Source organism: Acomys minous (genome assembly GCF_964271855.1).
Source record: "Acomys minous genome assembly, chromosome: 3".
NCBI lineage: Eukaryota > Metazoa > Chordata > Mammalia > Rodentia > Muridae > Acomys > Acomys minous.
Genome location: NC_140485.1, coordinates 124,350,136 through 124,638,493, shown reverse-complemented (window position 1 = coordinate 124,638,493; position 288,358 = coordinate 124,350,136). Strand labels below are relative to the sequence as shown.

At 39.3% G+C, this 288,358-nt stretch overlaps 1 protein-coding gene across 6 annotated transcripts; it reads right to left on the bottom strand.

The window, feature by feature from the left end:
* Window positions 1-89,056: 89,056 nt before the first annotated feature.
* On the bottom strand, window positions 89,057-276,027 carry ADGRG6 (adhesion G protein-coupled receptor G6). Of its 6 annotated transcripts, none has more exons than XM_084776096.1 (26): window positions 275,827-276,027; window positions 219,207-219,312; window positions 215,569-215,669; window positions 155,992-156,333; window positions 154,291-154,914; window positions 145,915-145,983; window positions 143,721-143,804; window positions 137,424-137,509; window positions 135,623-135,675; window positions 134,872-134,937; window positions 131,367-131,509; window positions 128,897-129,008; window positions 127,855-127,910; window positions 127,119-127,329; window positions 126,145-126,316; window positions 124,553-124,693; window positions 122,053-122,172; window positions 120,476-120,521; window positions 119,110-119,216; window positions 115,440-115,567; window positions 114,098-114,366; window positions 112,972-113,068; window positions 108,238-108,521; window positions 97,138-97,239; window positions 96,298-96,450; window positions 89,057-91,771 (listed from the first exon to the last, which is right to left on the bottom strand). In XM_084776096.1, exons 3-26 carry the CDS (start codon window positions 215,666-215,668, stop codon window positions 91,593-91,595), a joined length of 3,744 nt encoding a protein of 1,247 aa, XP_084632222.1. In that variant the 5' UTR covers window position 215,669; window positions 219,207-219,312; window positions 275,827-276,027; the 3' UTR covers window positions 89,057-91,592. The 6 variants fall into 6 exon arrangements, with proteins under 6 accessions (XP_084632222.1, XP_084632223.1, XP_084632221.1 ...); XM_084776097.1 differs by lacking the exon at window positions 275,827-276,027 and adding an exon at window positions 250,635-250,655; XM_084776095.1 differs by lacking the exon at window positions 275,827-276,027 and adding an exon at window positions 224,199-224,940.
* Window positions 276,028-288,358: the final 12,331 nt, after the last annotated feature.

Sequence of the window (288,358 nt, the reverse complement as noted above, 5' to 3'; positions counted from 1 at the left end):
CAACATCACCAAAGATTCCAACCCAGATCTGTTTGGCCACAAACTTCACAATTACTTCATGTATGACCCAATGAACACACACACACACACACACACATACACACACACACATACACACACACACCACACATACACACACATCACACACACACATACACACCACACACACACACATCACACACACACATACACACCACACACACACATACACACACACACGCACACACACATACACACCACACACACACCACACACACATATACACACATTCACACACACATACACACCACACACACACATACACACACACACGCACACACACATACACACCACACACACACCACACACACATATACACACATTCACACACACATACACACACACACCACACACACACCACACACACACACAGACACACACACACACAGACACACACACACATTACACACACACATACACACCACACACACACATCACACACACATACATACCACACACACACACACACACACACACGCACACACATACACACCACATACACACACATACACACACACATACACACACACATACACACACACACCACACACACACCATACACACACACACCACACACACCACACACGCACACACATACACACCACACACACACACACACACACATACACGCACACATCAGCCATTCTACTGCCCTTTCAGACACATTCTGAATCAAACCATATTCTATCTCTCAGAGCTTATCAAGAACCATGCCTTGAGCTCCTCCAATAGGAGACAGTACTAGGCGCAGGTTTCATTTCTTGCTCTTGAGGAGAGCCTATAAGAGTAGGAAGTCTTGGGTCTAAGCCAGCTGGGAGCAGAGTTGATAGTGCTAGGAACCCAAGGAGCATTTTTTTTTTTACTGAGTTTTCATCCTAGTCTCAGAGTCAAGTGCATTACCAAAGGGAAGAGACCAGATGCACTTATTAGTGAGACTCCTGGGAATTCTAAGGGAATATCTAAATTGGCAAAGTAGCAGGAAAGACAAGCCAGACAAACAGCAGCTCTCAGGCTTTATTTCTTTCTTTTCAGGGGAAAGAGGGCTTTTGGAATCCCTCAAAGGAAGCTGCTATCCTCCAAGCAGCAAGGAGCAGCTCAGGACCTGTGCTGTTTCCTTGGGCTTCTCCCTCCATCCTTGGTGGCAGGATTTGCCCTTTGGACTCACCAGTTTGCCTGGGATTATCTCTGCATAATTAATCTGTGATCCAAATAGTTGATGAGAGACCCTGCAGTATTCTCTTTGTCAATATGTTACCCTTGCCGCTGCCAAACACAACAGCTCTTTAAAATTATTAAGATGTTCATAATGGTAGTATTTAAAAAGAATTTCAGGGCTGTGATAGTGACATTGTGAGAAAGGCGTATGTATGTAAGTGGGAAAGTGTTACTCCTAATGACTTCTCCTTTGTCCCAAAGATTCTTTCTAAGGACATCTCACTGTAAAACTGCACCAACCACAGAAGGTTCTTGACCATACCTCTATGAACAAATGAGAGTATTATTATTAGTGTGTGTGTGCGTGTGTGTGTGTGTGTGTGTGTGTGTGTGTGAGAGAGAGAGAGAGAGAGAGAGAGAGAGAGAGAGAGAGAGAGAGACAGACAGACAGACAGACAGACAGACACACACACACACACACACACAGAGACAGAGAGAGAGAGAGACAGAGAGAGAGAGAGAGACAGACAGACAGACAGACAGACACACACACACACACAGAGGGAGAGAGAGAGAGAGAGAGAGAGAGAGAGAGAGAGAGAGAGAGAGAGAGAGAGAGAGAGAGAGAGAGAGAAAGCCACTATGCCTACTTTCATCATTCTGTGTCCACTTTCCCCTGTCCAACTCCAGGGTCATCAAATCCAAAAGCATCTCAGCATATGATGTAGATAATTTGAATGTTTGTGTCCCAAATTCCATCTGGTAACATCATCATTCTTAAGAACATGACATTGGAAAGCAAAGGCCTTTGGGAAATGGGATTAGTGTCTTCATGGGAGACCTCAGAGAGATCTCTTATCTCTCTGTCACATGTCATGAGTGTGAAAAGATATGGATGAGGGTCTTCACTAGTCACAGACTCTACCAAGGACTTTATCTTTAACTTTGCACATCCTGAAATATGAGCAGTAAATTTTTGTGATTTAAAAAATTGACCCAGTCTGTGTATTTTGGTATTTTGCGCTGGCAGCCAAACTAATTAATACAGTAAATATTACTGGTACCTGAAACCTTTCTAAACAAACCTAAGCCCTTTGAGACCGCTCATGTTGTCTTCATTAGCTCATGTTCCAAGACCTCATTAGAAACACTATTTTTGATTTGAGTGTACATATGCATTCATGTGTATGTGCACATGAGTGCATATACATACACATATGTGTATATATGTTCTGTACATATAAGCTAGAGGTTGATATCAGGTACCTTTGCTGTATAAACACTCAGGTGTTTATATAAAGTATCTCATAGAACCTGGAGTTCACTGATTCGACTGGGCTGGCTCGTCAGTAAGTCCCAAGCATCTTTTTAGGTCTGTTCCCCAGAACTAAGATTACAAGCATGCGTTACCACACTTGGCTGTTACTATGGATGTTGGGGATCTTATCACAGACCATCCTTGTTAAACTAGTGTTTAACTGACTAATCTGTCACTTAGGCCCCTATGTCTGAGTTTATGAAGAGTCACAGAGAAATTATAGGGAGAAAATTAAACAGAAAAAGACACCACCGTTTTTTTTCCAAAAATGTTTTCTTTTTCTTTTGAAGAAAGACCCAAGTATGTTGCTCCACAGACAGGGTGAGCACTCACTGTTTTTTCCATGGCTTATCTATTCCACCTGGAGATCCAAAACTCATGATTGGCCATAAATGAGTAGCTGATGCTTCTGTATTGATTTGTGGTCTACAGCAGTCTTGCTTCCTCTGCTTTGTGACATCATTTTCCTGTTCATTTCCCACAGTTGCATATGTGGGTTTATGGGATGCAAACTAACCCAACAAATGGAAGAAATTATGCATCATGTCAGAGGCCTTTCAGGAATAGAATTTGGAACAAAGGAGCCAATACTTGACACATCCATAAAATCAAAAGAGCGATGCGATAATGGATGAGGAATGCTTCTTAAGCAAGATGAAAGAGTCCTGCTCCCCGAATGTGTAAGGAGATGGTGTGGGGGTGTTCCTCATCACCTTTGCTCTTCATTCTCCTCAATATGCCCTTCTAGGTCAGTGGACAAGGTAGACTAATGGACAAATGTTTATTCCACAATGCTCAAGGGTTGATCAAGACTGAATTTCCATCAGCAAGACTGGAGAAGGTTTCTTAGAGGTCATGTGGTGTGGTTTCAATGATCTGTAAATGAATAAAATTCCAGAAACTAAGGTAATAATACTTGCAAGTGGAGAAAAAGAAAATTTAGAATGCTCTGTTCAAATCAAAAAGCTTTTGCAGAAGACTCTCTGTCCCAAGCTACTGAAATTTCTGGAGTCACCAACTATAACAGTGTCCTTCTGCCATGATTCTTGAAACGTTCCATCATGTCAGCCAGTGTCATAGTTATTTCTAGACTAATGGCTCTTGTACTGAAGGAGGTCACCTTCTTTGCTGTCTTTTTCTGCTGTGTGAAGCCCCTGTGGGAACTGCTGGCTAATGTCTTCTGCTGTGCTTCTGGCATTGGAGCACCTCTTAATTAAAACTCCAGCCTTCTTGCAGTGCATCTTGCTATTTGAAGTCTGGTCATGCCTTAGGATCTTCATGCATGAGACACTATGATGCCAGCAGCAGAAGAACTCACATGCCATGGTATCTGCGTGTACAAAGCCCATTAATCCAAACAGTTTTTACTCAGAGCTTGCAGAGCTATATGAAAGGGTGAGTTCTTGATGTCTTACTATCATGTGGAATCCACAGGAACTCACATAGAATGGAGCCATGTTTGATCATGGGAAGCTCTCCTGCTTATCAGTTAGCAGAAATAAGAAAACTAGATATAAACTTCAAGTTACCAGTTACCAAGGACAGTGCACAGCACAATGCCTGTTGCATGCTTGATTGCATGCCACCCAGCTTCAATGGCACCTAAGAGAGATTTTCAGAGTCGGGGAGGTAATCCTCTTACAGGAGATAGAAGGTAACCCTGAAGCTGATGGAAAAATAATGCCTTATGCATCTCTCCAACAGGAAGTGAAGGTCACTGGCATTGGGAGGAAGAGCTTGGCAGTGAAAGAGAGCTTCAGACCTTCAGTTTACTCACCTATAAAATGGGATGATAAGTCCTGCAGGGCCAACACAAATATCAAGTAAGATAGCTAAGGTTGTGAAAGCCCTGTGTATTTGTCATATACTATTTTAGATGTGTAGGTATACATATATTCATCTTCATCTAGTAAGGATGGATGACTTGGGGGAAAGAATGCACATTGATTGAGTACATAGTGTATAATATGGCATGTGGTATGCTATCTACTGCTTGTGATAACGCAGTGAGGTGGAAGTCTGTGACTTACAAAACTTGTTTGACTCTCAAAATACTCAGGAGACTGTAAGTGATGAATCTCCAATTTAAATTCAAGCTGAACTGATACCCTAGCCTGTGTTCTGCCATTTGCAACATGATACTTCCTTCTAGTGGTAAGTGCAAATTGGGTGAGAAGCATCTAGAAATGTTGGCTTTTTCTAATTTTAGCATTCAGTTGGTGAAACATAGTTTTTGAGCTGTTTTCAAGAACCTTATGTGAGAAAAAAGTGTGGGAAAGCATTACACCTAATATCTTGCAGTCAATAAAACTCACCTTCAAATCAATTCTTGCCCTTAGGAAGTCAGGCAACAGCTAGTATTTATATTTCACTATTGTTATTTTACTAAACTCCCATTTTAGCATTCTTGAAGTACTAAGATAACTGGAAAACAGTTTTTTATTTATGATTTTTTCTTATAAGTGTGCAGGTCTTTCTTTTACCAACATGTAACCTTTCTCATGTTTTTTTGAGAATAAAACAACTACCCATAGATATATGTATGGAAGTATACATGCTACAACATAAAGAGTTTATTCCTAAAATTCAATTACTTTTGCCAATATAGTGATAGACAGGTAGGCAGGCATGCACACACACACACACACATGCACATAAAATATACAGAGAGAGAGAGAGAGAGAGAGAGAGAGAGAGAGAGAGAGAGAGAGAGAGAGAGAGAGAGAGAGAGAATTCTATTCTGGAAATAACTACAGAAAGACACTTAGAAATAATGTTTTATTAGATACTTTGGAATTCCTTAGTCTTATTAGTATTGATGCAAAATTAATATGCATGAACATAGAATATGTATTTATACCAAGACTGTGTGGACCCCCACATATATACTCCTGCATGTTATGACCTTTGAGACCTAGGAAAATTTTTTGTAAGTGTACGGCTTCATTATGTACAAATACATTCCATTTAAAAACACGTGTCCATATCCTGTTAGTACCACATCTGTCTCTTGGCGATATTCTGCTGGGCTGATGACCCTGCTTTCTTGGTTTGGTTACGGGATTATCAGGAGACTATGTCCAAGATCTGTTCTCTTTCATTTCAGAGGCACAAGAGGCATGGCCCACTGCAAGCTGTGATGTTTGAGTGAGTGTAGCTCCTTAACATTAAAGAAAGTACACTTCGAGATGAAGAGTGGCCACAAATAAGAAAGATGAAACAGCTTCTGAGCTTCTCCACTTGCTCCTGATGCCTCTGGACCCTGTAAGAGATCTCAACTATACAAATCCCAATTGAGGGATAGAGGTGATGGTGATGCTATGCCTATGGTGGTATTCTGCATCTAACTTTTTAGTGAACCGTCTATCTATTCTCTGTCACAGCAAGATCCCTGGAGGCTGCCACAAGCCACACTACCACTGCCACATGTCTATATTGACTGATGTCCCTGCTTCTCATCACCACCTTTCATTTGCTAACCTCTTTAGGACGACATTGACAACTGGTATCTACTGGATCATTAAGTCTGAGCTGACATTACAGCACCTGCTTTTTACACTGTGTGTCTTACAGCATTTGATTCTTTATGAGTTAGGACTACTTAGGCATCTTCTTATAATAAGGATTTTCAGTTGCTTCCCTTGGAAATGAGCAAGTGTTGGTAGGTGGGTCTTGAACCACATGTGAGGGAAGTGCCACATCTGACTACTGATTATGATCCCCCTTGCCCACACTTTAAGGCTGTGAATGAGAAGTTCAGACTTCACCACCATCAAACACAAGTATGTGCTCATTTTTAACCTTCACCTTCATGAGAATCAAACATACTTGTGAGCAAAGTATAATAGGTCTCTCAGGAGTCTCAAGATTCACATGTGATGATGGACTATCACCCAGGATTGTGAGCCAAATACACTATTTCTTCTTTACATTGCTTTTGTCAGAATTATTTACCATAACAACGGGAAAAGAAACTAAGACAGAAATTGCTACCAAGAGGTGGGGCTATAGCTATGATAAACTGAACCACAAAGTCCTTTACCACTTCTTGGTGGGAAGAGTTTGAAACTTTGGGCTAGAAGTTCTAAACATTCTAAAAGTGTTTGAATAGTGGAAGAAGGAATTAATGGGTTGTGCTGCGTGGCATTTTTCTGTCAGAAATGATGAAGGAAACAGAAACAGGGATCTCATGGTCACCAGATTTCAGAGGGTTACAAGGACTGTAGCAGGAGCTGGGCTAAGGGCAATTGCACGTGATATGTTGACAAAGAGCCTGGCTTTATTCTTCCTGTACACTGAGAGTTTGAATGAAGTTGAATGTAAAGTTAATGGGCTCACTTATTTAATAAGGGAGAGATGTGGAGGAAAGTTAAGGTTTCAGACATGGAGAGTACAGACAGCAAAGCATCTGTAAGTGTTACAGGGATTGGTGCCATTAAAGAGAAGCCTGCCACTCTGCAGGAAGACGACAGGAAAGCGTTTCCTCAGGGTTAGCACACAGTAGCAGATACAGATCTAGTCTCAGGTGCACAGGCAGGGTACATCTTGAACTAACCATAGAACTTGGCAATGACATCTACATAATACTGGTTTTTAAGGCAGAGATACAGTGTTGAGGTCTTCATGGATGGTAGATGAGTCCAAACACCGCATGCCAGGATTTGACTCTCTTCAGTGAGGTCCCAAAAGAATGGTATGTAAAACTGTGAGAGTGAAGCCCAGACTTCAGAGGAGACTCCAGGATATTGGAGATGCCAGGATCATGGGACATCCACTAAGGAGGGCCACAGGTATAGAGTGGAGATGGCCTAAGCCTAAGAGAGAATATGTGTCCTATAGACATCAGTGCTGGAGGAGTGGGCTCCACAAGCCTTTTGGAACCCACTTGATTACATTCATCAGGCTCTATGCATATATGTATATTAGGATTTGGTGTTTGACATGATGGATTTTGATTGTTTCAATGGGATATCTTCTTGTTATGCTTTGATTATGTGATTTTGTAATAGGAATGCTCACTCTGTGCCACTATAGGCTGGAGGTATGTAACTTGTTTTTCATTTTGTAAGAGCTCACGTTTAAAAGGATGGACTTTTAAACTGTTATAACTGTTAATAAAATGGGAATTGCTAAAGGTGAACTGAATTTGTTTTGTTTAGTTTTGTTGTAAGATGGTCATAAATTTATAGGAACAAAAAATAAAGGAGTTGGTTTAAAAATGGCCTGTTTGGATGTCACATTGACTGTGGGTGGAGAGAGGACAGTTGCCACTACTGTCAACTCCACACCTAGAAGTCAAGCCCTTGGGCATACCTGTTAGGGATTATGTTGATTATGCTGGTTTTTGTGGGGAGACCCATCTTAATGCTGGGCATGCATGGCCACTCACTGGGTTGGAGAGTCTGCACTGTATGAAGAGGAGAATGCATGCCATTAATTCATTGTTTCTATTATTGACAGTAATGGGTGTGACCTGTTCGCTGAAGCTCCTGCCATTGTGACTATCTTGCCATGATAGACTAGTAGCTGGAATTGTAAGCTACATTAACTCGCTCTGCAGTTGCTTTTTTTAAAATCAGCATTTTATCACAGCAACAGAAAGATAAACTAAGACACGGGATTCACATGTGGTCAGAATCAACAAGCTCAGTGCTCAATTCCATGTTGCTAGGAGATAATGGATTATAAGGGTTGACTGGTACCTTGCCCCAAGTCCAACACAATGTGAAGTCAGGAATAGAATAGTCAAGTCTATTACAAGCTTAATTGGAGCTTTGAGACTCTTTTTCAATTCATATAAACTGAGAAACTGATACTGTTTTGTGGCATTTAAAAAAACGGATAAAGATACCAGGAAATCAGCCAACTCCTGGTTTTCACCTACCTGCCATAAAAAGTAAGCTTGTTAGTCTACTCGCCACATTGCATCTGAAGTCCTCAACTTACACTAGTTTGACTTATGAGTTTTTTATTTTATTATGATATATAGTTTGCATTTTGACTTTCTGCCACGTGCAATGCAGTATGCTATCTGGAGATTCTGAGCAGAAGCCAACTGCAGTTTCTACTCAGCTGCCTGATCGTGAGAGAAACACACCTGATATGCTATGGGTTTTTTTCTGTCTTGCTAAGGTACATTATCCAGCTTATGTGCATTTTAATGTATCAAATGCATTTCAACTTAGAGTATTTTCAACCTATAGTGAGTTTGTCAAGAACTAACTTCATCACAAGGCAGTGAACATCTAAATACATTATTGAAATAAACACATTCTCTGAAAAACTATCCATGCCTTATCATATTTTAAATATCCTCAGATTTAATGAGTGAGCATAAATATTCCACAAAACCCTAAGTGTCACCCACTGTTTCAAATTGCAGCAGCTTTCTTAATCCCAATGTTACAAGGAGACCTCAGGGAAATAGGGAACTGAACCCAAAACATATACTAGAAATTTCAAAACCACAGACTCCTTGTTTTCAGACTAACATAATTTGGCCAGAAATTTTCTGTTTAATTATCTCCAAAGATAAACTCCATGTGAGCCCAGAAAGTAGATCAAGTTGGCCTCAGAGAGAGTCTTGGAGAGAGGTGGTCACAGAGCATTGTCAAGAGTCATTCCCATGACAGCAGTTGGTTGTTTACAATGATTACGGAGAGTAGACACAAGTTACACCTTCCAGTAGAGTATTTCACAAGACTGTTTCTTGGAGAAGTTCAGACAGTAAGCCATAGCAACTTATTCTTCATAGTGCTGGTCCAAGGTCAAAGTGCCAACCTTGGTGATTCCATTGAGGGCCTTCTATGAGGGTTATTGACTACCACTTTCTTGGTGTTTTCACACAGTACCAACAAATGTGCTTCTCCAGGCCTCATTATAAAGATGCTGACCTCACTAGTGAGGCTCTGCCTCAACAACCTAATTATTTTCCACAGATTCCACCTCTAATGACATCATCTTAGGAGGTAGAATTTGATCATATGAATTCAGGGAGGACATACACACTCAGACTTCAGCATCTAACATGATTATCCTTCAAGAAAAATCTGGAACTGTTCCCCATAAAAGACTCTTCTTTATGCCTCTTCTCAAGGAGCATCTTCTTCATGGTATAATTGCCCTTCATGTGTCATGTGACAATCATGTCTTCAGAGTGTGAACTGTTTAAGAGCTGGGGCCATATTGCATATGCTTTCCAATCCATAGTATCATGAAAGAATCCAACAAGTTATCAGACAATAAGTGTCATGAGATTTTGAGCTTTCTGATGATTCTATGTATCATGACTTTGCAGTTGATAAGATGACATGCTATGGTAGTTAAAGGCTGCTCATTATTCAAAAACTTGGCTGTCCTGTAGTGAGAATTTTAGTGTTTTAGAAGATCCAGTTATGTTATGTAAACATGTCTTTATTTTAATCCTAGGTATGGGATATGGGGCTGCTTCAGATTGTCCACAGCAGCAGACTATTTATTTGCCTCATGCATGCTCTGGTAGGGGTATGATTCTGCCAGATGAAGCTAGTTTAATTTTTGGGAGTTTAGGAGAGTATTTTTAAAAACCAGAGCCCAAAGAGAGGGGCACAGCTGTTCCTCCTTCTGGTTTCTGATTCTGCTGTTGCTGATGTGGTCTAGGACAGAAAAAGAAAGGAGGAGAAGGAGGAGGAGGAGGAGGAGGAGGAAGAAGAGGAAAAAGAGGAGAAGAAGAAGAAGAAGAAGAAAAAGAAGAAGAAGAAGAAGAATTAGAAGAAGAAAAAGAAGAATTAGAAGAAGAAGAAGAAGAAGAAGAAGAAGAAGAAGAAGAAGAAGAAGAAGAAGAAGAAGAAGAAGTTGTAGATATCCTTATGAGATGAAGATTGGACTTGCCCTAAGGAACTCAAAACCCTTAGTCAGCAGGAAGCAGTTTAAAAACAACTCAACACCCCTTTCCCCTCTAACCTTCTTTCTCTCCTATCCAGTATTGGGTTTTGAAAGGTAAAAAGATTGGAAGTGAAGTAATGGTTTAAGAACCGAAGTCAAATAGATAAAACATATATGCCTACACTATGCGGATATGTGCTTCATGCACTTAAATAAGTCCCTTTAGAGATTCTGAAGTTTCTTAAAGAAACAGTTTCATCACAGTGAGCAGCTCCCTACCTTATCTGTAAAACTTATAGTAGCTGAGAATATCTCAGAAAGAAGACTCACCTAACGAGTTTAAAATCTGCATCCAGAAATGGAGGTATCAGAATGTGTCTGATCGGTTCCTAGATGTCTTCCCAAGGAGGACTATTTGGTAACCTACCATTTATTTTAACATATGATTTTGTCTCATCTGAGATCTACTGTATCTCTAAAAGTGCTGAACTTTAAAAGTACCTCCTCCAAGCCAATCATAACATAGACTTTCTTGATGTACAAGATGATGTATATGCACAAGACAAGTTAACCACAATGAACCACACAGAAAGGAACGACTTACTTATTTATCGGAGGCTTGCTCTAAGTGGTCACTGAGATCAGTCCTCTGAACTGCCCTGACTCCTCAAGGTTTTTCTGGCTTTGAGGAGCTAACGGTTCTCTCAGGCCGCTGTTATTTCATCCTGACTTTCCTGGACACAGAAGTGCATGTGCTGCCTTTAGCCTGGGTAGCCGTGACCTTGTGTGTCCTGCCTACATCATTTATTTATAAGTTGGCAGGGAATAAGTCTGGTACTTTCTGTGCTGAGGAAAGCTGATTAACATTCCCTGTTCCAATGCAGCCCTGGAATGCAGATGCTCTCAACCTTCAAAAGAGAGCTCCAGCCATGCCTGTGAACAGCCTGGAAGACCTGGGGGCTTGAAGGCTTCGGTAAATGACACAGCATCACATGGCTGTGGTTATAAGCTGTCTTGCCAAGGCTCTCCAGCTGGTAGCCTGTATGTTGGAAGATGCGGGTGCCCCCCGCTGTACCTGGAGTTGCCAGAGGAACAGTTTCAGTGGGGTTTAAAGAGAGCCCAATTTATCTTTTCTCTGAGGCGCCCTTGTTCCCTGGCTTCTGGCAGTTCTCAGTCAACTCAGGTTGTGGTTATGTCTGTGTTAGAGACTAAGCCATCTGTCTTCCCTAGGGTCAGGACTGATTTATAGCAGAGGCTATAGACAGTGGTTGGCACTGTCCTAGCTTGGATTTTACTTCAGACTGGAACCCCTTGGATATGCTGCACTGTGTTCACTTTCCTGCATGGGATAAGCATTAAGCATTCCTTCTCTCTCTCTCTCTCTCTCTCTCTCTCTCTCTCTCTCTCTCTCTCTCTCTCCTCCCTCTCTCTCTCGTCTCGAGAGTTTGTTTACTATAGGGTTATACAATACCACTGTAGCTATTTTTCAGCTCTTTTAATCTCCTCAAATGAAATTTGTTTTCACCTTCCCATCAGCTTCTTTTTCTACATCTGCCGGAAGCTCTTCAAATTCATGCTTTTTATTAAATATTTAAGCATGTATTTCCAGGGGAGAAATGTATTCTTTACTCAAGGCAGTGCTGGCAGATGAATCTCCTTCACTGGAAGGAAGATGACTTTATGGATGGCTTATGACATGTCTTCACATAATCCACCAGGAAATAGAGATGCAGGGGGCTCTATGTTATTTGAAGCTTCAGACAGGCCTATATTCCTAGAAGATGCTTGGTATGCAGGAGCATGGCGGGGCCATGAAATTCTAGGTCAACACGACAGAATTAAAACGGATGAATAATGCATGTGGATTTAAAGGAAAACCTGCACCTCCTGAAGAAGATGGTAATGCTTAAACTCTTGCAACCCAGGCACATATCTTTTATTCAGTGAGAAGGCGTTCACATGCAGACTTTGCAAGTACGAACACGGTTATCATTTGTGGGGATTGATTTGACCCCCACTATTTATTGAGGACCTGACAAGTACTTAGCCTAGTAATGGGGAAGAAGAGAAGGGTTGACATAGAGTGTAAAGAAGGGGCTCTGGGATTTGGTTAGTGCATCAGGGTGTCCAGTCCAAGCCTATCAGGGCATCCTAGGTTGAGCTTTGCCCTATTTCTGTTGCTATGCTTTCATGGGGGGAAAACACAACACAGAAGATGCGCTTTCAGAGAAGCAGAATGAAAGGGGCATAGATGTTACACATACATGGCACATGCATGTTGTAGGCATGTATAATAGAATGCATTATATGCACTTGTATATGTTATGATCATAACATATTAGCCTACGTGATGGTGGAGGCTGAGAAGTTCCAAGATCTCTCATCCACCAGGTAGAGACTTTATAATTGGTGGCGTGACTGGGAAGTCTGAGAACCAATGATAGAGTTCCAGTCTGAGCCTAATGTCCCAAGACCCAGATGAAGACCTGCATCCAAAGTGATCATCAAGTAGAGTGCAAATTCGTTCTGTATTTCTCTTTGCATTCTCAGGCCTTCAGCTGATAGGATGAACTGCAGTGAAATCTCCCTCTCTCCATTGTTTTTCACAGTTTACCAGTATAAACGCTCATTTTCTCCAGAAATCTGTCACAGACATAACTAAAATTACTGTTTGGTCCACAATATGGGCATCTTATGGCCCCTTTAAGTTGATACAAAATTTAACCAGGAAAGGAGAAGAAGACAGGAAGTTTGGTTTCCAATAAGCAAGTGTCCCCATCAACACTGAGTTATATATAGCAAGAGAAAGAAAAAGAAATCTTCAAATAATCACAAGCTAACCTCCTTTATGTGCTTTACACACATCATATACTTAAGCACCCTACGAGGACAACTCAAAAGAAGTGGTCCTGTTAATCATCTGGGTGTCCTTCCTGCTTCCAAACCAGTCTCCACTACTGGTGATTAGTCTTCTAGTTACAGCCTTCAGCCCTAACTTGTCCACTGTACAGTGCGTGCTGTTAGAGTTCCTCCTGGTGGCCCTCAGCCCACCTGCCTGCCACCCCTCACCTGTCATTATGCTCTTACAGAACCCCTTCTTCCCGTGTCTGTTTTCTCTCATTTTATGCTGCTTGATGTTCACTTCCATACACACAATACGATCTTTTCTTGCCTATATTATCTCTTTGTAAGATATGCAATGACTTAAATTTGTTTCAATTCTTTCTCTCCTTCTGTTGTTACACATTTCTCAAAATTGTCCATCTCAAATGACTAAAGTCTCTACAAAGCTACAAAGCAACTTTTAGATTAAAGTTCAAAACTTTCTACAACTTGTGGGGTTTATTTTTGTAGCATGAAGTTCTCGGGGGGATCCCTTAGAGCAGTGGATCTCCACCTTACTGACACTATGACCCTTGACTACAGCTCCTTATGCTGTGGTGGCCTCCAACCAAAAAGTTACTTTCATTGTTACTTAGTAGCTGTAAGTTTTTCCTGTTATTAATTGTATGTAAATGTTTGTGTTTTCTGATGGTCCTAGATGACCCCTGTGACTCACAGGTTGAGAACCACAGCATAGGTTAAAATAAACTCCTGAAGTGTCAGTTTATCTTTCCAGAGAAGATGCCCAAGCCTAAGGTTTTGAGTTCCGTGTATGATTACACCTCTGGAGAGTCTAATGCGTGCCTGTGCCTCTAAGGACCATGGTCTAATGCATGCTCATGCCTCTGAGGAACATGGTCTAATGCATGCCCATGCCGCTGAGGACTAGCTCCCCATGGTGGTGAATAATAAGCATCTTTCTGAAAGTCCAGTGTTACTTTTATAGCAACATATGTTAAAGCACATTTCCTTTCACACAAAGAAATATAGAAACAAATAACTTTTCTCACAGTCCATGAATAATCTACTTGAAGCGATAAGCCTTTACACATGCATCAGTTCTGTGTGAGGGTGCTAAGTGAGGTGTGAAAGCACATGGCACCATCAGGAAGAAACCAAGAAAAGCAGGGAAGTATCAGAAGATGGAAACAGGGAGCCATGGAACGCACTGGATGCATGCACGGGACAGAACCAGAAGACTCATGGTAGAGTGAAGCCATCAGAGGCCAGCCAGAATCAGTGCAGGAGCATAATTCTACCCAGGAGGTCCTTAGTTCTTCCATGGCATTTGAAGAAGGAGGATTTAACCAGCAGAATAATAGAAATGAGGGCCTGGTTGGAGGGGAAGCATAGAGAGACACTCATGAGACAATGGGCTTCTTCTGTGATGGTTTGCTAGCTCTTTGGTAAGAGATTGGAAAATAATTTTCCTTCTATTATTCCTCCTAGTTGATTGTTAATGTAGAATACAGATATGATTAGAATTGGCATTTCCCATGGGTACAGACCGGTTCTTTTATGTGACCTGTTTAATGGATCCTCTATGAGGCAGGCAGACAGGGCAATGGTAAGTTGCAATTACCATTTAAGCATACAAATCCACAAGGTAAGGAATATAAAATTTCATTTTTCTTTTTTTCTCCTCTTCCTATATGTTCAGAGTAATGTTTTCCACATTAGATGGGAAAATACAGTTAGTTAACCTCATAACTCAAAAAAAATCCAAAAGAAATGAGATGGGATTGAGAAATTAAGAAGAACCATGTGATTGATGTGAGTTCAAGGCCAGCCTGGTTTACAAAGTGAGTCCAAGACAGGATAGCCAAGGCTATACAGAGAAACCCTGTCTCAAAAAACCAAAACCAAAACCAACCAACAAACAAAAGAATAATCATGTGTCAATCATGTGTATATATCAATATACAAAACTTATAAATATTAACTTTAAATCTTTTTGGTTTTATATTACATGCATTAGAATTATGCTGACAGCTGGTGTGTGCTTTTGAACATTCTGCAATGTCATCCTTGACAATTCTCAGAATGTTATTCTAATTCCTTGCCTACTAACAATGGCACAGTCTTCTTAGAGTATAGCTGCTGTCTGCAAAAAGGTGATACACATTATAAAGAAATTTTCATGAGTTAGGATATAGGACCAGGAACGGATCATATGATGATCACATGTAGGGATATAAACTCTTAACTCATTTTGCATGGGAAGCAAATGATGTGGTCAGTGGAGATTTGAGGAAATTGCAGAAAGGATTTTTTCCATGAAGACCAGATCTTGTCTCTAACCCATGGAGTTGGTTAGCGTTGATTTTAGTAAGCCTATTGTAGAAGCACCTAAGAACACCATAAAGACACAGAGTGACAGATCTTGATCTGTAAGCCTCTGTCCTGAGTATGACTGCATCTATCATTTCATGTATCATAATTTGAAGGAGTAAGCTATGAAAATTATTTGTTTGACTGACAATGTCACAAGACAGTTAATAGGGAAGTGCTACATATATCTCTATTTATTCATATTTTTTTTGTAAAGGACTATACCATCTTAAAAGGACAGACCAAGTCCTTAACTCTACTTGCATAATTGTCATTATCGATCCCAGTTTTTCAACTCTACCTAAGTGAGCCCAAAAGTATTCTAGGAAGTAATCTACAAAATTTAATCCAGTAGGGATTAACCTAGTTTAAAATGGGAAACATTTAGTTTTCCCTGCTGAAATGACAGCACAATGTATTTCATATTGATTCAGTAAGTAACAAAAACTTTAAACCCTATCATTCCTAAGTATGTTCGTGGACCATGACTATTAAGATACTTCCTGCAAATCTTGAATGTATTTAACTGTCATTAATGAAAGTCACCAAAGACCTAGGCCAGGTCTTAGGCAACAATCTTGGAGCATTTCAGGATTTTGCCACAGTGGTGTTTAAACATACAGAGTAAATTGGGGTTCTGTATTTCCCAGTGAGAGAAATTAGTAATAAAGATTGTTTCATTTAAATTTTTTTAGATTGGGCTTTGTATTGTTTAACCATGTGCATGATTGCGGATAGGCCTATGGGTATGTACACAAGGTATGAGTGCAAGTTTCTGCAGAGGCCAGAAGAGGATATCAGATGCCCTGGAGTTAGAGTCATAGGCAACTGTGAACTCCATGATGTGGGTGCTGGGAGCTGAACTTGGGTCCTCTGACAGATCAGCTGTTACCCATTGAACTCTCTTCAGCCCTAATGATTACTGGGCTTTGTAAAGTATCTTCATTTGAGTCCATGTCTTAAGTGTCTTTGAGTCTTCCTGGAGAAGTGTCACCCATGCTCACGGTGCCTTGCCTTCCCCCTGAACAACACCCCCAATCCTCTTTAAATCTAGGTTAAAATATCTTTATCAAGTCTCATTTTGCTTCAGTTGTTTGTGAGTAGTGGCAGATACCAGAAATACAAAGGCTGAAGAGTATTTTTGACTTGCTGTAGAGGAAATATTAGATTATATATTATATAAATATTTCAATATAGGAAACCTATATATAAGCTTATTAAAATAAGTGTGAATTTATAAATTTATGTTTCTTATGCTTATGTGAGTTTTGGGGGCCTATAATTTGAGGTAATTTCAGTCTATTCAATACATAATTAAAGAATTTGGAATTTGTTTATTCTAGAAGGATAAGAGCCTATTATTCATTTACCTATTTTAAGATGCAGATGTTAGAACATGTAGTGTAGTAATTAGGATGCAGAGTTGGGGATCCCAATCACTTCAAACTAGTGATTAAATAAAGAGGTGCAAATTCATATCCAGACATAAGACAGCAACATTGTCTCATAGACACCACATGCTGATCTCCTTCCTTTGCTCAAATTTGCACAGCTATTATGAGCTGGACGTGAACTCAGATTTTCTGGGTCTAAACATCAATTTCAAAATGTATCCCTTTTTCCCCTCTTTGGTTCCATCCATAAGATCACTATGACTCTTCCTCTGCACTGTTCTCTGGTCATCTTCCAGAGCAGAAACTTGGGATATTTAATATTCTCCTAAAGTATGCGTAGTAGCTCAAATTTGTGACTTTAAATTCAACAATGTGCACCTTTCTTAAACTAATACTTAAAATGAATAATAATGCGTCTTGAGAAGAAATGCTGGTATAGACATACTAATGAAGCTTATTTCTATTGCTTTGGGTTACATCTAGAAAACAGTATTAAAAAAGGTGTTACATTACCTTGCTTTTCTTCAGGCAGGTTAATCAACGCACATGTTGTTGGCCCATTGTTTTTCTCCATGTTTTTTTTTTTTAATGTGCTTTGTATCTACAAGTAGCTAAAGGCTGTTAGTTTCCAAGTAGCAATACAATACGTCATTCTATATCCTGGGGAGGTAGAGGAAAAGGAGTGGGACCTGGATGACGGCAGAGGACCAGTGCTGGTCCCAGTTGGACAGAATTCACTCTCATTAAGGAATCTGTGAGACTGCAGAGAGAAGTTCTAAAGCCCCCGGCACAGTCTCGCCTACCATACAAAGGGAGGGAAAGTTAGAGGGTGGAGGAGGCGTAAATGAGGTCTGTCTGGCAGGAACTGTTGCCTTTAGACAAAACAACTACAAGGTGACAGAGAAACGCCAGCAACCTTGTGACAGTGCAGCAGCAACAGGTCAGGATTAGGAACCCCAAGACTTCTCCTTTTGCTCTCCTTGGGTTCCTGTCAGAGTCTTCATGTGGCTGAATTCCAAGAAGAAATCAAGGGGTAATGAGGTTTGTGAGGGAAACCTGGAGGTCCTCCTTTGGGGGCCACAGAGAGAGGCAGGAGAGCTGGGAAAGAGGGCAAACAGCAGGCACTCAGAGCTTGTAGTCACAAGAGCTTGTAAGAGGCAAAGGCTGACTTGTCTAATTGTAATGTCTTTTTGCAGCATATGTAATGAATATGTGAATATTATTGCCTAAACCGAAAGCTCTTGGGAACACAAACGTGTGGTTAATAACGCAGTTACCATCTGGAGAGTAAACATCACTGTGATGAACTTGAAGTGTGGCTGCTACCAGCCTATCCTATTTTATCCACTGATTACCCTGGGCCTATCACTATAGGCCTCGGGAGGGAGACTAACAAAGAGTTGGTAGCATCTAATTTTTTAGGGAAACATAGAGTAAAATGAATGTAACTAAAAAAAAAAGAGAGAGAGGGGTTCCTTCACATTCAATATTCTATTTCTACAGATTATTGGAAACAGAGATTTACTTTTATTTTCACATATCACAAGTGAGATGGCAATTGTTGTTGTTGTTGTTGTTGTTGTTGTTTAAAGTCAATTAAACTGGGCTAAGGAGATGATTAAGCAGAGAGTTTTCTCTGGAATGAGGACCTGAGGTTTGATCCTTAGCATCCATGTAAAAATCCTGGGTGCAATAGCAACATTCTGTAACCACAGAGCTATGGGGGAGGGAGACAGGAGCTCCATGGGGCTTGCTGGCCAGGTAAAACAGTGAGCACCAAGCTAAGTGAGAAACCATGTGTCCAAAATATAAGGTAGGGATTAAGAGAGCAAGAGACCTGATGTCCACCTTGGCCTACTCACCCACTTTGTTCACACACTGCATGCTACAGATAGACAGACAGACTGGCTGACAGACAGATACACCCACATATACAAAGAGAGGGCAAGGGAGAGTGAAAAGGAGCCAATTAAATATCCCTCAGACTGAAATAATTGCACACAATGGTTTTCTCATTTCAAATCAAGGGTTTCAGGGCCGTTTGTGAGAAATCAATGTAACCGCATTTATCCTTGGCCTAGTATTGAAAAACTATAGTTACAGTAAAATGATTTTGGCCTTTTGAAACTGTAGGTAACTTGAGTGATTCTGACAGAATGGAAATTTCAGGCATGGGAGTATGAAATTGCAACTCAGTAATGATGTGGGATTTTTCCTCTGGAAGGTGCATTTAATCTATAGATGTGTAGGCAATTTATGTGCACAAATGTTTTTTTTTAAGTAACTATATTCCAGTAAAGGATGTGACCCTGATATGTCCATGGTGTGGTCTTGGCTGCATTGCACAGCCCAGGATATTTTTAGTGCTATTAAATGAACGCTGAGGAAGAAGGTTGGTGTAGATGCTGGTGAGTCCTACACAGACCAGTGTTCTATTTACCTTCTTTCAGAAAAGAGTGCCAAGCATTCGTCTGCAGTCTGTGAAGACACACTCTGTTCTTCATTGATAGCTCAACTGAGAAGGTTTTCAGTTGGGGAAAGTTGAGCAGAGTCAAACTTCATGCTTAGAAAGCACATAGAATGGATATTTCAAAATTGGAATTTAAACACATGTTTTGCATTAGAAGTAGGACTACAGTCTAAATACTGAGTATCCTCAAATCACCCTGTGCTCACATGAGCATGCAGACACACACACACACACACACACACACACACACACACACACACACACACCTTGGACTTCTATCTCAGCACCTGGTTTCACAAGTGATCCCCTGCCAAGGCCAGTATGACAGTTACTACATATTTCTCAACAGATCCTACCTGTTAAGGATAGAGAAGGGATAAATTAACTCTAAGTATGCTCTGAGAATATGTACAAGGTTCCATAAAGCATATCAAAGATTTCACTGAAGTATCTTTAATTAAGTAACACTTGAATACATGTGCCACTTTAAAATAAAAACAGAAAGCTAGGATAGCATACCCTGAGAGCTGACATATTCACCTCTAACTGCCTTGTGTGCATGAGAAGAATATCCTAGATTCAGAATGAAGGAAAGAGTAAGAATAACAGAATCTTTCCCTAGATACCTCTTGACTCCACTGGGTGGGTGGTTGAATTCAATGGTGGCAGCAGCAGCAGCAGCAGCAGGAGCAGCAGCAGCAGCAGCAGCAGGAACAGCAGCAATAACACTTCTCCTTTTTAGACGCAGGCCCAGAAAAATTTACTCACAAAGCTGAATGTAGTATGTATGTATGTATGTATGTATGTATGTATGTATGTATGTATATATGCTTGTATGTATGAATTAATGTAATGTATGCATCTGTACTTGACAGAAGCGCTGGTGTTCTAACAGTGGATAGTGACATGCTATCTGTTGATAGAATTGTGGGGCTGTGATGTCTCAGTGAGCCCTTTATGTAGCAAGAGTCACGGTGCTACTGTCTTTTCCTTCAACCTAACCAATATTCTTTTACCAGCTCCATAAAAGACTCTTCCATGGCAACCTTGAAGGAACCAATCAATGTGGAGGTGCCACTTTGCTTGGTTAATAGGACTGAAGAGAGAAAAAGTGGCGTGTCATATGGCCCCATCCACTCTGTAGTAGTTTGGATGAGAATCCAACCCTCAAAGGCTCCCATGTTTTGAATACTTGGTCCCCAGTTGTTTGGTAGCACTGTTGAGTAGGTTTAGGAGGTGCGGCCTTGCTGGAAGAAATACGCTACTGGAGGCACGCTTTGAGGTTTTGAAACCACACATCACCCCCAGTTCTTTCCCTTTCTCTCCCTTCTCCTCACTCCCTCTATCTTTCTCTCTTTTCTCTCCCTTGTGCTTGTGGTTGGAGATGTGAACTCTCAAGTTCATGCTCCCGCCACACCACCATGCCTTTGTCCCAACACCATGGATGCTAACACCCCGGAACAGTAAGCCCAAATAAACTCCTTCTTCTACAAGCTGCTTTGGTCATGGTGTTTTATCGCAGTGATAGAAAAATGGTACATACAGAAGTTCGTACCAGGAATAGAGTATTTCTATGACAGACTCAACCATGCTGGGGTTTTGTTTGTTTGTTTGGTTGGTTGGTTAGTGTTTTAAACTGTTGAAGAATAGGGTGAAAGCAAGTAGACATACTAGGGAGCCACCTCAGGAATCTTAGAAAGAAAAGGCAGAATCTCAGACAAGAGTGATACTACTGGAAATGGCTTTATTCCTAAGTACCTGTGGAAATTTGAATGAGAAATAGATCCGACAGGTTCAGTTTTAATGATTTTGTCCCCAGCTGGTGGTGCTAATTTGTATGTTTATGGGACCTTTAAGATCTTTCTTTGCTTTGAAGACTTAGAGCCTTGCCCTACTTGCTGTTCATTCTTTCCTCTTCTTGTGTGTGAAGGAAAATGTGATAGCCAGCTTCCTGCTTCCATTAGGGCCCCTTTCCAGGAATGTAAGCTAAAATAAGTTTTTTTTTTCTTAAGCTGCTTTTGATCATGGTATTTTATCACAGTAACAGAATGGAAACAATGCACCATCTTTCAGCGTCAACTTAAATGTCAGAACTGTAGCTCCATCCTCACTCTCCTCCCAGGCTGGGACAAATGTACATGATAGTTGCTATTTTAATCTAATTTTCACTTCTTACATTATTGTGTTAGTATATTTGGACTCAGAAATGTGCTGTAGTTTATGAGGCATTAAACCAAAAGTAATTAAGAATGTTCAGTAATAAATGACCAAGAAGGGATTAAAGCACTATTCCTGCTGCATCGAGTAGTTTTTCACACTGATTTATGAGGTGCATCTCTGATGAGTACTAGGAAAGAACTGGAAAGAGATTCCAGCAGAAGCGTCATAGAGAAAATGCGGCACCGCTCGTGGTGTTTATACTGGGGAAGAATGTGGGGAGCTCTTGTGTCCTGCTTACTTTAAATGTGAGGGGAAAGACATGCCCCATGTTAGTAAAAGTCCAGGTCATCCATGGACCTCTCCCTTTTTCATTTCATCCCTCACATAGCACCTCACGGAGAAACAAGGAAGCCTCCTTTCTTTCTAGAATTTCTTCACATTCCTTTGGAACTGTTTACCTCACTCTGAAAGCTATTTCTTATCTGAAGACCTTTAATTAGCTGAAATTTTTGGAAAAGATGATTTATAGGTTGTCAAATAATTCATGTTTAAAGGAACAAATATCAGCATTCTGTGTTTGCTGAAAATTTCAAATATGAAAGTATTAAAAAGAAGATGAAATCATCTTTTGAGTCTTTCAAGGCTTTTGTAAGAATTATGTGGCAATGTGCAGTTCTTAATCTGCCAGGCATTCTGATTGCTCAAGTGGTTTCTTCAAATAATCAGTGTTTCAAAGTCCCCCCCATTCCTTCTTAAGTTATTCCCTTCATTTCACAGCCCCTTTATCCATTCCAAATGGGACTATATAAAGAACCATAGTGAAGAAAGGGCTTATCTTTGGTTACGAATGATTAGAAAATCAGGTTTAAGGAGATCTTGGTTACAAAGTTGGGAGTGAATAAATGGAAATGCAGGGAAGTTGGAGATCCTTGTATGTACTCCATGTTGTCTCCAAAGAGAATCCTGTCTATGTTAACAACCTAAACAGATAGGATAGAAAAGGACAGTTGACATTATCTACACTCCTTAGAGGACAGCACTCATAAGCAGTGTTTTAATGCTTGGAACCAGGAATAACGGTTATTCATGGATCTATCAATACATCATATTGCCTTGCAGAATTGTTCTAGCTATTTCTGACACGAGCCCAGCTAACCAGAAACAGAGACCAATCTCTGGTGAATTGGCTTCCCCCTCTACTCAAGAATAACATTAAAATTGGAGAACAACCACTCACTTGTTGAGACACTGAGTGAATTAACATCTTCTACTCTGGGAAGATCTTGTTGGGAATTAGTCTACATTTCTAACATAGGTTTGCTTATATTGCTTGCGAAGTGTCTGAAAACTGGAGAGTGACTGATCCATCAGTATGCCATTGCACATAACAACATGGTCAACCATACAGGAAGGGGTGGGTAAGTGACTGATATTATTATGTTCTACAGAATCAAAAACCTGTCAGACCTATAGGATGACAGAGACTGTGGAGAAGGCGTGGCTGGGGCCAAGGTGAGAGACTATGACTTCCTAGAAAGGGACATGAGTCTCCTAGAAGTATGTAAGGTATAAGCTAAATAAACAGCCACCGTATGGTGCTGCACATCCTCAAAAGGTGAAATACGTGAAAACCACAGCAGGAAAGCAACAAGACCCATTATACCACCAACTGAGCAAATGTATTTATGAAACGTGAGCCTAGCTTAGACTCTATAGGGTTTGAGGGGATGATGCCCTAGGGATATATGATTGCATCAAGGAATACAAGAGACGTTTGTTTGAATACTAGGTAAAAGCTCCCATCTGGAAGCACCAAGCTCCTTATGTCGAGAAACTAGCAGATAAAAGAGAGTAACTGCTATCTTGTAAAGGCATCGACAAGGCAAGGCTCATTAAAAGGACCCGGAACTGCCTATATGCAATGGAAACAGAAGGCGTGTGTTTGATATCTTACTTGTTATTATCATAGAACTCCCACCTCACCCTAATAATGGGATGGTGACGAGAGGCAGAGACTCGTCTGGAATGAAGAGTGGATGTATCTATGACACTTAAAAAAAAAAAAAAACCTCTTTTATCTTCTTGCTAGTCTGCGCTTTCATAGCAAGCTATTATAAAAGGAAAGCTGATGTATAAGTGAAATTCAATAAGGACTGATGATTTGTGACTGTAATGCCACATTTTGTCTTTAATTAAGTGGTTGGTTTAATAGATAAGTAAAATGATGTTGTAACTTTAAAAATACTTATTAGCCATTACTAAAATTTGTGTTACTTTTACTAAAATGTACTAGGACTAGGAAATGAGTAGAAGGAGGTAAAAGGACAAAATTCTTGTTTTTACAAGAATTAATCTTCTAAAAATATGCTGAATTATAAGGAGGGAAGTCAAGGGTTATGCTGAGGGAAAAAAAAACCTCTGAATAGATAAAATAATGAAATAATTCACCAGCTGCAGTGCAAATTCCTGAGAAAGAGGAAGCTCACTTGAGCTAACTGAAACAAAAGCACACAGCACATCTATCCCATAAGAATCATTAAATAGCTGACTCAGTGAATGAGGGGCACGGAGCACACAAAAGCAAAACAGGCAGCTTTGCAGGCTGATGTCACAGATGACTTCACTGAAGGAGTTTTGGGCTTAATCATAAAAAATGAGGATGCGTTGCAGGGGGGCTGTGAGCAAACTGCAGTCCAGACTATCGAAGGAGAGTGAGGGAAACCTCCAGGGTGTGGAAGGGAAAGGAAGACATACTGTACAGCTCAGCCTGGCTGGGGTGGAGCCTCTCAAGAGGAGAGCTGGGGAAGCCAACTGCAGACTGAGGTAATAGTAAAATCTAAACAGATTCTTGTATAGTCTGCTCAGAAGACTAGACTTTGTACAACATGGATGAGTAGCCTCCCAAGGAACTGTCAGTGGGAGAATAGCATGACTGTGTTTGAACTTAAGAAGCATGTTCTTATGGCAACGCAGAAGATGGGCTGGAGCTAGCAGAGTATAAGGTTCTGACTCTATTTCAGAATTAAGCATCGGTCTGGAGAGCCATTTGGAACTGAAGGGTTATACAACTGTGTTATTTGTTACTATCTAGCTTGTTTTATATTTTTAACAACAGACTCCATTTCATTCTAATAGCAACCCCAAGGGGCTGGTTGTTACAGTATGGTTTGTTTGTGTCCTTCCAAAGTTCACACCCTGAAATCCTTATTCTGAATATCTTTAAATGTTGGATTATTTGAAGACAGATATATGACAGATATAACTGGTAAGTATGAGGTTATATTGAAATATGGTGGGCTTTTAATTCAATATCACTGGCTTCCTTATAACAGAGAATTGTGAACATATGTGAACACAGAGAGAACACCAATAGAGGTAAAACACAACGCAAAAAAAAAAAAAAAATCAGGGTGATGTGGTAGAGAGGCTAAGATTAGCCGTAAACCACAAGGAAAAGAGAAGCGATGCACAGAAGACACTGTTCCTTATGGTTCTCAGAGGAACCAATCCTGCTGACCCTTTAATCTTGAATTTAAGATTCAGATCTTAAATTCCATTGCTTGAGGCACCTAGAGGTGGATGGTTTGTTATGAAAGACATAGCAAAACGGGTGCAGTTGTTTCGTCAATTTTATGGAAGAAGAAAATAAAGGCTAGCCCAAGTAACATGCTCTCTAAATGCAAGGAGAATAAGAATTTGAACTTACACCCCTCCTTCTATAAATCATAATCATGCAGTAATGCACCACAGCTCGTTAACATCTGTATCTTGTATTCAGAGTCATTGACTGTTGCCTGTAGAGCCAAACTGGGCATTCTGGGTTCTGGATTCTAGTATCCTAGGGAGACTGTGGTGTTATGATATAGGTTTTACTCTTTAGTGTGGAAACCCCTTCTATGTTTCTGAAGGTAAACATGGGTTATTTGTAGCAAGAGATTTTCTGACAGCCAGTGACAGAATCCAGGTCTCATGTTTTGATTGACTTATGTCTGTTCTATGAAGCCATGAAGCCATGACTGCAGCGGCAAGGTGGGCACCAGCATGTCTCATGCAGTCTTTTCAGAGACTCCAAAAACAAAAACACAAATTTTGAGTTCTTCCAGGAGTTTTGAAACCCTGTCATTACAGATGATGGCTTGCATATTGAAAGGTACAAACTATGCAACTGAACTTTTCCTGGTTTAATGTGTTTTATGAAAACAATTTTACCTAATATACAACTTTCAAACACCACAGCTCTGAGATAGAAACGGAACACCCCATTGTGCTGCCATGCTCACTTCTGCTTTGTATTTTTCCACTGACCTTTGGTGCTCATCCAGACCTGCAGACACCAAGTGTGACAGTCTGCCTAGGTCTCTCCTTCAGTGCCTGCTTATAGTGGTCTTAGTTCCAGGCCATGGTAGGTATAATGCTAAATAACTATATGCAAAAGTGTTTTTATCAAGTTTTCTTTTTTTAATGAAAGAAACAAGACAATGATGGCTTCAGACTTCATTATATTTAGACAAAATTCAAACAGGTTATTAATGCTTTAGACTAAGAATCTATCTGGGAAAAATAGCTTTGGTATTTACAACAAATTTTACCTAGTCAAGGATTTTTGATGCTTGTCCTCAGAGAGCAGCCCGTTTTCTACCTAAGTGGTGCTACATGCCACTCAAGCCTTAGAGTGTGGCAGGAGGATAGTATTTAACTCAGCCCTCTCAGTTCCATGTTTTTAGGAGTTTGTGCTTCGGGTATGATGCCAACAAGCACCAACTTTGAAGGTGCCAAAGGTTTCCTCCCCACGTCCCCACCAAAGTTTCTTTCTGTCTTCAAAACATCCCGTTTCCTTTTGCACAGTTATAAACCTAATCTAGCACTTCAAATTTCCTTTAGCAAGAAGTCTGTTTCTTCACAAATAATATTGCTGGCTTTAACGAAGCCCCCAGAGCTTGCCAGCTGCCCTCCTTTATTTGAGATGGAGTGGAGAGAGATGAAGCAAACAGGTGATGAACAGGATCCTGTGGGGATAGCAGGGCATGTTTCCCACTCTAATTTATTAGGCTTCTGTTGACAAAGAAACTGTAAGCTCTTAAAAGCTTATTTCATTCAATTTTTTGGGCTGATGAAAAGTCTTATGGTTGCCAAACAAATATGCTTCCTTTATTTCCCTCACTTCTGCTGACATATAATTTTATTTTAGAAAGAGTTAATTAGAATCAGAAAGCAGCTGATTCAGCCAGAAGGATTGATGGTGAGGAGGTATTTGGTAGCTGATATTTGCTTTTCTTTTCTTTTTCTTTCTTTCTTTCTCTCTTCCTCCTCCTCCTCTTCTTCTTTTTCTTCTTCTTCTTCTTCTTCTTCTTCTTCTTCTTCTTCTTCTTCCTTGAGATGGGTTTTCTGTGATGAGAATGAGGAGGCGCAGCTCTTTAGCACTGAGGTTCTCCATTCACACTGCAGTACTTTCACTATTTGGAAAGGGGAAAAAATGAGAGCTACATGCTCAGTTCCTGCCAATGGGTACTGCTGACCTTGGGAGTTTCAGAAAAATCAACCTGATTTTATGGTTTTGGAATAGCTACTGCAGTGGAAAAATCTGAATCCCTGATTAATTTTTGCTCCCCCCCCCCTTTCTCTCTCTCTCTCTCTCTCTCTCTCTCTCTCTCTCTCTCTCTCTCTCTCCCTCTCTCTCTCTCTCTCTCTCTCTCTCTCTCTCTCTCTCTCTCTGTGTGTGTGTATGTGTGTGTGTGTGTCGGAATAAGTGAACGTATCCACAAAGGCCAGAAGAGAGCATTGAATCTCCTGGAGGTAGAATTTTAGGTACTTTATGAGCCACATAATGTGGATGCTGGGAATCAAACTTCTATTCTCTGGAAGAACAGTGAGTTCTCCTAACCACTGTGGCATCATTCTAGTCCCCAAAGTATGTTTTGAAATCTTCTAACCCTGCACATAAACCCAGAAAAAATTAAAGATGTGGAGAAAATAATCATAAGTTTTGGGCACGTTATGCTCCTGTTCACTCAGTGCTGGCAAACTCTTACCTGTGTGCACTTCCATCTCGTATAATTGTTCTTGATTTTTTTTGTTGATGTTAACATTTAATGAGTGTTAAAAATGTACTAAGCCCTCCTTGACACATAGAATGAGAAAAAGCCCCCCTTTTCTCTGATTACACAAGTGAGTAGAAAAATAAAATTACAGAACAAGGAAATTCAACAAGTCATGCTTGAAGCAACACAACATACAAGTCCCCCTTAAATGAACACAAATTTAATCCAATTTCAGACTTCATGATCATATCATGTGTACTCAAAGAAACAAGGAGAGCCCAAGTGAAGATGCTTATTTATCACTTAGAAGGGGAAATAGAATCAACAACAGAAGGGAAAGAAGAAGGCAAACCTGCTAGGAGAGGGAGTGGGGAGGGAAGTGAGTTGCGGATCAGATTTAGGGAGGCCAGGGACAGGAGGACAGTGGGCCTGCAGAGAAACCAGAGCATCTGGGTGCATCTCTGTGACAAGCTGGAGACCTATGACAGGGTAGGCTTTTGGGAGGATATGGCGGTGACTCAAGCTGAGACTCTTAGTAGCAGGGGTCATGGTGATGGGAAAGGACATGCTCTAACTATACAGGACTCCTAGTGGAGAGAGGAGAACACCAACCAACCAACAAAAACTTGGATCCAAAATTTACCCTGCCTACAAGATATGAAGGGATAAAGATGGATCAGAGATTGAGGGAATGTCCAACCAATGAGACTCAACCCATGGGAGAGAGAAAACTCCCAACATGACACTGTTAACAAAGCTCTGCTAATCTTGCAGATGGAAGCCTAGCATGGCTGTCTCTGGCAGTGGATTGAAACAGATTTTGAGACATTGGGCAAAGTGTAGGGAATCTTGTAGAAAAGTTGGGGAAAGGACAGAAAGACCTGGAGGTGACAGGAGATCCCCATAAGGCCAATAGAGCCAACTAACCAGGGCCCAAAGGGGCTTGCAGAGATTGAGGCACCAACCAAGTACCATGCATAGAGTGGACCTAGGCCCCCCTATATAGGTGTAGACAATGGGAAGCTCAGGCTTAATGTGGGTCATCTAGTAAGGTGCTATCTCTTACATAGACTCTGTTGCCTGCGTTTTGATTACTTCCCCCAGGTGAGGCTGCCTTGACAGACCACAGGGTAAAAGGATGTGTTCAGTACTGATGTGACTTGTGCTGGATTGGGTTAATCGGTGGGAGAGGAAGGGAGAGTGGGACCTAGAGGAGAAGAGGGATGGGTCTCTGATTAGGATGTAAATTAAATTAATTAGTTAATTTAAACATATCAAGTCGGTTAAAAACAAGATAGTAACATCATTAAAAAGAGAAAACAGAATACAGAATTAAAGGTTTGTCACATTAGTTTAGACAATTATTTTTAAATTTTGTATATGAGCTCTAAAGTACAGATGACAAAAGCAATAATAAATAAATTAGATTTAATGAAATGAGAAACTTCTGAACAGGAAAGGAAACAGGAGACAATATACATACAATTGTGAGAAAATATATGCAGACTGTACATTGTGTGCAGAATTACTATCCAAGAAATATAAACGACTCAGTCCAATAATGAGAAAAGAAATAACCTAATTTAAAATGGACAAAAGATCTGAGGAGAAATTTCTCAGAAGAAGTTATATAAACAGCCAAAGGTATGTACAAAATAAATGTGCACCATCATCAATTATCCAGAGAAATGCAAATTAAAGCCACAATAAAATATCATTTCAGACTTGTTAGAAATTTTGTAGGTAAAGAGATAGGACCTGAAAAGAAAGAAAGGGGTATATAGAAATATAGAGAGAGGGTAGAGCAAAAGGTAGATTATTGAATCTACTCCTCATCTCAAGGCATTAATTGTCACAAATAAGGTTATTTTTAATTCAATGGTATAGAATTTTGTATATTGATGCAAATCATGGTCATGTCAAATAGTCTTATTATCACAAAACTATATATTCTAGGTCTAATAGATATTACTCTATAGATTTATAAGGTAAAATATTAAATAAGATCTTCAAAAGCCTCAGAGACCTACAGAATATGGCACTTAAAAATGTTTTTATTATTCTAAGGATACTTTAACAACAAGACAAGTTAACTCCTGGCAATACCCAGCCTGCCTCAAAGAAGATGATGAGCATCAAGGAATCTCCTTATGGAGTTGGCTTCAAATATGGCAAACCAGCCACTGGAAAAAAATTGTCCTCATTTCTGCCACAGACAGAATTCTGCCTAAAAATAGGCAAGCGTAGATGTAAGCAGTCAACAGCTGAACTCTGCCAAGACAGGGTAAGCAAGTCCTCAATAGTTCCTGCCTTGCAAATATGTCTGTCAGAGATATTGGGCCAGAAAGGTGAAGAAGGTGCTCCAACACTATAGAGAGTGCTGGGTGACTTTTCAGGCAACAAACTGTCTCTGTCATTTTTTCACTTTGGAAGCTGCTAACCGGCACTTCTGGTTCACTCAGGTATTAAAGCTTTATTCCTTTTCAAATCTTTAATGGGGCTGAAGACCAGATAGCTTAGTCTTATTATTAAGCTTAGTAGGCTAGGTTAAAATGTTTTTAGATCAAGAAAGGTGTTTTAAGTTAATAGAGATGAGATATGATCGATATTGATCTTCATTCAGAAATTTAGACCCAGCGAGATAAGAAAGATGTTTACCTCAAGTTTCCAAATACAAATAGCCAAATCACTATGAATGTAACATTTATATAATTCCTGATTGTCTCCTGATTCTTCCTGCCTAATGTAGTTTATTTTATTCATGTGTAATAATATAAATGTGTATGTTAAAAAGAACCATATTAAAAAGTAAAAAAAAAGTAAAAAAAGAAATATGATTATTAAAAGTACAAAATAAGTATTTGTGAGAATGTTGAAAAAAGAAAATGTGTATTGCATTCACATGGATGTTATTTAGTACAGTAATCATGAATAAGCAAGATTCAAGTATTCAAAAATAATCTACTTTATTATCTATAAATATTTTTAGTAGATACAATCTGTAGGAAATAAAGTCAGCATGGCAGAGAGATATCTATGGTCTGGTGACCATGGCAACACTTGTCACAATTTCCAAGATACAGACTCACATAAAAGGCCATCAATCGATGAATGATAAGAAAACTATGATGTTCAAGCAATACATAGTACATAGAAACAGCATGTACACAGATATCTGAAGCATAGACATGTATTCAAATATCTGATATATAATATATGGTAACTAATATACTATATATACATATACATACACACATACATACATACATGTATATATACTCTGTTACTCTGAAAAAATATCCAACAAATGCAACTTAAGGAAGAAAGAGCTTATTTTGGTTTAGGGTTCCTGAAGGGTAGAGTCCGTTATGGAAATGAAGGCATGACAATAGAAAGGAAATACATGAAGACAGGAGCAAGAATCTGAGTGGTCATAATTTTACCAGTGCATAGGAAGCAGAGGGGTGGAGGTATAGGAAGTGAGGTGAGGCTCAGAACCCTCTAAGCCCATACTGAGTGATGAGCTTCCTCCACCAAGGGTCCACCTTAAGTTCTGTAACTTTCCCAAATAGCATCACAAACTGGTGCCAAGATATTAAATGTATAAGTTTATGATGGACAGTCCTTATTCATACCACCACAGAGGCCGAAACATGTGTGTGAGCATGTACACACACACACACACACACACACACACACACACACACACACACACATGCACACGTACACACATACACACACACAACTCTACCTCAAGGAAATTCAGCTTTATAAGAATGAAACTTAGTATATATAGTAGCATTAAATATTCTCTATAACCTGTTGAAAAAGTAAAATGAGGCAGAAACAGCAAGAAAACATTACATGATTTCAGTCACCATAAATAGAGAAAACAAGATATTTCATGACAAAACCAAATTTAAATAATATCTGTGCTCCAGCACAGCTCTATGGAAGATATTAGAAGGAACACCTCAAGACAATGAGGACAATGATATCCAAGAAAACACAGGATATAGATAATTTCACAACAGGAAGATCAAAACAGGTACAGCCACACAGGTCACCACCATTTTACCACAATAAAAGGGTCTAACAATCATTGGTAACTAATATCACTCAACATCAATGGCCTAAACTAACCAATAAAAAGACACAGACTAACAGAATGGCTATAGAAACAAGGTCTAACATTACTCTGCATTCATGAAACACCTCAGCAGCAAAGATAGACATGACCTGAGAGTAAAGGGCTGGAAAAAGATTTTCTAAGCAAACAAGCACAGAAGTAAGCTGGAGTGGTCATTCTAATATATAATAAAATAGGATTTCAATTAAAATTAATCAAGAAAGATGGGGAAAAATCCTCCAAGAAGACATCACAATCCTTAATATCTATGCCCGAAATACAAGAATACCTATATTCGTAAAGAAAATGCTTTTAAGGCTTAAATCACACATTGATCCCAACACATTAATAGTTGAAGACCTGAACACCCTAGTCTCACAAACAAGCAGATCATTGAGGCAGAAACAAAATAGATAAATAATGAAGATAACAGAGATCATGAATCAAATGGATCTAACAGATATCTACAGAACCTTTCGCCCAAAAAGGAATATACCTTCTTCTCTGCGTCACATGGAACCTTCTCCAAAATTGACCATATAATTGGTCACAAAGCAAGCCTCAACAGATACACTGAATTAAAATATTCCCTGCATCTTATTAGACCACACGGTGTAAAGCTGAACTTCAACAAAATAGAATTAACAAAAAGCCTACAAACACATGAAAACTGAACAATGTTCAATTCAATGACAACTGGGTCAGGGATAAAATAAAAGAAGAAATTAAAGACTCCCTAGAATTAAATGAAAATGAAGGTACAACATATCCAAACCTTTGAGATACAATGAAAGCAGGGCTAAGAGGAAAGTTCACAGCACTAAGTGCCTTCATAAGGATCTGAGTCCTGGGGTCCTCCTCAAACTAAGGCACCAGCCAAGGAGAAACAGGCAATAAACTTCGAACCCCTGCCAAGACCTAGCTGACGAAGATGATATTCTCCACCGTTGAGTGGAGAGTGAGATCTGACTCTCACACGAACTCTGGTGCCCCTTTTCTGACCATGTCACCTAGATGGGGAGGCCTGGCAGTGCTCAGAGGAAGGATAGCAAGTTACCAAGAAGAGACTCGATAATCTTAGAGCATATATAGGGGGAGGAGGTCTCCCTCAATCACAGACATAGGGAAGGGGAGAAGGGGGAAAGTGGGAGGGAGGGAGGAATGGGAGGAAACAGGGGAAGGGCTAACAATCAAGATGTAATATGAACAAATTAATTAAAAAATGGTAAAAAAAAAATTGAAACACAACATACGAGCAGCTTAATGGAACACTGAAAAACTCTAAAAATAAAAATAAAAATAAAAAGCAGACAGCAGAACCACCTAAGAGGAGTAGACAGAAGGAAGTAAGAAAATTCAGGGCTGAAATCAATACATTAGAAACAGAGAAAAGAATTCAAATAATCAATGAAACAAAGAGCTGATTCTTTGTGAAAAATCAACAAGATAGACAAGTCCTTAGCCAAAGTAATTAAAAGACAAAAGGAGAGTATCCAAATCAACAGAATCAGAAATGAAAAGGGAGACATAACAACAGATATAGATGAAGAATTCAAACTACAGAGCAAGCAGGTAACTTATAGTGATAATCCCACTACATGAGAATAGCTCAGAGGCTGGCTGAGACATGAATGCCTATGCATAGACAATGCTTCTTGCTGGTTGCAGAATCCCTGTGATTTGTTATTAGATGCCATTATTCATATGACAAGAACGAAGTTTCCATATGTCTTCCTTCTCACACAAAGAACAGAGAAACAGGCTTAATTGTTCTATGCAACATGCACACATCATGTATTTATAACTTTAGGGCTGTATAATGCTTGTGAGAAATTATGATTTCAGAACTAAAGAACCGGACGCTGACCCTGGATCAGGCCTGACAGGATTCATTCTTCCCTGCATGCTGGACACTGACATCCTCCATCCCTCATGCTCCAGCATCAAGTTCTTCAGTTGCTGTTCCTCATCAGAACAGGTCAGCTTCAAAGAAAGCTTCTGATGGCAACTGGCCGAGCAATTCAAACTGTCCTACACAGTACTTTAATTAAGCCTAGAATTTCTTAACGTTTAGAAACTAGATCACAAATGCTATTCCTAACTTGTTTAACCATTTTCCCCAATTTTATTTGGGCCCCTATGAAGGTATTATTCATCCCAAATCAGCTAGAAGAAACCTTAAGAGAATGATGCCCCATTCCCCTGAAGGGAGTTTGGGTAGGTTTTTGGTTGCTTTCTTGGGTGATAGATATTTATTTTTTTTGGGAGCTGGTTATAAGTTATTACTGGTCTTATTCAGAGAGAAAACAAGGTTGGACTCAGGGATGTCTCTCCTTTCCTTTTTCTTTCTTACGTTTGGAGATAGGGGTTGAAAAGAAAAAAGGGGAATATAGAAATATATAGGGATGATAGGACAAAAAGTAGATTATGGAGTCTACTCATCAACTTAATGGCTTAATTGTTAATCACAAGGTTACTTTTAATTCACTGGTATATAATTTTGTAAAATAAGTTTAATTTTGATACATTGGTATAGAATTCAAATTTAAGATTGCCCTTCACACATTGTATTTCTACTCTCATATGAAGTATTGCAGGCATACAACTCAACTATAATACATGAGTTACTTCCAGTACATTTAAAGTGCTGTTGCAGGCTGTTTAGGATAATTAAGTAATACAAGTTAATTGTTAGTTGACCAAATCATGCTCATGTCAATTACTAGTCTATTTTTATCACAAGACTAAACATCCTAGGTGTTTATGATAGATATGATTCTATGGATAGATAAGGTAAAATAGTTAAATAAGGTCTTCAAAACCCTCAGAGACATACAGAGTACAGCATTTAAAGATGTTTTTTATTGATTTAAAGATTCTTTGACAATAAGACAGGTTAACTCCTGGCAACACCAGCCTACCTTGAAGAAGATGAGGAGCATCAATGAACCTCCTTATGGAGATGGCTTCAAATGTGTCAAACCAGTACACTGGGTAAAATGTCCTCATTTCTGCCACAGACAGAATTCTGCCAAAAATGGGCAAGTTTGGATGCAGACAGAGTCGATGGTGAAACTCTGCCAAGACAATGTAAGCAATTCCTCAGTAGTTCCTGCCAAACAAATATGTCTGTCAGAGGGCTGAAGGTGATGTTCCAATGTTATAGAGAGTTTTAGATGACTGTTCAGGGACTTCCTGTCTACTCTGATAATTAATTTTATTCCTTCTCAAGTCTCTAATGAGGTTGAAGACCAGATAGTTTAGTTTTATAATTCAGCTTAGTTGTTTAGGGGGTTAAGATGTTTTTAGGTCTAGATAGATGTTTTGAGTTGATAAAAATGAGATATGATAAACACTGATTTACATTCAGAATTTTAGACATAACAAGATAGGAAAGATGTTTTGTTCAAGGTGGCCAAATACAAATAATGAAAACACTATGAATGTAACATTTATATATAATTCCTTAATTTTTCATGCGTCTTCTTGCTGTAGATAGTGTATATGTGCATATATGTGTATATATGTGTAATATATGTATATATGTGTATAAATGTGTTGTAATATAAATATATATTTAAAAAACAAAAATAATAAAAAATAAATTAATATAAAAATTGTAAATAGAAAGAAAAAGGGAAAAAAGCACTGTAAGTATATACCTGTAGCTACATAGCATGGATTAATGAAAAAGAAGTCATGAATTTGAAAGTGAGCAAGAAGGGGTATATGGAAGGTTTGGAGGGAAAAAAAGGAAGGGGGAAATGATGTAATTATATTATAATCTCAAAAAATAAAATAATTTAAAAGAAGCAAAGCCCTTCAGGCTAAAATAACCCTCAAATGACACAAAACCAATCCACAAAGCCCATTTCAGAATGCTGTGCTAGCTAAGAAGGAAGAGATGCAAAGAATATCATTGTTTAATTTTTCTAAAAATATGTAGTTGTGATTTAAATACCATTTGAATAATGTCCAAGATTCATTCATCCTTCTAGGCTCAGCTTGTCTCAGATCTCACAACCAAATCTGTCAACATGCACACTTTATGAACCACACATTTCCTGACTTTTGTCATAGTGATTTGGGGTTAAAATTATCCATTTCTCTGAGATGCTAACATTAGGTTGAGAAACACTTTCCAGGTAATGACCAATCTTCTAGGCTGGGTTTCAAGGAAGCTTCTCTTTGAAAGTGTTCCTTTGGAAGAATATTAACTTTTTAAAGAAAAAAACCAACCAAACAAACTTGGATACAGAGGAAATCCAAAGAATCTTTAGGTCTTACTTCAAAAGCCTATATGCCACAAAATTGTAAATATAAATTATATGAACAAATTTCTTGGTAAATTCCACTTACTAAAGTTGAATGAAGATCAGACAAACAAGTTAAATAGTCCTATATTTCCTACGAAAATAGAATCAGTCATCAAAAATCTCCCAACCAACAATGCAAAGGGCCAGATGGATTCAGCTCAGAATTCGATCAGACCTTCAAAGAACTAGTACGAAAACTCCTCAAACTATTCAACAAAATAGAAACAGAAGGATCACTACCAAACTCATTCTATGAAACCAAGTCACCTTAATACCTAAGAAACACAAACATCCAACAAAGAAAGGAGGATAGCAGGCTACCAAGAAGAGACTTGATACCCTATGAGCATATACAAGGGGAGAAGGTCCCCCTCAGTCACAGTCATAGGAGCGGGGAGTAAGAGGAAAATGGGAGGGAGGGAGGGAGGGATGAGAGGATACAAAGGATGGGATAACACTTGAGATATAATATGAATAAATTAATAAAATATACTAAAAAAGAATTTCAGACCAATTTCTCTTATGAAAATTGATGCAAAAATGCAATAAAATATTCACAAACTGAATCCAAGAGTACACCAAAAATTTCATCCACTATGACCAAGTAGACTTCATCCTAGGCATGCAAGCATGGCTCAATATATGGAAATCCATCAATGTAATGAAATATATAAACAAACTGAAGGAAAACCCCACATGATAATCTCTTTAGATGCTAAAAAGCATTTGACAAAAATCCACTAACTTTTCATGTTAAAAGTCTTAGAGAAATAGGGGATACAAGGCACATACCTAAACACAGCAAAGGCAATATACAGCAAGCCTATAGCCAATATCAAACTAAATGGAGAGAAACTTAAATCGTTTCCACTGAAATTAGCGACACGACAAGTCTGTCCACTGTCTCCCTATCACTTCAATATAGTACTTGGTGTCCTAGCTAGGGCAATAAGACAGCTAAAGGAGATCAAGGGGATGGGGATAAAATAGGAAAGGAAGAAGTCAAAGTATCACTATTCACAGATGATAGATGATATGATAATATAATAGATGATATGATAGATGATATAATAATATAAAAAGTATGATAATATACATAAATGACCCCCAAAAGTCTACCAATGAACTCCTACAGCTGATAAACACCTTCAGCAAAGTGGCTGGATACAAAATCAACTAAAAAGTCAGTAGCCCTCCTGTATACAAATGATAAACTGGCTGAGAAAGAAATTAGGGAAATCACAGCCTTCACAATAGCAACAAATAATATAAAATATCTTGGTGTAACTAACAAGACAAGCAAAAGACTTATATGAAAAAAACCTTCAAGTATCTGAAGAAGGAAATTGAAAAAGACATCAGAGACTATAAAGATCCCCATGCTCATGGATTGAGACAATCAACATAGGAAAAATAGCCATCTTACCAAAAGCAATCTGCAGACACAATGCAATCCTTTTCAAAAAATACCTACACTTTTTTTTTACAAACCTTGAAAGAAACACTGAGGCCTTATGTGGCTGACATATTCATAAATGTACGGGGAAGGGACCTTTTACAACAATAGAGTACTCAAATTAATATTCCCGCAATCCCAGAGGCAGTCAGTGATGAAGTTAGGCTTAAGATGGTAGATCCTCCTGGGGAAGGTGTTGACATGTGTAATCAAGAACAATCATAAGCTGTGTCTATTGTCCAAACACAGGATATCACAAGGATTCAGTTTTCAAATTGATAAGAGCCACTGCTGAAACACCAATTGACTTTAAAACTGGTATCAAACAGACCTGTGTGGCAAGAGCAGTGCCCCATAACAAATGAAAATTTGTAGGCACTTGAACAACTAGCAAAGAGCAGCTGGAGGCTTAACATGTAGTAGAGTCTACCAGCCCATGGAGTTCTCCTGTGTTTCTTGTTTAAAAAAAAAAAAGGCAAATGGAGATTGATAACAGATTTAAGAGCAGTGAATAGAGTAATTCAAGAAATGGGTCCTTTAGAGCCTGGATTCCTTTATCTTCTATGTTACCTAAGTCATGGCCTATAATACTAATAGATTTAAAAGATTGTTTTTTTCACAATTCCCTTGCATGAGCAGGATAGGTAAAGGTTTGTTTTTTCAATACCTACTTTTAAAAATAGTGATACAATAAAGAGATACCTTTGGAAATTTTTACCACAGAGAATGTTAAATAGTACAACTTTATGTCAATATTTTGTGCAACAACTGCTATAAATAACTTAAATGGAATATCCTCAATCTATTGTTTGTTTTTTATAAGGTGCTACAAACCTTAGTGTGGGTCCTTTCACTATCCAGAACCCTGGCCTAAAAGTATGGTCATTGAGGTATCTATACAATGCTGATAATTTTCTTTTTTAATTTTAAAATAATTTATTCAGATTACATCCTGATTGTTATCCCCTTACTTTTCTCTTTCTGTTCCCTCTCCCTCCTCTTTTACCCTATTCCCTTCCCCTAAGTATGTGACAGAAGGGGACCTCCTCCCCCACCATATAATCACAGCCTATCAGGTATTATCTGGATAGCCTGCTTCCTCTTCCTCTGAGTGCGACCATGCCTCCCAAACAAGGGAAAGTGGTCAAATAAGAGGCACCAGAGTTCATGTCAGTGGCAGTCCCCAATCTCCCCATAACCATGGAGAATGAGCTGTCCATTGGCTAGACCTGCATAGGGGATCTAGGTTTACTAAATGCATTGTCCTTGGTTTGTACATCAGTTTGTGCAGGCTCCCTTGGGTCCAGATATGCCAGCCTTGATGGTCTTCTTGTGGGGTTCCTGGACCCTCTGGGACCTTCTATCTACCCATTCTTCCATACCACTCTCATGTGGAGTCTAATAGAGAGTTTAAGAATCTTCCCTCATCCCCCACTGAGTGAAGACTCTCAGAGGAAATCCATGTTGGGCTAATATATAAAGAACTCAAGAAACTAAACAACATCAAACCTCAATCTATTGTTTATCATTACATGGATGATATTTTGTTGGCTGATTCTGACAAAAGTACTTTAGAGAAAATATTTAAGGAAATACAAAGAATTCTGACATGCTGGAAATTACAGATTGTTCCAGAAAAAATACAGAGAGGAGATTCTATTAGTTCTTTGCGTTATAAAATAAGTCACAAAAAATTCTGCCACAAAAGGTATAGATCCATAGAGATCAGTTGCAAACTCTAAATTATTTTCAAAACTCAATGTGAGATGTTAAATAGATAAAACAATATACAATAAGGATATATGGACATTATAGTGGGTGGAAACTTGAAAAAGTTTTGAGATGGGGATATGGTTTTGCTTACATATATAGAGGTAATAAAAATATAGTTACCAACAAAACTTTATAAAGATTTGGTTTGACCATGGAAGACCTCCTACTAGCTGAGACATGAATGTCTTCAAAAGGCAAATGAATCTTACTGGCTACCTGGTCCTCATGACATCCCATCCTTTCATATAGTATAAATGAAGATTTATATTATAGTCCAAACAGACTTATAAAGTTGACAGATGCCTTTCACCTGATCAGACAGAAAATTATCTGTATATATGCATATATGTATATATACAGATAATATATCTGCATATATACAGATATTATATATATGTGTATATATATGGAGAGAGAGAGAGAGAGAGAGAGAGAGAGAGAGAGAGAGAGAGAGAGAGAGAGAGAGAGTTTTCTTATCCTCTCCAACTACTCAAACTAAGAAGGCTCCCAGTCTACATATATAATATATATACATACATGTATATAATATTACCTTTAAAGTTTATTTTCAGAGCTAAAAACCAAATAACAATGAAGAAAAAGCAAGTAACCCAGGTGATTCAGACTCACAGACTGCCTCGGTTACTATTTCCTCAAAAACTTGCATCCAGGTCAATGTCAAAAGGGCTAGTCTAACAGCTGACTGATATCCCATGTTTTTTAGGGTACTCAAAAGATAACTTTTCCCCCAGACAGAGAGGAGTAACTTTAAGAATATGACTCCCCCATTTGCAAAAGATGACGTTGTGCTTTTGTCGATTTGGTGGGTTATCGATGTATGTTGTCATCTAGGGGCCTTGATTATAAGTTGTAATTGGTCATGGTCATGGTCATGAAAGAAACAAAGTAAAGGTTAGAATCAGGGATCTCTTTCTTTCTCCCTTCTAGCTCTTTTCTCTTATTTTTTTCCTATCTAGTGTTAGGAGAAATAGGGAAAGAGTAATAATAAAAGAAAAGTGTGTGGGGGATATAGGATGAAAGGCAAGTTATAGAATTTACTAGTCCCAAATACAATGTTATTGATTATTTTATGGTGATAAAATTTTAATATTATTTTGTTCAACTCTTGCTTAATGTATTGTACATATACAACTCATTTATTGATAGGAATTTAGGGTTATTTTGTTCAACCTCTGTTTAATGTATTATACATATATAACTCATTTGGAAATATGATATAAAGTTCTAGTTTTATGAAAGCTAACTATTATAAACTGTGTAGGATGATTGGAGATTCAAGTTAGTAGTTAGTCACCTATAAATAACCTTAATTGTAGTCTTGTTATATACTAGTTTAGTTAATTACATAAATAAGCTTTATTTAGCCTCATATATGTTTTCAACATTAAGCAGATAGTACGTAGCTAGAAACAAGCAAGGCTTGTCTATTTAAATATACTGAGATAGATAGATGGTTTTCAAACACTTTGGATATCTATAGAATATGGCATTTAAAGATGTTTTAATAATAAAAGGCTTTACTGACAGATAGACACAGCTGCTCCTGGCAGTGCCCCTAATCTACTTCAAAGAAGATGATGGGCATCAAAGAAACAAATGTGGCAAGAGAGTCACTGGACAAAAAACTGTTCCTACTTCTACTGCAGGCATCAGATTGTCCAAAGTGTTAACAGGCAGGATACTTGGAAATTGACAGTCCAACTTTACAGAGACTAGGTGGGTCAGTCTAGGCTGGTGGGCTGAAGAATGGATGTCCCAGTGACACTGAAACCTCTGATGACTATCCAGGCTGTCAACTGTCTCTACCATTTCTATATACTTGGAAGCTACTTGCTCTATGCTTCCTAATTTACTTTGGTAAATTTGCTTTTTTCTCAAGTCTCTGATGGGGTTGAAGACTAGAGAGTCATAGTTTTACTACAATTAATCTTAGTAGTTTAGAAACGAAAACAACAATTTAGGTCTAAAAAGATGATATGATAAATACAAATTACAAGAAAGTGATTTAGGTACTAAACTTGGACTCAATAGGATAGGATAGGTAGTGGAATACTTTTCCAAGGTTGCCAAATACAAATGGACTGGATGTTGTAAATGCAATTCTTACTTGAGACGTCTCATCATTATTCTTATTGTATATAGTTTATTACTGTTAGAGAAAAGCCATTTTGGCGATTTTTTTAAAAAAAACAAAAGGGGAATGTGTAGTGGATGTTTTGGTTTCTTTTAAAAATCCAATTATGTTATGTAAACAGGTTTTCGTTTTAATCCCAAGTGTGGTATATGGAACTTCTTTTAGTTCATCCGCAGATGACAACTGTCTAGTGTGGCTTGGAGATGGGCGTCATCTACATCAGCTGATAACAGTCTCATGCTGCTCAGAAAGGGGCGTGCTCTTTGCCAGCTAGAGATAGTTTCACTTTGAGGATTCTGAGAGGATATAAATATCAGATCCCAGAAAGAAAAGGATGTTTTGAAGAGCCCTTCAAGGAGACAGATGGAGAAAGAAGAAGGCTGCTATTTCTGCTGGACTGATGTCCTGACATCTGACAACTGAAATTGATATTTTCCCAAAGGACCTGACACCTCTAACCAGCCAAAACTGTGTCTAAATAAGTATATATCCCTGTTCCTTTCTAACATCATTTCTCTCCTACATAGGGTCAGGGTGTTGGAAGGGAGGTACACATAGGACCCCAAATAAATATGAGTATAGAGTAGTACCTACATAGTGATTATAAAACCTCTACATTTTTATATAGTAAAAAATGTATTTCTTTAAATTTTTTAATGTTGTTCATTGGGTGGAGAAGGTTTGCTGTCTACTGTATAAACTCTTCCAGTCAACATGATGCCAACATGTATCACAGTCCTCCGTCACTCACCCTAACAGAGAACTTGGCTCCACCTCTCACACACTAAAAATTGACATTGGTGATAATCTTTTCTGAAGTCAAATTCTCTCCTTACAGTGTAAGTCCTGATTGGAGAGGCACAGAAGGGTGTGGCAAAGCATTTATTATTTTTCCGGAGCAGATCAGGAAATTTATATGTTATGATTAGCGTGTGTCCTGCTTGTCCTTAGTGTAACCAGTATTTGGTGTGCTGTGTTTTCAGGCAGTAAGGTACTGGCCATTCATTACCTCATAGCATTTTATCTTCTTAAAAGCAAGAATAATGTTAAAAGGAAGGTTTTAGTCTTCCAATTGACAAAAGATAAAGCTAAATTGATATGTATATTTGTCCAATGAAGAATTTGCAGCATCTTTACAAGGCCACAGAAGAATATTACATTGTTGGAATTAGTTTCCTCTACTTACAGGTAAAAGTAAGGTTTTCAATTTCATGTGCTTAATGTCCCTCCAACTTAGTTATCCCACATTTCCACTGTAATCATCTCCAAAATTAGCCTCAAATAGAACACAAGCTTCCTCTCCAAATATAGCCTCTACCACCACCAAAATAGCAACATTTTTTTCTTTCCTAATTTTCTTGGCCATAATAAGAAAGGGGAGAATATAGTATAATTCTTCCCCGTGAATAACATGCTGGGCATAATTCAAGTCCCACTGGGGAAATAACAAATTGTTACAGATGTGTAACTGGCAGGTTTTTACCTATTAATAGTTCAGATGGCCACAGTTCCTTCAGCTCTAGAAAGGAATTTGGTTAAGTGCGTTGACTTCTCAAGAAGCTAGCTGATGCAGACAAGGCTGTCAGTTTATTTCCTCTGTATATTTTCATTGGTACAGATCTGCACACAAAACCAATCTTGAGATACAAAACTATTGAAATAAGGAAGGCATGAGTAGAAAACCCAAACCCAATTTGAAAATAGAATATGATATGGGAGTAGTGGAGTAACTCAACTATTTACTATAAACATTATAAACACAGAAAAAGATGAGGAGAAAAACATTATCAGATACCAAATATGTTGGATGACTGGATCATTCTGAAAATGTCTGCCTTAGCCAAAGCGGTACAGGGTAAAGCTTTATAGAGCTTTTCCATGATAGAAAATTAAGAGCACAAAAGAGCTGGGAGATCTCATGCAGAATAAATGTTCCTTTTTATACCTTCAAAGGGAGAACTTTATACTGAAGCAAGCAAAAAATATGTGCAAGAATAAATGTAAACTTGGATTTTAAAAAGCTTTTGAAGGAGCTTCTGAGAGGAATCTTCTTATTGTACCACGTGCAAGACACTGATGCTTTTCCTATTTCTCTGCTCCAGCCTGAATCTTTGGGTTTTTTCTTGCTTAACATGGGCATGGTTGCACTCACTTCTGTGGAATGTAATTTCTGAAAGTGTTTATTACAACGTTAGACCTGTGATGAATGGTCATGAAATCATACTTATAAACATGTCAGAGCCTTAAATGTAGCTTTCCTTGAGTTCATTTGTTTGCTTTGATTTTGACGAACAACTTAAGGCTGTCACAGTCGGCCCTCTTTGCTCTTTATGTGGACAAATCAGGCAATGCACAGATGACTTGAAGTATCACGATGTGTGTTAACCACTTTGAAATCATAAATATATTAGTTTTAGTTTACTGTCACTCTGGCTAAGGATAGGAGAGAACAGAGTGAGGGAGAAAAGACTTGTTTTTTGCACATGGCATAAGAGGATTTTTACCCATCACCTGCTTGCCAAGGCAGAACTTGCTGACTGCAAGAACACATGGGAAAGGAAGCTATTTACTTCGTGATAGGCAAGCATCAGAATGAAGAAGGGCCTGGGAAGTGGGTGTAACCTACAGAATCATGTCCCTACTGATATGTTTACACCTATTAGGCCACGCTTCCTGAAGTTTCCACAATTTCCCCAAATATCATCTCCAACTGCTTACCGCTTATCCCACACTCAAGCCTGGAAGGTCATTTTATTTGTAAAATATAGCATTGCACTCCAAAGGCTCATGGCCACTTTCTGGTGTGAAATGCATTTATTCCATCTCCAGGAGTCCTCCATGTCTTAATAGTTCTAACGTTGCTCAAAAGTTTAAGTTCAGTCTCCCCTGGGGCTCCTTGCTGTGAGGCCCTATAATAACATCAAAGACAAATTACATACTTCAGTATTCCATGGCATGCAGCAAACATTCCAGTTCCAAGGGGGAGGAACAGGACAATAGGAAAGAAGGATTGCACCACACCGAGACTGATATGCAGGGAGGCAAACATTATATCCTGTGCCTACATGTCCAGCAGCTGGGTCTGGTAGTGTCATGATATGAGCCGCACTGGGCTTGGCCAGCCCCACCCCTTAAGGCCTTGACATTTGTTCTCCACATGTCCCGTGTCTTGGAGTGTCTCCACTCATTGTCTGCAGCATTTCTTGGCAGGCATTCCATGTTCCTGGCATCTCCATTGCAGCTTTAGCTTCATCTTCACAGCTTCACACATTGCCTTCTCAAGAGCCGCCTCCAAGGACTCCAATCCCCATTGCCTCCCAGGACTTCTGTTGAAATGTGGCTAGATGTCTCTATGGCTTTTGTAACCCTACATGTCTGCACAAGCTTCATGTGGACCATGCCAAGGTCTGCTGCCAGCTTGACCAGTAGCTTCTTGCCTTGCACAGTGACTGAAGCTGCCTCTGGATGACTTAGCAGATGAGCAAGGTAAAGAGAATTACAGAGAAGCAGTTGACTTGGCATCTCTGGTGCACAGGCTGACTTGAAAGCAGTCTCTTCTCAGAGGAAATCCCTTCCAATGAAACTCCTCTTTCATGCCTTCAACCTGCAATAGACAGGGTGTGGCCACTTCCCAAGATGCCTTCAAAGCACTTTTTCTTCTATTGTCCAAATTCAAAGAGCATAGATTCTTTTTGACAGGAGTAATCTGTTTAGAGGCCAAGGCTTCCTTGGCCCCAACTTTCTCCAAGCCTTTCTAAGTAAACTGAAATATTTAAAAAGCCTTTCTGCTCTTCACCCCACCCCTGTTCTTATTATAAACACAGAGCAATGCTGCATTTGTCAGTCCAAAAGATGGGATTTCTTGATGTTTTCCTCAGCAGGTTAGTCTGTCTACTGCCTTCAGATGCAGCCTTCCACAAAGTCTAGGGTCAGGGACAAAAGTAGACAAGTTACTTGTGAACATATATAATTCACAATATAACACAAATGATGTCAAGCTCAAATATCAATAAAGTTTTCACCCCCACCCAAAACCTTGTGGACTGGGGCGTTACAGTTTATGCTAACTACAAGATCCTGAGGTCTTCTAGTCCTGGACCTCCCACCAGGATCATCCATTGCTCTCCATTTTAAGTATTTTTAGGTTTTCTCTAGCCCACATCTTCCAACTTTTACAATTTCTTCAAACAAACCTGTCTCAAAGGTTTAGGAAACAAGTCCTCATGTTGAGCTACAACAATGACCCCTTTTCTGATCATCCCCTCCATTCCAATAAAGCAGCTTACAACCAATCACTGAGCAGGAGAGAGAATAAGACTGGATTTCCTGCCAGCCAGGGGAGGAGGCATAAGAAGAGGAAGTAGGGAATTCAGCCACAGGCAGAAGTGCAGGAGAGATGAAGAGGATTCAACTGGAACAAAGAAAGAACTAAAATGCAAACAAACTTGGGGATTTGGCAAAGATGGAGTCAGGAAAGCAGAAAGGGTTAAAAAGCAGACTTAAACTGCTCAAGATTGTGTTGTAAAGCCCTATAAAAAATATAAAAGAGCCTCAATTATTTGTGTGATAGCCAGGTTAAGAAATACACCAAGAGAAATAAACACTGTTTTATAGAAATAATCTTCAATATGTACCCGTCAGTCTTCAAAAAAGTCAGTGAAAAGATGTTTTTCATAGAATACTTTTATTATTGTGAGTATATCCCATTTTTATTTTGCACAAAAGTAAGAATGTTCCTAGGACAAAACCACCCTACCCTTCTTGCGTTAAGGTTTCACTGTGTAAACCTGGTTTGCTTGGTACTCACTGTGTTCGCCAAGCTGCCCTCAAAACCCACAAAGATCCCCCCTCTCTCTGCTTCTGAGTGTGTGCATTAAAGGCTGACTTGAGTATCTTAGAGGAGGGATATAGAAAACCTTTCTCCTAACTGTGATATGAGATATGCACAAGTCAGGGTGCACAAGATGTCTAACACTCTCTTTCACACACAAACAAAAAATAGCTGATAGATGCTAGTTAAGGATGAGCACTAACTACTTCATCCCAAGTTTAACAACATCTGGGGTGCTTCAGTTGTGGTTGTAAAAATCCAGTATCTTTCAGAAAAATACTCTGATCACCTGTTTCAGTCTTTCAACCAGACTTTTCATTTCCTTTGAATGATATGTAAGAATACTAAGAATTCTTCTGGTTATATACACATACTTAGAATTAGTGGGCCATTTCTCCAGTATTCTTATTGCTGTTTTGTCAACATTTTATTAGCTGCCCTCTTTCCTTCTCAGAACTTCTCTTGCCATGCTCAGAATTTTCTTGTCTTCCTCCCTATCCAGACGCAGCACTGGGCGTGATGCACTGAGGGTCAGAAATTATTCTCGTGTAAAATGAAAAGATGATCGAGTAGCAACTGGTGACAAACAATGTCCAAACACACAAATTGGGGGTGAAGAAGTCAGGACAGTTTTGTGCCCACCAGCATTTTAACATGATACAAAATTGTCTTGTTAGAGCAATTTGTAATGGCCTATTACTGTCATGCAAACAAAATACTTTCCAGCTGGACTCATTATTTTTCACTTGGCCATTGTGTAGCCAGACATGATAATCCTTACAAACACATTAAGCTAGCTAAACGGAACTTGAACAGGAGTCATTATTAAAGTTACACCACATTGTCATTCCGTATAGTCTTAGTTTCTTTTAGGGCTGTTACCTAGAGATGTTTCCTGTTTTCATATTTATAGAGTCCAAGTTAAGTTATTTCTTCAATGCTGGTTATAGTGTTATACTTCTTATATTTTATCGATGAACATCAAAACATTATGTTACCCTGCTGAGAAGATGTATTGGTAAGCATAGCATCACTTGGCCTCTTTGCAGGAGGCAAATGTAAGGATGGCTTTGCAAGCTAGGACTCCCACCTGCGGCAAACTATACACTCCTCCCCTGCAAAACAGATCAACCAGTGCTTCTGACTCAGTAACTACTAATAGTTTCCTGACAATCCCCCTTTGTGACCAAACACAGCCTGGAGCATATCTTAGAAATAGAGGCAGTGACTCAATCCATCATGAACTGGATTTGGGTGCATGCACAAGGAGTTAAAGTTTGTCTTCTGAGTAAAACTTTAAGGGAAATATTTGTTATCTCATGTTTTGAAATGGTTGGACATGCAAATGATTAAAATCTAATGCATCATGGGAAATGACATGAACTGTGAACAGCTTACATAACCCATGTCTATCAGTCAAAACAGGAAACCATCCTACCCCCAATACCCAATTTCTTCTCTTTTGGGACCTAGAAAATGAATCCCTGAATAATAGCTAGGGACTCTTAAGGAAATTTCTTTCAGGCCCACTGTGGCCTGCATTGTCCTCTGTTCTTTCCTTTTGCTTTTGAATAAAACTCTTGCTGCTTTGATGTTAGGGTGTACTTTTTCCATCCTAGTTGCACAAACAGCAATCCATTCCATGAGATAATTAGTATTTTCATGAGGAATGTAAGAATACATGAAGTTAAATTTCTCCTAAATTCATGCATCTGAGGAATAATAGTGCCACATACAGCCTGATCATCTGAGTCCTTTAGTGTCCCACCACTGTAACTTTCAATGCTGTTTTAAATTGCTAGTATTACTGTAATGGAAAAATCCCTAAAGATGGCAACCTACAGAGAAGTGTTCAGACCATTTATTGCTTGCACTGATGATTAGTATCACAACTGGGATTAGAACACAGGATGTCAAATGTTTAGACTAGTATTTCTTCATATACACTAAATTATTTTCAAATCCCAGTGGTTTAGGTGAACACACTAAAGATGAATTGAAATACATTTTTAAAAAAATCATGTTCATTCATTTTAGAAAATTGTTATTTGTTGCTATAAGATGTCATTTTTCTAAACGTTAGGAAATCTTAGTTTTTCTACTAGTATGAGGAAATGTTTGAGATTAACAGCCTTCTATGAAATCTTCTGTTATGCCCCCCTTTTTTAAGGGTAAAATGTCTATATGGAAAATTCCATATTCCAAGATTAGAGTAACAGGGATTTAGCTTATCCACCTCTTGGGAAGGTAAGAAAAACTTAGGAAAGATAAAGAGAGCAAGAGCCTCTGAGAGTCCCTTGACAATAGATAACAAGGAGAACAATTCTTGACATGGGGTGGGGGAGGTAGGGGGAATGGGGTCATTTCTAAGACTAGCTCAGCCTGTGGTCTTAGAGGATGCTATGGTCTAACGATGATTTCTCCTCTAAATTCTTATATTGAAACTTAATCTCCAATGTAATTATATTGATAGGTAAGACCTGAAGATGATTGGAGAACGAAAGCTCTGCCTTCATGAATGGAATCTGAAAATTATGAAAAAGACCTGAGGGAATCAAACAAGGAAGAGCAAGGTGAGGTCTGAAGCAGAAATACCTTACAGAATAAAAAAAAAGCCTTCTGATACTTTATTTCTAACTTAATAACTCCAGAATTGTAACATAATTTTCATTATATCGTATTTTATATTGTATAATATATTTTATCATAACACATAAATTACAAATATTATACTTATGTGTACATGTCTTTCCTGTGTGTGTGTGTGTGTGTGTGTGTGTGTGTGTGTGTGTATGTGTGTGTGTGCTACACACTGAAGAGTGCATTGTCTCACCTGGAGCTAGAGTTACTGGCAGTTGTGAGCTACCACACACGGATTAGGGAAATTGAACTTCAGTCCTCAGGCAGAGCAACAAGTGTTCTTGACCACTGAGCCACCTCCTTAATGCAATTTGCATTACTTTTAACTTACCCAATTCATGCTATGTGGATTTAGAATCCCAAATAGATTAGACAAAGGTTTTCTCCAGGATGTGATATAGGAATGAGGAACTTCAAATGAACACAAGAAACCCTGAGATTAGGAGATAAAACTTAGATGCCAAGGGAACCTAGTTCTCAGAGAAAAGTGTCTGTTGAAAGAATGCAGCACAGGGTATGGATTCAAAGCTTTAAGAGTCCAGATGAAGAACATGTTAACCAAATGCATGAAAAGAAACTACCAGAAGCCATGAAGAAGTGTCCATGTGAGAGCTTCTGAAGAACTAATTTTCTCTGCTTATATAGGACCATCAAAAGTGCGTGATGTCAACTGTCTGAGAAACCACATCATTCATGAAGCCCTTTGCCAAAACCTCAGAAAGTCTTGCTTGGCTTTAAGGCAATAATTAACATTTGACCAGAAGCTGCTTTTGTCCCATTTTAACTTTAAAAACATCTCATTCAAGGATCAAACCATTTTCAAGTAACTTAGCCTCATTCGGGAATTAAGCTCAAGAATCGTCATAAGATCATCAATTAGTCCACACACCACATTGTGAAATTCATGTATCTGTCATTCACCCAAGAGCTGAACGAAGCAATATTCATACTAAAGAGAAAAAAAATCATCAAAATGGTAAAATCATCAGGTGAGGGCATGGTAACCACCAAAACTGTTCCATGTGTTCAAGATGTGGATGAAAAATGTAATAGATGTGAAAATAGGAGCTTGATGGCTTGTTCAGGCCAGAGTCCTTCATCATGGCTGTTTGTGCCACAGTCAGTTCCAGCAGTACATCCTGGTCAGCAATGCCCAGCCCACTAGGAGATCCTGTAAAATTCACTGGCCGTTTCCTAGTGGAACTTCTCTAGGCTAAGAATATCCTCTCCAGAAGCTTTTCCTGGCAGTCAAGAGGAAAAAAATTCCAGAATGTTCCATTTGTGCAGTTCCAAAGTGACTTTCCTACCTATGCTGAGTCATAGCCCATGCCCTCTCAATCAGACACTGGTGGTTTTTTTATTTTATTATTTCTAATTTCCTTGAGACAGGGTCTTGTGTATCCAAGGCTAGCATCAGACTTACTGTGGAGTTGAGACTGACCTTTATGTCATGAGCCTTCAGGTTTACCTTTTGAATACTATGATTACAGACATGCACTACAGTGCCTGTCTAGGCACTCATTTTTGCATAGGCACAGGCTTATTCCTTGAATATTATATTTTTGCTTTATGTATAGTTGCTTCTTTTTGTATTTGATGTTCTAGGACGTTATTATTTTCTTCATAGGCATAGTTACTACTCTTTACATTTGATATTCTATTTTCTTTAGAGTTATTGTTAGTTTGAAGATCATTTTAGTTGCTAAGAGGTTTACACTAGGACACACAACTCAACAGATAAACAACCAAAAGAGTACAAGAAGTCTTGTTCTTGAGTTACACAGTTTGCTGATTATAAAATCAATACACAAGATGGAATAGACAGAAGTAATACCATTCTGGAGGTATCACCATCCCTAGTTAGAAGATGTCCTACAGATCAACAGAAATAAAAATTATATGGTATTGGCTTTAAAACACACAGGTTGGGTCTTGAGAGATGGCTCAGTGGTTAAGAGCAGTGTCTGCTTTTCTAAAGAACCTGAGTTCAATTCCCAGCACCCACATGGCAGCTCACAACTGTCTGTAACTCCAGTTCCAAGGCATATGATACCAGTGCACATAAAATAAAACTAAATAAAGGTCATTTAAAAAATAAAATAAGTAAAACAGACAGGTAGATCAATGGAATCTAATTAAAGATCCAGAAGTAAACCCACACACCTATGGACAGTTGATTTTTGACAAAGAAGCCAAAAGCAACAATGGAAAAAAGAAAGCATCTTCAACAAATGGTGCTGGTCTAACTGGGTGTCTGCATGTGGAAGGATGCAAATAGATCTGTATCTATCACCCTGCACAAAACTCAAGTCCAAGTGGGTCAAAGACCTCAACATAAAACCAGATACACTAAATCTGTTAAAAGAAAAAGTGGTCAAAAGCCTTGAACTTATTTCCACAGGAGACAACTTCCTGAACAGAGGAATACCAACAATTTAGGCACTAAGATTAACAATTAACAAGTAGGACCTCCCCAAAATGAAAAGCTCTGACACTGTTAATAGAACAAAACAGCACCCTACAGACTGGGAAAAGATATTCCACAAGCCTAATTCTGGCAGAGGGCTAGTATCCAAATTATATAAAGAACTCAAGAAATTAAACAACAACAAACCGAATAACCCAATTAAAAATGAGGCACATATCTAAACTGGGAATTCTCAAAAGAGGAATTACTAATGGCTTAGAAGCACTTAAAGAAATGTTCAACATCTTTATTCATTAGGGAAATGCAAATCAAAACAACTCTGAGATTCCATTTTACACCCATCAGAATGGCAAGGTCAATAAATCAAGTGACAGCACATGCTGCCAAGGATATGGAAAAAGGGGAGCACTCCTCCATTACTGGTTTCAATGCAACCTTGTACAACCACTTTGGAAATCAGTCTGTCAGTTCCTTATAAAACTGGGAATAGTTCTACCTCGAGACCCAGCTATATTAGTTCTTGACATATACTCAAAAGAGTCTCCACCATACTACAAGAAAACTTGCTCAGCTATGTTCATAGCAGCTTTATTTGTAGTAGTCTGAAACTGGATGTTCCAGATATCCCTTAACCAATGACTGGAGAAAGAAAATGTGTTACATTAAACAATGGAATACTACTCAGTTATTAAAAACAAGGAAATCTCTTGATACCCTATGAGCATATACAGGGGGAGGAGGTCCCCCTCAGTCACAGTCATAGGGGAGGGGAGTTAGGGGAAAATGGGAGGGAGGGAGAAATGGTAGGATACAAGGGAGGGGATAACTATTGAGATATAATATGAATAAATTAATAAAATATATTTTAAAAAGCAAGGAAATCATGAAAATTTTCAGTCAAATAGATCGAACTAGAAAATATCCTGAGTGAGGTAATCCAGGTCCAGAAAGGCATGCATGATATGTATTCATTTATTAGTGGATATTAACCACAAAATACAGGACAACCAGATTAAAATCCATAGACCACAGAAGTCAAGTAACAAGGAGGTCCCAAGGGAGGACAGTTGACTCTCACTCAGAAGGGGAAATAAAATAGACATCTGAAGTAGATGGAGGGAGGAAACTGCATTTGAAGGAGTAGGGAGGGTAATGTGTTAGGGATCAGGAGAGGAGAAACGAAAAATCTGGGGGCGAGAATGCAAATCGGCAGGGGCCATCTTTGGGACAGTGGAGGGTTCCAATAGTCTGGGGGAGGAAGAGGGTGAACCTAGCTGAGACTAGCAGGAGAAATGGAGCCTGAAGTGGCCACCTCTTATAGCCAGGCAGGACTTCCAGTGGAGACAGAGGGACAGCAACCCACCCAAAAACTTTTCTCCCAAAATTTGTCCTGCCTACAAGAATTGTAGTGATAAAGGTGGAACAGAGATTGAGGGAATGACCAACCAATAACTTGCTCAATTTGAGACTTACTCAATAGGAGAGAGCCAAACCCTGACACTATTAATAATACTCTGCTATACTTGTAGATAGAAGGCTCACATAAAAATCTGAGAGATTCCACACAGCAGCGTATGGAAACAGGTGCAGAGATCTAGAGACAAACAATAGATGTAGTTTGGGGAGTCTTGTGGAAGAATGGGAAGAAAGATTGAGAGCATCAATGGGACTAAGAACACAAGAGACCTATAGAATAAACTAACCTGGGCCTATGGGGGCTCACAGAAACTGAACCACCAACCAAAGAGCATACATGTTCTGGACCTAGGCCCCAACACATATGTAGCAGATGTGCAGCTTGGTCATCATGTGAGTCCCTGAACAATGGGAGTAGTGGCTATCTCTGACTCTGCTGCCTGCCTTTGGGCACCTTTCCCTAGCTCGACTTCCCTGTCTGGCCTCAGTGCAAGAAGATGCACTTTGGTCCTACTGTGACTTGATGTGGCAGGATGAGTGCCAGGATGATTGTTACCCATCGGGGAGGACTCCCTTTCTTTGAAGGGAAATGGAAGGGGTAATCGAGGAGTGGGGCATGAGGGTGGGACTTGGAGGAGAGGAAGGAGGGGGTTGTAATCAGCCTGTAATGTGAGTAAATAAATAAATTAAAGGAAAATATATCAATACACAAGATGTGTGAACAATCAGAAGGTGAAAATTTTAAAGTAATACCATAAAATTGCAACAATTTAGTGATAAATCTGGCAAAATCAGGACAATATTTTTAAAAACTCCTGAGTTAAATGCAAATTTTTAAGTACATATAAAAATAAACCATGTTTGAGAGTTAGAGTTTTCAATATTGAGATAATATCTATTTTCTGTAAGTAGATTGAAGATTCTGGTGAATGCCAATAAGAGTTCTAACAGGCTATTGGTCACATGTTAGCAGTCAGATTCTAAAAGTCATTAAAATTCACAACAGAAAGCAAAACTAGTGCTAATCTGAGGAAAAATAACAAATTGATGACTGTGCAGTATCTATCTTAAGACTCACTATAAGTTTACAATAATCAAAATAGTACAGCTCTCTCTCTCTCTCTCTCTCTCTCTCTCTCTCTCTCTCTCTCTCTCTCTCACACACACACACACACACACACACACACACACACACACACTAGCCAAAACAAATGAAGCAGGATAGCACATGATGCTGATGATGATAGCACATGAGGAATGGAACCAGGATGATTTTCATGGGTTTGAAGTCAGTCTGGGATACATAGAAAGATCATGTCTTTTAAAAGGGGTGGGGAGTCTAAATATGTAAATGAACTAGATCATGTTGACCATGTCTAAACAACTGGTCTCTGATGCAGATATACAGGTAATTCTGTGGGGACAAATACACTTTGAACAAATGATGCTAGAACAATTGGACACTTCTATACTCTTTTTTTTTTCAATATGAATCTTGAGCAATACATCTATAGGTAAAACTAGGTCAAACAGGATCATAGACCTGAAATTACAAAACTTTCTGAAGAAAATACTGATAAAACTGTTATGACATATTAGAAATGTTAAATTTGTACTAAAGCACTAAGCATGACAAACATACTGAGATTGAGTTTCATCAGCACTGGAAATATTATGTGTTCAAAAGATGCTGCTTAGAGGGTCTAGGGAGGGTAGCATTATCAGTAAAGTGCTGACACAAAAACATAAGGATCTGAGTTCAGCCTCCAGCAACCACGTAAAAGCCAAAAGTAGTAGTCCCTGTTTGTAAGCCCAGCATTGGTAAAGCAGAGGCAGGCACATTCCTGGGGCTTTCTGCCTAGCAACCTAACCTAAAACCCCAGGTCCAGAGAAAGACTTTGTCTCAAGAAAGAAAAAAAAAGAAGGAAGAAGAGGGGAGAGAGGGAGGGATGGAGAGAGGAAAGTGGATGGCACCTGAGGAGAAAAAACATCCCAGGTTGATATCTGTTGACCTCTTACCTACCCTGACACACATGAGCACACCTATGTTGATCTACACATATGTGAACACACAAAATGACACCATTAAGAGACAAAAATGATACACAGAAGAAAATTTTCATAATATGTGTAAAGCAAAAGACTTTATTTTATTATATATTGTATCCCTCAAAGCTCAATATTTTATTAGAAAAACAACTTCTAAAAATGGACAAAATAGAGAGGATCCAAGATGGCAGCAGGCAGTGTGGACCGTGTTTGGAAGCTCCAGTGAACAATTCAGGGAATTCCATGGATTTCTGAGCCAGGAACACCAGGGTCCCCACACCATGGCAGCAGGAGTGTTCCATGGTTCGGAGGGACCAGAGTGTCAGGACCTGTGTGCCCCTGCACATGGGAGGAGCACGGATTTTCTTGGATTGGAGCGGCGGCGGCAGACGCAGTGGCAGCGGCAGCAGCAGCGGCACCAGCGGCAGTAGCGGTGGCTGCAGCTGAGGTTTGCAGCTCGGGGCCTTCAAGTGGAGGCGACTGGAGTGGTGGCTGGTGGGAGTTGCTGTGGGAGAGGGGACTCTGGACAGGATTTGAGTCACGTGGTGCCTTGTGACCCAAACTAGTCGGCGGAAAGTTCAGCCCCAGAGTCCCGGGTTCGCTCAGTGCGCTGTGCCGTGGAGACACTGGCTCAGCTCAGCAAGCAATTCTGTCTGAGGCACTACCTCAGGGCAGCCACAGCTCCCTGCTGTGATGCAGGCTGGGCCAAGTGCTCACTTCCACCCTAGGTACCAGCTAAGCGCAGTGGCAGTTCTCCTGCTGTGACACAGGCTGGGCAGAGCGCTCAGTTCCACCGGAGGCGCAAGCTCAGCACAGCCGCAGTATTCCTGCTGTGACTCAGGCTGGGCAGAGCGCTCAGTTCCACTGGAGGCACAAGCTCAGCGCAGCCCCAGTTCTCCTGCTGTGGCAAACGGTTCAGGCCCTGAGAATCTAGCTAAGCTTGACACGTGGTTTGGGCCCAGTGTCCCTGGCTGGACTCGGCAGGGGACCCGGAAGGCTGTGGATACCTTGGCCTGACCCAACGCTCATTCAGAGACCCAGAACGATTGCAGGACCCACAGCAAAGGGGAGCTGAGGATCACTGGCTGTGAGAGCCCAAAATGACAGGCCTAATCTCCTGCCATCCACACCAGTGAAGCATCAGAGCTTCCAGCCTACGGAAATCATGAGAAAACAATTGAATCTATCATCAGACTCCCTCCATCCAACTCTGGAAGCTACCCAACAAAAACAGAGACGGAAAGATGTCTAAAGGGCAGTGTAAAAGCATACGCAAAACCCCACAAACAACATGGCGTCTCCAGTTTCCAGCTATCCCAAAGAAAACAACCCAGAGAGCTCAAATACAATGGAAACACAAGAAAATGACCTCAAATCCTTGGTAATGAAGATGACAATGGAGGAAACAAATAAAATTCGTAATCAAATGCAGGAAGATGCAGCCAAACAGGTGAGAGACATATAAGAAGCACTTAGAGTGGAACTGGAAAATTTTCAGGAAAATGCAAACAACCAGATGAAAGAAATCAAAAAATCTGTTCAAGATCTGAAGATGAAAATGGATTCAATGATAAACACACAGACAGAAGAAAAATGAGAACGCGAGACCTCAGAGAAGAAGGCGAGGGACACAGAGGTGAGCTTTTCTAACAGAATCTGAGAGATGGAAGAACGAATCTCAGGGCTAGAAGATACAATCACAGATCTTGAAGCAACCATTAAAGAAAATGCCAAACCTGGAAAACTCCTAACACAAAACATCCAAGAAATTAAGGACACCATGAAAAGAAGAAATCTGAGGATAATAGGCATTGAAGAAAGAGAAGATATCAGACTCCAAGGCCCAGAAACTATTCTCAACAAAATCATAGAAGAAAATTTCCCCAATCTAAAGAAAGAGATGCCTATAAACATACAAGAGGCATACAGAACACCAAATAGAATTGACCAGAAAAGAGAAAGTGCCCGTCACATAATAATCAAAACACAAAACACACAGAACAAAGAAAAAATATTAAAAGCTGCAAGGGAAAAGGGCCAAATAACATTTTATGGCAAACCGATCAGAATTACACCCAGCTTCTCAGCAGAGACCATCAAAGCCAGAAGGGCCTGGACAGAGATCTTGCAAACCCTAAGAGATCACAAATGCCAGGCCAGACTTCTTTACCTAGCAAAACTATCAATAACCATTGATGGAGAAAACAAAATATTCCATGACAAAAACAAATTCAAATAGTACCTATCCACAAATCCAGCTTTACAGAAGGTACTAGAAGGAAAACTCCATCCCAAAGGGTCAAGCTACAACCAAAACTACTCAGGAAATAGATAACTATACCACGGCAAAAACACAACTACACAAAGGCTCGACTGGAACCAACAGCAAAATTAAGACTCTTAACAGTCACTGGTCATTAATATCTCTCAACATCAATGGCCTCAAATCTCCAATAAAAAGACACAGACTAACTGAATGGGTGCATAAATAAGATCCAACATTCTTCTGCATTCAAGAAACACATCTTACCCATAACGATACCCATTACCTCAGGATAAAAGGTTGGAAAAAATATTCCAAGCAAATGGTCACAAGAAGCAAGCAGGCGTAGCCATTTTAATATCGAACAAAATAGACTTTCAACCAAAATTAGTCAAAAGGGATGAGGATGGACACTTCATACTCATCAAAGGTAAAGTCAACCAAGATGACATTACAATTCTGAACATCTATGCTCCCAATACAAGGGCACCCACATTTGTAAAAGATCTGCTAAAAAGGCTTAAATCACACATCAATCCCCACACAATAATAGTGGGAGACTTCAACATCCCACTCTCACTGAAGGACAAGTCATTGAAACAGAAACTAAGCCGAGAAATAACATCATTAACCAATGCCATGGGTCAAATGGATCTAACAGATATCTATAGAACCTTTCACCCAAACAAGAAAGAATATACCTTCTTCTCTGCACCCCTTAGAACCTTCTCCAAAATTGATCACATCGTAGGTCACAAAGCAAGCCTCAACAGATACAAGAGGATTGAAATAATACCTTGTATCCTATCAGATCACCATGGGCTTAGGCTGCAATTCAACAACAACAGAAATAACAAAAAGCCTACACGTACGTGGAAAGTAGCCTAAACAACTCTCTGCTAAATGACACCTGGGTCAGGGAAGAAATAAAAAAAGAAATCAAGGAGTTTCTGAAATTCAATGAAAATGAAGGAACAACATACCCAAATTTGTGGGATACATTGAAAGCAGTGCTAAGAGGAAAATTCATAGCACTAAGTGCCTTTAAAAAGAAATTGGAAACATTGCACATAAGCATCTTAACGACACAACTGGAAGCCCTAGAAAAAAAAGAAGCAGAAACATCCAAAAGGAGTAGATGTCTGGAAATAATCAAAATCAGAGGTGAAATTAACAAAATAGAAACTAAGAAAACAGTCCAAAGAATCAACAAAACCAAGAGCTGGTTCTTTGAGAAAAATCAACAAGATAGACAGACCGTTAGCCAAACTAACTAAAAGGCAGAGAGACAATATTGAAATCAACAAAATCAGAAATGAAAAGGGAGACATAACAACAGACACTAAAGAAATACAAAGAATCATAAGATCCTACTTTGAAGGCATATATGCCACAAACTTGAAAATCTAAGGGAAATGGACGATTTTCTTGATCAATTTCACTTGCCAAAGTTGAGTGAAGAACAGATAAACAAGCTAAATAGTCCCATTTCCCCTACAGAAATTGAAGCAATCATTGATAGTCTCCCAACTAAAAAAAAGCCCAGGGCCAGATGGTTTCAGTGCAGAAATTCTACCAGACCTTCAAGGGCAAGCTAATACCGGTACTCTTCAAGCTACTCCAAAACATAGAAAGGGATGGAACATTACCAAATTCATTCTATGAGGCCATAGTCTCATTGATATCTAAACCTCACAAAGACTTAACAAAAAAAGAGAATTTCAGACCAATTTTTCTTATGAACATCGATGCAAAAATACTAAATAAAATACTTGCAAAACGAATACAAGAACACATCAAAGATATCATTCATCATGACCAAGTAGGCTTCATTCCAGGCATGCAGGGATGGTTTAATATATGGAAATCCATCAATGTAATCCACCATATAAACAAACTGAAAATAAAAAAACCACACGATCATTTCTTTAGATGCAGAGAAAGTATTTGATAAAATCTAAAACCCATTCATGTTTAAAGTTTTAGAGAGATCGGGGATACAAGGCACTTTCCTCAACATAATAAAGGCTATATACAGCAAGCCAATAGCCAAAATCAAAGTAAATGGTGAGATACTCAAGGAAATTCCTCTAAAATCAGGAACAAGGCAAGGCTGCCCACTCTCTCCGTATCACTTCAATATAGTACTCGAAGTTCTAGCCAGAGCAATAAGACAACAAAAGGAGATCAAGGGTATCCAAATGGGAAAGGAGGAAGTCAAATTATCCCTATTTGCAGATGATATGATAGTGTACATAAGTGACCCTCAAAATTCCACCAGAGAACTCCTACAGCTGATAAACACCTTCAGCAAATTGGCTGGATACAAAATTAACTCAAAAAAGTCTATAGCCTTCCTATACACAAATGACAAGCTTGCAGAGGAAGAAATTAGGAAAGCCACACCCTTCACATTAGCCACAAGCAACATAAAATATTTAGGCGTTACTCTAACTAAGCAAGTGAAGGACTTGTTTGAAAAAAATTTCAAAACTCTGAAGAAAGAGATTGAAGATGACATGAGAAGATGGAATGATCTTCCTTGCTCATGGATCGGGAGAATTAACATAGTAAAAATGGCCATCCTACCAAATGCAATCTACAGATTCAATACAATCCCTATCAAAATACCTACACAATTTTTTAAAGACATTGAAAGTTCAATTCTGAACTTCATAGGAAAAACAAAAAACCCAGAATAGCTAAAACAATCTTGTACAATAAAAGGTACTCCGGAGGAATCTCCATACCTGATCTCAAACTGTACTATAAAGCAATAGTAATAAAAACAGCATGGTACTGGCACAGCAACAGGCTGGTTGATCAGTGGAATCGAATCGAAGACCCAGATATGAATCCACACACATATGGTCACTTGATTTTCGACAAAGAAGCCAAATCCATTCAATGGAAAAAGGATAGCATCTTCAACAAATGGTGCTGGTCTAACTGGATGTCTATGTGTAAAAAAATGCAACTGGACCCATATTTGTCACCTTGCACAAAACTCAAATCCAAGTGGATTAAAGACCTCAACATAAAACCCGAGACACTAAGTCACTTAGAAGAAAAAGTGGGGAAGAGCCTGGAACATATTGGCACAGGAGACAACTTCCTGAACAAAACACCAACGGCCCAGGCATTAATGTCAACAATTAATAAATGGTACCTCATGAGGCTGAGAAGCTTCTGTAAGGCAGGAGACACTGTCAAGAGAACAAAATGACAGCCTACAAACTGGGAAAAGATCTTCACCAACCCTACATCTGACAAAGGTCTAATATCCAAAATATATAAAGAACTCAAGAAATTAAACACCATCAAACCAAATAACCCAATTGAGAAATCGGGCTTGGAACTAAACAGAGAATTCTCAACAGAGGAATACCAAATGGCTGAGAAACACTTAAAGAAATGCTCAACCTCCTTAATCATCAGGGAAATGCAAATCAAAACAACTCTGAGATTCCATCTTACACCCATCAGAATGGCTAAGATAAAAAATTCAAGTGACACCACATGCTGGCAAGGATGTGGGGAGAGAGGAACACTCCTTCATTGCTGGTGGGAATGCAAACTAGTACAGCCACTGTGGAAATCTATCCGGTGCTATCTCAGAAAAATGGGAATAGGGCTTCCTCAAGACCCAGCTATTCCACTCCTTGGAATATACCCAGAAGATGCTCCAGCACACAACAAGAAAATTTGTTCAACCATGTTCATAGCTGCCTTATTCATAATAGCCAGAACATGGAAACAGCCGAAGTGTCCCTCAATAGAAGAATGGATAAAGAAACTGTGGTACATATACACTATGGAATACTATTCAGCTATTAAAAACAAGGACTTCCCGAAATTTGTGGATAAATGGATTGAGCTAGAAATGATCATAATGAGTGAGTTAATCCAGAAGCAGAAAGACTCAAATGGTATATACTCACTTATATCTGCATACTAGCCCAAGGGGCATGTCCCATGAAAGCCTTCAAGTACCAGGAAACGGGACAGTGGGGAGGACATCCTATTGGGACTCTAGATGAGACAAGCATGGGAGAATAGCAAAGTAGAGGGATCCAGAGGGTCCTAGAAGCCTACAAGTAGAACATTATGATAGGAAGATTTGGGCCTAGGGGTCCCGCTCAAACTAAGGCACCAGCCAAGGACAATACAGGCTGTAAACTTTAAACCCCTACCCAGATCTAGCCAATGGTCAGAACAGTCTCCTCAGTTGAGTGGAGAGTGGGATATGACTTTCTCACGTACTCTGGTGTCTCATATTTGACCATTTTCCCTGGAGGGGGAGACCTGGTGGCACTCAGAGGAAGGACAGCAGGTTACCAAGAAGAGACTTGATACCCTATGAGCATATACAGGAGGAGGAAATCTCCCTCAGGAACAGTCATAGAGGAGGGGAATAAGGAGAAAATGGGAGGGAGGGAAGAATGGGAGGATACAAGGGATGGGATAACCATTGAGATGTAACAAGAACACATTAATAAAATAATATATATCTTGGGAAAAAATAAAAAGTAAAAGCCCCTTTAAAAAAAATAATTGAACAAACATCTCACCAACAAAGATTCACAGATGGTAAATAGGCCCCTGATAAAGCTCTCCTTAGAGGCTAGGGAAACACAAACATGCTGTAATTGGATACATCTAGACACCTAGCAAAATAAAATGAAAATTTCCACATCCTACATTTCCAATAACTCGGGAGACTGAGGATTCACATTCCCTGTGGAGAATGTGAAAGGTGCGAATATTTTGGCAAAGTCTGCCTGTTTCTTAAAAACTTGCACCACATGATCTAGCCATCCCTTGTAGCCAGTTTTATACAAGAAAAGAACATATTCACTCACAAAAAGGCATATACATAAATGTGGACAGCAGCTCTACTTATGATGTCTAAAAACTAGAGATAACCCAAATGTTTAAATTTAATTTAATAAGTATTCTGTGGTTTCTTTCTTTCTTAAAATAGAAAACCCCGCAGCAGTAAACAGGAGCAAACTATTGACACCACTCATTGATATTGGGGAGTCATATTACCATCATGCTGAGGGAGAGAACCCAGACATAACCATGCATAGGGAAGGGTACAATTTACATTCAGAGCAACAGAGAGCAAATCAGTGTTTGCTTGGGATGGAAAATGACAAATCTGGGGAGATAAATTCCTGGAAGGTGAAACGGCCATTGATGAGGGCCTTGTTCATTATCTTGTTTGTGGCAATGAGTTCCCAGTTGTGTGACCATCTCTAAACTTTAAGATTGTAGATATTTCAAAAGAATTTTAATTTACATACCTCAAATACATATGTTTAATTGCATACTAGTTATACCTCAAGCAAGTTATGAGGTGGGTGCACTAGTTCATAGGAGGGTGGGGTTGGTTTTTTTTTTCTTTTTTCCTTCTAAGATGAGTAGTTTCATGCAAGTATACAACTCCATGTATTATTATTTACAGCAAATCAAACTTAGGTTAACTTCTTCCTCGGAGTGTTAAGTGTTAAGTGCTTTGTTACTTCTTCACCTTTGGCTCTTGTTGAAAATATATTGTGTTTTTTTTCTTTACAACTTAGTTGTGCAAGTGGTGTGAAGTCATGCTGTGTACCAGCCACTGTGACAGAGTCCCCAGTTCATTGCTGATGATCTGAAGGTCTTTTCAACTTATCTATGGATTGATCATTTGCTCATTGTTACTTATTTGTGAGGTAGACATAAGAAAGGAGAGTCAAGTCCTTTAACCTTCCATGTTACATCAAAATGGAAAAGGCACATAAGATGCACTCAGCAAATTGCAAACACCAACAGCTAATGACTTCTATCACTACCTTGACATGAAAGTGTTCGCTCTCATCTTTCTGGATGTCTGTTTCTAGGGGACATTGGCCTCCGATTCCTGCTGATCTAATATGGCCCAGGACCATATTTACTTTCAGTTGTGTTTCCATTGCATTTGCTATGTGTTAGAATCATAATTTTAAATACATTATCTTTTCTATTCCCATAAAAATTACAGACCCTATATTATAGTCACTGTTTCACAGGCGAGGAGCAGAGACTTAGAGAGCAAACCTAACCCACTAATCACCAGGAAACAACTATAGCCACTTCACCCAAATAAGATTCACTTCAGTAGGATATGCAGGTAAACTGAACTGTGACTCCCTAACCCTCAACCCATTAGAGTGTTGAGAAGTAAAAAGGCTAAGACATTGGCAAGGATATAGGAGACTATACCCCTTCCACCCAGGCAGAGGGGTGTGGAGATTTCAGTGGGAAATGCCCACCCTCCACCCCAAGCTCGTGTATTTTAACACGTGGTCCTCAGCTACTGATACTGCTTGGAAAGTGTGTAAATTCTCGGGAAGATGGAGCCTCACTGGAGGAAGTGTGTCACTGGGGCATGGCTTTGGGGCTTTATAACCCAGTCCTGTTTTCTGTTTACTTTTCATTTCCTGATTACAGGTATGATGTGATCAGCCAGCTTCCTGCTCTTACTAGCCTTGCTGATCCTGTCGTGTTGTGCCGTATCCCTGTGGAACTGAGAGAAAAAATAAACTCTTTCTCCTTACGTTGCTTTTGTCAGGATATTTTATCACAGAAAGAGAAAAGTAGACATGATAATGTAAAATGCACAATCATTTGGAGAATCGTATGGCCACTTTTAATACATTTAAGCATTCCTATCATACAAAGCCATATCAATTCTGCTTTCATATCTTGGAGAAAGAAATAAATACTGATTTAAAAACCCTTCAATTAATAAAACACTAAACTAGAAACGATATGATCTAATCCATCTAGAGAAAGAAAAATGAGCTGTGATGAATTTATATCATGGAATACTGCAACACGCTACATGAAAAACCACAACCGTAGCTAATGCATGGTGGGGCTCAGGTGTTATGATGAATAACAGGAGCCACATACAGAAAGGCATATATACATCTTTGCATCTATATGAAGCTCAAGTATGTCTCTCCATAGAGAACAGAACAGTATTTCCTCTTATAGGAGTAAGGCTGGATGGCAAAGGACATAAGTGCCTTTCTGGAACCATGCTTACACTTAATATATAATCTGGTACACAATAAAAGTCAAAATCGTGAAAACTGCAGAGACTGTTTCATGCACATTTGTTTTATTTTTATTTGACTTGTTTATTTAACTGAATGATAGCATGGCCTTGTTAGCTTTTTTTCTTGGAAAAGAGCAACACCGCTTGCTTTCTCTCCAGTTCCCTGAATCATTTCCCACTGCCTTTGACTGCATACCCTCCCACTGCCAAAAAGCCAGATGCTCTGTCTTTGATCTGTATTTGTTCAATGCTTGTATTGTGTATGCTCTTAATTAGTCGGTTGGGACCTATAATATTTATTTCTTCATGAGCCAAACAATACAAGTTCTATTGAGGGCAGAGAGCAGATGTGGATATATTTTGCCCTACAGACCTTATTCTGTGAAACATCCGTCTGTACTTACATTCGCCCTTCAAAAGGGGGGGGGAAGTCAATCTTCATCTCATGATTTCAGTTGTATTACCTTCCACCAACCCACCCTAGCCCAGAAAACACTTGAAACATTTTATGCAATAACTTTGGCAGTGATACGTATACACATGTTCACGCTTGTGATGTGTGCCTTTCATAAAAACATTCTTCAGTTGATCACACCCCAGAAGCTACCTGGCTGTACTCCTAAACACTTGGCGAAAGCTTGTCCCAGCACAGGTATCCCTGCCCCTGGCAATTCTTCATGGTGCCTGGTGATCCTGCGCTTCCTTGAATGAATACACTATCAGGTATGTCTTTATGTTTGTATGATAGTCTGCAAATTCAGACATCTGGGTGTATGTGTCCAGAAAATGTAGAAATCTTCACTTTCAAGGGACAGTCAGCTGTAAGTACCATGACTCACTGAGTAGCAGAGCCCAAAGAATGAGAAGGCTAAGGGGAGGTTGATGAGACATACATTTTGGTTAGTGTCTGTCCATTTTTGTGCAAACATTAGTCAATCTACTGCATAAGTCCTATATGTAGTGCCCGAGCCATTTTGTCTGGAAGGCAGCTGGACTGCCCATGGGCCTTATTCCTAGTGCTTTTAGACTATGTCTTGAAAAAGCTAGGGTTTGACCCACTCAGAACTAAGGTAATTTTCATTATCTCCAAGGTTTCTATAACACTGACTAAATATGGAGAATAATGTAGGATTTTGAGTTAGAAAAAAACTTGTATTTATAAGGATAGGTGTGAAAACTACTGTTTTTCCACTTCCAATCACTGCCCAGAATCTTGAGTTTTCATGTTTGGAGAAAGTCTACAAACCTCTTGTTTAGATGTGAAACAGTTTGCTCAGATGTAATCTAAATATAGAACACAAAGCAAATGTTATCAACCATTTTTTTCTATAAAAGATACATTTATAATTTTATGAGGAAGTAATAACTTTATAAATGAAATATTTGAAAAACAGAGAAAAGGAAAAATTCTTATAAACATAAAAACAGAACACCACTTTGGTCCTTTGGGACTATTTTCTGTGATGGATCCTTTGTTTTTCAAAGCCATCTGGTCATTCCTCTAAAATTGTCCTTATAATATAAAATTTGAACATCTGCTTTAGGTGTGGAGTGAACCACAGAGGAATGAGAGAAGTAGAGAAGAGTCAAGGTTGGGTGTTGTTAAAATCCATGACATTGTTCCCTGAGCCATTACCTAATGTCTGTGAGCCTTTTGTGCCAAATACTAATAGTACAAATCAGGCAAGGGTACTGTGTGAGAAAGGATCTGACAAAATAGTGAACACACACACACACACACACACACACACACACACACACACACACACACACACAAAATGGGGGTGGGGAATGAAACGGACTAATAAAGATCTCCAATTATTTTCATTTGTGGTGTCAGAAACGCATTAGATACAGCCATAGTCTGCTGTGGTTACATTTATTAGGGATAGTGGCTCTTATCTAACTTTGATAGTTACTGAATTATAAATTTCAATTTGACTATAGATATAGAAACATCCAAGAGACATACCTCTTAATGTGTTTTTGAGGCATTTCAAAAGAAAAATCAGAGTAGGAGAAAAGATACCCTAAATATGGGTGACACCATTCCATGGGTTGGGGGCCCAGCCTAACTAAAATTAACAGAGAACAGAGCTAGAGAGAAAGCCTGGTAATCAACAGCATTCATTTCTCTGGGCCTCCTGACTGCCGACACAGTGTGGACTCCTACCTTCCACCCTTGGGTTATATTAGCATTGAAGACATAGCAACATGCTGCATCCTGTTCAGCATGTCTATTTTGTACATCTCAGAGAGGAGGAGTTAGTGAACATGTGTAGAAGAACGTGTCTGTAGGCTGTAAACATCCTGGGGCAGGAAGCTGCAGTGGCTAGTTTTGTCATAAACTGGCCAATTATTTGTAAATACTCATATCCAGATCATAGGAAGACTTCACCATTCCAAGCCTAGCCCATATGTCAGGAAAGTCTTTGCCAATCCCATGGGTCTGAGGTATTGTGTCCTTGATATGGCCATAACCATGCTAATAATACTCATTCACTGCAGCCTTCATTCATTCCCACACATTCACTGCAGGCTTCCTTGGATTCCCCCTCATTAAGGGGCAATTATTTCCTTCTAGTCAAGATAATGACAAATCTTGCCGGCTTAGAGACCCAATATTCCAGTTGGCCAGGTCAATGACTAGGTGGAGTCTATGGTACTGTCTATGCCTATCTATGCCAAGCAGCTACCATCTTAGAGCATTCAGCTCTGCCTTCATGCAGAAGGTCATCCCAGCTAAGATTTTTGACAGTTAACAACTCCACATTGTGAATACCCTGCTGGCCCCTACCACCTGCGGTATGCAACCCTGCCTTGATTGCACGTGGCCCTGCAGAGGGATGAGAGTGTTAGAGGTGCAGCAGCTAGGAAGGCCCCATCCTTTCTGGGTAAAGACTTTGCAGGTTTGGCCAATTAGGATGGGGAAGAGAGGCCATACTCCTGCTATTGACCCCTCATATCTCAGTTTGTGGTTGGGATCTTAGGGGAGAGAGTATGTGCTGTTTATCTCATACCCTAGGAAGGAATTTTAGGAACACGTGGGACAAGGAATCACCAGCAGGGAGGCAGGTTTGCCTTAAACTGCACTAAAGAGATAAGAGGAAATATTAGGTTTTTAATGCGACAATGTATTTTTCCTTCCCAGAATTCCTGGCTGCAGCACATTCCCTCCCATCTGTCATTATGGTTTCACTGGTCTGCCCACCGTTCTAAGGCCTGACTCAAGCTTTGCGTCTTTTTTCTGTGTCTTTCAGATGCTGTCTGGGTCCTAAATATGCTTTTTCTGGGATGGTTGGCTTCCTTACTCCTTCTCCGAAGCTTCCCTCTATACCATGTGGCTGCTTCGCTGCTATATTGATGGCCTCATGCTGGCTTAACTTATAGACATGGCTTTCCAACATTCTCCATTCTCTGCTCAATGCAGCCGTGGAGATTTAGAGCCTGCCTGCCCTAAGGTTTTTATTTTAAACTGGAATAAAAATTATCTACAAAAATTTGTTTGAATCCAGTCCTAAGTCATTTTTTTAATGACACTGAGAACCCCAAGGAAGGGGTACTTTTCCCCCCGTATCACTCACTGCCATGAATTTCTTGTGATGATAGTCTTCATCTGCTTAACCTGTGGGATAAAAATAAATCTTATTTACTTTAGTTCTTTCCTGCTGAGTATTTGGTACAGAAATTAAAATAGTAATTAATATTTTAAAAAATCAGTTATAAGGAAGTAAAACCATTGGCTGAAATAGACCTTACCTTGCCTTTAAAAGTTGGTTGGCAAGAGGAATATGGAAAGATTTGAAGAAAAACCTTAGAGTACTTAAAGTAGAACTCAAGAGGACATTCTGGTGAGTTGCATACAGAAAGATGATGCCCATAAAGTTTCAAAGAGAAGCAAGGACTCAGTCATAAACTGTATAAAGGCTACTTACTAATTTTTTGGGCAGAGAAAGTCATAAGATAACATAGTGTCCAGGCTGTGGCAAGGTTCCTGTTTGTTGTTTTTAGCTAGGTCTAAAGTGTGTGAATGTGTGGAAGGGCAACAGACAAGTAAAACAGAAAGTTATGGAAAGTGTGTTATCTGATAAAGAAAGGAGAATGAGAGAGATTAAGGCTGCTTTCAAGGAATAGACAAAGACCTTTGATTATTTTAAAAGATGGTTCCACCAGGGAGAATCCATAGACCTTGGGCTTGCACAATAGAAAAAGTACTTTGAGGACAAGACCTTACCCATTAAGAGATCTAGAGTGTAACTGTGCCAGTTTATGTAAAAGAAAAGTTGCAGGATAGATGGTTTTCAGAGCATCCTGATGTAAAGCTGACAACTGTGGAAGCCTTTCCCCAGATTCACCAAAGAAGGCACACAGAGGTCACTGTAGGTATGTTCTAAGAGCACTAGTCTATTCCTTGATCTGGCAACACAACATAAGTGGTATCCACATGTTGCTGGTTTTTCAAGCATGCAACATGCAAGTGATGGTTTCATGGAAATTTGGGTCATAGCTCCAGAAGGCCTCTGAGGCAAGGCAATGTTATGTGGGTCAGGTTCCTAGCAAAAGGGTACCAAGAAGAAATTGTTATAAAATTTAAAAGCAAAGCTTATATTGCAATGAAGAGAACAAGATATTTGAGATATGAAACTTATGGGACATTTGCCAATGAAAACTACATATACAAAGTGGAGCTTGTCTAAGAGAGAGGCCACATGCCCTACATACAATATCGCTGCATGGGTAGAGTTTCCCAAAACCATTTGAGTCTAGATGGTGTTCTGGAGAAACCAAGATGCCAGATGTATAGCTACGAGATTTGACATTTGCCTTTCTGGGTTCCATTGTTGCTTTAGCACAGTTTCCCCTCTGTGTCCTCATTGTTTTCTTTTGGAATGTGGTCTTTTGTGTTAGATGTATATAACTGTAAAAAAAAAACCAATTATAGGAGATCCCAATTAAGAGATCATCTTGAGTCTTAGACTTTGGAATGTTGTTGGAACTGTTAATATGATTGGAGATTAAATAAGGGCACTTTTGGCCATGAGATTTTGAGGGCCAGTGATAGAATGCTATGGTATAAAAACTGACACGTTTCTGGGTCAAATTGACATGACATAGGCTTGTGATAGTTTATTGTTTTCTGCCCTCCTGAAAGCATTGTCAACTAATATAAAGAGCAATAGACTGAAACCTCTAGGTTCTGGTTCTGTCTCTGTCTCTGTCCCTGTCTCTCTGTCTCTGTCTCTGTCTCTGTCTCTCTCTTTCTGTTTCTCTCTCTCTCTCTCTCTCTCTCTCTCTCTCTCTCTCTCTCTCTCTCTCTAGTCTCTCCTCTCTCCCTCCCTCTCCCTTCTTCTTTCCTTTCCTCTCTTTTTCTCTCCACTTTAACATCTCTTCCTCCCTCCCTTTTTCTTTCCTTTTTCCCTCTCTCCCTCCTTCCCTCTCTCCCTCCTTCCCTTCCTTCCTTCTTCTCTCCTTCCTTCCTTCCTTCCTTCCTTCCTTCCTTCCTTCCTTATGGCCTTTATAATTTTTTCTCAATTGGATTGAAATTGGTTTTTAAACTATTCTCAAACTTGTAAAAGGGCAAGCCATACCCACATGAGATAATAGCATACTTGTTAAGCACTCTTGTGGTACTCTTGTGGACAATGTTGGTGTTTCTAATAACACCTAGAATGTAGTTGGTTCTACCCTTCTTTCGCACATGTTGAGAGGAGACTGTCAGGGGTGAGGGATTTGCTCAGGATCACAAAGTGACTATGAGTTGACCTGCAATTGGAGTGAGGGACAACAAAAATAAAAAAGTCCTGCAACAATTTTCTCAACTAAGATCTATCTCAGAAACTTTGAAACTATCAAGACTTGGCATAGATTAGGTTTTTAAAATGGAGTATTTCCAGATACGACTACTTAACTCAAGAGCAAGTTGTTATTTCCCCTAAGTACTTGGCTTAACTGACACTAAAGAGGTGTTGGGTCCTGACTTAGCCTGTGAGCCATGACAGCAAAAAATAATTTTATGAGACATGTATTTTTGAAAGCATGACTCCAAAGGGCCAACAAACAAACGATGGAAATGAGATCGGCAACGCAGTGATGCCCCACACCACCCACACAGCCTATAAAACATCTTCCAAACAGGTGTCATGGGGTGGCAGTACTTGGAGAGTACAGCATGGAGTGAGTCCAGACATTTCTCAACCATACATTATAAAGATCCCTTAAGATCAGGTACTTCAATCTATTACTCTCTACTAAGTAATTAAATCAAATGAAGTTCCCTCTCCCACATTGACTCCCACGTGTGTACATGGTTTGGTTAATGGCAGTACAAGCACTTCAACGTGTTTAGTAGCACCAGGTGTGGGGTATAAATCTATCTAAGGAGTAAGAGACAAGGCATGGAGAAAGAAATTTCTTCGTGTGTCTTTGAGTAACTTCCAGGAAGAAAGGATAATAAAGAAAAAGCTTAAATCCAGCTCCTTAGTACTGTTCATCAGAGAACCTACGAGTGCTGTGGTACTATGAGTATTGTTTTAACCCCATTCCTTTGGCTGAACCATCATGAAGATCTGCACAGATTCAGCGTTTACAGATCTAGCATCATTCTGTGTTCACTCTTCATCTTTCTACCATGGAGTTATGCTCCATTTGGCACTGATATCACCTGAGTTTGTGTAGGTGCTTATGCTGCTGTGGATCTTTGAAGTCCATATTGTGTTCATGTGGCTGGATGGATGGAAAAACCAAACTTGAGATTGGCTATCACCATAGATCTCAGTGACCCTTTAACTAGAAGGCCTGGAGAGTAGAACAGTGATATTGACTTTGAGACTGCTGGGTTAGGACAAACCTGAAGGCCACAGTTTATATCACCTGATACTGTACAAGCCCAGGAATTCCTGTCTGGCTAAGACCACAGCTTCCATACCAACTCCAGCCCCTTTAGTTCTTGCTCTCTCTCTCTCTCTCTCTGCTTTGCCCTCTACCCTCTCCTCTTCTTTTATCTTCATCTTCTTTTCTGTCTTTCTGACCTCTCTACTCACTCCCCTATCTCCTTTTTTCTATGACTTGGGGAAAAGAACAAACCCAAAGACTCAATATTAAAATTAGTAATTGTTAATTATAAACTCACAGAAAGATAGAAATGTTGAAACAAAAAAATTAATAATACCAGGGAGCATAAAGCTCAAAGATAAATACAGTTAATACATTTCTGATTTATTTATGTTTGTGTGTACACATGAAATCCATCAATCTCTTCTAATATGTTAGCCTATACTGCTCAATTCTAAGATTTTAGGTTGCTTAACAATGCAAAGTAAACGTGATTTTACTCCTGATTGCCATGAAACAATATTGAAGTTTGAGCACTAAATTATTGTATTTTGCAGTGTCTATGGCAAATTAATATTCTCAATATGCTAACATGACCATTTAGATAATTTTAATTTTATATACAAGTTACAAGTATAGCAGCAAAGTTTTCTGTAAGATTTTGACTCTGGTTCCCAAGTGTCAACATCCAATCATATTTATTTTTCACTCAAGATGATAGATTTTTTTTCTCTGCAGATGATAGATTGATAGAGAGTATTAAGGAAAAACCCATTTTTCTGTACATGCCAATGGGATGACCCTTGTGACCCCCCCAAATCATGGGTTTTCTCACCCAGGAATTCCACAGCTCTCTGCAGACACCAGTTGGGTGATTCATGTTTCAACTGCATCATGATCTTGTTTCCTTAAAACTCTCTCAGTCTCACATGCCAAGTGCAAGTTTCAGGTTGCTTGCTGCCCCTTTCTTCAAGTAGATATAAATTAGGGTTCTATGAACTCTTCCTCGCATTCATTAATTTGCTTAGTTTGCAGAGATGGAGAAACATTCTACTTACATTCATCATTGTAGTGTGAAGGAGACTGATGAATAACCTGGGCCAGCATTATGGAGAGTGGGGCACGGGAAGGCACATGGTTCTTTTATGTCCTTCCTCAGTATGCCACCCTTCCCAAACTTGCACGTGTTCAGGAGCCCAGACATGCCCGTTCTCATTCTTTTGGGAATTTTATGGAGGTTCCATTATGCAGGCATGATGAATTAACTGGTGACCCATGAATTAATCTTCAGCCCCATTGCCATCTCAGAAGTTATAATTGTAAACGAAGTTGAAGATTCCAATCCTCTGGTGTGATGATTGGTTCATCTGGCAACCAGCCCATGGCCTGAGGCTACCTAGAGGCATCAAGCATGCAGTCAGCTCATTGTCATAGGAGAGGAGACTTTTTCCAACTGCAGAGACTCCAGAATCTTTAAAACTTTTGTGCCAGGAAACGAAGACTAATGTCAAACATTGTAACAGAAGATGCTTCTGTTCCCCAAGGCAGTGCACAATAACTCTAAAAATGATGACTAGAAGCAAACACTATACATTCACACACACACACACACACACACACACACACACACACACACAGACACACACACACAAACACACACACATACACACACACACACATATATATATATAATATTTCTAATTATATCACAGTGTCTTAGAGGCATACTTTTTTCTTTCATTTGAAAGTAGGCTCTCAGTTACAAGCACAGTGTTAGTTTATTCATTAATACTTTAGTGTATGTTTCCTAAATGGTCTCCTATATAACTACAATAGAACAATCAAAACCAAAACTAGTGGTGGTGGCATACACCTGCAATTTCAGCTACTTGGGAGACTGATGAAACAGGACTGTGATTTTTGAGGCCAGCTTGGGTATATAGTGGCTTTGAAATCAGTGTGAATAACTTAAGGGATCTTTGTCTCAAAATGAAGATGAAAAAGGGATAATGTAGTTGACGGATGTGAGGTGCTTACTAGTGTCTACTAAGCCCCTGGGCTCAATTTTCTGCACCCATTTTTTTAATTTATTTATTATACATTTTATTATTTAAAACAAATATTAAATTAAAAAGTTTTTGATCATATGCCCTCACACACCAAGTCTTTTCAGATATTCTCCCTCTCTACTTACCTAACTTTAACTTTTTTCTCAAAAAGATAAGGAAAGAAGCAATACAACAGCAAACCCCCCAAACCCAAGAAAGCAACAGGCAAACAGAAAGAACAAAACAAAACAAAAAAACCCTCACAATTCACCAAACTGTAACCAAATAAAAGCACATTTTAAAAAAAACCTGTGGAGTCCATTACATGCAGGCCCACTACTCTTGAAAATAAAAACATTTTTAAAGAGTATTAAGAAATAACACTGAAAGCACCCCAGTACGGGCTGACTTCAGGATAGCACTTGGGAAGTAGGCTCAGTAGAGCTGAGAACAAAAGCAGAATGTCTGGCTTGCATCTAGAGCTGATGCCCCAGAGTGAGGCATCAGACCTTCCCGTGAGGTGCACGGCCCAGCATGTGCGTTAGCTGTGGGAGGAAGCCTTGCCTCCACAAAGCTCTGCTGCTTCCTCAATGTCCACTTTCCTTCCAGTTGCATTTTGCTCATTTTCACCAGTCAATTGGAGTTAAGACATACTTTAAATATGTCTGCATCATAAAATTGGATGCACAGACTTCCAAGCTAGTATACAACACCTGCCTTTGTGTTTTTTTCTTGATAATATACCCTAATTTTAAAAGTGTTAGTCTCCTTGGCACTGGAGGGATGGATCAGACGTTAAGAGCACTGGCTGCTCTCCTAGAGGACTTAGGTTCAATTCCTAGCACCCACACAGTGGCTTACAATCCCCAGTTCCAGGGGATTAAACACCCTCTTCTGGCCTCTGCAAGCACTAGGCACGAAAATGGTGCACAGATGTATGAGCAAGCAAAATATCCAAATACATTAAATAAAGTGTGCTTTTAAAAGGTGTTGCTCTCTGAGATATACTGATGCAATTACTTCACTTTGAAGGCCTGCAGTAACTGGCCCTTGCACTTGATGGAAAAGGATCTCTTGTTGGCCTTCGGGCCCTGCATTCCATGGTTCCCCTCGCACCTCAATTGTCACATGCTGTTCTTTAGACCCTACTGCTTCTTCCCAATAAGGACTTTTTCTCCAAATAATGTAATTCACAGTGTGAACAGATTTAGAAATTTTTCTAGGCACTACATAAGATATTTACAGTAGGATAGAAGAGTGGCCAGGAATGCTCCTTGGCCCAAGGAAAGAAGCAGAGCCGACAGTCAATGAACAAGTAAACTGATAGGTAAGACCTTGCCATGGTGGTTAATGTTACAAAGCAAATAAGCATGGCTTTTTGCTACCCCGGGGATCAATAAGCCTCTCCTATAAAGGACCAGGTAGCAACTGTTTTCAGTTTTGTACTGTTCTGCTACATTGACAACAGGCAAATGAACAAGATGGGCTGTGTTCCAATACATGTTATGAATTTACAAACAGAGGTTTGTCCCCTGGGTCAAAAATTTCCAACCTCAGTGATACAAACTGAAGCATACTGTATTCTTGATACTTGCAATGGGATCAGCATGGAAGACTCATCTGAGGACAGTCTTCTAGCAGAGACTTTCATGAAGGTCAGTTTGTTCTGGGAAAGGAAGGAGCAAACACAGGGGTTCTGGGGCATTGGGAGTGGCTCTGGCTGTTTCAGGGTTGGCTAGAGTGTGGTCAGCCAGTGGCAAATAAAGAGGAACAAAGGGCAGAGAACATCAGCAGGGTTTGAAGATCAGCATCAGGGATGTGGATTTCCTTCCAAGTGCAAGAGAGAATACCGAAGGGTTTAAAAGTGGAACAATGGCTTCTGGTATAGGTGCTAAAGGATTCCATCTGCCATAGAGAATGGATTGGGAAGAGACTTGAGGAAACAGAGGGCCCAGGATACCCTTGCTCAGATCATGCGAGGATACCAACATTTATTTGGTGCCTACCCACTGATTTTATTGACCCTGTGAAAGCTTATCATGCCTGTGAAGTAGTTGCAGATGTTCCAAGTTAAAATATAAAAAATAAAATGTTTGTCCAAAGTGATGGAGGCAGGAAGTGCAGTTGGAAAGTTGTATCCTGAAGTCTGTCTTAGGCACTTCCCACAAGCCACTGACAACTGTGTGCTTGGACACTTTTCAGATGTCTTGGTCCTACAGACCTTGAGCCAGGAGGAAGGAGCACCGCCCTTGGCTTTGTGGCTTTTGTTTCTGAAAGCCTATGTTCGGTTCCTGAGTGCAAGAGATCTAGTGGTCTCCTCAGCAGCCTTCTCATTTCAGACATTGTGTGCCAGAGCAAGAATCTCATTTCAGCTACTTAGAACTCCTCTAATGTTGACAAAATGACCTGGTCATCATCAAACTGAACTCTGAGGAAGCCTAAGTCCCTGGAGACAGAGAGAGGAAGAGAGAGGGAGGAGAGATTGGGGGAGATCAAGAGGAGAGAGAGAGAGAGAGAGAGAGAGAGAGAGAGAGAGAGAGAGAGAGAGAGAGAGAGACAGACAGACAGACAGACAGACAGACTCCTGACTCAGCCCTCTCTAGATGTTCATATGGGCTGCTCATTTTGCTGTTGAAAAGCTCCCTACATAGAAATGGGTTTTAGCCACAAATGATAGCTCATGCTGGTAAGGATTTGGAGCAAGTGCTGGTGGGACTGCAAATTTGCACATCCTCTATGGAAATCTATATGACATAAAATTGGTAATTGATCTACCTCAAAACCCAGATATACCACTCTTGGGCATCTATGTATCCAAAGGACACTGCATCCTATTATAAGGACCTTTGCTCAACCATGTTTACTGTGGCTTTATTCATAGTAGCCAGAAACTGGAAACAACCAAAAGAACAGATTTTTAAAATGTGGTACATATACACAATGGAGCATTACTCAGCTGTTTTTAAAAATGACATCATGTAATTTGCAGACAAAAGGGTAGAACTAGGAAAAAACACCCTGAGTGAGGTAACCCAGACTCAGAAAGGCAAATGAGGTATATATTCACTTATAACTGTATATTAGCCATTAAGTAAATGAAAACCAAGCTATAATCCATAGTCCCAGAGAGGAAGAGGAGGGCTCTAGGGGCATGCATGGCAGTGGGAGGGATCAAGTATGGGGAAGATGGGATGGAGGGAGAGAGTATGGGAAGAGACTACTGGAACTGAGGGTCATTTTGGTGGCAGTGAGGAAACCTAGTGCACTGACGTCTACACAGGTGATCCTAGTGAGGACTCCTAGTAATGGGAGATAAGAAGTCTAAACTGGCCATCTCTTGTATCTAGGCAAGGCTCTCAGTGGTAGGACTGGGTTGCACTCAGTTGAGTTGTTTGCTGTGGAGATTCCCAAACAACTAAGGACGATGCTAGGACGGAGGGTTGCTCTCCATACTGACACCAGAGCCCCATTGTTGAGGACAGCATCCACACGGCTCATTGAATGTGGAGAGCTTGAGCTGGTTCCTGCGTGGAGCCTTCTCCTTGACTTTCCAGACTCTTTGGCATAGGAAGGAATTCTGCAGAGTACTGAAAGAGAAAGGTGAGCACCAACCCAACCACAAAACCTTTGCCCTATAATCTTTCTTGCCTGCAAGATATGCTGGGGCAACAATAGTGGTAGTGCAGAGCTTGTGAGAGTGGCCAACCAGTGTATGATTTAACTTGAGGCCCACAAGCCTGACAATGCTTGGATGGTCAGGAATTGGAGATTGGGTAGCCCAGAGCCCTAGAGTATAACAAACACAAATAACCAACCAACCAACAAAAGCAACAAAAACAAAACCATGAAATGATTTCCAATGATATTCTTCCGTACTCATAGATCAGTGTTTTATCCAGTCATCATCAGAGAGACTTCCTCTGGCAACCGATGGGAGCAGATGCAGAGACCCACAGCCAGACATTATGTGGAAAGTCTAAGTTGGAGGTCTACATCACATCCCTCCCTTTGGAGCTCGGGAAACAGTCATGGAAGAGGTTGGAAGACATCAGGAGAACCTCGGCCACTTCATCAGTTAAGCAGGGCTAATATAGGCTCACAGCGACTGAAGAGGCAAGCATGGGGCCTACATGGGTCTGTACCAGGTCCCCTTCATATATGTTATGGCTGTTAGCTTGGTGCTTTTGTGGGACTCTTAACCGTGGAAGTAAGTGTGTCTCTGGCTCTTTTGCCTGCTGTTGGGACTCTTTTACTCCTGTTGGGTTGCCTTGTCTAGACTTGGTGTGAGGGCTTTCGTCTTGTCTTATGTGTTTTGTTTTGTCGTATTGGGTCGTTGTCTCTGGGAGACCTGCTCTTTTACAGAGGGAGACTGAAAGAGAGTGGACCCTAGAGAGAGGAATGGGGGCTAGGAGGAGTGGAGGGAAAGGGAACTGTGTTGGGACGATTGTATGAGACAAAAATCTGCTTTCAGTTTAAAAACAGAAAAGAAAAGGGCTTTAGCTGTATTTTGTTTCTCTTCCTTTCAGTACAATTTCCCACCCTCAGAAACGTGATTTTAAACAAGTAGGGAAGAGCAGGACAAAATTTAAAGACAAGGTTGGGATATTTCTCTTTTCTTTATTGCCCATGTGCGTTCACCGTGAGCACGGAGCATGTTTTCCTGATTTTTTTTTTATTATTATTATTAAAGACTGCCAGACCAGCTCTAAGCAGGAGCTTAATATTTGTGCAATGCATCTGGCCCTACCAACCTCCCAGGATTGGCCTATCTGCTGTGTTCTAAGGGCTGCTAGCCTATTGCTAATAGTGCAATGCCATCTGCTGGTGATGTAAATGTTTACAGTTGCCTGCCTGAAACCAATATCTTTGAGGTGATGATCCTCTGTTATTTTATTTTATTTTTTATTGCTTTAACAGTATTTAGAGGAGTGTAGGAAGAGGTAGGATAATTTCATTGTCTTATAAAATAAATCCTTTTAATTTCCCATGGAAAATGATGAGGTCTGTACCCTCACGGGAGAGAGCGCTAACAGCCAGGAAGAAAGTGCTTGATGTTTAAATGATTTGCCGGGCTGAAGGAGCTGAAGAAGGGAGCAGGGCGCCACCCAGTGGACTCATGGAAGCGTGAAGGCTGGGTTTCACAGAGAGATCACCAAACCTTTGAAGAAACAAAGCCCAAGTGTCTCTAGTTACCTGAACTGCTGTATCTTTAAAACAATATCTCTCCTACCAGCTGCTTCCCAATCACGCCTCCCCACTATGCTCAGCTGAAGGAGTCCAAGGCAGGTTGTTGACGAGTGAGAGTGAGTGAGGCATCTCTGCATTTCATCCATTGGATTTCATTCAAACATGGCTGATCTGGAATAACCCTCGAAGGTTATTCTAAGGAACCCTGACAATCATCAAATCCAACAAGAACTTCTATTTTTACAGCTCAAAAATTGCCCTTCCGCGTCCTGTCCTTAAAGGAAGGAGGGATCTCACTTGGGTTAAAGCAAACCATTTGAGATGAAGGCTCACCCTAAAGCAGCGCTTGTTACCTTTCCTAATGCTGTGACCCTTTAACACAGTCCCCTGGCGGGGGGGCACCCCCACCCGACCCAGCATAAAATTATTTTTTGTTGCTACCCCATAACTGTAATTTTGTGAGTATTTTAAATTGTAGTGTAAATATCTGTTTTCACCTATGGTCTTAGGTGACCCCTGTGAAAGGTTCATTCAACCCCCAGAGGACTCACAAGTCACAGGCTGACAACTGCTGAACGATGGCAGTAACATAAACACTAGGCATGAAATGCGGGAGTTTGTTTTCTTTGGTTTTGTTTGCAGCATGCAGATGGAATACGGGCTCTTAAACATCCTTACCAAGTGCTCTGTCATTGAGCTGCCTTCCAAGTTCCAGAAACTGTTTTGAGCTGCTCTTACTATTACTCTTTTTGTTTGTTTGTTTGTTTATTTGGTCTATGGATCAAAAAAAGTATCCTAAGATAAGGGCACCAAATCATACGCTACCTATAGAATGATAAGATAGAGAGTAAACACAGGTAAATGAAAAGTTTCAGTCATTTTAGACAGTGTATCCATGGTAACGTGGAGAAAGCGAAGGTCGCAGTGTGGGAACTGCCAGGAAGTAAGGCAGACATGCAGGCAGGGAGGTGGACACGGTAACTTCTCGAGTGACTTGAGCAGGTGTTTGGGAGAAAGGTCATTCTAGGGTCAGAAACGCTAGACTACCCAGAGGATAGAGTGATAATCTTAGTCGGGGTCCTATGTGCAAAGCTGACCAAAAATAATAAAGGCCACTGTGCATCTGGAAAATTCTTTGTGCACGCCTGAAAGCCACGCTGCCTGGTTTCTTATCTCAAACTGTCTATAGAAAAAAAAGCAAGACTGATAAGTCTTACGAAAAGTTTCCCGTGTGAGTTATGCCACACTTCTGCAAATGCTTTTCTTTTGTTAAAGAGTTACTTTAAGAGGATGATCAACAACTGAAACCCTTCCTGGAAGATGTTTTATATTGTTGGGTTTCATTTGACACAGGGACTCCTTGTATAGCTCAGGCGGCCTCTGACCTTTCAGTTAATGCCCCTGCTTCTGCCTCCTATGGGCCAAGGAGCTTACCAGCCATGTTTGCCTTCTATTTGAAGCTTCCTTATTTTTGTTTTGGGACCTCGAGGGCTTATGTTAAAATCTCTAGTATAGTTATTGTTTTGTTTAGGGAAAATTACCCCCCATAAACACTTTCATTCAGCAAGGAGTTATGTGGCTAGCTCCTGGAGAATCAGTACGACCACAGGTGAAAAGTATGACTGAGTTTGCTATCACAGTGGTGGGGAGGGGGAGGGCTTCTCTCAGCTGCTGCAGTTTACTCATCATGGCAAAAGACACACCTGCCCTGACCTCAGCCTCCAGTAAGAGCCGGTGCCATCAGGTCAAGCGGACATTGCTTCTCCCATCTTTGAAAGCCCGACTGAGAGCTGAGAGTGGGGCAGGGGTTGTAGTGGTAGTTTGAATAAAAATGGCCTTCGTAGGCTCAAGGGGAGCAGCACTGTTAGAAAGTGTGGCCGCGATGGAGGAAGTCTTTGAGGCCTCAGAAGTTCAAACCAGGCCTGGTGGCTCACTGTCTCTTCTTGCTGTCCGTGGACCAAGGTGTAGAATTTTTTATCTCTCCAGCACCATGTCGGCTTGCACACCACCGTGTTTTCCACCATGACAATACTGGATAAAGCCTCTCAAACTATAAGACAGTCCCAGTTAACTCTTTGCTTACTGAGAGTTGCTATGGTCATAGTGTGTCTTCCGCAATAGAAATTCTAACTGAGATAGTTATCTAACAATAATTTGTCCTTCGTATTTGATGGGGGTTAAAGATCTATAAAATCTGAGATATTTTTAACTCTTGGATTTGTATGTTCCCTCTTATTTGTTATAAAAAGATTCGATTAACCCTGTAGTCTGGTAAGAAAGAGAAGATCTAAAGCTGTGTGATCAAAAGCTGTTTTTTTTTTTAATTTTGTAATTTTTAAAAATTTTTATTTATTTATTTATTTATTTATTTATTTATTTATTTTGGTCTTTGGTCATTTGTTATGTAATACATAGTAAACTCTTTTTTTTCTTTCTGAATTCTTTTTTTTTAAATTTTTATTAATTTATTCAGATTACAACTTAATTGCCATCCCATCACTTGTATCCTCCCATTCCTCCCTCCCTCCCACTTTCACTCTATTACCCTTCCCTAGGTCTATGACCAAGGGCGGCCTCCTTCCCCACTATATGGTCATAGGCTATCAAGTCAGTATGGAAGAACGGGGGAAAGCTGCTTTTTTTAAATGCAGCATTTAATTTTCCCCCATGAGGTCATGCTATAACCCATGAAAATACATTTTATTAGCTTTAAGCATTTATCATTAAATGTTGTAAAGGGCTCCTGGCCTATTTGGGATAAGGAGAATAAGGTCCGGGTTGTCTTCATCTTGTTTATACTTCAGTGCATACATTAGAAGAGAAAGCCTGCAAAGGACCACAAGATAAGTTACAAGAGTAAAGAACCAGCGCAATGGGCTCTTCTAGAAAACTGAAGAGATTATAGTGCTGAGCACCAAGAAAATGAGGACTGTCTTCTCATGACTTAATCACCACTAGTAGCTGTGGTAAAATACTTGAGCTAGGGCACTTAAAGGATGAGCAGATGTTCTGGTGCTCAGCTTCAGGGTGACTTTTATGCTCTTAGTGAGATAGTACATGATAGTACATGCTGGTGAAGGCGACTGGCCACGCTTCTTTCATGGTGGCAAGGAAGCAGAAGCCTTCAAACGTATGCATCAGTGACCCACCTCTTCCAAGGAAGCCCTGACTCCTAAACCTTCTATTATTGTCCTATGGAGTCACAGCTGAGAATCAAACATTCTCATGAACATTTGCATGACATTCCAGAACCAAACCATCACCCTTCTTGTGTGGAATGACTGTGCTAAGTTTACTTAGAAAAGACAAGATAGCATCTCTCTTTATAAAGACAGATATATACATTCATATTACCTATGTTTGTAAGGTACCATCAGCCCAGAATGTGCATCCAGAAATGAGGAAAAAAATGTAACTGAAGAGGGGAAGCAAGCATGGCATTTTGAACTACAAGAGCTGTTGTGTAATTGACATAGACTGAGTCAACCTACAGAGCAAATGGCAGAGAAAAGTCTTTTCCAGTCAATTGGGAATTGTTTGGAAGAACGAAAGCCATGGCTATGTTAGCAATTCAGTAACAGTCCCTGTGGGTTAGAGAAGAGCCTTCCTTCAGAACTGCTAATGACTTGGCTGCTACTGAGACAAAGGTCTAGCAAAATAGTTTTTAATTCACATGTTTGCAATACTAGCTTGGAATTATTCTAGAAATGCCAATGTCATTTTAAGAATCTGTGTACCCAAAGCTATTCTTGGAAGATTTTTTAGTCTCACATTGTTTCTGAGAGGCATTGTTTACCTTACAGTTCTTTTATTTGTATATTATAGCTTCTAGTTTTGTGTTGTTATTGGTTTTGTGTCCACTTTTGTGTGTTTGTATGTGCGAATGTGTATATGTGTGTGTCTGTGTGTGTGTACTCATGTATGTGTCTATGTGACTATATATGTCTGTATATGTGTGTTCATGAGTGTGTAGCTGTGCATGCATGTGTATGTGTGTATGTGAAGGTGTACATATATGTGTGTTTGCATGTGTGTGCGCATATGTGAGTTTCTCCTGATTTTTCTGTTTTTGTTTGTTCATTTTGTTCATCCTTGTTTGTTTGTCCTTTCTATTTGCCTATTTGTTTTCTGAGGAGAGAGAATAAAAGGAGTGGAGTTGGAAGGGTCAGGCGGTGTGGAGGACCTGGGAGGAGATGGGGGAGGGTAAGTAGTAACCAGAATATGTTATATAAAAACCTTTGTTTTCAAGAAAAATAATAAATAAAATATTCTGAGTACATATCTTAAAGATTCTCTGCATGCTGTATAAACACATGTAGTACCATTAACCAAAAATTTGAAGAAAGGACTCACTTTAAGATGGAGATGCTAACTAAAGATGAGCCAGACAAGTTGCCAACCATTTTTTAAAAACAGGGAATAGTTCTTTCTCTTAAACATTAAGTCACTAAATGTGCCAATTTCCTGGTTGCTTAAGCACCCTTCCCATGGCACTCCTCTTATTTCCACACCCACAGAACAGGCCCTCTGGTCCTGAAGTCTGTGAATCCACATTTGAAACAACTTACAATGGATGCTCTGAATCCTGGAAACCTAATCACACACATCACCGGCTGCTAAAGATCTTCCTGGATCTATGGCAGGCACTTCCGTGGGAAGCCATGGCCTAGAACTTACACACAGCTGCCTTTCACTTAATAGTCTTCAGAAAAAAGGTCAGGCCAAGTCTCTCTGCTGTGAGGTCCAAGGTATGGGTTAGCCAAATGACATCCACCACCCACAGATGCTGCATTCTCACTGGCCCAGGAGAGCCTACACACACACACACACACACACACACACACACACACACACACACATAGATGACAGTGTCTATCTGACTAATTGCTTTTGCCTTTCTTCTTGCTGTTTTCTCCTTTTCCATGTGGACTTTGCTCTTTTCCCATAACTCTCAGTTGGTGGGAGAAAACACGGTTTTGTCTCTCGTGCTTGCTTGGGATTGGTGGTTTACTAGGTCATCATCTCCTTTACATCTGGAAACAAGTCTTCTTACAAGTTCCATCCTTAGAAGACAATATGCTGAAGGCACTAAATCATGTGTTCAAAGGAGACACTTATTTTGGAAGTGAAGAAGTATAAAATAGATGTATTCCTTTGGACAATCCACATCAAATTAAATTAAATGTCCTATTGGACATTCACATTTCAGCCTTTATTCTTTTTGTTTCAATGGGAAGTGCCAGGTTTAAACAGTTATAAAAATTAAACATTATCATGAGGTTCCAATGCTAGGAATATTTTGGTTGTCATCACCTTGTTTGCTTCACAGGTAATCTGAGGCAAGCCTATAACCAATAATAGACGGAACAACCTCCCACACTAAAGATCACTCATTAGCAAATGAAATGTTTCCTACAAAATGACTCTGTGACATTTTTTTCTGTATAGTGTGACCCCTGAGAGTAAAGTCACTGTTGGCTTTAGCAGAATGGGCTCAGTTTGTCTTTCTGTACCTTACAGTAATTGTAACCACTGTCTTCTCTAGTTTCTCTCATTTTTACTGGTTACCCCTATTGCAGCTTACCAGCTTCACTAAAGGCTTTCTAAGGTACGGAAACTTCTAGACAGATATTAAGAGAACCCAGGCTAACATTAGGCTGAAACACAATTGAGATTTAATTGCAAACAGCTATTCAATATCACCCCAAAGTGTCCAAGAACTATTGTATTTTTGTTCCTCAATTGACAACTGTTCTCTGGACGAATGAACCACCAAATTCTCAACAATTTAAATTTAGAGACTTTGAAATCATAGTTATATGGTATTGAGAACCAGAGCTAAAATTTTATGATTATATTGAAGACAAAGTTGATGTAATTATAGATTCTACATTCACAAAAATGTAGCCGTGGGATGTGGAGATGGCTCAGTCATTAAAGCACTTACCTTGAGAGTGTGAAAACCTTGGATTGGATCTGTAGAACCATGTCAACAAATGGTTATGGTAGCACTTGGATACAGTCCTAGCAAAGATGATATGAGAGGTGGAGATAGGTGGGTTCTTGGGAACTCATTGGACCACCCAGCTTGGCCTATGTGATGAAGTGCCAGGCCAATGACAGACTTTGTCTCAAACATAAAGAGGAAATGTACGTAGCGGACATAAACATGTTTTTGTTTTGATCCAAAGTGGGGGAGGTGAAACAGACTTGTATGAGGGTGTGCAGTGTTTTTCCGCTGAAAACAGACTTGTGAGAGAACAGGTAATGTTTGTCCACAAGAAGAGGAACCACCTCGTGTGGGGGCATGGTTTTTGCTGACTGATAAACATCCTACTACGGATTATGAGAGGATAATTATATGCCCAAAATGAGAGGTGGGGCTTTTTTGGTCTTGGCTGTTCACCACTCTACTTCAAGATGCTCTTAGAGAGAACTGCTCCAGCCAAGACCTCAAGGCTCTGGGTTCTGGCTGCTGCTCCAGGTTCCAGCTGCTGCTCAGGGTTCCAGCTAGTGCAGTTGCAGTCACCTTCACTGAATTGCTGATTTACTGTTTAACTGCTCTATTGGAATCCTGCCAACTACGCCAGTGGAATCACTCCAAGGAAATGGGTGTAAAACAGGTCTATCTCTTCTGTTCCTATTAACCTCTTTTCTCCCATATCTAGGGTAGATCGGCTGGAAGGGAGGTGTAAGCATTAAAGAACCCCAAATAAAGTAGGTTTAGAAGAGTTCAAAGTCTACAAAGGTGTCTGCTGTGGTTTCATTGTGAAGTGTTTCTTAACAAGCTCATGTGATTGCTCATGTCATCTGCATCAGGTAGAGCTATTTGGGGAGGTTGTGGACTCTTTCATGCCACCTTGAGGCCACTGGTGGCATGCTTCAGTGCTTTATCGCTCAGCTCCACTTTGTGCTCAAACTCGAGTGTGGATGTAGTATGAAAAGCAAGCTGCCTGCTCATGCCACCGTGCCTCCCCTGCTGGCTGGCATGTTTTTCCTGGCATGATGCATTGTGTTCTCTTGCAGCAGTAAGCCGAAGGAAAGCCCTTTCTCATTCAAGTTGTTTTTGTTGAGGTATTTCATCCCGGCAAGAGAAAAGTGGCTGAGATAGTGCTTGAAGACCCCATGAATGTAGACACACACACACACACACACACACACACACACACACACACACACACACCACCACCACCAACACCAACACCACCAACAACAACCACCACCACCACCAATAACAACAACAACAACAGAAAACAAAATAAAATAACAACAACAACAACAACAACAACAACAACAATAACAAACTCTTTAAGCTGCTGGCCATGGTGGCACCTATAATCCTAGCTCTTGGGGAAGCAAAGGCAGGAGGATCATTGTGAGTTAGAGGCCAGCCTGGTCTACAAAGTGAGTCCAGAATAGCCAAAGCTACACTCTAGAGAAACACTGTCTCACAAAAACAAAACAAAACAAAACAAAACAAAACAAAAAAACCTTAAACCCTTATCCAACCACAGCTATGAAAGGTCCGTGGCAGTATCTAAATAAGCCAAACGTGATCTCTTTATGTGATCCAGTCTCGAGGCTGCATGTTTTACTCAAGAATGTGAGCGCTTGGGCATAGACAATTATAGCAGCTCTATTTACTGCTGCCTAAATGTGGAGGTTGCCAACATGTACTTCATCAGGGAAAAGTCTACCTAAACATTGGTACAAATAGGCAATTGAATGCTATTAAAAATCTTTTTTTTTAAAGTATTGTCTTTGTCTTGTGTTGTTAAAACAGAATACCATGACTAGCCAATTTATAGAGTAAAGCTTCCTTCTCATAGTTCTGGAAACTGGGAAATCCTGTTCAGGTGTTGGCATCAGCCAAGGGCCATCATGCTGAATCATGGCATGGCAAAAGGCAGAAAGGCAACAAAGAGCACTTGTAATCAGGAGGCAGCTGAACAAGTTTTTATCACTAGTTGGTCTTGTGATGGCTACCGCACGGCAAGGATGGGTTATATAGTATTTGTTCATGAGTCTTCATAACCTAGCTTTTAAAATATCTTCATTTAATTTTCATTATGTGTCTGTGTATGGGAAAGCACACCTTAGAGCAGGTGCCTAATGAGGTCAGACTTATCTGACCATCCCTCTACCCCAGGATCTGAGGTGGCTGTGAGGCACCCTACATGGGTGCTGAGAACCATACTGGATCCTCTGCAAAAGCTCTATGTGTGGGGAGCCATGGTAAATTCTGCCATGTTAGAAATCCCATGGTTAGGCTGCACGCTGTGACCTTCCAGTTGCTGACCCTTACTGAAGGAAATCATGAGTTCTAGGCTGCCTTTAGGTTATTTACCTTTGAAAGAAATCGGAAGTTCTTTGCAGGGAAGGACCCAGAGGATTAAGGAGGTTCCTACAGGGAGCTATTCAGGCTGTGGTATTCTTTCCTGGGGGCTAGGGAGAGTGGGATCAGAATAGATCCTATTGACTTTGCTATATATAATCTTACTTGTCCACATGAAAGAGAGTCTTGAGCGTCAGAAATTTCCAGACTTGACTCAATATTTCTTGCATCTCTGTACCCCACTTTCAATCCCCACTCCCTCTTTCCAGTGAACCCTGGTTCAATTTATCCCACAGGCCAGGAAACATCAAGTACGCACTTTTAACTGCTGAGCCATCTTTGCAGCCCCCTAACCCCTTCATTTGATGTTGACACTGAGCTCTGTTGCGTTGAAGGTTGTTTTGGAGACTATTATAGCTGTGCTTCCCATGCGTCATCCACCACCAGCCCCACCTGTAGGTCCTACCTGAAACACCCACTCTCATCTGGTGCTCTTTTAGTTCCCTTCAAATACTGCATGCCACCCATAAGGAAGCAGACAGAGCAAATTCCATGAGAAACTTTTCCTTGTGGTCGTCTGCCCTTAAACAACCACCTTACCACCTTTCCTCCTTCCTACTGTTTCCACAATCTAGGACGTAGCATTCTCACAAAAGACTGACTTCCTTTCCTAGTTCTCTAGCCCTGGTAAGCTCGCTCCCATGGGCTTGCCTATAGGCTGGAGGCTTATGGCAGTATCACATTAGTCCTTAAATTGGATTTTCCTGTGGAGGTCTGCGGTATTTTCTCTCCTCCCCGAGTTCAGTACTTCCTTCTCACCAATCTTCCACTCACCTCCCTAAATCCCAGCTAGACTCGGGCTCATTTGGCCACCAGCCTCTGTGACTATGCTGTGCTTCTGTCAAGCTCACCTCTCTTTAATTAGGTCATTGAGCTCTTCTCATGAATAGCATAGTCTCTGCATTGTCTTTACTCTGTAGCCCATTTCCACACCCTCTGATCAAGCCATTCCAGCTCTTTTCTCCTCAGTGCTCTGGGCTTTCTGACCTCTATGCCTGGAATAACTTTCCTTAGCCCAAGTCTGAACTAATGAGGTCAAATCCTTACTCAACCTTTTTAACTTCTTAGTTTTGTCTGAAGTTCTAGAAGCTTCTCTTCAACTTTCCTGGTGATCACATGGACCTTGGATTATTTTCCTTTGTACCGAAGGTCATGGGTGAAAGCTGCTAAGTTTCCTGAGTGGAAGACAAATACCAGTATTACCTCATAGAGTCATGATAAAAATTACACACGATGACTGATAACCAATGTGTTCACATATTTTATGAGTTTCTTTTCTGTTGGGTTCAAATTACTCAATTTTTATCTGAGCTCTCTGTAGTAATAAAATATGAAATCCTTCTTTTTCCTCTATCTCTTCTCAAAAAGGAGACTATAAATGAAACTACTTGACAATTTCACTTTTATTCTCACATTTTCTTGAGGGAGGAAGAAAAAGAACGTGAATCATTTTTCCTTGAAATGAACTAAGGAGGTAATATAAAGGAGAGAGATGGAATGAAAAGGAAAGAAGTGAAAATACGTGGGAGATTAGTAAGGAGTGAGGAGAGAGCTTATCTTTGGATGTGAAAGAGTAACATTTTCTTAACTGCAAACTCCAAAGCCCAGTCAAGGCACTGCATTTACAAAGCCAAACTCATACAGACTTCAAACCTGCTGTAAACATGGAGTGGCTGGGAAATGGAACACCAATTTCCTGTGCTGCTCACCCATGCTTTCAGATGTGACCTGATCACCCAGGTCTGCAGATGGCCCTTGAGCAGCTCCTGTTTTCTTAACATGACTTGGCCTAGAGTTGTGAACTTTTGGCTCATAAGGTCTGCTTTTGCAGTGACCTGCCAAGGAGGCTCATGGCTTAGTGCTGGGCACACACTACACTGAGAAAGACCATGAGCCAACTGGCTTTGGCTCTGCAGAAAGGAATGATTCTAAGTTACTGAGGGAAAAAAGGAAGTAGGGTACCTCTGTTCTGATCATACAAGTAAAGTTAACTAAGACTCATCATTTTCCAAGAAATAGCCTCTTTAAATGTGAGAAAAACATCTCAGACCCTGAATTCTACATAAGACTATTATGTTCCTTTTCTTCATTTATTTTCATCTTTCTTTTTTGGGTACTTAAGACTTTGCTTCAAAACAAACAAAACAAAAAGCTTAGAACCTAAGTTATGTCGAAGCTGGCACACAACCTGGATCCGCATCAGTTATCCTAAGAAATTCTAACGTCAGAGTGCATTAATTCCAGGACCTGGACCTTTGTCACACATTCATCCCTTAGTGTTTTGGAAGTCACCTCATGTCATTGGATTTATTGGTGGCAGGGTTATTTTCCAGTTGTCCAATAATTTTTTCCTATTTAAGAGTCAGAAATAGAAACATTCCCTCATAAAGGAACTGAATAATTTGGAACATGAACAATATAAGTATTTATTTGAAAAATCATTTTCCATTTCAGTAAAATGGCAAATCAGCTTTAGCAGTTTCTTACTACCAACTCTAGTTTGCCCTCACAGTTGCTTTTAGCCATCATATTTAAAGATATTGCTACAGAAAAACTATTTCACAACTTTTATAGAAAAAAATACAGTCTAACTAAAGCAACAAAGCTGGGTGATAGAAAGCTAAGATTTGAAACAAACTGACATGAACACAAATAAATAAATATATACAGAAGAGACAATGCCAATGAAAATCTTTACATGGTAAGACACAGTGACAAGAATGGAGTTTATCTAAGGACCCTAGACTAAAACTTAACACACATGGTGAAAAGAGAGGATGGCCAGTGAATAACCAGACTCTGGATTGGTATTGTTTAACACTTGTGTATAGGCTATACTCTGCCTGAGCCACATATTTGGAACTGAAGGTAGAATTTAGATCAGCATTTAAATCCACTTGCAAATATTTCTAGTCCTTCTTGTTCCTTCATTTTTTTCTTACTTGGTTATTGGGAATTTTTAAGTGGAGCTGACGCTATTGTCAAATATGAAAAAAAAAAGGTTTTCTCATATCTGAATGCTTGTAAGAAGAAATCAAAAGCAAAGCCACTTTTAAAGCTAATTCATAATTTCTATTAGCTGAATATTCACTTTGTGCAGAAATCTCACAACAGAAAGCTAATTCAAATATATCATGAACACTTAACTTTGAGGGGGAGTATGTGAATATTCAGTGACTATTTGAGATTAAAATTTACGTATATGTGTGCTCTGGTACAAGAACAGCCTGCTAATGTAAGTGCAAAGAAAAGGATTGTCTCTACAGAGGTGACTCTTACTCATCTTCAGATTCACTATCCCTTTCTCCTACATGACCTCCTCCTCTGTGAAAACCCGGCTTGGCAAGGTTCACATCCACTAAGACGGCAGGCCAGGCTGCTACAACTCACCACCACACTCTATAAACAACAATTTTAGCTTAGCAAATAACTCCATGATTGACAGTAGAGAGAGGAGAGGACCCTTTAGCTGGGCAAAGCTACATCTTAGCTGAGAATGAGCTTTCTACACAGAGGTTCAGTTCTGGCCTCTGCCTTCTAGCAGACTGGCTGTGCCAGAATCTCACCCCTTGTCATCACTTATCTTGCCAAACCTGAAACTTCCCAGAGAAGCCTAAGCAAGGCAAAAGCTAGCATGCACTGAAGCCAGTGGAATAGGGCTCCATCACTTGAGGTCAGCCCATACCCTCATTGGCAAGCACACATTGTTTAGGCTAGTTTAAGCTGCTAAGTGTTACGCATGACTTGCACGCCACAGTCTGATCCATAAAATTTACAATATAGAGTAGTATATCTTGCCACCACCACCCCTGAGGCTCTTATACACTCTGATTGGAGGGCTCAGTGCAAATAGTTTTTAGACTAGCAGTTGTAGGCCTAAATAGATCTATAAATTATTGTGACTAACAGAGACAGCTGTGTGCTTCAATGAATGTTCCTTGGAACAAGATGATCACTTGGGCAAGCAGAGGTCTCTGAAGCTTGTGTGATTTGAAATGTCTAGAAAATCATTAAAGAAAGAATAGGACCACATAGTCTCTAAAGTGTGTTCTCTAAACAGCGAGAGGCCATTGCATACAGTGGACTTAACTGGAATTTTTATTCCTCTCATGAGCCTGCGGGCCCATAGCACAGTGGAGGAGGATGGAAGAGGTGCTTGTTCTTCAGTCCCATGAGGCTTCCTTTAATGCAATGTCCAGATTCGACTGGAATTATGTACATGGGATGATGGTGATGTTTAAGCTGTACGCCTCAAGAGATTAGACATTTATACATTAACTAGATCAAATTTTTGAAATACCTTTTTTTTAGCAAGTTATGTTTAAGAACATTCAATATTTGCCATAAAAGGAAAAAAGTATGTTTAATATGTGGGTGAAATATTAAACATTCTTTTCTACTTATGGTTGAAGTTTCACAGAAAGAGAAAAAAAGATGCTGCTATCTTCATACAAATAGCATTGGAACAGAACCAGTGAGCATTCAAAATCACTACAAACATTAATTAGTGTGTTTTCCACAACAGCTTTATAAAAGTCAGGCCACATCAGAACCTAACTATGAGGTGTAGTAAATGAGACCTAAACTAGAGTCTGTTCTTGGGTTTCTTTTTCTAGCGACCTCTACTTTTCAGGCCTTTCCTCTCACTCTGATGAGGGAATTGATTCAATTACGTTCTAACCTGTCCTATCTCCTGGCAGTGCTCAGCGTGCCCGTAGTTCTAGGGTGTGATGATGAAGCTAGTCCACAGAAGAAATATTCTGAAAAGATGAATTCTGCACCTCACAGAAGCTTCCATAACAAGATGCAGTTCTCGCAGCTCTGCAGTTACCTAGGGAACAGCACGCTGACTTCTGCCGGTCATAGCTTTTGCTGCTGGTAACGCTTCACACTTCTCCAAACAGGTTTTCCTTTTCTTTTCTCTCATATTGGTGACATTAGAATTTTGTGCTGTGGCTGAAGGTATCTGACAGGATAATATTTTTATAGAAGTTATCTGAATGAGCATTACAGTAACCCTTGACCTTATCGATAACCTGATGGACGGGGATGATTGACGTCTGTTCTCCACCAGCATGGGTCAGTTTTGACAAGGACTTGTCCATGGAAGTGTTGTCTGCAAGAAATGATGAAAGAGATTAGTCCGCAGGATTAGCTTGTCACAAGCCCAAGGCCTTGGCACCCAAGAGGAACATGAATGAATGGAAGGGAGTTCTCTGTTCTCTCACAGGTTATGGACTAGGCAGTAGTTAATTATGATCCCCCTTCAAATAAACTTCTAATGTTCACTGAACCTTAGCTTGTTTTCAAATAATTTCTGTCGTGGCATGTTATAGAAAAATATCTCCCAAAACGACACTCTTCAGAATTAATGAATAAAATAGTTGAACTATAAAAAATACAGTATGCACCAAATTGCTCCAAAGTCAAAAACAAGGGTAAAAACTTAATGAAAATGTATTGAAACACTCATGAAAAGAGATATGAAATATGAGGTATATTTTACAAATAATATAGAGTATGAAAAAGTGAGCATATAGCTGCCTCTGAATTTAGAAGTACAAGAAGACTACATTCTACTTATATAAGTTTGACACGGTCTAAATTTTTAAATAAAATTTAATTTAAATGATTTTAGAGAGTAAATGTAAATCAAAATAAACATGGAAGACCTTGTTGAGGGCATTCCCTCATGGCTCTTATTTGTGAGATGAATGGGAGTTAACAAAGGCATTATCTTATTATAAAGTCAAAATTATTTTCACTAGAAATGTTTCAAAAGCAATGTCAGAGAAATTAATAGCAATTAAGGGCTACTAGATAAATTTCTAGAATTTTAAAATACTACATAAGTACATTTTTCCCACAGACTCAGAAACTCTAAAATTGCCTCAGGTAATGATCTGAAACTTGAAAGTCACACCGTCCTTATTATCAGTGTAAAGCTCTGTGTTTATATGAGCATAATCAGTCTCTGTCTTCTCCTTCCTAATACGCTTTGGGAAAAGTTTTACCCTCAGATTAACCAAATTACAGATTTCAGAGTGATGATAAAGGGGAAAAAATGGCTTCACTGTTGTCACATCTCCTCTTTGTGAGAGAAACAAACAAACAAACAAACAAACAAATGATACCTCCATAACACTGATCTCAATAGCCAGAGCTCCCAAATTGGAGTATTTACTTAAATCCTTTTATGTTCTGAGTATACTGGACCCAATATATGAAATGATTTGTAAAATGCATCACTAAGTATCAAAGTCTAAGACATCATTGTGGTATCTACTGCTCCACTACTGTTCTGTATTAAGGCAAACGCCAAGTCAAAAGAAGGCTAACACAGGAAATGGTCATCTCATCTCAAGCTAAAGAAAACCAGGGAGAAGAGGCGATGGCTTATTGGATGACTGCTGGTGAAATGGCAGAATGAATGACTGGCGCATGTCCTAGCACTGATTAGGAAAAAAGCCTGGGGGAGTCACATACAAGGGCCTGTCCATGAGGCTCTCAGCAAGCTGGTTGATTTTGTGCTGCCTTTGGGTTCACGGATTCACTAGTCACTGGTTTTCTGTTGAGGATTGTCTTGTTAAGTTAAATATTAATAATGAATAATTTGTACTTGAAATTTTTTTTTTTAGCAAATCACAGGTCTTTGGAGAAATGTTGATGATGCATCCCTTCTGGCTCCTGGACAGTGTCCAAGGGCATGTGTTTTTTAGAGACTGCAATTGGCCCCATTCCAAGAATATGTTCCTACCAGGTGTAGTTCATACACTCATAGAGTAAAACTCTCTCTCTCTCTCTCTCTCTCTCTCTCTCTCTCTCTCTCTCTCTCTCTCTCTCTCTGTTCTGTATGTATGTGTGTGTGAATGCAATACATCATATAAAAACATGATGTCCCATGGCTTCTGCTTAAATATCACATTATAAATAACAAATATTTAGATTGTGTTTCTGAAAACCAGGGGCTAGAGATATGAACCATGATTTGGCATATATTGAAGTCTCAAGCAGATAAAAATCACCACAAAGCAGCTTGCAATCAACAATTTCTCAATCAAGACTTCTATGAATGTACCATGACACACCCACTAATCCAAAAGACAGTAAAAAAGAAAAAAGAAAAAAAAATCACATCATATAACAAAAAAGTTTATTAAGTACTTCTTTTTTTGCTTTTGTCATTATAATACATGTCATGTGACTCACACATCTGGGGCATGGTACATTTCCTAGAAGGCGCAGCTTGCACAGCCCATGCAGAGAAGAGCCGGCAACAGCCCCCTATCAGAAACGTCAGATTGCAGCTCAGTGCAGGGGTCCCATTGTGCTAGCTGAGAAGAATCGTAAAGGACAAGGCATTCTCCTGGTGAAGCAAGCACCTTAGCTTCATCCATGCACACGTTCCCATTACCTTGCACAAACTCATGCATCCAAAAACAAAAATAAAAAGCAGGAAAGATTACCTGAATGTTCCACTTTTGCTGAAGGATTCTCTTAGGAGAAATTATCTACACCGTAAACACATGAATGTCTAAATCAATTCCAAGAAGTAAACCAACTACATATTTATGAGGGACACGGAGTGGCTTTCTGCACACCCCAATCCATCCTCAGTAGACAGCTGTCCCACCAACAACTGCCAGGGATGTAGACTTGCAAATAAACTGTAATTCAAGAGCTTGCAACATGAGTTGCAAGTATGAAACACCTCACACGTATCACTCCTTTTTAGAAACATGTCAAGTACTGGTCTTTTCTGCGCCATCCACTTATTTCCATCATGCTCTTAGATGCAATTTAGGATTACAGTGTGCGCTAGGACACTGCAGCTGTCGGTCAAGGGGTTTAAACTAAAACTAGAAATCCCATCCTGAAGTTAAACGTTTAAGCCATTCACACATCTCACTATCAAGTAGCGCAGACATTATTTCCCTGTTGTAATCGGTGGTTATTTGTGCAAATGCTTAGTGTCAGAACATGTGGCCACTGGAGCTCTGCTGAACAACCAGCACATGAACAAAGCAAGATTTCTGACAGTCCTTACGACTTCATGATTGTTGGGCTCCCTATTCTTTCCTATTTTGTTAGCAAGCTAAAGGATAGTTGCCACTTACTGTTTCTCATCACTTACCAATGGTTAACAAATCAAGCCTTAAAGAAAATATTCATCCTTACATGGTGCCTCTTTGCCCCTCCCCATTCCAATTTTCTGGTTTTATACTAGCAAGTTTCACACTGGGTTGAAATGTTTTGCAATTTGATTTCTATGTTTTTTTTTAAATTTTTATAGTATGTGATTTATTTTTTTATTTTATACATTTTTTATTAATTTATTCATATTACATCTCAGTTGTTAGCCCATCCCATGTATCCTCCCATTCCTCCCTTCCTCCCACTTCCCCCCTACTCCCCTCCCCTCCCCTAAGTCTGTGTCTGAGGGGGACCTCCTCCCCCTGAATATGCTCATACAGTATCAAGTCTCTCCTTGGTGACCTATTATCTTTCCTCTGAGTGCCACCAGGCATCTCCATCCAAGGGACATGTTCAAATATGGGGCACCAGAGTTTGTGTGAAAGTTAGATCTCCTTCTCCACTCAACAGTGGAGAATGTCCATCGGCTAGTCCAGGTAGGGGTTCAAGGTTTACTGCCTATTTTTTCCTTGGCTGTTGCCACAGTTTGCGGAGGACCCCAGGGCCCAGACTCGCCTGTAGTTTTCCAGGACCCACTGGATCCTTCTATTTCCTCATTCTCCCAGGCTTCTCACACCTAAAGTTTCAATAGGATGTCCTCCCCTCTTACCCACTATCCTGGTCAGAATGGCTAAGATCAATAACTCAACTGACACCTCATGCTGGCGAGGGTGTGGAGAAAGAGGAACACTCCTGCATTGCTGGTGGGAATGCAAACTAGTACAACCACTTTGGAAAGCTATCTGGTGCTTTCTCAGAAAAATGGGAATAGGGCTTCCTCAAGACCCAGCTATTCCACTCCTTGGAATATACCCAGAGGATGCACTACCACACAACAGGGACATATGCTCAACCATGTTCATAGCTGCCTTATTCATAATAGCCAGAACTTGGAAACAACCTACGTGTCCCTCAATAGAAGAATGGATAAAGAAACTGTGGTACATTTACACTATGGAATACTACTCAGCTATTAAAAACAAGGAATTTCCAAAATCTGTGGACAAATGGATTGAACTAGAAATTGTCATAATGAGTGAGTTCACACAGTAGCAAAAAGAGCTAAATGGTATATACTCTCTTATATCGAGATACTAGTCCAAGGTGTACGTCCCCATGATTTCTATGTTTTTCAATAAAAACTGCTTTAAAATGAAACATCACAATTTCAAAGAGAAAACTGTTTCAAGTCAGACTTTGAAGGTATACTAATATTGAAAGCTAGTGATGCTATAGGCATGGAGATGTAGTTGGGTTAAACTATTTGCAATTTAAAATTTACAAAGCTGATGGCTTGAGTCTTTAGGTGGGCAGGATACTTTAGATAAATCGAAGCCCATCCCTCCAGCTGGCACTGGCATACACCGGTCATCGCAAGTCAGCATTGTGATGAAAGCAGGTAAGTGGAAACCAACCAGACGGGAGATTTACAGGCCCAGAACGACTCACCTGAGTGGCTGTTTCTTTTGAAATAGGTGTTGGAGCTGGATTTTGATTTGGACGTGAGATACGTTGAATTGGAGCCAATGGAACTTGAAGATAACGATTTCCCCAGGTTATCGGAGCTCTTCTTGATGATATTGGTAGCTGTCTTACTCCAGTCTGGAGAGAATAAAGAAGAGTACTTTATCAGTTGTCTTATGAAAAATGCCAGCTGCCCCAGAAACCCATCACTGTGTCATTTAATCTTTACAGAACAGCCGGTTTCCTCGTATAATCAGCGACTTAAAGAGATTGACAATGGAACCTTAGGAAGCTGAGGAAAGAGAAATGTCTTCCTCTGACCTTGTGCGTACACACACACACACACACACACACACACACACACACACACACACACACACACACACACACTATTTTGTATTCCACTTCAATACCCTATAGGTGAGAAGTGTTCGCAGGTTTTAAAAAGTTAGTGACAGTTTCCTCCAAATGTTTTGTCCCTGGAAAGCAATCTCTTCACGCAAAATGCAACTGAGAATCTGGAAAGGTGGCAAGTGGATCTAGTGTAGTGGAGCCTGCAGACTGGAGTTGTCAAACAGAAGTCAAAACTAGAGCAGTTTTAAAACTGTCCAGACTTTATGCTTCTTCTCTACAGTATTCAAAGGTGAGGGTCAAAAGTGCTCGGATATCTTCCAGCCCTAACATTCCCAGATGCCAGCACAACTTCTTCACACGCTCTGTTTGTAAGGCACTCTCCAAGGATTAGGCTTCTCTGACCAGTGTGAGGAGGAATGTCAATATTTTCAACTGCTTCTCCTGAAAGCCCAGCTAACCCCGTCCCTTTACCCGAGTTGTCCGCTAGCCGAAATCTGCCGCAGCAGAGGTGACGCCGCCACTGTTTCTGAACGTTCTCCTTCATTGCACAGTGGAAGATGAATATAAATAAACCTGCGACAAGAGAGTATGAAACTATGATAAATGGCACATTATTAAGATAAACATTACTATGTGTGTGGGCTTATCTTAAAATTTTATGACTAAGTCATGGAGGGACAAAGATCTTAAGGAATGGACTCTCAGTGTGAACAGTGGGCAGTTTAATCTTTACAGAAGAACACATTAACTCAGAACTCACAATGAGCGCATGGACCTGATGCTGTCTTTGCCTGTTCCGCCTGCCTCTTGACATAACTACACTCCTAAGATTCAATAATGATGTTCACCTCTGCCTTCATTCCCATCTCTCCCCAATACAAGATTCCAACCCACTTGACTTCTAAACACCTTGCCTTAGCTGGATCTTTCGTTAGCTGCATCTCAAACTTCAGATGCTCTTAACGCAAGTTCTGACTGTGCCCCCCGCCCACCAAAAAAAAAACCCACTTGAACATTTTGTTTTGCAGTGTATTAGGCTTGTTCTCACCCGACACCATGCTAAGCACTCATTCTTCAGGTCACATAGTAACAGTCTCCTGTCCCAGTCTAACCATTAACTCCCTAGAAAGGCCACTGCCTGAAGTTATAATAATTCACTCTCAATTTAGCGGCTGCTCATCCACTTTTGTGTATGCTGATCAGAATACGGCACTCTTGTATTCTTTGTATGCTCATTGGTTTGTTTGATTATCTTCTCCTAGTGGACAATAAGGCTCCAAATACAGCTGTTTGTCTGTTTACCTTTGTGCTGTAGTTGTTCCTGAAATAATGCCAGGAATTATACAACAAATAAATATTTCCATAATGAGTGAATCATAGTAATCGGGTTAATAAGATGAATTCACCCTGTGTTCAATACATAAACATATACTCATTTTAAGGATGATATGTGATTAGAAGTAGAGAGTTCAAAATAAGGCCTATTTATGGGCTGGGGAGATTTACCAGTGCATAAAGCACCTCCTAGAAAGCTGTGAAGAGAAGAATGCAGATGCCTGTATCTTACATAAATACTAGGTGGTCAGGGCAATGGTGGAGACATAGGATCCCCGGAGCAAGCTGGCTTGCCAGACTAATTATACTGATTATCTTTAGGTTCACATGAGAGACCCTACCTCAATCAATAAGATAGAAGGCAAGTAAGATGTCCAGTATCAACCTTGGGTGCCACAGATATATACAAAGATGTACACACACACACACACACACACACACACACACAATGACAGAACTTTGAAGGCAAAAGTTGTTGAAAAACATGCGAATGAGTTTTGAGGTAACAGTCTTGTTCTGTGCTATACTAGTGGCAGTGATGATGTGTCTATATGAGAAGGGCCTTGGAGAAGATGCACACTTGAATGGAACCTTTAAAAATCTTGGAGAGGAGGGGAAGTGAGGGAAGTAGCTAGAAGATTAACTTGGTCAGTGACTATGTGTAAAGCACTGAACTTGACATTGCAGATTCAGAAGTAGAAGTAGAAAAAGGAGGAGGAGGAGGAGGAGGAGGAGGAGGCTGACCCTCAATAATTTTATCATAATTACCATGTAATTTTAGGTTTAATTATATAAATATGTGGTTTCATTACAATATCATTTATTACTATTTTGCTAGTGATTATGTTTAGTAGCCCACTTCTTTGTCAGAAATGTTCTATCAGCTAGGTTAATGAAGTTCTGAATCAAGTTTATCCTGGTCATAAGTTTCATCTCTACTGGCTAGCTTTCACATGGGTTCTATGCATGCTACAGAAGGAGAAAAATAAATATCAGTCTATGAGCCCTGGGTACCACAATACTGACTGGTGTGGTATGATATGCACACTGGTGTACCTGGGCATAAATGTGAGAATAACCAGTCACTTTCTCATTAGATTTAAGATCTTATCCAAAGGATGAAACCATCACCTGCAACCATTATTAGTCAAGAACCTGTGGCTACACAGGTCATAAGTCATGGGGTAGAGCCCACTGCTTTCTCGACACTCTCCTAAATGGATGCAACATTAAAGCAGCCTCTAACAATTTATCATTATCCCCACCGATTGGAACACCTCTCAATGCTAAGCCTTGTTTCACAGTAGATAGTCATCAAACACCACAAACACCAATGTTCAGAAAGTAAAGGACTGCAAAGTACTCAGCCCTAAATGGGACATCAGGGAGGAGGGGACAGAAAGACTATAAGAGTCAGAGCAAGGAGATGACTAGAGGAAAACAGAGTATCTTAGACACAACATGGCAGTTACCCACATGAACTTATGGTGGTTATGCTATGACTGTATACACAAGATCTGCCTAAGATAGAGCCAGACAAAAAATGTCAATGTGTAGATGGTCACCAAGTCCCACACTCAGCGGAGGGTAACATGTCTGCTGGTATGAGGTCATTTTCTATGGTTTTATGGCCCCTGAGAGGGTACCCATGCTCCAGTAGATGATTCGGTACTCATGTACACACCAGCAGCATAAGTGGACTCAGAGGGTTAAAAAAAAAAAAAGAGCACATGAACTTGGGAAAGAGAAGTGTTGGCAAAGACAGTTGGGAGGAAGTGGAGTAAAAGGGATGGGGTGTGGACTTCAAACCCCATTATATACAAATATGAAAATCTCAAAGAGCAAAGGAGTTTGAGGAGTCCTAACCATGAAAAGCTTTAGTAATCCAGAACTACAACTCACCCCAAGATCCCTGTGCTATGAGTCAGAGGAAGAGGGGAAAGAGGAAGATGCCTGGCTGAAGGCATGAAAGCTCTCAGAGCAAGGAAGGACTTCCTTCCTTGCCTTGGGGCTGCCTAGCCTCCTCAGGGAGCTGGGAGGAGGCATCAGTCAGACCAGACCTCATCTCTACATCCAAATGACTGAATTTGAGGCCTGTGTCTACCAAATCCAGTGTGCTCCTACAGGATCTTCTATTAATATAATGCATGTGTCACCAATAGTGCCTACATAGAATTGCTTACTAGATGTTTCTAAGTTTCAGGGTGCTGCCAGAGTTAAAGAGTCCAAAGACTGGAGAGTAAGGAGGCCTGAGGTGGGATCTACGGTGCTGAAGACAAAGAAGGCTGTTGTTTAGATATTACCTGTTGGTTTAGGTTTACTCTATTTTCCATTAATGAAGTCAGAATTTTCTAAATTTGTTCTTTGAGGAGTTTCTTGTTACATAATTTGGAATAGAAGTAATTCTGTGATCTTAAACAACTATATGACGCAATCACCTGTGTCAGCTGGAAGCTACTCTACTCATTAAAGGATGTTCATTACCAGCATACATCAAAGGGTTACCTTGGGGCCTAACACTGGGTCAATGGTTGTTTTTCAGCTGAGAGCAGAAGGTAAAGTTTTGTAGTCATTATTTTCCTTCATACTCTATTAATATCCTGTTTAACATTCAGTATTTTCATATGTCCTATGGGGAGGAGAAATGAAACTTCAGAGAGTCTTTATGATAGTTTCAGAAGATATTTCACTAGAAAAGAACTAGGTTTTAAATGACTTTTGAACTTTTGGGCGAGCTAAAATATAAGTTATTTTTGAGAATCACATACAAACCTTGATCAGAGAGAATAAGTTTAAAATAAATTGACTTAGTAAAACATTTTTAAGGATTATATAACCAGGGGTGGGAGATATGGTCCAATGGTTAAGAGCATTGGTTATGTTTATAGAAGATCTCTGCTCCCCATACTCATGGAGACAAACAACTGTCTGTGACTCCAATATGAGAGGATCTGATGCTATTTTCTGGCTTTTGAGGACATGAGGCACACACTTAATACATAGACATACATGTAGGCAAAACACCCACATGCATAAAATAAAATAAAAAATAAATCTTTAAAAATTGAAGCATCAACTGCTTCAGTTTCCGTTCCTCATCAGAATAAGACAGCTCCCAGGACATTTTCAAAGAAAGCTTCCAATCTCAATTGGTCCAGAGTTTCAGACTGTCCCACACAGGACTCTAATTAAGCCTGCAATTTTACAACATTTAGAATCTGGGCCAAAAAATGCTATTCCTAGCTTGTTTAGCCATTTCCACAATTTTATTTGGGCACCTATAAAGGTTTATTCATCCCAAATCAGCCAGAAGAAACCTTAAAAAAATGATGCCCCATTTCTGTTAAGGGGGTTGGCTAGGTTTTTGGTTGGTTTCTTGGGCTATGGAGGGTTATTATCAATGGGAGCTGGTTACAAGTTTTTATTGGTCTTCTTTGGAGAGAAAACAAGGTTAAACTCATCGATATCTCTCTTTTCCTTTATCTTACATTCTTAGGTTTGGAGATAAGGGTTGAAAAGAAAAAGAGGGGAATGTAGAAATATATAGGGATGATAGAAAAAAAAAGATTAGTGAATCTACTCCTCAACTTAATGCCTTAATTGTTACTCACAAGGATATTTTTAATTCACTGATATAAAATTTTGTATATTGATGCAAAATAAGTTTAATTCTAGATACAGTGGTATAGAATTCAAATGTAAGTATATATATATTTCTACTCTAATATGAGGTATTGTACCCATATAACTAAATTATAATACAAAGTTTACTTCTAATACTTGTAAAGTGCTATTGCAGGCTGTTTAGGATAAATAAGTTATACAAGTTAATTGTTAGTTGATAAAATCATGGTCATGTCAATTACTAGTCTACTTTTATCAAAAGAATATATATCTTAGGTATGGCAGATAGATATGATTCTATAGAAAGTTAAGGTAGGTTAGTTAGATAACTATCAAAAACCTCAGAGGCATGCAGAATATGGCAATTAAAAATGTTTTTATTATTTTAAATATTCACTGACAATGAGACAGGTTAACTCCTGGCAACATCCAGCCTACCTCAAAGAGGATGATGAGCATCAAAGAACCTCCTTATCGGGATGGCTTCAAATGTGGCAAACAAGCCACTGGGGGGAAAAATCTCATTTCTACCACAGACAGAATTCTGCTTAAAAAAGGGCAAGCTTGGATGCAGGCAGAGTTGATGGCCAAACTCTGCCTAGATAGGGTAAGGAAGTCCTCACAGTTCCTGCCTCACAAATATGTCTGTTGGACATATTGGGCCAGAAGGATGAAGAAGATGTTCAAACATTATAGAGAATTTTGGTGACTATTCAGGTAACAAACAGTCTTTGTCATCTTCTCATTTGGAAAGCTATTAACCTGCATGCCATGCATACTCAGGTAATCAAGTTTATTCCTTCTCAAGTCTCTGATGGAGTTAAATACCAGGTAGCTTAGTTTTACAATGAAGCTTAGTTGTTTTTGGGTTAAGATGTTTTTTAGGTCTAGATAGGTGTTTTAAGTTGATAATGACAATATATGATGGAGAGTGATTTACATTCAGAATTTTATATGCACCATATAGCCAAAACACTAAGAATGTAACATTTATATCATTCCTGATTGTGTCATGGTTCTTCTTCATATAGGTAGTTTATTATATTTATATATATATATATATATATATATATATATATATATATGTGTGTGTGTGTGTGTGTGTGTAATAATATAAATGTATATGTATATGTAAAAATAAAAATGTTTAATTTGTGTATATATATATATATATATATATATATATATATATATATATATATATATATATATACATATATATATATATAAAATAATCCAAGCCAGAATTCCTGAGCAACAGTGTTGTCATCTTGTAAACTGCCTTGATTATTTATTTCATCAACTTTAAAGCCCTCCATGCTAGATGAGCAATGGATTTCTAACGGTTCCCTACCCTCTTGTTTCCCTCTTGCCCTGGTGACTTTTTCAATATCAGTCTCCTACTATGCATTCACATCACACCAATACCACTATTACTTCAGAATTCACATTTTCTTAATCTTCAATAACTGTGATCATTTTTTTTTAATTTTTGAAATTAACACTATTTCCAGCTCTGATGAAGAAAGAAGAATGCCATAATGCATGTAGGGAAGCAGGGCCTTCCGTGGGAATTCTGAAGGTAGAAAATGTAACTTAGACCGTCTTATCACATCCTTTTGGAAGGAAGACTGGCTATGCAAATACAGGAGAGGAAGATGGTGAATGGATAGCAGACAGCACCATCGAAATATTATGAAGGGGTAGATTTGGTTTCTGGCCCTCAATCCTGTCATTGAACCCAGAAACTTAGTAGCATCTTACAATATCTATATCTATATCTATATCTATATCTATATCTATATCTATATCTATATCTATATATATTGCCTACTCTTAAATTCTGGCATAATAGTCATTGTATATTATGTGACTTGTCTTGATCTTGATCCTTCTGGAGCTATTTAACTGTTTGAAGGGAAAAGATATTTTGACTCGAGATTTGACTCCCATCTAGAATTCATTCCCTTCGTTTGACTCAGGCAGAAATGTGGCTTTCAGGGATACATATAAAACGCGTAGCTATTTCTTAGGTGTTGAGATTAATTATAAAAAGCTTTTTTAAAAAAATACCAGAAAGACTTTCCCTAGATATGATGGAGTAAATCCAAGTCAATGTAAGTGGCCATCTGTCAGTGTTCCAAAAGGTCTCAGTCAAATCTGGATGGAGGAGGGGAAAATGATAGCTCTGAGTGCTCACCTGAGAGCTGTTTACTATCTAAAGGATGCTGGTACTTTCCAAAAAAGACAACAATAAATTTTGGGGAGGGGGAAGCAAAATTTACCTTATATGAACCTGAAGCCTAACTTCAGGGGTGTAAGAGGAGGTCAGGTGAACCACAGTGGCCGACCGTCCTGGTAAAAATCAGTCAATAATTCATCAAACCAGCTATTTGGGCAGGGCAGGTTATGTGTGCTACATACTTGACCATTGGAGAAACAGTCTAGATGGCTTCTAAGCTCCTGAGTGAGTTGGCACTCAAGACTAAACACCTCCCGGGTTCTCTTATTACTCAAACAAAGACAGCTGTTGTTAAGTTGGGTTTATGGCTGTTTTTGGGAATGTGTTTTGAGTCTTCTTTTCATACTATAAAGACACCCTTTACAAAATTGTTTCTCTGTGGCACAAAATGCTCTGTCAAAAGATGAGTAATGCGTTTCCTTGCAGTGTGTCATGTTTCACCCGACTTGATGTCATTTCAGGTGTCTGGGGTTGAGAGGTACCCACCTTTTAATTATATGTAATAAATATTTCATTTTTCACCTTGGCAGAATTTACACACATGCATTTTGTGCGCTATATTGTCACAGCCTTAACTTCCATGAGGCTCCTCACAGGCCCAGGAAGACGCAGTTGGTCATTTAGATTTTGGCCATCTGAAAATGTAACTTAATGTCTTAGTCTGCCAACAGGATTGAAATTAACGACAGTGATAAATTCCCATTAACTTATTGATAGTGCGTTTACTATCATTTAATAAATGGAGGTTGATCCTCACTTCTTAAATAAGAGCATTGATATGAACTGAAGGAATTTGCCTTAGTTCTCAGTTTCTATTAAAAACTATACGTTTTATACTGTAGCACCTAATAATGTGCCCTTTAATTTTCATATACATACATACATATGTTCATATATGTTTATATTGTGATTATTTCATTATCAGATGTAAACAGCTCTTGGTAAAGTCATTAGCTTTTCTTACCATCAGTTTACCTATTCAAAAAGAGACCATGGGAAAAGAAGGAGACTATGTCCTCTTTCTGAATTTCTTGGTTTTCAGACCTACAAATCTGATGGTAAAATTACAGATGTTAGATTAAAGTGTTTTAATAACTCCCATGCACTATACAGATATACACGACTTCTGTATGTCTAAATGTCTTCATTGTAACTAACAGCAGACATCTTTGAGCTGACGATAATCCCTGTTTTGTGTTCTCCTCAGTAGCTTCTGATTATAGAATTGTGTGATGTATTTATTATGCTTTCACATTTGGATATGTTCAATGGCCTGGTTAGACTTGACTGCTAATCTATATATTTTTTTATTTCTGGAAATAGAAAATTGAGGATCAAATTCTAGGTATGGATTAAATCTTATAACCTATTGAACTTGTTAGGAAACTCAAAATTCTCCATATGTTGGAGGAATACAAAAGGAGGTGGGAATTACATAAAATTTAGACAGTAGTTGCACCAAGTCATACTGTAGGGTTTTTTTTTTATCCTCTTCATTTTAGAAAGAAAAGAGAATTTTCTCACTTTCATTGCCTCATGGATTTTACTCCCCTTTCTCTTTAAAAATAAAGCCTCTTTATGTAACCTAGAATGACTTCAAACTCATTCTCTTTCTGTCTCTGCCTCCTGAGCTCTGGGGTTACTGACATACACCACCACACAAAACTTTATATACTTATACTAAAACATCAAGTTCTTATAAACCTAAGCCTCATGTTGAAGGTAGAAGCTAGCTCACCAACAAAGGCCATTAAATAAATTTATATACTGCTCCAGGAATCTTTTGTACAGCCTGGCTGGTGAAATAACTGTCCATAGGATCATTTCCTCGGTATCAGGGCCTTTGCATTTAAATTTTTGTTTATGGGGATGTTTTTTATATCACTGGCTGTGAATAAAAATGTTCTGAATTTGTATGACTTAAAAGCAGTCTTAAAAAGTCAGTGATTTATGAAGAGCATTGACTTGGTGACGGCTGGCAACATTTTTCCCTCTCGTCAGGAGACCCATGCTGGGAAAATTAAAGCATCTCAACTCTCATTAATGGAAACTGAGCCGTAGAGACAACTGGAGTGGCTGAAGTTTGCCAAGGTTGCCAGGAAATTCTAACCGTGAAACCAAGCTTGGGCTGGCAGATGACTGTGCCTTTCATGTACAATCCTGAAATATAAAACCGTGGAATGCCTAATGCGAGTGGACACTTTTGTCAATATTTACTTGGGCACTCTTATGTAGTATATCATAAAAGAGATTAAATAGAGGAATATTCCCATTGCCTGGCTGGATTCCTGTGCTACAAATTCAGTTTCCAACTTAAGGATACATGCTTGAGGTTTAGTATTCCCACATACTCATGATACAAGCCTGCAGATTTGGTCTGTCATGAGTCTGAATAAATTTGCTGAATTAATTAATGAGTATTTATGCCAGAGGCATCTCAAGTTGGATGCAGGCCATGCCATAGGCCTCTCCTTTCTCTCATCCAGCAATCCACTTATTTAACAGTCACTGAAAAACTACTCTGTGACAATTGTTTCAGTTCAAAAGCTAGTAGAAACTGTGGGATGACAAGCAGTGAATGCTAATTTCCTTCAGATTAGCATAGATGTTTTAGAGGGTGGTAATTGGGAACACCCAGTGAGGTTCTTGAATTTGAGGGTTGAGTAATACAATGCTGTTTTCTACCCCAGCTTAGATTTGTTTTGCTTTATTTAGGTTTTGATCCACGATCCACACATCCATGGTCCTATGAGCAGTAGCATAGCTTCAGGTTAGCTATTAGTAGTGTTCCCTTTGAAAATGCCAGACTATGAGGGTAGTGGTAGCAGAGGCCTATAATCCCAGCATTTAAATGGCTTAAGTAGGATTTTGAGTTTGGGGCTAAATGGGACAACATAGTGAGATAAACACACACACACACACACACACACACACACACACACGAAGGGTTGGGGGTGGGAGGGAAAAGGGAGAGAGGGAGAGGGAGAGAGAGATAGATTTCTGACTGTACCATTTAATTTCTTTTTTTTCCCTCCTTTATTAATTTATTCTTGTTACATCTCAATGGTTATCCCATCCCTTGTATCCTCCCATTCTTCCCTCCCTCCCAATTTCCCCTTATTCCCCTCCCCTATGACTGTTCTTGAGGGGGATTACCTCCCCCTCTATATGATCATAGGGTATCAAGAAGAGGATGTGCTTAGTCCTGATACAACTTGAAGTCCTGGGGTAGGATAGTGGGGGAGGGGGGAAGGCTCCCTTTTTCTGAGGAGTAGGGAAAGCAGGGGAGAGGGAGGGAGGGTGAGACCAGGGGAAGAGAAGGATGGGAACTATGATTTGGATGTGAAGTGAACAACTAAGTAATAAAGTTAAAAGTTTAAAAGAAAGAAGGAAAGAAAGAAGAAGGAAAGAAAGAGACTTTGAAAATAGCTCAGAGGCCTAACATGTGTAAGGCCCTAAGTTTAGCTCTCAGTACCACAAATGGAAGAATGCCATTTAATTTTCAAGACATAATTGACAGAAATCCATCCAGAGGCCACTAGAGGGTGTGTTATGGAATCAAACTAATTATTGTAAGGGCAGGTATGTTGGTGCATGCATTTAATACTATCACTGGGGCGGCAGAGGCAGGTAGATCTCTGTGAGTCTATGTAGCAAGTCCAGACTAGCTAGTGCTACATCGTGAGACACTGCTCCCTACCCCTACCCCAACCCCAGTGTGTGCATGTGTGTGTGGCGTGTGGGTGTATGCGCAAGTACACACACACACACACATACACACACACACACACACACACACACACACACACACACACACACACAGAGAGCCATGTACACTCATTGTGGTAAGATCCTAGAAGAAGATACTTTATAATTTTCTCCAAATGAAACATTGATATGTTTTATAGGTTGAATTCATTTCTGCAAGTCAAAAAGTCTAAAATACAGTTGCATTCCATTTCTAAGTCTGAGGAGCTAAGGAAGCAAGGTGAACTGTTCTGCTCATGCATAGAAAACCTACACAGTTTGCAAGAAGGGCAGCATCAGTGCCCTGAGCTAGAAAGAAGACAAAAGTTGGCTGTGCTCCCTTAAAATTCCTGTTAGGCTTCATACCACTCCATACCGCTTTCCATGACAGTATATTTATTGAATACCTACTACCTACCAGGCACTGTTTAAACATGTCTGGGATATATTGCTCTATGAGCATTCTTCCTTTTTACCTATGCAAGAGATGTCTAATGAATGACCACTTGCGCCTGGACCTATGAATGCTCAGCACCTGGGGTAGCAATAGAAACTTGACCTGTGCTGTCGGCAAATATGATAAAATTAGAAAGCAGCCACTGCTCAGGTGCCATTTATCTTACCTTGTAATGAATTGAAGATGGAGAAGAGGTACATGAAAGGGATATTTAAGGGTCCCCAGGCAAAGAAAGCAAAACCCCATGTCATGCCCAGCAGGAAGGTCAGGCTGACCACACTGCGCAGGTTTCTTAAAACCTCTTCTCTCAGGGTCCGGTTGCTTCTCTTTCCGTTCCTCCCACAGATCTGTACCATGACCACAATGAACATGGCAACATTCAGGAAGAACATGACTCCAAAGTATCCAGCACAGCTCACATAAAATACCACAGGATCCTGAATCCAGCAGCTTAAAGGAAAAAAAAAAAAACAATAATAAGATAAAAGAGTGGCTACCACACCCTGTTTACTTGTAACTTTCCTTAGCCTGGCTTGCACAGTTTGCAGAATTCTTTCTGAAACACCTATGAAAAGTCCACCCACTTCTGTGAGCCTAGGTTTCTTCTTTGATCCTTTCATAGGTGGTTAATCCCTTTGGTTAGTTTTGGATGCCCACTGTCTTAATCTCATTATTTAGGTCAACATTAAAAACCAAACAAGGTTGCTTGTTGAATTCTGATCAGTATGAGAGTGTGCTTGTTTGCCTGGCTCTGAACCACATCTGACCCTTTTCTCTTGTATGTCTCTACTTTAACAATGAGTATTTTCAGCACTCAGGTTTGCTGTGCTTTCCTGTCAAAGGGTGGCGGTGTGACCCCATTCCAAGAAACAACATGGAAGTGGCAGTCTAAGATATTTTGTGAGAGATATAGTATTCCAGCTGTCAGCTTCTGTCCATGTGAAAGAGGCCAGGAGACGTGCTGAGATGTTGGCTTTGGTTAGATTTAGCCACAATTTCAATGTTAGTGGTTACCTATGTCACTAGTTCCTTGTTGTCTATGATTAGCTAATTTATACTTTTGTCACATTGATAGATGATTAAGGATCCAAAACGATTATTATTTATATAATTGTTCTAGCCAAAGCAAGATATAGAAATAATGTGTAATTGGGAGTAGCTCTACAACAAGACCCAGCTATATCACTCCTGGGTGTATACCCAAAATATGCTCCACCATACAACAAGGACACTTGCTCAACTATGTTCATAGCAACTTTATTCATAATATTCTGGAATCTGGAAATGAACTTGATGTCCCTCAACTGAAGAATGGATTTAAAAAAAACTGTCATACATTTATACAATGGAATACTATTCAGCTATTAAAAACAAAGAAATCATGAAATTTTTTAGGCAAATGGATGGAATTAGAAAAGATCTTTTGAGTAAGGTAACCCATACCAAAAAAAAAAAAAATACAAATATAGTATGTACTCACTTATAAGTGGATTTTAGACATATAGTACAGGATTAATATGCTACAATGCACAGACCCAAAGATTAGTAACAAGGAGGATCCAAGGGAGGATACTTAAATCTCACTCAGAAGAGGAAATAGATTAGACAGAGGTAATAGTTGAAGAGAGGGTACAAAGTAGGAGAGGAGGTGTAGAGAGATACGAGAGTGGAGAGCAGAGCTGGAAACAGTGGGGATGGGAGGACAGAAGGCCTGTAGAGAAAAGAGAAACTGTGCATAGAGGCATCTCTGTGACAAGCTGGAGACCTAAGTAAGGGTAGGCTCCTGGGGGGATAAGAGGGGCACTCTAGCAGAGACTCTAGGTAGCAGGGGATATAGAGATTGAAGAGGCCACCCTCTAATAGACAAGTTTCCTAATAGAGGGAGGGGAACACCAACCCTCCCACAAAAACTTTAACCCAAAATTCACTCCGCCTACAAGACATGCAGAGATAAAGATAGACCAGATAGAGCAGAGATTGAGGGAAGGTTCAACCAATGCCTGGCCCAATCCAAGGCCCACCCCTTGGGAGGGAACCAGTCCCTGACAGTATTAAGTGTATTCTGCTATGCTTGCAGACAGAAGCCTAGCTAGCAGAGCTGTCTTCTGAGAGGCTCCACCCAGCAGTGTTTTGAAACAGCTACTTAGTGTTTAGACTCACAGCCAAATACCGGGCGATGCATAGGGAATCTTGTGGGAAAAGGTGGTGGTGGGGGTGACGGGGGGGGGGGGGAGCAGGAGAGGATCTGGATGTGACAGGAGCTCCATAAGAAGATGAACAGAGGCAACTAACCAGAGCCTGAGACTGAAGCACTAACTAAGACCCTTGCATGGAGTGGACCTAGGCCCCCTACGCAGATGTATCAGATGGGCAGTTCATGCTTCATGTGAGTCCTCTAGTAAGGGGAGCGGGGACTATCTCTGACAGGGACTCTGTTGCCAGCTTTTTGGTCACTTCCTTGTGGTGGCACTAACTTTCCAGGCCACAGGGGAAGAGGACAAGCTCAGTCCTGATGCAACTTGATGAGCTAGGGTGGATGAGAAATGGGGCTCCCCTTTTCTGAGGAGTAGAGGAGGGAAAGTGGAGGAGAGGGAGGGAGAGTGGGCCTGGGAGGTGAGAAGGGATAAGGCTATGACCAGGATGTAAAGTGAGCAACTTACTAAATAATAACCAAATAAAAATAAACCCTAAAGTTGACTACTGTATAGATGTTTCTTGCACACACTTATAATGCATATGTAAATGATAACATATCTTTATTAAAAGCGTACTCAGAAGGGCAAATAGAAGAGATACTAGAAGCAGTTGAAGAGAAAGAGCAGGACATGAGCCTATCATAGAGGTCCTCTCAAAGATATCACCCAGCAGGGGGATGAAAGCAGATACTGAGAATCATAGCTAAATTTCGGGGTGGAGTGCAGGAAGTCTTATGGAAGAATTGGTGGGATAGAAGGAACTAGAGGGGACAGGAGCTCGAAGGAGACCAAGAGAGCCAATAAATCTGGGTGCGTGGGAGCAGGGGGTGAGGTTACTTCAGAGACTAATGCACCAAGCAAGGACCATGCATGGTGATGGCCTGGATCCCCTGTTCAGATGTAGAAGATAGGCAGCACAGTTTCTTTGTGGGTCCCATAATATGAGGAGTGGGCATTGCCTCTGACATGGTCTCTGGTGCCCACTCATTGATCACTTCCCCCTGGGTGGCCAGCCTTGCCAGACCACAGAGGAAGAGGATGAAGGCAGTCTAGGTGAGACTCGATAGCCTGAGGTCAGATGATAGGGGAGAAGGGCTTCCCCTTTCTGAGGACTAGGAGAGTGGGTGAGTGGGAATGATTGAGGGAGGGTGGGACCGAATTATATGAGGGAGGGGGGCTACGATCAGGATGTAAACAAATTAAAAGTAAAACATTTTAAATACTTGATTTTCAGAAATATACCAGATAATAGATGGGAGAAAAATGCAAACTATTGTGTATTATGAAGTCTAACATCAATAAAGTTGAAAAAGAATGCAATTTTCAGATGTTCTAAAGCTTCTTTAAGCTATGGAAATTCTTAAGTACCTAAAAAAAATTCAATAATTTCAGGAAATTCAATAAAATGAATTATCCTCATTGTGGTTACTGAGGTAAATGCTTTCATGAACATCCTAAGATCATAGAACTCCGCATAATTTCTAGCATACAATGAGTGCTCACTAAACGAGATTTTGTGATGGCACAACTTTAAAGAGCTTTAAAATCCTATAACAACTGTGTAAAATAGATTTTACATTTTCTCATGTAAAACTAATTTAGCTTAAAATTCAGTGTTTCTTGTAAGGGCCTCCTGAAGAACACTGCATGGCATGCCCATGGCACTACATTTTCTTTAAACATGAAAGTCTCAAAGGTCCTAGAATTCTTTTTCAGGTCCAACGTGTTGGGGTTTTGTAGTGTTGCTTCAGAAACACAAAGAAAGGAAGGCCACGAGGGAAGAGAACTGATTATATATACAAGTGTAATCTGTCCCTGAAGCTTACACAGACATGTGGCCTGATGGGTCTCACACAATAAAAAATGTTCCTTAAGTGATCAGTAATTCCTCCAATCAATAGATATTGATGATCCACAATATGGTTAATGAGGACTATGAAAGATAATTTCTTAAACAATATAATAACCATAATCTCAATGACATTAATTTGTGAAGGAAGGTTTTACTCAAGAACTCTTGGGTCTCCCTGTTTTCTGAAAACATTCATATTGGGTCATTTCTGCTATTACTAATATGTATGCTTTGATGGAAGCAAGAGTAATCCAGAATCTCCTCAAAGTGAATGAGTCTTTTGAGTCAAAAAAAAAAAAAATGTATCTCAGCCATCTAACTCTCTAGAGCATAAAATATAGTGTTATTAAGATAAAGAAAGGTGGCTCTGAGCATTGATGTCATTAAAATTAAAACCATTGAAATCTGTGGTAGAAGGTTTTACATTTCAAATAAGATAATAAGATGCCAGACAATGGATATTATGTGAGATTTATTAAGTGATCATGGGGAGAGAAGGAAAGAGGGGAGGAGGGGTACTCCAGAAAGAGAGAGGGGGAGGGAAGAAAAGAATGGGAAGAGACAGAGAGATACGGAGATAGAGGAAGAAAGAGAGAGAAAAGAGAGAGAGCCAAGAGGATGATTTGGCTTTTTGTAATCTTGGGTAGGGCCACGCCTCCAAGGCAGGTAGGCAATGACCTCACAAGTAGGCATACTGAAGCAGAAGCCTAACAGAAGGACCTCTGACAGTCTCACATGTGGACTAAAACCTTCACAATCAGAGCATTATTATCACCATAGGAACATCTATTACACTTTAGGAAAGGAAAAACCCACATTTCCTCACAATCCCCAACAAGCATATGATACTCACAATTCATCCTCCACCTCCTTCCCATAACTTTCCTTTCCATACACTTCGTTTTGTTTTCGGCTCACTAGAATGATTGACACAATCAAAGCCGGCAGACCTGTTATAAAAAGACCATGACATTGAGACCTCTCCTGAAGACTGTGGAACTGCCTCGTCAGACAGATACTACCAAGCAAGTTGGCTGGTTAAAACCAACAACAAACTTTCCCCCTCAGTGTGGGGCGTATGACTCTAAGTGGCAGTAGTTTAAGCCTACTCTCTAGTGACAAGATGCTTAAATCTGCTCCTGGGTCTAGTGATACTCACTGGAGATGTAGACCGTGACTCTACTGAATTCAGTGCCGGACAGCGTGGTCGGGTTAATGATGCTACACTGGGTCTCCAGTGTTTGGAAAGGTAAGGTGTATGCAGCTACTTTTATGACATAAATATTGTAGAAAAAGTGAGGGTAAGCAGCAAGGGTATGGTGTCTTTTCTTTTTTTCCTCCAGAGAATCCATAATACTCCTATGTCTATTTCATTGACCCCAATTCACACCTCGTCAGCTCACCAAGAAACCCTTTGATTTCTCAAAGAAGGATGTGTGAAACTAAAGGATGACTCGGCTTTGAATACGGTCTCATTTGAAAAAGATTGTGACTGAGCTTTTTCAGATGCCTAATTTGACACAAAATCCAGATAAAGAAAGTCATTCATTGAGAAGATTCTACACAGACTAACATGGCTTTGGGATATCTGACTGAGGACTCCTGGTAAAAAAGCTCAAGGCAACAATTCTGAAACTACCCTGTTTGCACGCGTAAAAATAACACTCTTTTTCTGGCTTCCACAACATGGATGGGTAGAGCTAGGAGTTCAGCTGCTACTATATTTGGAAGCATAATGGGCTGCCAGCTGCTTCTTTAGCCCTGGTGGCCTGGCACTGGGATCAGGAAATGAGTTTGGGGTGACTTGGGACTAAGACTTTTCCTTTACTCCTGAACTTAGTGTGTACTTGGGAGAGCTGCAAACAAATACGGTGCTGGGGAACTTGGGATGTTCCTTCTTGGCATTTTCTTATCCGATGCATGTTTCTCTATGTGTCTTTTGGGGTGGTAACGAGGAAGGATGTTTGGGAGAGGCTTACCCCAGCCAATGATGCAGAATTTTAGAATGTAGCGGTGGATATAAGTGTTAAACACTTTCACAAGAGCGATGTACATGTGGATGGCTTCCAGCCCCATCCAGGTGAAGGTAGCCAGGAGGAAAAAATGCAGCAGTGCAGCCACAGCCGTGCAGAGTCCAGCCACACCAAAAGAAGTGATCCAGCCATCGAGGAGGAAGATGAGGTTCAGGAAGAGCAGGGCTGAGCTCAGATTCATCAGGATTTTGGAGGGATAATCCCTGCGCAGCTTCCTAGGGGTAGACAAGAGAAGAGAAAAGTGCACAAGAAGTAACACGGCACACCGACGTTTTAAACACAGAGGTCAATTCCTGTCTTCTGCTGTTATGTGGTGGGTAACTCCATATACAAGATATGGCCCCACCAAGTGCAGGAGTGAAGAAATTTGTGAGTTTCTGCCAGGCTAAAAAGAGTTTTTCAATGTGCTTTTCATTTCAAAGCTGTTTCCAGAATTCCCAAATTGTTTCCACAGAATTTATATTTACTTATTTCCTTGTCTATTCTTGAGTCAGTGTCTTTTACTGCAGCACGGAGTGACTTTCAATTCACTATGTAGCCCAGTCTGTCCTCCAACTCATGGAAATGCTCCTGCTTGAACTTTTTGAGTACTGGGATTAGAGACATGAGCCACTATGTTCACAGTTTTTTAAATTTAGGTATTTTTTTCCAGATTTACAAGAACTACATATTTAATCAATTAATCAATGCGCCTTGTCATATGTGTATACCTGTGTATGTATGTGCATCTGCATGTGGATGCTAGAAAAAGCCAGGAGATGGTATTAAGGGCCCTAGAACTAGTGTTACAGAGGGTGTAAATGAAACATCTAAACTCAGGTCCTTCTCCAAGAGCCAGTGCTCATAGCTCCTGAGCCATTCCTCTAGCACTGGCATTTTTATTTAAAAAGTGATTTCCCAAAAATTGTTTGGCTTTTCTTGATTTTTTTAATGAGTCAGAAAGCCCTTTTTAAAATCTTTCCTGTTTCAAGAATGCTTGCATACAATTCAAAAGGCAAATTATCTTTACCTTTACAGTGTGAAAGTATTTCATGTCATTGAACTTAAACAAATGCTAATAATCCCTAGCAGACTTGAATCCATTTTACCAATGGATACATAGTAATCATAAACTAAAATTTAATACCTAGAAAATTCATGTTGTATGATCTCATGAGAAAGATGAGGATTAAAAGTGAGACACCAAGATGATTAATAAACTGTATAATTGTGCCTCAAGGTGGAGGTAATTTTCATGCTCACATTTGCAATTGTTAGCACTGGGCTTGGCAGATGGACATATACTTACTCAAAAGCAACATATGTTAGGAGAGTTGCTGCTGAGAAAATAGCTGATATTCCACACCCAATATAGGTGATGAAAGTGAGGACTTTTGTGTTTCTCCCATCTATTTGCGAGGCACTCCTTGGAAGATCCTAACAAAACATGGGAAGCAACTGTAAGTAGTGTTCTTCTTCCATGACAGTGATGCTTTATGTTTCTAGAAAGTTTACTGTCAACATTAGAGAGATTCAGTCTCAGGGGCTAAAAGCAGCAATGCCCATCAACACTGTCACAGTCACTTACTGCACTCTTGTGGGCCAATACAAGAAAGAAAAAGGAAGCATTATGGTAGAAGTAGATACACGCTGTCTTAAACGATCTAAGCTCTTAGTACCCTACTATAAGCCAAAGAGTGAAAACACTGGTGTCTCCAACAGAAATGGTGTAGGATGCAGTTGCCTTATATGGTAAGTTAACAGTCACGCCTGTTTCTGCAAGGATAGAGGCATGGGTATACATGTGGGCCACTATGCAAAGATGGCCAATCCCTAGGCCCCTAGATTGTCCCGTGTGTGAGAGGTGCTGAGCCAGGAACAGCTGCGAGTGGTGTTGAGTTTTTATGGTTATTTCAAATCCTGGCATCTGTGAGGTTAGGCTTATTTTTTTTTTTTTATTTTACTTTTTCATAAAAGTGAAGCCACCAAGTGTGTTGGGATCTAGCAATTAGTCTTTATATATTTAAAATGGCATAATTTGAAGTGTCAGGAGCTGGGCAGAGGGAAGAGAAGCCAACATGGACAGAAACACACTAATTCCACATGTTGAAGTGAACGTAAAAACTCTGGACCTCACAGGAAAACCTTCCTTCTCCTCCTTACATAGAGTATCAGACAGGGACAACAACCTGAGATAAGATCACTGATCTGCCCTGGTGGGTGATGAAATTCACTTCCAATGTACAAGTGCTTAAGAGTGAAGGAAGAGTTGTTGAACATACAATTTATACGTTTCACTCTTATAGTAAAAGTAAACTGTTCTTTCTTTTTTTTTTTAAATTTTTTTAAATGTATGTGTATTGGTGTGAGGGTGTCAGATCTTGGAGTTACAGACAGTTGTGAACTGCCATGTGGGTGCTAGGAATCGAACTCGGGTCCTCTGGAAGAGCATATGGTGCTCTTAACCACTGAGCCAACTCTCCAGCCCAGTAAACTGTTCTTTCTATATGTCAATTTCCTTTAATTTTCATCAAACATCAAGAAAACTGCTACTCTCTCACACTCTCATAAGCATCAGTGTTTGTGTGTGCATGTATGAAGAAGCAGAAATCAGTTCTAGATACAACTAAGACAGTAGGAGCATGTACAGTAGTTTTGAGACACTGACAAATGCACGGCGGCAGAAATCAGTAGAGGTGCGGGATCAGAGCCAGAAAAAGCCTTCCCCGTCTCCAGCATCCTGGAAATCCCTCAAAACACAGGGAACACATGCAGCCATGGCACATGGGATGGAGTTTAAGTCAATGCCACTAGACTCTAGAAGGGTGCCTATTTGGTACAGTTCCTGCAGGATCAGTTACAGTAGAGAAATTAAGAGTTTTGAAGAATTGCCAAAGATGAACTCTTCAGGCAACTGTTTCCATCTAGGTAAGACAAATTACTGATAAGCAAATATATAATGTAAGAAGATTTAAAGTAATTCTGCACACTAATGGCAATTCAAACACAATTCTCATGTGCTTTCTGAGACTGATCACATGACAATTTTATCATTCTAATCTAGTGGACATGAATATAAGAACAAAAGCTATAGGAAAGTCAGTTCTGTAACAAATGTAAGAAAGGACATTAGATTTTCTTTTTATATTTTTAGATTAAAAGATATAATTATGGGTCATGAAGATTTAAACTCTGAGACTATCTCATACAAACGAACAAAGAGTTTTTAGAAGGAAAAAAACATGACTCAAGAGTTTGTGGTCTGGAAGAGCCAAAAGGATGCTGACACATTTCCAGAAAGGATGAATTTTGGAAAGTGTTTCTTCGAGTAGTTTATAATCTTACCAGACTGGCCAAAAAGGAAAGTGGAAGAGTTCACTAACATGCAAATCTCCATACAGGTAAATGTAACCTTTTATTCAGACAGCAGCAGAAAACACCACATAATAAACCCATAATAAAATTGATGTAGCATGTAGTAAAACTGGCCATCTGAGTAATGTGCAGGAAAAATCGGACTGCATATAAATCACTTTTTAGAAGTCAATTTTGTTACTAGCATCTATTTATCTATTAGAAATAAAACTCATAATCATTTTCAAACATATACATGCACACTGTTGAAATATTTAAACTATTTGAACTGAAGTTCATATATCTGAATGACTAATTATGCAAATGAAGCATTTTCTCACGTATATCTTTAGGCACTTTTAAAGAGAAGATGGGAAGAAATTTGAATTTCTGTTTCAAATGCTTAAGGAAGGCACACTATAGTTTAGTTGTCCATTTTCATGTCCTGAGAAAATAACATATTTTGAGAGCATTAAAAAGTTACTTTCTGTGACTCATCACCTTTGTCGAGAGAATTTGTATCATTTCATGTCAGTAAATCTGCAACTTGCAGAGGTGTCATATGACACCCGCCATTTACATGGGCCAAATAGTTCATTGTCCAAATACTAAAGACCGCAGTTGCTCATTGCTTCCTCCCAGACCCCACAGGAAGAAAGCCATAAGATTTCAGGGAGGAGGTGACTACAACTTCGTGTCTGTGACTCCAACTGGAAAAACTGCATCACTTCAATTCCCATTCCTCCCATCGTCTAAGAAAAAGCACGTGTGGTTGGTTCCTTCATAGAATCTTTGTCAAAACAATGGCTACAGTACATTCTAGATGGTCTGCATACTTGATAGGTGCTTATTCAACACAAATGGACCAGATAACTATATTCAGTCATGGACGAGTTCCAACAGGCCTTTGGGAGTAAGGTGGGTCTTGAAAATTGAATGGGATAAAACAAAAACCCTGATGTGATATAAATTTTTATGCAAAATCTTCAGTATGATGGCTAGGCAGGTTTTTTTAAAGGACAAGGAAAACGGAGAATAGAAAGAATGTTACGAAATCCCCCAAATGAAAGAAACCTCAAACATCTTATTTTCCCTGCAGGACTGACATCACTGCTAGCTGTCCTAAAAATTTATACAAATTATAACTTCGGGAGAGAAATCAGTCGGCACAGGCACAATATCAACTGCTTCAGCAAGCGTATTAAAGTACACATAAGAATGAAAATCTTCTTATTTTCATAGTTCTTCTTCATGGTAGCACAACTCAACACTTTCTTCTTCCATTGTTTTTTCCTTTTGTCTCTGTCTCATCAACTCCTTCTTCCTTAAGTAAAGGAGTTCCTAAGGATTTTGGGAAAGTGGGGGAGGGGGGTCTGCTAGAATTGTTTCTTATTAATGCTACAAGGAACATAAGATAGAATTCTTCTGTATGATGGTGTTGCTTGGTATAAATACATGACCTTTGCTAACTGGCTGCTTCTTCAGACTCAAAGATCCAGGGTATAGACGGACATAATTAGGGAATAATTTCTATGCTCTATAATCTAAAAAATGTTAGGCTGGCACAAAAGAAGTGTGCTTCTAAAATTATAATGTGTCTAAATGAGCCAAGAAAGCCCTCTTACCATCAGAACTCCAAAGTGAGTAAAGTGGTTACACAGGCAGATGGTCTCACCAGCAACTGAGTCAGAGTGTGCAACACATCCTGAGGTGTTCCATCCTCCAAAACTTTCTGCAGAAAGAAGCAATGAATAAAGGACAGCTGTGGCTCATTGTCATCTGTAAGGGGCAAGCCCTTTATCTGCATCATGGAGTTTATCCGTAATGTGGGTATCATTTTTGCAGGAACCAAGATGTTGAATGATTTAGATTCCTTGAAAGTCATTTCAAACTTATTCGGGCAGTGGTTTCCAATTGTGCTGCACTGAAGTGCCTCAGGGCTTCTCCAGATGCTCACATTATTTTTTTTTTTAGCAAATTTTGAAATAAACTTCTACAAAAACTAAAATTTCTTTTCAAACATTATGCTCTAATAAGCTCTCTGAAGACCAAAGCATTGTTTCTCTCTCTGGGATCAGACTAACTTTTTGTGAAGACATGAAGAGGTCAGCTTAGACTATTCTGCTATGTACACAGTGGTCATATTATGAAAACTAGGGCAAATGCTTGGACACATCTTATCTGACTCTTTGGCATTATATTTGTCCATTATGCTCAAATACATTATGCTACAAGGTGATATTTTTAACCACATATACAAGTCAATCAGGATCTCTGTATGTGTGCAGCTAAAACACAAGCAACAACTAAACTATACGTTTGTTATAAGTGAGAGAAAGGCACCACATGACTGTACTTTTCACAGACAATTTAAAAACATTTAGTAGTAACGTGGTACTGTGGCATCCATACGAAAGATGACCCTTAAAAGATGAACCCAGGAGGTTTCCTTTCGTACCTCCCCTTTTTCATGTCCACACTCTCAACCTAGTGAGTTGTTGACTCCTTACATGCTCCTTCCTCTCCTGATTGCTCAGTATCATCATAGAGGTCATTTTTCAAGTAATTTCTATTCTTTATAATCATTTCAGTAGGCTCTTTCACCCACCTCAGACTTTTTGTGACTTGTGAACGTCAAATCATCTCATCAGATCTACACTGGAATGAGTTTGAGCCTATGTTCACCTGAAAGTGCCTATAACAAACACGCCTATGTCCACCTGAAAGCTCCTATAATAATAAACACGCATGTCACATTGCACAAATAACTGAAACAAAAGTGGTTAATTCATTCAAACTGCGAGCCAAATATGCTTACTTACAAAAAGTTATTTTAAAAATGATAGCTTGGTTGGTTCCCAAGCTATCTAAACTACAGTTTGAAGCTCATTTGTCCTTAAGTCATGGTTTGGGGTGAAATGGGAGGGGGAACCGGGGATGCTTTGACAACACTAGAAATTCTATTAAGTCCCCCAGTATTTTACAACTTACTGTTTTTGTTCAGATCCCAGAAGGCACAGATGGGACGATGCACTTCCTATATTAATATAAGAATAAACATGAAAAATTGTATTTAAAATTGTTTAAAAGTCACAACTGAAAAGAAACTGACCAGTGCTACTTGACAAGGTCAGCAGCCTGGGTGAGTCTTTACTCCTAGAGACGTCAAATGAAGATCTTCTAGGAACCCCAGGAAGAACTATGTTCACGTTTCTTCAGGACACTCACTCTATGTTCCATCATTAAGTACTGACTCTACTACCATTTTTCATGTCTAGCCAAGCTTTTTATAATCTAATGTTCATATCATCTTCAAAATTCTCCTGTATGTCTCAGTATAAACAAAGGCAGGCACTCAAGAGACAGTTGTATGCCCACGGCCAGATTGCATTATTCACAAAATGTAGCCAAAAAAAAAAAAAGAAGAAGAAGAAGAAGAAGAAGAAGAAGAAGAAGCCCAAATGAGCATCGATGGATGAATGGAGAAAATCTGTTATGTTCACACAATGGAGTATCAGCCAGTCTTTTATTCAGACACATGCTACAACACAGATGGATCCTGGAGGCTTTATGCTTAGGGAAATAAGACCCATCTGAAGGATAGCTACTGTGGGGTTCTCTGAGGTGATTGTTAGAATCAAATTAGCACTACAGGAAAGTGAAACTATTAGAGGTTTCTAGAGATTTCTGTGAGTAAGAACAGGGAATTGGTGTTTAATGGGGACAGAGTTTCATTTGGGGTAGATTTTTTAAAAAGTCTAGTGGAGATAGATGGTATATACTGCTGACAAATTGATGTGACTAAACTATATACCTAAAACGGCAAGTTCTACTAAATGTGTTTCACCATAGGGAACAAACCCAAGTCTTCCTTTATGGATGCTGAAGGCCAGAGATGAACAAGGAGGTCTCTGAGGGTTCTACACAAGGGAGAGTGAGTTTATCAGTGTTTTGACTCCAGTACTCAGCCCTTATCAGCCTGCTCGCTCCTGCCTGACTATTCTGAAACCAAGGTCTTGAAGGTCTTCAACAGTCAGTGAACGTATTGGTGAGGCTCAGAGGACAGTACACCTCCTTGTGGCACATAAATGGAGGGCAAAGAGGGTCCTGAGGCAAGAACTCTAACACTTGGCAACATCGTAAGCCACGGCACATCTCTCGGAGAAAGCATTCACTCTCTCCTGTTGTCCCTTGAGCTTTCTCGGTTGCAATTATCTTTGACTTGAAACATGACAAAGAGACAATTACAACTCCTAACCAAAACTGTGCCTGTGCTCCTGTATTTGGAGATGATCAAATCCTTTATTAAGAACACTGGCCCTCTGGATTATTTCCATTCTTTTCTGATTCTTGAGTACGAGGCAAGACTGACTCCCTCACTGGTGGCTGCTGCCATTTATGGTGGCCTGTATATTGTCCCCAGTCTGACCAGTACATCTCCTTTCTGGAAGATGATCTTTCTGGAGGATGATCTTGCTCCCTGATAAGATGTGTTAGTTGCTCTATATCACTTGTAGTTCTCTGAGACAGTGTGCAGTCTTCAGTCACCATCTGTAGCATTTTCTTACCTGCGTTCTGGTGTGCTTGATCCTGATTTGAACTGGATCTTTCAGATTCTGGATAGTAATGTTTCCAATGCTGCATGCCATCACATAACTCACTAGAATTTTTCTTTGAGATCCAACATCCTTGGAAAGAAAATAACAAATCGCGTGCACCAGTCATAAGTACACACATTCATGCTCCAAAATAAGCAAACTGTCAGCAACTTTTACACTTAAGATCTTCAATTCTAGAACATCCTGTTTATAACTTCCAATCACTGGCTTTCCTGAAGAGTCTATGTTACTTCCCTTATTTTAATAAATACATTGAGGGGACAGCACGAACCAGTGTTTTAAGGGAATGTTCATACTATTCTATTCTCCATTACTGTGATTGATTGCAGCCAATTGACAACTGAAACAATACAAACTCATAAATCATAGAAACGCATAAAAAGCCATGAAGCAGTGAGATCATTTCCAGACTTTAGAAAACAAATGAAGTTATTTGCATTGTAAAAATTAAAAAGCAATCCATCATTCACACCCACGCTAACAGCCTGACATGTTTACCACCTTATACCTAAGTGTAATTCCAGTGGATTGAAGGCCCACCCAGAACTTCTGCCTTTTACTCTTTTGGACTTGACAGCACTTGCAGATTTCACACAGAAATTAGGTAGCAAGGAAAGTCCTTGAACGTGTGCTGTCCAATGACTTGGAGCACCAGTCAGCCTTTTTAGTAAGTTCTCTGGGGCTTTCCTCAATCTTGGTTTCTTGTCATACCTTAATTTCTCTAAACTATAGTTTATAAGTCAGTTATATTAAAAGTAATGATAAAATCTCCTAAATTCCAAATATAATTCTAAAATATAGCTTTTGATTAATTTTATATGTTTGTTACTATCGACACAGTTAACTTTGGTTTGAGGATGATCATCGCTTATTGAAAATACTCCCAGAGGAAGGATAGCAGGCTACCAAGAAGAGACTTGGTCACAGTCACAGTCATAGGGGAGGGGAGTAAGGGGAAAATGGGAGGGAGGAAGGAATGGGAGGATACATGGGATGGGATAACAATTTATATGTAACATAAATAAATTAATAAATTATATTAAAAAAAAGAAAATACTCCCAATTTTTCTAACGTATGGGAAGAATGCCACAGAAGATTTACTGGTGTTTGTTTGTTTGGACTTTATTTTTTACTTTTCTGTTTGTTTACTTTTAAAAACTAAAAATTTACTGCTTTTAAAAGCATCTTAAAACATACACATATATGAAAGGAATCCAAGCAGAGTCACCAAGTAATAAGGAAAACAAAACACCAGTTCGACATCTTACACTACCAAGCAAAACCTTCCAGTGCCAGGAAGGTTTGTTGAGTCATTGACTAAAGAGGTCCCACACAGGTCCCCAATAATCACAGGCTATTGTCAAGGCTATTGATTGCTCTCCACAAATCCATGGTAAGGTCCTAATGCTAAAGATGACACATATTTCATCAAACCCAAAGACGTTGAGCAGGTCCCTAACTCAAAGCTTATATAAAAATTAAGTTTCATTTATATTATACATAAATATTTTACAAGGCCTGTTTCTAAAATATTTGCAGGTAAACTTTTAAAATTTTTGGAATGACATTTCACCATATTTGTCGCCTTTATCCTTTCTCTCTCTACCTCTCTTATTCTCTCTATGCCTGTCTTTATCTTTCCCCATCCCCTCCTTCTTCTTCCTGCTACTTTCCAAGTGCTGGGGTTCCAAAAGTGTGGCAACAGGCCCAGCCAATTCCCTTCTCTAACTGAGGGATTCATAGAGTGTCCATACAAGAGACATTCCTATGGGCCTATGCTCTCCTGCACAGGGCCCACAGCTGGACAAACACTGGTGCCTTGAATTTAATTGGTAGCTCTTCTGAAGAAAGGGCCCAGCAAAATGCTCTAGATGAGGCTGTCCTCATAAAGGCCACCAAGGGTCAGTCATGTTTTCTGGCAGTGGACCATCTAGTATCTGAGCCGATGCCAATAAAAATGATAATATGTGCTCAGCACAATGCCACCCTACTCTGCGGATATGAGAATGCCAAAGGTCAGTTGAAATACTAATGGGAAAAATGATTAAAGCCAAGAATGCCGCGCATTATGTAAAAGATGCTTCCTGCTGAGTTTTAAAAAAAAAAAATCCTTTCCTTTGGTACGAATGCTTTAACTCCAGAAGGCTCAGGGCCAAAGAACAAAAGGATTAACAAATAATAAATAGTAGTGTCATAACTAACTTAATTTCTCATTATATAATGCAAGTCTTAGCCTGATATTTATTTTTAAAACTCAAGCAAGTACTGTTACATGGGAGATTATTTGAAGTAAACTATTTGAATGTTTACATTATTTTTTTTAATTTAGAAAATATAGATTAGTTTTTCTATAACTGCAAGTGTATTTCAAAGGAATCTGAATGTTTTAGCCTTTAAGCAAAGACTTCATTTGAAATTGGAAAAAGAAATAATTTAAGGAGTTCTTACCTGGAAAAGTCCCGTTTTGTTGAAGAAAGTGAACTGTGCTCTTCTGACCGATAAAGAATCTTCTTGACTTAAATTCTCAAGCAGGGTTGGAGGCAAAATCACAGAGGCCAATGGATCTGCCTGGCCATTCTCAAAGTCCATCTGCCACACACAAACACATTGGTAAAACAGTCATCATGAGGGCAATGGTAGCAAAGCCCAGTCCCCAGGCTGAGTCAGATGGGATAACATCTGCAAGGACCCCCTTAGCCAGAACCAGGGTTGGCCTTGACCTCTGCAGAAGGCTGCAATTCCTGGGGAAGCCCCTTGCAGTCAGAGGCAGAGATTGCATCAGGAGTTCACAGGAGAATACCTTGCTCTAAAGCATTCTAACCATTCTAGAGACCAACTAACAGTTGTTGAGTATGGGGGTGGGATTTAAAAGTGACAGATTTCAATATTTTCTCCATATGCTATGGGAGTGAACTAACTTGTTTAACTGCAGAGATTGGTTGCCTCTGTGAAGAGGCAGCAGCTGCTTTTGTTTTGTTTGACGTCATGGCCCTCAGTGGAAGTGAGACAAGTGGACAGTGACCACTTGGATTGAAGGACTCACACAGAACAACTCAGTCTTGATTGATGAGATCGGAAAAACAGCCAGTACTATGAACACCCTTGGTTATCTTAATTCAGGCTTAGAGATTCCCTGCCTTCATCATATGAAGCTAGGACCAATGGAGCTCACGCTGTTTTAATATGAAAACCCCCGCTACCCCACTCCCACGAATCCTAATCTAAAATGAACAAAAGTCAAACCTAGGCCTTTTCTATTTTCAGTGTGATCTGTCTTGAAAGCCAGCAAACAAATAAAACAAACCAAAAAACTCAACTATGTTCCACACAGACACTCTCTCAGGTCAGGAATGGTGCTGTATTCACTGGGTCTGCTCAGCTTGGTGACATTGCTCAGGACATAGTGGGCACATGTATATGACTGGATGAGCTGTGATTGTAACAGATCCAAGAGGGTTAGTGGAGTCCAAGATTACTTGTCAAGTCTTATTGCTTCCTGCCCCTGCCGAGCCTCTGCATTGTGTATCTGCACCACGCAGTCCTCAGAACAGCAGCAGCAACAACATCTGAGCTGAGCTGAGCTGAGCTGATTAAATTGGACACGACAGGGCTCTACACAGAACCTGTCATCTTAGGGCTCTGAGGACAAGGCCCAGAATCATTTTTAACATGTCTTCCCTGGGACTCTAAGTCCATTTTGAGAAGCAATGGCACAGAGCAGGCTTCTCCCATACCTCTTCTCATCTGAAGGTCTTTAATAAGACTTTTTAATCTCTTTAAACTGGTTCCCAGCCCATACTTCCAACATGGTGGTCTCTACTCCAGTGCTAGTGTTTAGAAGGTGCCCTTCATTGGTCTAGGTTATGGGCCATATGTTCTCCGTGCTTCTACTGGACCTGAGGATGCTGGAGCCATTTTAGCCAACATTCAGATCTGCCTACAGTCTCTAGGATCAAGACTCTCTTGAGGTATCTAATATTAAGGAGCTCGTTCTCTTTCTCACTAGTTAGTTAAAACTAAAACAAACATGGGCTTTTTACCTGGAAGTATGATTCATTATTGCTCGGAAGACCAATGCTAAAATTTGAAGGTGCGTTCACTCCTGGGATCAGGGATGAGACTCCAAGAGCCAAATTCTGTGTCTCAATATTCACGCGAGGGGTACTATTCAGGTCTATTTTGAAGGCTAGCTCATCAATTGTTTTTAGAGCTCTGAAGAAATGAAAATGACATCACTGTTAGGTTATACTGTGTGTTAAGGACTTGATACCAAGACAAAATACTAATAAAGAAACTATCTTTGAGTTCTCTGATCTTAGTGCATAGAGCCGTAAAGCATCCCAAACCCCAGTGCTACCAGCTGAGACACAGAATCACAGTAACTGATTCCACCTCAAGAAAACTGTACTGTCCTAAGGGCAATAGCAGCTAAGTCACCAGGCATGAGTTTTGTTTTCCTCAAATAACTAAGAAACCAAAAGATATTGACAGAATGTTTTCAAATAACACTATAAAGATAAAATAACCTAGAGGGCACATTAATAAATATATTTTTTCAAAGACATATTACTTAAAGGAAGAAAACGAAGAAATTAATGACCCTAATATTAATAACAAGTGGAATAATAAAATAAAGAAATGTAACTGCATGTATCTGAGGCACTCTCATTTTAGAAGCTCACATAGCTGTAACACAGCTGTCTAGAGTGGCAGACTTATTGTGGCCATGTCATGATAACCTTGGACAACAAAATTTTTAGAATGCAAATATATTACACTGGACAGGGTATGCTTGGGGAGAGACTCTTTATACCAGATGAAAACCAATCACTCTGTAAATTATACTTCTAAAATAGAGACCTTTAGAGCTTACTTTGTAAATGACTGTGGGAAATGCTTGTGCATCTTCTAGAGTTGTGAGTTATGGAGTGTGAGCACAATGCAGTCAGAAAGGAGCAGTGCTCTCACAACACACTGATCCAGTTTAGCTCTTCAAGGTGGGAAAGCTACTTACTCAGTAGAAGACTCAAGCAAATCACTATCCGAACTGCTTAAGATATTAGAAAATATATTCATTAGGGTGGAGCCAAGCGTTATGTCAATATTTTCTTCTTTGTTCACGATCCTTTTGACCTGTTCTACAATGCTGTTAATATTGGCTGAGGTTAGGTTCTGCCCATCACCAGTTAAGTCTAATATCTCATTGGCCACTTCGTTTGATTGTCCTAAAAGAAGGGAAACAAACAGCATAAAGCTAGCCTGGACATTTCTAGAAACAGACAGTATGAACAGTTTATTATATAGCTTCAGGAAGTGGGGGTTCCATGCATACCCCTCACCCATCCTTATAAGGTAACATTTCTTTACACAGAGAGGTAAATTTCTTAAGTATGGTACAAATGACTTAGAGAGATCACTGTTCCCTTGAAATCATTAAGTACATGTTTTCTACTTTAAAAACAATACAGAAATATGAAAGACATTGATAGAAATAGCAATTTGCACATTGCTTTTAAATCCTCTATACAATCTTCTTATCATTTGTGTTTCTCTAGGTTATGCCTGTGACACAAAGTTAATATGTAGAAAAGTATATTTTGTTACTAAGATATGAGAAAGATTCATTTGCATGAGTTTCAATATTGTGGTACTATCACATGGCAGAATATCACGTCCGAAAAACATAAAGCCTTGACAATGGCAAGGTCATTTCGCTTTGTCTTTGGGATGGGAAGACAGATTGAACTTACTTGAACAGTTGGAGGCATCAACGGGGCTCCAGAAGGTTGACGTTGCATTAGAAAGGCTGCAGGAATTACCAAACAAGAAGGTGGTATTTAAATATGTGGCACTAGTGAAATTAAAGTTAGCAAAAAGCAATTCATAAGTTGCAGGACTTGGCTTGAAATCGAGCTAAGTTCCCTTTGAAAAGAATACTAAGAAATGATGCTAAAATTTCTTATTGGAAAGCCAGCCAGTAGCTCCTACTCTGCAAGGGAAGCACCCACTACATCCTGCATCCTGACCTCACATACACTGTCAAGTGCTCCTTTAAGGCCTTTACTGGAAAACTCAAAATTTTTATTTCACATAACTCTGAAAAGCAGATTTCAATCCATGTTATGAAAGAGGAAATGCATTTTAGAGAAGCCAAGGAATTTTCCCAAGACCTCGAGCCAGGAAGAGGTAGGGCAATGTTTTAAACTCGAGTCCATAAATCTCGCAGCACTTGACTCTCCTCCGCACCAAGTGTCACACACAGCCCTTGATGCAGAGGACTCACACTTGGGCACTTTCTGTTCCTGAATTCTTTCCCATAGAACTAATGGGGCTCCAGGCAGAGGGTGGAGCACACCAGGGTGGTTTGGCCTTCTCTTGCAACTGTCTCATCTAAGGTTTATTAGTCACACAGGGAATTCCTGTCTCAGCAGCCCATGTCAACAGGCTGCTCAACCTGAGTCTTGTCTTTATTCTCCTTTGCCAATTCTCTCTTCCTCAAATGATTAGGAATTCATAGAGGTTTTTGATGCATGTTCTGAGATCAAGTTAGCTACAGGCTCCTTTGCTCTGGAGCCACACTTTGCTTTCCAGCTTCCTCAGTCTTGGGGCTCTGAGCTCGATTACTTCACCACTCAGAGGAAAGGAGCCTTGTAGGTAATGTTCTTTCCTCATCTCTATCTGCCCATGAGGGTGTGACTTCTGCCCTCCTTCTCCAATCAACACAACGAGTGAGTACTGCTGTGATAGACAGTAAGCTTAGACAAGTGGTTTGCAGGTCAAAGAAAGAATTACCATGTCCGTGTCATAAAAAAGCCAGGCTTGTTTGGACATGGTCGTTTGTAGACAGAAGGTAAGCTTGCTGGCCAGCTAACGCCCTCTGGATCCTCCAAGGCGCTGCACATACCTAGGAGAAATAAGAGCCAACATGAGATAGACAAGCCCTTAATTTTCTGAAGTTAAAGGTGTAGGATGAAAACCAGTTATAGCTCTGGGAATTCAGTAACTATTTATATATTGCTAAAATAACTAGGGTTTTATACCTAGGTTTTTTTTTAATTAGGAAGAATAAACATATGCTTCAGACAAAGAATTATTATATCTTACAAAACCATTTTTGAATAAAAGAACATAGCGTAATAATGAAACGTACATGATCATTCATATAAATTATTAACAGGATATTAGTAAATGAGTTTGACCCAGAGAATAAAAATGATAGGAATTGAGAACAAACTTGAAACTTTCGAAATGTAGTGCAATCATTTTTAAATAGGGGAGGGGATCAAAATGTGTGTGTATAAATGACTTCATTGATAAGCCATAAGCAGTGATTCATTGTTTATAGAACATTCTATGGATTATTTACTAGCAGTTCTTGCAGTGCACACTTCCAACATGCTTACTGAAAAAGAAAAACCAAGGAAGTTCACACAAGCCAGCTTTATCTGTTTTATCTTCTTCTTTCATTGTCAAACTTTTCCACAGGTGGTTCTCAACTTGTGGGTCATGAGTCCTTTAGGGTTGAAGGACCCCTTCACAAGGGTTGCATATGAGATATTTACAATGTGGTTCCTAACAGTAATGACATTATAGTTATGAAGTAGCAACAAAATGTTTGCTGGGGGCGGGGCGTCTCCACAACATGAGGAACTGCATTAAAGGCTCATGACATTAGGAAGGTTGAGAACCACTACTCTAGGTCATTGTAATCATATATATATATATATATATATATGATTCAGATTTTATCATTTGAAAATGTCAAAGCCACAACAAGATACCAGCCACCACAGTAAAATCTTCTAAGTACTGAAAACACAGTGAGTCTTTCTGAGAACCAGTATTATAGGTACCAATTGAAAATTCAAATGACTTTTCCAGTCCGCCCTTTGAGTTTTGGTGGCTTTTCTCTAGTTTTTGTTTTTGTTTTGAATTTGGATTTTTGAGGCAGGGTTTCTCTATGTATCCTTGGCTGTCCTGGACATACTTTATAGACCTCAAAATCACAGAGATCCACCTCCCTGAGTGCTGCGATTACAGGCATGCCTTGGGAGGTTTTAAGCTTTTGTTTTCAAATGCCACAAACCTTTCTTCACAGAGTCACTTGTAGAGAACCATATAAAACAATGTCAAATAACTAGTATAAATTACATATCCAGGTACGCACAGGAGGCTGTCCTAAGATTGTCTAGCCTTTGAGAACAGATGGGCCTGGTCCCTCAGGGTTCTGTGGTCACACCTTGCTTGCCATTTGTCATAATGCTGCTTTGTAAAGATCCTTGTGCAGGAAATCAGAGCTCTTGCTCCCTTCTGGAAGCCCTGCTTGTGAAAAGGCATGCACTTTCTCAAAGCCCCAGAAACTGTTTAGGGGAATCCTCACTACTCTGGCTGCTATTTATGCTCATCCTCCTCTCCAGGGGGTCTCTGTAACTGCATGTCAACACAGTTTAGAAAATGCAGGTGCTCGCAGAAGTGGGGATTTATCGCACTTAGATCTGGCCTTGGTTGTTTGCAAGTTTTCAGGGGGAACAGAACCCACACCCTCACTGCAGCTTCCTAGGTGCACAGGAGCAAAGCAGAACATCCTTCTTTTGTCCCAATTCCTACTAAAGTCTCTGATTAGAATATAGCAGTATTCACAGAATAACATCAGAGCCATCGGAGCAAGTACTCTTGCTGTGCATAGTTTTAAACATTTTTTGTAAACCATTAAGCGTGCATTCACATGATCTAGCTATAAAAAGGGCATGGATGCTCAGGAAAGTACAGGCTGTGTATCATGACACTTAGGATGCGGAAGGTGTGCTGCTGAGAACTGATTCTCGGTTCAAGATTCCTGACTCATTCCTGTGAAGGAAATGACATCATTAATGGGCAAACAACACAATAAAATGAGATGTTTTATAATATGGAGCTTATCTTCATTAGGTATTTCATGAGGGTTCTTGTAAATGCATATATGCAGATTTTTAATCCCATAAGTAGAAGGTAACGAAGGTCAAGGTTATTCCGTTACTTTGCTCCTTTTAGATGGGAAAAAAAAAAAAGGATAAACACAAAGAGCCTGCCTCTTTCCTTCCCTTAGATTCCAAGGTATTGAAATGATTTTTTTTAATGCAATGTTACACATTATGAACAGTTTCTATATAACAAACTTCACCATTTAAAAATGCTTTACACAGACAAATAACAGAAGAACACTCTGTGTGTCGCTTAGCTAACTCTGAATGTGGTAAATAATTTGCGCTCTGAACTCACGTACCTAGCTGCTTCACGTCGACTGTGTACAGCCTCAGGCCGTCCTCCAGCGATGCATTGTTCGTGAGCAGCTTCTTTTCGATCATCTCTCCTTCCAGGTTGACGTTATTGGTGGCATTGTAGACTAGAAGGGCCCATAGCACCAACCTAGAAAACAGATGTCAGAGAGAACTGGTGCTCCTGGGTTTGCTGACTGACTGGTTGGTTTCTTTGTCTTTGTGAGGGGTGAATAGAACGGGGAAGCCCTGACACCTTGAGACTGAGAAGATCAACCAAGGTGTCTTGGCCTCTGTGGTACAACTTAAAGCATTCATACTGCCTCACCTGGAACAGATTTGACAAGATATTTTTTAGAATCTTGTCGTGGCACCCTAGCTTTGTCAGAAATATTTAAATATTTAATATCAATAGTTCATATATTAGATAAGAATACTTATACCATCTACTCAAAAGGGGACAGCAGCTTCGTTTCTCTACATGCGAACCTTAAAATTTCAGGGGAAATAAAACTGAACAGTAGATTGGACTCTTGAAATTGTTATTGTGGTTATTATTACTATAATTGGTATTATTAACAAAAATGTAGCATGCCCCATAGGTGGAAACTTTTACAAGTTCTTTGTATGTTTAAAATTTGTAAAATAAATACGCAAAGTGATAACTCAGTTTGGCTAGTACACTACTACAAATAGTTTTAGAATGTGTGACTTTGAAAACACTTTTATAGGAAGCAAAGAGATAGATTTAAAAACCCTCATCAGAACTTACAGCTGAGCCATAATCACAGTTTCCATCAATAGCAAAAATCTCTTTTTTTTTTTTTTTTTTTTTGCTGTTTCACCTAAGAGTGCTGCATTTATATTTTCTCCACCTTCTGAAGAGAAGTGAAGAATATTGCAGACATGACTCTATTATCCAGATTGGTTGCTATTCACATGCCAAAGAGAAGAGGCAGGGTGTAACCTCAAAGTACAGAGGACAGCACATTTTATTTATGAAATTGTGTTGGTAAGAATAAAAGTAAATACAGAGCTAGTACATTTCTGGTGCTTAAAAAAATAAAGAATAAGTTAAATAATTCTTATTCACGGTTAGGTGAAGTAGATGGATTTAATGCTCTAAGTAGCCAATAATCTCAGAAACAACGTGTGATTTTTCTCTCAAAATCTTTACTTCTAAGATGATCCTGTTGCTGACTTGTCCTACATAAGACGCATTTCAGCAAGAGGCAAGCATGGATGTCAACATATGGTGGAGGGTGAACCCTTGATCAGTTTCTAAATAGCAAATGATGAGGTGTCCTCTGATTAAACGGCTGTTGGAAGAAAAGCACGGCTGAGAAAATTCACTTCCTGAGACTGCACAGCTGTGGCCAGGACAACATCCCGATGTATTGTGGGTGTATTCAATACACAAACCCAGCCATTCAAGAGTGAGCCTGCATTTTCACAGTCCTTATCTGTGTTCTCTTTCCCATCTGAAAACAGAAACTACTCCATGGTCCTACAAGAGTCCAGGCCTATCGCTTTTTGCCATCAGCCATTCATCGTTGGCATAGCCACCCCTCCTGTGGTTTCAGGTGCCCCGACTGTCTCGGCAGTGGAACACAACAGCATTATCTGATGCTTGAGCTGCAAAACTGAATTGAAAGGAAGAGTTTATGGGGGAAAGAATGGATGTGAAACCAGTAGACTTCAGTGTGAAGGAAAACTAGGAGAGAGACTATAAAGCCTCGTTAGTGCGCACAAGAACAGCAGAGAATAGGCTTGTTAAAAGAGGGGGAAGCTATAAACCAGACAATGCTGAGAATTTATAACAAAGGAAAAGTAAGTTAAGTGGATTTTCCCACAAGCTGGATTTGTTCACGTTCCCTATAATCTTGAGTGAAATTATTCACTGGCTTGAAAGACTGGGAAACTGAGATTTTATTTATTTAAATGTCTTTCACACAAGAACTTCTGAGATGCTGACTACACCCACTGTGGCTGCTTTTAGTGTTCTCTGTAATAGAATAAACCTCTGTGAGAAAACTGATGGCGTGCTCAGTTCCTAAAGAGGCAACTACTGGTTACGCTCCAAGCTATGTTTGTCCAAATGCTACATAAAGCACCCACAGGATCCTGGGTCCACTGTTGGGACACAACATGGTATGGGAAAGGATCATTTTCCTAGGAAGAAGAGAAAAGTCTATCATTTACTATCTTGAAATATGTTACTCTGTTTTTAGATCATAATGAATGATGTCAGAATAAAAGCCAAATCAAGCAGTGTGATCCAGTTTATTGAATATATATATATATATATATATATATATATATATATATATATATATATATGACACAGTTTAAAACATTTGTTTTTCTAATATTAAATAGAAAGGGGAAATGATAATCTGGTCAACTCTCAGATATTATTTTATGTGTGTTTTCTCATAATAGTGATTTATCATAGTCTTCAAGGCTGTGTTTTCAGTTTTTTTAATAAAAAATATCTAATTATATTTTGGAGTTGTGTGTGTGTGTGTGTGTATGTGTGTATGTGTGTGTGTGTGTGTGTGTGTGTGTGTGTGTGTGTGTGTGTGTGTGTGTGTTCTGTAGAGCACAAGTGAAAGTCAGAGGACAGCTCTGGGAGTCAGTTTTCTTCTTCCACCATGTAAGTTTTGAGGACCAAACCCAGGTCACCAGGCTTAGCAGCCAAGAACCTTTACCTAATGAACCATCTCATCACCCAATGGTTCTATTTCCATAGCCCCAAATCTGTATATTAAAACCTAGCAAGGTTTCTAAGAACATTAGCCTTTCAAATGATTTCTTCACAGTTCTATGGAACTAGGATACACAACCCTAAGACAACTATTTTTTTTTCACTCAAGGGTTGAATTGTTCATTTTGCAGCAATCTATCCTTGTGTGCTGACTGCCGGTGCACGCTGGGTGCAGCCATTAAATCACCTCTGTGGTTAAGTTATCATCTTAGTACAAACCTAAAAACGGGGACCTTAAAAATAATGATGATTACAGATGCTACAATCATTTGTCTCCATTGCCTATATTTTTATGTGTGTAATTATAATATTACTCACAATAGAGGTAGCTGGGGTAGTTCCTGGCCTAGAACCCAGGACATGCTATGCTGGTGCTATCAATACACCCCAGAGTTTTACCTTCCACCATAAAATTACTTCCTTTGAAAGTCATTTTGGAATTTTGTATAGGGAGTGATAGGTTTTGATGAGCTACTAATGGTAGGCCTGCTCTCTCATCCCTTTTAATTATGCTGCCTCTCAAGGGTTTTTTCATACACTTACATTTCTAGGCCACTTGCTTTCTCTTTCAGCTTCAAATAGGAGAAAAATGTGACTTGCATTCACACTGAGGAGATAATTTGAATGTACTAGGCAACTAAAACATTTTCTCTGACCATTGATTCATTTTTCTTCTAGACAGCTAAAGTTATGAACAAGGAGAAAAAAAAAAAACCACCACATTTTCCAGTTTTGTTTGGTATTACCTTTTGTCATCATCCATGGTGTCTCTCTTGACTTTAATCCTGTCCTCTCCTGTGCCTTTGTGAAAGCTGTAAAGACAGACACACGCATCCATTATTAAGCTCATCCACTGTGTTGAGTCATCAGCAGCGAAGCTGGGGAAGGTGAAAGAAGGAGAAGGGATGGACACTCTAACACAGTTTCTCCCAAGTTTGGGTTCTGAGGTGCCCAGTTTTGTACAGCTAAATAACTGGGTACTTGCACTCTCATGGAGATCCACAGTGCATTTTAGTAGACCACAGACCCTAAGACATTCCGAGAAAGAACGTGCTTCTCTTTGTTGAGTGAGCTAACTCCTGAGCTTACTGGACAACTTGGTCTTTTTCCTGTGCCATTACATCTCTGAAGTTTAAGTATGAGATTATAAAAGCATGATCATAGGAGCCTGTGTGGACATTATTTCCTGAAAAAAATTAAGTAGAAAAATAATGAAAGTTCATATTTTTAAAATGAGGTTGTAAACAGATTGTTGATATCTTATTTTGTAGAGAAAGTGGTCTTGTAACTGGCTTGACACCTCCAATGCCTACTCAGTATTATATACTAAGGAAAGATAAACAGACTTTCTGTTTTTAATTCTGATACATTAGAACACAGAATATACTGATTCAGTTATACACATGGAACCATCTACACAGGTAGTCAGATACAGTCAGAGACAGAAAGAATGATAAATTAAGCATTTCTATCCCTCAGATAATTAATTACATTTACCTTATATTAACTACATAAACAGTGTAGTTCCAGTTCTGGAAGGTTGAATTGAGCTGGAAGACACAATGGAAAAGAATGAGTTTCCGTAACATTCTTTTTATGAGTCAAGTTTATCTTCCCTCCAAAAGATGAGCTGTCATTGGTAAAACAAAACAAAACAAGATCTTGGGGAAAATGCTGTAGAATCACAGGAGCAAAAGATAAAGAAAAGGGTTGCTGGACCAGCTAGCCAAGAACACAATTAATGCCACTCCTTTTAGTCTTCACATTAATCAATGAAGCAGATATGACACTACCACTCAAACTCCACCCTCTTATTTATGAAGAAATGGGTGTTTGGAGAGGGGAGACATATTTTCCAGCATCCTCTGCTAATCAATAGCAGATGTAGCCCAGGAACTCATGCCAGTGTAGAGGAAATACTGTCATTTGCCCTCTAGCTAATACTCTCCTAGGACTCCCGACCCCCACTAACACTTTCCTTAGTATACATTTAAATAAGTATTGAAGTCAAATGTATTTTTGTAATTGCCATCTCAATAAAACAGCAGTTATAAGGAAGAGTATAAACAAAAATATGTCTTTCATAAAGCCCAATGGCATGGGGACTATGTCAACTTTATGTGGTTAAGAGTGGAATGGGTCTCCATATAAACAGTAAAGTTCCACAGTGCAATGACCAACCCATAGTAACAAACCAGGATCATTAATACGAAATCCTGTTATCTTCAGGTCATCTCCCAGGGCTTAAGTCATACTTCATACACATCTTTATTTTTTTCTCCTAAACATTAGTAAAATGCAATGAAAATGTTAGAAAATATTAACAAAATAACGATAAGTATTCTGTGTATAATTAGGTTGTTTATGCTTCATCTAAATTTAGTACTTGGGCCCAAAAATATTTCAAGTTTCTGATTTCTTTCCCCTGAATTTGGAATATTTGCATAGACTTCACTGGTTTATCATACCTAATCAATCAGAGTTTGAGTGTTCAGGTTAGATGGCCTGCCTGTAATGGACTTTGGGGACATCACTCATACTTGCTGTTTTCGAGCAACTGCCTTGGAAGTTTGAATCACAAAGGAAAGATCTTGGAAGCTAATAAAGCTTAGCCTCAGCTGACAGTGGTGTTGGGATACAAATCACACAGAATTGAATATAAGTGTACAATTGCACCCTGTCTAGTGCAAGCCTCCCGGTTAGCACTCAGCTTCATGATTAGTAATATTATCCATGACTTGAGACTGAAAATAAATACTTTTATTTTTAGAAATCATTCTGCCTGTAAAAACAAATAAAAAGAATGTCGTGGAAAGAAGATGGCTTGCAAGGAGGCACCCCTTTCCACGGCCTGCTCTCCATCGAGAAGCTGAGCACATAACTACTGTTTCTATCCATAAAGATGATTTAGGCTCAGTTTTGTGTCTCTTTATGTACATAAACACAAGACCTTGTTTCTGTCTAGTCATATACCTTGTAAATTTTTTCGATTTTATTTTTAATTATATGTATGTCTTTGGTGGTGAGTAGGTAGGGTAATGTACACATGAGTGCAGTGCCCACACAGACCAGAAGAGGGCAGTAGATCTTCTGGAGATGGAGTTGCAGGCAGTTGTGAGCCAACAGAAGTGGGTGCTGAGAGCTGAAACTGAATGGTCTGGAAGAGCAGTATGCACTCTTGACCACTGAGCCACTTCTCCAGGCCCCTGTTCACTTATTTATAATGAGCATTATTTGTGCTGTAATAAAATCTATGGTTCCATTCAGAATCTTAAAGTCAATGGACTAAGTGACTTACCCATTCCGCTACCTTGCTCTGTACTTTTGCTTCAGGGTGATTAAGGTCGTTGTGAATCACAACAGATATTCTATACATTACTCCATCTGCACATGGGAAACAGTATTAACACTTAGTTATACTTTATACTGAAATCAAACAATGCAAATTCATAATCACATCATTTCATATGATTTAGTAGATATAGGCACAGAAAGTTTGGGACAAGTTTGTCCTTAAAATTACTGTTGCAACTGCTAAGATGTAGCTTTTGATTTGTTTCCTCTTATGGATGCTTTACTGCTTCTGTATTATCACTTGGTTATGACTGTTACAATAATTGCAAGCTAGTTTTTACTTCTATAGATCTCTGATAACTAGGGACGATAAAGTGATCAGTTTCCATGTGAAGTTTGATTTTTGACAATAACAAATTATGCTTTTTGTATATGATTAGAAATGGTAGCTCCGAAACATTAAGTAGATTGTTGGCAAGATTTACACTGGAATTGGACAGGTATCACATATCTCCTCTCCAGGAAGTCTTTTCTCCCTTCCCTGTTTCCTCCTCTCCCTCTCCTCAGTGCTCAGTGAAGTATGCAGTTCCAGTTAAAGTGTTGGGTTGGAGTTGACCAAATTTTTTTCATTTGCATTTCTAAGGACAGCTCGTTTACCAAAGCAGAGAGGAGAACACTAATGTTTACAGGTAGATTTCTAATTGGTCTAATGGGTTTTATAAAGTTTAAAACCATATTCTAAAAATAAGGTTCTATTTCTTTTCTTAATGGTTCTTTAAAGTGTTGAGACTTCTCATGCTCATGAAAAATAAACCCATCAAGAAAGGGCTTGATAAGTCCCACTACTCGGGGAAGTAGAGCAGGTGGATCTCTGTGAGTTTGAAGCCAGCCTAGTCTACAAAGAGAATCCAGGACAGCCAAGGCTACACAGGGAAACCTTGTCTCAAAAAAAGAAAGAAGGAAAGAAAGAAAGAAAGAAAGAAAGAAAGAAAGAAAGAAAGAGTTGGATAGACTATAGGCGCCAACTCTGTGTCACAGGGAACATGACGCAAAGTAGCCAGTGGAAAATTACCACTATAAAATAGAAGTTAAAGAGATGGGGAAATTGGTAGCTATCATTGTTAGCCATCTTTCTCCATGCTGTATAGACAAGTCAAGTAAAAAGCATAAAATATCTAGAGATATATAATTAGAAAATGCTGTGGAGTGCAGTCAATGAAAATTGTGGGGCAGCAGTACAAAGTACATACAAGTATATGTCTGGAAAGTCCCAACTATATCAAAAATGCAAATCTCAGTCCTGTGATTCTCATGTGAAATAATATATATCTATTCCTTCTTACACAGTTATGCAAATATGCAAAAATAAGCCCAAAGACTGGTGAGCTTAATTTCTACAAATGAGGTTATTTCAATGTCTAAAACTCCTTCTGTTTTAATGATCGTGAATTTTTATATTCCTTCAAAACATGATCTGAATGGAAACTATTTAGAACACATATAAATGAGATGGTAATAACTCAAAAATTTAAAAACCTACACTCTAGGTCTCATCTCATCACACATGGACCTGTTGAGTGGCTTGAAGGATACTCAAGCTGCAGAGGTCCAAGTGTGCCAGTATCCCAACAGCTACAGAGGCTTGTTGAGTGTCCAAAATTTACCACTAGGTGGAGCACTAGATATAAGTAATTACTTAAACTGAAAATGTTACAAAACAGTAAAAATGTCAGTATTTTCATCACTGACATTTCTGAAATGGAAGCATGCAAATATTTAACCCAGTTTGCTTCAGTTTTAAATGCTTCCTGCCCCACTTCATTTTCAGTTTGCTGTTTTCATAAAATAAAACAGTCAGCATCAGGTAAGCTTAGTACTCTTTAGTGCTGTTCCTGAAAGATATAAATAGGTTAATATCTGAAATAAACTAGTGTCTGCATTGCAGATTCTTTTGTGTTATGAATAATTATCAAGTTGTCTCTACTTGAGAACTTTAGAATTGCAAACTTAGCCAAAAAAAAAAACCCCACAAAACTTAGGGAGACCTACTTGTTAGTTATTTAAAACTTTTGCATTATGCATTCAATAGGTAGTTCTATGCTACATCCGAGAAGAACCAAAGGAATCAAAGAACCTAGTGGTGGTCTGGTGACAGAGATCTTTTTTTTGATGAATTAATTTGCTTAAACTTTATCACTGGGGGAAATGCTATTAAGAAACACAAATAGCCTCCCCTATGTTATCGGAGCAGCAAGTCCTTGCCTACAAATAGAAAACTGGAAGGATATTCTAGGACTAAAGCCATCCACAAGTATGCATGCATCCTCATGACCTCAAACAAGGTATGTATTGTCCTAACAGTAGCATATGCACCAGAAGAACCTATGATAGAATTTAAAAGAAGAAAGAAAAAAAAAAGAATCAGACTCAATGAGTATATATATCTCTCTACTTTCCAATCTAGTAACTCTTCCAGCCATATAAGACTTCAAAGAGCTACTGCAGATGTGGTATTAAAGTGGTACTCCCTACTGTAAGTCTCTCTCCAGTTAACCATCCAAGTTTCTTGAGGAATAAAAAAAATCATCATTAAAGTTATAAAATATAAGACTGAAATGATGAAACTGAATGTGTTTATTCGAAGAGACAAGGTAAAATCCAACTCACATGTCATTTTAGCGTTCACATTATCCTTCAAAGTCGTGATGAGGCAATTATGGCAGTTACATGAACGGCAATGCCGACGGCAATGTGAACAGCAACCTGCAGAGCCCTATACACCCAACTGGTTTAAGACCTCTGGCATGTAAGTCTGCAATGACTGGTGGACACCCACAAATGTCTGATAAGCAACTTTCTTATTTGACTGGCTAACCAGATATGAGAATCTAGAAGGAACGTTGCAATTTGCACTTGTAGACTGGATTTTTCAGAACAGTAATGAGGATGGATGGATCTAATTCCTTAGCTGAACATCATAGGCGTTCACAGGGTAGCAGCATTGGTGCTAATTCATGTGGAGTGGAAATAATCATTACTTCAGCGACGTTTGGGGGGAAGGTCAAGGAAACTGGGCAAAGATTCCTTATTTGTGGGAATACCTAGAGTATCTATGACATCTTGAAATACTATGAAAAGCTACCTAAACAATGGCTCTTTTGGTATAAAGTATGAGTTCTTGGGTTCAAAGTCTATTAAAAATGGTGAAAAGAACTTTGCAAAGGAAAACAGAAATATTCCACAACAATTAGAACCAATTTGATTGGTATAGTGAGGTAGAAATTCTGACCATCAGGCTATCTAGTTCTCTCTCTCTCTTCCCCCACTGATAGATTATTACTGATGAACTCAATAAAATTCTGACAGGTGAGAGCTAAAAGCACTGGATAAGGTAGATCATCTATTTGACAGATGTCCCTACCTTACTAGCAAAAGGGAAAATAAGATTTTCTAATATATCAGATGATAGCCTGGGAGTGTTTACTGTACCAGCTTCTCAAAGAATAAAAAATTGTTGATATTATGTGAATGACATTAAAGAGAGATAAATGTGATTTATTTACAGAGAAAATAATCTCCCCTCGAGTATTTTAAGTTAGGATAGAGGAGAAAACCTTATTTGAATATCTTTTGTCTGTAATACTTTGTTGCTTTTCTTTTTTAGAAAAGAAAATGAAGAGGTCAGGCTGTAAGCCTTCAGAAGTCTAGTAGAGTATAAAAGATAATTGTGGAACACAGTGGCATTGTTTTTAGTTTAAGTTTTCACTTCTGTTGTTATAGTATCATTATATAATAGTGAAATCCCATGTAAATACAGATAAAGGAGCAAGTCAGTAAATGCAAGAAAAACACATGCCTCAAGTATATGATTAAAACTACTTAAAATGATACAAATAATTGGAGCACAAAGTTTTTGAGGCAGTTCTCACCACATTTTATATTTTGACTGTTAAAATTATATGTTATGCATAGCTGTCATTCGATGTAGATTCCTCATTATGAATGTGGTCAAGATAAACCATTTTGACTGACTCCAATATTTGCCTGCTTTGGTGAAACTCCATTGAAGGTTATGACGCAGAGAGGGATGGCCCGAACAAGGCCCCCTTCAAGAGTGTCAGAAACAGCATGATTAAATGAATGCAGCTCCAATCCACCAAGTCAAGGGCTCTGAAGCACTCATGTCTGTGTTCTTGGGCAGCAAAGGATGTGCCAGCTCTGAAGGGAGAAGGCCACAGAGGCTCTTTGTGTGCTCAGACAAAGAGGGAAATGCTTAGTTAGAATTATAATATTCTCATCTGCTGGCAGAAGTCCATGTGAAGTGTGCATTGGAAACCTCAGCTGCTGTTGCTGTTTCCTTGGGAGGGGCTGTGTGCTGGAATCATAAATCTCCATGGTTTAGCTAGCAGAAAAACCATAAACACTTCCTTGAATCGATGTCTTTATGCCCTACTAAAATTTATATCTATGTTTCATGTAAAATATTCCATACTTCCAATGTAAATGTCCTTAGAGAGGAAGTTGACGTAACCTCTGAAGCCATAAGGGGAAAATAAAAGGGAATTATGTAGGCTTATTTTTTTTTCCCTGGTTTTTGGACGCATAGTGATACGTTACAGATGATTTGACCTTACAAGCTGAAAGACTGGGTTTTATAAAACTCGTTTCCTCTGGTATCATGTATGTAAGAATATTACTATGTTGAAAGCAGTGGGACAGTCACTTGATGGGAATTTGTCTTTATTACAAGAAACTGATACCATGAACTTTACATTGCAAATGCCTATATATGTGACACATATGTGTAGCAGAATTGTAAAGAACAGAGTCATCTGGCTTCTCCTCTACTGGTTTCTTAAAAGACATAACTGGTACATTTGAATAGTATGATTAGTACCAATAGAAAAATGTAAATGTGGGCTGGAAAGATGGCTCAGCCATTAAAGGCTAGGCTCACAACCAAAAACATAAGAAAAATATAAATGGAGGGAAAAAAAAGGTCAGGAAATCCTGGAAATTACTTGAAGTTTTATCATTCAAAAATTGGGGCTTCAAGTGGAGCTCAGAGGTAGGGAACTTGCCTAGCATGTGGAACCTTGGATTTAAACCTCAGTACAACAAAACTACCTCACAACTGACTGGAGACTTGACTGATAACACATCCTAACCAGTGCTCCTCAAGGAGTGATAAAAAGGTGCAAACTATTGCCATGCCACTGATACAAATGTTTAAGTGTTTAAGCACAAAGATGACTTCCATGAAAAATTATATGCCAAGAATCAGGTTTCCAAACTGCCATAACATCCTTTTAAAACCTATTTCCCCAGGTATCTTTGTTACTGCCCAGCCTGCTGTCCTTTGGAGAGAACAGAGAAATCTTATTTCTCAAACAGTTTCTCGATTGTAATAATTTGTCAAAAACACTATAAAAATGTACGTGTAAAAAAGAAAAAACATTAAAAACAATCACATACAAGCTTGGCTCACACATATATATGTGTGTGTATATATATATTATATAAAATGGTATTTACAAATTATCCAAAATACTGGTTAGGACAACCTGGTGATCCAGAAATAATCTAATATGAATTTACATTTAGCTTATGATTGTATATTGAAAACACTTGTAAATCAAAACTGAAATAACCTGTGGTTTTCAATGGAAGGTATGATGATCCAGACCCTTTTGCAGCATCACACAAAATGATGTGGAGTAAACATCTTCACAAAAAAATCAATTCATTTTTATAGGTCTGCTTCTATCAGATAAATATTTTGGAGAGAGAGAGAGGGAGAGAGAGAGAGAGAGAGAGAGAGAGAGAGAGAGAGAGAGAGAGAGAGAGAGAACTTCTTTTTCTCTCAGATATATTTTTAATGAAAATTAATTCCTTTGAATTAAATAACTTTTGAAGGTGGAGGGGTGGTTTCTAGACAAGGTTTCTTTGTGTAGCCCTGGCTGTCTTGGAACTAGCTTTGTAGACCAGGCTGGCCTTGAACTCACAGAGACCTGACTGCTTCTGCCTCTGTCTCCCAAGTGCTGGGATTAAAGGCATGCGCCACCACCACCATTACCCAAGTTTTAGTTCAAGATGAAGAAAAGAAGTGCTTGGAACTACTGGTTCAGTTGGGACTCGAGAAACAGAAAAGATGTTTGCTTCACCAGTCTTCGAATGCACAAACAAACCACGCGTCTCCAGACATAGAATGTTGCTCGAACATTCTATATTACCACCCTCAGAATACAATTTTGCATACACTAGACATACTACACATAGCATCTTACCAAGTGAATCTTACCATTCTTTGGTTTATGGATTCTGTTAGTAACAGGTATATTAGTGGTGACAGTGGGTGATGTAGTACTAGGAGGGTTTACAGTAGCTGGTAATAAAGATGAGAAAGATGCAATTTTACAAGATGCATAAAACAGTTAATATGGCTAAGCAATCTACAGCTAATATATGAAAAATGCATAGGAGAGTTGAAACTACTTCATGCTATTAATGCAATAGACTAAATGCTTACAATGCATAAAATGAAGCAAGGATTTCTACGGTACACTAACAGTCAGTTTGCATGGCTTTGGTGCTACAGTGCACAAAGCTGACACTGAGGAGCTGGGAAAAAAAACACATGTGGATCCTATCCCCACATCTGCTATCAACAGGCTTGTAATTATATGGGAAATTACCATCTCTTTCCAGGAACAAGATCCCAGAGACTGTTTAAAGAAAGTTAAAACACAGGCAACGTGAATAGATTTATACCTTAGAAGTTTTCCAAACTGAGTCAGCCTGGACTGATATGGAGACTAGAGAAATACAATACCAAGGTAACGCATTTCTCTACTTGAAAAGATGGATGTAAAAGAAAAAAGCAAGGAGATGGTGGACATGGACTAAACCAATCATTTTGAGGCCCCAGAAGCTTCACAAATGCTGATTGAGGTATTCCACAAAGATATCCCTTAAAGGGGAGCTATTTTCTAAGCCCTGTGTCTGAAGAGTGCACATGGTACTTTAAAGGTCCCAAACAAGACACCCTTCTGCAATGCTTCCGTGGATTCTTTCTCACGGATCATTATGCCTCTGTAGAAATAAAATTAACCGAGCACATAACTGTCTTTCAGTTTATCTTATGGGCACATTTGTGTTAAGAGCACAGACAGTAATGTGTACAATGACTATTATATCTTTTAAATTAAATTTTACTTAAGAATAAAATGAAGGAAGGTACCAGAAAAAAAATGCTGAACTCCTTGATACAAAAATGTATGCAACTATAATAATTTTCCATTCCAGAATAATATAAAAATTTAGGGGTGGAAATCATTTGGATTTTTTAAAATTCTGAACAATTGTGCTCATCTTAGTGCAAATACATGGTGAAAATGATTTTATTCATTAAGTAAAAAACAGGGAACAAAGGAAGAGAAAGCTGAGTTTTTGGTCCTTTGGTCCATGGAATGAGTATTTTGGTCCATGGAATGAGTACTTATATTAAAATAATAAGAAATATTGAGTTTTTGGAAACCTCAGGTCACAGTTCTTCTGTTCTATTTTATATAACTATGTCATAATTGTATGAAGTTCTTAGAAAGAAGAAAATTAATTTTTCATGGGGAATTGATTGGGAATAATATTCATGTATCTTAAAAGGGAAATCCAAAAATAGTGAGTTTCCTCCTTGCTCTGTCTACCTTGATCTTACTGCTCATCTGTCACCTTTGTGCCATGAACCTCTTAACAAAGCCACATTTTATGGAAAAGGAAACCCATGGTTTTCATGTAGAACATAGAAAATGTTACTTTTTAAGAGTCATTTCATATGACCATGGATGAAAACAGGTCATGAAAAATTAGAAGGAAAAATAATTAACTTTAAGGCAACATATTTTACATACATACACAATTATATTATTAGCATGCAACTACTTAGTATATAAAACAATTTTATTCAAATATAATCATTAAGCATCAAATATTAACACAGGTGATATTAACATTAGATTACTTTAACCATCTTTAATCTTAAGACTTAAGTTTTATATATATAAAGCATATATTGCCTCATGGCCTCTCCTTCAAATCTTATCTAAATATTCAATGTAAGCTTCCACCTCAGTTTATAGATAGGAGTATTTCTTCAAAGTACTACTTGATTGCATATCCAAGATGCCTGTAATACGCTTTAGAAAGACTATGGGGAGAGATAAAATCAACTCTTGTTGAGCAGCATATAACCATTCACATTTAGAAAACTCAAGCTTTATGGAAATGTGGCCAATGTGACCAATAAGTCCCGACAGCACATTATTTGTGCACACACACTGGTACTGTACACTCACACAGCTGAGACATACCCAGAACTTCTGTTTTGCTCTTTCTTGGTTTCTAGGTGAAAATTAAGATAAAAACCAAAGTGGCGACAATCACAACACCCCCAAACAGCAGGTCTAAGAACACAAAAGGATTCAGATGTCAGCTCCTACCTTGACAAAGAGTCCCCAGATGTGAACAGTTCGCCAGCTCTGCTGTGGGGAGCGGGATCAGGTAGGAACCTGTCAACACAGGTCAACACAGAAGCATATGCAAACTTAACTTGTGATTTGCTGATAATATCCAAAAAGTAATATTTTGAAACATGTAATTGGGAAAGCAGGAACAGCCCTCAGTGAAACTACTGACAAGACTCCGACATGAAAATGTCTTTTAATGTGACTGTGCCTTACTTTTCCTGAACTGCAAAATTGTAGAACTGAGATCCCCACTTCGAGATCTTGAGCTCAGTGTTTCAGCCATTCACACATGAAATGGAAGTTTGTCTAAAATATTTGGAGCCTTTTTGAATAAATATAAACACTCAGGGTACATTTTAAAAAAAGATCAGATAATATGGATTACTCATAAGTTACAGGTTTCTTGGTTTGGGTCTGTACTCTGCAATCCCAGAAATACCTTTCTGTGGTTTCAAGTCAGTCTTCCTTCTTTTAACTTCAGGCTTTCAATGACTCCTCTTCAACATGAAACAAACACTGAGCTGATTTTTCTAGTAAAAACATTAGATGTCTCTGTTGCTCTAAATTTTCCTGTACTGAGTATGGCCTGAACTCATTTCAAACGATATGGCATTTTAATACAGACATAAAAATTAATTCAACATTATATACATAAGTATAATATATTAAACATATACACAATATGATGAAAGACATTAGTGTCATGGTGAATTCACTCCAATCTTTAAACATTTGCCCACTTTTCTCATGGGGATACTATGTGAAGGCAGAGCAGGTACATGAACTCGCAAAGTGTGTCTAGTTAGGTAAAATATCTATACAAGCAGAAAATCTCAACGGCATGTAGAAAGGCATGGTTTCCTCTTTCTTGGATGCCACATGCTCATGGAAAGAATTGTGGTACAGCAGAAATGAAATGGCCAGCTGTCCTACAGGCAGGTCTATCATGTGACATTTGCTGGCAAAAAAAAAAAAACTACATGGGTTTCCGCAACAAACACAGACATTTTGCTTATAGCTTATAAGGTGTGGAGGACAGAAAAATGCTGGCTCCTGTGCCTACTCTCAGAGAGGCACCAGTGCAGGCTGACCTCACTGTAACATGGGCCCAAGGGCCACAGGAAGCAGTGACAGCAGCTTGATGAAAAGATTGAACAGGAAGTCCAGCATCCAGGTTTCGAGAGCTCTGAGGCCACCAGACAGGATTTCTGAAACATGTGCCTATGAGGCACTGAAGAGGTCTGTCAGCATGTACGCATGGCAGCACTGGAGTAGAGTAATTACAGAGACTTGTGCATATGATCTGATACGTGTCAGTGCAGCCTGTGGAAGGCCTTCTGGAACACAAGAGTAGGACCACTAAGGCTCTCTCCCAGTGCTGAATCCCATACACAGTAAAGATGCATGCTCAAGCTTCAAGAAATAAATTACTGAGTGCATTATGATTGACAGCTAAAGGACTGGACTCTTTTTTTTTTTTAAAAGCAACTGGAATAAATAAAGGGGCACTTGGTGAAGCCACAGACTATCTTTTGAAAACTTTTTTTTTTAATGTGGGGAGATGCAAGAAGGTAAAATAATATTAATCATTCAAGCCCAACACCATGAGTGTGAAGAAGATGCACTAGAAGAGACCAACAAAAGAAATATGAAGACAGATTGTGCCAGATTTAGTGACTAATTGGAAAGAGGAAGAGAAAGCAAGGCCTAGAGGACAATTTGCTGGTTTCCAACTTGAGACACTGGGCATGATGACATCATAAATGGAAGAATACAGGTTTGAGAAGACAATGGGGTTAAACTTTATAGATATTGCTATATTTAGGTTTCCACTGCAGAGATCTGGGGAGATAAAAACAGCTCTTGGTCAAGGTGGCTTCGCAGAATTGAAGAAAGGAAAGTTGAACGGAGGGTGTGGCAACAACGAGTCGAACTGAAAGGTTGAAGTGATAAACACTGAAAAGACCTTTAACTCCACTGTACAGGAACTCAGTGTCAGTCTCGTGGGAACCATGAAACTCAGACTGCAGAGGTTTGGAGAGTGAATGCAACGGGAGGAAGCCTGGCTGTGTGAGGAAGCAGAGATAGGGAGGGGGGGGGTTTGAAGGCTGAAAACCTAAGCAAGTTTGTACCCTGGGAAAGGCATGTGATGTGGCCAAGTGGAGGGAGGGTGGAGATAGAGGGAGAACCTTATCTTCGGAGCTTTCTGCCCCTTGTGCATGTCCACTCTTTTCAGGACCTCGTTTCTACAGGCACTCACAGTTTAGAAAGGACTTCTGAAAACTAACAAGGCTATCAGACTCATGTGACTGGAGAAATCGCAGCCATTGTAACCCAGCCCAGTGGAGACCCTTGGATGGGGTTTCTGTAGTTCTCAGATTACACACAATGCTGGCAGTCAAGGGCTCCTTAGAGGCTTCTGGAACTGATACGCTATCTCTCCAAGACAAAGAGAGATAAGGGACAATGTTGTGGGAAAGAAGTTCTTGGGCTAACTCCATTTCCACTGTAGTGTGTCTAGGAGCTCAGAGGTGGGAATAAGGGAAAACGTCAGAAGAGCTATGATTTAAAACAAGATTTTGACCATTTTATCAGATTCACTGTATACTTTTCAATCTGTGGCTTCCTTTCAGGGAAAATTGTAAACATTTGCTTCTGAATATTTTAATTAATTATTCTTTTTAGGGGAAGGGCAAGTTTATCAAGTTGCTAGTGTTGTATAAATATTGAGTAGATACCATTGTATTATGATCTCATGGAGCAACAGAAATTACACTTGACTTTTTTTTTTTTTAGGTGAAAATGGCAAGAAAATAAATGATATAATTTAATTAGAAGGAGATTGAGCTGGTAAAGGAAATCTCACATTATAAATATGTGGGGCTGGGTAAACAAATAGATGAAACACAAAAAGCAAATCCTGCCGACTATGGTGAAATTTGTACTCTTAGACCCCTGGGAGGTTGAAGCAGATGCATCAGTTGAGCCCCAAGTTCAAGGCTAGCTCGGTGAACATAGCAAGATGTCACCTCAAATAAATCAAGAAATACTCCAAACACACGCGAACTCTTCATTTATACTCAGTGGCACTTTTGTTACACAGTTTTCTAGGCTTAAAGATGTACAAATTGGGAAACTGTGAAAGAAGAGATGAATCCTTCTTTGGGGACAATGACCAAGCGTCAATGGTGCTTATGGGATCTTTGTGTTTTCTAGTTCTTCAGTCTTCTCAAAGATATTTAAAACTTAAAACAGAGAAATTTAGAGTCATGTTTTATTCATTGAAGAAAAGAAATCTTGAACATGAGGAGCTAGGAATGGGTACAGGTCAGTGGGTAAAGTGCCTGCCCAGAACCCATGATGCCTTGGGTTCCAGACCTACTGCATAAAAGTGGCATAGTGGCACACATCCTAGCACTTGAGAGGGGGGCATAGGAGGATCACATCAAGCTCATTTTTGGTATATAGGGAATTTCAGACCAGCATCAGTTAGGGATCTTGTCTTGAATAAGAAAAACAGGCAGTTGGTAAAAAGCCACTAAGTCTTCAGACTTCCCTTTCTACTTTTCTCTTCCCATCTATACTGTTGAAAGGAGTCACTATTATTTACACAGGTTGTGCTAGAAGGAACTGATGTGTAGCCAGCAGATCGTCTCCTGTCGTCATTAATAATTTTAATAATAGAACAATAGGTTGTAAAATATTCGGAAAGAACGTGTTTTTCAAATTTCCCTTTGTTGATGTTACTAAGATAAATTTTATAATTTTTCATAAATAAATAAATCATAAGATTATTTTATAATTTCTATTTTACATTTTTCTATTCTTTTCTTTTTTTATTTTTTTCAAGACAGGGTTTCTCTGTAGAGCCTTGGCTGTACTGGACTAATTTTGTAGACCAGGCCGGCCTGGAACTCTCAGCGATCCGTCTGTCTCTGCCTCCCAAGTGCTGGGATTAAAGCTGGGTACCACCACTGCCTGGCACATTTTCTTTTTTTATTATGTTGTGTGTGTATGTTGGTGTATATACATGTTTGTATGACTATGTGTATATATGTATAGAGATGCAGAAGTTGATGGCAGATGTCTTCCTCAGTCACTCTTCATGTTATCCCTTGATGACAAGTCTCATATTCAACCTGGAACTCACTGATTCCACTACACTACCTAGTTAGTGTTCCCTAGGGAGGCCCTGGCCTTGCCTCTCCACCACTGAGGTTACAGACATATCATTAAAAGATATTTAGGTCAGTGCCAGTATCCAAACTCAGGTCCTTTACCATCCCTCCAGTCTTCTTTTATGACATCACCACCACCACCACCACCACCACCACCACCACCATCATCATTATTGAAGATCACCTATGTTCCTAATAAGTTTGAACACCCTCAAAGAATAATGGTTGTCATGATAAAGCAATTATATTTTCAGTTAAAAGTGATCTAATAATCTAACAATGGTGAACTCAGTAATGTGTTGTGCATGAAACTAAGGACCAGAAATTGAATTTTAGAACTGTGAAAGTCAGGACTATGATTTATTACATAGTTAATTATGAGAGGATTGAAATTAGAGAGTGATTGGGCCTTAGTAGTCAGGAGAAAAATTTTAGATTTGAGAACTAAAGTCCATTTAAAACTCCATAAATTTCTAGAAAAGAATAACAAAAAAAATGTTGGGTACTTACATCTTATATCTTATCTCTACACCCACAGTGACTAAGACATGGAAGTGCTTAAGAAATCCCGGATAAATAAATGTAATTTGTGTAGACTGTTCGTTGAGTTATACTATACCACTCCTCAGGAAAGAGCAGTAATCAGTTAAATAAATAAAACCAGCAGAGAAAGTACTGTCTGCTCTTTGTGAAAATTGGTGGGCATTAGCCAATGTCTAAACTGTAATCATAACACAGGCAAATACTTGTACCTATAATTAGAGGGTCAGAAAAGGAAATGATCTTTCCTGAAGGTCATAAAACTATTTGAAAATTATTTTAAGAAAAATAAAATGCTATATCATTTAAAAAGAACTATTGATAATGCAATATTTGCATAAGGAAAGATACAATATTTATATCAGGAAAGAAATGACAAGATTTACTGTAGTTTTTAGAAAGACAAACCAACTAAAAATGTTTGATTCAGAGATAATTCTACAATACTTAAAATATAGGAAAACAAAATAGTGTGAGTATAAAATTGTTGTAAGAGTTATTAATGACATTAGTTTTATATTTAAACGTGATATAAGTGGCAACATATTTATATATTAAATGTACTCTGTAAAAGTAAGGGGTACCCTTACTTTCACTTTATATAATTTATCCAGTAACACACAGATGGAAAACGTACTCATTTTCTACCACAAGTGGATACGAGAATAGTCAATACTTGGCAGGCATTGCCAGTCTACTGGAATGCAAGGAATGAGACTGCATGCTCCCATTGGTTACTGTATGCGCTGAAAGCTTGTGCAATTATGATGACCCTAAACAGCAATCACAATGTTTTCTGGGGGGACGAAAGGGAGGCTAAAATGTTAATAGAGCATACTTTATTTTCTGGATTATTGAAGTTTTGCTTAACCAGCAAGGCCAAGATGCAATCTTAGGTACAGGTATTTCCTGTCAGTTAATAAGTGACTTGGATTCTTCAGCCCCAGGCTGATGATTAAGCAGCAGGAAATTCCTTCTCCCACAATCCTCTAACATACATGGCAAGCCTTCTGGGTGTACACGGTTGAGCTGTGGGGGTAGTGTCACCCTGGAATGTCAAAGATGACTGCTATAAAGTTAATGAAAATCAAATGTATTGAGTGTGTAAGAATGGGCTGGTCTTACGATGAAATCATTTTGCAGACTTACAGATGTCTAAGTCGTGGGAGCACACATTTGGTGCATTCTGGTAGTAGTCGGACTTTAGGATGAGACCCTCGGGGCCTGTGTTTAGGAAAATAGAAGGAATTCATGATCTCATGTATGTGTGGAATCCCAAGAAGTTGAAATCATAGAAATAGAAATAGAGTAAATTGGTGATTCACAGGGGCTGGAGGGCAGAAGGTAGGTCACAGGGACTGGACATTATCAACCAAAGACTACAATCCCAGGAGTAGTGAATTTAGAGGATCTATTGCACTACCTAACAGTTGCAGTTGCAAGTAATGTAGTGTGCGCTCAAACTTGCTCAGAAAAGACTGACAATGTCACCATTCTCTGTGTTCCTTCCCCTGATTGCAAAACACTAAAAGGGAATTGCTAAAGATTCAAAGTTTGCTCTCTATGAATACATGTCTAAGTATGAGCTATTAGCTTGGTTAGGCATTTCACAGTTTATATAACAAACCATCTACTGAGACATACAACATAAATACATGCAATTTTGCCAATTAAGATAGCATTAATTAATTAAAAATGTAAAAAAGGGTGAAGTTTCCAGGTAGAAATTGATGATGTATATATTAGCAAATTAACCACCTCAACAACTGGTCTGTTATATCCCTCTCTATTTAGAAAAAGGAGTGGATTAAATTAGATCTTCAAACTTAAATACCAACCAGTGTCAGTCTAAAGAGAAAAAGCAACCCAGGGTATGTGTGTGTCTGTCTGTGTGTATGTGTGTGTGTGTGTTTGTGTGTGCATGTGTGTGTGTGTAGGGTTTACATGTGTGATAAAGGCTGAGGTGAACTTTAAGGCCTCCTCAAAAGGCATAGCCACAACTTCACTCTAGCTCTATCATCCATGAAGAAATCCTAGCCAGGCACTGGTGTTTGTCAAGAAAACCGAATAAGCCGGGTGGTTGTGGCACATGTCTTTCATCCCAGCATTTGGGAGGCAGAGGCCAGTAGATTGCTGTGAGTTTGAGGCCAGCCTGGTCCAGGACAGCAAAGGGCTACACAGAGAAACCCTGTCTTGAAAAAAGAAAGAAAGAAAGAAAGAAAGAAAGAAAAGAAAAGACAAGAAAAGAAAAGAAAACCAAATAATTCATTTTATGTGAAATCTAATATTCTAATATTTGAGTGTTAGAAACAAAGTCACATTGAAAAGCATAATATGTGACAAGTTCAGGTGAAGAATGCAGGTGAGGCTACCAGAACCTCCCAAGCCTAAGGGCTTCGTGACCTCTGGACACAGTCTTTTCCACTGCTGTTCAAAGTGTGAGTTTCAGCAACTCTTGGGATGCCTTGAAAGCTTTGTTCTAGGGGCTTAGTAAATGCGCTCATGAAGATTAACAGTAAATATTGTAGGATGATAGGACCTACAGGTATTGATAGCCAATACTTTAAGGTTGTGGGCCATGCTATCAGACAATTTGGCCCTGTTAGCATAATTACAGCCACTTACAGTGCATAAATCTATAGGCATGCTGTATTTCTATAAGATGTTATTTATGAAGCAAGTTCTCTGCCATAAGCCCTCTCACTTTACCAAACTATGGTCTATCAGATTTTCTCTAATGTCACATAAAAACTCTTTTGGATAGTAGGCCTCTCTATCTAACTAAAATTTATGTCACTGACACCTGAGAATCCATGTTATGGTACTTTAAATTGATAACAGAACCATTTTTTTGTGGGTGTTTAAATCAGGCCTATAATAAAATAAAGTTATCTCTAGAATTGACTTGTATGGTATGAGGAATAATGAGTAGAAGTCTACCTCAATATGCTTTTTGTTACCTGTAAGCACTTCCCTAAATAATTTACATTCGGCTGTTTCCAATGTTGTTACAGATAAAGTCTCCTAAAAAGGAACCTGGGAGGGAAGAGCATTCAAAATGAAGCACAAATGTTTGCTGTCAAATAAATAGCGATAAAACTTCAAAGAAAAATATTGATACTTCTAGGTTAACCAAAAATTTTCATAAAATACACAGCTGGATATTTGATCATGCTGAATAAACACCATCCTACACAGTGAGTGTTTATTTAGGTAATGCAACTAAAATTCTGTTCCAGAATTATAAAGATCGGTATACTAGGGTAGCATTTTGGTGAGTAAAAATTACAAAATGCTTATTAAGTCCTCGTGCTTCAAATCTTGTGACAAAGGTTTTCACCTGTCTGTCCATCATCGTGACTATTTTGTTAGTGATGAACTGACACTTTGTGACCTAGGCAAGCCCATTTCCACTAAGTAAGCATGGCCCATCATCAAATGCATGCTGTGAATGGCTAAACTGGTAACAGTTTTAAAGTGAAAAGAGCTCTTAGTGATAATTTTACAAACAAACAAAACTTTGCGCAAATATGATGATTTTGCATATGTATACATAATTTCTTAATGATAAACTTTTCCACCTAATAATGTTGAAAATGTGAAGACCGTTAAGTTTGCATCACAGACTTACCACAGCTCAGGTTGTTCTCCGCTTTCAGAGCCTGGGTGGAGATGCTCCAAAAGTCATTGTGCCAGTCCACGACATTCCCGGACACACTACAGCTGAGGTTAGAGAGGGCTTTCATGTCCATTGTGAAATTCCAAAGTCGAAAGTTATAGATGCTGCCCTTTAGAGAGGCAATGCCAATTTTGTCAGAGCCCAACACCAATGTCCCATCCCCAGGTATGAAATAACCGATGGTGGAAACACATTGAACTGTTTCATAGTTCTTTTTGAAATTTACACCAATGGAGCCAAAAGTATTATCCCACACAAGACAGAGCTGCTCAAAGCTTTCAGTGAAGATGTCTTCATTTTCCTTCACAGGTAATGCATTGTTCAACAAGCATCTGAACCCAGAAATGAACAGGAAGTAGCCATTGTCGACCTTTTCAAAACTGAGCAGATGTGTAAAGGACTCGTCTGAGTAGGAAAAAGCTACCCAGTCATCATTTTCATTGCCATCTTTGGAGGCTTCAAAGCAGAGTGTGAATGCAGAGATATTCTTAATGGAGACACTTTTTGCAACTGATACCTGGTAAGCATCTAATGTCTGGGGCAAAATGACCTTTTGATTCCTTAAGGACACGGCAACTAGGAAAAAGCATAAAGTAATAACATAATTCCAGAATGTGAGCTAAGATACAAAATGTCAAGTGTCCCTTAGTCCTGTACCACTTTCTTCTAACTATTTTTCTACTTACTCTGTGAGCCTTTGCTATCCTCTTCTCTGTCTCTCCTCTGTCATCTATCTTTTACCAATGGTCTTACATCAAAAAACAACAATAGGCAATCCTACCCTTTCCATCTTTAGTTATGGTTTCATCTCACAATGATGTAAGTGACAGCCATGATTTTTTTTTTAGAAAAAAAATCTCTGTGCAAAAACATTTAAAATTTAAAAAAAAACAAACAAATCTTATGAATTAGGAAAGAGCTAGTTTCAGGGTGATTTTATTTGCATATTATGAATTTTTAAAATATGTTCTTTCTTAATTACTTTCTAAGCATTAACTAGCTCCACTTTTCACTAGCCATGGCCTTTCACTCTTTCAAATATTTCCAGGCAAATCTCATCCCTTCAGAATTTCTGTACCTCCTCCTTTCCCTTACACACTGATTTTTCAGTTTGTCTTCTAATAAATTTACTTGAAAGAAAACATCTTATATGTCCAAAATAAAGCAATTTCTAAATAGGGGTGTTTATACCTTCTACTGGGGTGATATTAAAACTACAGATTTTCATTATTACCAGTGGACTTCCTTAAAAAAAAAAAAAAACAAAATGCAGATCTGGGCGTGTGACATACTTGGAAGGCAAAGGCAATCAATCAGCTCTCTGTGAGTTCAAGGCTGACATGATCTACTTACCAAGATCCATGCCCGTCCTAGCTACAAATTAAGATCTTAGCTTTAAAAAGTAAAAATATAAATCAAAATAAGATAGCTGTTCTGCGCACAGTCTAGAATTCAGCTCTTCTGAAAGCAGACTTTGGGTCTAGTAATTCTAGTTTGGTAATGAGGATTCAAAGCCTATTAGTTTCTCACCCTTAAATTCTGATCCTAACCAGTCACATAAAAGAGCATGGCTCTGTTCTCTAGCCCTGGTGTTTACTGCAGTGCATGTTAAATGGAAGCATAAAGGCTGGTGCCCACCTGTAGTTTACATACCTCTGATGTAGCTGACGTTGAAACCTTTCTTCTGGATGCTAAAGTCACTTGAAAAAGACACATGCATCTCATTCACACTGGAGTTGAATGACATGCCTTTGGCAGTTACTCCACACAATTTTGTCTGGCTGTCTCCATTATCAAGCGATAGTGAGTCATAGATGCAATTGGGAGCTTCCTCAACATCAAAGTCATTAAACGTTATCTGAATGATGTAGCCGGTAGGGGCTTGGAGGGTCCACGAGCAAGACTGGGCGTTAGGGTAGTCATTAGGGTAGCATGGAGAAGCGAAGGTCCCAGAAGGATTGGATAGGACCATCCTGCAGTTGCCACATCCACACACTGTTGGTCATCAACGAGGGGGGGGAGGGGAGAGAAGGGGGTTAGATTATTGTATAATAATCCAAGAATATGACTTACTGGGAACAATCAGACAGTAAACATTTTTTTAAAATGAAAATTAAGAGCAAATGAAAGCACCTTAAGGGGAAAGAAAAGAAATGCCAAGAGTGTTTCAAAATATAAAGACAAAAACGAAATTTTAGAAAGCAAAAAACTTGAGGCTCTGAGAATGCAGTAAAGCATAGAGCAACTTTCTTATTCAAGATGGACCGGGGCCCTGCAGGTACCACGAGAGAGAGAGAGAGAGAGAGAGAGAGAGAGAGAGAGAGAGAGAGAGAGAGAGAGAAGAAGAAGAAGAAGAAGAAGAAGAAGAAGAAGAAGAAGAAGAAGAAGAAGAAGAAGAAGAGAAGAGAGAGGAGAGAGGAGAGAGGAGAGAGGGAGGAGAGAGAGAGAGAGAGAGAGAGAGAGAGAGAGAGAGAGAGAGAGAGAAACTCTTGGGAAATAAATGCTGAAATATAAAGCAGAAAAGGAAACTAGGCAGGTTATCTTTTAGCGGTTTTTTTCAAATTGAAATAACTGTTATCACTGTCCTTTTTGTTTATCCCGGTTGGTGATAATACTCCTGTGTGATCATCTCATGTACTCCTACATTCAGCAAATATTTATTGAGTGTCTATTATATAATAAAAATTGTTCTGTATGGAATACGTGAAGAAGCATGACAGTCTTGATACGAAAGGTGCGCGTTTAGATGTAAACAAAACAATAACAGAAGGTATTGGAAAGTGGTGTGGTGGTTTTCGTTGTCAGCTTGACCCAATCCAGGACAAGCTGGGAAGAGAATCTCAGTGCAAGGCTGTGACTTGCCTGCAACAGTGGATTACACAATGGAACTGTGAGCTAAAAGAAATCCATTCATCCCCAAGTAGCTTTGTTCAGGGTCCTTTATCACAGCAACAGCAAACATAGCTAACGTGAATGATGACAAAGGGGAGAAGAAGAGTAAAGCAAGGGAGAGATCTGTGGTGTGGTAGATGGGACATAGCACAGCTCTCTAAAGGTGATATTTGAACAGAGTTCCTTCCATGCCAGATGCACTCTAGGAGATAAACAATTCAAAGGGTACAACAGAAATAAGGCCCACTGCTTTTAGTCTCTATCATTGAACCATAGGCAGAGACTCAAGTTCCATAGGCCAAATGTTCCTTTGTACTCCATGATGTCAACATCAATTGAGTGAATGTGTGTAAGAAAGTCTTGTTGGATAAAGAGGGAGATGATACTATAGTACTTTTAGTAAGAGAGCATAAAGGATCTTTTTGGTTAATCCGAACTATGGGCTCGACACCAGATGGAATGAGAAACAAGGTCTCCCATGTCCTCAGTTACAAGTGCATCTTCAGTTAACGTTCATGCTTTAAAAATAGTTGTATAACTAGGAATAACGACATTGTGTTCACAACATTCTAAATATACAAATTACTAGAAAACCAATATACAAAGCTTCAAACAATAATACTTTAAGTGTGTTGCGTAAACCACTTTAAACCCACTGTACTCCTTCATTTACTGGGTGGAGTAGAATGACTATGCAATAACTGTTTTGGAGAGCGGCAGCTATTACACACGCCATTTATTCTTTGATACAATGATACACTCAAAGGCTAAGATGTATTAGCCTGCTGAAGTTAGATTTTTCCCGTTGCCATTCCCTGAGACCAGCTTGTGTCATGATGTTTTGTCAACCCTGTTCCCCACCCAGTCTGTCTAACCCTTTCTGTCTTTCCAGAGTTTCTGACATTTTGGACAAGGCCAAGGAGAGAAATGAGAAAACAAACTATGGTTGTCAAGTGTCTGCCCAAGCCTTCTCTTATCTATCTCCAGATCATCATGTGCCATGGCTGCCTTCATCGCACTAACTGGGGATGTTGTTTCGCTTCTGTTTGTGGGATTATTTGCTGTGTGTCTTCTCCCATCAGTCTGCAAGCTCAGTGAACAAAGGCTGCTTACTGGGTAGTTTAGCCAGGCTCCTGGAAATAGTCCAGAGTATTTCTGACACATGAGACGTCAGTGGTCAAGTTTGTAAAGATATAAAAGAATAGGCCTAAATGAACAGAAATGTGTCTAAATTAAAGATGCACACAGGGTGTGCAAAACTATGTCCAATGAGTTGTAAGCCTGAAAAACGGATAAAGAATACAGGAGTTGTGGCACATCTCTGGATAGGGCTTGACGTTCTTCCTTGAAATTAATTCATGCATAGCCTGAGACTGAGGCGACTGAGGCGACTGGGACTCTCAGACAAGTTTAGCTTCTTTTCCTAAATCCTAGGCTCAGAAGGGAAAGAAGTTTTCCTAGCCTATAATTTATACACAGCAATAGACACCAGAGTTTAAAAAAGGAAAGAGAAAAAGAGAAAGACTTAAAAAACAAACAAAAAGATCCACTAAGCTTCATGCTATGTGAGCATGTAGACTAGAGGTGTTGTTTCCTTAAGATGAGATACATTCCCCTATATCTAAGACTCAAGTAATATGCTATACTTCCTGTGTCCATTTACCAAATTCTTCTCTAAAAGCTGAATGGAGAGTACTAAGAATGAAAATTTGGCTTGTACCACTGGCTACGTATCTTGGCCTAGCTCTAAAGAGTTATTTATGTGGTATTGGGCAGTGCCCATGTGTGTATGCCACAGTATGGCCAAGAACGACAGAGAACAACTTTCAGGAGTCAGGACCCTCCTTCTACTGTGGGACCTGGGCATTGAACTCAGGTCCTCAGGCTTGCATAATAATCTCTTTTATCCACAGAACCATCCTGTGGTCCCTTGACCCAGATTCGTGTCTCAGTTTTACCTCCTTTGCACCAGAAGTAATGAGGAACTTATATCCCTCCTAATGTTGTTGGCAGGATGAAATGGGTTAATACTGGAGCATCTTGGGACTTGAGCAAGGTAATCAGTGCTACTATTTAAGTGTTGAATTTCCTTGCTTATTAGTATAACACAAAATCTGTGCATCAATAATTTCCAAGAGTTAAAATAGCACCTACCTTGGTAGACTCTTTGTCTCTCAAGCAGCCTTTGGGAAATGAGACGAGCAATATAGCAGTAAAGGGAATTAAAATAACTTAAAAAAAGTCTCCCACATGGTCAATCTACAGTGGCCGGACAGCATCTCCAGACAGTGCTGTTATATAGACATTATGTTAATGGGTGAAATGCCATGTCAGGAGCCACAGGAGTATGTTCATTAAAGTCACAAACTACATCACTACAAATGGGTTTTGCTATGTATTTTCTCATTCATCATCATAACAACTGATGGCGTTATTCCCATCTCCAGCATTGGCTGAAAAAAAAATATCACTAACAGAGATTATATAACATGCTCAAAGTTATAGATCTAATATGCAGCATAATCAAAATTCAAACCATTTATTCTGAATATGAGAGTCCTTCATGAAAAATAAAAAAGATGGACACAGTGAAAAGATGCAGGACAAAGTGGAACATGGGGATAGAAATTATTAATGGTAGTGTTACAATAAGTAGTGCCACTGTGTAAAGTGAGTATGTTTTCAGAAATTCACTTGCAATGTTAGCAAGTTTAGAATATATTGGTTTGGATCTGACTATGGAATAATAAAATGTTAGTTGATTCCTATACTATGAGCTATTCCACTGAGAAATTAATTTGCCATAGGAGGCTTATTCTACAAAAGAGATGTAGAGGAGGAATGGGTAGTGTAAAAGTGGGATGGGACTGGAGAAGAGCTGGGAGGAGAGGAAAGAGGGGAAACTGCAGTTGGGATATAAAAATAAATTAATAAATTTAAAAGAAATAAAAAGTAATTAATTTGGGGCTTGGGAAATAGCTCAGCAGGTAAATATACATTCATGAGAAGCAAAGTTCAGATCCTCAGCGTCCATGTAGAATGGGCATGGTGGCATATATCTGTAACTCTGTAAGTGTTAGGGGCCTAGAAGAGACAAGTGGATCATGGGCCACGTTGGCCAGTAGGTCTAGCTAAAATGGCAAGATTCAAGTTCAGTGTAAGATGTTACAAGGTGACAAAGTCATAGAGGGAGGGAAACTCTTAGCATCAGCTTCTGTGCTTCCCATATGCACCAGTGATTGCATTCCTGCACACATATGTACACACAAGCATACATCTCGTGGGCGTGCACATGCATGCACACATGTACATACACGTATGTACCTGCACCACCCAATACAATAATTTATTCTGTTATAGAAAAGGCTTCTTTAAAAGTTAACCTCTGGAGTAGCCACTGAGTGGGCCTTCAGCAAAACCATGATTGGCATATCTCCTTAAAAATCTACCCAAGGAAAAGTCTCTGGCTCACTGTGTTCTCAAAGACATATACAGTAATGTATGTGTTCTCAACTCTAGTTAATAACAGAAAATGTTTTCAGGTAGTGTAAATAATACCAAAGCAAAGCCTAAACTGAGCGTTTCTGTGTGTATAAGTAAATGCCTAGCACTAAGTTGTCTGTAGCCTATTCTTCAGTTAATCTTAAGTAAACTCCAGGAAACCTGTCTGTCAACGCTTTTATCAGATAGAGTTGCACATAGACTTCATAGCCATTACCTTTTAAAACTTTTTAATTAAATTTATTCATACTACTTTGTGTGTGTGGATGTTTTGCTGCATGTATGTATGTGCATCATAAATGTGTCTGGTACCTGGGGATGATGGATGTATGAGGGCATTGGATCCCCAGGAACTCTAGTTACATATGACTGGGAGCAACTGTGTCGGTGCTGGAAATAAAACCCTGGTTGTCTACAAGAGCATCAATTACTCTTGGCCTTCATGTCATCTCCCCAATTCCAGTGAATATTCACTTAATGTCTTCTTTTTTTTTTTTTTTAAAGATTTTTATTGTTCCTCTCTGTGAAATCCAATGAGCATGTTCTTTCACTCTTTCCCAGGTGGGGACTTCTGATGCACAATTGCTAAGTAAATCAAAGTAGGAATCATTTGTAGCTGATTTTTAAGACCTACTGTTTCTATCCTGTGCTAAATGGTAAACAAAACCCAAATGTCAGATACACCTATAATCTCAGCCCTCGAGGCAGAAGAGTCAAAATTTCAAGTCCCGCTTTCCTATGTAGAAAGTTCCAGGCCAAGAAATGCTTCGTGAGACCCTATTTCAACACCACCAACAACAAATTGAAGAAAATAATTACACCTAAATGTTCTTAGTTAGCTATAGATAGGAATTTGAGAATGTAGACAGTAAACATAATCCCCAGAAAAATGTAACAAGTTGGTTGTTTCATCCATAATTCTCCATCGTTGGCTGCAATATCTATGGTGATATGTCAAGCTGCAAGGAATTCAGAGCTCATTTGAAGCCTTGAAAGCTTAAAATATCTAGGAGCTCTGGCAGTTTCTAAGGACTAACCCTAAAGTCAACAGTTGAGAATTCTAGGGCAAGATGAATCATTAAAGAGTCGGGATAGTCAAATGTCTCTCCAGATCAAGTCAGCAGGTGCCAGATGGAAGCAACACACTGATGACACGTCAATAACATTTTAGATTCCGGCATGACCGGCATGGCTGATAACATTTGAAATGGACAACTTCATCAGAGCAAGTATTTAATTCTTTTCTGGCTTCTATGCACATTTCCAGCATGGGAAGGAATCTGAAGGCAATCTGGCTGTGACATCTGTGATTGTGTTAATGTGACAGACTTGGCAAGGGACCCAGGCCAGGCTCAGCACTCCCTTTAAGCTCTGCTTTCAGGCAGAGCCTTTACATATTGCGGTAGATCTCTGGCACGGCGGGCTAACATCGGCCCTTCTCATTTCCTACTGGAGCTTCGAGCAGCAATGTGCGGTTTCCACTTCACTCCCACACCCTTATGACACCGGTCCCCCCAAAGTTAACCAGATGATTGTTTCATTTCCTCTTGTGATTATTCAACCTCCAAAACTCTTTGGAAGCAACATCCATAGGAAGTTATCACAATGATTTAAGCCTGAGTTCAAAAGGGAGTTATTTACTTGGATTGGTTCAGTTAGGTTTGACACAAAGAGAAACCTAACAAGATATGGGACTGAAAGTTCTCTAATGGGGCAGCGTTTAGTTAGTTAACATTTTCCATCTCTAAGTATATTCCCATGCACCCCACCCTCCAACACATCTTGGACTTCTGTAATACTGCTCATGTTTTAACTTCGAACCCTGTCTTTCCTTAATCACCTTGTCAAGAGAACATTCCATACTCAACTACAAAGGCCAATATTTCATTAAGTAAGTGAACTTTTATAAATCCTACTAGAGTCAGCGTGTTCTGTCGCTATACTATAGAGGCCTTGAAAGAAGATTAGACACGCAGTGAATGTATGTGTGTATATGCACACTTACACCCACACCCACACCCACATACATTTTCATGGGAAACTCTTCTCTCTCAAGCAGCGGCTGAGCCTTTCCTGTCTCTCATAAAACAGAAACTTGAAGCAACATGAACTGCATGTTCTATTACATAATCTACTTTTGGCTTAGCATATTCATGTACCACTCTTTTTCTGTTCATATTCATGGGCTATAAAGGTCCAGCTGTGGATTAATGAAATCAAGGACCTTTTTTAAAAAAAAAAAATAGAGAATACCCTTGTAATGTACTGCTGAAATGAATGTGTAGACTCATGATGATTATTCATACTGAGGTTTCCAGTTTTGTATCTCTCATGCTTTACAATATTGATGCCTCTGAAGACACTTCCTTGCTGGTCTGTTAACCTTTCACTCCTACTCCTTCAGCCTTCCTCTACTGTGCTTTCTCTTACTGGCCTTGTTATTTAGAGTGTGGTCCTAAGGCCATCAGAAGTAACTGCCTAAACAAAGCTTTCAGGTTAAGATTTTCAAGCAATTCTAAGATGATGTGTTACTTTAAATAATAACATAAGCTATAATTGCTCTGAAAACAACAGAAATCCTAAAAACAAACAAACAAACAAACAAAAAAACCTCCCACATGTATGGCTCAGGGAACATTACAGAAAAAAAAAAGGACAAAAAAAAAAAACCAGTAGAAAGGCTGTAAGAGCTATAAGATCAGAGAGATTGCTGTGAGATTGTGTCTCATAGTAATGTCAAAAGCTACACGCATAAATTCTTACCAACGTGACTAACCAAATGTGAGCTTAACAAGGATGCCACCAATGAACATGCCAAACAGGATGGGGAAAGGTGCATGAGGCCTCAACCATATACAAAGGAAACTGAGGAAAGTTGGGAATAACAGAAGTGGTCTTCCCCAGGGAAAAGCACACCAATTGCTTGTCCAGTGCCAAATGTTTAGCCCTGAAAACTTATTATATGGATGGACTGACCAGGTAATACTTAGACATATATATGTATACACATATATGCAAGCAATAATAAAGTTTAAAAAACAGTCTAAATTTGAAGGAAAATGGGACAGGTATATGGGAGGGCTTGGAGGGAGGGATGGAAAGAGGTAAATGTCATCAGTATAGTATAATCTCAAAATAAAACCAAAAAAGAAAAAACAGAAAACATCTAACGCTGACTCAAAATAAAAATAAGTGAAACCTTGCTATGTCTAATCACAGACTGGAAAAATAGCTCTTCTTATTAAGGAGGAGAATATCTGCAATTAAGTCCTCCCCTGATCACACAGACAAGGAAGCTGGCATCTCATTGTACTCTTAAATAAGAGAGAGATCTACGTTTCCAGCTTAAACTCTACAAGGAAATAGTCAAACTGATCAGCTCAGTCCACAGCTCGGTCCCTTCCCTCCAGGGCAGGGCCCCACCACTGGGCCACAGTTAATGACAGTCTCCAGGCGCAAAGCTGCTCCTGAAAGTCTGTTTCCCCTGCAGCACTTATTGTCCTATTTGTACAGCTTGCCCCCGAGGGTGGCCCCTGACCTGATGGGAACCAAATCACCCACTTCCTTAGTTAGACTGCCCTTCTGAGAAGTGAGAGATAGAGACACAGAATATTTATTTTTGCCAGAGAATGAAGCGAATGGGGCTGGTAAAGTGAGGGGTTGGGGTGAGAGCGAGGGACAGGATGCGGGAGTGGATGTAGAAAACACAGATGACAATGATGTGGACCAATGCCACTGCAGCCGAATGTGCCCACCTGCAGCTCACACCCCACCAAGCACTCCTCTCTATCCAGATCTTTCTCTCTACTCGTTCTCCCTGGATACCATATCTGAGCAAAGGCTTCCATGGTGTTCAGGCGGTGGCAGCATACTTGCTTATGTCCACCCTTGCTGGCGAATGTCTGCTAGACATCTTTGCTTGGATATTCCTCAGGTCCAACCAGCCAACACCATTCCACAAACACTTTGCTTGCATCTTCTCTGATAGTTGTTAGCAGAACGAAAGACATCCAGGCTGGGACTCTTCTAGTACATCTCTTCTCTCTTCCTTCTCCAACGTTTCAAAGATCTCATCATTTGTTGTGTTGGTGGTATTCAAATCCACCTCATTTCCTTTCCTTCCACTGCTGGGCAGCTTAAGCTCTGTATGATTCCTCTCCAGCAGCTAGTCTCCCAGCTACTCAATACTCTTGCCACCTCCCTCCGAGTCACCCTCTGCATCACTACCAGAAAGACCTACCAAAATTCAAGTATAAACTTGAAAGTGTGTCGTCTCTCACTCTAAAATGCTGGAGTGTGACAAGTGACTTGAGTGCGACCTCATTTCTTCCCTGTTCATACTTCCATCTCCTATGTCCACTCACTCAATACATACTTCTGAAATATGTGTCTGCACAGTCCCAGGCTCTAAAAATATAATATCATATAAGATAACATCTATGACTGTATGGGATATACAGATTATTAGAAATGCACATATAAATGTATTGTATACACACACACACACACACACACACACACACACACACACACACACACACACACATACATGACTTGCTATGGTCAACTGTTGAAAAAATAGTCCACAAATTACAAGTGCTGGTGGTGGCTCTTCCAGAGGACTTGGGTTAAATTCACATACACCCATGGTGGTTCTCAAACATCTTTAACTGCAATTCTAGGGGACCTGCCTACTGCAGGTGGCTACTGCAGGCACTGCACACACATTATGCACAGATAAGCACACAGGCAAAAATCACATATACATAAAGCCATGGGTGTGGCTTGAGGTGTGGACCAGGGGCAGCAGACCATTTCACTAGCACCTTGTAAGGCCCTGGGTTTGGTCCCCAGTGTTACAGAAAAGAAAAAGACAAAAGGTGAGTGAAATGAGAAACAAAGAGAAATAAAGGAAAACAAGAGAGGAGAGGAAAGGAGTAAAGGATGGAAGAAAATATGTCTAACAGATATGTGAAAACCTGAGACATAAAGATGTAGTTTGGATGTAGACCACATAGGGAGCAAGGCAGGAGAGAAATAGAAAAGTGATTAGCAAGGATGACTGTGTGCCTTCAGGTAAGAACAAAGCTGGATTGTTCAAGGAACCTACCACAATAGGGAGAAACAGAGAACAGACAACAAAAAATGAATGAGGTTAGTTTATAGGGTTTCTACAAGCCCTCCCTTCCCAGCTAGGCCAGTAAAGAAAAGAAAATGGGTTTAATTATAGGAAAGTATAATCCTCAGAGATTTGTTTAGCAAACACCGTTTTATATGTTCACACATTTACATGAATAAAATATGCCTTTGACAGTCACTGCCACCTTATCCAGAGGACTTGACAGGTGGCAAGAAAAAGTACAAATGATGACCAGCCACCTTGACCATCTGCTCCAGGAAGGAGACAGTGGTCTCCGCGGCAGAACACATTAGTTTCTCAAGGGGTCAGTTCGCCAGAGCAAAGCCTGTACTAAGGGCCAGCAAAGTGACGTTAAGTGTTCATCAAAAGTCAGCTTCACTTGTCTTCTGTTTTGTTACTCACAAAGAGAGACTGGAGAAACCACGTCACTTGACTTCATCACAGAAAGAAAAGCTTTCCATGTGAATTGTATATAGGCAGTGTTGCAGGGTCAAACTGGCTTACCTGAAAAAATACTGCCAATAGCACAGAAGTAGAGAATCCCTGCCCCATAAAAGTTAACTGCCGCTCTTATACCCAGGAAGGCGGTGATGTCATTATTAGCTACATAACACATTGCTAAGTCTGGGGTGCATGAATTATCTACACTGAACCATACTCGGCCTTCAGCAGGATGCTCAAATAGGACATTTTAGTGTTCCTTTCACTGTGGTTGTCATTTGACAGCACCATATGTTAGTTGTATCCATTCCTACCATCCATTCACCTATCCAGCCATCTATCCTGTCTTCTGGATGCCTAATTTCATGATACTCAGTCTTCTTTTAGGTGTCATCATACACGGTGAAGAGAGCGTGGTCGGAGCAGAGGTAGGGGAAAACAAACTCCATGAGTTGGCAACTGTTATTACTTCCTATTTATTTCATGTCATGCGGTGCAGGTGATGAATCTGAAATTAATAGTTAGAGCAAATTTGGGTTTGCCAGTTTGCCTTCCCAATAAGGTGAAAGGGGCGTATGTGAAGATGGCAGTTGGTAGGGTGGATCTGGATGTTAGCTCAAGTTTTCCACATGAGCCTTTAATTTGAGGGCATTAAAAAAAAGCCACTTCAGTTTGTGCACCTAAGTAGAATCAGGTTAAATAGTGAAGGGTTAGAGAGAAGCACACTGCAGGTACAACGGACACGCCTTCTGCCTCATTATGGAATATTTCTTTGTACAAACTTCTTAGCAATAAGGGAAGCTGGTACAAAATTCTGTAATGCATATCTTTAAGCAGGATTTTCTCAATATGAACATTCTATACATGAGGAATTCTTGTTTAAATGTGCTGTCCATTTGTCTTAAACCATCAGCAGAATTAATTACTTTTAAAATATTCATATAATACTAGCTTATCATATAGATCTCAAGATTTTAGCAAAGTTCATTGTGAAAGACAAAAAGAAAGGGACTACTTTTAAATTTTCCTAAAAAGTCTCACAGTGAACTCGTAAAGTTTTTTTTCTGACTTGAAGTAAATCACAGGGCTTAGCTGATTAAAAAAAAATATTTTCCATCATTGTGGAAAATCATAGTGTGAAGGACAAATTCAGTCAGGAAGCTGAACCGGAAACTCTCCTGATTCTCTAGTTTGAAGTGACCCCTTTCAAGGCACAATCTGTAAAGTCACAACATGCTTGTGGAAGCACCTACACACTGTCATACGTCACAGTAACATGTAGAGAGACAGAGAAATTAAAATAACAATAAACAACAAGAAGGGAATGATTATCCTCTCCCACATGGGAGAAGGCAAACAAGTCACCTCCTGGAAACCATCTAAGGTGACAGTTGCTGTAGGTCCCAATTTCTAGCACATCACAGAGGCTCTGGACTTGGCTTTTTTTTTTTCAGTAGCCCACCTTGTGATAGTAAAGAGACACAGAAGCCTTGGTTTCCACATGTTTACAAAAAAAAGTTCTTTGGGTCTTAAATCCCTCATATTAACTTCAGTCTTCATACACAGTAGAGCTCCATCTGTTTCTTTGCAGGAAAGAAAATTCCAGAAGAGTTATGAGGAAATGTGAAGTTTCCCTAAGGAAAAGAGTCATGATGTGCAGTTTATAAGGTCAAGAGGCGAGAGGGTCTCTTTGAGGCTTCATGAGACCCAGACTATTTATGTTCATCTGTCTTCTTTGAAGCCCCAAATCGAAGTCCCGAAGGGACAGCCAACACAGGTTGAATACAAGCGAAGCTAATGGCCAGCAAACATCCTGGCTCCTGGGGTACATCGCTGCTGCTCAAGAAACTTTCCACATCTTGCTAACAGTACTTATTGTGCTATTTTGAATATTGCTGGCTTGGAATTATAGAACAAGCTGTGACAGATCATGAAGATTTAAAGTGTGGCTCCATGCGGGAAAAAAATCAGCTCCTTTCTATTTAATATAGCTAAGTTAGTGTGCGTGAAATGCCAACCAGTTCCTTTCACGAAGAAAATAGTTTATTGCTTTCATGGAGTTAACATGCTTATTAAGAAGCAGGGGCTGGACTTGGGTTAGCCACACCACTGCTGAAATGGTTATCTAATTGCAGGTTAGGGGCCAGGTGATGGAGGTGCTAACACAGCCCCTGGCAGGTTATAGACATGAAGGCAACCCACTAAATTTGCCTGCAATTCAACAGCTTTTCCTGGGCCCCAGGGGACCTCCACATCAATCCCAGGTCTGCAGCAAACAACACCCTTTAAAAAGTTCACAGGGGTCATGAAAGTTTATAATTGTACGTTTCCAGGAGAGCATTAAAACTCTCTTGCTTACTATCTTCTTTTAAGCCAGTTGTATTTTTAAACTTCAGGAAAATGGTAGCGAGACTCGGTCTAGGTGAGTGAGGTCACACCTGCAAGCAAGCCAGAGAGAAGCCAAACCACGAAAAGTGGGTGGGCTGGGTGGTCCACTGAGCAAACAGCCCTGTGTGTTTCCAATTGAGGCACAGGCCTAAAAACAGAAGCTCGTTAGAGCCTGCGCAGTCCGGGTGGTGGCAAACCTCACTGTTGCTGGGAGCAGAGCGTAGGCGGGCTCAGAGGCAGGCATCTGTTTCCCTTCTCCTGGAGGAGGTGAATTTACAATTTCAGCCAAATCGCCTCTATGCTCTGGATTACCATTTAGGTTTGTGGGGGTGTCTGCAGCAAGAAAAATATTAATAGATTCCTTTCACGGTCCCCTTGGAACATCAAGTAAGTAGGCTCTGGGTCGTATGAACCGCTGGGTCATACAGTAACAGCCTGTAACTGTAAATTCGGTCTCCCCTCTCCCTGTGACAATAACACTAATGAAGAGAATGAGCCCCAGTGTTTACTGGAATTACAGACCATCAAAATATAGGGAGCTGTGTCTTTAGTATAAGTAAAAGGAAATTTTCAAGCAAAGGCAATTTGATTTCCCGTATAATAACAAAGCTGAGGCATGTATATTGTTTCCTTAGCAGGGGGACTTATGGTGCCTAGGATGGCGAGAATACTCTGCCTTCAAGTCCCCACCAGAAAAGATAAGGAACCAAGACATAGAAATTTTTTTTACTAACGAATCAAAACAAGTAGGTATGTGGATAACAAATGTTATTGGCTAAAATAATAAGCTCAATCCCTACTCAAGGAAATCAACATGACTTTCTCATTTCTTTCCACCTCCTTCTTACCCTCCACCGTGTGTGTGTGTGTGTGTGTGTGTGTGTGTGTGTGTGTGTGTGTGTGTGTGTGTGCATTTCTAGGGACTGAAGCTAAGACAGTAGACTATCACTGAATTATACTTGTAGCTCCCTCTTACTTGCCTTTTGTCTTCTGAGGCTGGGTCTCACTCGGGGTGCCTTGGAGCCACTCTGTATATAGTTGAGGCAGGCATTGGATTTGCTATGTTCTTGCTGCAGATTCCTGAGTGGCTGAGATTAGAGACCTGCACCACCAGGTTTAGCTTCAAAATGATTGTGCTCATGGTTAGGCTCTAGACGTTTTTCTAAAGCATCATCCGGATTATGGCACAAGTTCTACGTGGAAGAACTACTAGCCTCGTTGCACAAAGCAAGCAAGACCGAAGGGAACTGAAGTTCCAATAGAACGTTTGCTTGTAAGTGTATAGAATTACTTGACACGTACATGACCTTGCTTCAAAGGAATAGATATTTTTTTCCACTGTCAAAAATACTTCAATCGTTTTTTTTTCTGTAAATATTATGTCTTACAAATGCCTTTTCTATAAAAAAAAACATTAAGCATGACTCAAAAGCAAACAAGGAAAGATGGAGTATCTCGATCACTATTTATCTTACCACAAATATAGTATGAAATGTTTCACATTGAATTTAAAATTCATCTCAAGCCATAAAGGAGAGTGTTACACAAGGGACTGTGTAACGGACAGGGGAAGCTCATATTTGATCAGTCACACCTCAGGTACACAAACCATCCCTTTGTATAGAAGACTGTGTGAAGAGCACACCTTTAGGGGACCGCTCACCTCATCGTTTCCATCCTCTAGACTTAACGGAACTCAGAGGAATGTGCTCAGAGGAACGCTGTGCAGTCAACACCTGTAGTTCGTGTGTACCACTCTAAAGCCTCTCTCTGAACTACTTCTGTGTTGCTCCAACTCCGACATCTCTACAGCTGCTCTCAGCATGGAATGCAACTGCTGCTGGAGTGGAAAGCGCACACTGCCTGGCTGGAACTTCCAGCTCAGTGTGTCAGTGAAAGACACCACTGTCCTCCAAGCACATTATTCAACCGTGTCGACTCAGGCTGCTGGAGCCGGAGACAAAGGAAGTACTATGTCTAGCTCCCTTTACCCATGCACTCCGTGATGTCATTTTTTAGGTACTGTCTTCCAATTCGAATCATGGATTTTTGTACAAGTAAAAAGTGCACATGCTCTCCCGTGGGTCACTCTTCTCAGAAACTATTGTTGTTTTTTTTTTAAGTCTTTGCTTGAAAAAAATACCATAAACCTGATTATTCTCTTAAAGCAAGACTATTAATAAAGACAAATTTTTATATTAATAATATCTTAATGGAAAAAGCACACAAACCCTACTCTAATAGGTAGTACACTCAATAACTTCTATTATAATATGCTATTATAGTATAATAACATATGAGTTCAAAAAAGAGATATTAAAAATAAAAATTAAAAAATTGATAACAAGGCTCAGTGTATCTGATGTAGAATTTTAGGAGAAAGCTTGAAAACCTGACTCAGTACGAATATTTAACATAAACCATTATTAAATCACCTAAAACAAGTGGATTTTAAAATATGTATTTAGACTTGCACTGCAGTTGGTTATACTATCACATTTTACTCATGATCATTGGCCATTGACAGTAAGTATATAGAAGTTTTCAAAAAAAAAAAACTTGGACATAGTTAAGTTGGGAACCCTGTTCTATATACTTCCTTTTGACTTAGTTCTTTGAATTCCAGCCAGTAAAAATGGAAGGAGAAGGGGAAAGAATAAACAGCAAGTAGCTATCTAAGAGATAGCGGTAGTGCTATCAGGAGTTCACACTGTGACACTGGGTGATGCCAGAACGGAGTTAAAGGCTTTCTTCATCTTACTGGGACAGCCTGGAGGCTTCTTGGCATGAGGAAGGAGGGAAAAGGAGAAGAGAGATTATCTGAACACGGTGAAATACTCTCTCTGAAATTTAAGACAGTTTTCCTTGGTGTGTTTCACCAAATTTTACGCACTTGTTTTCTTCCCTGTTTTTTTTTTTTTTTTAATTGATTGAAGACCACAGACTCATAGAAAGATGTCAGGTTTAAAAGAGCATTCAAAACCACACAAGTACCTTGTATGCCTTCTGGGTGTACCCAAGTGCCATCAACACTTGGTTGATTTTTAACCCTCCAGTGTTTAGCATGCTACCTGCCACTCAAATGTGTAGAAATTGAGCAAAATGATCAAAATATGCATTTTATCCACATGTATCTACCGTTGATAAGTATCTATTGGATGACTTTTTTGAAATAAGTCCGGATTTTTGACTTGGTAGAAGAAATGATTGAGTTGATTACATTCTCCTTCTGCTGTTCATACTACTTAAATTCAATTCCGTCCCTGGTAAACACTACATTTGCTTTTGTATAATGTGCGCTGTCCTCATTAGAGTGACTTACACATTCTCAGAACTTATTATGTATAAGGCTCACACTACAAATATCAAAGAGGAGATGAATTTCCTGTGAGAAAGACAGGAAGCCTGGTGCAATGCTGTGACCCTCCCCAGCATGGAATGGCCTCCAACGTAAGGCTGGCTTCTAACTTTGCTTTATCTTGAACCACCAAAAATTCTACCATCAGCAATAGCTACTTTGGTTTAAATATGATACTTCATCATTTCCCCCTTTCCCTCTCATCCTTTTAACCTCTTCCATACACCTTGCCACTCATTCTGAAGTTTATAGCTTCTTTTTTATTTGACTTATTATTTTTACATATACAACCCACTGAGTCCGTTTAATATTGCTTATGTGTATACATTTTCAGAGATGACACCTTGGTATAGGATAACCAACGATGGTGCTCATTTCTGAGAAGGCTAGTTTTCCCTCTTTGACTGTACCTCTTCATCTACAGGTGGAGGCTCTGAGATTTCATTACCCACATTAGCGTGACAAACGGTATTGTCATTGTTTAGGTTTTATTTAGATAGCCAAATTATTGAGATTTCATGGGTGTAACTTCCTTGTCAAATCTAGAACAAACAATTTTGCAGCAGATTTCCTCTTCCTCTGGCTCTTAAAATCTTGGATGAGGGGTGAGAGATACTCTTCTCCATGGGTATTGAGGTAAATATTTATAAGTCGATTAGGAATTATATCATCTTAAGAAGGTAGTAGGTTGTTTTAGGATTCATGGCCTCACTAGCCACAGATTGTTGGCTAGTCTTATTCTGAAAATTTTACAGTATCAGGATGTGAATTCCTTTTTATTGAGTGGGCCTTAAATCCAATTAAACAGTCATTGGTTACCTCCAAGATATGGGTGCCACTATTGCATCTTTTCAATATTTTGCCATGCTAGTCATCCCTGTGGTCCACAAGCACACATAGCTGGGTCATAGCTGGGTAGGACTACTGATTGCCTTTATCCTTTGGAATCCTGAAGAGCACTTTCTGGTACTCTGAAAGCTATATTTTAGGGAGGAAGCTTTCATGTCAGATCCAGCTCAATCCCTCTGAATCCTATGTTCAAAGTATTTGGCATCTTCAGCAAAAGGGACTTACCTTTAATTTCTGGGAGGCAACCAAGTGCAGTAAAAATAATCTATATTGTTTTGAAAGTCTCTTGGATTGCCCTGACCAACCACAAGAAAGAAAGTTTCTCATGTTTTGTACAAAGAGATGAATAGCAGTGATATGAAGGAGGAGATATTAAAAAAAAGGAGGATTTTAACTGTGCAGGGGATGAGGACAATACAGAAGGAGGGAGGGGAGAGAGGAGAGAGAGAGAGAGAGAGAGAGAGAGAGAGAGAGAGAGAGAAAGAGAGAGAGAGAAAGAGAGGCTATTAATAGTAAAAAGCATGTTTGAAAAAGGTATAGAAAATCATACTATCTTATATTTACCTAAAATTACACATAATACAAATAAGTATATACATAGATATGTATGGTTAAAATAAAGTTATGTCATTTGGGTTGCTAATGATTCCTTGGGAACCATATATTATGTAATATTTAGTCTGTTATTATTGTGGTATGAACCTGTTTCCCCCAGCCTATCATCCCAACTTTACAGATGAGAAAGGTAAAGCTGAGATATAATCTACTGGCTTGCCTAATGAGAAAGAGCTAATGAAAATAAACATAAGAGGAGCTGGAAAGACGGCTCAGTGGGTACTCTTCCAGAGGACCTGGGTTCAATTCCTAATACCCACATGGCAGATCACAACTGTCTGTAACACCAGTCTCAGGGAATCTAACACCCTCACACAGATATACACTCAAGCAAAACACAAATGTACATAAAATAGAATAAATCATTTAAATTTAAAAAAGAAAATACTCACTTCTGAGGAAGGTCAACAGTAATGAAATAAGTAGTTTCTAATATTCCTGTCTGTACTGAATTAAAATAGAGAAAATAAACTCTAGAGTTTTTAATAAGTAATCTTAGTAGAGTAAATTAAATTATTATAACTTCCAAACATACGTGGAGGTCTTAATAAGAAAATCAGTTTTTGCATTTCTTGGTAATGAATTACTTTGCTTCCATGTCCAGTCTATGCCCTAAAAGCTAGGGACGGCATCTAATGTGGCTTAATCGGCATTAAGCCCTAAGTCTATCTCTGGTGTTGGTAGTGCTGATGATCACTGTATTAACCAGGACAACAATTCATGTTTTCTCCAGAATCAAATGTTTTAAAAAAAAACATAACGTTGAGTTGGTTCTTTGCCTCATCTCTTATTCTAAAACACAGCTCCTAGGAAGAAGATCATATGCTTTGGGCGTTCAATATGATCTTATACAAGTCTAAATCTGTCTCTTTTTAGAGCAGGGGAAACATCATAGATTTTGCTGTAGTCACTGTGTGAGCTAGTAGTGTCCTGCACAGAGTGAATTAGTTAGCCATGGGCACAGAACACCCGTTCCATTAAGGAGGACACACTGGAGCATAGTCCAGATCACACTTCCAGATTTCCTGATACTGGCATCTCACTATTGGATATCCCTTGGAAGATGGCCAATAAAAACAGAGGCACCATACTCAAAGGCATGCTTCCTGCCTGGAGCAAATCCCACCCAGTGACTGAGTAAAGTTGAGGGTACAAGGCCCAACTCAATGGTCTAAGGTGTTGGTTCAAAGTCCCTGGCTAACAAACCCTCATCTTGGAATCTGGCATTCTAGAATGTAACGTGCAATCTCTGGTTATTTACCGCTTATGCTTGCCTGAACCAAAAGGCACCAGGGACGCTTAAGAAAGAACTCGGCTCAAACCACAGGAGTGGTGATGACGATGTCAACTTTATAGGACTTAGAATCCAAGAAGGAGACAAGCCTCTGAGCATTCCTGGGAAGGATTATCTAGATTCAGTTAACTGAAGTGTGGCACCTTTCCATAGGCTATGGTTCCAGGGTGAATGAGTGAGGAAAAAGGAGAAAGAGAGCTGAATATACACATTCATTTCCCTCTGCTTCCTGGCTGAATCCATGATATGGCCAGTTTTCTGGAGTTCCTGCCTTCATGACTTTCCCACTTTGATGGATGATATCCTGGGACTGTGTGCCAAAATAAGCCCTTTCTTAAGTTACTTCATGCACGTATCTGGTTGAATAAAGAAGCAATATAAATACTACTTATGCAGAAATAGAATTTTCTATGTTTCTATCGAGACCGCATTTTAGGATACCATTTTTTTTCCTACAAACTCTAAATCAATAGAATACTGCATAATCAAATGTTTTTTTGTCATGGTCCATGAATACATATTTTCAAAACATATATAGGAAATTGGTGACTGATGTTTGTTTTGTATTCATAATGAGGATGCCAATACTTTGCAGTGATGCTGTAACGAGTGAGGATGGTTCTGGCCTACCAATGTATGGGCACTAGAAAATGGTGTCTGTCTGGCCTCCTATTTAAACTAATCTAAATATAATAAACAGCATCTAATCTCCACCCCTGGAGTAACCTACATCGTGCCTGTGCCTAAATGTTGGCTCATACCATCTGGTCTTCTAACATGTGATGTCCAGTTCAATCATAAGAAGGCTCAATTGATCAAAGTTGGAGTTTCATGTCCTTTTGATGTAGCCTCTGAAGGGCTTACCAAACCTCATTTTAAAAATATACCATGCCTAGAGCATTAATCTATCACTCATGTTTGTTTTTTATTGAATTTCTGGTAAGCGGGTACTGTGATGATTCTCAAAACCTTAATTCCACCACTCCATTACCATGTAGCTAATGGTTTCAGAAAAATCCAACCACGAAAAACATAATCACAGTAGCTCTCTGTAAGGAGGTACCTGAATCCTCATTGATTACAACACTTAAAATGTTCCTTGTGAAGGTCAAACTCAAAATATATTTATGAAAAATAAACCTTTATGTTTAGATTTTGAATCTGTTGGCCAGAAAAAACATGGCAGTTTGGTCCAGTGTATGAAAAGCTAACCTAGCATCCAGGAGAATATTTAGCTACTTTATTCAAATAGAAATTTGTCAGCACTTGGGAGCTATGATGAGGGCGCCCTGGGAATGTAGGGGTCAGGTTGTACTTTAATTATTAAAAGTTAACTAATCTGCTATGATACCAACTGAACAGCTATTTTAGAAAGTAAATCTTTCCTGGAAGATTAAGACTTTGCTGTTACCAGACGGAATGAAGAAAAGCACATTGTGCACAGTAAAGGTTGAGTTTCAAAGAGCCCAGTAGTCATTTGCATCCAAGTGTGGTAATGCATCAGCAAGCAACGGTCCAAAGTCCATGTAGAACTGATAAGATCAAGTCTTTCATCAGATCAATTCAGAAAGCTCACTTGGTTTGTAGTATTGAAGATTGGCTCACTTAGACTGTCATTCAGTTTCCTATACAGATGGGACTATCTATTACCCTTCTGGCTTCTCTACAATGTTAGTCATTATTTAGTACCAACTGGCTCATTAAAACTTGGTTTCCCAAGTGGAGAGAGAAGCCTCACTACAGTGATATAAACACAGTTTACAGAAAACATAAGTAGCAACCTGTAAGAGTGTAGACTAGGGTCTAGATTGATCAGAGTAGATATTGACCCTGAGGCAAAACTGCTAAAAAAGGGCTGAGTGTGAGCTCTGCCTACAAGATTTTTCCTTAACTTGTAACTAAACATTTACTTGTTCACCATCACTTTCTCAAATGTTGAGTTTCTGTGCACAGGGGTTATGCTTTATTTATTACTGTGGCTTCAAAGAAGATAACTGGAAAAAGGCTTCACTCAAAGAATTCATAAAGAAATACATACATAATGCCATGCACATAGTTTAGTTTAGCTGAATCTACCTTTATTGAATGACATCACTTTAACTATCTTGCAATTTAACAAATGGAGACTAGTCTACAATAAGGTCACCTGGAAGAATTTAATCAGCCTACGCTGCTATGCTGCTCCAACCTAGACATGAACAATTTTCTCTAGATCATACAGGGCCTTCCACTGGACTATAAATGACCAAAAATAAAATAGATTCAAAGCCCTCCGTCAAAGGCTTTGATTGATGTCTTTTCCTAAAAACAACTTATTGTATGTTGCTAACCTAAGACTAAACCAACCACAGCACCTAACTAATTTAATAAATTAATGTAATAGGCCAATTTTGCTGTCAATTAAAGTCTGGCTACAGTAACAATTTTGATTGTTGAAACAGTCAACATCACCTATATAGTGGGGAAACTTTTTTCTTTTTAATTTGTTGTGCTTTAGCTTCACCCTTGATGCAATTGGGAAATATATTTTTAGTTGATGAAAAGATTTTATCATAAATTTACATTACACTATGTTAGAGAGCAGTCCAGAACACACTGTTGGAAGATGGAGACCTAATGTTTATGATATTCTGTTTCCTTCCCTTGTGCATGTCAGAAACACCCACTAAAAAATGGTGCATTTAGCTGACATGTAAACCAAAAAGCCTATTTTTGAACTCATAGTTAATCACGCTGTGAATAACATTTCTAAACCAAAGACTAGTTGCTTAATATAGTGTTTAATTTTGTATTTACAAACCAGACTTTATTCCAGTGTTTCCATTATGTATACAATGTTTATAGTTATCAGCCAGTAAGTGTGGACAGAACAGCCTTTACGTTGCCTGCCAAAGCTATCAAGATGCCATTTTCAACTTGCTCATACTTTCCCTTAAGCAACTTCCTAACTGAAAATTAAGATAATTCAAAGTAGAAGACATTGTTATTTTATTTATTTTTTGTGAGTGAGTTAGGGGGTGAGAGAGAGAGAGAGAGAGAGAGAGAGAGAGAGAGAGAGAGAGAGAGAGAGAGAGAGAGACTATGAATCAATGCGACCCTACATGGCATATTGCACATGAGGAAGTTAGAGGTTAGACTGACTTGCAAGAGTCAGTCCTCTCATTTTACTGGCTTAGCTATCTGGCCAGACCAGGAAATTACATTTTTATATTAAGAATACTAATTTCTCAGTGAGTCTTTGGAATATATCTTACCCCTTTGCTACTGTGTTGAACACCTTTGTGGTGTGAAATTTTAAAAATACATATTAAGTATTCCTCATATTTTGTGACATTAATAATCAATGATATTTTAAAACCCTACTATTGAAGGACCCATAATTCGGACCTTTTTTGGACAGACTGGACCTCTGTTCTTTATACTCCATGCCCTGTTCCTCCTATGTTCCAGCTTTCAGTTTCCAGAAGTAATTGGAAAATGGTAGAATCAGCTTGTTTCCTGACATCACAACAGATGAAGTGACTTTGAAATATCCTCATAGGCATTGCTTTGTTTATTGTAAAGTCACCTTGTAACTACAATTTCAGATTGACCTTGACCATCACTGTTTAAAACATTATTGCTGGGGAAATGGCACATGCATGGGTGAGTAGTGAAAGACTCCTTCCTATAAACTCTTGCCTATCAATCATTTCTTCAAACAGAATAAAAGCAGGAATTATTCTTTACTGTTTAAGGTATCAAGTCAATTCAACAGATGAGTTGAAGGCTGATGATGTACATACTACTATTTCACGCAGAATCAAATGTCTAAAAACCATCAATTACAAATTTCACGAAGTAAGTTGTTTATAATTCCCCAGCCTCAGAAAATGTCCTTTCTCAGTCCTAGCAACTAAAGCATTTATTTTTCTAATTTAAAAGGTATTTATTTTATATGTCTGAGTGTTTTGCCTGTAAGCATGGGCACCATGTGCATGCTTGGTGCCGGCTGAGCCCAGGAAATGGTATCAGGTCCTCCATAACTGGAGTTTCAGTGGTTTGAGGCTGCTGGGAACCAAACCTTGGTCCTCTACAAGTGCCCTTAGCTGCTAAGCGATCTCTCCATTTCCATTCAGCGTGTGTTCTTCTGCAGTGTTTTATTTAAAACATGTTTTAAGAAATAATCATTCATTGATAAATTTGAATGAACTCAAAGGACTAGTCACATCAAAGTTATTTAAGGTGATTTTTGCCTGGACACACTGAAAACACAGTCGACGTAACTCAGAGTAGCATGGTAGGATGTGATGAAACAGAAACATGTGCAGACTAAATAAATGAAGCTTTCCTTCTGACACCAAAAATTTCCTGTGACTACAAAATTATACTGAGAAGAAAACCACACATGCATCCTTATACCATGAAACAGGGTTTTCCCAAGAATCTGTTCCTTTTTACCATTTTGGGTTCACATAATACTTCTTATCGCTAATATTTTGGAAACAACTTTTGACACCACCTACTGGGTAATTTTTTGCACATTTCACAAAGCAATAAATCTAGAATAATAAATCATATAAAGCATGTGAGAGGAATCTCTCTGAAGTCTCTCAGAACACTGGTACAGTCTTCCAGCCCTACCCCACCCCCACCCCCCAAAAAAAATCCAGTGGGAACTCTAACTATAGTTCAGGAGTTTTCTCTTTCATATATCGTGAGGCATTTGGACAAGCTCTAGAAACTGAAATTGCATGGTGTGGGTGTCAGGAGTGATGAACTGCCCCAAGTTAAACACTGCAGGATACCATGGATCTTTGTCTTTCAGTTCAGGGGCAAATATATTGAGAATGTTCCTCTTTCCAATTTCCTTCCCTTTCAATAGAGCATTTTTATAAAGCTTGACTTTCAGTATTTTACTAATACAAGTGAACTACACATTCCCACGGCTTTAGATTTGTCTATGAAAAAAGTTGTAGGAGGTCTAATGTTATAATGTTTAAAAACTAAATGTACTTTAGAATTACTTGATTATTTCTCTCTTTTCCAATGCTAGCTATAATACTAATAGTATTCTTCTACTGTTGTAATTTTAAAATTCATAATTTTAAAACTGTCATTTCATAATCTCAAGAAACTGAATTTATGTATAGCAAAATAGACATCTCCAAATACCATGTATCTTTCCATCTTTCATGGGGAAAACAACATAACTTAAAAAAAGAAATGTTTATTCAGAAATATTGATACCACATCTCATTTTTATTAAGACAAATTCCTATAAATTGTCTTTCTGAATGTTGTGTTAAGGAGTTAAAATTTATTATTATTATTTGTTATTCATCAGCTTCTAGCTGACTCAGTCTCTATTTACAGTTCTTAACTATATGCTAATTTATTCCTTCCATGTGCTGATGTAACCAAGTTAGTGTTGCTTAAATTCTTGATGACAATGAATAATTCAAAGGCATTTATTGAGATGACAGAAGATTGTTGAGTTAAAAAATAGAATAGGTGAAAATGGATATGATATATTTGTCAGAAAGAGGCATCTCAACTCACAGAGACTATAAATGTATTTTCCATATACTTAAACTGATATTTTACACAGTTTAGTACAAATAATTCAGTATATGTAACTAAACACATGTTACAATATCTATAATAGTATTGCAATGTGGGAAATTTCAGCTGTATTATCAGCAGAAACTTTATCCATTACATATTATTCTTATAAAAATGTTGGGACACAATAATTTATGCCAGATGTGTATATTTTTGTTTACTTTTCAATTATGTGGTTGACTTTCTCATGGAGTTTGGATAATTTCAAACTTTTTAAATAAGATTTGCAAAGATATAAAGAGACTATTGCAAGAGATAATTGAAAGAATAGAAGCATCAGCCTTAGGTCTTATGAATGTTGGTTTGAATAAAGCAACATCATAGTTGCCAATTGTGATTTTATTAGGTAGCAACATATGAGTAATGCTGAGCAAATTCGAGTCCTCAATACTAAATGTTTAAGCTAATGGTAGAGACCTAATTACATTCAAAGGAATATAAGTATATTTATATATTTTAAACACACACATATATATATATTACATATACATACTGTGTTCTAAGGAACAGTAAAAGTAACCAGCATTTACTTGTTATAAAAACTCCCCATCTTGAGAAATAATCATAGCTGAGCCTTAGAGTAGGGATTGACGAGAACAGCATCCTGGAAACGTACCTCCTTGGGACACATCTCTGAGATGAACTTTACATAGTGAGCCTTTGGGACATGGCAAAAGGATTCCAGGTTCTACTTTGTTCATTTACAAAACAAAGTGTCTTACTGGGTGGCAATTTCAACATGTCAAGTTTTTCAATTGCTTGGTTTCTATAATTATCATTAAGATAATAGAATTAGAAAGCACATAGCTTGCCATCTTCATGTATAATTTAGCAGGAAGTGGAGAGGGAAGTGTAACCTGTCCAAGATCACTTGATGACTTTGTAGCTTAACTACAGTGAGGATCCTGTTCACATCAGAAATATTCAGGAAAATATTTCTAAATAAGCCACAAGCCTAAATTGTGATTTTTGGTGAAAGTATACAACAGCCCTACCACACAGACCTATTAGAAGTGATAACTCCAAAGCATGGAAGAATTAAGGAATTACCAAGTCACAATTTAGGAGATGTGGTACAAGGGTTCAGATTCAATGAGTCCAGCTCTCAAAACTTTTTCTGACACATTGTCGCTTCCCCACATACTTAAGAAATAGGGGTTATATAAATTTATACTATAATATGCATAATTGTACCCATACAACTCAAGTAGAATACAAGGCTTACCTCCAATACTTTGAAAGTGCTATTGCAGGCTGTTTAGGATAGTAAATTATACAAGTTAATTGTTAGTTGATCAAATCATGGTCATGTCAATTACTAGTCTATTTTTATCACAAGAATATATATCCTAGGTGAAACAGATAGATATGATTCTAGAGATAAGTAAGGTAAAATAGATAAGGTCTTCAAAAACCTCTGAGTCCTACAGAATGTGGCATTTAAAGATGTTTTTATTGTTTTAAAGATTCTGTGACAAGAAGACAGGGTAACTCCTGGCAACACCCAGCCTACCTCAAAGAGGATGAACATCAAAGACCTCCTTATGGGGATATCTTCAAATGTGGGAAATCAGCCACTGGGAAAATGTCCTTGTTTTGGCTACAGATGGAATTCCACCTGAAAATAGGCAAGCTTGGATGCAGGCAGAGTCAACGTCCAAACTCTGCCAAGACAGAGTAAGCAAGCCCTCAATACTTCCTGCCTCGCAAATATATCTGTCAAATATACTAAGCCAAAAAGCTGAAGAAGATGCTCCAGTGTTATAGAGAGTTTTGGGTGATTTTTCAGGCAGCAAACTGTCATTTTTTTCACCTTGAAAATGGCTAACGTGCACTTCTTGTTTACTCAGGTAATTAATTTTACTTCTTTCCAAATCTCTGATGAGGTTGAAGACCAAATAGTGTAGTTTTACAATTAAGCTTAGTTGTCTAGGGGTTAAGATGTTTTTAGGTCTAGATAGATGTTTTAAGTTGCTAGAGCTGAGATATGACAGATATTGATTTACATTCAGAATTTTAGATTTACCAAGATAGGAGAGATGTTTTCTTCAAGGTTGCCAAATACAAATAGCCAAAACACTATGGATGTAACATTAATATAATTCCTGATTGTTTAGTGGTTCTTCTTACTGCATGTAGTTTATTTGATTTTTTCTATTTTTTCATTTTTATTAAAATTTTACATATATATTTATATTATTATACCTATATACAATAAACTACTTATAGCAACAAGAACTACAAAACAATAAAAAATTATATATTCTTAGTGTTTTGGTTATTTGTATTTGGCAGCCTTGAAGAAAAATTTTTCCTATCTTGTTGGGTCTAAAATTCTGAATGTAATCAATGCCTATCACATCTCGTCATTATCAACCAAAAACATTTATCTAGACCTAAAAACATCTTAACCCCTAAACAACTAAGTTTAATTGTAAAACTAAACTATCTGGTCTTCAACCCACTTTATATATGTGTAATAATATAAATGTATATGTAAAAAAAATATTTTTTAAAAAGAAACAAGATTTAGCTGGTGTGGTGGTACACCTTAATTCCAGCACTTGGGAGGCACAGGCAGGTGGATTGATGTGAGTTTGAGGACAGCCTGGTCTACAAAGTGAGTCCAGGACAGCCAAGGTTATACAGAGAAACCCTGTCTCAAAAACAAAAGAAAAGAAAACAAAATGTAATCATTTCAGCTGTACCACTCCTAGGCATATACTCGAAAGATTCTCCACCATACAACAAGGATAGTTGCTCAACTATGTTCATAGCAGCTTTAGTCATAATAGCCAGAATCTGGAAACAACCTAGATGTCCCTCAACCAAGCAATGCATACAAAACTGTAGGGCATTTGCATGATGGAATACTACTCAGCTATGAAAAACAAGGACATCTTGAAATTTGCAAGCAAATGGATCGAACTAGAAAATCATCATCCTGAATGAGGTAACCCAGGGTCATAAAGACATGTATGATATATACTCACTTATAAATGGATATTAGCCAAATAATACAGGATAACCACATTACAATGCACAGACCTAAAGAAACTAAATACCAAGGAGGACCCTAGAAAGAATGCTTAATTCTAATTCAGAGGGACAAATAGAGTAGACACTGGAAGGAGTTGAAGAGAATGAGCAGGGAGCCTACCATAGAGGTCCTCTTAAAGACTCCAACCACCAGGGGATCCAAGCAGATGCTGAGACTCACAGCCAAACTCCAGGGTGGAGCATGGGGAGTCTTATGGAAAAGCTGGGGAATAGAAGGATGCGGAAGGGTCAGGAGCTCCACAAGGAGACCAATGGAGCCAACAAAACTGGGGGTGGGTGGAGGCAGGTAGTATAGAAACTGATGTAGAATTCAAGGACCTCGCATGGTAAAGACCTAGACCCTAGGCTCAGATGTAGTAAACAGGCAGCACAGTCTCCTTGTGGTTCCCATAATATGGGGAGTAGGGACCTCCTCTTACATGGACTCTGATCGCTACACACTGATTACTTCCCCTTGGCTGGTGCCCTTGTCTGGCCACAGAGGAAGAGGGTACAGGAAGTCCAGATGAGAGTTGATAGGCTGAGGTCAGACGTTAGGGGAGGTGGGCTCCTCTTTTCTGAGGACTAGGGGAAGGAGTGAGGGGGTATGAGGAAGGGAGGGTGGGACCAGGAGGCAACCTGGGAGGGGGGCTACAATTGGGATGGAAATGAACAAACTAAAAAGAAAAAAAAAAGGAAAAAAAGGAAGAAAAGAAGAAAGAAAGAAATCAGGGCTATATCAGTACCTATCTGTAAAGAGTTGTTTTATCTTCAATGGCCTATAACAAGAAGGCTATTTTTTATTATATTTAATTTTAATTTTTGAGGCTCATTTTAGAGTGTCTATGCACATGTGTGCACATGCTTGCACACTTTCATGCACACACATGCATACACATACCATCCATGTGGAAGCAGAAAACAATTTTGCAGTCAGTTTTCTTCTCCTCTTCCTCCTCATCTTCCCCCTCCTCCTCCTCCTTCTTTGTCCTGAGGTTTGGTTGGCAAGCATCCTTACTTTACATCAGTCCTCTTTCTAATTTTATTTTTTGAGACAGGGTCTCTCTATTATGCAGTTCTGGATGTTATAGAACTCATTGCATAGACTAGGCTGACGTCAAACTCACAGAAGTCCACCTGCTTCTGCATACTGGAATTAAAGGTATATATTATTACAGGCAGCTTCTTTTTATTGTTTTAAAGATATGGCTTCCTGGAAAGATCCTATATATATACTGAGTTTGCCATTCCTCATACATATTAAAATGTCAAAAGCTACCCATTAATTAGCTTCATTAATTAAGAGTTTAAAATTTCTCTGATTATACTCGGAATAAAGTTAGAATGACAAAGTTTCCTTCTTCCTCTCTGGAAATCAGTATCGAATATGAGATGCATTATACAGATTGAGCATGCTATATTTAGAAATACTATACACACATGTGTATGTACATACATACACATATCCATGTAGTAATTGATGAAAAAGAGGCTATGAATTTGAAAGACAGCAATGAGGAGTATAAGTGAGCATTTGCAAGGAGAGAAGGAAAGAGCAAAGTGAGTAGTTATCTTATAATCTTAAAAATAAAAGAAATGGTAAATAAAAACAAAACCAAAAAGTATACCACTGAAAGGACTTCAGGATAAGCACAATGAAAACCTCTTTTTTTTTCATTTCCTTCTTAATTATGAAATAAGGACACTTGAGAAGAATTTATACAATATATACATGTACATATACAGTTATATATTCTGAAATTGTATATATCAATATCTATATGAATTCTTTATTGCTTTATTACTATAACAACTCTATGTAAATTAAATGCAAATATTGGCATTTGAATAAATACAAACTAATAATGACCCAGAAGACTTGACTTAATATTTAATAAATACTTGTCAACATATAAATTACTGTGAATGGACTTCTTCCTATGAATACATCTGTATTTCATGTTGTTTTCTCTGCAAAACATTTTACCGTTGTTGGTGCGTCAGCACAACACCCCTTGTTAACCTCACTCCCACTTCTAATGTTCTTCATTTCACAGATGTGGAGTGACTTACAGGGAGACAGCTTGGTCCAATTGTGTGCAATTGCCCTGTTTAATATTCAGTATTTTCTATTAAAAGGTAAAATAAGAAATTTGTTATGCACCACCTATCTACGTCTAATATTTGAAGACATTTGTATCTCTAAAGCAGAAACTTGAATTCCCAAAGCCAGCCACACCTGCAATACACATGTGCAACAAGAAAATTCAGGAGGGAGCACTCAGCCTGCTGTGTTAAAAAGCAATACACTAGAGTAGAAGCAAAACAATCATCTAGTTTCAAAGTTTCCATGATGTAATGCAGTCTAGACACAACCACCTGGTATTAAATGTAGAAAGCTGCAATGGACAGTTAATACAGTCCGTATCATTGTATATTTTCTTCAGAATATGGAATAATCCTTGAAATGAAAACGTTCTAAAATATGGATAATCTAGAAAGACCTGCTTATCACTGCCGATTATAAGAGTGCTGCGTGTGTCTAGTCCTTGCTACCACAAAAGACTCATGATTAATAACATCAATTAATAGCAACAATCCAAAGGGGGAAATCTGGTTGTGGACACAGAGTGACGGAGAGCAAGAAATGGCTATATTCATATCAGCTCTTACCCTTGGCAGTGGGAAGGAGAGGGGGTATTTTTATTTCTGGAAAGCTCCGAGGTCAAGACTGATTGAAGGATGCTTGGAAATTTGCCAAGCAAACTCCTAATTTCAGTGTGTGTCATGCCAGGTTTTACTGTCTTCAGATCTCCAGCTACTCGGGAGGCATTTGTAGTGTTGCCATGTTCCTATAGCTATGGGAAATTTTTAATTTTGGTGGGAGTCTCTGTCTGGCCATGTCTTGTGTCTATCTTTTTGAGTGGTCTACCATGCTAAGAGTGCTCAGGAGATATTATGCCTAGAGGGACTGGATTCTTGAAAAGCAAACACAATGCAAAAATGTGAAGAATACCATTAATCAGCAGTTCTGGAAATAGAACCTTATGCTAGGAAGAACACTATACTGAGCTATAATCACCATGCCCTAAACACATAAAAATTCATATAAATAGTAAAATAGTATCTGAGATTGGACATGCTTATAATATAAGAATGGGAAAGGCTAAGACAGAAGACTTGTTATTAGTTTAAGGACAGCCTGAACAACAATAGCAAAGCCCAGTCTCAAAAACATATGTGTATGTGTACACAAACACATAGTGCAAGTTCAAATTTCAACATATAATGTGTACTTTCACTATGGCTGGATAATGTAGGTCAATAATTAATAACTATCCTGGATGCGATGATTTAGGGACCTAAAGATAGAAAAATCTTCCATTAGTTTAGATGACTAAAACAGTATAAATTGTACCTTGTATAAAGTGTGGAACATATTTGAAGGGAGATAGGAAGAACTGTAAGTATTAGAACAATCTGTTAGCTGCTGAAAGAAAAAACAGATTTATGTTTTGATAGTTTTCAAGTTGATGTGTGGGGATTGGGGGTAGTGCTAGAAAATGGACAGAATAAAAGGACAGATGTATATATATTTCTATAGAGAAAGGAACTTACTCCATTTATATAGGAAAGAAGATTAAAAATATCATAATGTATCCTATTTCTTTTAGAGAGTAGCACAATTACAAACGCAACAATGTTAACTACTGTTGCTATTAGGATGTAAAGTATCCCCCATGGGTGTGCACACTTGGTCCCCAGATGCCAGTGCTATTATAGGAAATTGTGAAACCTTTGGGGGCGTAAGGCCTCACTGGAGGAAATAGGTTAGGCCCTGGGGTTTACCTTTTCTATGCAGTCTCTACTTCCTCTGTCAGAGATCAAGTACTTGTCACCTGCTCTTGCCAGCCCAGTGCCTCCTGTTACCCTGCCTTCTGTACCATGTTGGACAGCATCTCTTCAGATTGACAGCCAAAACAAACCTCTCCTCTCTTAAGTTGCTTGTGGGGTATTTGGTCAGAAGATCAAAAAGAGTAACTAATAAAACTACTTTATAACTACTTATGAAACAACAATTACTTCAGTAAACTATTATTGAGCTTACTGTATTTAAAAACCAGACAAAATAAATTTGGACATATATAGGGTTTTGCATCTAAAATGAATTTGATGCTGAGGGTGTGTCTCAGTGGCTAAGAACACAAATGTCACAAGAATAAGGATCTAAGTTCAAATCCCTAGAATCCACTTAAAAGAGAAAGGCATAGTCATGATTGCCTGTCTCTCCAGCACTGTGGAGGAGGAGAGGCAAGAGGATTGCTGTGAACAGCTGCCTATAAGCCTTATCTCCAGGTTTAGTGAAGGACCCTGTCCCAAGGAAATAAGGCACAGAATGACAGAGGAGCCACCCCATTCCTCCTCCCACCTCCACACCCATATACATATGCATATCTGCACATACATGTGGATGTGTACCATACACAACACACACTTTAAAAAATAAAATAAATTTGATGATATATAATGTCAGACTATTACATGCTATTTAATTGGGAAGTATTTTATTTAAATGGTCAAATTTATGGACAATAATGAATCTTTTCTTTAGAGCCTTTATTAAAAAGACAATACTGAATTATACATGAAAATAATATGAACATAGTTTAAGAAAAAACCTTAAATTATTGGACTTAAATTTGTTTTTTTAATCTCCATGTAACTTTAAGATATAAAAAGATCTTTGTTGGAATATCTGTTCACTTTCAACATAAATATATATAAATTCAGTATATTTATATATGACCTGATGAGATAGGAACTACTCACTGTATGTCTGTCTGTCTGTCATTCTGTCTGTCTGAAGGGTCCCTGTCAGGGTATATTCCTCTTTGCTAAGCTTAAGATAGAAAGAGACACTTACAGTAAGAACAGAGTTGCAACTGCATTATGATTCTTTAAAGAGAAAGGCTTATCCCTGAGCCCAGAACCAGGACACTCAAGGTTCTGACACCAACAGTTCATGCACAGGAACTGAGCGGGTCTGTAAAAACATGCTGGAACGCATAATGGCTATCCCTTGGTGGGAGGATACTTCCTTAAAGGAGGGCCACCAGGTTTACTTTCACAAGCTTTTTTTCCTGGTAATGCACCATCCCACACTCACAAAGAGTACAAGACTATAAAAAATTGTGACACAGATTGTAACAAAATTCAAGTGTATTATGCTAAAGGATGCTAATGACCATAAATTTTAATGATGAAAACTGGATAACATGTTCTCTAACATTGTTCAAAATGCAGCGTGCATATTAAGGCATCTTATGGTGGAGAAGATACAACCATGGTACATGCAGACCTGCTACCTCCATGCCTGCTTATCTGGGGATGGACCCCTCTCTCTGCCTACTAGTTTTCTCACTTGCATATCATGACACTGGACTGGAGAACATCCTGTTTCCAAAAACATTGCCCCACACCTAATTCTCAGCTCAGTTCTTGAGTCCATTCAGTTTGAACATCTAACAAAGTTTGCACAAACTGGGGCAGTTAACCAATGTAGCAAAAAATACCACTACTCTAAGTGGCTGTTATAAAAGAAGACCAAAGGTATACATTTATATATTGTGTATGCATAAAATTTTATCTGTATGTAATATAGATACATATACATATGAGTGTAAAGGTATAGACACATATGCATAATGCCTTCCATAGTGTACACTACCTTAGTATATGCTTCAATATGTAGTAAGTGTTGGTATTTCCTATAACATTATTGTACTGAATTAACAGAGCATATAGTTATTACTATTTTTAAAATGAACCATTTGAACTAATTTATTGCAGCTAGTTTCACAATCCCAGGCAGCATACAATAAGGACCAAATATTAACATATTACTCAATCTTGACCTTATCTGTATATATGAAAAATAGTTCCAAATTCAGACTTAGGATGAGGCCATTCTACACAGGACATCAATGCAGACATAACTGAAAACTCCATCCGTGTATATCCTCATCATCTGCTTCTCTGTCATTTGATGAAGCATGGTTAAAATATGATATAGTTATTCCTAGTTAAAGTGTACCCTTGACAGAAGTGCAGACTGTCATGTGGAGAGGACTAGTGTACACCTTGGGCGGAGAGAAAGACCGCAATCACCCAGGAGGGAAGTGAAGCATCATCTAAAGTTACTTTGAGAAGCTTTTCCTGACTCCTTAACTTGTTTATCTTGTTCTCCAATGTCTACAAAATAATATTTTCACCTGTGCTTGGAGCTCTTGGATTAGCATCCTCTTCAGAAAGGTCCCTTTTGGGACAGTCTTAACTTCGACTAATTGGTTTCTCATTCTCAGCTTTGTTGGTGTCTAATGAGTATCATCCCTTGGCTTCTCTCTTACTCACTCTTGCTCTCTCCTTGATCCATTGCATAGTCTTTTCTCATCAACACCTCGGATTGCTTTCTTTCTCCTTTCTCTCTATATTCTCCAGCTCCTCATGGTCCAGATTAAAAGTCTCTTTCATTTTGCTCCATAGTCTTTGCCTTTGCAGTTTCATCAATTTTCATGGCTTCAGTTCCATTTGCCACAAAATTCTTGATTCCATGCCTTGGGTGCTTGACATCTTGGGTCATTTGCCAATTCCGCATAGGAAGCCACTAAGAGTCAAGATGGGCTTCTCTGCTACTAAGGTCTCTGAAATCCTCTTTCCTCTTGTTTCTTATTTCCGGGAAGTCACTCTACCTTCTCACGTGTTGACTTTTCCTCTTTATAATTCTAAAACTTCTCTTAGACCCCTTCTATCAGGCCTTGTTCTCAGTGCTTATGACGTAGGCATCCATTTTTCTCCTCTAGATGCTTTACTATTGTCCCTTCCAACCTCTCCCAATTATTCTGCATGACTCCTGTGGGATTGCAGGCAGGGTGCCAAGCCCACTAGCTTTTTTATGTGGGCGCTGGGGATCTAAACTCTAGTTGTAACATTTATGGAGTAAGTATTTCATTCATAAAGTCATAGCCTCATGCCTTTTGTTTTCTTTCTCTTTTTTCTTTTCTTTTTTTTTATTTTTAAATTCATTTTTACTGTTATTTTTTTAAATTTTTCATTTAAGTAATTTATTCAGATTCCATCCTATTTGTTATCCCCTCACTTGTATCTTCCCATTCCCCCTCCCTCCCTCTTTCATCCTATTCCTCTCTCCTAGGTCTGTGACAAAAGCGGACTTGCCCCCCACTATAAGATCACAGTCTATCAGGTCTCTTCCTGTTAGCCTGCTTAGGCTTACTCTGAGTGTCACCAGGCCTCCCCACCAAGGGGAAGTGGTCAAACAGGGGCACCAGAGTTCATGTCTGAGTCAGTCCCTGCTCTCCACACAGTTGTGGAGAATGTGCTGTCCATTGGCTAGATATGGATAGGGGTTCTAGGTTTACTGCATGCATTGACCTTGGTTAATATAGTAGTTTGAACTGACCCTCCTGGGTCCAGATCTGCCAGCCTTAATGGTCTTCTTGTAGGTTTTAGGACCCTCTGGATCCTTCTTTTTCCCCATTCTTCCTTACCTCTTTCACCTAGAGTCTCAATAGGAAGTCCCAGGATCTATCCCAATCCCTCAGTTGAAGAATGGATAAAGAAACTGGTACATTTACACTGTGGAATACTACTCAGCTATTAAAAGCAAAGAAATCCCAAAATGTGCAGGCAAACGGTTGGAACTAGAAAGGATCATCCTGAGTTAGTTAACCCAGACCCAGAAAGACACACATGGCATATACTCACTTATAATTGGACAGTAGCCCAACAGAGATGTCCCCTGAAAGTCTTCACTTAATGTTAGGGTTTTTTTGGGGGGGTTGTTGTTGTTTTGTTGTTTCGTTTTTGGCTTTTTGAGACAGTATTTCTCTCTGTAACAGAGTCCTGGCTGTCCTGGACTCAATTTGTAGAATAGGTTGGCCTTGAACTCCTGAGTTCTGGGATTAAGGCATACACCATTCTCCCTACCTTTTGTTTTCTTACTACTGTACTCTGTATAAGCGGGTTCACCTGCTAGGATCTCAACAGACAGATTCCTACATGTGTTTGTGTCCACTGCCAGTTTTTAATTCATTCCTCTGAGATTTACAATTCCCATGGCTTCAGACAATAGCACTTTCAGAAGAAGCTCATGCTTTATTTTTCTCTCTAAAGTAAATTTGTTTGAATTTTATCTCATTACTTTTTCAAAAGCTTGTCATAGCTAATCATATTTTGTAAGCTCAAGTCCTCCCCTGTGTGCATTGAGGGATATTTGTGAAAATCAATAGGACTTTGAATACGAAAGAGAAATAAGGTGTAACCAAAACAATAATAGAATCATGACTCTTGGCAAAGAACTTTAGATTATTCTGATTCAAACTGTGACCTCATGCTGGAGCTCTCAGTGGCATTCCAGCCATGTGATTTGCTAGCTACTACCTGATGCTGCAGTCCGGAGGGTCATTCAGGAGAACAGGACATTCCAGTGTCCACAGCTTTGCTTTACTCTGGGCCAAGACATACTTCTTGAACTTTGCCTTACTGCCACCAACACCAGGTCTACAAACACTTGTGCTTCTCCTATTTGCCCAAGTTTCAGATTCATGTCACTGTTCCATGCACAGGATGCTATAGAATAGGTGATCTGGATGACCTAGCTACTGTACCTGGTGGTGGTGAATAATATTTTTGCTTTCTATTCTGTTTTCTTTATTGATCACTCTCTCCCCATCACTGAAGGCTCTGCTTTGATTCTCTGATTCTTAGATGAAATATTTTTACTCTTTTTTTTAACAGTTTAAAATTTATTTTTTTTATTTTCCTAAGCATGTTACATTTTTCTTTTAGTGATCATTTTATTTTTAGTATTTCATGTTTAACTGTTATACCTTATAGTTCCCTGGAAATGGTCTGTAACTTCTACAGAATAGTCTGACAAACTTGTTGAAACCAGTTATTAGAAACATTTACCCTCATCAACAATGTTATATCACTCACACCTGTTCATTTGCAATAAACATTATTTGTCCATGTACAAATTACCAGGTACATTTGTAGCCAGAGGAATGACAGAGTGGGAAAGGGAGACAGAATCATGGCAGACAGCTTCAGTTGAAATTCTCCTCTGGCACATAGTCCTAATAGGATAATTGGAAAACCAATGAACTTCCTGATTTCTTCAATTCAATGAGCTTTTCCCTTTACCCATCCCAGGCAACCTGGTAATTTTCTCCTTTCTCAACAATAACAAACTGTACTGTCCCTGAACATGAAGTGTATTGTTCCAGACTCTCTACAGTATAACAGATATATTATTGGATCTATTCTCAACAATGAAACCATTAACTAATATTTCTCAAGGCCCAGAGGTTGTAGCAGAGAGGTGGTGAAGGGGGGCTGTCAGATGCAGTCTGATTACAGCATCTCTTCAGTGCAAGTCATGCTAGTATGAGAAGAAAAGGAGCTCACAGTCAAGGTCAGCCAGAACTCACGATTCTAATGGCACGTGCAAACCACTAAAGGATAGTAAAATTATTTTGGTAGCATGGAGTTCTGACAAGGCACGCGCGCGTGCACACACACACACATGCATGCACACTTGGCGAGGAACTGAAACAAATGAGTCAGCACAATGCTCTTTCTATACTTAATCTGTGTTCTCTATTCTACCCAAATTTGTCCTCTGAATGAGGAGTCTGTTCAACTAGACATTGAAGAATTAGCACACTCAAGAATGAAAATCGTTTACCATGATCTTTGTCAAGTCTTGTGTCATGTATTTTCTTTACCCTGAGATTTGAAAGGACACGACAGGCTCATATTCTTCTACTATATAGTAGATAAAGGTGACTATACAGTCCGGTTTGTGAAAGAGAAATGTTATCAGTCAGTAACTAAATACCAGGCTACATTTACACTCAATTTCCTAATGGAACAAGGTTTAAAAAAAAATAAAACCTCTACTGCACCCTGATACTGCCCCATGTTTACTTCTCCAGGCCCCTGGACCAAAATCACCATCCTTTGAGAAGTTCATAGTTTCTTCTGGGCCATGACGGCTCCTCCTTCCTGCCAAGATGCTTAAGCTTTTTCTTTGTTTCTCTCATAGAATAGAATAGGCTCAAGGACATCCTGACTCATTTACAACCCCCCAGATAGAATGAATGAAGACATGAAACATCAAATACCATTTTCTACTTGTTGCATCTTTTGCAAAAGCAATCACTCTCAGTTCCCAGTAAATAACAATGTTCTGTCTACACAATATTCGAGGACCACAGCAAGATTTATTTAAAAAAAAAAAAAAAAGGAAATCATTTCCTAGAGAAAATGCCTTGGAATGAGGTGGTTCATTGTGTGAGCCAAAAGAATGTCAACTCTGCTTAACCCAAGCTTCCTTCACAAGAGACAGAAAAAACATCCTGGTCAAAAACGTTCTGGTTTAGCAGAGAACAGAAAGCCAATTGAGGTCATCAAGTCAATAGTTTATAAATTTTCCTTTTGTTAAAAATAAAAGAATTCCAGTGCCCATGTGATGGTATTTAATAGTTATATACAATTAAATATCTGTGAATTGAATTAGAAGAACTATAATATTCTGGAGCATTCTATGTACTCATGACTATGCTGACAAGAACAGGCTCTGCTGAAAAAAGTTTAATGTTTGAAGCTTTTGAAACACCTAAATATGCTACAGGTAGGGTTATTTCCATAACCAATAATGGACAATCATTCATATTGTGATAACTAATTTTGGTACTTTTGCTGTCAGAAGATTTGCATCCTGCCACCCATATTTATTTATGCTTTTTCTTTTTTTAAATACCAATGATTTACATCTTCTATTTGACATGTCATTCTAAAGATTTACATTTCATTACCTCCTCATGGGTTTTTTTTTATCACTACAAAAAGCCACAATCCTGCTAATTTATAAAAATGCAGTTAGCTATTTTGGGGAACATTTTCTTCACATCTCATTAAAAATATGACGCAACAATTAGGAAAAAAAAGTTAACTGGAAAACCTGCCAAATTCCACAAACTGTGAATAAAGATGACTAGTTAATGGGGGGAGGATAGAGGTGGTAATATATATTCGGCCACTTAGTCACAAGTAGTTTACCCAGTTGGGGGAGGGGCACACTGGCTTTCATCTATTATTCTGCTCCATTAACTTTGCCAGTAATGAGCAATCAATATTGCTACTTTCTTTTTTTTTTAAAGGAATAACAATCTATATCCATATTCAGTAAGTAAGACTACATTCAGGTCTATTTTCCTCAAAGGATGTGACACGAGGACAAGTTGACAACATTTCTTGAAAGACTTTTTGCATGGTTTCAGAGGACTGTGTCATTGCTGGATTCCTACAGCCTTTTCACTCACACAGGGTGCTGACTGCACAACTCAGGCAAACACAGAACAGAAGGGTCTCTTTTCATTTCTGACTCTGCAAGATGAGGTCACAGAAAGCCTCACACAATGCCCATGGGCTGCAGGACATGTTTCACTGGGCCTAAAAAGACACAGTGCTTTTCATTGGAGCTGGTCTTTGAACTGCATGCTTTAAAGGAGTCCCAAGATTCAAGGAAGGAGGGGAAGCAGTAGAAGAGAAGAAGACAAAGCAGAGCCAACATATCTCCATCCAACCTGGAAGCAGAGGGATGGCAGAGGTTAGACCTTAGCGGGGGAGGCCAAGACAATTGAAAACACTGGTTTGATAGCTTCATTTTTAGTACACTTTTCCATTGAATATCCTGCTATGTATGTTCAACACGGCCATATCTGCCTTAACTCTAATTTCCAGACAAAGAGAAGCTCTACGTTTGAGCTCACAAAGCAAAACTATTGAACAAGCCTACTTATGTTAATAGAACTTTAAGAAGAATTTTTTTTAATCTTTTACATGGGAAAAGATTTTATATCCTAATAAAAGTATTGGAATATTGGTTCAGTTCTTCCAATGTGTAATAAATTGAAAATGACTTTTCAAGCTAGAAATATGTTTTATAGCTGCAGATTGAAAAAAAAAGAGGGTATTGCAAATTCCTCCTTCTCAATACACCAAATTTATAATCAAAAAGCATATAAAATATTGTCAATGAGCAAGCCCCTAAGTGCACTACTGTGAGTTTTGATAGATCAAAACTAGCTTCTTCACATGCACATGCTGTTTTCATGTTCATATTTTAATTCTTTTCTTGCAGGGAAAGGCCAGGCATCAAGATTTGACCACACCATCTGTTTCATGATTGTGAGCAGTGAATAGAAACGTGCAAGATCAGGAGAGGATCTAGTGACCTGGAGAATTACATGGAAGGTTAAGGAAAGCCCTTTTCTTAATATGGTTTTCATGAGCGAAGGATGCCATTGCCAATGGTTTTCATGAGCGAGGGATGCCATTGCCAGTGTTTACTCCCACTCTCTTCTGGCTTGCATGCGCCACTTCGACTAAGAACGCCATCATGGGGAAAGAAATATTTTCACCACTGGATTTGTAACCTCCTTCCCTTGTTGTTCTGCTTTTACAATGACTGCAGTGGCAAATGGTGAGGTTCTCCCAGAAGGACACTTGTCCCTCCCTACCCTGAGCCTGGGAGAAACTAAGAGGAGCATGCTTCTGCAGGTTCTGGAATGTGTAGAAAAGCAAAGCTCCTACACCGGTGGCACCCGTGCTTGCACTGCACTCGGGCCAACTTTTGAGGTGGCTGCAACCTTAAGCAGTAGCTAGGAGTGCCTAAGGTTAAGTATTGGGGTACTTAAATGACAAAAGAACTCTTGGTGTACAAAGCCTATTATTGACCATCCACTCCACGTATCTCTTTCAGCTGCTCATAGGCAAACAACAAAGGCTTTTTTTTTTTTTTACAAGGATAGAATTCACTATTAGATGATGAATATTAAATTCACTGGCTGAATTTCCTTTTTCATTTTTAAGAAGCATAGTGATATGGCAGTAGATTAATAAGAGAAGATAAGAAATGTTGTAAAGATACACAGGTACTTATGTAATTTGTTTTTCTTTACTTTTTTGTTTCTTTTTCTTTTTTCTTTTTTCTTTCTTTTTTGTTTGTTTGTTTGTTTGTTTTTTGAGCTTTCAAGACAGGGTTTCTTCATGTAACCTTGGCTGCCCTGGACTCACTTTGTAGACCAGGCTGGCCTCGAACTCACAGAGATCCTCCTGCCTCTGCCTTCCAAGTGCTGGAATTAAAGGCGTGTGCAACCCCACCCGGCTTGTTTTCTTTACTTTTAAATATGAAAGCTTTAGAGAAGTGGATATCACTTTGCATAAGTTACCTAGAACAGTGTTCACTTCATGCCTGCCTTAGTTATTAACAAGTAATTCTATTAGGACAACAAGCACTAGCAGGAACGGAGCCAGGGGCGCTACACACCACAGCTGGGAAGCCTTCTAAATTGGTTCTTTCCCCCCAAAAGATAATCTTCAAGTCCTTAATTAAAACGGAACATTTTCAGGAACAACATATACTTGTTCACTCTGCTAAGCACGGTGCTGGTGGAGGATAAGATTCGTATTTAACGCATCACAGGTGCTTCCTATGGAGTCAGACTCCACTGGAAAACAGTAGCTGCATTCACTTATTTCTCACAGTGATCCCAATAGTTTGCAGCTCTCATAGCCCTCACTTCAGAGCAGTAACTTATCAGAAGTAATAAAACCAGAGTTTCAACTCCCAGGTGGTCTTCGGAGCCTACATCCTGAGGACTGGACCATACTATCTCAGGTAGTCAAGGAGAGGGTGAAGATATAAATAAGAGAGGTGTCGTAAATGCTAGATTAGCTCCTTACATAGTCCAGGGAGGGAGAGAATAGGAATGGGGTCCATAATTGGCCTACGTTCTAATGGCAGTAACTAAAATTTGAAAACGGTGGTCCTCCAACTTGTAGCTTACATGGGGATCGCATGGAGGGATGGCAAAGGCCGACTGATGTGGTCAGCTCCTAGGTTTTCTGATTTAGGGTGAAGTTCCAAAATGTGCACTTTGACCAAGTTCACCCGTGTTATTGTCCCATTGGTCTCAAGACCAGATCACAGTTTAAGAACTTCTGTTTTATGGGCTGAGGAGATGGCACAGTGGGTAAAAAAAAAAAGCATGTGCAACCCCGCCGCCCCCCTCACCAATTAAAAAGGAGGAATGGTATACTACATTTCTTTGGCAATGCTTATAGGTGAAGCCGGATGGAAGAAAATTGTGTTGAGTACAATTACCGGGTTAAAATTATGTTTAAAAACCACAGCCCTCATCTTGGCTATCCAGGCAAAATAAAAAAATAAGCATGTAAGGTTGGGGGGGGTATTGATATTGCTTGATATTGGCAGGTTCTTTGGGAGTTTGTGTCTAGAGAAAATGAAGGAATGATGACAGGAGACTGGAAGCCAGGAGAACTGCACTCTGGTCCCTAAATTAAATCAAACTGTCCTCATTTATTTATATAAAAAAAAGAAAAAATAAATCACTTTTTGTGGTGGTAGCGTGTCTGTAATAATCTGCTGAGCTGTCAGTAAAATAAAAACCATTTTTTCACACTGAAAAATAATATTCAAAACCAATTGATCAAGTTTAATACAGCATTAAGATGTAAAACCCTTTCCTTTGAAGAAAATTAAAGGTCTCTATTTGTTTCAATTAGTGATTATTTACAATGAGGCATTTAACTCAAATATTCCCTTAAAGGTCAATGGAAGAAGCAGAAGCGACAGTGAGATGCTAGTCTTTGAAACTTACTTTATATAGAAATAAGTGACTTTTGAATTCATGGTCATTTAATCCTCTGCAGAGAAGACAAAGGGAAGCTGGAGAAGGCTGTATTATCTAGCACCAAGCAAGGTTGTGTGGGACACAATAACAGAATACAATCCCCTGTAAGTGTCCAGCCGTTTGTGTTCAAGCTGAACTGAGTAATAGAATTCCACTGCAGAAGTTCAACCCAAGTTGATAATAAATGAAGTCTGGATTTTTTTTTTCACTGATTTCCATACTGGACTCAGAAACAACACTCCCTACCATGAAAAGTGAGCTCTTTTTTGCTAAATTTGAATCCAGGGATTTTTTTTTTAGTTACATAGAAAGTTCTGTTGTCCTATTTCTAGTTCCTTCTACAGCTCAAAACATAATTTTAAAAGAATTCCTCTTTTTCACTCTTTTTACTGTCATGAAAGTATGCTCCATTTGCTTTGTCTTTTTTTTATGAGGCTTTAAACAATAAAACATTTTTAGAAAAGTCATAATTTCCCACTGACGAATGCATTACATCTGAAAGCATCAAAGGGTAAATACCCCAAAAAGTACTAAGGATGAAATCCTTGCCTTTCATAATCAGACCAAGCTGAGAAAAAATACTTTGACAGCACCCAAGATTTGGTACTGGATCATTAAATGATGGGCTAGAATTTTTCTGGATGCTACAAGTTTCAGAAGATTCTTAAGGTGAAAAACATATACATCAAAAGAGTGTACTGTGCATACAAATGCAAACCCAAAAGTCTACAAAGGGTCCCTGGGCAACTAAGCCTCCCTTCCTTACATCTGTGCACACACTGAGCCCTCCCCTCTCGCTCCGCAGTATGGCCCCTCTGCAGATGTGCTCACTTCAGCCATGAGGTCTGTCTCCGCCTAATAACAGTCCTGATAACAGATGACCTCAGTCTCCTAGAATGAGTTTTGTTCTTGCAGCACTAATTTAAAAGCTCAGTGAGCAGTCAGGGGGCATATAAGAACAAAACAACTTTGTTCTCTGTGCAGAGGGAGCAGGCGCTTTCAGTGTGACACCCATCTTGAACCATATTCAAAGGCAAAAGAAAAAAATCCAAAGTCTGAGAAATTATGCTATTGTAAATAATTAGGCACAAAGAGATATGTTTAATTGTCTTGCTAAAATTCTAACTGTCTTTAGCGCCCATCTATTTTTATATGGGGCTTTAAAAAAAATGACAGCTTGCAACAGGCATGAGAAAGAGAAACACAAAAGCTAGGAGCCACTTGGTACGCATAACATTTTTTTACGACCACGATGCAGAGGAAAAGAAGTACATTTCTAGTTTATCTTTGATAGGCAAGGCTGACAATCTTGGCAGCTTACTGGGAGGGAGATAGAGAAGATGGAAACTCATGCCTTTTTGTTAGGGTCAGAAATGCCAGGCTGACCAGCGCAGCTGACTGGTAGGAAGGGCTAGGACAAAGAATGAGTAACGGTGTGTGAAGGAAGGGTCATGGAGCTCGGCAGTTAAGGAAATATTCCCAAGGATAAGATGGGAAAGCCCCATGAGGCAGTTGAGGCAGAGCATCTTCTTCTAAGAGACATCTACATGTTTATAGAGCCTGGGCTTTTCTCTCTCTCTTGCTCTGCGCCTTACATGAAGCTTGGGTAGGGATGAGCTTCCAGGCTTTCTCTGCCAACTGCCTTCCTTCTGGCTGTTAAGGAGAATGCAGGTTTTTTTCACTTTTAGTCTCTCCTCTCCTGCCATATGCCCGAGGTACTGTCAGCAAGTCATCCCATACTCTTGTCCCAGAAGGAACCTGTTGAAAATCAAGTCAAAGGCTGGAGAGACGGCTCAGAGGTTAAGAGCACTGGCTGCTTTTCCAAAGGTCATGAGTTCGATTCCCAGCAACCACATGATGACTTACAACCATCTATAACGAAATCTGGTATCCTCTTCTGGCTTGCAGTCATTACATGTAGACAGAACACCATACATAATAAATAAATAAATCTTTTAAAAAAAAAAAAAGAAAACCAAGTCAAATTATTTAAGATCCATTTTGAAAAATTAATAGAGGCAATATTGTTAATTCCTTAGCCTCTATTTTAGTGTCTGCATGCCACATTCCCTTCACCTAGATATATGTGTATTTTGCAAACATGGCACACCTAATATCTTATTGCAAAGCGATGTGCTTTACCTGATAATTATGTTTATTTTTGCCATTGTTAATTAAACTATTCTGTATTAATAGAATCTAGCTGTTACTTTGTTTCTCTGTTGTTTCCAGTATTAAAGTATTGTAAACATCTTAACATGTAAAGTCTTCTCTTTTTTTTTTTTATGTATACCAGTAACTAATCAAAAGATATAATATCTCCCTATATGAATATCCCATAAGTTTCTATTTATAAAAACTAAAGGCCCATTAATTTTAAGATAGATAAGCTATATTTTAAATTTAAAAGTACTTAAGTGTGAAGAGACCTAACATATAACAAAAAGAAACACTAGCATATGGTATGTCTAAATAATGGCATAAATAAAGAAAGGGACATTTTAGTCTTAATTTAAAGAAATAACAAGAAGTTTTCATATATCTAGTCTTTGATAAATTTAAAAATCAACTAAAATATAGTAATTCACCATGTTGCGAAAAAAAAAAAAAAGAAAGAAAGAAAAAAGAAAACAAACCATGGTTCAAGTTGGTTCTTTGGATTTTAAAATTATTTTCCCTGTGGAGATACTATAAAATTCAGCTAAAACCTCAGGCCAACTCATAACATAGCTGAAAAATTAATAACAGCTCTAAGTCCCAGCACCATATACTGCCATGGAGCTTCAACTCAAGATTTTGTTAAACTCTTGGCCTCTTGGGAGGTAAAGGATGGGGCTGGACAAACGCCCCAGTCCATCTGACCTGCTAGGAAATGGGAAGAGAGGTGACTGAGGGCTGGGAGCGAGCAACACAGTGCCTCAGGGATGGCTCAGCAGGCAAGATACAGGAAGGCAACTTCATGACCATGTTTAGACATGTTGACTGCAAGTCCAGGCTTCTGATATGATCAACTGAGAAGTTTTCCTTAACGTTAATGCAAATTTTAGGTGTAGTTGTTCCTAAATGATCGCACAGCAAAAATGTCCAATGAACAAAATTGCTCTGTACTTAACATATAGATACCTTTTATTTTTTTTTTTTCTGCCCTGGGTCTTACTCCCTAAACAATATACCATAACAACTTATGTAGTACTAACATCACGTGAAGTACCGTACGTAACCTGGAGACAGGCTAAAGAATGCGGGGAGGTTTTCAGTTATATGCAAGTACTGTATCATCTTATATAACAGAGTTGGACATCTATAGATTGATACCAACTGGGGCCCTAAAACCAATCCTATCAGGATATTAAATGGCAAGCAGAGAGAGAGAGAAAGAGAGAGAGAGAGAGAGAGGGGGGGGGGGGAAATAACAAAGCATTCAATGAGTCAACAAAACTGACAGCCTTCTGAATGAGTCCGGCAAATGCGTTCTCAATATAACCAAAATGAAGGTTGCATCTTGCTGTGTTTGCTCATATCGTCTGTGGCTTAGGAAGGCTAGCCCTACATACCAATGCCTCCCTCAGTTTACCTCCTGTGCTTCCATTCATTATTAGCACGGAAGATGAACTCTCTTTGTTTTATGGAAAACATAAAAATAAAAGACACACCCTGTACCTTTAGGCCTAGTAACAAATATGGAAGAAAATACAAATGTATTAATAATCAGAAATGATAATATGTTGACAAATGTTCAAGAAGTGCAAATGATTGTGGAATTCCAAAGGAGCTTATGGGGGAGTAAATAAAAATACTTGACTGCTCTGTTTCTATTTTTAAAACCCTATACCATAGGTAGCTAAGTAGAAATTAGGAAGAAAATAACTGTTTATCTGTCTAGCCCCGTTTTACATGCTCCCTGCATAAGGAAGCATTTGAGAAAAGTCTCAAAATAAGGAAGCATTTTATTAGGTTACAAAGAAACAAAAAAGAGTGAAAAGCCTGGTATGGAAGCAGGAATGCATATGGAATGCTGGGGGCGGGGATGTTTCTCAATCTGTTCATGCCCTAGGTTATAGATAAGTAGTAAAAATCCCTTTGAAAACACTGGTTGATAAACTGTGACAGAGAACAACCTCAAACGTTAGTCACTAAGAGCCCTATTTAATTCAGAAATTTAAGCTGTCAAAGCACCCAGACAAATTACACTTTAAGAAATGATCGTATGAAAGTGGTTTCTTGTTAGATTCAAAGTTCTTGCTGGATTGCAGTGCCATCAGCCTCCCCCTTCAGGTAAGGAAAGACAAGAAGCACCAAAGGTTTGCACTACAGATGAAGCTCATCTAGAAAAAAAAACGAAGGTAAACAAAACCAGTTAGCTACCACAGCAGCAGCAGGCACGATCTCCCAGTTGCTGCCAAGGAGGTGTCAGAGATAGTCTTTGAAATGTTGATTCTGTATGAAAAGAAAATGACTACGCTATGAGTAACATTAGAGGTCAGGAGGTAGTTTAACTTGAAGAGTCTAGATTGTTACAGAGAGCTCTTCCTGTAAGGAATTCACAAACATCCTCACTTGATTGATTGACTAGTCCTCAGGACATGTTGTACAATGGTTAGATTTTGTTTTCAAACTTCCTTTTGTTAGTTGTACTCCATATCATGGCAATAAAACTTATCTATATATCTGAGCTAGGAAAGATGACAATAATGAAATACACAATTCTGGGAAAGCTTACTTTAATGGCTAAGAAAATTGTAAGGATGAACTTTATTGGTAAAGATTTGAATTGATCTTTAATAACTGATGGCAAATTTCATAAAAAAAATAATGATTTTTATAGTCCCTCTCTTCATAAGCAGAGTTGAAATAAAAAATATCTCCAACAATTGAGTCAAGATATTATTTAGATACAACAGAAAATCCTGAGGTCAAACGAACACATCTATCCACAACAACAACAACAACAAAATTACCTGCCTCTGCAAATAGCTGGAAAATGAATGCAAGATTGCCTTTTGGGTTCAAACACTATGTCAAGGATTCCTGGCTTCAGCAATGGTTAGGTAACAAGTATTGTGTTTCCCCTTGTATCATAAGTAAAAATAAAAGTGAATAAAACATTTTTAACTGTGTTCCATCAACACACTGCTGATGTACAACTAAGGAGCGGCGATTTTAAAAGATCAGAAACACATCAACTCCCCCCCCCCCCCGTTTTCTTATCACATAGACTAGGTTCCAAGGTACCACTGTATCTTGCCTACCGTCTAACATGCTTACAATACTACAAGAATGAACCGTTTTCCTGCTCAGTGGCTATAGTCAATGACACTAAGCTATTGTTATAGGGCCCTAATAGCAATGTACCTGCTACATAAGCTTAATTTTAAGCAGGAAGAAACTCACAAATATGATCAGACTATAAAGATCAAAGTTGGCTGACATTGTTTTGTAATACATATTGAAGTTCCAAATTATACCATTCTCACTTTGGGGATGTTTTGCATCAGCCACAGTACGGTTCTTGCACCACTCACCCAGTGCCTTTCAAGTTCAGATATTTTTTTAAAAAATAATCTGAGGATCATCTGCGACATGGATATTAAGAGCTGATGATTATGTCTTATTGTTTGGCGTCCATCAATAGCGCTGTTTTCATTACGTTCCTCATAGTGATAAAAATGACCTTTAGCAATGAGCTGCTCATAGCAGGTGTTCATCAGAAATTAGACCATCTTGATTGATGCTTTCAACTCACTACTTAGCAAGTAATGGCTCCAGCCAGTATCCATGGAAGAACAAGCAACCCTTCAGAAGGCACTCACCAGGTGCCTAGGCTAATCTCAAGTGTTTGGCTGGAATTTACATTCTGATTCATGCCTTGTATTTGTTGAGCAATCAATCTACTTCACAATGAGATTTGTGGTATTTTCACAAAGATCACAGGCTTTAAACAATGATAACTCTATAATAAGCAAGTGATAAACTATTTTTTGCAGGAAAAAAAAAAGCAGGTCAACAGACAGACGAACAGATGTATACAACAACAACAATAGGCAAAGGGCGTGCTCCTGGGCCGCCACCCCTTTTAATCTTTAGTTTTTATTAAACTTCACAAACTACAATTGCCTGTCAACCCACATAAGGTCAACTAAATGGCAAAAATCTATTAGATAAGTATAACATATAACTAATTGAAAATAAACTGATTACTAAATTACTTTTGCTAAATAAAGGAAAGAAGCCATGAAGGGAGGGGACTCCAAACAAGTGATGTGGACATTTGGAGTTGTGCTGAGCTAGGCAGTAGTAGCCTTTGTAGATGCTGTTGGTCCCTCCCTCTATAACTATCCATGACTACCACTGAACGTATGTGAATGAACCACACCAACACAAACACAGTCAAGCTGCATTCCCTTTCTCTGCTGGAAACAGGGAAAAGAAAACGCTTCAGCAAACAGCAAAGAAGCTGTGCTGTAGAAAGCCATTACAACTTACCTCCTGGTCGAGCCAGTAAAATACAAACAATTCTGAGGATAATGGAATTCTTATATACTAAATCAATTTCAAATACATATTTCTAATCTAATTAATGAGATTTCTTAAACTTCAGTAATATATTTGTGTGCATGTAAATATATGTATTATATAAGTATATATGTGAGTATAGTACCTCAATCCATATATATATGTGTGTGTATATATATGTGTGTGTGTGTGTGTGTGTGTGTGTGTGTGTGTGATAAAAATTACAAAATTTAAGTATACTGTTTGATAATATTTTCCATCATTAGGAATGACCATCCACCAAGACTATCTTACTAAGTCCCCTTGCAGACAGTTGCTCCAATAGGACAGCAGAGTACTGATTTTATGATTGCCCTCCAGAAAACAGAAGAATCATGCGGTTTCTACTCTACGCCCTTTTCTTGGTTCCACATGTCTGTACGATTCATAGCTCACATGGTCACAGGTCTCTATAGGTCACTTCAACTGCGCTGAATAACATTGTATTTTATGAGAATAATAAAATCTGTTTATCCATTTATAAGTTGATGGGAACTTGAATAGTTTTCAGCTTGGGACTGTAATATGAAACATGGATTTATGAAATTCCTGTAAAGTTGCCTTTTTGTGAACAACATAGTCAAGTACTCAGTGATTCCATACTGTGTGTGTGTGTCTGTCTGTCTGTCTGTGTGTGTGTGTGTGCGCCTAACTTAGAAGGAACAGTTCCACTGAGTACATTATTTTACATTTGCATATGCAGTGCATCAAAGCTACGGTCATCTCACATCTTCATGAACATTATTTTTAATCTTAGCCAAGTTTGTAAAAATAAATTAGTGCTTTCAGATTCTAAGGCAAGATTATTACTATTTAAACCATTTTTCTTTTATGAAAATATTAATTACTAAATTATATTAGATAAGCATTATAAATATATATTGTATATATATTCATGAAACAAGCACTACACTTACATATGTCTAGTAAGAATAGGACATATGTACTGATTCTATATTTTTATTAAATTAATATTTGCTTATAGAAATCATTGCCCTGTTTTTAAAAAGGAAGATGTTGCTAGATCATAAAAACATGAATTGCTATCCTGCTTCATTTCTTATTTATTCAATTACTTATAACTTAAACTATAGTTTTAAAAATAACACAATTTGTAGTTTTATGTCACTTTTTGCCTACTCTACTTGACAAGGTTACATATATTTGTATCTTTAAAACTGTAAAAGAAACAGGATTATTAAAACATTTCTCGTTGAGATACTTAAATTCTCTTAATGGGAGGCTATTACATCTGTTTTGTGATGACAATTCACATGTGATGTTAGCCTTAGTAGCTTGCTACCAAGTACTTTGAAATAGTTTAAAAATATCATGACATTTATTCTTGTATAAAAATGTGATACAATGGGGCTGGAGAGATGGCTCAGAGGTTAAGAGCACTGTCTGCTCTTCCAGGGGTCCTGAGTTCAATTCCCAGCAACCACATGGTGCTCACAACCATCTATAATGGGATCTAATGCCCTCTTCTGACCTGCAGGAGCACATGCAGATAAATCTTTTTTTTTTAATGTGATACAACAATTCGTGTTGTATATATTTAAAGAAAGATTTGCGTATCCAACTGGGGGCCTCTAGGGCCTGTGTTGAAAGTACATAGGGATTTACCTTCCACCTCTGGAGGGCAACCAAGGGCAGCAGCTATAACCTATATAGTACTTTGGTAGTCTCTTAGACAAGAGTAACCAACAACATAAAAGAATTCCCTGCCTGGTATTGAGTTTTTGCTAGATGGTCTATGGCTAGTGCGAAAATTTCATTTAAAACATAAATTTATATTTATATAACAACTTTCATGCATTATATGTGTTTTGGGGTAGATAATTAGCAGTATGATTCCTTATAACCTTTTCAGACATTTTATTGTGATTGTAAAGGTAGATTGCTACATATTTTCATCTCAAAGTCTGCCTTTTATCCTGTGCTAGTGACTGCTTTAGTTAGACTTGAAGACTGATGTGGGAAATAACTATTTTCCCTTGTCAGCTTGGGTACATCCACAAATTTCTTTTTCCTTTTCTTGTTTTTTTTTTTCAAGATAGTGTTTCTCTGTGAAACCTTGCCTGTCCTGGACTTGCTTTGTAGACCAGGCTGGTCTTGAACTCACAGAGATCTGCCTGCCTCTCCCTCCCCCCGTGACAGGATTATAGGCATATGCCACACGCCCAGTTTACATCCAGAAATTTCTTGATGTTTCCTCATGTAGTTCACACTGACATAAAAATCCAGCAGTTTTACATTTAAAAACCATTCATTTCTTGAAGGCATATTTTTTCTCTCCAACATCATAAATTATACTTACTGATGAAGCCTTATTTCTGTGGCTCTTACTCCTGTTTCTAGAAACATCCTTTGCAATTGCCCATTCCCTGGCTTGGATTCAGCCTTCTCTCCTCGTGCCACACCCGTTCTTGTGCTTCCCACTTTCTGCTATCAGTGAAGGTCAAGCTGACACTTGGTAGATATAATTCACCCCCACAGCAGCAGTTTACAGCCAGCCAGCCAATTAAATCAGCTAGGGGGGAAAATCTGTTAAAATGCCCAATGATGAAGCATGCCCACTTTTAAATATTTCACTCTTAGCCCTTACTGGAAGGCTGTTTTATATTATTCCCTCTGCGAACACTTTTCTGAGATGTTTCCTGCCATCAGTTGACATCATGTTTTCAATTCTGGCACATCACATGTCAGCCTGTATCCTACTATTATGTCCCCTGTCAGTCTCGCTATATAAGGTAATAATTTAGCTTTGAATAGCTAGGACACGAGCCATTGAAGGAAGGAAAGAAGGGATGGAGAGAGGGGAGAAGATGGAAAAGAAGGAGAAAAGGAAGGTAGATCTCAAGTATGATATTATGACGTAGCCCTTAGCCTTTAAAGTTTATGCTTATCAATATTTACTCTGAAACTTTAATAAGAGATGGGGAGGGAGGAGGCTCTGATTGAGTACAGTGAACATTTAAACAAACTAAGCTCATCTTATTAGGAGAAATCCAAAATGTCAGTCCAGGGGCTTAGAAAGCAACTCAGGTCCTTGGAACAGGTTTACTAGACACATTTCCCCACTGTGGAAAAACGTGTATAGTATTATGTTTACAAACAGATACCACCTTAAGAGAGAAGAAATAACTTAAAATCCACAGAATAACCTCTTCTGATCTGACTCCAGGAGAGGCAGGCCTCTCTACCCTGCAAGTGTAAGGAATGTGAGTGCAAAGCAGGAAGTGGGAAACAATGAACATCTAACCACACACCAGCTGTGACATCAGCGTTATGAAAGTGAAAATCAAACCTGTTACATCACTTTCACAAATCCCACTAGAGAAAAAATCCCACAACTTAGTTTTTGTTGAAATGTTAAAGCTTCACTGATATTGAAGCAGAAAGTTTGTAGTCATGACCTTCTCCCAAACAACAGAATTCCAATTTTCCATTCTCAAGAGATGAAATTAGGAGTCTAAATAGAGCACTAATACTTCCGTAGGGCCAGGCAGAAAGCAACTGGCATGTGCAGTCTGACTAGGAGAATTCAAAAGGGTAGAAGGTATAACACAAGGGTAAATACTCTGTAAAGGCCTAGCTTTCTTTCATTCAGCACCATTGCTGGAGCCAGTGGTACCCCTGTGATCAGAGAAATCTCATTTTTCACCTTTAATTTTGCCCAGTAAGGCCACAACTCTTCAAAAATCGTTATTCATACTCAGTATATACAATTTCTGGACAGGTAGCCAAGAGATAAACAAATAAAAGAGGGTAACACAGAAGAAATTAGACATATACACAAAAGCAGGGTATAATGCAGGCTCGTGTTTGAAGTGCTTTCCCTTTTCTGGATCTATGTTTTAGTTTAATGGTAGTCTTTCAAGGTTTGGTCAGGCAATGGATCTTCTGAAAAGGAAATTGCATACGTTATGAGCATATGTCTATTTTTATGGCCTGTCTAAAACCAAGACTAATGAGGAGTGTAATCACATAGTTAACGAACAGGGCCTGATCATTTAAATGGGTTGGCTCATGCTATCCAAGGGCTTCTAGAGCAAATGTCTTCTGGTTTTCTAAACTAGAGGCACCAGGCTTGAGGTTGAATGTGCTAGACGATCCATGGCTTTGGATTCACAGTAGTTGAGTTTGTGAAGAAAGATGTGTTGTTATTTTTTATAGCAGATCATTTCTAAACCACAAACTGATGAAGCTGATTTGTGAATGACTATAAATCAAGCGATCTTGACAGAAATACAAAATAAGTTGAACTGTCTTCATAAAAAAATTCTTCAAATGATTGAAATAGCTTTTGGATTTTTTTTTTTAAAGCAAGGAAATGAGCTTCAAGTACAAACTCCCTATTGCATAGCTCCTATTGAGCTACGCCATTGGTCCCAGAGAGTGTGAAGGTTAAGGCTAGTCTGAGCAGGCACAAACAAACCCATTTGGCAACTAACAGCCTTGCTTTCTTTCCAGGCATTTAACTGTTGTAGGTCAATGGTGGGGAAGAATATTTCTGTGACATCACCACTCATCACGGGAAGAGTATATTTTCTCATTTAACCACCCATGAGATTCCTTTAAATTATATTTGCTTTGTAAACATGGCTGTGCTTTCTCCCTCTTCGGTTATTGTCCATTTACTGTTTTCCACATTCATTACTTACTGAGAGCCATGATATTATAATCTCAAGGAGAACAGTGTCAAAAGCAAAGTCTAGAGTTTGCCAAGATTAATTCGCACAAGAAAGTTACTTGTCTGTCAATCTCTAGGTCTACTTCAGTGTACAAAACGATACATTAAAATTGAATGGGATGACACATCAGAGGAAGTTCTAAAGTAAAGTAATTTTGTGTCTGCATACAGAAAACACTGCCCACATAACTCACACAGTTTACAGTAGGCCAGTGGGCTGAAGCCATGCTCAAGGCTCCCAGCACTAGGTATTCCGAATGGGAGTGTCCCTCCTTTCCCAACTGATGATAGAAAATGGGAACAACAGATAGGTTTATTTTCTTGGTAAGCAATTGTTGAGAGAGTTTTTTTGGAGCTAGGAGCAGCATCTGTTGGGATTGAGATTTGTTCTTTAGGATAAACATCTTCCAAATGGCTGCTTTTCGTCTACAGCCATACCATCCTGAACACACTGATCTCCTCCAAATGACCACTTTTCAATACTTAAGCCATCTTCTTAGTACTTTTAACTTTACTATTTCAAGGCATCATTTCAGTGTGTGTGTGTGTGTGTGTCTGTGTGTGTGTGTAGAATGTGCACACATGAGTGTGCATGCTTGTAGAGACTGGAGGTTGATGTCTGGTGTCTTGATCAATTGCTGTCCACCTTACTTTTTGATGAAGTGTCACCCACTAAACCTGGAGCTCACTGCTTTGGCTAGAATGACTGACCAGAAACACCCAGGGAATCCTCCTACCTCTGCCTCCCCAGGTCTGGTATTCTAGACAGGCCTCAATATTCATCTTTTACCTGAGTTCTGGCCATCCAAACTCGACTTGTTGCTTTTGCATCAACAGAAACATAGGAAAGGACACTTGTAGATGTCCCCGAAAGATAGCAACAGCTTACTAGAGGCAGAACAAGCCCTGGACTATTTCCTGAATGGCTGGAGACTTGCCTGACTCTTAGTGTTTACATATCTCTGGGTATGATTTCTTGCTAAATAATGTCACTTGCAATGAGGTAGGAATGCTCAGACCTGGGAAGAGAGGACTCCATGTCAGCATCCCTTTTTCTGTAACACCATCTAGGTGATGTCAGTCTTACTGGAGACTCTATCAACCTAGTTATCCAGTTGTAGGAGACAATCCACTTCCATTCCATGTTTAAGTAATTGACTTTGCAACCTTTCCTGCGGGATTTCCTATTTAACTTCCATCAGATTCCACTTTCTAGGCTTTATTGGTTCTGTCTCACTGGTTCTTTCCACCTGAGGCCTGAGATGGGAAACTGGTCCTTTCGGTCCTTTGCTTGAAAGCTTCTAAAAATAGCAAAGCCAGAGCAGCTTGCCATTGATCAACACACAAACTCACTTCAACATATATATCAGTGTCTGCAAAAAATATTGAGCCACTCTACATATACATTAAGACGAAAATAGCTTAAATGCTTGAAGATTTATAAGATGATCATTTCTCTGGACATTTTGGATCAAATCTTAAAATATGTACAGAGTCAATTTACAATAAATGCAGACTTTAGTGCAATACATAGTAGATTAGAGTTGCTCATTTTATGATCATGAGAAAGACTCAAAGAACAACAGAAATCAAATATTTTGTCATTTGTCCAATCACTTGCCTTATGGAGCAGAAAGTACCCAGCATTTGGGGCCAAATTTACTTTCGTAATTGCTTCCTCTTTCTGTAGTTGATGTCTCATGGATATCAGAACACCAACTTGCTGAGACCACTGATTTTCTGGGGAGAGGGGAAGCTCCTCTCTTGGTGCTCATGACTTGGTCTGTCCATGTGGAAACTGACTTTTGGTTGCCCTGGAATTCATTGGCTCATGGCTGTTTGTTCCCCACTGTACTTGAAGCCATAATTTCTGCCTGCTTTTATATCATTACTTATCTTTAGAGTCAAAGAGTATCACACATAAAAATGCCTGAAACATTTCTAAGAATCTTCAAGTGAAGAAAGAGTGTCAGTTCAATGACTTAGAAAATTAAACATTTGCCTAAACAATCAGCCTGACCAGTTTTTTTTTTGGTGGGCTCTTTAAAAATTAAACAACAAAATTGATCAAGTTTTCTTCAAATCAAGTAACTAATACATGCTCTTGGTAAAAGACAAAAATTTGGGCAGTGTCATATCTCAGGGAGTAAAGGCACTTTGTCCAGTCTTGCATCCTGAGTTCTACCCACAAGGCTCACACAGTGGAAGGAGAGGGCAGATTCTCACAAGTTATTCTCTGTCCTCAGTTTGTCTATCCCCCATCATATACAACAAAGAAAAATTTTTAATTATTTTTTAATCTTTAAGTATACAAACCATCACTGTCTTCTCCTTGCCACAGAGATTACTCATTTTAAAAGCTTGGTATGCTTCATTTTTTTTCATTTTTTAATTTTTTAAAATTTATTCATATTACATCTTAATTGTTATCCCCTCACTTTTTTCTTCCCATCCCCCCCCTCTTTCACCCTTTTCCCCTCCCCTATGTCTGTGACAGAAGGGGACCTCTTTCCCCACCATATGGTCACAGCCTATCAAGTCTCATCCTGGTAGCCTGCTTATCCTTTCTCTGAGTGCCACCAGGCCTTCCCACCAAAGGGAAGTGGGTTTCATTTTTAATTATGTTTATGAAGCCATACAAACATACAGATACAAAATGTCCCACTTCTATAATATGACCCATTAGAATGTGGGATAATTTCACTTTCCTCTATAATGTTATTTCTAATTGTGCATTCTTATCTCACACAAGCCATTACAGTAAGCCAGTATGCATGGTTTTACAGTATTATTCTTAAGGTCTCTGCAGAATTTCCTGGTAGGAATGTAAAATAACTCCACGTAAACTATCACCATCATCTTGCTGATGAACAATTAGCACTTTCCAGTTTCTTGCTGATACAATAACACACTAGCACACATCTCCACGGGTTCACTTTCTTCATTTTTATAGGACAGACACCCATATGTAGAAGTGGTATCCAAAGACAGTATATACCTTTTCATGTTTTATGACATGTTTCCCTATCACTTTCCTGAAAGGGAACTAATAGTGTTTTCTCAACAGCTTCAATTCTGCTGCCAGATATTTTAAAAGTTGCTCGGCTCACCACAACAAGAGTAACTGTATTAAAGGTTCACAGCACTCAGAAGGTTGAGAACGACTGTGGGAGAGGAACAGTTACACAGACAAGAACATAAAAAGAAGCGGGCCAATTCTTTGAGAGAACACAGGGATTGAAGAAAGAGTTTGATGAGAAGGTAAAGTCAAAGAATAGAGGCGTGTCTAAGAAACAGAGGGCTGAGAGTTCCTAGAGTGGTACTGCAGTTGTAGAGGCTGATAAGGAAATAGAAATGAAGCTTTGAGTAGGAATCGAGATTACTGTTTACACATGTAAAATCTGAGAGGTCCTATAAATGTAAGGGAGAAACACATCAGTAAACACAGGAGACTCTAGGATCCATGACTGAAGATTAGGACTTAGGAGACACTGACATCAAAATGACATTAAAAGTCCCCAGGATCTGAGATGGTCCAGTTAAATACAAAGGCATGAAGGGTCGGAATGTGCACATAAGAAACATTACAGCTAAGCTGTAAGTGTTGTTTTCAAAAACAAACAGCGTTGAGCTGACTTCTGCAAACAGCAACGATGAAAGTTAAGTTTGTCTCAAGTTATGACCAGAATTGTTTTAAACATCTTTGAGATCCCTTTAAGGAATGCCACTGCTGAGTTAGTATACAAGGCAAAAATTTTATATCCAAATGTTCCTAATAACATCAGAAGTGTGTGTGTGTGAGGGGTGGGAGGTTCAGGTGTTTGGGGGAGTTCAGACATATATGTGTGAGTTTGTGACACACTGAGTGAGAGAAGGCTAAAGAGAGAAATTGTATTTGATGTACTCTAGGGCAAGGCAGTGGAGGTGTTTGTTAAAAGAATAGACACTTGGGGTCAGAGAGCCACTTCAAATGACCTTCCGATTGCGTTGGCTCCGATGTGGGTGCCTGCTAACAGCCTTTCACACCCTTAGGCTTCTCGAGGCTCAGCCCCAGTGCCAGCCTGGTTGACTTATTTTAATTGACTTTAAAGTATATGTTTCATTTCACATAGTCAAAAGACAAAACTTCAGGAATGCACATACGTCAGTTAAAATGATGACATGTAAAATACAAAGGCCCAATTTGAGGTACGCTGGTTTGCAGAAATGTTGAAAGTTAACAAACGCATGACCTCACAGAAACGAAAGTAAACAAACCTAAACTCATTTTCGCCTCATAATTCATCTTACATCATCCAACTGGTTCTTGAAAAACCACTTTGAAGGTTAAGAAATAGTTCAGCACTATACATCACAGAAATTCCATCTACAGTTTGCTTTTAGGTCTCCTTAAAGCACATTGTTTTGGCAACGACTAAGGAACAGAAAGACTGACTTTACACAGATATTCTAAAGAACACACACACACACACACACACACACAAACACACACACACACACACACACACACACACACACACACACACTCACATATACACAAATGCACCCAGACATCAGTTTTGTTTTGAAAACTTTAAAAAATATGCCAGGGATTTTCCAAGAAAGTAGCTGAAAATGCTTGACCTAGAAAAAAAGCCTTTACATACAAAGAACAAATTGTTGATCTTGACTCATGAGTAAGCAATTTTGGTGAATAATCAAATTAAAAGATTCCTTAAAGGTATTATTTATAATAGCATACACAATAATTTGGAACTGGTTAATCCTCATTAAACCCTAAGTCATATCACATAAAAATTAAGTAGTTACTTTCTTAGTTGACATCTTTGGCTCTATCTAATAGAAAATAAAGCGACTATAACAAGGTAAAATAAAGAGTTAGACACAGTGAACTTAATAGAAAAGCATACAAGGTAACAATTTCCTTGAAAACATTTTTCACATGGCACAGACTAGATGATTTATTTATATAATTATTTGTAGAAAATGTAATTTTCAACATCTGAAGAAACCTAGTTCAAGGATTAGGGAACAGTTCAACAGTTCATTTACAAGATAATAAACATTTTAATTTGAAAATGTAAATAAAATGAACCTTTTCATACCAGATAACATAAGGAAACTATAAGCTAAAATATATAATTTCAAATTCCCTCAGTGAAAATTGCAAAGTCCATATTGTAAAAATTTAATCAAGTCGGGATTAGTGAAATTGGCAAAGTCTGCGTTTTCCATAAGGACTATATGAAAACTCGGCAGAAGTAAGTGCGGTATATTTATTCAGCAGAAGAACCAGCCAGTGTCTTTTCCCTGTCAGTTAAGTGGTTATCTCATCACTCAGTATAGATTAAATAAACAAATAAAATGAGAAGGAAGACAGCAAAGATTAAAAAATAAATAAACTCATTGGGAAACAAAACAATGATGGCAGTGATAGACTTCACACAAAACTCGGAAAAGATGGAGACCAGAGACCAAAGGAAAACATAGAACGGTATGAAGTGATGGGGATGGACTGTAACTGATACAAATTAAGATCATTTTCTCCACAAGAAAATCCACAAACCCAACTAACCAGGGCTCATCGAGGCTCACAGAGACTGAACCAACAACAGGAGCCTGCGTGGGCCTGACCTAGGCCTTCTGTATGTGCACTGTCATTGTGTAGCTTGATCTTCCTGTGAGACTACTAACAATGGGAGTGGGTGCTGTCTCTGATTCTTTTGCCTGCTGTGGGGACCCTTTTCCTTTTACTGGGTTGTCTTGTCCAGCCTTCCTATGCATGGAACAGAGGTGCCTAGTCTTTACACAACTTGACATGTCATGTTTGGTTGATATCCCTGGGAGGGCTGCCTTTTTCTGAAGGGAATAGGAAGAGAGGTGGACTGGGGAGAGATGAGGTTGTGGGAAAGGACTGGGAGGAGAGGACGGAGGAGAAGTTGCAATCAGGATGATTACATGTATGAGAGAAGAAAAGAAAGTTAAGATCATTTCAATAAGATGCACACTTCCTAAAGAGCTCATTGAAATCATCACTAATCCAGTTGTACAGAGTCCTACCTGAGAGAGGAATACATGTAATACACAAAGCAAACAGGAGCAGAAGGGTACTTGGCTTCCAACTCCAATGGCAGCACCTCATCCTCCGTGTGTCAAACATCCTGCAATTAATGACAGAAAGTCATAGTCAGGACAGGGACCCTTGAGTAAGGCATTAGGACAAATAATGAAAAATATGGTTCCCAACAGGGACTGAATATAGAAACATTTTTAGTTTTGTTTTCAAATAAAAAATCTTAGTATATAAGGGATAGAACTCGGGACCTCAGGAGAGTGGAGCAAGTGCTCTCAGCCACATTCCTAGAAGAGACTCAAAAGGCAGCAAGGACCCCATCATCCACTTCAAGCAAAAGAGAAAGAAAGCAAAGGCCGAGGAGCTAGTCAAGTGCTTGCTGGGCAAGTCTAGAGTTCAGATCTCTAGCACCCATGTGAAAAGTCAGGCAGTTCCTGTAACCCTAACACTGAGAACTGGCCAAAAAATGAGAACAGTGATTAAGAAAGACACAGGGCACTGATTTCTGGCTTCCATAGACACCTGCAAGCACACAAATTCATCCATTTTATTTGTTTAATGCTTGCTGACTCTCTTGCATGAGTCAGAATCTGTGTCTGCCTGAAGGCTGTCTTGTGAATCTATGTGCTCCTGTGTCTCTTTCTATCCCTGTGTATGTCCGTTTCAGTGTGTGTGTGTGTGTGTGTGTGTGTGTGTGTGTGTGTGTGTTGTGTCATGTCTGTATGTCTAAGTATGAACAGTGTCTGCCCCTATTGAACAGTATAGGAAGCATCATCACATGGGGAAGGTGCTTTTCAGAAATCTTTAACAGAGTTTTAAAAGTGATTATGTCATAGGCTCCATCTTATCCCAACTGACCCAGACAATAAAAACCACTGTTTAGCAACCAGTAGCCATAAAGGGTTGCATTCAACCTTTATGGTAAGTTTCAGGAAGTTGCTTTCAACTTCCATATCTACTGCTTTCAGCAAATGATACACATGCAGTGTTCTGGGCTGAGGCATAAGGAAGTACATAACTTAGGATTTCGGCTATGCATTAGCTTAGGCTGTGAAAGCTAATTCCAAGGGAAATCTAAGGCAAGTAAGGAAGGTTACTACTTTGTTCTCTCAAAGGCAGGCTAAACAAACAGGCTGAGTACACAGTAAGATAGTAGTCCTATCTCTTAAGTGACTCAAGGTGTCCTACTAAGCCTGGCTGTAAGGACCAGCAAAAGTGCCAGTAAATTACTAAGTAATGTTAGATGCAGGTAAAAATGTTCAATCTTTGTAGAGAGCAGGGCTATCTTTCCCCATTTTAAACTGACACTTATTTCCTGTGTGTTTTTGTATTTCTGTACATGTGTGCATGTAGAAATCAGAGAATAATTTCTCGCAGTTAGTTTTCTCCATCATGTGTGCTCTAGGGATCAAACTCTCAGGTTATCAGACTTGGTATCACGGGCCTTTACTGGGTAGGAATCCCATTTTGCTGTCATATCTAAATAGAAAAATGTATTTACTAAAGATATAAACAGGATTCCATGTTATTATGACTCACAACAGATTTCATTGAGTCAGTGTGATTAAAAGAGGCAAGCCTGCGAAGGGTGCAATACGAGTATAAGCCATTTGTCCACAGGGGCCACAAAAGGACTGGTACTGAGAGGAGCCAAGGACAGGTACGCTAAAACAATAGAAGGAAATCACCAGATTTTAAAATACCCAAAGAGACAGTAAAGTTCCAATTACCACCAGAGAGTAACAAGACATTTTCTTAAAGTCTACGTTCATGAGTAAGGTGTGTAACACTACACTGGAAGCCAAGAAAACACTCAAGTGAGAAAATATACATGAAAGAATTTCTGCACTTGCCTTAAGAATACATTTTGAATCATTAATTTTACTTTGAGAGACAAAAAACGTGTCCGAGTTTGCTATCTTAGACCTGTGCAATCCCAAAATTTTATTTGACCTGTTGTGTCTATGTGTCATCTGTAAAGTTAGGAACAGTGTGCCGTTCCTATCTTCAAAACAAGATGATGGCTTCAAAAGTCGGAGCTGGTACTTCACAAGTGTTCTATAAATAACAGCTGTTATTAAAATTACTGTCATGAATGACATGCCAATGTGAATGTTTGTTCTATCTGCTGTACAATAAAAGGAAGACACTTAAACAATAACATATGACAGGCTTAATCTCTTACGCCAATATCCATTGAATGACTCTAGCGTCACTTCTAGGGTCACCTGGAAATAAAATAAACTAATTCATGTCTGCTATGAACGGGTGAATTTTATGTAGTGCCTGAAGTTCACAGCACAGTCTTGCACACCACATTCTAAAAGTTCCAGCTACAGACAGCTGCCTTTTTGGAATTTCTAAACTAAGACAAGATTAAGAACTGAAGATTTTTTTGGTATGGAAGACATGTTTGCATATATATATATATATATATATATTCTGTCCAATATATTTGAAACTAAAAGCAGCTACCAGTGAAGAGGAATGTGGTTGAGTAAGTAAAACTACTTAGGCTAACGAATCTGGACTCTGGAGTGGCCAGGGTGTACGCCGCGTTCCTCTGTTAACCATATGATTTGGGGGAACTGGCACTTTGAACTGTGTGCCTTGCTGCATTCCTGTAAATGGACTCCTGCTGCCCAGAGAGAGAACTTTTACCTCTAGCTCAGTTAGCAGGGGCTTTTTACAAAAGGCAGTTACATAGTTTGTCTCAGAGAAAGGTCACTTATTTGGGAGAATAAGCCTGTTTCCTATTAACATTGTATGAATGAGGTGTTCCCCTTTCATGCTGGGGATGAATTAATTGATTGTGCTTCTAAAACAAAGCAACAATTACATAGTCAAAGAAATTTAGAGACCGGGAGATCCAAAAGATGATGAATAGCTTAACATTTTCACAGAAGAAGAAACTGGGGTCCAGCAAAATGAAAAAGAACAGAGTTGGCTGCCAGCCTCTCGAAGAGACTTACACCAACCTTACATCTTCTTCCTCTCTGTGGCATATGGTAACTCTCATCCATCAATATGTGAGCAGGGTCCCCTCACGTAGGTTCATACACACCCTCACACAGGGTACTAGACACTGTTTATTTTCCATGCAACTTCTTCTTTGCTATAAAAGGTTCTGACATTAGGAACTCTACAACTGACCCATGAGTTGTTTTACCAAAGCTGACTGCAATCCTATCGAGCAAGAGCTGCAAATGGAGAGCAGGGCTTGACACATTCCAGGACTCAAGACTCCATCACTTTAGACACAAAAGGAGCCAGGACAGAGTAAGCACTTGTAACCGAACATAAACCATATGACAAGCCAACTTTCATCTACTTTACTGTTTACAGAAGAACAGAAACAAATAAATTGAGAATAGAACAGGGGAGGGAGAGGACGATGGGTCTTCTCAGGGAATCACTTAGCAAGGACACATCTCTGAAATTTAAATAACTTTCTCAGAAGAATGGAAAATCCCAAGCAGGGTTACTGAGGTTCTACACAGGGACTTCCAGTCTGTACAGTTTTGATAATGTCTCAGAGTTTGACCAAAGAGAACAGAAATATTTTTTCAAAGATTTACTTTTATTGATGTGTCATTGCATGTATATGCCAGGTGCATAAAGATACCTGTGGAGCTCAGAAGAGGTTGTGTATTGGATGCCCAGGAACTGGAGTTACAGGTGGTTTTGAGCCAGATGATGTGGATGATGGAATCAAATCCGACCCTGGTCATCTGAAATGACAGCAAGTGCTCTTAACCACTGAGCCATCTCTCCAGCCCCCAGAAACACATTTTAAAGGAAAATGAATTCATAACCGTATATAACTTGAAACACCTTTTTCTTTATTCAGACAAACTTATCATTTCACAGGTGAGAAAATAAGAGATTAAGTGACTGTGCAGCTTTCAAGATCAGTAGTAAGCCTCAGTCCTTTTGTGTCCCCTAGCTTTCAAATCAACTGTCCTTTGTGAGGATCAGTTTACCTCTACTTCAACCTTATGTCAAATCAATAGGCTACAAGTATGATGTGCTGAAGCTCATTTTGGAAAGCTTTGGGGAAAATACATTTCATAGGAATTTTTTTTCCAATAGAGATGTAAGCACTAGTGCACATGACTTTATCCAAAAGTGAGCAAAAGATTTTCAAAAATCTATCACTTCCAATCACTTCCAGTGGTTTACCCAAAGTCACAATTATAAGTGAGATTAGTAAAGACATTTTGAAATTAATAGAGAAATTGACAAGATATTAATTCTATTAATACCAATAGTCAGAATTCACTTCCTCAACTATATCCTTACCGTGTTTCTATGGCAAATCTTTTCATAAAGGGGTTTGGGAGTGGCAGGGAACACCTTGAGATTCTACCAGGATAGAAAGAACAGTAATTTAACATACCCAAGCCTGCACGTAATAGCATTTCTTCTTTCAGTGAAAGCTCATGTTCCTGAGATTAAGCAATGGATAAAGGAGAGAAAGTGATATCCTATCACTAAAGTGAGACTCTCTCATTAAATTGGCTTCACCTCCCACCACTGATGAAGGCTCACTATTCAGGTCTTCACAAAGCTTGCCTTATTTGAACAAGAATATGCACAATTTAATCATACCATAAAGTCAACTTAATAAGTTATACAAATGCACACACACACACACAGAGACACACACAGAGAGAGAGAGAGAGAGAGAGAGAGAGAGAGAGAGAGAGAGAGATACACAGAGAGACAGAGACAGAGAGACAGAGAGAGACAGAAAGAGAGAGACAGAGAAACAGAGAGACAGAGAGAGAGACAGAGACAGACAGACAGAGAGACAGACACAGAGAGAGAGACAGAGAGAGAGGAGGGAGATACACACAGGCACAAACACTTAAGTGCATACACATACAGGCACTGAAAAAACTGGGAGAATGGCTGTAATTTATCAACATATTACAGTTTATTTTGCTCTATAATTGTATAAAATACTCTTAATGAAAAATTAGCCATAGGATATTGTCATACTCTTTTTTACAATTTCGATTGAATCTACAATTATCTTAATATTTTTCAATGAAAAAAAAATAAATCTCTAAGTTTTGATGTGTGCAACTTAATTTCAGAAGGTTCTGAAAAAGACAAAATTGGGGCTGGAGAGATGGCTCAGAGGTTGAGAGCACTGACTGCTCTTCCAAAGGTCATGAGTTCAATTCTCAGCAACCACATGGTGGTTCACAACCATCTCTTCTGGCCTGCAGGCAGAATGCTATATACATAATAAATAAATAAATCTTAAAAAAGAAAAAGGAAAGAAAAAGACAAAATTATAGGGTAGGGGTATGCAGAGAACGATCAAACATGTGATGCTTGATAATTTTTATAATACATAACTAATGTTTATACTATATGACTTTAAGAAAAGGGTTGCTAGGCTGTTCTTCGTGTTTTTTAAGAATATATATATATTATATCTATATGTTAAATGTGTGTGTGCGTGCTTGTATTTGTGTGTGTCTATGTGTGTGTGAAAGCAGCTACGTGTAGGTGCCTTTCGAGACCAGAAGAGGGTGTTGGGGAGTGGGGAGCTATAGTCATAGGCAATTATGAGTCATTCATTCAGCTGAAGGCTAGGAAATGAACTCCTAACCTCTCAAGAGCAGCAAGACTTGTCACTGCTAGGCCATCTCTCCAGACCCCTTTGTATTTTTCTTTTTATTCTTTAAACTTCTTGTAGATTTACAATTATTTAAAAATAAAATAAAAAAAAAACATTAAATTCCCTCATAATATGCCCTGGGGCACATTAGTGCTGAAACCCTTGTGGGCTTGTGACACCCGTGCGGGTAAGTGGTATTGCTTTGATCACTGTCAGCTGACGGAAGTGTCTCTCTTGGATTTCCTTTATTTGGATTGGCAGGATCGAGTCATATACATACTTTCTATTACAGTATAAATATTTTTTCTTTCTGATTGTGTTTTTTAAACCAAGTCTACCATAAACATGTAAGCGTTCGCTGTATTTGCTGCCTTTTAAATCATCTTGAAAGGGATTCCAAAGAATTCCACTCCAAGTAAATGGAAAGTTAAGATGATCTGTAGGTAGCCACACTTGTTATACTGGAGATCTTCGTTCGACTTTGTACCTCCTTTAAATGTCATTTCCCCAAAGCATATAAGTCATAATGTCAGCTAGCTTTGATAAGGTAGTTATGTCATTCAAGTAGGCATGGGCATGGATATGTATGTCTTGCCACAATTATTATACACACTTTCTGTTCCATCTAAGCAGTAGATAGTCTCTAGAAAGTTCTTTTTTCATCAGAAATGTAAATTCTATTTAATATGTAGACAGTTAAAAACATGATTGGGTCTAAAGACGTTATCATTAGTTTATTTTTAATATATAAACGAAATTTCTCTCAAATCATTATTTCTAGAAATCAGAGTGACACTTCACTTAAGCAGTAACAGCTATGGGCTTCTGTTTTTTCCCACAAGCCAGCAGACAATAGCCTCATTGACCACTCACATTGGAAAGACACAATGTCGTTAAACTTATATAAGCCATAAATGGAACAGTATTTTCATGCAGCATGAGAACAACAAAAGCTGGCCTTGCTGAATCTACTGAATTTCTCAGAGAATGAAAATTCCTAAATATATTTATAAAATTTTTAACTTCAAACCGTCAGCTTAACAATGTACAAGTTTGTTCTCCACAAGGAAGACATAGCCAAGACACTTAAGTAGCCTGTGTATTTTTATTTGCTGCAATTAAAATCTGAAAAATGCAATTTCCATTTCCCATTTTAACATTTTCAACAAAATAATAGAAATATTTACCTTCATCAGATTGGCATTATCTCCTTGCATTCTAACTCGCCCAATGGCTGAAATGGGTCAAACATCTCAAACCATTGCACAGAAAATATACATAACCACCTTGAAAAAACGTGGAAGAAAATCCCACTAAAAGAATTAGGTAAAGAAATTTAAATCAAATCTTTAGATGACTGCTTACTTGTGATTCAACCTGAGAAGACATAAATCTAACCACACTAAGTTCAAATGGATTAGGTAACTTAATTGCACTATCAAGAAAGCTTTTTCATCACCCATTGATCAGTTTCACATCCTTTATTTTTAAAATGTGCGAGTGTGTGTTGTGCTTTTAATACCATGAGCTCTCAGTACCCAGGGAGGCTGAAAGAGAGCTGCCTAAATACCTCCTGTGAAAAGCCAGGGTATGTTTTCAAGGAAAAACTGAAGTTGGAAACAAACTTAACAGTCCTTCCAAACCTGCATAGGAGAAGGAGTCTTATGTTGGACGCCTGGCTGCATCCCAAAACAAATGCTTACAAGTTATCCCTTCGTCCATTCCACTGCCATAAGCAAAACTGTAAAACTCACAGGTGTGGCATTACTTCACATGGAGTTTTAATAAAAAAAAAATAAGTGGTATTTATTACACAGCACAGTGCCGAGATCAGAGCTGCCGAGTGGAGGGTGTGGCTGGGGTTCTCTGTTCCATCTCTCACCTTTAAAAAAAAAATGTTTGGGGATGCAGCATAGGGGAAAGAAGACCCAAGACCGTAGGTGCTAACCTAAAAGAGGAAACTGAAGCAGAAATGAGTAAGGATGGAGTAAGCGGAGTGGAGGGAAGTATCAATTTTCTATAACTCCTCAACAGCTTAGTGGAAGTGAGTTTAAAAGCCTGTCAAGTTGTCTGCCCAAGAATAAATAAAACAGCAAAGGAAAAAAAAAAAAAATTACACGCTGTGAGGAAAAAGTAACTCCTAAGTTGGCCACAAAGGTAAGTGTGGTCCTTCTGAAAACCATTGTCCAGTGTGGAAGGCCAGGCCGGGTGGTGCGCGAGGCCGCCCTCTCACCAGGTTCCTCAGAGATGCAATTCCATCCAAGCCAAATCTTGTAGCTGTTTTTGACCCACTCATTTTCTCCTCTATGCTTGCTGCTTGTAGTCCTACAGAAAGCCCTCATCATGTTCCTCAATTATGTTTATCCACGTAGTGCGTTGAGAGCCTTTTTCTGGGCTCTTCAAAGAAACAGTCACTGGGGCCGGGGGGGGGGGTGGCGGGCGGAAGGGGGCTTTCAACTGAATAAAAATTCCATTTAAATATCTAAGAGATCTAAGTACGACTTCTACAAGCAAAGATGACAGCTGAAAGCCAAATTCTCTCTGGGTTAATAGTACCTTCCCAGGCCCCAGGTGTTGGTCCTGAAAGCAAAGGCTTGGCAGCACCAAAGCCCTGCAAACAGCTGCACTGTCAGTTACTCCTTGTTTAATTTGAATCAAAACCACGTTTTCCTCATATTTGAAGCCCTGACGTTCTTACTCTGCTTTACACTTCCCCAAAGTGAGGTTTACCTCTCTCTAAGGGAAAAGAGGTTAGAGAAAACCACACACACACACACACACACACACACACACACACACACACACACACACACACACACAGATATGCCCGAGCTCCGTTTGGCAAAACTCTGTCCCCGGGGCCTCAAGTAGGCACGCTGAAGCTTCTGTACAACAGTCGGTATCTTTCAGGGAAGCTTTGAGCTTTAGGGGAGAAAGGGACAGATGGAGGTGTGAAGGGCTCCGAACTGGGAAGCGACTTACATGCTGGCATTACCGCGCAGAGATCCCCAGAGGCCACAGGCTCATCATCCAGCGCTCTTCTGTTCTGCAGCCCGAGAGCTCCACCGACAGGGACCGGGACGGCCGGGACCGCGCCCCGCAAGACCCTTCGTCACGCCCTTTCTGGAGAGTTCATAGGGTTTCCCGGCAGCTGCTCCTCGCCTGCGCGCGGGGCGGCGCAAGGTGGACCCCGGGGGCGCGCCGCGGAGTTCAAGAGCGGGTCCCGCGCGCAGGGGCGCGGCCTGACGGCGGCAGGTTCCGCCCGGAGGAGAACTTTCCAAGTAGTTGGGGCGAAGGGCTCCAGCGAGCCGCGCGGGGAGCGGTCCCGGCCGGACGGGCTGGAAGGCTGCGACTCGCAGTGTCCAGAGCCTGTGGCGCGGCACCGGCCTCGGTTTTCCCTGCGGCTCAGGTGCGGCTCCGCGCGCCTGGGGGGCGGCCCAGGGCTCTAGGCAATCGGAGGCTGGGTTGAGGACAGTCAGCTGCCCCACCCAGGGCCGGCCACCGAAGGACTGAGGGAAAGGGAGAAGTCGCTACCACGCGGGGCGGGACCCGGCGCGGGCGGCGGGGGTGGGAGACTGGCACAGAGCCAGGCACAGCTCCGGGGAGGGGACCCTTCTGACCCCAAGGTCACTCGTCTGCCGCGAGCGTGGAACCCCACAGAGGCTGGGTGAAGGAAAGGAGCTCGGAATGCAGGCGCGCCAAATGGGCATCTGCTCTGCCAGCTGCCAAGCACCCTGGCTGTCCCGTACTTTTCTCCTCTTTAGCTCTTCCTATCCCTGTCACCTCTATCTTCCTCCCTTGAGAAACAAACAAAATGAAAGAACAGAAAACAGAAGAGAGGAGAAGGAAAAATTAATGGGGGCAAAGGAGGGCTTGGGAGATTTGAGGCGATTTGCTTTCTTTAATTTTCTTTTCTTTCTTTCTTTCTTTTTTTTTTTTTGTTTTTTTGTTTTTTTTTGTTTTTAACTTTTTCTTTTCTTTCGAGCGGGATTAATTTACCAATGTAAACCAGCCACTCACTAGGGAAAAGTCAAGCCTGCTGGGCAATGTTTCTGCCTAGAAGCTGCTTTGCAAGGGATGTGGGCACAATTACTTGTTTAAAGACTGGGTAGCGCTTGGCAGAGGGTCCCTTCATACTGCATTGCCCGACTAAATTCAGAGTGCTAGGGGAGGCCTTTCCAGACTTGGGTATGTTCAGAGCGGAGCAGTCAGGCTTTCATTGTATGCAGACACATACAACAGCCATAAAAAGCAGATCGACCCTGATCGGCTAGTGGTAGAGAAGGGCTGAGGTAGGAGAAGAGGTAAAACAGGATTTGAGGACAGATAATTACAGGCAAAGAAAGAGGAAGCTGGAAGGCCACCAGCAATCTAGACCACTTCTGGTCCAGCCTGTGTTCTTGAGATTTTTATCAGTACTTGTTTAATGGTCTTTTTTTTTTTTTTAAGTAGATTTAGTAGAGACTTACACTGCTCCAATTAAGAAAAGCTGAGCCCTTCTTGGTATTGCAAGTAGGGAAACAAGGCACCGGGAGATATAGTCTGCACAAACTATTTAGAAATGGCCAGCTAGATTCTCAGGTCCGTCGACTCTCAGTTCAAGTCTGTGTCTGTGACACTAGATTGTCCCAAGGGAATATTTAATGTTCCACCCAGAACTTTCCAAACCAACATAATTTCACAGTTTTGTGGGTCCGGAATCTAGCTAGGTACAGCGTCGCGCTATGCCTACCACGAGACTAATCAAAACAGGAGTTAAAGTTGGGGTGGCTGCTGAAGGCTTCACAGGGAATGTGTCCACCTGGAAGCTCATCCAGGAAGCTGTTCCAGTCATATAATTCTGTTTTGCCTCCTTTGACAATGATTATTCTCTTCCTTCGTCTTCTCTTATCTCCCTCTCTTCTCTATGGACCCTAGTCCTTTCTACGTCCCCGGATTCACGACTTTGGGTTTGACTTTATAACCATTTACTTTAATCATTGCCATCTGTGTGACTATTGGATTCAAAGTAACACACTGGAGCCTGGTAAGATCACAATGAAAAGCAATGACTCCCCATTCCCTGAATCGGTTAGTATCAAATAATTCATCAATTAGAGATAGTGCCACTTGAGTTCCTTTTCTGTCGTGGGATGTGCTGATTTGTGCAATAGTGGTGTTCCTACTACTAGGGTAACAACATTCTAAAGGGATTTGAGGCCTGCTCTATAGAAGGAATGCATCCCTGGTTCCATAAGCTTGGCCACAAATGCATGATTGGGAGGTCATATACCTTTGGGGGTGGGGTTAATACATAACATCATTTTCCACAGTGGTGGTGAATACAGACGCTCGTGGTTGTGCAAGGTGCTGAGAATAAGTTTCAGATGAGGGCTCAGTCCTGAGCAAGACATACCTATTACCATTTCCACAGAGGACACTATGGAAGAGGGGGATTAAATTTAAAAAAAAAAAATGTAAGAGCCAGAAAATAGGACGGAAGGCTGTGAAATGACACCTTCTAAGCAAGACACAACCACTGCAATCACAAACTCATAGAAGCTGTATTTGCCTAAACTGGGTCTACACATGCATAAAATGTGCAACCTAAAAGTAACCAGGAAACAAGAGAGAGATGCACAAGTAACGACATTGACAATGTTCTTTTCCAGAAAAAGAGAATTGCCCAGGTGCGTGCATGAACACACTGAGATTACTTTCAAGGAATTGGCTCACACAACTATGGATATGTGGGTCCAGAATATGAAGGGTAAACCAGTAGACAGGAGGAGTTGCAACCAGATGGCTGAATCCATTCTTGCCTTCAGGAAATTAGCCATTATTCAGTTAATCATTCAGAGACCAGCGATTTTTACTATTCTGGGCTTTTTGTTTCTCCATATGAAGTTGAGAATTGTTGTTTCAATATCTTCAAAATATTTAGTAGGTATTCTGATAGGGATTGCATTGAATCTGTAAATTGCTTTTGGTAAGATGGCCATTTTTACTATGTTGATTCTTCCAATCCACGAACAAGGTAGATCCCGCCATCTTCTGATGTCATTTTCAGTCTCTTTCTTCAGAGGTTTAAAGTTTTTTTCAAATAAATCCTTCACTTGCTTGGTTAGGGTTATTCCTAGATATTTTATATTGCTTGTGGCTATCGTGAAAGGAGTAATTTTTCTAATTTCTTCCTCTGCCTGTTTGTCATTTGTATATAGGAAAGCTACTGACTTTTTTGAGTTTATTTTGTATCCTGCCAATTTGCTGAAGGTGTTTATCAGCTGTAGGAGTTCTCTGGTGGAATTTTGGGGGTCACTTATATACACTATCATATCATCTGCAAATAGGGATAATTTTACTTCTTCCTTTCCCATTTGGATCCCCTTGATCTCCTTTTGATGTCTTATTGCTCTGGCTAGAACTTCAAGAACTATATTAAAGAGATATGGGGAAAGTGGGCAGCCTTGTCTGGTCCCTGATTTTAGAGGGATTTCCTTGAGTATCTCTCCATTTAATTTAATGTTGGCTATTGGTTTGCTGTATATAGCCTTTATTGTGTTTAGAAAAGTGCCTTGTATTCCCGATCTCTCCAGAACTTTAAACATAAATGGGTGTTGGATTTTGTCAAATGCTTTTTCTGCATCTAAAGAGATGATCATGTGGTTTTTCTTTTTCAGTTTGTTTATATGGTGGATTACATTGATGGATTTCCATATGTTAAACCATCCCTGCATTCCTGGAATGAAGCCTACCTGAGACCAGCGATTTTTAAACACATTTTATTAAGATTATTTTATTAGCAAACTATAAATATTTATGGAGTATGATGTAATATTTTATATATATTACATGAAATAATTCAGCTAAATAGCATTATCTGGGACCTTGTTTATGTCCCCTTTTGTAATGAGGACACTTGAATTTTATTTTCTTGATAATTTTAAAATACACAATATAATTATTATCGATTGTCATCAGTATGCTATACAAATTATATAAAAATGTATTCCTAGTTAGGGTTGGTGTGGCATACCTGTAATCATAGCACTTAAAAGGCTGAGACAAGAGGATGGAGAATTTAATATCAGCCTGGATTATATAGTGAGTTTGAGGCCAGCCTCTGATCCTGTTTGTGTTTGGGAGAAGGCGGTCCTACTGACTGAAATATTGTTTCCTTTGCTAGACAGACCCTCATTTACAGTCATCCCTGACTTTTGACAACCATCATCCTACTTTCTACTTCCTTGAGTGTCTGTTTTATATTTTCCAAATAAGTGCTATCACATGACAATTGCCTTTTGTCCATCAAAAAATAAATGGGTAAGTGTCTTATGGTTTCTATTGCTATGAAGAGACACCATGACCATGCCAACTTTTTATAAAAGAAAGCATTTAATTATGGCTTAAGTATTTAATTGGGACCTACTTGCACATTCAGGGTTTAGTACAGCCTTGTAATTGCGGACATACAGTGACACACAGGCAGACATGGTGCTTAAGAAGTAGTGTGAGTTCTACGTGCTGATCTGCAGGGAGCAAGAAGAGAGAGAGACGCTGGGCTTGACTTGAGGTTCTGAAATCCCAAAGCCTGCCCCCAGTGGCACACTTCCTCCAACCAAACCACACCTACTCCAAGGACCTCCTAATCACTCTCTATGAAACTATAGGGGCATTTTCATTTAAACCACCACAATAAAGAAAATGAAACACACACACACACACACGCACGCACACACACACACACACACACACCACATCACATCACATCACATATTCATATACAATGGAAAAAGTAAGGGAATTCTTCCAGTTTTGTAGGCATCATGCAATGAAAACAGATTTAAATGCTAATCTCGTTCTAAAACCAAACTCTTAGGCACATCCCAAATGACATCTGGCCATATAGCTGAGCACCTGATCAAACCAAACTAACAGGTAATATTAATCACCACATTAACCAAAACCAGGTGACATCCTTCTGGGAAACAGAGAAGTGGCTATTACCCTGTTACATAATCCCCACACTGAGGTTTCCACGGGGATGGAGGGAGTGGGATGGGGATGTGAGTGACGGCAAAATACTCCGCTGTGCCTGTGCTGGCCACTGGTCAGTATGTTAGGAGCATCTGCATATTTTGAAATCTGTTCTCACAAAACAGATTGGATATTTATTTTTGGAAGAGTGTGTGAGGGAAATGGTGTGTTACGCGAAGTACAGTCTTTTGATGCAATAGGCCTGAGTTACAGCGTGGCTGTACGGTTTGCAATCACTGTAAAGTGCAGTTTATCCTGCTTTATAAAATAAGGGTAACCACTAAGCATGTTTCAGTCAGATTCAGTCATCCAAGGACAGAGAATTTGGTTATACCACTTGCCCCTCCTGTTCCATATAGTGTATCACCCTAAAACTGAAAGTGCCGGGACCGCATTCCTCTGCACTCAGGAATCTTCTGATGGCATTCCAGACAAAAGGAATTTTGGACATCTGTGCAAATCCTTTAATGCTGATGAGCACTTGGCTATGAAAAACTTCCTTTTTCTATTGATTGACTTAAACATTCCTTTCTTTAGCATCTATTCAGAGCAGGGGTCTGCCTTTCACAATGAGTCTTTCAAATATCTGAAGGCAGAGGTCATCTCTATGTCCCGTCTTCCTTTACTCAGTGTTCATAGCCCTAGTTTTTAATTTTAACTATTTAATGCCTGGCTTCTCGCTATACATCTGATTTTCTCTTCCCTGTCTCCAAGTAAGCCAACAAGTGGTCATTACCAAGTACACAAAGTGGGTTACACATCATAACTGTGGCATTCTTCCTTCCCTGTACTGGGTATTAGTCTAATGTAAATCTGAGCAATTGTTGACTTTTTGAGAAGCAATGTGAAAATGCAGTGAAACAGCCATAAAAAAGTGTTGCTAAAAAATTATAGAAACTTTATTTCATAAGGGAAATTGTTCAAGACATATATCATAACTTGTAAACATTCAAACCCAAATGGAAATTTCTGGGTCTTTTATTCTATAATCAAACTATTTTTTTTCATTAAATGTATTTCTTCAGCAATGAGGAAAGAGAAAACTAATAATTGACTTGTCTGAGTCCATGGATATCAACTTGCCCAGTCCCTAGTGATTGATCCAGTACGGCCAGTGAGGCTTTTGAGGTTTTCTCTTGATTCCCGTTGGCCATGACTGTCTTCACTAGGCCAGTCCCTCCAAACCCTTGACTCACCAAGGGGTCTCTTTCTGAAGCACAAGGACCGATTCAACACCCTTGGAAGCCACTCAGATCTCAGATCTCAGAAACTGACTATCCAACCGCACCTACCTCCCTTCCTCTTTTCTCTGTGCACCAGCTATAAGACTGACTGAAGAAAAGGAAGGGGAGATAAACGGGGAGGCAATTAATCTCTCAGAAATATTGTGAATTGACAAAATCAAATTTTCTGTAAATAATTCGTATCCCCACTTTGAAATAGAAAACTGAAATACAAAATATACTTGTTTTAGACTCATTTCTGTTGTTATGAAACACTTTGGCCAAAAGTAACCTATGGGAAGAAACAGTCATAATCCATCAGTAAAGGAACTCAAGGCAGGAACTAATAAAGGTGGGAACCTGAAGGCTGCTTGCTACTACAAACATCATTACCTCTGAGTGAAGAACTTACATCACAGCCAAAGAAGTGTAGAATGGAGGATGAGTGGGGCCCTGTGGAGGATCCAGCTTTCTGCGTGGCCAAGAGATTTATTTTTATTTGGCTTTCTTATATAGTTCAGGATCACCTATATAAGGAATGGTGCCACCCACAATGGGCTCAGCCTTCTTACATCAATTAACAATCAAGACAATTTCCATAGTTAAATCTGATATAGGCAATTTATCTAATCAGGCTCTCTTCTCAGATGATTCTAAGTTGTGGCAAGTTCACATTTAAAGCTAACTAGCAGAGTCATAGATGGAATGGCAGGCTAAGTGCTGAATTCCCTTTGCAGTGCTTTAACTTTGTGGCTGTTCATCACTATAGACCCAAATGTTTTGATGTAACTGTCTGATATCTCAGGTAATTGTGTAAAAAAAAATTTGAGTCCCTATACCTATAACCTAGCATGTTTTATTTTGTTGCATTTAATCTAACATATCAATTTGGAGAATTAAGTTTGAAAATTGACTCCTTCATCGACCTTAACAGCATTTTTCAGTTATTTTGTTACATGAAAATTTAATAGTGCTATTGCTTATATTTTGGATAAATAGCAGTGTTGACCCATTTAAGGGCCCAGAAGAAGCTGCCTTCTAAAAATGATACTGATCTACAGATAATCGATGTTAGAGGCCAAACATCTTCAGTTACTTGTTCATCTATCTTGTAAGGCATCTTCACAAATGATACCTTGAATTACCAGAGGCAATTACATAAATCAAGAAGTTCATATAGATTTTATATCCTGTAGATCTATTAATGTAAATGTATTTATCCGCCCAGAATATGAGCTTGAAGTCAGGAGTTGCTTCAAAAAACCCAAAGACAATTTTGGAGGGTTTTGGTTGGTTGGTTGGTTGGCTGGTTGTTGGTTTGGTTTGGTTTTTTTGTTTTCTTTCCCATGATTCTTCTTTCTTATTAAAATGAAGAGAACAACTTATATGTTATCTTAAGATTTTCATAATATATGTTGTAAGTCTGGTCCTTATAATTAAGTGAGAAATATGAGCTGGAGGAAAATAAGACTGACATTTCCAATTTTCTTTAAAATGTCTGGGGAAAAAAGTCACCAATTGATGTCATTGAAGAAGAGACTTGAATTAGTGGGAATAAACCCGGTTGTGTGGAGCAAGAGTGTTTCAAACAAGGAGAATAAAGTGTGAGACTGGCTTGAGGGGGAAAAAAGCAAATGAGGTTTCAGAGAGCAAAGGGCCAGGAAACAGCCTTGTCGCCAAGAGATTAGTCATCAGGTTTACTGCAAAAGAAGTTAGCAAAGAGGATGAGAATATGCTGCCCCCAAATGCCAGCTCTGAATGAAGATTACTCTGAAGCAAACACAATTAAGAGGCAGCAAACACAAAAATAATTCTCTGTCCTCCTTCTATTTGCCCAGTAGCAGAACATAATTTTGTACGTGATTTTTTCCCCCTTCTTTTACCTATACTGGGAGACATAAAACAGGTCTTTCTATTGGAGATTGGAAATTAACATCTTAGTATGCCTTCACAAACGTTACCAAATTTGCTGTATTTTCCATCAGTTTCTGTGCATATATTTACATTCCCACAATTCACTGTCTCTAAGAACTCAAACATCTTTTTATTTGCTTGTAAACTCTTAGCAAATGTATCGCCCTTTGTTAAGATAGTATATAAGCCCCAAACTCTAACCTTTGAATCATTCATCTTTGATTGTTCTGTGCACATGCTCACTGTATGAATAAATATGTCCTCAAGTAGTTTCCCTGACTTTGTTGATTAACCTTTCTTATTTACGTCTAACTCAGGGAACTGAGTCACAGAACTTAATAAGGGAGGAGGACGGTTTTACTTCCTTCCCTGTGGAAGTCTCTGGATGATTCTGAATAGACAAGAGCAAGATTGAGTTTATGGAAGACAGATTCAAAGTAGTTCAAAAAGTGGAAGCGGGGAGACTTTTTAGCCGGCACGATTCAGTAAGAGACGACAGTAAGTAGTAGTGACTAGGGAGGTAGAAATGAAAGTAATTAAATTTGGGGTATTTTGAAGGCATTTCTAAAATTAGGGCATCAAGAATAAAAAGAAAGGAATACAATTTGAGGTTTGCACGCATGCAACTCAGTGGATCTGAAGTAGTTAGTGAGGACTGGATTTAGAAAGAAAACGCAAAGGTTCAAACCGAACATCTTAAGGCCACGATCCCTGTCCGTCTAACATATTTAACTACACACTACCTAGAACTTACTTAGTGTTTGAATGAAGTAACTGTTAACAAGCAAAAGTACTTTGTTCTCATGTTTTCTCTAAAACCAGTGTCAAGCTAGTGAATGGTTGTTCACAGGATGGATTTTCCTGGTGAATTAGGACTTTAATGAGTCTTGAAGAATAGAGTAGACCGACAGTAGAAATAAATAAATAAATAAATAAATAAATAAATAAAAAATGTAGGAACACTAGAACCATTTTAGCCGTGGTGTAGGAGAAAATGGAAAAAAAATAGGAAAAGAATTTTCCAGAAAGTTAGCAAACACTCTGGCTGAAGCCAGAGATCTTAGAAACAGGTAGGGCAAGAGAGGGCCGACTGATATTAGAAGGGCGAGGTTTTGTGGTTAAGGAGAGAAGCTGGCCTTAATGTCGTGAGAGAGATACTGAACCAGCCAAACTTAGGTTCAAACATTTCCATCTAGGGCGCCACATGGTCCAGGGAGGTTACAGGGATTAATCAGGATGGATGGTGATAAAGAAGGACCCCTGCAGGGGAAGGAGATACGGAGCTGTTGTGCGGTGTAAGAGGAGTAATAACGTGACGCTGTTGAAAACACGTGTTAGTGCTCTTGTTCCCGTGACCAAACACCGGACAAGAAGTGGCACAGGGGTTTCCTGGTTTGGGGTCTGGATTCTTGTTGTTGTTGTTGTTGTTGTTGTTGTTTTGTTTTGTTTTTAGCATGTTACATAAGAAGGGCTGTAGCGTATTATGGGAAGGAAGTCACGGTAACAGGGGCATGAGGCAGTTGGTCACATTGCATCAGTTATCAGGAAATAGAGAACAACGAATCCCGATACACTGCTTGCCTTTCTCTTTTTTTAATCCATCAAGCGCTCTCGCCCACACACCGCGCATAGTCAGGACCGGCTTCTCGTCTCAGTTCAAGCTTTCTGGAAACAGTGTCACTGACACACTCAGAGTTGTGTATCCATGGTAACCCTAAATTCAGTCACACTGACCGTGGAGATGAACTATCACAACTATGACAAGTAAAGATTAACTGTCTGACTGCTATGAGGTCAGAGATACGTGAGGAGGAAAGTTGAACCCAAGAAGCCACGGTTCCAGTCTCGTCTATCCCTGTAGGACAAGTGTCTGAGGCCTTTATGCCTCACATCACGTAGACAAAGCAGGATTAACAGATTCCTGACAGTTTTTATAGCATCCCACACACAAACCTTTCCTATTCTAAATGCCAATAATTATGAGAATCATAAGGACTTTTCTGGGAGGTGGTGTTTCCCCTTCTCTGCAAATGGGAGAATTTATACATTTTTTTTCTTTTTCTTCTTCTTCTCTTGCTTAGGCATGACAAGGAGTTGCTTTAGAAAAAAAGAATGTGACTGACATTCCCCCTGTAGTCCAGAAGCTCTTATGAGTGCAACTTATTCTCTTCCCTTGCTCCAGTCCTAGAACACAGCAATATTCTCAGTGATGAAGATGCCCTCAGCCTCGATTCCAAGGTGGGGATGCAATGTAGCAGGGACTCTAGCCAACTGGCAGGAAAACTTTACAAATCACACATACGGTATGACGCTCTATGCCACGAGGACTTGGGCCTACCTATTAGAGGGGTATAATTAAACTCCTCGTAACAAATGTAAGAACTGTTATGTAAAGAATACATAAGCTACAAAGTGCTGGGGGGGGGGGGCAGAGGCAGGCAGACCTTTGTGAGTTCCAGGCCACCATGGTCTGCAAAGCAAATTCAAGACAGCCAAAGATACACAGAGAAACCCTGTATCAAAAAACCAAAAAAAAAAAAAACAAAAAAAAACAAAAAAAAGAAAAGAAAAGAAAAAGAAAGAAACAAATAAAAAGCAAAGCAAGAATAAATAAGCTAGAATGTAAAAAAAAAAAAAGTAAATAAAGCCACAAATAATCGATTTTGAATGGTATTTGAGTAATTTAAAGTATTATTTTATATGAAAAACTATTTATGATTTCAGAGATACTGAACAGCACATATACCACTGAAATATGATGATATTCATGAGGGTAACCAGCAAAGCACAGGCATAGGCATGAATTCTAGTTCATGTTACATATTTGCTTTGACTTGATTTTATGCAAGTTTTCCTTTTTAAAGTGAAATAAATTAGTTCTCTAGTGCCCCAGGAAGTGGGAAGTGTGTGATGGGTGAGGTAGGGGAGAATGACAGAAAGATAAGGGGAGGAGAGATCAAATTTCCCATAGGAGACAGGTAAATCTAGAGCTCAGTCTAACACTGCGGAACCAACACATTTCTGTATGAAACTTCTTGTCAGAAAATTTAGTATCAGGGATACTTTTCCTCACCTAGAGGTGAAGCTAATACAAAAGAAAAAGGTACATTTTTTAATGCAAAGAACGTCATGTCATGCATTTTATTTAGAACTGTGCAGCTCAAACTGTTTATAGAAGGCAACCAGCCAACATCAGATTTAGAGATATTGGTGCACATTTTCTATTACTTTATCTTTTAAAGGAATGTATTAGGAACCTGCAGACCTAGCTACACTAAACTATGTAGCTGGTGTTTAAAATAACGGAAAAACCATTCTGCGGATAAAGAGTAATAATTTAATGATGCATGCCTACAGAAAATAGAGTGAGCAAGGTGGTTAGCTCTCTGAACAAAGCAGAATCCTATATGCCTCAGCTTAGGGAAGAACGTTGCTTGTTCCTACAGAAAACACATAAGGAGGGAAAATAATATGGTCCTTGAGTTGAAAGAAAGCAGGCATATCTCATCATTATCAACTTAAAACATCTATCTAGACCTAAAAACATCTTGCCCCCTAAACAACTAAGCTTAATTGTAAAACTAAACTATCTAGTCTTCAATGCCATCAGAGACTTAGGAAGGAATAAAATTAATTACCTGAGTATACACGGGTGCAGGTTATCAGCTTCCTAAATGAGAAGATGACAGAGATAGTTTACTACCTGAGCAGTCACCCAAAATGCTCTATAATGTTGGAGCATTATCTTCAACCTTCTGGCCCAGTATATCTTACAGACATATTTGTGAGGCAAGAACTATTGAGGACTTGCTTAACCTGTCTTGGCAGAGTTTGGCCGTTGACTCTACCTGAATCCAAGCTTGCCCTTTTTTAGGCAGAATTCTGTCTGTGGTAAGAGAGAGAGAGAGAGAGAGAGAGAGAGAGAGAGAGAGAGAGAGAGAGAGAGAGAGAGAGAGAGAGAGAGAGAGAACATTTTGCCCAGTGGCTTGTTTGCTGCATTTGAACTTATCTCCACAAAGAGGTTCTTTGATGCTCATCATCCTCTTTGAGGTAGGCTGGGTGTCTCCAGGAGTTAACCTGTCTCATTGTCAATGAATCTTTATGAGATATGACAGATATTAAATTACATTCAGAATTTTAGATGCACCAAGATAGGAAAGATGTTTTCTTCAAGGCTGCCAAATACAAATAGCCAAAACACTGAGAAAATAACATTTATATAATTCCTGATTGTTTTATGGTTTTTCTTGCTCTAGGTAGTTTATTGTATATATGTGTAATAATATAAGTGAATATATAAAAAATGAAGAAAAGGAAAAGAAAGCAGGCATAGCTGAAGAAAATAGGGATGGAGGTCAGAAGGCCAGGTTACACTTTTGAAAGATTCTTAAGTCAGCATACAGACTAGAATTTAATTTACAGTTCTCTGGTGTACTACAAATGGATTCAGACAGGAACATGGCAATTGCCTACCAAGTTGAAGATTTATTAGAAAAGGACAATAATTAAAAACTTGATGTGACAATTTATTTTGCCTGTCAGCTTAGTGGGTCCACAGGTTGTCCAGATAATTGGCTAGACATTTGTCTGGATTTTTTTTGTAAAGGTATTTTTCTTCATTAGACTAACGTTTAAAGCAGTGGTCTTAAAATAAAGCAGATTGTCCTCTATAAAAGTGGCTCTCCTCTAATCAGCTGAGATTTGAGTAGGGGAGATGTTGGGGGAAGAAGTGTCACAAGTAAGGCAGGAATCGTCAACCTTTGGACTTCTATAACATCGTTTAGGACAAGGACCTTTAGAAGCCAAAGGAAACACTGGCTCTTCTGTGTCTCCAGCCTTCCAGAGAAACTCCACACGTGAACCAATTCAAATTCTCTCTCTCTCTCTCTCTCTCTCTCTCTCTCTCTCTCTCTCTCTCTCTCTCTCTCTCTCTCCCTCCCTCCCTCCCTCCCTCCCTCCCTCCCTCCTTCCCCCTTCCATATCTACCTCTTGCTATCCTGCTCTTGCTTACTCACTTTTGTTCCCTCTCTCCCAGTGCTCTCTCCCTGTCCTATTGGTTCTGTTTCTCAGGAAAGTCCTGGCTAATAGACAGGATGACCACTTTGGTAGGTGCTGCTGTAATCTTGGTGGAAAATAACGATGATCCTGTTAAAGGTGTTGAGAGTAAAGGGTACTAAAAGAAGTACATAGTTCTGAGAGGGTTTTAGAGAGTGGGGTAATTGGATCCATGATGCTTTGGGTTCAGGAGACTAAAGGAATGAGAAGGACCAAGATGGACGTTCACGTTTTAGACTTGAACAGCAACACAGAAGATGAAAGTTAACCCAGGAGAAAGAGCAATTTTGGAAGACTGAGGGTGGGCCGAAAGAAGGTAAGCTGCCTGAAGAGGTCTATAGAAACCACCAGATCAATGGCACACGTATCTGGAGCTGTTAGCATGTTTGGGAAATCATCAGCATACAGGTGACATTTCATGCGCTGAGAATGAGTCATACTCCATCTATATGTACCAATAAAGAAGATAAAGATGCTGAGGCCTTGGCATGGAGCAAATGAGCACTTAAGTGGAATGAACTAGCAAAGGAGACTGGGAAGGAAAGCCTTGGAAAGCAGTATAAAAGTAGGAGTTTGGCATTCAAACATGTTTCAGGAAGGAAGAAGGATTTGGCATTGGTAGCAATGCAAACGGAGGCTGGAGGACACTTGAGTATGGAAACTGAGCACTCCCTCGGCAACGAAGGAGCCAGAAACCATGATGGAGCAGCATGAGAAGGAGATGAGCTGGGCTGATTTCCTTTAACACAGTGTCCTCCAAGCTCAGCGCTGTTAAAATTACCTCCTTCTTTCTTTTTTTTGGAAAGTACTCAATGACCCCACACATACGAGGAGCCTAAAAACAGTCAAACTCAATGGAGTCTAAACCTGAGACGAAGCAAGGCTGGATGCGGAGCTAATATGAGGCACTGACCAACACACAAAGTTTCTGCTAAGCAAGAGGAATGTTTTTGAGATCTGTTGCACAGCATGCAATCACAATAGTAGTCTTCATTTATTTAAAAATCGCTCAAAAGCCAAGTGGCGGTGAGCTAGCTTAGCCAGTAAGACACTTGTGGTACAAGCATGAAAACCGTGGTTCAAGGCCCAGTGCTTGTGTCAAAACTCAGGCAAAGTTGTGCAAGTTTGATCCCAGCTCTCGGGAGGCCGAGCCCAGGGAATCTCTGAGGTTTGGAGGCAACCCTAGCCTAATTATCAAGTTCCAGGTGCCAATGAGAGACTCCATCTCAAAAAAATCAGGCGAGCTTCTTCTAAGAAATGACACTGAAGTTGATCTCTGGCTTTCGAACACAAGCACTTGTGTGCACATACATAAATTGAAAGAAAAAAATTAGTTTATCCATCCCCCAAAAAATATTCACGAGGTAAAGTTTATTGTAATTTGTTTGATGTTCCTCAATATGTATTTATATAGAAGCACCACATTATACTGCATAGATACAAGCAATTATTGTTTGTCAATTAAGACATATGTAAAGGAAAAATGATGGACAATGTGCTATAGTCAAGTTTTACAATAAATTTAGCTCTAAAATAGAAAAGACACTAATGAAACATTTCCTTGAGAAGGCTAGTAGTCATGTTTTGCTATTTCAAGGGATACAGAAAATACTAAAGCTCTGGAGAGAAAAAAAATGGAATGGGGGAGTCGTCCAACAAACGAACTAGGTAACCAAGTCTGGCTTTGAACTTGGAACCCTTCTCCCTCAGCCTTCCGAGAGCTGGTACTAGAGGAATAAAACACCACATCCATCATCTGTTATTCTGTTATATCTCACTGCAATGATCCAGAAACAAACAGGTGTTATGTCAAGTTTTCTATCTGAAAATATATAATAAACAACAACCAAAACTGACGAATTGCTCGGTTTTCTAAGAAATGTAGCAAACATCACAAAAATGTATACAGTGTATAAATTTCTACTAGAGTTTAGAGGGAAAAAAACTCATCAAAGGTCTGAGGCTACATAGTCTTTACTGGATTTAAAAAGAAAAAGATGACAGAAATTTAAAATTCACATTTTGGGGCTGGAGAGATAGCCCCATGGTTATGAGAGCTCCCACTCTTGCAGAGGACCCTGTTTCGTTTCTCTGTGCTCTCATCAGGCAGAGCACAACCTCCTGGGACTCCATCTCTAGGGGATCTGATGTCCTCTTCTCGTTCTGGCCAGCCCTAGCATGTACCCACACAAACATATCCTCAGGGGGGAAATACTTACACCATGGAATTTTGTATATGTATATATCGCCATGTTAAAGACCGTTGCACTTTTTTTCCACTATAAGTTCATGCATGTTTAACTTTTAAGCTGGATCTTTGGTTGTCCGTTTGCTATTTGATATGCCATTGCCAGAATTTAATCATTTTCATTTCTTTAATAACGGTTTCAATCATATAATCTCTCTGCTGGTCTTGAAGAAGCTAATTTTATTGTTTAAATTGTCTGCCAGAGACAGAACAATTGGAAACAGAAAGTATAGTCTCAGGCCAAGAAATGTGATTGAAAACATGAGCCCTGACTCTTAAATGGGAGATGAGAACGGTTAGAAAAAGCTGTGTGGGATCAATTTTTGCTTGAATTGGTTCACAAAGAGTAGCCACTTATGAAATGTAACTTTGCAATAAAGGTCTCAGGAAGTAAGAAACAGAAGGTTCTGAGACCCAGAACTAGTAGAATGGGCAAAGAACTTGGGGCACCAGTGGAAGTGGGCATCCTACAAGAAAGGCCCCCCTTTGAGAGTCACAGGAGCAGAGACTTAAACATAACCTGTGTTGCTCAGCGGCCTCGAGTGAAGACTCCCCCACCTTGGTCTAGCTCCATAGCTATAGAATGGAATAATTGCTACCCAGCCTTGTTGACTGATGTGTTTTCATAGTGTTAGTTAAACATCTGGCAAAGCAGAAGTTTAAAAACAATAATAATTATCGCTGGTAATTTTAAAATGGAATCAGGTTTTCTATAGGGGGGAAAAAGCAAAAAACAAACAAAGAAAAACACCTCAGATTCCCCGAGTAAAGAAAGTAAAGTTCATTAACAGAATAATTAGGCAAAATTACTACCAAACTCATAAGTTGGAATTTGGTGATTCTGTTTTGTGTCTTTATGTTCTCGGCATGGAAATGATTGGTAGTTAGCATTCCTAAAATTGTGGTATAAAAGATGATACCATCTCAAATTTTCCTGGTTTGGCTGACACACCCTGCAGTAAGGACATAGATCTTGGACCATGGATGTGTGCTGCAATCACTGGGGAGAAGATAGACTTTGTTTGGCTGAGTGTTTCCCAGATTCACAGAACAAACAGAGTTCGGTGGAGTGTTTGTTCAGGACATCTGGGCTTACCCCCACCATCAGAACCTACCTTTCCTGAGTTCTATATGAACTGCCTTGGTAAATTTAGAAGAAGTCATTCAACTCTTGTTTATGATTTCCCCGGTTTTCTTTGTCTCTTACACAGTTATTTTACTTTATTGTATTGTATTTTAGTACACAGTTATTTTATAGTTTCTTGTTTTTATTGAAGCGTTTCAAAATATCTTTTCAAATTACAGTGAAAGCTATATATTGATATTTTGCTCACTTCTTTATTATAGTAAAATATAGATAACAATTTTATGTGTGAAGTCCTGTGGCATTACTTGCATTCGCACTGATCTCAGGTAGCACCAGGAACCTTCTCTTGAGCCTGCTGATGGGCTAAACCAAAACTGTAAACTCACTAAGTAGCAACCTGTTGCTTTCTCTCTTCCTACCCCTGCTTAGGTCCATTCTAGTTTTGTCTCCATGCCTTTGTCTGTTCCTGAATATCATATTAGGACAATTGTATGATAATTGGCTGCTTATATCTGCTTATTTCACTTAGCATAATGTCTTCATAATTCATCTGTGTTAAAACTTCTATGAGATTCTTATACCCTATAAAAGTTCTATTAGATGTAAATTTTGGAAGTTTTATATCTATATCTATATATATGTTATGAATGAACACAGAAATCTCTCATCCTATTGCTCATTGACATTTGTTAGCATTAAATATTTGAGCAAAAACAAAAGCATTATGAGGGTGATTATTACAGTACCACAGTACCAGGTAAATGAGAAAGCAAAGTAGCTGTCTACAGAACTAGCAGCAACATCTTATTCCTAATGAAAGCCTCTGTTTTGCAGTCAATTTAAATATGCCGCAGAATGAACAATTATGTTCTAAAGGTCCACAGTGTGTGAGGATACAAGAAGGGGGAGCCTGTCATTAAATTCATAACTAAAGCTTTGGTTTCAAACTACAAAATATCATTAATCTTTGAGCAAAGTAAGAACAATCTTCCTGCCATTCTCATGTGGGAAGCACACATGGTCTCAGAAACAATTTTTTTTAACATGGAAAACTGCTAGTGGATTTGGACATGGGCAGCTATGTCTATAAACCAAGATGATTCAACCAATGAAATAGTTTTTAAAATGAGTGTCATTAAAACAGTTTCTTTTACTATGAAATTAAACTGTGCCTATGCTGACTTTGTTAATTAAATTATGCTGTATTAACAAACTTTGCTGTCAATTTCTCATCAGTGCCTGAAAATATGGCCAGCATCAAAGAAACTATCATTTGTACTGAAAATCGAACTTGTTTTATTTTGTTAGTATCATGAAATTTAGTAAAGTTGATTATAAAAATCAAACACCCTTTCCAGCTCATGGAATTGAACTCTTTCCATATTTTCTCTTTTTTATCTGGTCACTGACTTAAGTGAAAACTGTTGCCAGGATTAATAAAGTTTACATCTGTGGCCGTGCGGCAGTGTTTTATGGTTTCCCTAAGTGACCGTGAATCGCGGATCTTACTTTCCCAGATCAGTTACACTCGATAAATTTTACTCTTACAATGAAAGCCCAAGCCATTGCTGAGTGAGAACAGACTCCAGGTGGGCTCAGGGGGACTATTCAACTGCTGGTAGGCAGTGTGGGAGTCGTCTTCTCACACTGATGCAAAGCCATATTGCATAAGGACTAAATTTGTTCTTCGAATATGCTTGAAATGGTTACAGTCTCTTTACGGAGCCGTTTTCTTTCTAGTGGATGATTGTGAAAATGAACAATTTTTTTTTATTGTGCTCTGTTTTTTGTTTGTTTGTTTAACTTTTAGAGCTAGACTTATAAATAAATTGGGGGTTTTGATTTTTAGTTATTAGCAAGTTAAACTTTTCTGAGTTATAAAGTACACAGAACACATTAAGAGGTATTTGGTGATTTTTTTTCTAAAGTAGAAGAATAGTCTGAGTGAAATACTTGTTTTGTATGTGTGTTCATATTTAAAGATGTCATTTCCTCACTCAGCACCGCCTTTTCTTGTAAGTGGAGTGCGCATGCTTCAGGACTGTCCAGTCAGCCCCAAGCTCGGTGTTCCAAGCAGTAACAGATTAGTCTCACGGTTGGAGGCTTATTACTTATTACCATACTCGTTCTATTTATTTATCTTTATTTACATTTATTTATTTACTAATGAACTTCTGAACAGCTTTCTGAAAGTTTGCTTTTTAGCTGTAATTGAAAGGGGTGATCTACATAAAGCAGCTGCTAATTATGTAGTCTGGCACAGATACGTGTAAAGGAAGCTATGGTGATTATTATTGGTAATAAATGTATTAGAATTAATTTTCATCATGTTCTTTTATCTTTAAAACAGTCACCAGTCGGTACCTGTCATTAAATGAGTTAATTAATTCCAGTGGTGTGTGTGTATATGTATTTCTTCCTCTTAATTTCTTCCTTAAAATGTGAACTTAATTCCTTTTTGATTTTACAATTGAAGGGCTGAAAAAAACGCTTCATACTGATGACAGTATGGAATCACTTATAATGTTGAATTATAATAGAGGTGCTGAGTATAAGGGTACTCTCGGGCACTGCAAGAGAGAATGCAGAGGTGTCAGGCGCAGCTTTGAGTTCTTCGAAGTAAGTAATGAGCCTCAACTTTGAGATCAATATGTTACTGTTTTCAACAACCAGCTTAGGGTCGACTGGACAGCCCTGAAGCATGCGCGTTTCAGTTACAAGAAAAGGTAGTGCTGAATGAGGAAATGTAAAAACATGTCATCTATGCCCAAAACAACCCAAAAGCCTAGCAGAGGGTGGAAGAAGTCTCACAACCTGACAGTGCTGCAACTTTCAAATGTCACGAGACTAAAGAAAGACATATTTAAAAAAAAAAAAAAAAAAAAAAGAAAGACATATTTGCATATGTACACATCAAATAAAACATATGTAATTAAAAATTTAAACGCTATCAACATATCAGATATCCTATAGGAAAAAAGTATATAAAATCATATATAAGTCAATACAAAATGATATAATGATTTTAAATGTATTTATACCTATAACAAAGATCCTACAAATTAACAGAATTAAAAGGAGAAATAGTAACATTTGAAGCCATCCAAGATATTCATACCCCTCTTTGTATTTGATAGAGAAAATAGTTTCATGAATAGTGTGGAGGGCTAGAACACCACGGATTAGGTGACACATACTAAAGATGCTACAGAATCTCATCATGAACTATCTTTTCAAACCTGTGTGGAGAGCACACTTACAGAGCTGAGATGACAGCACTGTTGTTAAAAACATAAAATACTGAACTCATGCAAAAATGTGTTCCCCAACAAACAGAACAACTTAGATTAAATTTGAAACAGAAACGTATCTGGAAATTGCCCAAGTATTTGGAAGTTAAACAACATGGTTTTAAGTAACTCATTAGTCAGAAAAGAAAGCAAAAATAATTTCAAAATATTTTGAGACGTTTGATAATGAACATATTTTATATTAAAATTTGTGTAATGAAATTAAGTAGTTCACGAGAAACTTATAGTATTCAATACTTATTTTAAAAGAGAAGAAGATCAATAATTGATTGTGTGGGCTTCTAGTTTAGGGCATAAAACAACACTAAAATTAATGTTTATTTAAACAGTACAAAAGAAACAAAAATGTAAACATGAATGAAGACATCAGAAAGGAATATAATAGAAGACCTTCCACTTTCAGAGTTAAGGTGCACAATTTTTAAAAACAACCACCAAAAATAAAAACAAAAACAAAGCAACAGTAAAACAAAAACAAAAACAAAGCAATGCAAAAACCACCAGCAACAAAGTCCTGGTGTGGGGCACACATGTCTTTAATCTCTGGATGTGGGAAGCAAGGCAGGTGGCTATCTATGAGTCCTAAGCCAGCCCAATCTATATGGTGAGACCCTGTCCCAAAGAAAACAACAACAACAACAACAACAACAACAACAAATAAAATAAAATAAAACAACAATAAAACCAAAGGAGGAAGGGGGGGAAAAAGAAAGCAAAAGTGATTTCTGAAGAAACAAGAAATCTGAATCGCTAACAGTAACTAAACCTAATGAAACCATAAGTAAAATGCTTTATACAAGAAAAATGATTGTTTTCTGTGGCATGATTGGTACGTTGACTTAAACTTTTTTTTTTTTAAATGTTAATCCTACAGAAATTCTACTTGAAGATTAAGGGAAGGAGATCATTTCCCAACTGACTTTATGGAGCTAATTCACCAGGGACACTTATCAGCATGAGAGTTACCACAAACGGTAATCCTCATAAGCACAGTCGCAAGTGTGTTAACAATTCATGAGCTAATTAACTGCAACATACTGCTGAGAACGTAAGGGAAAGACTTGAGATGGACTAGGAAGGTCAGGAAGCTGGGAAAGGCCTGCATCTTGGAAGGCAGACCTGTGAGATCTCTTTTCTGCTTCAACTCGCTGCTGTGTATTTCCATCAAGTTCCTGAATCTAAATGAATGTTTGGGGCTCCATCTAAGTCAAATTGAGGGAACGAGAAATCTAAGGCGGAAGTAGGAGATAAACCGTTCCTCAGATTTGGAGCTAGATGAACCAAGTGTGATGCTGAAGACATTGCAGGCATTCTTTTCTTAAAGGGGACTGGAAAGGCATTTATTGTATTCTTTCTTTCTTTCTTTCTTTCTTTCTTTCTTTCTTTCTTTCTTTCTTTCTTTCTTTTTTTTGTATTGCAGAGTAGTGAGCCTAGAGCCCTTTACTGGGCATGACATTCTTAGCACCCTCTAGAAGGTTCCTTAAGGAAGTTTTTTTTCCCCCTTCACTAATCTTAGCTTTAGATAATCTCTTTCTATTTGAGGGTGTGTGTGTGTGTGTGTGTGTGTGTGTGTGTGTGTGTGTGTGTGTGTGTGTGTGTGTTTGCACTGGAGATTAACCAAATCCTGGCATCAACAAAGAATCCCTGGCTGGCAGTGAAAGTGAAGATAAAGACCTTCCCTAGGCAAACATGATTCTTACTGTTATTATTCAAACTACACGTAGGCTGTTCTCAGGATGTTTGTTTAGACGAGGCTGCTATCTGCCTTACTGCATGCATTTTCTACAGCCAAAGGCAGTTCATATGTGCGCTGAGGTTGTATCATTTGTTTTCAGGACAGACTGCCTTTGTTCTCTTGCCTACCCTCCTTTGTCAAGAGTCCAGTGCTGTATTATAAGTGGCTCCCTCCCCTTGAGAAATCCTCCTTAGGAATTAGTCGAAAATAAAAATATCAGATTAAAAGTTATAAAACGAAAGCCTAAAAGTTTGTTTTTAAAAGTTGCCACAAGCAAGCAGGCATGTGAAACTGCTATGATGCTAACACAGTCTTACTAGGGTGGAGAGGATACAGGCATTCCCTCAGCTACTGACCCGGCCACGCTAGAAGACTTCAGGGAAAAGGTGCCACTAGGCTGGCTCTTTTTTTCTTTTTAATTTTTCTTTCTTTCTTTCTTTCTTTCTTTCTTTCTTTCTTTCTTTCTTTCTTTCTTTTAGATTACAATATAACCACATTATTTTTCTCCTCCTCTTCTCTCCCTCCAAATCCCATCATGTACCCCTCTTTTCCTCTCTTTCAAATTCCCGGCCCCCTTTTTTTCATTAATTAAACCCATCTAAACAGCGTTCTCCCCTGTGCTGGTGATTTTGTGTCAGATTTGACATAAGCGGAGAGGAGGGAACTCCAATTGAGAAAATGCCTTCACAAGACAGGCGGATAGGCAAGCCTATGAGGCATTTTCTTAACTAGTGATCGATGAGGGAGTGCCCAGGCCCTTCTACGTGGGGCTATCCCTGGGCTGATGGTAGTGGGTTCTATAAGGAAGCAGTCCAAGCAAGCCCTGGGGAGCAAGCCAATAAGTTAGCATCCCTCCATGGCTTCTGCCTCAGGCCCTGTCCCCAGGTTCCCGCCCTGTTTCAGTTCTTTCAATGATGGACTATGATGTGGAAGTGTAAACCAAACAAATCCTTTCCACCCCAGTTTGCTGCTGGCCTGGCCATAGTGTTTAGTCCCAGCAATAGTTGCCTAGGACACACCATTTTTCCTCTCGGTTTTCTGCTCAGTCTGAAGTACCTTCCTCAACTCCTCAGGAGCACGCTTCTTCCTGTGTTTCTCTTCCCTCCTCCCATTAAAAGATGTTGCCAACTAAAAACTTGAGGGAAGTGTTAGAATGATTAGAGTTGTCTTCCTCCTTGGGTATTTGTGGCAAAAGGCACAGAAAAAAAAATCAGTAAGTATCTAGGACTAGAGTTCTGGGAAATTAGAACAGTCATAACGGAGAGTATTGGAAGGTTCCTTCGCGGCATCTGGGAAGCCAGTCTTCTTGTGGATGTGACTTGATCCCTAACCTGTGGCTGCATTCAAACAGTACAAATCAGAAAACACAAGGTCGCTGGGGTGTGACCTTTCAGGGGATTGCCTTCAAAAATATCAAAAGGCATCTCATATGTGCAACATAACGACATCAGGAGAGAGTTGGAGAGAACGTTAAGAGGGTGCGGATTTTGATAGACTGGAGACAGGTGATCATGAGGAAATTCTACTGAAAGAATAATCTTATTTGTGATCTCCAAGGCATTTAGGTGGGTGAATTGCAGCCACTTGATGCCTGAGTCGTTGAGAACCATAAGGACTATAGACTGGAAACCCTACAGCGCATGTCATTGCCAAGACATGATGAAGTTCCTCCTTGACAGCAGCAAAACATACCTGCCAGACAGCTCTCCTAGGACTTCCCCAGCCCACCCGTACCCCCATTCTCTTAGGATTGCCAGAGATACATGTTTCAGCACATGGGTCTCATTTCTACCTCAACACACCTTCCTCACAAAAGGGAGAAATGTAGTGTTATGCACTGCCATTAGCCTACTTCTAGGTTTCCGGGCAACCTTTGACATCATCACCTGCCGCTGCCAGGTGTGCATCAGATGCGCTTCAGTTGAGCATCAGCGCCAGATATAAAGGACCTGCTGTCACTGCACTCTCTCTCCTCCTTGGTTTCTCTCCCCCTCTCTGTGTCTGGGTCTCCCCTCCCCTCTTCTCTTTCTCCAGCTCTCCTGGTTGCTTTCCCACTGTCTCTCTGCCTCTGTCTCTCTCTGCCTTCATGGCTCACTCGGACTTTGACTTCTCTCCCTTTCTCTCCACTTTCATAAATAAACCTCTCTGTACCAGATTTGTTGCATGGCATCATTCTTTATACATTACAACATCTACCTTTCCTTGTTTACAGAAAACTTAACTCTGTGTACACCTGGCCCTTGTGTAGCACTTGCTTCTCTGCCTTCACGGAAATGCCTATGCATAATGGCCAATTAATAAATGCAAAACTACCCCGATTTCCTCCCCAGAAGGTAGGAGTCTTCATCAGAAATGCTGACTGAAACATGTATTTTGCATGGAAAATAAGGAACTGGTGGGTGGTTAGGAACAATGCAGTGGTTAAAATAGAAACCAGAGCAACTTGAAAAAAAAAAAAAACTTTGTGGAAAACACAGCGTGCCTGTCTAAAGACAAAATTGTGAAAAGACTTGTGTCAGGCAGTGAGCTTCAATATAGAAAAGAACGCCATTTAATGGAGCTGCAAAACAGCATTCAAGTTTGGTTGGACTACGAATCACATCAACAGAAGGCGAATGAAGAAAGGCTAAAAGACCACTGAGCTCAGTCGTAACAGAAGATTCCTGAAGGAAGTAGAATAACAGACACGGCTTAAAAATAAGCACAAAGATCTGGTACAAAATACTTGTACTGGAAAACGGAAACGCCACGACCCACATTCACACTTTAGGTTTCTGGAACTGGTTTCTAATAAGAGTCTGAACTGTGACTCTCTTGCCTCTGAGGTTCCTTAGCCATAGACGCTGCTGAGCTAGCTGCCTGGAGCACATAGGAAGTTTTACCCCTGGGGGGAAGGGGACTCGTAGTGGTCCCTAAGTTTATGAAGCAGGACACAAAGTGCAAGCAATTACCATTCTATTGCCACTGTGACCTCTGCCCAATGAGCACTCTAAAGTATTGAAGACGTATTCAAGCTTGATAACACAATATGGAGATTGTGATACCCAGCGTGATGGTGGGGGAAGGTGGGTTTGTGAGTGATTTGGTCACTGACAGGAGTCCTTGCAAGTGAGTCAGGTCTCAGGGAGTTCCTATGTTCCACAAAGACAATCTTAGCTCCCTCCAGGCTGGCCTATAAAAGGATTTCTGGCTGTTAGATAAAAGCCAGCATTCCTCAGGAACCTGTGAAACCGGTTTCCATCCAAAGGAGCGCCAGCTCCAACACCTTGCCTGCCTGTCTGCTGCCATATTTCCTGCTTTGAGGACTAACCCTTTGAAACTATTAGGTTCCCCCCCCCCCCATAAACTATTTCTTCTGTAAGTTGTCTTGGCCATAGTGTCTTATCACAGCCAAAGAAGAGTAAGTAAGATAGCCTCCATCTTCCATTGGCGCCATTTTGACAGAGCCAAAAGCAAGCAGCCTTCCATCGGTGTGTCAAGAGGTAAGTAGAAAGCTAAAGCCACTGAGTCAGATTTCTTTGCCGGGATTTTGAGTCTTTAGCTTAGAGTCAAACAGGATAGCTGGAATTCACACCCTTTAGTTCTGACGGGTCACTGAGGAAGTCCTTGGAGGCATTTGTTGCCACTGAAATCCCCAGAGTTAGCAACTTCTTGAATTTTCTTACCCCAGTTCCTGTGCTTCCTCTTCAGCTCTATGACCTACTTCAACAGCAATTTATAATAAATTCATTTTCACCATAAAAATCCAGAATCTGTTTACATTGCTTATAACATAAAAATCATAATGAAATCAGCATTTTAAAAAGTGAAATGTGTATTATGCATAATGTATACATAAATATGTATATGTGAGTGCATAATGACTATATACACACATATGTATGGAATGAATACATACATGTATATATATATCCTCTTCTTGGCTCTCTCTACATCTCCTCCCATACATATCTGTGTCATATATATGACATATATTTATGTATATACATGGAGAGAGAGACAGAACAGACAGAAAGACAGACACAGAGAGAGAATAAATGGAAGTCTAGATGAAAAAGAAGCTATCAATTTATGGGAGGTCCTTTGACTTTCCTTGGTGTCTTATTAAGTAAAATATAAAAAAAAAGAACTATATATTTCTAGCTTCAATATTTTCTCTCTGTTAGACCATTAGTTCATTTTGTTATGCCATTAAAGGTGGACCTGGGTGTACAGTAGTAGAAAGTAGCCCTTGTTCACATGGGCTATGTGGATACCTCTTATTTCGTCTTCCTTTCTAGTGAATTCTGTTGTCTTGATTTATTCTCTCCACTCAGGATTATAAACATGTATTTATGTATGGAAGGAACTACAATATTTTTTATATAAGGTTTAATTAACAAATGTTAAAGATTAGACAAAAAGTAAGTGATTAGATACGATGACCTACAAAATTAAAGGCAAACTGATATGAAAAGCCAAGGTCTTGACTTTATTTTTTTTTTTAAAGATTTTTTTGGGGAGGACATATACATTTTTATGATTACGTATTTTTAAAAACTACATACTGCAAGAAGAACCACAAAACAATCAGGAATTATATAAATGTTGTATTCAGAGTGTTTTGGCTAATTGTATTTGGCAACCTTGCAGAAAACATCTTTCCTATCTTAGTGAGTCTAAAATTCTGAAAGAAAATCAATATCTATCATATCTCATCTCTGTGAACTTAAAACATCTATTTAGACCTAAAAGTATCTTAACCCCTAAACAACTAAACTTAATTATAAGACTAAACTATCTAGTCTTCATCCCCATTAGAGACTTGAGAAGGAATAAAACTTACTTACCTGTGTGAATCAGAAGTACAGGTTAGCAGCTTCCAAAATGAAAAAAAAAAAAATGACAGAGACAGAGACAGAGTTTGGCCATTGACTCTGCCAGCATCCAAGCTTGTCCATTTTTAGGTGGAATTCTGTCTGTGGTGGAAACACATGTATTTCTACTCTAATATAAAGTATTGAACTTATACAACTCAATTACAATACTAAGTTTACTTCCAATACCTTGTAAATGCTATTGCAGGCTGTTTAGGATAATTAAGTAATACAAGCTAATTGTTAGTTGATCAAATCATGGTCATGTCAATTACTAGTCCATTTTTATGACAAGAATATACATCCTAGGTCTTGACTTTAAAACTAAACAAATAGATTCTCTCTCTCTCTCTCTCTCTCTCTCTCTCTCTCTCTCTCTCTCTCTCTCTGTGTGTGTGTGTGTGTGTGTGTGTGTAGTGTATGCATGTGTACATGAGTATGTGAAGTTATGCTATCTTATTCAGGCTTTGCTGTGGTTTTAGTTTTTTTTCTTTATTTTTAGTTATGTACCTATGCATGTCTGTGTATGGGTATGTATATGTGAGTGCAGGCACCCTAAAGGCCAGAGTCATTGGTACCCCTCAAACTGGAGTTACAGCAGCTGTGAACTATCTGACAGATGGATGTCCCATGGAAGAACAGTACACACTATTAACCATTGAGCCATCTCTCAACCCCCATCAACGTATTTATTATGATGATGCTTATTGTTTTTAGATAAGGCTGCTCACTGAATCTGGTGCTTAAGGTTTAGGTTAGTCTATACAACCATAATGTTTCTGGGGCCTACCTGTCTCTACTCACTGAGTTTAGGGATTGAAGACTCAGTTTCTCTTGTAGGTTCTGCGGTCTCACAATCAGTCCCCATGTTTGCACTGCAAGCAATTTACTCACTGGTGGATAGCCACCTCCCTCATCCACCTAGTAATTTCCTATCTCCATACTTTATCATCCAAAACTGTAAACATATTTGCTTTGAGAACATTATTAGCTTTGTTTTTGAAGAATGAGTCTTGCAGTCTCAAAATAATTTTAATTGAATTGGAGTAAAAAAAATCCCAGCAGGTTTGTCCAAAAGATGGCTGTAAGCCATGTATACCCCAGGCTATGACCATGGCCCAACACAGGGTCATAATTACTTAAAACACAGTTTTATTTCTGTATCAAGAATCACAGGATTCTTGAGCCTGGACTTTACTCTACTGAAAATATAAATTAAAAATATTAAAAATAAAAAACAACCCCCCAAAAATGTTATGTTCACACCTGTGCCTACAGCATAAGTTAAGTGTGGTCGTTACTTGTGAGTTCAAGGTCAGCATGAGGTCCTTGATGATCAATCTAGTTAGAGAGCTTATTAGAAATGTGAAAAAATAAACAAATTAATAATAAACACTTTTACTTAAATTGATATTCATTACTGTTTTGTGTGTGTGTGTGTGTTTCTGTATGTCTGTGATGTGTATGAGGAGACACGCATGCACCACAGGATGGGTGCATGGCCAGAGTACATGTTAATGGAGTTAGTTTTCTCCTTTCCCCTTTGTGGGAGTTCAAGGGGGGTTCAAACTCATGTCATCAGATCTTTGAGACAAGTGTCTTTACCTACTAAGCAACTCATCAAGCCAATAATCAGTTTTGCTGAAACCCACTTACAGTGGGATCTTTGGCTTCATCTTTCCTTGTGTTTCTCCAGCTAACCTAGTAACATTCTGGGAATACAAGGAGACCAGATGGAGCATATTTTATGAGGTGCACTGGCAACCCTGCCACCTCCGGAGCTGAGTGGGAACATGCCTTTTAGAGTACAGAACACCAGGATCAGAAGTTTCCTAAAGGTGACCCCTTTGGCTTTGGAGGGCCAAAGAGTTGCAGAATTAGCTCTTTTCCACATCAGGGTAGCCTCTATATCTTTTCACTTCCTAAAAATCAATGAAGATTTTTACAAAGCTCCAGCCTCAGTTTCTAACCAAGAAAGGCATCTCTGGGGCCTAACTTGGAAATAGCATTGAATGTTCTTTTTAGAGGAAAGTACTTACAAGTCCACTCAAGCTTACTAAAATGCTTCGAAAAGAGGGGTGCAGCTTGCTTTAAAAATTGCCCAAAGTTCTATCCTGATTCAAATTGAGCTCTTTCCATATCTTACCCCTCAAAATGGAGTTATGTTTTTTGTTTGTTTGTTTTCAGAAATATACTTTAAATTTTTTTAACATTTACTTATTTTTTTTTTTTATAATTTTATGTGTGTATGTGTGTGCTTAGAATATGTGTATGCACCACATGTGGGCAGAAACCAAAAGAAAGCTTCTAGAACCGGAGTTACAGATGTTTGTGAGCCATTTGATATGGATGCTGGGAACTGAACCCAAGAACAGTGAGTGCTCTCAACCCCACAAGCCTCCTCTCCAACCCAGAAATATTGTAGCTAAGAGCTTTTGTTTTGGATGCGCTGGCTGTAGAAGAAAAGGATCAAACAAATTCACCATGGACTAGAGAGACTCAAGAGCTGTCATCACCACTGACAAATGTGCATTTTTGTGTTATTGTTTGGTATGGCTAAGATTAGAACACTACTGAGCCTATGCAGTTCTGTTACTTATGAAAAGGACGGGCTTTTCAGAGGAGAGACAACCACCCATAGGGAAACTGTGACCTTCCAAACAAGGGAGTAAGACTGACTAATATTTTTTAAATATCAGAGTGAGTACCCCTGACCACTAAAGTTAAATAACAAAGCTTTGGCCCAGGCATGCACTGTTTCAGCTAGATTCACCCGTGCTATAGTGATCCTTGTGCCCTAATTGCAGGCATGGTGCTTTACTCATTCATAACAGCTATCCTAATGAGTGGGTGTTCTTGTTATCTCCATGATATATTTGAAAATATTTACTCTATAATCACTTACTGGAGAGTGAGAAAGTCAGGTTTAAAAAAAAAAAGCATTATAGGCCAGCAAAATGATTCATTGGTAAAAGGTGCTTGATGCCATGCCTGAAGACCTGAGTCAGATTCCCCAGAACTCCATGGGTGAAATGAGGAGATGATTCACAACAGTTATCCCTCAGCCTTCACACCTTCACAATGACACATTGTAGTAGCTCACCATAAACAAGTGTAATAAGATATAATTTAAAATATTTTTATTTTGTGTCTATGTGTGTAGGATATGTGTATGTACATGAAATATGTGTGTGTGTGTGTGTGTGTGTGTGTGCGTGCGCTTGTGCATGTGCGCATGTATGACACAACATTCACGTGGAAGTCACATATCAACCTTATCTTGCACCTCATTTTGAGACAGAACTACTTCTGGTTTGCTAAACCATCCTGTAAGGCCTGTCAGCTTCTGGGGCTTCTCCTCCACCCCTTACTATTTTACCAGAGGAACAAGAAGATTACAGACATGTGTTCCCATGTCTGCTTTTGTACAGATGTGTCTTCCTGTGCCTATTTTTTATACAGACATATGTGTCCCCATGCCTGTTTATATACAGATGTATGTTCCCATGTTTGTTTTTATGCAGATGCGTGTGCTCCTGTGCCTGTTTAAATACAGACCTGTGTTCCTGTGCCTATTTTTGTCGAGATGTGTGTTCCTGTGCCTGTTTTTGTAGAGATGTGTGTTCCTGTGCCTATTTTTGTACAAATGTGTGTTCCTGTGTCTGTTTTTGTGCAGATGTCTGTTCCTGTGCCTGTTTTGTATGTGGTTCCTGGGGATTTGAACTCAGAACCTCACATTTCCCTGGCAGGTCCATTTCACACTGATCCATCTCTCTAGCCTTAAAAACCAGTTGTTAAACATGGACCTTGCCCAACACCAAACACCAGAGTCTTTTCCACATACTTTTACAGACAGAAGTAACAGAACCCTCTGAAAAGGATACATACTGCAAAAGACATATTATCCTCTGGAGTGCTGGATCCATTTTAGATGTGGATTACATCTTTCCACTTATTAGCAAATTAGATACAATTCATTTTTCTGAGCTCTCATTTACTCTTCTATAAACTATTAATTATAGAAAATAGTGATGCCCATAGCTATTATTAAGATTCATGAGAAAAATGAAACTAACACATAGCACTTATTCCATTACTTAATTCTCCTTCCTTGAGTAGTTATGGTAGAATACTCAGCAGGCTACAGCTCTCACATCAGGACTAAAGGAAAGTGCACACATCTTTGCAGTGCCACACCATCTGTGGTGCCCATAGGCAGGGTGATGTGTCATTCATTGCTGCTGTGTGACAGTCATTTTGACCCTCACAGCATTCTAAAATGAGGTATGGAGACAATGGTTCTGAACCTGGAAGTGGGCCCTGATAGCATAGAGGTATGTGGGAGAGGAGAGGCATGCGTTTAAAGTCTGATGCCGTAGAACCAATAGCAGCAGCCATAGTAAAAATTGTGAAGGCCCTTAACCACTACCCCAGTGTCTAGCAGGACAGGCTTAGTGTATGACTTAGTTCATCTGTATGGGCCCTGGGTCCCGAGGTCTTTCTCTAACTCATTGTTTGCCTTTTCATTAGTTTCTCTAGGTTAATCTAACAATTAAGCAAGCCCGTGTGGTTTTTCTTTGATGAAGCCTAGACAAGGAGGAAGTTCTTAGGTTGTTTTCTAGCTCTGCGCATACCTAGAATCGACAGACACTGATCCTTCCTGGAACCTGCATTAAGGTCTGCGTTAAAGACCTTCAAGACAAACTTCTGTCTTGTCTTTCATAGTTTATGCAGCTCTTTGGTATGCCAACAAGACCTCTAGCTCATGATGCTGCTTACTAGTGAACAAAGGGATGGCCTTCTTATGAGTCAGGCTTAGGAGAGTCAAGGAGAGGTTGCTCAAGCATAGTGACTGAGGGATAAAACTCATCCTGCCCATTTGTGGGTGGTTTAATAATGTAAGTAGGAGCTTCACATATTAGGACTAATCTAAAAATGAGCTCCCTGGAAGCACAGAAATCACAGAATGCCTCTTGGAAATGAGAGAGGAAAACTGTAATGAAGGAGAGAATTTTGCTCTATAATGTTTCATCACTGTTCTGTTTTATGCTTTTAAACATCACCATGGGCAGAGTGGTAGCTCAACAGCAGAGCACATGCACTTGCCTGGGTAAGCAAGGCTCAGGGTTCAAGCCTCAGGACTGAAAACAATCACTGTGTATTTATAAACTGAGACAGTCATATGCCGTTTTATTCTTTATATATTTCTCAAGATTGGAAATAAGCTCCAATATACCTCTCAGTAATCATCATGAAAATAAAAATTATAACACAAAGACACAAAGTGCACAGTTGTTAAGACAATTATCATCATAGAACAAGAAGCTGACGAACAGATTATGGAGAAGAGAGCACTGAACAGTGTACACTGTTGTCAGACATGTGCCTTGGTCTGACCATGATGGAGGTTCCTCAAAGCACTAAAAACGACTACTCTATGATGTAGTAATACCACTTCTGGATATATGAAGTCTTTATGTGGGAGGCTGGCTTTGTAGCTCAGTGGTAAAGCTTGCACTTAGCATGCATGGAGCCGTGAGGTCAGTTCTCAGCATCACAAAAACCCATGACTAAATTGAACAGATGTCTGTGTCCCCTCTGCTTAGAGCACGATTCACAAAACATGAAATCAACCAATGTGTTCACTGTGGATGAATAAATGTGTGTTACATATACACCATGAAACACAGTCAGCCTTAAAAAATCATGCCACTTTGGACAGTGGGGCTAGCCTGAATAACATGCTAAGTAAGATAAGCCACACATAAAAATCTAAATACTGCATGATCTCTTTTATATGTGCAATCAAAAAAGAAAGAAAGACAGGGAAAGAAAGGAAAGGAAAGAAAAAGAAAGGAAATAAAAAAGTGGTGGTGGTGCAGGAAAGAACTTATAAAAACAGAACAAAATGTTGGTGGTTACCAGACCTGGGGATGTGTGGCAGGGAGGTTAGAGACATAGGCTAAAGGCTCAGTTACACAAGTGAATGTGCCTTTGACATTATTTACCACATATGATTACAGTCAATAATAATGTATTACGTGGTTGAAGTCTGCTGAGAATGGACTTTATATGTTCTCTATATAAAAAGGAAAGATGATAGACATTCTAATTAGCTTGTCTTACTACTTCTACAATGTACATATGCAACAAAATATATTCTATTTTGTCAATAAGTACAAATATTGTTCATTAGAAATAAAATTAAAAAAATAAAAATACAGAATGCTTCATTCTACTCAAGAGACTAAATAAAGAATTTTTCTGATTACATTATAAGAAAGCTTTTCTATAAGTTTGACAAATGCATAGAATCTTCTAGAGCATGTTTCTCAAACTTCCTATTGCTGCGACCCTTTAATACAGTCCCTGGTGTTGTGGTGACACTCAACCATAAAATTATAATTTTTAAACCTTTTTTTAAGATTTATTTTATTATGAATACAGTGTTTTTTCCTGCCTGTTCCCCTGCATGCCAGAAGAGGACACCGGATCTTATTCTAGATGGTTGTGAGCCATCATGTGGTTGCTGGGAATTGAACTCAGGACCTCTGGAAGAGCAGACAGTGTTCTTAACCTCTGAGCTAACTCCCTAGTCCCCATAAAATTATTTTATTGCTACTTCATAATTGTAACTTTTCTACTGGTATTAACTGTAATGTAAATATCTTTGTAAACAAGTTTTGCTAAAGTGGTAGCAACCCACAGGTTGAGAACCTCTGTTCTAGAACACGGGCCATGAATGGGAGAGATTTTTCCTTGTTTTGCTCAGTTCTACCTCGAAGCTCCTAGTACAACAAGCACTTCATAACTCTCTATGGTATTAAACCATCATTCCTAAGCTTGCACTTCTGATTGTGTAATGAAGGGCTATGTCCCTAAGTACACACTTCTTACATCACTCAGTCTTCGCCTCTCTCTCTTTTTACTCCTCACTGTCTTCATTACTGTTTCTCTCCTGTTTGCTTTCTGACTAGCTCTCTCATAATCCACGCACACCACACCCAGAGAGTGGGTGTGTGTCTTTACATTGTTTTTTAAGATCTGCTTATAGACCCAAGAAACTAATGTTCATGCTGCTTATAAACATCTGATAGTTTGGATGCCTGTGAGCCATCTAATTTCTATATGCATTGAAGGGGTTACTCTACATAGTTTCCTCTACACACGTGCATCCTAGACAATCTTACCCATTTCCTGTGTAAGAGACAAACTCCTATGTAGTAATCTTGTGCTCCTTCTACTTCCTTTTTAGCTTCTGAGTGCCTGACTGCAATGGGCTCACAGCTCGGTGAGTGCAAAGTTAAGAGTAACATAGCAAAGACAAGAGGGTGATGAAAGACTTATTATTTAAGCAGCAAGGAGAGATCACAGAGAAGTTCTTGTCAAAGCAATGCGTACCTCAAAGAAGGCATGGAGATTCTACTCATAGAGTCTATACATCTGTATCAAAGTTGGTCTGTTCCAATGTATGCTGGGTTTAAAGGCCTGGAAAGGGATGGATGAGCAGGAGTGCTTCTGGGCATGTGTAGTATGCTCCATAAAGTTTTACGTGAAAATAAAGGAAAAGCTGCTTTGAAGGTGCATTGCTACAGGAGTCTACCCCTCTGCAGATGCCTGAATTGTTCAGTGGCCTCACAATGTGATGCAACCAACTGAATGCCCTGCAAAGCTCTAGTGCATTTGCTATCTGCATGTGCCTGCAGTGAAAGTGTAATCGTTTGTGTACAGATGGTTGCCAAAGCATGCGGGTACCTGGGAAATACAGCTTTTATATGCATAATATTTTCTTCCTAGTATTTCTCTTTCCCACTCAAATGAATAAGATACTATCTGCACTAGGGTTACATAAACATTTCATATCATAACAGCTTGGTTGACTCTTTTGTTTCTCTCTTGCCACCCATAAAGTGGTAAGGAAATATGCAGAAGTGGATTTCCTTTTAGGTGTGTGTGTGTGTGTGTGTGTGTGTGTGTGCGCGCGCGCGCGCGCGCTACTTAATTTTATTTTCCTGGCTGGCTGTTGTTGTGTTGAAATGGTATCTCACTATCTTGCCCACACTGATCTCACACTCTTAGAATTAAGCAATAATACTTTCACTTCAGGTGTCTCGGCAGCTGTAATGGTAGACACAAGCACTGTATTGACTATCAATGTATTTTCTTCACAGGACATCATAACAGCTCTTACTAAATGGTGTGGGTTACCTGTATGCCCTTCAGCTACCAGCACTGCCTGCGACCTTAATGATTTGTTCTAACCAAGATTGTAGCTGGTGGAACAGGTTTCAAAAGCGTCTATCTTATTTCTAGCACTCAGAGATTCTTGGTGATGTGGCCAGCAAAGCTGACCTGGCCTCTAGACAATGTCTTCCGCAACTGGTCTCAGAGAAGCCAGTGCTCTGAGAATCTCATCCTCTGGTGGACCTCATGTTCACAAACCAAGGTTAACTGCACAAGGAAGCCTGGGTCCATCAATTTGTTGCAGCTGTACTGATAATGTCTCTGTAATGATATTTCCTAAAATTTCATGTTATGTTTACCAATAGAAGAGGTGAAAGCCTCCGTTTGCCTAACTTCAAGTAGAAATTCGTACATAGTCATAAGAGGTCTGAATATCTGTGTCACTTCACTTAATTAATAAAGTTATCACCACTGAGGGTTTAGAATTCTATGTTGTTACTTCAAGCTGACCTTAAAAAGTAATATTCACAAAAGAAAACTTAAGTTTCTCATTCATCAATTTGAAAATTTTAATTCTGGGGATGAGCACAAAGTACACCTATCTCTAATGTTTTTGCATTAATATAAAGGTAACATCAGCCATACTACATAAATGCACCCAAACCGCTTGCACCTTCTTAGTATGTTATATACATTTTGTAATATTCTATCTGTTTCATGATTTGGAAAATGTTTGAAAGCAGTCACTAAAAGGTATAATTTTTAACCAGCAGCTATCTGTATTCAGCAGACTGAAATGTGTAGTTTTTAGTAATACTAAAAACTGGAAGAATATGAATAAAAACTTTGCATCTTGGATCTCTTGAGTAACTAAGCATCATTGACCCCTTCCTGAGAGGTTTGGAAATTGTACATACTGAGAACTTAGTAAGTTTGTCTTATTTTATTGATGGTTGAAAAAAAAAGGCTGCATGGAGACCTATAACCAAATTGGTAAAGATGTTCTCAGAGCATTATTCACCACCATTAGCCAAAGCATATTTGGGGTCTCATTTTCCCATATCCTTTCAACCTATGTTTGCTCCAGTTGTGCAACAAAGAAAGGTTTAAAACTACATCAGACTTAGAGAAAAGCAAGGAAGAGAGATTCTGTAGAATACTGGACTAGTGAAACTGAGATAGGTCATATGAGAAATGGATATGGTTCTTTCTTACATAAAAAGAAACAAGACTTTTTAAAGTAAGAGATATAAATATTAAAGTTTTACACAGATACTTTGGGGTAATCACACGAGCTGTGTTAAGATGTACTCTTTCATTACTCTGTAGGACTGAAATACTTGTTGTATAGGGGAACTTGCCAATGCCTCATAAAAGCTTTTATGTATACACCCTTTAAATAATCATTTTCACAACACAGCATTATGACACTACACTGCCAAAGATACAAGAAAAACACATGTTCAAAGCTTTTATATCTCAGAGTCATTCTTCCAGAAGGCAAGAAATACCTTGGGGTTGCTTCAAAAGTGACTGTGCCAAAAACCACAATGGAATTATTACACAAAGGAAGAAAGGAATGAGTCATATTTATAGCCTATGATATGACCTACAAAATTTATGTGCAAAAAACAAAGTAGACTGACGTGTGATAGAATGCTGCTGTTTATTGAAAACACAATATATGGCCACGAAGGCATACTTAGTATTTTAAAGAGGACATTAGAAAAAATAAATTTTAACTAATTACTTTAAGTCATTACCAATAAATAGGCTGGAAAACATAGAGTATAAGGGCCATAGATTGCAGATAATTTTACTTGATTATATTATATACTTGTGAATTTGATTTTAGAATTTTATGTATAGTCCACACAATTATAAAATAAACAAAATCCTTATATCAAACAATTTTAATTATGTTTGACATAATGTACCAGTTAGCAGTACAATAATATCAGCTAGAATTCATTGAAATAGGTTAAAATGCAGTAATTAATATAGTTTAGTGAGCATAGAGCATCAAAAAGAGCCTGTTAAGTATTTAGATTTGTTTGCAGTCATAACATATAATAGTGTTCTGTGAGGCAAGTACACTGAATTAGAAGAATAATTATATGATATTTATATTTTAGTATCGCCAATGTCTTATAAAATAAAAATTCTTAGTGCTGGAGAAAAATAAAACCTCTTGTAACCATAATGTAGTTGGGTATTTGTAATATATATATATACAGTTCTGAATTTGCACAGAACTTGTTAGAATTAATTTATATTTTGTATCTCTATTCACTGAACATGCCTAAAAATAATAAGAAGTAAAATAGCCCCTCACAGCCCAGATTATGGATCTTAGATAATACTTCTTGGTACAAAAGAATGTATCTTAGAATGACTGAAAGGTCTGAGAAGATGTACAGGATGAGCTTAGAATCTGTTATCCAAAAGGTGGGAATGAGCCTCTCAGGGACTAGCATTGTGTCAAAGGGAGTCAGCATCCACTGCCACACTGAGATAGAGCATCCACAAAAATAGCTGCAGTGGGTAGAGACACTTCACAACAGTCAAATATCCATGAGTTCCATCCAGTAATGCTAAAACACCACTGATAGTGTTTGCATTAGAGAGGATGTTATAGAACTGGTTGTTTTGATAACCATTGAATTAAATAAATAAATAAATAAATAAATACACATTTTGCGTTTTTCTGTAAAATAGTACCCCTAAGACACCACATTGTAGATAAGGAGAATTTGTCCTTTTGGAAGTGCCCCGGCTTTGTCTCTGAGGAATATTGCACCAGGAACTCTTAATGAATCCAAACGAATGAGAACCACTAATTCAATTCCTCATGGGAAATAAATGCTAAAATCACACCATGTTATATTATAATCAGCCAAGTATTATTCTCGACAAATAGAATGCACATTTAAAAAATGTACGAAAGGCATGAATGTGAGGGATGCGCAGGGAAGAGGAAGAGTTGCCAGGACCTGGAGGGAACTAACAGAGATGAGGTGATGACCAGCACAGGGTCAAACCATGCAAAAATCCCAGCCCGGAGGAGGCAAAGTGGGTACACTAAGTCCCACCCCTAACCAAGAAGCTATATGCAATCGATCTCTGCTGGGCAGAATCAGCTCCCCGCCCCCCCCCACCCCAGTGGAGTCACCAGGTAAATAAATCAATTATGCTCCAGATCACTCCCAAATGCAAGAATAATTAACCAACATAAAACATACTGCTGCGTGCTTTACCGTGCACTTCTTGTTTTTTTGTTTTTGCCTTATTTGGCTTTTGTTTGCTTGTTTTGCTTTTCTTTTCTTTTTTTTTTTTTTTAAAGAAAGAGATAATGAAGTTGGGTGAGTAGGGAAGTTCTGAGAGGAACTAGAGACATCTCAAAATATATTTTATGTAGAACATTTTTAAAGGAGAAGGTGTGGGTCAAAGTGACCAGAATGCAGAGTGCATTATATGTGGGCATGAAATTATCAAAGAACAAAATTGATTAAGAAAAAAGTAAATATAATAGTAAAATATTTAAGAAAACTACCAGCTGCAGTGGAACCAAGCCTGTTTGTACCACGTAACTCCTAGAAAAACAGGCGAACTAGGAGGACAGGAGAGTGAAAGCGATGACTCTCCTCAAGTCCATCAACACCACAGCATCCTTGGTACGCCTACCTTTAACTAAGATGAAAGTTTTGAGTTTTAAAGATCTTTCTAGTGTGTGGAAGAATGTCTTGAGCAGATGTAACAACTGTCAATAAAGCGCTATTTAGCTAGGCAGAAGGACAGGACGTGGAAGGCGGGACTTCCTGGACAGGGGCGGGGCCAAGATTGACAGATGAGAGGGAAGAGGCTTTACAATGGACAAGGCGGGGAGGGGAGTGGGGGGAGAGAGAGAAATGGCCCAAGAATCATAGTGACAAGTGCTCGAGATATATGTATGAGGTTTAGAGTAGTTTGTTTATCTTATGAGTAGATTTGTATCAGTTTAGATTCTACCCCATGCGTAGTGCTAACAGCTTTTAAGTACAATTCAGACTCTGTGTCACTAATTGTCCTTATAGGCCAAACTGATACAAATTATTATAACACTAGTGTATATTCTCTTTTTCATTATCCAGATCACTAGCTGTACACTTTGTACATAAAAATTGTGGCGGCTATTCTTGGTTGTCAACTTGACTATATCTGAAATTAACTAAAACCCAGATTACTGGGCATACCTATAAGGGTTTTTTAATATTTACTTTTTTCATATACAATTATATTATTAAACATATATACAATAAAATACATACAGCAAGAAGGACCATGGAACAATTAGGAATTATATAAATGTTACATTCATAGCGTTTTGCCTATTTGTATTTGCCAACCTTGAAGAAAACATCTTTCCTATCATGGTGGGTCTAAAATTCTGAATGAAAATAAATATCTCTCATATCTCATCTTTATCAACCTAAAAGCATCTATCTAGACCTAGAAACAACTTAATCCCTAAACAATTATCCTTACTTGTAGGGCTAAACTATCTGGTCTCCAAACCCATCAGAGACTTGAGAAGGGATAAAATTAATTATCTGAGTAAATAGGAAGTGCAAGTTAGCAGCTTCCAAAATGAGAAAATTACAGAGACAGTTCGTTGTCTAGACAGTCACCCAAAACTCTCTATAACATTGGAACATCATCTTCAGCCTTCTGGCCCATTATATCTGGCAGACATATTTGTGAGGCAGGAACTATTGAGGACTTGCTTACTCTGTCTTGGAAGAGTTTGGCCTTCGACTCTGCCTGTATAAAGGATATTTTCTTAATTGAATCACTTGAACTGGAAGACCGATTCTAATCTGTATTTTCAAGGTGGGAAAATAAATCTTTAATTCAGGTTTTGTTTTTTTTTGTTGTTGTTGTTTTGTTTTGTTTTTGTTTTTGTTTTTTGCTGTGGGAATGTCTTCTTTTAATTTGGACTACACCTTCTGCTGGCAATCTATATAAAAGACATGGAAAAAGAATCTCTTCCTCCCTTTCACTGTTACTAGAGTCTACTTCCTTAGGATTCTAGTGTACACTGAAGGCCATCTGAGGCATACAGCCTCATAGACTGAACAACTTCTGAATTCTTGGACCTTCCATTCATAGGCAGCCATTGTTGGATTGCTGGACCACAGCCTGTAGGCCATTCTAATGGACTCTCTCTCAATAGAGACCTAGTCCTTAAGTTCTGTTACTCTAGAAAATCTTGAGTAATACAAAACTCAATACCAATATTGAAAGTCCACAGGGTTAAAAATAACGATTTCGAAGTTCTTCACGTGATTCTGATGTTCAGCTGGATACGAGATTCACCACATAGACAAACCAATAAAGTAACAGACGCATTAGACCCTGACTTTACCAAGTGCTGAAAATGGCTTAAGAGCCTTGAGTTCACTTTCATCATTCCTCTGCATAGCTCGGCTCCTGAGTCTTTTCCTATGACAGTCCCTTCTAATTACTGCAGCATGCTGTTGATGTAGTATCATCTCTTATGTGTGCCAAGACAAGGAAAGGTCTGGGAGGCACAAGGGTAAACAAGAGCAGAGTCTTGTTTCCAAAGAGCTCTAGAAAATGTCCATTTGTAACCAAGGCAGGGACAGAAACACTACAGGAACATTTATACATTCTTTTCCCATCGCAGATGTGAAAATGGACCTCTCAGATCTTGCTGCTGGGAGAGCCTTTGGTTTTTGCACCTCCCCGACTCTCCCCTCTGCATCTACCCCATGGCTCTCTCAAAGTCACACTTCAAAGGGCTGAACACCATGGCAGGTTCACAGCCAGAGTGAGTAAGCTTCCTTCCTTCCTTCCTTCCTTCCTTCCTTCCTTTTTCCCTCTCTTTTTTTTTTCTTTTTTCTTATTGGCTAAGTTATTTAATTACTTTACATCCAGATTTACATCTACCTCCCTCTCCCTTTCCCACCTCCCCCTTCTTCCCTTCGCCTCAGAAAAGAGGAGACCTCCTGTGGATATCAACCAGCCTTGGCATATCCAGATGCAATAAGATTAGGTGAATATAGTTTTATTAAGGCTAGACAAGGAAGCTCAGTTAAAGGAAAGGGGTCCAAAGGCAGGCAGTTAGTCAGAGATGGCCCCTGCTCCCACTTTAGGAGTCCCACATGAAGACTCAGCTGCACAACTGTCACATAGGTGCAGAGGTCCTGAGTCCATCCCATTTATGCTCTCTGGTTGGCAGTTCAGTCTCTATGAGCCCCTACTGGCCCAGGTTACTTGATTCTGTAAGTTTTCTTGTGGAGTCCTTGGCCCCTCTGACTCCTTCAATTCTTCCTCCCTGTCTTCCAAATGATTCTCCAAGCTCCACTCCATGTTTGGTTGTGGCTCTCTGTATCAGTTTCTATCAGTTGCTGGGGGAAGCATCTCTGATGACATTAATGCTAGGCTCCTGTCTGCATGTATAGCAGAATATCATTAACAGTGTCAGGGACAGGCTCTCTTTTATTACATGGGTCTCAAGCTAGACCAGTCATTGGTTGGCCCTTCCCTCAAATTCTACACCATCTTCATCTCTGGGATGTACTAGAAATATACGACAACTCCTGTTCATTCTCTGATATGTTTTTCTAAAGTAATGACAACAGTCTCTAAGTTGAATGTTTCCATGTTTCATTCAGGCTTCCCAGCGTGTGAGAAGGCAAAGGAAAGTTACACATATTTAGTGTATAATGTGATGCTTCGATGTATGTATTCATTGTAAAATAACTTCTATGGTGATGTTACTAACCATTCACCAATCCATGAATGTACTGTGTATGGTGAGAGAAAATAAGATCTATTTAGCAAATCAAAATTACGATGTGTAATACATTGTTATTAATTGAGATTACTGTGTTGAATAATAGAAGTGTAGAACCCTTTGACCAACCTTTTCATCGTTTGACCAATATCTCATTTCCTCCTAGGTCTTGACACACTTTCTTGTTTTCTTTTTCTGGGAGTTTGAGATTTTTAGGTTCTGTGTAGGTGATCATGCATGTTTGTCTTCCCAAGACTGCCCTGTTTTACATACCATGTGTCCTCCAGGTTTGTCCATATTATCCAATGGCAGAATTTCTCTTTTAAGGTTAATAGTATTCCATTGTATTAGAGTACATAATAGTATAGTGTGTGTTTACACACAAACATATATACATTGTGGCTCAGACACATGCTTATGTATACACACCATTCTTCTGTTATTGGCATCTAAGTGATTCTGTAGCTTGGGGATTGTGGGCAATGCTTCAATGAACATAAGAGTGCAGTTATCTCCTTGATGTAAAGATTTTATTTCCTTTAGCTCTATGCCCAGTAGCTGGGTTTCTGGCAGTTAGTGCAGTTATATGTCTCCATATGTATGTATATATGAATACATATGTGTACTATTGCTTTTTACTTTTAATTTAAAAGTGCTAAATAAATGGTGGTATGCCAAATGCTCTTTGCAAGCTTTATAGTTTGAGATTTACTCATGATCACATCTATGGATATAAACGTAATGACAGTACCAGAGTTATGCTGAGCTTTCTCCTGTTTTGAACACTGCAAGCTATGCAATAAATATCTTTAGAATACTTCCTTGTGCATGTGTAGAGGAGCAGAAGAACCATGCAGTGTGACACATATGCATCTTTATTTTTAAGTTGTAATTGTCTCTGTGAATTGAAGCTCCTGCCGCATGTGCTGGAGTTGCACTTCTTTTCATTCTGTTTCTGTTACTTGCCAGTTCATAACCCGTAGCAGAGGGAATCGCCAACAGGGCTTACTTAGTTATGAGTTTGTGGTGCTGTTGTTAATAGATTGTTTCAACCAGAAATTAGATTTCCAGGCACAATTTGCATCTAGTTTAGACTACATATCCTATTATTACCAATGGCTAGTCCCAGAGGTTCCGGGAAAGTAGAAAATGAATTCATAAACAAAACAAAAGACCCAGAACAAACAAACAACAAAACCCTTACAAGTAACCAAAGGCGTCTTGAGAAATAGGAACATACGTGGCGCATGGACGGCGCCACTAGAGGAATTAGCAGGGATTGGCAAGGTGGAGCATGTTCAAACCCCTGAAATCTCAAACTTGAGATTTAAAATCTCATCCCACAACCAGCAGGAGTGGGACAGCTTCCTCCCTGGTTCCATGCCGGCCTCTGAGCAGGTAGCACTGGTGACCCCTAGCCAGGTGGTCACATAATGGACACCTGGATGCAAATAGAGCATCACCAACATGCTGGTCCCAATGGACAGGAGGTATTCACCCTCCTCCTCAACCCCCCTCCCTACTTCCCAAGGCTTATATAGTACTTAGAACACAACACCACACACACACACACACACACACACACACACACACACACACACTTGAACTTGAGCTATCTCACTAATAAAGGACCACCGTCTATTTCACTGAAGACCTTCTAAGATGGGCTGTTTTCTTACTGAGCTGTACGTAGCCCCTGGAAAAGAAGGGCTCCCCTTCTCCCCAGAGGATTTATCTCTTGATACCCACTCAGGCTTTCTTCTCAGCCACCACAGCTAGTCATCCCAGTCTCTGCAGTAGCTGCCTCAGAAGTTCCCTTGGGCTTCCGTTTGTCAGCACAAGCTGCAGCCATCACCTTTGGCACCCTACCTGGAGCTCAGCTGCAGCTGTGCTACCAACCGCTGCCTGGCTCACTTCTGGAATCTGAGCCCCCCACTGCCACTGCCTGGCCTGATGCCAGCAGCCCAGCTAAAAAGCTGTGTTACTTTGCTCTATTACAGAGAGGACCTTTCTCTCCTGCATGCTCATCAGAGAACTATAACACTTTGCTTCAGAGAAAATTTTCTTTTCCTGAACTCCTGGCTGGACCTTTTCCTGTGCTCTCCATCCCTCTCAGCTTGTAGTTTTCCTTCCTGACTCAGTGTCTGGTGGCGTCCAAGCATGCCAGGGAGAAGGAAAACCACAGGAACAAAGCGGGAGGCATCATAGTGTCCCACTTCAAAACGACAAGTCTGTAGTGGAAACGCGCTGTGCTACAAGCACAAACGATAGACACATAGACCAATGAAACAAAACAGAGATCCTAGAAATGAATTGACATATTGATGGTAAAACATTCAAAGGAGGAAAAAAAAAAAAAGACAGAAAGGGCAGTAAGATGGAGTCGGGGAAAACTCTGTGTACTACACAGAACTATTCATTTGAGCCCTTATCTTTCTTTCTTTCTTTTTTTGGCATGGAATATTGGAGCCTTTAATTACATAAAAATACTAAAAGACAAACAAGACACATAGGTTCTGACACAATAATAGTGGGGAACTTCAACATTCCACTCTAACATCTACATGGGAGTCCTTATCTATCTTATAAGGCGGAAATCAATCCAAGCAGACCAGAGGTAAATTGTAAGACTTCAAACTCTAAAGTTACTAGATGAAAACCTAGAAGAATGTCAGTCTATGACCTCAGTGTAAGCAACTTTTCTCCCTCTGTCCCTCCCTCCCGCCCTCCCTTCCTCCCGCCTTCCCTCTCTGTCTCTGTCTCCCTCTCTCTGTCTGTATCTCTCTGCTTCTCTGCCTCTTCGTCTGTCTGTCTCTGTGTCTCTTTCTCCCTCTCTCTCTGTCTCTGTTTGTCTCTTTCTGTCTCTGTGTCTGTCTCTCTTTCTCTGTTTAATATACAATCCCTCAAAGCATGGACAAGAGAAGCAATAATAGACAAATGAGAATTGTATCACATTTAAAATCTTCTGCACATCCAAAGACACAATCAGTGGAGTAAAAAGTAAGCATATAGGATGGGAGAAAACCTATTAAAATAGGTGCCTTTAATAATTCGCCATACAGCACTAAAGATGTGGAGGGAACAGTACTTTCGTATTATACTGCTGGTGCTAATGCAACAGTAATTTCATGAAAAACATGACAAGGTTCCTCAGAAGCCTCCAAATAGAACTATTGGAACATTCTGAATAAGTTTTATATAATTCAACCACTGATTGCCATGGTCATCAATATTTTGCTTGTCTCTGATCTCTGACCATACAGTATATTTACAACAGACAATTTGTGTCTTTGACTCAGCACCATAGCACGTGACCTTGTTGGGATGGACTTTTTGAAGAAAACTGGATGAATTAGGCATTCATTTTTAAGTGTGATGTGTCTTGCCAGATTGCCTTCCAAGAAGTTCTAGGCTCACATTTCCACTGAAAATACTGAAAGCAATCTTTCCCTTCATCCAGCCAACTGCCTAAGAGTTACAGCTCATTGTTAAATTTTACTAGCCTGGTGGATAAAAAGTATTACCTTTGGCTTTTTTTGGCATAAGTTTTCAAATGTTTATTTCTTCCAAATGCTTCTTTACTGCTTAGACAAAGTTTTCTATGATTTTATTTATTCCTGCACTATGGTATTGGGAATGCTGTTAGGTTATGTGTTATTTTCATATTATTTTGGGAAGCTCTTTGTTTGGCACAAATATTAACTCTTTACAATCCACACTGCAAACATTTCCTAGCATTACTACTTCTCAGCTTTATAATATTTTGTCATATTAAAACATTCAATTTTGAAATTGTCAAACAATTGAGTTTCTAGTGTGAACTAAAATCAACTTCTCTACCCGTATGTGTGTGTGTGTGCATGTGTATGTGTGTGTGTGTGTGTGTGTGTGTGTGTGTGTGTGTGTGAAAGAGAGAGAGAGAGAAACAGAGACAGAGACAGAGAGACAGAGACAGAGAGACAGAGACAGAAAGATTGTGTTTAATTCTAGGTTTCAGTTGTTGCTCAGAATTAGTATAAATAATATACAATTTTCTTGTATTTCCAGAATGTAGACATTAATAGTCAAAATAAACTGCTTTAAATGAATGTGCTTCTGTAGAAAATGTGCCTGAAGTACTGTGAGGCATATTGGAGATATCTTTGAAAGTAGAGCAGTATTAAAATATTTGTAGGGTTTTTTTCCCTCTTTAGATTTCTTATAAAATAATGCCTAATGCACCCTCTTTACTTAAAGAGTAGAATGTTGTCCACTGACTTTTAGTGAGAGGGAAGCTATTCCTAATTTACACCTTTCATTCTTATGCATGTTTGAATTCCTTTTTCCACTTCCTATTATTTCTGTAGGTTGATCAAACTTTTATTCACTTCATGTTATCAAGACCTGTTTTGGAATTTCTATTGTGCTTTAACACTTCAACAGCTGACTTGGGCTTCTTTGTTTACATAATCACTCACAAGCTAATCATACGAGTGCTTACTGAATTCTGTGTTGGCTTCATATTTCTTCTAGTTATTTCGCCTCAGACTTTAAAGTTAGCACAGTCAATATTAGGTTCCATAATTGCCTTTTCAACTAAAATTTGTCTTTGTTGCTTCTCCTCCCCCATCCCCACATCCCTGCTTTGACTCTTTTACCCCTTCTTAGCCTCCTGATTCCATCACAGATGTCCTATTTGTCCCCTCCTTCCAATACACTTCTTTTACCACTCCCACTGGCTCTTGTGAAAGTAACTTGTAACACACTCTATTTTCCTCAGTGTTTTTTTCCTTCACAATATCATGAGGACATCAAAATACTTTAGTGTTCTCATTTTAACTTTCCTTCCAATGTCCATGGAATGCTTAACTTCTACTCATTCCCCACTACTTCCACCTTGTCCACCTATAAGTTGGCAACTTTTGGCGTGTTTTGATTGTTAGGAATAAATATTTTTCATATACATATTACATGTCACTTGAGGATGTTGTGCAGCTGTTTTCTCCAAACTGAAGCATTCACTACTAAAGAAAGGAGGAAGCTCTGAAGATCTAGGAAGCTTATAAAGCTTACAAAGCTCAGGAAGCTTAGAACGTTATCATTCCCACAATGCCCCACCATGACGTCACAAAACTAGTAAGCAAGTATACTGGGAATAGGTCATTCATTAGTGGAGTTGCCTGTAAGTTGTGCAGGCAACACCAGTGCTACAGCTTTCATGTGCCAGCTGCCTATAGCATACCAACATATTCAGTGACACTGCCTTTGAGCTATGCTTGCTCCTGTACATAACCTGATAAATTCATTGGTTCACCAAACTAAACTTGGATAGACTCATTTGTCTGTCCAGTACTTGTTACTCTGTCTGAAATGACTATTTGCTTGTCTGTGTCTCCCCAGGAAAAGTCACAAAACATAATCATCTCCTAAATGGAAACAGATAGAACAAAAAATAAATTTGAGAGGAGCAGTTTCTTGAGCCCTGCTCTATGTGATAGACACACACACACACACACACACACCTTACCTGAGAGTGGAACATCTATGGGCTATCCAGATCTGACTACCTTCCTGTGGTGGTTTGAGTAAGAATGGCTTCCATGGGGTCATATATTTGAATACTTAGTCACAGGGAGTGGAACTCATTGAAAGGATTAGAAGGGCTAAAGGGTGTGGCCTTATGGGAGGAAGCAGGTCACTGGGGATGGGCCTTGAGGCTTTCAAAAGCCCACTCCAGGCCCAGTATCCCTTGGATAAGAATGTAGTAGTTAGCTGCTTCTCCTGCACCATGCTTGCCTACCTGCTGTCAAGCTCCCTGCTGCCACGTTCCCCGCCTGATGATAACGAACTAAGTCTCTGAAGTGGTAAGCAAGCCTGAAAATAAACGCTTTCCTTTATAAGAGTTGCTATGGCCATAATGTCTCCTCACAGCAATAGAACAATGACAAGACACTTTCCCTAAGTGGTTTGGTATCATGTTCTGACTATACTTTTATGATAGTGGCTGCTGCATGCTACCTGTTATACATATGACTTTTGACCAAGTCTAAGCTGTCTGAAAGTGGCACATCCTTGGAAGGAAACCCCAGATGGCATACAGAAATCATACATGGTATGGGGTGGCACCCTCCCTTGGTAAGTGGAGTCTGCCAGGTAGGTATGGAGACTCACAAATGAACGGTGGACTAGAGAATATGTTGTGGTCCCTGAAAGTAGCACATATATTAGATGCAATGGCTAACAGGATGTCATCACAATTACATGGCTTCTTTCTCTCTTTGTTTTCTGAGAGAGGGTCTCTATGTAGTCCTGTCTGTTCTAGAACTTGCTAAATAGACCAGGCTGGCCTTGAACTCACAGAAATCTGCCTGTTTCTGCCTCCCAAGTCATTGGATTAAAGCCGTATGCCACCGTGCCAGGCAGGAGAAGACTTTTAATTAAGAAATGAAGATCTCCTCACAGTCTGGCTTATGAGGCCATGAGATAGGAGGCAGGAAGATCAGTGTAATTGCTCTGAAAACCAAGAAACTGAATAATTCCTCCTTAATTCAAAGGTGTCACAACTTGTGGCAATACAAGAGAAATCTGTGCTTTATGGGTTGGTTAATAGGAGAAGCCCTTAGGCACATTTGGTTATTCCTGGCTGATGACTCCATGAATATCAGGAACTGGAAGAAAACAGACGCTTACAGAGAGAATCAGAAATGAAAGAGGTGGTGTTTGGTGCACATTTCATCAGGCTTGATAGAGCTGTGTTCACAGGAGAGTAAAGGAAAATATTGCCTTAGCAGAATTTGGAGACTGGTGTGTGCGTGTGCCTTTTGTGGCTTTGCTGAGTGTGATCTTTAAGAGGTAGAAGGCGCTCTAGGGGATTTGAATGTTTTAAAGTAGAATATAAACAGGGTTTGTAAAGAACTAAAGCATTAAGGGAGGAGATCAAATGGATAAAATAGATACTAGGGCCTGTTTAGGTAACTCAAAAGCAAACATAGCAAAGTTTGCATCAAGCTGGAGTTTTGAGGGATAAATTTGGAAAAAAAGTCAAATATTGTGCTAGAATCTAGTGAGTGCCTGGAGGTTGTCAGCTTTAAAACCTGCCACCACAGGAAAACAAACAAACAAAAGAAAAAGGGGAGACAGAGTGGTCTAGGTGAAAAGATTAAGCTTGTCTTCTCAGAGTGTACATTGTATAATTGTCCCAGGAAGAAAATAGAAGAGAGATTATTCAAACAGTCTGGGGGCTTCTCCGTAGCTAGGTGCCATGATAAAGGGATGGTGGCTATGACCCTAGAATTGAGCCCATAAGAGTCAGAGAGCTGGTTGAAGTGGTGATGGGGGTTGATCTGATATATTTTGATGCTAATTAATAAAAAGTCTTCACACCTGGGTAGGGCAAATGGGATAGGTGTGGCTAAGGTTCCCAGGCTTAGAGAGACAGGGAGAATCTGGGGAAGAAGAGAAACCAGTGGAGAAGAGATGAGAAGAAGGTTGTGCCCTCATGGATTAGGTGGAGGAGAAGCGCATGGCCGGCGTGGATGGAGGCTTTGCCCCAGATGAAGAACATTAGCAAGTATATGGGATTATGGATGGGAGGTAGCTTGATAGAAACTATTAGAAGCAGATGGCATGGGATTGGAGCAGGTATGGGATACCTGCCCCACTATGGGAAGTAGTTTACAGGATTGATATCTGCCCTGCCCCAATATAGCAGGTGTCTGTGTCTTGATTGATTGCTAGCGGATTATGCTGAAGTAATAATAATTATAGGCCTGATAATAAACATTATCAGGCCCTACTAGTAATTTAATCACAGCAAAGTAGAGAACGTTTTAGGTGAAAACACAACCCATCTCCTTCTTGGGCCTCAGCCAGAGCAAGTAGCATTAATTGGGAAAGAAGAGCTATTCAGCAACACCTGCATCCATCAGTAGGTGCAGATGCGTGAAGAGGCCAGATGGTTCATGGAAAATGACTGTGGCTTAGAGAGGGACACATAAGCATAATAGTCCTCGTTTAGACAGCTGTACCCAAAAGTGCTATTTTTTTTTCTTTAATGAAGAAATTGATACAAGTGATGGGGGATACTTTTTAAGAATTGTTTTACCTTAGTAACTCTTAAAGAACTATTTCTTCAGCAGCTAAATCCAAGGTCAATTGACATTTGGTTGCAACGGAAGACAGTAAGTCATTGAATGATCCTGCCCATCATCTATAAAAAGTTTCATTACACAGTGCTAACCACAGGGTGTCTTACAGGTGTGGAACAACATCGCAAAGAATAGTAGAAGCAGAAGCTAAAACTTTTAAATGAAAGCACCCTGCATGGGTAGAAAAGTCACTTCCAAGACCCACATGGTTGCTGGCAAATTCCATTGCTAGGAGTAGATTACCATTGTGTCAGTTGTTGGCCATGGTGACCACTAAGACTCCACAAACCACAATGGTTCTTGACTCTGGTGTTATTTGTACACAAGAATTAGAGAGTAAGATCCTGTCTCTGAAGACACTGAATTCTTTGATGGCCAGACATAAAAGAAATCAGACTGGGACTAACGAATCCATAAGTTTCCCACTGCCAGATGGCTTTTTGAAGTACATGGAAGACTGCTATGGGAGAATTGCCACCAATCATGCTCAGTTATGAGTCCTGTGTGTAACATTAAAAACATTCCATGCAAGTAGTGTTACTGCTGTTGTGGTGAATGTAGCCAACTGCTTTCTGACTGGATGCAAAGCTCTACTCCAAAGAGGAAACTCATGTTTGTACGATAAGCCTGGGAAAAGAGGTGTAGTTGGGAAGTCATCAGAAGAGAGACTACTGCTGTTGTTTTGTTAAATGAATGTGATGTGATTGTCAAATTATGTTTATGTCCTTAGATTACTGTAACTGTCAGTCTGGATCATAGAAGAAAATTGTGCTTGGTAATAGAAAGGGATTACTATAGAGACTTATAATCAGACAGTTGTCTGTGGACAATAAGTGACTGTTGCTAGGGCATAGTGGCCCAATGCTCAGGCATACATGTTAGAAAATGATCACATGTCTTTATTTTTTTATCCAAAGCTCAGAAAATATGGAAGAAGGAATGGATGAAGAACCAGAGGAAGTGGTGGAGTGTTTTGTAGCTTTTTCCTCTTAATCGATACATTTACTCTAGTATTCAGGAAGAAGAAAAAATCTTAGAAGATTCAAGAAACAAGACCACAAAATCCCTCCCTCCTCTGCCAAGATTCTATAAGCAGCAGACAATTGCTGGGTAAGAGAAATTGTGACTATGACAACCTCCCTATAAGTTTTTAAATGTTTTTCTTTTTTAAACTGGCGCAGCTTTGAGTTCTCACTGGTGTTAGGATGAGCTTTTTTCAGTGATGCAGTTTCTTTTGATCCATCCATGCTCTGCAAGCAACTCCAAAGGTCTCATTGCTTCACCAATCTATATTGAGTGGAATCCTTTACTGGGTTTATCATCAATGCCCTACCCATGATGAATAGCATTTATTCTCATCTTCCCAGAGAAAGTCACAAAGTAGAGGATTTTCCATAATTTACCAAGTGAAACTTTATAACATTTTTCTTGTTAATTCTAAGAAAATGGAAAAAAATACAACATTGACTTAGCTAATAAAATTAACACATTTTTCTAAGAAATTATTTACTTTACCAGTGTTCAAAGTTATGAAACATAAGATTGTCTTAAGTTTCACTAAGAATACAGTAGCCTTTTTTTATTAGTTATTTTTAAATGTCTATTGTTTATTTGTGGCCACAATATTCACAATATCCACAGTTTGCAAATGTTGAACTTTTCTCTGACCTATTTCATCTTCCTCATGTAAAGAGCAGTGGCTAACTCTATTGGACTGTAAACATTAGTCATATATACAAAGCTGAATTCTCCTTAAAACTTTTAAATTCAGAGTTGAAGATGTGGCTCAGTGTTTAAACAGTTACTGGGCGTGCATGACATTCTGGGTTTGATCCTTACCATATCTAAACCAAAACATGAACTTATATAGACATGCTTAACCAGATTTGTCTATACAAATTTAGAAAACTCATGTCCCTCAGTCCTTCTTCGCCAAACTACATTTATTCCACTTTGACGGCATGGGTCATGAAAAGGGGTACTGCAACAGTGCAATGAACCTGGGGCCATGCAGAAAAAAAAAGCCCTGGATCTGGAGAATGGTACCAGAACTTACCTCACGGATAGTTCATCTGATGCCCAGGGGAGAAGGCCATGTTCCAGAGGCAGAGAGTGCCTGAGGCCAGGGAGTGTGGGGAGCTGCAGTGCTTGGTTCTCCTTCTGAGTGGCATGCTTTCCTGGTACACTTTGTTGTCCCTCTTTACAGAGGATCAGTGTAGCCACATGGACAAGTGGATTAAAATAAATTTATTGTTTCCAGTACATACCAGCTCTATACCTTTTGAGACAGACGAGATCATCTATCCTCTTCTTTATAATGGTGATTGTTCTAGATCCCCAAATTCCCTTGATAGTTGACAACTCTTTCTGTTTTCACTTGTGTTTTTGTCAGACTACAAGCTGGCCTGCAGATCTTCCAAAAACATCTGATCATATTCTGGATATATGTTTTCTTCCTTTTTATTGGCAGCTTCACTGCTGCTCTCTAATTCGATCTTTCCTTTACTTAATAAGCTTATGTTCAGACTGGCAATGTTATTTGCAATAGTAAAGCCTTCCCAACTGAAGCTTTCCCATGTTAGAATCAAATTATGCCAATCAGCCTCAATGTTCCTTAATTTTTCTGGTACTGACAGATAAGACAGGTTTTCCTGGCATTGCAATTCCAAGAATTTTTGCCTCCATGTGGTCTGCAAACTTTCCTGGAAGGAGACCTGAACATAATGTTTATTCGTGACTACTCTTATCAGCGGCCTGTTGATTTAGTAGACAGCCTTTAGGCATGTTGATCCAGGTCAGAGTTTCTGAGCTTTCCAGATTGTCTCCATTACTTTCAGGTCCAGACCAAGGCAGAGACATCCTGGAAGAGAAACAGAGTAGGAGAAAACTGCTTAACCATGCAGCAGACAAACAATAAAGACAAGGCATTATGGACAGAGATAAGATGCATCCTACAAGGATGCTCCTATCATCCAATTCTTCCTACCAGCTCCCATTGTACACAGTTCTGTTATCTCCTAATGGTCTGTTCAGATTTCAGTTCCATCAGTGGTGTATATCTAGCCATAAACTCAGAGCTTTTACAACCCATACGTTTCCCAGCGCCCATCCAACGGCAATTGAACCCTCCCTCCATGAGCCCGTGAGAGAAACTTCATAGTTAAATCATAACAACTTAGGTAAAGTTCTTTCCAAGCATGGAAAGAAACATCAGACATCAGGGTGGACTCAAATTAGTAGCAAATAACCCTATTTATTGACAGTTAGAAAGCTTTCAGTTTCAAGACCTTTGGGCATTTCCTATGCATTTTTAGAATTCTTGTCAAGCCCAGGAAACCACTGTTTCCCTTTTTTAAATGTATAATCTTTAGAGTTTCTAACATTTAAAATTTTCTTGTTTAGACATTTATTTTAAATAATCAATGAATTTCCAAAACCTTTAACAGTTTGTCATTGATATACATAGAGGTCTATTAGAAATTTGTTGCTTAAACTAATGTCAGATTTTGTGTCAAGTTAGCAAGTAATTAATAAGAGCCCATGCCAAGGGTGTGGTCCAGCAAAGGAAAGCATCCTTCTAAAGAATCGTGGGAATGGGGAGAGATAGAGTGGGAGTGAGTTGAAAGGATTTATAAAAACAAGGTAGGACATATAAAATTGTACCAATTGCTATTTAGAGTATTTATGTCTAGGAATTAATGATTTGTTTATGGAAAGCTAAGTGTATGTATGAAAAGCAATGTAATATCAGAAGCAGTATGGGTCCAGCCTCTGTCTCCAGGAACCTGCAAAATCTCTTCAAGCTTTAACTCAGCCAGGCCTGAGATTGACTACAACCCACAATAAATCAAATTAGATCTTATTGGATCTAAATAAACCAAACTAAGGGCACCATCAATTCAGCCTACTCTTCACTATATTTTAAAAATGAAAAGATTGCTCTAACACTAATGGCAATATAAATATGAGAGATTGAAAGCTGGATGATGAGAAATGAAGTTAGAAAAGGAGCGATCTTAAGGAAGGAAAATAGTCTGAATCATTTGGTCAGGAGAGTTGTGCAGATTTTATGAGAACATATGAACATGTGAGGATATTTTTAGATGTCCACTCAAGGCTTGGAGTGGTACATGCAAATAAGAACCTAAAATATAAGCTACGTCAGGTTCAGAATTAATCTTCTTTTCACAGCCTGATGCCTGGGTTTCAATACTAACTCTGCAGCCTTCCACAAGTTACTAGGCTTTTGGACCCATCTTCTCATTTGTAAACTAGAAACAGTACTAGAACCCACCTCAGAAGGTTGCTAAGAGAATTAGTCCATAAATTTAAGTTGCTGATAGAAATGCTTAGTATACAAGAAGGTCTTAATTTTAGAAGAATATTGATAACAGTTTACATAGAATTCTTACCTCTGACCTTTACTTGTATTATGGTTCATTTAATCCTTTCAGTACTTATATGATTTTTTTGTTTGTATTTTTGTTTTTTGTTTTTTTTAAATTTCAGGTGAGAAATCCATGGTCCCAGAATTTAAACTATTTCTCTCTGAGAGCCTATGGTTCTAATGGGAATGTCCCCAACAGGCTCTGGAATGTGAACACTTAGTCCCCAGCATGTGGCACTGTGTGGGGAGATCCAGAAAGTGTGGCTTTGTTGGAGAAAGAAAACCTGGGCCTGGCCAGCCTTTTCCAGTTTGTCCTCTCTTCTTTGAGCTTATGGTTCCAGATGTGACCCTCAACTCCCTGCTGCTACTGCCCTGCATGGGCTCGGTGCCCTGCTTCTCTGCCACACGGCACTTATTCCTCTGGAACCATGAGTTGAAATAAACCGTTCCTTTTTTCAGTCATGGAGTTTTGTCACAGCAATTAAAAAGTAACTAACACAGAACTTTTCTTCCCACTTCTTTTCATAGTTAGAATTTCTATTGCTTTGTCCAAACACCGTAAGCAAAAGGAACTTGGGGTGAATGGGTTTATTTCAGCTTATGTGTCCTGAGTCACAGTCCATCATCATTGAAGGAAGTCAGGGCAGGTACATCAAGGCAGGAACTGAAGAGGCTAGAGAGGAATGCTGCTTACTGGCTTTCTCCCTGATGGCTTGTTTAGCCTCTTTCCTGACAGCACTTTGGACCACCAGCCCAGGACTAGGGGACACTATCCACAATGAGCTGAGCCTTCCTATACCAATCACTTAGAAAATGCATTACAGACTTGTCTACAGGCCAATCTTACAATGACATTTTCTCAACTGACTCCATCCTGTGTCAAGCAAACATAAATTTGCCAGCATGCCATCTTACTGAACAAAGTATATAGTAATCTCTATACCTGTCTTCCACCTCCCCACAAGCAACATCATTTATTAGAAAGCCTAGGTCTTGCTTGACACAGGACCTGTTAGGGGGCAATCACATCAGTTGTGTTCACTGTATGCCTGTTGGTCTTAAGGAACTGGTATTTATTGCCACCATCTGGCTTTGCTTGTAAACTCTGTTGGTGTGGTTTTTAAGATGTAGAAATATGAACCGTGGTATATAGAAAAGAGTAAGAAGGATATGTAATTCTTTATCTTATAAATAAAGGTTCCTGTGCCCGGAGGGTGACTTAGATGGTAGAGTACTTTTCTTGCAAGCATAAAATCTGAACCCACATTAGGCAAACAAACAAACAAACAAACAAACAAATAAAAGGTAGGCATGGTGGCAAGGACTTGTAATCCTAGCACTGAGCAACTTGGTAAGTTCCAGAACAGTGGGAGACACTGCATAAAAAAAAAAAAAAAAGAGGTGCTTTATTACCTTTGTGAGGAACACCTGTAATTTTCCAACTATGATAAATCATAGAATGTTCCAGAGCAGTTCTTGTTTTAACTGAAGCCAACAGAGAGACATGAAGGCCTGCCCACCAGGACTTGGGCCATCTTTGTTTCTTTTGTCTTCCTTTTTCTAATAATTTAAATTTCCCTTGGAAATCATGTATTGTAGGTAGTTTCCATCACTGGTCTACTGTTCTTATAACGCACTCTGACATTTCTTGCCAACTTTCAGTATGTTTGTAATAGTTCCACCATCAAAAATGCCTGGAAAACGTTTATAACTGTCTTTATGCTGGTCCCATCAGTTGTATACATGTGCATTCAATCACGGTGGTTACCTTAATAAGGCACACAGGTTGGGTTTAGCCTCTTTTCACTCTGATCCCTTGTAGGATTCTTTTAGCCTCCACAGCGGCCAATCTGACTGTCTCCCCTTTTCTTGTTGTACTATGGCCCAATTAATCAGAAACTTTTGAACAAAAAATGACATTAGGAAGATCTGTTTTCCAGTCAATCCCTGTCTCCATCCACCACAATACTATTTGTCCGGACTGAGAAGCAGCGGAGGTGCCTATTTAACATACCAAAGCAGATCTGGCCTTCAGGTTCTCCCAGCATCCCTCAGTCTCTTCCTGAACTTTCCAGCCCAGGGGCTGGGCTGTTTGGTTCTATCTCTCCCTCCCTCCCTCCCTCCCTCCCTCCCTCTCCCCCCCCCCTTTATGTCTGCATGCACACACACTTTCTTTCTTCCTCCCCCACCTCTTTGTCTCCCTGTCTGTATGACAACTTCCCTGGCCCTATTGCTTGGGAGCAGTGAACCAGCTGGAGAGCGGCCCCCAATAGACCTGCCTTCATACTTTAATTAGGCTTAAATTGGCTCATTTCATCAGTAGATGAATGTCTATTGCTATTCCCAGTGTAACTCTGAAAAAAATACGGATTTCACAAAATGCTGTTTTCTTTCTGTTGTTGTTGTTTTGCTTTTAAATTTGAATTAAGGTTTCCCAATGACCTGAACAGATTGATAATTTTTAGGTTTAAGAATTTAATTCATCTTTATAACTCCTTCCGTTTAGAAAACAGTTTCAGATTTAAAATTGAATAAAAAATGTGTGACTGCCTTTTAAACCAAGAATACTTGGCTTATAAGGATTGAATGTCTTGGGATAGGAGCTGGTAGAAAGTCTTGCTTGAGGTGCTGGGTACAGCTAGGTGATGAAGCACTTGTCTAATATGCACAAAGCCCCAGGTTATCTCATTGACACCCCAAAGACAGAAAGGAAATTTGTGAGGAGGAGCAGGTGGAGCAGGGATTGTTTTTCAAGCACCACATTCTCTGATTCCTGTGTGTGTGTGTATCTCTTTGTGTGGTATATATGTATACACCACGCATGTGTACTAAGGCCACATGAGGAAGTTGGGTATCTTCTACTTTTGCTCTCTTACTCCCTTGAGAAAGGATCTCTCACTAAATCTGGAGATCACTCTGGTTGCTGGTAAACTGACACCTATCAGGATGCAGTCAACCTATCTCAACTTCTCACACACCCCAACACTGGGGTTACAGATAAGGATGGCCACACTTTTTACTCTGTGTATGTGTGTGTGTTGAGGCGGAGTATATGTGTGCTGGAGATCAGGAGTCATGTACTCATGTTTATGCAGGAAGTGCTCTTACCTGCTGAGCCATCTCTCAAGCCCCACCTTCTGCTTCTTTACTGTTTTATTCTGTTTCCATCTAAATTACAGGGAACTTTTACTATTCATTTAATATGCAGGAAGTAAACAGTGAAAGAATGAAAACTTTTGAATGGGATGAGGCCACTCACTGTTAATAGAAAGTTAACATGAAAGATAGAGGCCAGCAATAAAATCAAAACAACAAAAATAAAAATAACGTCCACATTTTCATGCATTTCGAATCCTTAGCATAGTCTCCACTGAGACACATAACCCTCTAAAGATGTGGAGAAATAGACCATAGGATTGACTCCCTCCCCAAAATGCCAGAAAAAAAAAGAGAAAAGAGGAAGATACTCAGAATAATTAGTAACAACGGAAATGACCTCTCTTTGGGTTAAAGTATTTCAAGACCCCACTTCCTAGAAGTTTTTAAAAACGAACTTTTTTTTCACTATTAATGGAAAGTTGCAGTGGCTCCAAGAACATCAGGCTGTGAATTCACCATCTGGGAGAACATTAATGAGTTGGAATGTCTTACTCACTCTTCCATGATCTCACTATTAATAGCTGTAATTCAAGTGTACCATAAAGGTTTATAAAATGCTCATCCATCCTCTGGGAATTAAACTTCTGTTTTTCTTGCACACAGAAATGGGTAGTAAAAGGCTTAAAAGACATGGGTTAGGGTATAAAGCTCTATTCATTTTGTTATTTTCTTAATCCACCTATCCCAGCATCTTTGGCCTTTCACCTTTCTCAGGTGAGCAACTGGTGATTATCACTAGTAACTAAAGGATACTCTCTGAGCACTTGATACCTTTTTTATTCTTGAGTCAAGGTCTCTCAATGTAGCCATGGCTGTCTTAGAACTCAGTGTGTAGACTAAGTTGCTTCAAATTCACAGAGATCCTCATGCCTCTGCCCTAAGATTGCCAGCATGCCTGTGTCTCAGAAGGCAGAGGCTGACAGATCTCTAAGTTCAAGGCCAGGTAGCAAAGTGAGTTGCAGGACAACCAATCTTAGGCAATGAAGGAAAACAGAAACTGGTGGAGATAAAAGTGAATGAAGGAACCGTGTTCTTAGCCCCAGCAGGCAGCAGAGCTTGGCAGCTTCACACATGTAGGTTTGGCTTTAGAGTCAAGGATAGAGGAAAGGGGTTATGGGATATCTCTCTGTGACAACATAAAGCTGCTGAGGCCAGGCACATGTCAGGGGTGTTCAAGCATGGAGACCTAGTGAGTCCATTGCATGAAGCTGTGAAGAAGCCTGGATTACCCTGGAGACTCCAAGATGTTAGCAGTGCCACAGCTGTGGGGTACCTGCTGAGGGGAGCTGCTAATAGGGAATAGAAATAGCCCAAGAGAAAGATGCATGTTGCAGTCAACAAAGAGGAAAGGAGTTGGAGCTGTGATGAGCACTTTAACATCTGACACGGAGACACAGAGTATGGAGTTTTGCCCGGTTGGTTTTTGGTTTTGCTATGGTCCAGTATTTCCTCACTATGGTCTCTTTCCTCTTCCCCCCCCCCCCATTTGGAATGGTAACGTATATCCTGTGCCATTGTATGTTGGAAGATCTTATTTTTCATTTGATTTTACAGGGGATTACAGACAAGAGATTGCATGAATCTCATTAGAGACTTTGGACTTCTGAAGTTGGGTTGAATGCATTTCTACATTACATTATGGCTATAAACCTGGCTATAAGCCTATGGGGCCAGGGAGTGAAATGTGGTGGTTTGAATAGAAATGGCCTCCACAGACTCATGTGTTTGAATGCTTGGTCTAGAGGGAATGCCACTGTTAGGAGGAGTAGCCTTATCGGAGGAGGTGTGGCTTTGTTAGGGGAAGTGTGTTTCCGCTCTTTTCCTGATCCCTGAGGATCAAGATGTAGACTCTCATCTCCTTCTCCAGCACCCTGCCTGCATGACACTATGCTCATGATATTGAACTAAACTTCTGAACTATAGGCTATTATTATAAAGAAGTAAAATCCCAAATGTTTGATTTTACCAGTGAAGATTCAAGAGCCAGATGTTGGGGTGAAAACTTGCTGGCTTAGAGAGGCAGAAAAAGTACCCATGACCTTTCTACTCATCTCATCCCGAAGGAAAAACCAAAAGCTAAAAGCCCAAGAGACTAGCTCAGCTGACAACCCAGGAGGAAAAGGCCTCCTAGCTCAAGCTGAAAAAAGCCAAGAGCTTAAAGCCAAAAATCTAAAGAGCCCTTCTTTTCCTCCATGTTGTCTTAAATACCCTTCTCTCAAAGTCCTTCCTCTCTACTTAATCCCCGTCAGCTGGTTTCTTGCTCAACCTCTTGACCTAGGGTTAACTTTCTAAAATCCTCTGTACAGAAAACCCTTGGATTAAAGGTGTCTGCTAGGACTGAGCCACACCATAATCACCTATTTACAATGAAAAGAAAGTTCTTGGATTAAAGGTGTGAGTTAGGGCTGAACTACACCAAACAAGAATTATGTTTTTACAGTCCACAGTCTCAGGGTTCACAATGGCATCAAATATCTGGCAACAGTAAGGAAGCTCCAATTAAATATTTTTCTTTCTAAGAGTTGCATTGGTCATGGTGTCTCTTCACAGCAATAGAAACCAAAACTAAGAGAACCACCCAACTTTATGAAAACCTTTTACGAAAGAAAAGCAATTAACATTTTATTTTTACTCTTGTCCTTCTGAGACAACTTAGTGACCTGGGTACTGGACCATTCTGTACAAGTCCTGAAAATCCAGGTAGGGAAATAGATACAATTAGATACTTGACAGTTTTTAAAATCTTCTGAACTGGAAGGCTCAAATGGTAGGGAAAGCCCATGCACTTTCTATACTCAAAATGCAACATTTTATGGAATTTGCCTCAACCCTGTGTGCCAGATAGAAATCATTTAGCCTGAGGAAGATGTGATGGCCAGTGAGAAGTTAGTGTAATTATATCGTAAGAGTTTATATTCTCCAACCCACAGGGATTTGGTCTGTTTCAGTTGAGTAAGTTTACTGAAGGCCAATTACATATTAATAGGAACTGATACAAAAACTGAGGCTCAGTTTCTTCCTGCTAAGGCCTTGGCAACTGGGCTCCTGATGAGCCGAGTTCAACACCCTGTCGATCTTATCTGTCCCCGTGAAGCCTTTTGCTTCTTAAAATAACATGAACTCAGTTTGTCTGCCTACTTGAATGTCTTCCGTGGTGGTGCAAACCTGTAATCTCAACACGCTGGAGGCAGAGGCACGGTGAATCTCTCTGACTTTGAGGTCAGCCCGGTCTACTAAGCCAGTCTAGGACAGCCAGGGCTACACAGAGAAACCCTGCCTCGAAAACAAACAAACAAAAGAATGTTTCATCCTTTCAGGTTCTTTGTTGGAAGGGTACAGCTCCTATTTCTATGTGTATTGGTTGGTGTTCATTGTCAGCCAGCCTGCCTGGACTTAGAATCATCTAGTGGGACATACCTGTGGGTGTGTCGTCAAGGGCATTTCTAGAGAGGATTAATTAGCTGGGTGAGAAAGATGCTCTGGATTTGTGTGGCACCAGGCAGTCTGATAGGACCGAATCAAGAGAGAGGAAGGCTCCCTGGCATCCCTGCTTCTTGTCACTGAGAAGTGAGCATCTATATTCTGACATATTCTCCCTACTGTGACAGATTAAACCCTTGGAACTCTGAGCCAGCATACCCGCTTCTCTCTTAGGCCTTTTTTTTGCCTGGCGATGAAAAGAGTGACCAATATAGCCCGTGAGTTTAATTTGCCATTTTGCTCAAGGTCCTTATCTTCCTATGACCTATATCCTTTGAGATTTACCACTGGGCTTTTCTAGATCTTATTCTATTGACATTTGTTTTTATTCTTAATGGGTTTCTTTTTTTTTTTTTTTTATCTCGGTCTTTGCAGAAGAACAACAGAAGAACTTTTCTTTAAAGTTAAAAGTAAGGCTTTAGACATATCAAAATATTTTAGAGTTCCTCTGTACAAATTCAACAAGATAGTTGGTTAACAGATGGGTAGGGGAAATTATGATAACTAAACACTTCATTAATAAGGAAGGACTTACCTTAAAAATGAAACATTTAGAAAATGTATGTTTAGTACTGTCATTCGTTTTGATCTTTGAACTTTCTATTTTTATTTTTGAATTCACAAGGCTTTCATTCTTTTACAGAACCTTGTTAGAAGAAATAAAAATGTATGTTCTTAGCCACAGCACTTAATTACAGCCGTTGACCTTCTGTGATCCACATCTCCATCTCTTTCCCCATCTCTCTAAACACACTGACTGCCTCATTCTAATTACTTGCCTTTCTGTGCTTCACTATCCACACAGGTTTGCACGACCATTTTCCTCAGTAGAAGATTGGATAAAGAAACTTTGGTACATTTATACTATGGAATACCACTCAGCTATTAAAAACAAGGAATTCCCAAAATTTGTGGACAAATAGATTGAACTAGAATTGATCATAATAAGAGAGTTAACCCAGAAGCAGAAAGACTCACATGGTATATACTCACTTATATCTGGACACTAGCCCAAGGGGCATGTTCCATGAAAGTCTTCACTTATCAAGAAAGTGGGACAGGGGGGAGAACATCCTCTTTGGACTTTAGGCAAGAGAAGCATGGGAGAATGGGGAAATAGAAGGATCCAGAGGGTCCTAGAAACCTACAAGAGGAACATTATGATGGGCGGATCTGGGCCCAGTAGTCCTGATCAAACTATGGCACCAGCCAAGGACTACACATGCAGTAGACATTGAACCATGACTCAGATCTAGCCAATGGACAGGACATTTTCCACAATTGAGTGGAGAGTGGGGACCGACTTTCACATGAACTCTGGTGCCCCATATTTGACCACGTCCCCTTGTTGGGGAGACCTGGTGGCACTCAGGGGAAGGATAACAAGCTACCAAGAAGAGACTTGATACCCTATGAGCATATACAGGGGGAGGAGGTCCTCCTCAGTCACAGTCATAGGGGAGCGGTGTAAGGGGAAAATGGGAGGGAGGGAGGAATGGGAAGATACAGGGATGGGATAACTATTGAGATGTAATATGAATGAATTAATAAAAAAAAAGGTAGTTTCTCAACCAGAGAAGTGGTGTAGAATTTGAATTGGAAAGACTATACTAAACTTAGAAGGCTCTTTAGGCTGATGTTTATGACATGGTCTGCTGAGCTACAGGAAAATACATTTATTTGGGTCTGAGTCAGAGCCATTGAGGATTCATTTTCACATCTCTATAGATTGCTTCAAATCCTATCTGTATTTATGGACCCAAAAGCCACCTTCTTTAATTATTTGCTCTTGATGCTAAACTCACATATTGGATTCCATATTAACTTAATACAACTTACTGTGTACCTTGAAAATATAGATACCAAGGGCAATTATCCCATCATAATTGCACAGCAAAAACAGGGAATGTAAGAGAGAAAAGAAGGCTGGGAACCAAAATGAAAATTCAGTTTTTAAAATAAAAAAATATATATTTAGAATACTTTTAAATGGACAGAAAACAAAACAAAACAAAAAAAAAGCAAAACAGAAAAATGTCACATTGCATAGCAAGTGTCCATTAGGTTTGTCCAAGACATTTGTCAGAACAAACAAACCAATGTTAATACTTTATTACTCGATAAGATCTATTGCTTACTAAGTATCTTAATTTTTAACTAGGCATCTTTTTCTGTCTTGCATGGAGTTCTGCATTACATTCACTTGTCATGTCTCTTAGTTCCCCTTGGAGATGACAGCGCTGACTTTTATGAGGATACTTCCTGCATCTAGCAAGCATTCCGTTATGTGCATACATTATTCATAAGCTGTGTGAGCATATATTCCTAGAAGCTACATTCACTGAGTTTTTCCTTAACAAACATAATTGGATTCTTCATATTTACTGTTTTATTCCCTTAGATATGAGCTGCTTAGAAGTTACAAATAAGACATTTTCCTTGTCTGTGACTTACAAACCAGTTTACCTATTTTTCCCTGAATTCTACCACTGTCTGATGCTCCAATTTTTCATAAAATGAAAGCCCAGGAACTGTCTTTTAGACCTACATGTTCACTCTTGCTAGCCAAATAATAGCCTTGTTGATTTGTATTGTGATAAATGAGTTGTCTACACTGGCCTGGGATATTGGTGCCACTGCACAATGGAATCTACTCTTGCAGATAGACATCAATTAAATGTGTGCCAAAAATATTATTTTATTAACTTTTCAGTTTGTTTTCAATGCCAACTTATTTACCAAACTGAGTAAATGAACACACGACTGACTGCCTGGATGGATAAAACCTCATGACATGCCGTTACATCTATTGAACTAAGTATCAACACAGTAACTGAGTAGGCATTTTTATGCACATTGTGTCTGATGCTTAAAATAACTCTTCACTGTTATTCAGAGTCACCTTCATTTAAATCAATTGCTTCTCTTAGTTTTGTAGACTTTGCATTAACCTCTAACAGGCCTATTGGACTAGAATGCAGCTGAAAAGCAGATACTCTAAAGAACGCATATTGAAGGTCTCCACAATGACCGAAGCTGTCTGACACTGTTCTCTCTCTCTCTCTGTTAAAATCTTTACCAGTTTATGATATGAATCAGACATCTTTTTCTAAAAGGGGCAGAAAGTATTTATCTTAGCCTTTATGGATGATACTGTCACTGCCATGACTATACAACTATTCACATTGTGTGGAAAAAAGGGCAGAAGACTATGCATTAGTGAAAATGTATGGTGTGTTTCAATAAAACCTTATGGAAGAAAATTGGTGATGAGTCAGATTAGCCCACGAATCATGGTTTTCTTTTTTTCAATTTTAATTTTATTAATTTATTCAGAATACCACTAAATTGTTATCTCATCACTTGTAGCCTCCCATTCCTCCCTCTCTCCTGCTTTCACCCTATTCCCCTCCCCTAGGTCTATGACCAAGGGGGACTGCCTTCCCCATTGTATGGTTATAGGCTATCAGGTCTCATCTTGGTAGCCTGCTTATTCTTTCTTTGAGTGCACCAGGCCTCCCCACCAAGGGAAGGTGATCAAATATGGAGCACCAGAGTTCAT

What these genes read in the sequence shown, in the direction of transcription:
- ADGRG6 (XM_084776094.1), bottom strand. An exon ending in TGATGCCTCCAACTGTTCAA is followed by an intron (nt 127,330 to 127,854) that starts GTAAGTTCAATC and finishes CCCTTCTTTTAG; the next exon opens with GACAATCAAACGAAGTGGCC. An exon ending in CTAACATATGTTGCTTTTGA is followed by an intron (nt 114,367 to 115,439) that starts GTAAGTATATGT and finishes GTCTACCCCTAG; the next exon opens with GAAGCTGCGCAGGGATTATC.